The sequence below is a fragment of the Mustela nivalis genome, assembly GCF_964662115.1.
Source record: "Mustela nivalis genome assembly, chromosome: 3".
NCBI classification, from domain to species: Eukaryota; Metazoa; Chordata; class Mammalia; order Carnivora; family Mustelidae; genus Mustela; species Mustela nivalis.
In genome coordinates, this window is record NC_139022.1 from 80,142,104 (window position 1) to 80,430,461 (window position 288,358).

The 288,358-nt window shown below is 39.2% G+C and overlaps 3 protein-coding genes, 2 long non-coding RNA genes and 1 pseudogene across 10 annotated transcripts; 4 read left to right on the top strand and 2 right to left on the bottom strand.

Moving 5' to 3' along the window:
* Positions 1–682: 682 nt before the first annotated feature.
* LOC309862207 lies at positions 683–22,522 on the bottom strand. 2 transcript variants are annotated; one of them, XR_014310353.1, is made up of 3 exons: positions 22,493–22,522; positions 22,083–22,160; positions 683–725 (listed from the first exon to the last, which is right to left on the bottom strand). It is a non-coding gene; the product is annotated as an uncharacterized lncRNA (long non-coding RNA). The 2 variants fall into 2 exon arrangements; XR_014310354.1 differs by lacking the exon at positions 683–725 and adding an exon at positions 21,849–21,989.
* A 2,969-nt stretch (positions 22,523–25,491) lies between these two features.
* Positions 25,492–27,525, bottom strand: LOC309860641 (carnosine N-methyltransferase). Its single transcript, XM_082722907.1, has one exon. It carries the CDS (start codon positions 27,472–27,474, stop codon positions 26,239–26,241), a length of 1,236 nt encoding a protein of 411 aa, XP_082579033.1. The 5' UTR covers positions 27,475–27,525; the 3' UTR covers positions 25,492–26,238.
* An 11,221-nt stretch (positions 27,526–38,746) lies between these two features.
* ANKRD31 (ankyrin repeat domain 31) lies at positions 38,747–187,844 on the top strand. The gene is given in 27 exon segments (XM_082724937.1): positions 38,747–38,935; positions 47,083–47,156; positions 52,831–52,940; positions 57,772–57,812; positions 62,560–62,633; positions 64,955–64,998; positions 76,256–76,912; positions 78,921–79,189; positions 81,333–81,442; positions 85,817–85,972; positions 94,787–94,929; positions 109,861–110,008; positions 114,762–114,814; positions 115,748–117,272; positions 117,960–118,124; positions 121,885–122,022; positions 123,583–123,725; positions 136,721–136,883; positions 138,737–138,852; positions 144,710–144,797; positions 151,991–152,087; positions 155,750–156,755; positions 168,974–169,114; positions 179,260–179,366; positions 183,323–183,359; positions 183,363–183,390; positions 187,517–187,844. Coding segments are annotated over 27 exon segments (5,883 nt in total). The 5' UTR covers positions 38,747–38,831; the 3' UTR covers positions 187,663–187,844.
* Positions 99,425–99,646, top strand: LOC309861921 (metallothionein-2 pseudogene; annotated as a pseudogene). Its single transcript has one exon. The product of its transcript is annotated as a metallothionein-2 pseudogene (transcript).
* A 13,979-nt stretch (positions 187,845–201,823) lies between the features above and the next one.
* Positions 201,824–229,332, top strand: GCNT4 (glucosaminyl (N-acetyl) transferase 4). 4 transcript variants are annotated; one of them, XM_082724964.1, is made up of 2 exons: positions 201,824–201,958; positions 224,622–229,332. In XM_082724964.1, exon 2 carries the CDS (start codon positions 224,623–224,625, stop codon positions 225,985–225,987), a length of 1,365 nt encoding a protein of 454 aa, XP_082581090.1. In that variant the 5' UTR covers positions 201,824–201,958; position 224,622; the 3' UTR covers positions 225,988–229,332. The 4 variants fall into 4 exon arrangements, with proteins under 4 accessions (XP_082581090.1, XP_082581092.1, XP_082581091.1 ...); XM_082724966.1 differs by lacking the exon at positions 201,824–201,958 and adding an exon at positions 202,283–202,363; XM_082724965.1 differs by lacking the exon at positions 201,824–201,958 and adding an exon at positions 202,348–202,587.
* LOC309861022 lies at positions 221,605–222,852 on the top strand. Its single transcript, XR_014309732.1, has 3 exons — positions 221,605–222,172; positions 222,222–222,478; positions 222,693–222,852. It is a non-coding gene; the product is annotated as an uncharacterized lncRNA (long non-coding RNA).
* Positions 229,333–288,358: the final 59,026 nt, after the last annotated feature.

A 288,358-nucleotide genomic window follows, 5' to 3' on the forward strand; every position in this document is an offset into this window, starting at 1 on the left:
CCCACCCTCTTGTGCCCCCACGCACACTCTCTTTCTCAAATAAATAAAATCTTAAAAAAAAAAAAAATCCCAAGCCCAGAATACTTCACCAATGAGTACTCCCAAACATACAGTGAAGAAATTAAACCAATCTCATATAAAATATTCAAGAAAATTAGAACAGAAAAACATTTTCCAACTTTTATTTTAATGAGCATAACCACAATACCGAAAATTGAAAAGGACATTATAAGGAATGAAAATTACATCCAATCTCTCTCAAGAACATAAATGCAAAAATCCCAACAAAAAGATTGAAAATTAAATGCTATGAAATAGAAAAAGGACAATATACTACATACAAGTGAGATTTAATTGAGGAATGCAATAGTTGTTTAACTTCTGAAAAGCAAGTGTTTTATTCACCATACTAAGAGAAAAAATAGTATTTAAAAAAATATTTTATTTATTTATTTGACAGAGAGAGAGATCACGAGTAGGCAGAGAAGCAGGCAGAAAGAGGGGAAGCAGGCTCCCTGCTGAGAAAAGAGACTGATGTGGGGCTCCACCCCAGGACCCTGGGATCATGACCTGAGCCGAAGCCAGAGACTTTAACCCACTGGCCACCCAAGTGCCCTGAGAAAAATAGTATTATTATTTCAGTGGATGCAGAACAAATATTTTTATAAAACTCGGTACTCACCCATGATTAAAATCTAATAACAAATAGACAGGAATTCCCTATTCTGGTGGGAGAAAAAAAAAAAGAAGAAAATAATTTTAACAAATTTTTCTACACATGAATAATACTTTGCTATAACAAATTTCAAACACACAAAAATTGGTAGGGAAACATAAGCAATGTTCCTGCACCCTCCAACCATCTTCCTTTGTGGCCAATCTTATTTCAGTTATACCCGTATCTGCTTCCCCTACTTTCATATATTTTTTTTTAATTTAAGTTCTTGTTAACTTCTAGAGCAACATTAGTTTCAGGTGTAGAATTCAGTGAGTTATCGCTTACATATAACACCCAGGCTCTTCACAAGTACCCTCCTTAATACCCATCACCCATTTAACCCCTCCCTGCCCACCTCCCTCCACCAATCTTCAGTTTGTTCTCTGCGGTTAAGATGGTTTGTCTCCATCTCCCCCCTGCTACCCTTTCCTTATTTTCAGCTGTGTTGTTTTTAAATTCCACATATGAGTGAAATCATACAATATTTCTCTTTCTCTGACTGACTTATTTTGCTTAGCATAATACACTCTAGATCCATCCACATCATTACAAATGGCAAGATTTCATTCCCTTTGAATGAAATATTCAAAGTAATATTTCCGTTGAGTAATATTCCATTATGTAATATTCCATTATGTACACCTACCACATCTTCTTTATCCATTTGTCAGTTGATGGATGTTTAGACTCTTTCCCTAGTTTGGCCATTGTTGCTAATGCTGCTATAAACATCAGGGTGTATGTTCTCCTGACTCTGTATTTTTGTATCCCTTGGGTAAATACCTAGTAGTGCAATTGCTGGACTGTAGCGATTTTGTCAGGTATGTCATTTACAAATATCTCCTCCCATTCCATAGGTGGCTTTTTAGTTCTGTTGACTGTTTCCTTTGCTGTGCAGAAGCTTTTTATTTTGAAGTCCTATTAGTTCCCATTAGTTCATTTTTGCTTTTGTTTCCCTGCCTCCAGTGTCTAGTAAGAAGATGCCACAGCCAAGGTCAAAGGGTGCTGCCTGTGCTCTCCTCTAGGGTTTTGATGGTTTCCTGTCTCCCGTATAGGTCTTTAATCCATTTTGAATTTATTTTTGTGTATGGTGTGAAAAAGGGGTCCAGTTTCATTCTTTTGCATGTAGCCAGTTTATGCAACACCATTTGTTGAAGACACTGTCTTTTTGCCATTAGATACTCTCTCCTGCTTTGTCAAAGATTAGTTGACCATAGGGTTGTGGGTCCATTTCTGGGTTTTCCATTCTGTGATAGACAAATAATTTGTGATATGTTTCCACAATGAAATACTGTGTGTATAACAATGAGAACAATGAGAACAAATGAACTATAAGCAACAGTATGGATAAATTTCACCAACATAATTTTGGGGGAAAAGCCAACACAAAACAGTAAATACTATGTGACTCAACTTCATGAAGTTTTGAAACAGGCAAAACAAATCTGTGCTATTTGAAGACAGTGCAGTGATTATCTGTAGGTAGAAGAGGGACTGGAGGGTTACAGGAAGGGGTTTCTATGTGCTATTAAAGTTCTATTTCTTTTCTTTTTAAGATTTTACTTATTTGAGAGAGAGAGAGAGAGAGAGAGCATGAGTAGGGGGAGGGGCAGAAGATGAGGGAAAGAAAGAATCCCAAGCAGACTCCCCACTGAGCAGGAAGTCCAATGAGGGGCTTGATCCCAGGACTCTGGGATCATGACCTGAGCCGAAGGCAGATGCTTTAACAGACTGAGCCACCCAGGCAAACCCCTACTACAGGAAACATTCTTAATGTTCAGGTTCCAAACCACAACCATTCATTCATTCCACAAATACTTATTAATAACTGATACTTATCTGTATCATACACCGAGGACACAAAGCTGAATAAGACCAAAAATCCTTGGCTTCAAGGAGCCAACAACCTGGTGTTTTGAAACAAGTTAATTAGCTATTATAATATAGGAGGAACTACCAGAGAGATCTGAAAAATGCTGCAAAAGCTCCCAGACTTCAAGCCCAAATTTCCCACAGCCTCCAGGACATATCTAGGGAAACATACTACAGGCAGCTCTAACAAAATGTGACTGAAACCTAACTGCAACTCCCCTTCCCTCCCACTCCCCAAGCCCATTCTTCCTTCTTTAGTGTAGTACCAGAGAGAATGAGCCATGTGCATATGGCCACAGACCCTTTCTATATTGGTGATGGTGAACCCCCACACCCAAAGATCTTGCTGACTGTGGAAGTCTCAAGTATTTCCCTTATCTACAGATTGCCTCAGCCAACTGGATGAAAATTGAGCACCTGCCTAAAGACAGCCATTCCAGAAATGGATCCTAAGTGCCCTGATAGGAAAACTCAATTATAATAGGGACAATTATGGGTTAGGCCAATTCTCTTCCTAGGAAATTTGAATGGTAGGTCTGAGGAAAGAGCCAAGAAGATGGTAGCAGGGGCAGAATCCAAAAGACACTCAGAACAGAGTACACAGAAGCCATGAGTAAGCAGAAACTATGAGTAGTAAGTAGTAGACCTGAGGCAGAGGGTGAGATAGTTCGTAGTAACAACACAGGGAGAGAAGCTGGCACCATAAATGCAAGGGCCCATCAAACTGCTGTAAGAACATGGACACCTGGCTTAACTAATTTACTGTCCTCACTAGGCCCTAGACTCTGCAGCCCAGAAATCCTTGTATCCTTATTTCATTCATGAACACACCATAAACCGCTGCAATTAAGTTCCTTAATTTTAACCTGAGTAACTCTGTTCTTTTCCACAAAAATTGCCTACTTAGTTCTATTCTCCAGAGTCAGTCAAAGCTGATGTCTAAAATCACTCTCCTACTCCCTTTACCCCAGTCCCTGAGTCCTGCACTTCTTACCTTTTGATTTTCTCATAATCCATCCTCTCCATTCAACCCTTATTAATCTGCTTCGGTTCTTTTTTTTTTTTTTTTTTTTTTTTTAAGATTTTATTCACTTATTTGACAGACAGAGATCACAAGTAGACAGAGAGAGAGAGGAGAAAGCAGGCTCCCCGAGGAGCGGAGAGCCCGACGCGGGGCTTGATCCCAGGAACCTGGAATCATGACCTGAGCCAAAGGCAGAGGCTTTAACCCACTGAGCCACCCAGGCACCCCTCTGCTTCGGTTCTTGACCACCATTATTTCTCATCTGATTTCCATGCCTTCAATCCCACTTCCCCATCTTTCATGCTGTCTCCAGAGAGACTGGTTTGAAAACAACTTAATGAAAGGTGCCTAAATAGTCATTATTTGAAAATGATTTTGTTTACATAGAAGTCCAAAAAGAATCCATGGAAAAACTTCTAGAAAAAGAAAAGAAAAGAAGAACTGGGACTTGATAAAGTGGCTGAATAAAGTAAAACATTAAAAAAAAAAGTCTTTATAAGGAAACATAAAACAAAAGTAATCGTCTTCATAACAGCAACCAAAATATCTAAAATATCATAGATAACTTAAAAAAAAATAAGTGTGCCATGAGGAGGAAAACAGCAAACTTCAGAAATATGCTCAGAATGTAAATTAATGTCTCCATTACTTCTTCTTATGATAAACTCCTAATTTTCTAAGATAATATGAATAAATCTTTGCCCCTTATTTAAAAAAGGATGAAAAGGGACGCCTGGGTGGCTCAGTTGGTTGGACGACTGCCTTCGGCTCAGGTCATGATCCTGGAGTCCCAGGATTGAGTCCCGCATCGGGCTCCCAGCTCCATGGGGAGTCTGCTTCTCCCTCTGACCTTCTCCTCGCTCATGCTCTCTCTCTCAAATAAATAAATAAAATCTAAAAAAAAAAAAAAAGGATGAAAAGACTGAAGAGTAGAAACATGTCAGTTCAGCCCACATTAATATGTGGATTTAGTGTAATCCCTACCAAGTCCCCCGCAGGAATTGCTTGGGGAGGAGAGTACTTGACAAAAGAATGCTGCAATTCATGTGTAATAACTGATAAGAATGGCAAGGAAAGTTTTATAAAGAACCTTTAGGAGGACTAGGCCTACCAGATACTAAAATATCATAAAATTGTGATAATGTAAAGTTTAGACACCACACGAGAATGCAAAAATGAATGGAACCAAAAAGGAAACTCCCATTTGTGTAAATAAATGTTATATAATAGTAATTCAACGTAACTTAAAATTCAAATGAGAAGAAATAGAATTAGTTAACAATTCGGGAGAAAGGGTTAAATACTGAGGGGAAAACACATCACTTAAGACTTTAATGCCATCTATGTATCTATCTAATCTTTCCCAGACCATAAAAACTGAAAACATTCCTTAATACTTCCCATCCCAGGCCCCAGACTCCAGTCTAAGTGAAGTGCCTCCCATTTCAAATATTGCATTGCAATAATTGACTTACTTGTGTGTCACTGAACTCAGACTGAGAGAAGAACAATGATCTGTTTAGTTTAGTTCATACTAAAGGCTCAATTAAGTGTAGCATTAATAACAGAGGGGAGGGAACACTAAGTACTCAAGATTGCAAGCAAAGACTCCACATGATAGCTTTTATTACTCAACCAAAATTTGATGGTTGGGTTACTCAAGATTTCCTTTGAGCTGTACAAGTCCAAACAATAGCAATTTCAAAACCAAGGTGTTAAGGCAAACAGACACACATACTTTTTTGGATTAAAAAATAAAAAGTATAAAATGAAGATTAATAATAGTACTCCAAAGCAATAGAGAAGTTTCTGCCAAATCCAATCTTTCTCTCCTTTATTCTACATGAAATAATACCATATCTTACTTTTTTTTATTAACATATAATGTATTATTTGCTTAAGGGTACAGGTCTGTGAATCACCAGTCTTACACAATTCACAGCACTCACCATAGCACATACCCTCCCCAATGTCCATAACCTAGCCACCCTATCCCTTTCCCCAACCACCAGCAACCCTCAGTTTTTTTCCTGAGAGTAAGAGTCTTTTATGTTTTGTCTCCCTCCCCAGTCCTATCTTGTTTCATTTTTTTCCTTCTCTACCCCCCACAGCTCCCCACCCTGCCTTTCAAATTCCTCATTTCAGAGAGATAATATGATAATTATTGTTCTCTGATAGACTTGTTTTGTTTAGCATAATACCCTCTAGTTCCATCCACATCATTGCAAATGGCAAGATTTTGGTTTTTTTATGGCTGCATAGTATTCCATTGTATGTATGTATATATGTGTGTATATATATATAAATGTATGTGATATATATATATATATATATCACATCTTCTGTTTTTCTAATTTTTTAAAAAAAGATTTATTTATCTGAGATAGAGAGCGCTTGAGAGGGGAGAGGATCAGAGGAAGAAGCAGGCTCCTCATGGAGCTAGGAGCCCAATTTGGGACTTGATCCTGGGACTCCAGGATCATGACCTGAGCCGAAGGCAATCGCTTAACCAACTGAGCCACCCAGGTGCCCTTTATATCACATCTTCTTTATCCATTCATCTGTTGATGGACATCTAGTTTCTTTCCATAGTTTGGCTATTGTGGACATTGCTGCTATAAACATTGGGGTTCATATGCCCCTTCGGATCACTACATTTGTATCCTTAGGGTAAATACCCAGTAGTGTGATTGCTGGGTAGTAGGGAAGGTCTCTTTTCAACCTTTTGAGGAACCTCCATACTGTTTTCCAGAGTGGCTGCACCAGCTTGCATTCCCACCAACAGTGTAGGAGGGTTCCCCTTTCTCCTTACATAATCCTAAACTCCACCCAGGTGTATTTTCTCATCTATAGATTTGAAGAGGAAATTACAAGACTCTTTGGTGTTGCATATTTTTTCCATGGTGGGCTGATAGTGTAAATTGTCATTACTTAGCTTGTTTTAAACATCCATGAAGGTTATTACTTTCCCTGCTATGTTGGAGGGCACAGTTACAAGCATTCCAAAGAACCACGCATCTCCATGATGGTACAACAGAGCAGCCATTCCTAGTTGTGCAGGGTAGACGTAAGAGAACATGATGTTCATGCAGATTTCCAAAAATTTAACAGCAGCAACAGTGACGTTTGTATATATAGTAATAGTGGTGGTAGAGTGTTTTGATTTATTTATTTTGCTTTACTATATATCTGTTTGGGGAAGATCTTTTTATGCAATCTGACAGGTGGACTATTCCTTGATGACCTTACTGTTACATATAAGAAAGTGCTTTTTGTATTAAGTAATCAGGCTGCCAAAAGTAATTCAGAAAGAAAATCAGTGTTGCAGTGTTGCAGTGTTGTAATATATAATATATATATATTACATTTAGAAGACCTCATGGTCTTCTAAAGGAAGGCAGATGGTGTATGGCTTGTTATCCTCCTCAATATAGTGACCTTTCTTAAATTAAAAACAGTATTAGTATTCATGAGTAGGTGGTATACCGACTAGCATGAGAAACTGAATAAGAAGAGAGCTGGTAGAGATTATGCTGAGTGAAATAAGTCAAGCAGAGAGAGTCAATTATCATATGGTTTCACTTATTTGTGGAGCATAACAAATAGCATGGAGGAAAAGGGGAGTTAGAGAGGAGAAAGGAGTTGGGGGAAATTGGAAGGGGAGGTGAACCATGAGAGACTATGGACTCTGAAAAACAATCTGAAGGGTTTGATGCGGCGGCGGGGGGGGCGGTTGGGAGGAACCAGGTGGTGGGTATTAGAGAGGGCACGGATTGCATGGAGCCCTGGGTGTGGTGCTAAAATAAGGAATACTGTTATGCTGAAAGTTTAAAAAAAAAAAAAGAGAGAGAGAGAGAGCTGGTGACTGCTAGTTGGGGGGAAAAAGAGTAGGAAGATGTGTAATGAGGAATTTTCTAGAAAATTCTGTGTGCTGTGTGATATAAATTTCGTCATCTATCTCTCTTATATGTAAAATTTATATTGCTACCTGTTACCGTGGTGAGTGGTTTGTTTTCTTTATGAAAACATGAGGACAGCTTAATATAAACATCCAAACAATTACATTCTAGATTTTTTTCTCTCCCCACTTTCCTGAAACTGCTTTCATTAAAATAGCCAATGCTGTGATGATTACTGCGGCCAAAATTTAGGGGAGGGGCTGATGGATAACAACTAAGGAGAAAAAGAGAAGCTCACTAGTTACTGGTGAAGAGAAAAATAAAACAAAGACATGTCTAAAGGGTGTTTTTCAAGTTAAACATTGGATGGAGATGTGTAAATTTCACTTTTCATTACTTCTTTCTAAAATTTTGAGGGGAAAAAATGTACAATACTGTGCCATTTTGTACCCATAAGAATGTTTACAATTAAAAGGAGAATAAATGTTGGTATGGAGAAACATGACTCTCATACATGCTGCTGGTAACATAAAATGGTAAAACTACTTTGGAAATCAGTTCGGCAGTTTCTTATAAATTAAGCCATATATCTATATTTTCCGTCCCATGGACACAGTATTTACATTCCTAGGTGATTTTTCAAGAAAACCAAAAACTTAATGTCCACAAAAAAACTTGTACAATAATGTTCATAGCAGTTTTATTCATGGTAACCCCAAAGTAGAAAAAAACTCAAATGTCCATTTATAGGAGAGCTGAGGAACACATTACGGCATATTATAAAATGAAGTACTACTGAACAATAAAAAGGAATGAACTAATGCACACAATGATAAGGATGAATCATAAAAATATTTTGTTGATGAAGGAAGCCAGATAGAAAAGAATACAAACTATGATTATATTTATATAAAGCTCAAGAATAAGGTAATAGAAATCAGAAAAGTAGTTGCTTTTGGGGATGGAGACCCCCAGGAAGAAAGCACAAGAAAATTTTCTGAGGTAACAGAAATATTCTATATGGGTTTTTTTCCTTTCTTTTTTTTAAAGATTTTATTTATACATTTGACACAGAGAGTGTACAAGTAGGCAAAGTGGTAGACAGAAGGAGGCTCCCCTCTGAGCAGAGAGCCTGATGTGGGGCTCAGTCCTAGTACCCTGGGATCATGACCTGGGGCAAAGGCAGATGCTTAAGCAACTGAGCCACCACGCAGGTGCCCTGAAATATCCAATATCTTGATTAGGATGATGGCTACAGAAATGTATACACAAAGCTGACTTCTACACTAGGCACAGTATGTACGCCTAGGACCCACAAGATTTTTAGGGGTCATGAAAATATTTTCATTTTAATTTCTTTGAAAATTAGAAATGTAAAATGAATATACTGATAATACACAAATCTTCAATTATATTGGTTGTTTTACCAACACAATCATAAAATATAATTTTTAACATTTTTTATAAAGAAAAGGGCACACAAATGCAAAAGTACCTAGGGCCCAGGAAAAATAATAATACTGCCATGGGTGTGCATTTAGGAACATCCATCAAATCACATACATTTAAAGTATATGGATCTCACCATATTTAAGTTTCACCTCCGTAACAAAAATGTTTTTTTAAAAAGTACATTTCTTTCAAATTCTTTGGTAAAAGTGAATTCTTTGTGATGAAAATGAAGACATAGTAAAACTTTCCTCAAAGGATTAAAAAGAATAGACTTACTATAAGGAAAGTGAGCACATTGTGAAGAAAATATAGTCTAAAAGGGAAGCCAGAAGACAGAGTTACAAAAATAAAAGGAAACCTTAGGACTTCTGCCATTGTATGAAATGCTGGGTAGCATATCAGAGAAGCTTTTTAAGAGAGAGCACGTGTTTTACATATATATAGAGGGGGTGGGTGGGGAGAGAGAGATTGATCCTAAAATATTCTGGAAACTTGAACTATAAAAATAAGATCTGGGGTGCCTGCGTGGCTCAGATGCTTAAGTGTCTGCTTTAGTTTGGGATCCTGATCCCAGGATCCTGGGATGGAGTCCCGCATTGGGCTCCCTGCTCATCAAGGAACCTGCTTCTCCATCTCTCTCTACTGCTTCCCCTGCTTGTGCTCTCTCACTCTCTCTGTGTCAATAAATAAATAAAACCTTTTTAAAAAGGTTCCGATCCCTAACCTCAATGCACTTAGAGATAGCAGTACATGTACCTGTCTTTGACGTTCTAGCTTCAAAATATGTTTACACATGTGTGTTCTCACGTATTGAGAACATTATTGCAGCTACTAAAAAAGTGTTTTCAGTTTCATATGCTGCTTGAGAAATTCTAAGATAAAATCTAAAATATTATGATGCTTCATAAATAAAACACCAGTGGTATAGGGTGCACCATAACAACAGCATTATCCTTTGACTTGGTGTGACCTTCAACTTGTGATGTGACCCTTTGAAGCAATGGACCTCAATATATCATTAAGGGAAGACCAACAACCCACCAAGAATGGGCAAAGGATATGAATGAAGAGTTTAAAGGAAAGGAAATACAAATGGTTCTTAAATATCTGAAAAGAGTCTCAATATCGCTTATGGTAAGATAAATGCATGTTGAAACTATTGTTAAGATATGATTTAAACCTATAACATTCTGTCTTGTGGCTGGCACATGCACACAACACATAGGCACTTACAAGTCGCTGCTAGTTGGAATAGAAATTGGTATAACCAGCATGGAAGTATTAATAGAAATTAAAAATGCACATATAAAGATTCCCATTGCTGGCCAAGAAGGAGTAACTGGTACTCTACTTACTTTCACACCTAGACACAGTTCAGACCAAATGTAAGAAAAAATGATTTGGAAGATATTTGCCATCAAGCAGCATGAACAGTCGTCTGGGAGAGATAGGAAATAAACGAGGCAAACTTTCTGAGGGTCCAAGTTCACTGCCTAGAGAGAGATTCCAGGCTTATACAGGCCAGAGAAACCCAGGCAGAGCCCATAAATCTCCCTGAGTTGGGGAATAGAATTTGGAACATGAAAGGCCTGGGCAGATAGAATTTGTGAGCAGAGTGACAGAAAGGAGGAAGTACAGAAAGGATGGCCAGAAATCTGCAGTTCAGTTCCCTCAAGTCTGGCTAAGTACTTATCACTGCAAATGTGTGAGGAAACCAAGTCAGGGAAAGAATGATGATTATACCTTTGACCTATTCTTAGGGATGTATCCTCTTGACACATGCGTACCCAGGGGCACACTGTACTGTTGCACAAGTTGTTCACTTCGGGAGTGTCTTTGGGCCAAGGTGTTGAAATCTAGTCTGTCTTCTCCTTTTTAATTGAGCCCCCTGGCACTGGGGCAGAGACAAGAAGAGCTTAGAGAAAGGAGCCTTTTCAAAATTAACCCAGAGATGCTATGAGAATGCAGGATAGCCTCAGCCTAGAGGGAGTACCTTTTTTCTAATTTTCACAAAGGCAAAAATAACTGAGCTTTCTGCATCACATAGCTCAGCCCTCTCTCAGCCTCATTGCATTGGTTGGTTTTATGGTCTCAGACTCATCTCTGTTGACAGCTTTCTTTCCTTACGGTAAAATTAGTGCTGGGAGTATGAGAGGCTAATGCATCAAGGGGGCAACCTTTATTCAATGAGGCACAAAAGGCAATGCAGAAATGCACCAGCCTTCTGGCCTTCTGTGAACAATTCTGGGATGCTCTGTACATTTCTCAGTAGGTCCTAGAAACTTCTAAAATACATGCTTATGTTGGCTTTTCCTTCTCCTCCATCTTACTCTCTTTACTTCCTTACTTCTGCTTCCTGGGATTACATCTCATTAAACGAACTGCACCCAAGCCCTTGTGTCTGTGTCTCTGAAGTAGGAAATAAGGTGGAGTTAACTAAGACAGCACCAGTGGGCCGGCAATGGCCTTGTTCTCATGTGGGCAGAGTGATATACACTACAGTATTATTCACAGTAGCAAAATATGTTCATCAATGGGAGATTAAAGAACTTTGGTACACCCATACAATGAAAAACTATCTATCACTTAAAAAATGCATAAGGGGCACCTGGTGGCTCAGTGGATAAGCCTCTGCCTTTGGCTCAGATCGTGATCTCAGGGTTCAAGCCCCACATCGGGCTCTCTGATCAGCGGGGAGCCTGCTTGCCCCTTTCTCTCTCTGCCTGCCTCTCTGCCTACTTGTGACAAATAAATCTGTCAAATAAAATCTTTAAATAAATAAAATCTTTCAGATAAATAAAATCTTTCAAAAAATATACAAGACCTCTTGATGTGCTGTTATGAAAAGAGCTCCAAGAGATATTTGCAAAAAAGAAAATGCAGAAAACTCTATATAGTATGCCAACCTGGTAATCTGTCCAGTAATTTGCTAGGTAACTCTATATAACATAGTCCGTGTAGTGTATGTTGCTAATGATTACATGAGCTTGGGAAATGACCTACTTGTGCAGAGCCCAGACCCTTGACACATAAAAACTGTGAGGTAGTAAGTGTATGTTGTCAAAGTTACTAAAATGTGGTCATTTATTTAGGTACCCCCCAAAACTAACACAGATTATGGTTATTATTAAGGTACCAGAAATGGGATGATTCTATGGTGCCTACTTGAGGGTTCAGGAGAAACTGTAGAACCAGATAGTGGGTACTTACTGGAAGAATTTTGAGAAGAATAGTATAGAAAGCCTAGAACACCAACTATCTGTTAGTTTGTTACACAGCAGTAGAAAACAAAAATACTCTGGATTACTAACATTCTACTACTCATTGGTAAGGAGTTCAGCAATGCATTTCTATCTAAGGACATGACTCAATCAATCCTCCAATCCTCTTTGAGGACCCATTTTCTAGGACCATTCGTAGGACAGATTTCTATATTTTTCAGGGTCTAGTCAGGAGAAAGAAACCACACCAGTTACTTCAACAAAAAGAACTCAATATAAAGGATTGTTAACTAGGCATAAAGTTGTTAACTACGCAGCAGAAAAGGTAAAACCAGAATGCTTAGGTTATCAGAGAAATAGCCATTCCTCTTCAAGCTGTGGAAGCAAAATAAAGGAATTATTAAAATTTAAAAGTTTTGAGGAAAGGTCAAAGTGGAGGTGAAACTCTCTGAGGAAGGGATATCCCTGGGTTGGTGATGCTGCTGTCTGTCTCCGAGTTCATTTTAATCCTTTTGGATCTAAGGCCCATCCCTTTGAGGAGGAAGCATGAGCTGGCCATTGTTGGTTCCATGAAGGAATGTGATAAGGCTGGTTCTATGAACAATAGAGAAGTGGCAAACGGGTTTCAGCTTCTGCTGTGGGAAATGAACTGCTGCTTGTCAGAGTGGGAAGTGTTGCCAAGGGATCTCACAGGAACCAGAAGAAGGGAAGGAAGCCAACAGGAAAGAGCAAGTCCCCTTTCCTCTTCCAGCCCCTTAGCATCCTTATTGGAAGATCTTGCTAAGGCGCCAGCTAGCAAAGCAAAATGTGATTTGTTGAGTTCCAGTCATGTATCACAAAGGAGGATAGAGAAGGGTGGTTTGGACCTGAGAGACAATAACTTCATAACTAGCCCAGTCACATAGCTTCATGCATTAGATCTGCAAAAGTCAGGAATGAATGAGTGTCTTTTATTTATTTTTTATTTTTATTTTTTCATTTTTTAAAAAGGTTTTATTTATTTATTTGATAGACAGAGATGACAAGTAGGCAGAGAGGCAGGCAGAGAGACAGGCAGAAAGACAGGAGGAAGCAGGCTCTCCACGGAGCAGAGAGCCCGATGCGGGGCTCAATCCCAGGACCCTGGGATCATGACCTGAGCCGAAGGCAGAGGCTTTAACCCACTGAGCCACCCAGGAGCCCCAGAATGAGGTTCTTTTAATAGTGAGTTAGTAACTTAAAGGAAAGGCTCAGGCTTCAAGACCTAAACAGAGTATCCCTATTTTTTGTTTGTTTGAGATTTTTCGCAGGTACAAACTTTCCCCCTGACTGTAAGACGTGGTGTGCACTGGTCCATAATAGAAGCAGGGGAAGGGGTCAGTTTTCCTTCCAAAGATAAAAATTATGAACATTTCATTTTAGCATGCAGCTGAGTGTCAACTAAAGTTCTTTAGATCAGTTTTCTTTCTCTTTTCTACAACTCCTTCCCCATCAAAACAAAACAAAACAGACAAAAAAGGATTTCTCCCTGTTAGGAAAGAACACAGGTGCATTGGGGAGAGGGAAAATAAAAGTTACTCAGAACTAGGCCTAGAGAAAGTCTTTGGAAATTAAGTGTGAGAAGTTCTGGGACTTCGGCAGGATTCAAAAAGTTGCCGAGTGGAGGAAATTGAGGAGAGTCAATGTGGGTTATGTCCTGAGTCCTATTGATGTTCCTCAGCATTTGGAGGAAAGAATGGAACCTCTTATTAATTATGTTTGGCTACTTGAGTACTTCCTAATTTTTTTTTAAAGATTTTATTTATTTACTTGACAGAGACACAGCGAGAGAGGGAACACAAACAGCAGGAGTGAGAGAGGGAGAAATAGGTTTTCCGCCAAGCAGGGAGCCCCATGCAGGGCTCGAGCCCAGTACCCTGGGATCATGACCTGAGCCGAAAGCAGACACTGAAGGACTGAGCCATCCAGGCACCCTTGAGTACTTCTTTAAATGCAACTCTGTACTTGTACTAGATGATACAGGCCACTGGATTTGCTAGTCACTCAACTTTCTTTTGTTTACAGATGCATTACCTCTCAGCTGAGTTCTCACTTTGTTTATACTTTGACTTTATTTATTTTTTTAAGGTTTTATTTATTTATTTGTTAGAGCACAAGCAGGAGAAGCGGCAGGTAGGGCGGAAGCAGGCTCCCTGTTGAACAAAGAGCCCAATGCAGGACTTGATCCCAGGACCCTGGGATCAGGACCTAAGTTAAAGGCTGACACCCAAGCGTTCCTATACCTTAACTTTAATTGTTCAGGACAGGTTATTTTTACCTTCACTTGTTCCTACAAATTCTCATATGGTTTATATAGTTCTTTGGAGAGAAATAAAATTGGTTTTGTAAATAATATCTTGGGTGAGATAGGCAGGGCCTGTGTTAGCTCCTCTGAGGAAGCCAGTGCCCCATTGTGACATCTGCCTCAGTTTTTTTCCACAGTGCTAAAATCAAGGTGTCAGCCAGGAGGCAGTCATTTCAAGGCTTGGCTGGAAGGAATCCCTTTCAAGCTCAGTGTCGTGGTTGTTGGCAGGATTTCATTCCTCTCTGACTGTTGGACCAGGGCCCTGGTGGCTGGAGGCTTCCCTTGGCTCCTCGTCATTGGGCTTCTCCATAGGACATCTCCAAGTATGGCACTGGTGTATCAGAGTAAGCAAGCAAGAAGGCAAGAGAAAATCAGAAATTTGGATTACTCTTTTTTTGGTTTCTGCTTTTCTTTAATGCTCCAGAAAACCGCCTTCATGTTTTATTGTATATTTTCTTCTAACACCTTTACAAAGTACTGTTTTTAAAGCTTTTGAGTACAAATATGTGTGTGTGTATGTGTATTTGAATACAAATGTGTGTTGTGTGTGTTGTGTGTGTGTGTGTTGTGTGTTATAATGAGGTCGGTTGTTTGAGAAGGTAAAGAACATGCTTCTTCTCCATTCCTGATGTGCCCTTCCATGCGGGGATGTCTTTACTTGACACTCCTCATGCTTTCTGTCTCTTGTTTTGATTCTCCCCAGAAAAGAAGGAATGACCCAATAGCCAGAAAAGAAGGAATGATCCAATAGATTGGTGAGACTGGTAAGTGTAAACTGACCAAGTTCAGCTCAACCATGCCCTCTTCTTCTTGGGAGAAAACTACCCAACAGAACCATATATTCTCCACTTTTCCTCCATTCCCTCTGTTTACTGGGAAGGAGGCTAGGGGGACCATGGAGAAACACTATAGTATTCCAGTTCTGGGTGCCTAAGTCCTTTTAATTCTTGGATTCCATGTTTGGAATTCTACCTGCTTGCAGATAGAAGCAGTTTTTCCAGTATTAGCTTTATTGCTAATACATGTGGTATTGTCATTTTCTCTCTGACATAATTCCTCAATTATTCCTAACATGACTAAGGAAAACATGGATGTCTTCAGTTGGGCTCCTTATGTCCCAATGTTTATCTCCTTTTAAGTCTCACAACCATTTTGTGAGGTAGTCTGGTTGCATTTTCACACCTAAAGGAGGAAAGCTCATAGCTTACTAGAATGCCTTTCCCCTTGGAACCACAATAGCGGGAGTCGGCAGCCAGAGAGGCAACTGCAATCCTAAGTAAAGGCCAAAGAACCTTACTCTGGAGGAATAAGTAAGCAATCTAGGACAGGATGTACCGCATTTGGCAGCATGATTATTTGTGTTATGCTTTTCTCCTTTTGTTGTCTATTGCTTACTTTACCGAATAACACATTTTAAAGAAGTCAACAGAAAAATACTAGGACTGGACACATTCCTGAAGTGACTCCTGGTCCTACCAAAACAACCCACCCTACAGGCCTTCAGATGCTATACTGTACTGCTGGTTCTCTCTCAAGCCAAAAAACAAGGTCACATCAGGGGAAAATCGAGGCAAGGTTTGGAGAAGTAATATTAGAGTTTCCTGTCAACTGGAGCTTTCAAAATAACAAGTGGGCTGAGGAGAAGGAAACAATGACTGTCTCATCCACTGCCCCATGACCTCCATGAGACCACCCATTTCTAGCAGAGGCAGTGGGGTGAGTAGTCCTTTTTTTTCCTAAGCGTTTGCCTCTTTTTTAAATTTAAATTCAATTAACTAAGATATAATGTATTATTTGTTTCAGGGGTACAGGTCTGTGAATTGCTTCTTGACCTGTTCAGTATTCTGTCTGATTTCGAGTGAGAGAAAATTGGTCTCAGAAACTCCTGTTAGTTCTTCGTTTCTTGGGTTTTGGGTTTTTTTTGCATTTGAAGCAAAGGAGCAGTTACTTGGTCTTTAGCAGGTTCAACTGCATACGTATTTGTATTACAACTTTCTTTCTTTAGCTTTCTGTTGCTTTACTTTGATTGGAGAAAGTCTTGACATTTTCTTCTCTTTTCTGAGACATCTCCGCTAAATGAATGATTTTTTTTTTCCTCTAAGATGGTGCTTTTGTTCCTGTCTCCTTGATAATCCTACTGTCTCATGTTGAACAACATGGAGGAAAATATGATAGCTCAGCTCTTTTGCCTCTTTCCTTTGAGTATATTGTCAATTCCAAGCACCTAAATCCCTCTGTCCTTTCCATTAAAGTGCATCCTGGTCATTTAAACTCTATTACAATATTATTTCAGTAGTGAACTACACAATCATGTATCATAAAATTTTCTTACTGATAAAAATATGGTGTGTGGGATGTCCCCCCCCCATATATGAATGAAGAAGAGAAAGAAAATCTAATCAGTTTGAGTGACCAATGAACACATTGGTCACCACCTCAGTGGTGGTCATTGATCAATTTTGAGCAGGTCATGGCAATGCTAATGTTAAATGGTGTTATTACTATTGTCCTAGCCTAGTGGGTTTCAGGGTCTTTCAGTTCCTTCTTCTCTAACAAGTGTAGGTATATATAAGAAATTCCCACTCATCCAGGTTTCTAGCCACACACACCACACCCCTTTCCTGGACTTACATATGCCCTGGGTAATTTAATGTCAGGGGTTGGGGGTGGTTGTTCAGGGTTCAGAAACAGAGAAGTTGTTATGAGAGACCATTTGAACAATTCCCTAAATGGGGCTTGAGACGTATGGCACAACCATATGATGACTATTGTTCTTTTCTTTTTAATTGCTGTATGACTGACAAGCAAGAAGCAGTACATATCTAATTTAAACAATTTGGTGAATTTAAAGATAAGTATATGCCCATGAAACCATTACCTCAATCTACGCATTAAACATATCCATCACCTCTAAGTTTCCTTCTGTTCTCTTTATTATTATTATTACTTTAATCACTTATTTTTTTTTTTTTTTACAAAAACAGTTAACATAAGATCTACCCTCTTAGCAAATTTTAATGAAGACTGTTCTAAAGGCATGACAGGGTTGCCCTTGTAAATAAAACCACATTTCTATATGTATGGAACATCCTACCTCCCTTTGCTTTTTTTCCTTGTTAGACTTAGGGAAATCTACCCCTTTTTCTTTTTGTTTTCTTGGGTTCTGTCTTTCAAAGTGTTGTTTCTCTCTAGGTAGTCCCTGAAACCTAGAACCCTGATCATCACTAACGGAATAGTGAATCTCTCTTTTCTTGAAAACTATAAAGTAAGTGTGGCTGGTGGCCTAATCTTCAAATCTTTGAAGGATATGCTTCAAATCTGTGAAGCATAAATATTTGAATTTCATTTTCCTTGTGGATTAAGGGGAAAAATATAAAAATTACATTTTTGTACTTAAAACGATCTAAATACCCATGCTGAGGAGAGAAAAACTCTCTAATGGCCTGAATATAAAGGAAACCATTTTGGACTTCTTGCTAAGTCAGAATGACTGTACCTAAACTTTATTTAAGCCAAAAGCCTCATTTATGGCCTGCCAAGTTTTGTAAACAAGTAGCCTAAAGGAAAACCATCTTGTCCTTAAGGTGTTGATTAATGCTCCTATTCCTTGTGTTCCTTGATGTTAAAACTCTTGACTTCTACCTATGTGTTAATTTACAATTTTTTGTGCCTTTAAGAGGTATAAAAAAGTATATACTCCATATAAACTGTTCATTCTCTGGAACACTTTCTTCCCTGTTAAGACCGTGTTTCCTAGGGAGTTGTCCTAACTTGGACTCAAATAAAACTCTGTTTCTTTTAGAGATTCTAGAAGGTTTGTTCATTTTGCATTGACAATATTGTAGGGGAGGAGACAAAATTTTTCCCTCTACTCTTCTAGGTTTTCTAATGAGGCTCTGCAAATCAGACTGATAAAAGACCAATTATGGACAGAAGAACAGAAGTTCACTGACACTGTACCTAGATATGGGAGAACTCAGTGATGCATCACTCAAAGGGGATAGCTTGACCTTGAGTTTACATAGAATCTTTTTTTAAATTAAATTAAATTTATTTATTTGACAGGCAGAGATCACAAGTAGACAGAGAAGCAGGCAGAGAGAGAGAGGAGGAATTGGCTCCCTGCCGAGCAGAGAGCCCGATGCGGGGCTCGATCCCAGGACCCTGAGATCATGACCTGAGCCGAAGGCAGAGGCTCTAACCCACTGAGCCACCCAGGTGCCCCAAGTTTACATAGCATCATAACAAAAGAACCATAAATTTTTAGAGAGATGGCAAAAACAAAAAAATTGAATTTCTAGGATGGCAAATTGTAGGAAGATAAATATTGGGGGAGCCAAGGGAGGATAAGAACTAGTACACAGGGGCACCTGGGTGGCTCAGTCAGTTAGGTGTTGGCCTTCAGCTCAGGTCATTATCCCAGGGTCCTGGGATCAAGCCCCACATTGAACTCTCTGCTCAGCAGGGAGCCTATTTCTTCCTCTCCCTCTGCCTACCACTGCCCCTGCCTATGTGTGCACATGTGCATTCTCTCTCTCTACCAAATAAATAAATAAAATCTTTAAATAAACAACAACTAGCTCATAAAATTTGTTATGTAGATCCCTGTACAGACTCTGGGCTGATAAGAGTCTAGAGTTGTCTCTGATGATTGACTTGTGTCCTCCTTGATAGAGAGGAGTGATAATGTGATATAAGAAACATAATACTTGGCTCATGGTTCCCCAAACCCTTGTAATTTCCTAAGTTATTAGAGCAATGGAAACATCTTTTATTATAATATTTGGTCTTTTGTCCTCAAATAGCTCCAGAGTGATTAAGGTAAAAGTGTCTTTTCTTATAAGCCCCTTCAAAGACACCTGAATTTATTTTACTAAGGTAACTTTTGGAAAGTTCCTAGATAACAGGATGGGGACTGATTGCCCACAGGAACCAACCTTGTGACTAGAAGGTTGGAAATTTGAGCCCCATCTCCTGACCTAGAGTGAGTAGTGAGGAGATAGAAGTTCAACCAATTACAGATAGCCAATGATTTCCTCAATGATGCCTGTGTAATAAAGCCTCTATAAAAATCCTAAATGAGGAGGTTCAGAGCTTCTGTGTTGGTAAGTAAGTACATGGAGGTGCTAAAAGAGTGGCTTACCTGGACAGGGCATCAGAGTTCAACCCCTCCTCACATAACTTGCCTCATGGTTCTCTTCCATTGGGTTATTCCTGAGATACAACCTTTTCGAATAAACCAATAATCTAGCAAGCAAACTATTTTTCTGAGTTCTGTGAGCCATATTAGCAAAAGATCTAACCTGAGGAGGGATTGTGGGAACCTTCAATGTGTAGCTTGTTGGTCAGAAGTCCAGGTGACAACCTGGACTTGTGATTAATGTTTGAAGAAGGGCAGTCCTGTGGGACTAACCCCTTAACCTGTGGGATCTGAAGCTATTTCCAGGTAATTTCAGAATTGAGTTAAATCATAGGACACCCAGCTGGTGTTTGAGAATGGCTCGGTGGGAAAACTTCTCACAGATCTGGTGTCAGAGTGTTCTGAAATTAGAGTTTAAGAGCAAAAATGAAAACTAAGTGTGTTTTCTTTTCAAGAAGAGAGGGGGGAAACTTTTATAAATTTATGTCCTGCTTTTAGATACATGAGGGAGAACAGAGAGCTGTTCTTGTATTTCTCATTTCCCTTTGGCTCAAGATAATCCTTATGCCAATGTGGAATATTTGGGGGGGGGGCATTTTTCTACCCTCCAATACCTTACCACATGATATTTCAAGGTTCATCAGAACCTGTGGATTCTATTAATTCAGAGCTCTGAATTTGGTATACTCAGATCTCAGTATTATAAATACTGAGTTTTTGGTATACTCAGATCTCAGTATTATAAATGTTTTTAAAAAGTCTATTCCAGGGCACCTGGGTGGCTCAGTGGGTTAAAGCCTCTTTCTTCGGCTCAGGTCATGATCCCAGAGTCCTAGGATCAAGCCCCATATCGGGCTCTCTGCTTGGCAGGGAGCCTGCTTCCTCCTTCTCTCTCTCTCTGCCTGCTTGTGATCTCTGTCAAATGAGTAAATAAAATCTTGAAAAAAAAAATAAAATAAAAAAACAAAAAGTCTATTCCAGCTTTTAGACTAGTGCTTTATAAAAGATAATATTCTTGCACTATTAGATGGACCCAAACATTACCTGTGCTTGAGTGAAGCTTGCTAGAGGCTGGAATTAAAAGACAGTTTTACTAATTATATGCTAATATTCATCATTCCAGGAAAGCTGTGCCTTCTCACTTGACACAATTTGGTTTCAGATCAGCTTAAACTTATCAGAAAGATCTGTACTCCAGTTACAGAAACTTAAACCATGATTCACATGCAAAATATCAGAATTCTGGGTTTTGAAAAATGGTGATTTAATTGGGTGCCCCCATGGGGTGTCTCTTCATCCAATGAGGCCTCCCAATATGGGGCAGTAATTGGGTGGAAGCCAGTGGTACAGGCAGTGAAAGAATCCACCTGAGACAGAACAAAGGAGATAAAAGTTTATCGAATGCAAGGGAGCTGTAGGCAGGACACCTGAGGAGAAGTGGTGGGTGGGGACCCGTTTTTTAAAGGGGAAGAGGAGGTAGGGTGACATATGGAAAGTTCCATATTTGGGGAACTGTGCCTAGATGGAAGTAGCCCATTGGTCAGTTGGGGCCTGTGGGTATTTTGAGGTAGGTCACTTGATGGACTTGTCTGTATTCAGCCAGTTGGTCACTGTGGCCCTTTCTGCATTCCATTGTGCAAGCCTGTTTGCCTACAAGTGGCCTCCACTAAGTAGTTCTGTAGTGTATCAAGACCTGTTATGTCACTGAACTGATAGCAATTAAGCAGTGGGAAATACCTGTGTCTGAAATTTCTTTTTGAATAATCCACCTGTTTGATTTGTGTTTGAATAGCTACATTTCCTTAAACAACACAGTGAAGACAGCAAAGTAGGATCCTCTAGGATCTCCACTGATTTGGTTTCTTAAAGCCCTTCCACTTCAAAAAGTCTTGAGTTTAGAAGACTATAGACTGTGGCGTTGGACCAGGCACCACACCTAGTCTCCTTCTGATCTCTCCTTCCCCCACTCTCTGTGACTTGGGGCAAGCTACTTGACTTCTTTAGGACCCTTTTTTTGCCTATAAAATCAGATGATTTACCTTGCAGAAATGTTATTAGGTTGAATGTGTGTATAGTAACTGGCATGTTTGAGATGACCATAACTGTATCTTAGAGCATTCCCAGAAAATACTTTCTAGATTTTCTACAATCTAGCCATCTGACAGCTTGCAGACAAATTATACACTCTTTGCTGCAACTTCTTTCAGAATATGCCATTCAGTGGTAAGCCCAGAATGGGAGCATAAACTATTTATCCTGTTGGTTCAAGAAAGTTGTGGTATAGTAGAGCAGAGGGCCATGAGAATGGCAGAAGTTCCAGGGAAAAAACTCATCTTCAGCCTAAGGAGTTAGAACACCAGAGCTTGGTCTGAAAATACAGGGCCTTTTGGGAAGGGGCAGTTCTGAAGTCAGCAGGATATGCACTGACCTTACCTTTTCCAAAGACTTGAAGAAAAGTTAAGAAGAAAAAAAATTCGGTGTCGCTTTAACCTCAGGGCTATGCTGGAATGCCTGAAATGTAAGGAGGGGGAAATGTCGAAGACAGAAGACATGCCATCTGGGCTTGAGGGATCTGTACAGTCAACACCTGGAGCCTAAGAAGGAAGGCCTCAGAAAGCTGGAGTGGAACCACATGGTGGCAGGCAAAGTCAAGTAATGGCCTAGGATTCGTCAGTCAACAGCACAGGCAAATAAAGAGAATAGTGAGGCACCCCAGATGATTCCCTGTATAATTTATGAAATTATATTGGTCTTGGACTGATATCCATGTGTCATTCCCCCAGTTTACCAGGGACTGTGGAGCAGTGGACTCCTGTTTGAAATTTTTTTAGTGCTGCTCTTACCTGGTGTCACTTGGAGAAGATGGGTTTCATCATCAGCTGGCACCAGACAAATGTACAAAAACAGATAAGCCTGTCAGAGCCACTTCCTTTATGATGCAATAAATTTGACATGCAAATGTCACAAACTGTGCAAAATGAATGGCGCAATGACAGCTTGAACACCTGATTTCACTGTGACCTGAATAAATGTTGAAATTTAAAGACTGTATATTGCTTATTCTCTTCCACAGCTTTTGTATTTAGTTTAAAGTTTCCTACAAAGTCATAGGAGATGCTTACTAAAAATATAAGTTATTCAACTCTTCTCCTGGGTGATTAGGCCTTACTAATTGACATATGAAAACAATTTATACATTTTAAGTGCTTTACTACAAACTAACATTTGTATTGCAACTGAGGCCCTATAAGCAGCACTAATACAAGGCACCAGGAACCCAGTGAAAGGGCACCAGAAAAACACCATCATCCACTTTCACACTCCGTTCAAAGACTTAAAATTGCATTCAGTCATGTGAGGTCTTAACATGAGAAGAAGGAGACAGAAAATGTCCCTTTTCCCTCTTTGTTCCAGGGTAGAATGGCTCATCATTCTCTTCATCTTTTGTTGACTGATGTATTAAAAATCTCCTTGGCATTTCTGCCATGGGTTCATTAAACCTCTATTTTTTTTTTTTTAAAGATTTTATTTATTTATTTGTCAGAGAGAGAGAGCAAGAGTGAGCACAGGCAGAGAGGCAGGCAGAGTCAGAGGGAGAAGCAGGCTCCCTGCGGAGCAAGGAGCCCGATGTGGGACTCGATCCCAGGACGCTGGGATCATGACCTGAGCCGAAGGCAGCTGCTTAACCAACTGAGCCACCCAGGCGTCCCATTAAACCTCTAGTTAGTCCAGACTTGGGGCACTTGATTATCACAGGACCCTGCCCTAAAGAGGCCAATGGAGGGGTGTATGTTTTCATGTTTCCAGGGAGATCTAAGCCAGAACAAGTAGAAACTCAGTCTCCATTGTCATCAGGATCCACCGCTTGGAACAAAGAGGCTCCTAATGCATTCAACTTGACCAAGATTCATTTTAAGCCTATAGCACCCCAAACTAGGTTCAGGAGACCAGAAAAATAACACCCCCTCACTTCTTATCTCCACCAGTCATCTGCCATAGAAACATCATTGTCCTGTATCTTGTAGCGCCGGTGTCCCTTGTGGGTGGATGTGTGGGCCTATTTGGGTCACACTTAAGTTTTCAGGGCTTAAAGATTCTCAGACTGTAGTATGCTCAACAATATTGGGTGCCTAGGTGGCTCAGTGGGTTAAGCCTCTGCCTTCAGCTCAGGTCATGATCTCAGGGTCCTGGGATCAAGGCCCGCATCGGGTTCTCAGCCCAACGGGAAGCCTGCTTCCCCCTCCCACTCTGCTTGCCTCTCTGCCTACTTGTGATCTCTCTCTGTGTGTCAAATAAATAAATAAAATCTTTAGCCCCCTCCCCCCCCAAAAAAACAACAATATATTAGGAGAGAGTTGTGTAACATGCACTTTCCTGAGACTCCCCACCAGATGTTCACTTCCTAGGTAGGAAGGGGCCTGAGTAAAATTTGTATTTTTAAAAAAGTGGCCCAGGTAATTTGGATGCACGGTATCAATGGATCTCACATAGAGAAATACAGGCCTGAATGCCCATGGGTAAGTCTAAGTAAAAAAACTACATGAGAGTTTTAGGACATAATTCAGATGGCAGAGTAGGAAAGATTAGAATTCCAAAGATTTTGAAAGCAACTGCAGTATGGTTCTCAAAATTTTTGCTTGGAACCAACTGTAGGAAGAGGACACTCTCCCCATCATCATAATGTATATATATAAAAAAAACACAGAAATATACATAGCATTCTTATGAGACACACATTGCATCGCTTTTCTATTCTATTTTCAGCAGTTGCTCCCAGCACAGAATTTTGTCTACACAGCTTTGTCTGGTTGTCTTTCCAACTTCACATGGCCTGGCCTTTTGGGTCCTTTTCAGGCTTTACCAAGGATCCTTAAGGAATGGACAACACCCTTTTCCATTTCAATGGATGTTCTGAGATGGGCCCTCATGCTTTCCAGTGAGTACCCATTGATTGTTTGGGGGCTTTCTTGTTCTCAGGGGTGTGAGACACTCCCTGTTTCCCTTGGCTTCTCCTGTACAGATCCTGCGGCTGCACAGCTCTTACAAACATGGGTATAATTTATCTTCACCCATTGTGTTTTCTGGTCTGTGGAGAGACCTTGCCATTTGGTTGACTGGTAAATGTTATTTGTGAATTTTTGGTTTTCTGTCTTTATGTGGGAATTTGGATGATTACATTAATTAATTGGGATTAAAAAACTGTGCCACTGCCACTTCACCTTGATTGTCTTTACAATGTCATAAGATCTGTGTATCTTTGGGCAATGTATTTTGAATAGTTTTGGCTTTTCCTTTGGAAGTTATATAAATAAGCATGTTCTTGCCATACCTTACTCTTTGGCCAGAAACTTTATGTTTCTGAGTTATTTATGTCTTATAACTGCTTATTCATTCATTTTTGCTGCTATAGTTATTATATGGCTATTTCACAATTTATTTATCCATTCTCCTGTTAATAACTTTTCCCGCTTTCTGCTAACTACTAATGAGGCTTTGGTGAATATTCCTTACTTGTCTTCTAATGCACATTCGTAAGATTTCCGAGGAAGTACACCTGGGTAGATATGAACTGAATGACAGATGAAGTTGAGCATCTTTTTATGTGTTTACCCACCAGTCAGTTTCTTCTTGTGTGAAATGCCTGTTCACGACCTTTGCACATTTTTCTATGGCATTGCTTGATTTTTTTCTTATTATTATAGGAGAGTTTTTGTGTTTTTTTTTTTTTTGTTTTTGTTTTTTTTTACCATCATGACAGTTTATTGGGAAAAAAAAAAAAGTGCTTGCTTTTGTGATCCAGGTAATTGAAAGAAAAGACATTATTGTAAACATTCTTCTGAGCAGTACCTTGAATAAAGGCTTGTGCCTCACGCAAGTGTGTTCAGATCTCATACATTTCAGCGTGATTCATGATGAGTAGGCTTTCAAATAATGTTCAGGTTAGTATGCCCCAAAGACTCTCAGTTACTTGAATGCTTAAATGCATTTTACTGGCCTGTGATCTTATTAAATTCAGCATTTCATAAAAATGAAATGGTTGATGCTTCTCTAAATTCAGCTGAGCTAGAAAAAAAAATAATTTGAGTGATTAAAAGGACACACACACATTTTATGAATGGATTGCTTAGGTCCAAAGCAAACGGAAGTCCCAATTCCAGATGCTGAATGTGACAGAGGATCCTCAGACTCTTCTAAAAATAATATGTGCAATGCACACAAAACAAAGATTTGGGGGGACTTCGATACTAGTAGTCATTAATATGGCAGACTTGCAACAGACAGCTTCATGAAGACCACTGTAGATAAAGTTTTCTCTACTGAAAGACAATTCTGGGCTTCAGGGAAAATGTATACTTGAAGACATTTCCTCCATTTTTACTTCTGTAGTACAAATATGCATGGCATAGTATATTTCTGAAAAAGCAATAGACGTATTAAGAAAATAGACGCTATTTCTAAATTTTGTTAGGAATAAGAAGGCACCACTGATTTGAGGTTGTGTCCTGTCATTGGGAGAGTTGATTTTGAGTTGTTTATTTCAGGATTTGCTCTTATCAAACTCTTTTCCTGCTGATACCACTTGAGAACGTTACTGCGGTTTACGGACCACAAACAAGACACATTCATAGTAGTATTTCATCATGGAGAGATCATTCACAGTATATGTTGACAAGACAGATTCTTTTTCCACCTCCACCTGGAATCCATACTGCAGAACGACATTTTTTATATCTTCATAGCTCAATTCTATGGAAAGTTCATTTGCCAAATTTTCAAAGTGGTAAAGTAGGGGACCTAGATTTATCCAAATTCCTCCTGGCTTGAGTATTTTCCATATTGTGTCAATATAATCAATGACATTGTGAGCTGTGTCTATGAAGAAACAGGTAGCAATGCAGTCCCAGGTATTGCATTCTGAGTAGATCTCCTGAAAATCTCCTGCTGTCATAGAAAAATTAGAACCAGGAGGAAGACTGTGGGGATCAACATCAGGGAAAAAGATGGGTCGAATCTGATCAGCTGACCTCCGGTTATTGCTAAACTGATGGATCCAGGGATAAAGCTTATACTTATTAACTTCGAAACATCTGTTGAGTACAAAGTTGGAAGAAAAGAGCATAAAAAAACTCCATTCATTTCCTTGACAAGCATAACCTAGCATAGCTACTTCCCAGGCCAGTCTTCCTAGTCCAGCACCAGGTACCAGAATATTTACTTTAGAAGGATCCCATCTTTCTTTCGGAAAATTTTTTAAAATTTCTTTAATGATTGGTTGGTAGCAGGCGTCCCTCTCTGCTTTCCCGGTTTCACTCCAGTCTCTCACAAACTGTTTCAGTGTAGATTTTAGTTTATCCATGTCAAATGTAGATGCTGGCATAATCTTTCCATTCCCATCTTCTCCATATTCTTTATTTTCAAACATATGTATGCAATCATTCACAATGGTCAGTAGTATTTCTTGATTATGATCAATGCATTTCCGAATCTTGTCCAAGTGAAGAAGAAACTGAGGAAGTAGTTTCTGTTGATTATCTGGAAGTGATCGAAATTGTCTTTCTGTTCGGTTCACTCGCTCATGCATACTGGTGCCGTAGTAGCGGAAGGCATTAATGATCTTCCAGAAGTGCTCGCGCTCCAGCCGCTCCTCCTCCTCCTCCGTGCTGCGCGCGGCCGCCGCCGCCGCCGAAACCGCCGCGGCCGAGGCCAAACGCCCGGCGGAGAACTGCACTTCCACCTCCTCGCTCCCGCTGCGGCCGCCGCCGCCTCCCCCGCAGCCCTCGGGCAGCTGAGAAGCCGGCGGCGGAGGGCGCCGCCGTCGCTGCATCGCCGCCGCGGCCCTAGGCCTGGCTCGCTTGCGTCTCGCCGCGACTGAGAGCGTGGTCGAGAGTTCTTTATATATTCTGGATTTTAATAATTTCCTGGTTATATATTCTACATATGTTCTTTTTCTGGTTTGTGCATTGCTGTTTTTTACCCTCTCCTTGTTTTTTCAAAGAACACAATTCTTAATTTCTGTGTAGTTTTATCAACCTTTTCTTTATGAATTTTGCTTTTTATGTCTTGTTTATGAAATCCTTTCCTACCTTTAGATTATAAAGATGTTCTACATTATCTTCAAAACATTTTGAAACTTGGCTTTTTCATTGATACATATGGAAGTGATTTTTGTGTATAATTTGAGGTATGGATTTAAATTTGATATTTTGTACACAAGTAACTGTACCAATGCCATTTCTTAATGGCCTTCTTTCCGTATTGATTGGTGTTGCCAAGCATTTTCATACATGCATGATCTGTTTATGGAGTTCCCATTTTCTTTAACTGAGCTATTTGTCTATCTCTGCTCCAGTGGATCATGCTATTTTAACTAATAGAGCTTTAAAATACATTTGGATGGCTGATAGAGCAAATGCCCCCTATCCCCAGACCCATTTTTGCTGCCTCTCACCTTAACACCTCAAGAATTCATCAGTAATGCCTCTATTGCCCTCTCCCACAAGCCAAATTGAAACAAAAAAGGTCCCAGGTTGCAGAACTAGGTTTCTGAATTCATGTGGAACTCAGCCCAGCTTCACATGTTGATAGTCTTAAGCAGAAACTAGTCTCTTCTATGTGCATGGAAATGTTAATAATATTATCTTGTCTTTGTGGATTTTTCCTATGAGTAAAAGCATTTTCATAAATAATTTTGAGAAATGTCTATGAAAGTTTCAGGGACTGGATTAATCTCTACCCAATTTGTAGCTAGAAAATTAAAGCAAAGAGAAGTTAGAGAAAGTTTCTTAGGTAAGAGAGTTAAGGGGCTGAAGGATCCAAGGTGCCTGATCTCAGGTCATCTCTTCCTTGTTACTGGATAATGTTGAGAGAATGTCCTCATATATTGTAAACATTAGAATGCAAATTACTTTTAGGAATGTGTCACCAGCTTTCTAGGGAGAGAGCTGTCTTTGATAGGACTCAAGTTTTGGTTAGGACTAGAGGGGTTGCAACCATGTTTTCTTTATCTAAAAGACATCCAAAGATTGAAAGTCAGACTTCTTTTCTCTCACTCATCAGCTACTACTCATTACCTATCTGGGTCCAGAACTTTAGTGAAAGTGAGATGGGAGAGGTAATGGAGCAACTCAAAGGGGAAAAAAATGGCAAAGATCTTTGCGGAAATCTATATTCCTGGAAACTTCTATTCCTTATAGATGCCATTCCCCTCAAGTTCTTCCTTTTTGCTTTTGGAGGTTTTTACACCATTCTATTACTGTTGATGATAATGCCAATTATATAATGCAGTAATAAATGTTCAGTTCACAGCGGGCTAGATGAGGAGAGGCCAGCTATATTTTATCCTAAGTGTTTGCATATACACCCATGTATCAAAAGTTATATAATCACCAGAGAGATTATTTTGTCTTGAGAATTTAAGACTTATATTGCTAAGTCAGATTTGCCATTTAAACTGTTGCTCTTTAAATTATGTAAGAAAATGTCTTGTCCTGTCTTAAGATATCCACTAGATGTTGCTAAAGGGTTGTGGAAAAAGCAATCATCATTTTCATCCAAGGCTTCAGTTATGGAATTAAAGCTCAAATAAACCATAGAGCTGTCAGAAATAGTAAGGATAGAACTTAAACACAGAAACAGAAAGTATATCTTCAAAAGATAGGAAGTAAGAAAGACTTACTAGGGAAGACTGAACTTAAAGGTCACATTGGCATAGTTGAAATTTGTGCATTAGCTTTGTGACATTGTGACGTCAAAAAAATTACTTTCTTTTGGTAAAAGTATTATATTACCATTTAAGCAATTAGGACAATGTAAAAAATTATAATTGGGAAAATAATGACGTAGAACTCTACCACTCAGGGTGACTATCTGTTAGCATTTTAGCAAATTTCATACCCTTCCATTTTTTTCCCTGTACTTCTTTGTTTAACTATAAAGTGTTATTTACATAGTATATATACACATATAATTTTTAATTATTTAAAATACATATGTATTTTTTGTTTTATTATAAAATATCACATGTTATTATATTTGTTTTATATATATATATCTCATATGGAAGCTATGAAACATAATAACGGTCAGCTGTGATGAACTACACAGCTGAAGATATAAGACATTACCAGTTCTTTTGTGTTCCCTGTGAACTCTTCCCCACACCACTCATCTGCCTCCTCAGAGAACTGATCTATACTTTGAATTTTCTTTTTAAATTAACCCTTTAGTTTGAGTTTCATCATATGTCAATAGGTCCTAAATCATATACTTTTTATGTTTGTTTTTAAACTTTGTAAGAATGGGTTCTAAAACTCGTCAATGTTGGTATGTTCATTTTTCTCAGCCACAAGATATCCTATCCCCTAATATCCCACAATTTACATATCTATTCTCCTCCTGATAAACATTTAGGTCTATTCTCCCAAGAAGGGATAATTGGGTTGTTTATATTTTGGGTTATTATGAGTAATGTCCACGTGTCCTGATACAGATGTGCAAAAATTTCTCTAGAAATCAAATCCTTGGATTATAGGATGCTTGTTCTATTATTTACTCCAAATTATTTTTTGTGTATGTAATGACATAGGGGACAAGTTTTATTATTTTCTCCCACATGACTATCCAGTTGTTCTAGAACCTTGTGATAAAAAGGTTAGTGCTTCCTTGTTTAATTGACTTGGTGCTTCCACATATTATTAAAACAGTTATGACATGTTCCCTGACATACAACAACTATCAGTTAAATACAGATAAAGCATAATTAGACTATAGAGCATTGGTTTCTTCTCCCATAATCTGTATTCAGAAAAAATGTAAATGTGTGTCCATTAATTTAAAATATTACAGTGTAGACAATGATTACAAAAGGAGAGGTGTGGCACAGTAAAAAGGAAAACATTAAATGAGATGAAAGAAGATTGAGCGATTTTCCAGACAGAGAAAAGAGGGAAAGGACATTCTAGGTAGAAAGACAGAATGTCATGGCACAGGCACAGAATGCCATAACGCTGGAACTAGTTTTTCAGTTGGTCGTGTGTTCTAACAAAGAAATAAGTAACATGATTTCTTTATCTCAAAGTTGAGATCTAGTTAATCATTTTACAAGCCAGCTACATGACTAAAGAAGTAGAAGTCAACCAGTGTTGGCAAGCATTGACTGCGGTGGATTATGTCCAGGCGATGCAACCACAATGAACATAAGCCCGAGTCCAGTGGTCATTGTTATGTTTTGTCACCTTTCTCCTTTTGCAGTCATTTCACCTGTTTTCTTTCTTGCCTGCCCCTCTTCAGTCCTTCACCTTTCACATGATCTTCCTACTGTAATGTCTACATTGTTGAATGCAGGATTAATTCACTCTCCCACAAGTAGGACTCTCAGAGAACTGAGATTTCCCAAACCTATTCTACACATTACTTTTACTTTCCTGGCTCCCCTGCCCTCAGCTGACCATAAAGTCTGAGCATTCTGGCCCTGGAGTATGGGGGAGACAGAGAGGGGGGGAAAGGAGGCAGGGAAGTTCTTATAAGGGTAGAGTCAAAGGTGCACTGGAGCCAGCTTTTACTAGTTTGTAAGAGCCAAGTGTTTTCAGGAATTTGTTAGTTATTAAATATAGTCACTATTAAAAATTTAAGAATATAAACTTACAATTGCATAAATCATTTTAAAAATAAAGGCAATAAATACCCACAACTCATCAGTTCCTCATTATTCTGTTAGATTTTACCATGGGGCCAGACTCTGCGGCTAACTAAATGAAGTCCAAGGAGGAGAACGAGGAAACAAGAAATAATGTGTAGAGTAAGTTGTGGAGTATTTACACCACAGAAATCTACCAATTCTACTAGTTAGAACTCCCTATTACCCCCTAGAGGGTACGCTGTTAAACATTTAGAGCATTTAGACCCCTCTCTGGGTCTGGCGTTTGTTTAAAGCTGACTCTTTCATAAGCGATTTTGTAATGTTTTTGGAAATCTGATCCTCCACTGATGATCTCTCTCCTGCAGTTCCCTTGATCTGGGAGTATGTATCCGATTTTGGATGATCCCTTTTCCATTCTTGGGAGACAGAACACAGAAGTCCACTTCCACCTTCTCTTCTGAGTTCTCCCTCCAGACTACCCTTTTGACAGGATATAACTAGGCTGGTTCTCTCTTGAGCATATCCCCTATCTAGCTTGCAAGAAACACCGTGTTTCCAAACAAACATGGGTAGTGTATACTGATTATACCCTGTGATCTACTATCAGAAGCAAACATAGCTTCTTACCCATTAGGTTTCTCAGTTTCCTCTGCTGCTTTAATGGACTTCAATATTATAATATACCTTTTGGTCATTTATTGGAATAACAGATGCAATTAGTTATTCTCCAGAAATATTTCTTCACAAAATATTATCTATTAGGTTGCTATCTTAAATTTCATAGTACTTTTGAAGTGTTTTTGTATCTATTTTGTGCCATTTTAAAGTTGAGCTTCTATCTTAAATTCTGCACTAAGAAAGGGCATATATGCAGAAGTTGTGTCAGTGTATCCCTATGGCAGTGAATCAACTATAGTGACCAACAAAAACAATGAGGATACTGAACTGACATCTAATCCTGTGTAAGCCGACCTTTGTGTGCTCTCACATTTTACAGTTTTTCAGAAAGTTTTGGATACCCTGATTTTCCTGGTTATGTCTATATCTCATTCACAAACCAGTTCTTTTATTAAAAAAAGAATTTTTATTTAAGTAAACTCTGGGCCCACTGTGGGGCTTGACCTTACAACCCCGAGATCAAAAGTTGCATTTTTTACCGATCAAGCCTGCCAAGTGCTGCTTATTCATAAAACAGTTCTAATTTGTGCCTGAACACCATGTGAATTGCTTGGGTTAATGGACAGCCACACTTTCTAAAAAAAATGTTTAAATCTTTGAGTAAATAAAGATTCTTTCGGAAAATGTATTTTAAAATACTATAGAGTACACGGTAAAATACTTTATAGAGCTTTATTTGCGGGGAGAAAAATAGCTGCTGGGTTTACTTTCTTAGAGATTCATGTTGTTTGGTTATGCTAAATCAAACCTTCCATGGAAGTCTCGCCTTTCATAGTTCTGGAATCTAAAACAACCTGGATAGGATGTAAATGATACAAAGTAGGCAGAAAATAATTTGTTTTTAAGATTTTATTTATTTATTTGAGAGAGAGAGAGAGAGAGAATGAAAGAGAGTGCGCAGGAGACGGGGAAGGTCAGAGGGAGAAGCAGACCGGAGCAGGGAGCCTGATGATGAACTTAGTCCTGGGACTCCAGGATCATGACCTGAGCTGAGGGCAGTTGCTCAAACAACTGAGCCACCCAGGTGCCGCAGAAAAGAATTTTAATGATAAAAGTAAATATATTGTGCAAGTACAAAATAATAAGTATTTTCCCCCCAAAATCCATACTTGCAAACAAGTTTCATTACATTACACCTTGTATATGCTCTACTACTTTCTTAGTGCTCGGGCCTCATCTCATACCACTCTCCCCTTATTCCCCAGCTCCAGGCACACAGGCCTCCTTTTTGTTCTTCTAGGTTGTCTCAGAACCTCTGTAATTATGTCCATGCTTTAGGTTTTAGGTCAAAGTTCACCTCCTCAGAGAGGCCATCTCTAATCATATTCTCTATCTCAGCCACCTATTTACTTCTTCCTGGCATGCATCACTCTCTGGATTATCTCATTCATTCATGTAACTCTTTACTGTCTGCTTCATCCAGAAGGCAAGGCCAGTAAGGGAAAGGCCCTTATTCTCAGCCCTCCTTCAGGGCACTGAGCCTTACTAGCATTTGTGTTAGTGTACATGCTATTGGTTATGATTTTGGAATTTTCCTTCCTAACACAAATTTGAGGTGGTAGAGCTGACATTCTCCTTTTAATTCACCTTTAAAACAAGTAAAGAATTCCCATATAGGACTTTTTATTTAAAGACTTACAGCCTAAATGGGATCAAGCTATAAAATTTAATTACAGTTCTTAAGGATTAATTGGTTTCATGAATCCTCAAAGATTTAAATTTTGCTCTAATCAAATTTAATTTTATTCTACCTTGTTATTTAATTTTTTTCAAATATTTGTTGGTTTAAAAAGGATATAAGGCTCTTCTCAAGGTTTTTTCCTTTTTTTTTCCTAATTCACTCTCTATTAGTATTTATATTAACAATCAATTTTCCTTTTCAACTACTTTATTTTCCCCCTTTTCTTAGGGTCTCTTTATCTTTTTTAATTTAAAAAATTTTTAATAAACATATAATGTATTATTAGCCCCAAGGGTTCAAGTCTGTGAACTCCCAGGTTTACACACTTCACAACACTCACCATAGCACATACCCTTCCCAATGTCCATAACCTAACCACCCTCTCCCTATACCTCTACCCCCAGCCCCTCTCAGTTTGTTTTGTGACATTAAGAGTCTCTTATGGTTTGTCTCCCTCCCGATCCTATCTTCTTTCATTTATTTTTTCCCTACTCCCCCAAGCCCCCCATGTTGCATCTCCACTTCCTCATATCAGGGAGATCATATGATAGTTGTCTTTCTCTGACTTATTTCGCTAAACATAATATCCTCTAGTTCCATCCACGTCATCACAAATGGCAAGATTTCATTTCTTTTGATGGCTGCATAGTATTCCATTGTTTGTATATGCCACATCTTCTTTATCCATTCATCTGTTGATGGACATCTAGATTCTTTCCATAGTTTGGCTATTGTGGTTATTGCTGCTATAAACATTTGGGTGCACGTGCCCCTTCGGATCACTATGTTTGTATCTTTAGGGTAAATACCCAGTAGTGCAATTGCTGGGTCATAAGGTAGCTCTATTTTCAACTTTTTTGAGGAACCTCCATGCTGTTTTCCAGAGGGGTTGCGCCAGCTTGCATTCCCACCAACAGTGTAGGAGGGTTCCCCTTTCTCCGCATCTTAGGGTCTCTTTAAATGTAAAAGCATTCTCATTCCCTCTTCTTTTTAAAATCCCATGATATTTAATTGTTGAAAGAAATCAGGTCATTTGTCCTATAGAATTTCCCTCATCTTAGGTTTGGTAGATTTCATCTCATGGTGTTAGTATATTCCTCTGTCCTCTCTTCTTGCATATGAATAACTGATAGTTAGATATAGTAATTAGATTCATGATAGTTAGATATAGTAATTAGATTCATGTTTTTATCTTTTTTTTTAAAATTAGGCTACTTCATAATTAAGTGGCATTTATTCCTATAGTATCGTGCCAGGAGGTCCATATTTGGTTTTCTCACTTTTAGTGATGTTAAGATTATCAATGGACTAAGTGTTTTCATCCTGACTTGTCTATTATAAAATTTTCCATTCCTTTTACGTAGGAAATTAGGAATGATTTAAACACGGAAGGTGTAGGTGGGCAGGTGTGAAAAAACAGAGGTCTAGTTCTTTACTTTTTTATTATTATTTTTAAATTAACATATAATGTATTATGTGCTTCAGGGTACAGGTCTGTGAAGCACCAGTCTTACAAAATTCACAGCACTCACCATAGCACATACCCTCTCCAGTGTCTATAACCCAGCCACCTTATCCCTCCCCCTGCCATCCCCCAGCAACCCTCAGTTTGTTTCCTGAGATTAAGAGTCTCTTATGGTTTGTCTGCCTCCCAATCCCATCTTGTTTCATTTCTTCCTTCCCTACCCTTACGAACCCCTGCCCTGGCTCTCAAATTCCTCATATCAGAGAGATCATATGAAATTGTCTTTCTCTGATGGACTTATTTTGCTCAGCAAAATAAGTTCTAGTTCCATCCACATTGTTGCAAATGGCAAGATTTCATATTTTTGAAGGCTGCATGGTATGCCATTGTGTGTGTGTGTATATATATATATATATATATATATATATATATATATCACATCTTCTATATCCATTCACCTTTTGATGGACATGTAGGTTCTTTTCACAATTTTGTTCTTTTTTTTTTTTTTTTAACTGTTCTGCCTAACTATTGCAGCTATTGCTGACCATTGCCTAGATCCATTGTTTTGTAGGTTGCAAAATGATGATTTTCTAATTCTATTGTATCTCTTAGATTTGTTAGCTGTGGATTTCTCTATAAAGAGAATTTTCCCTGGGGCACCTGGGTGGCTCAGTGGTTTAAGCTTCTGCTTTCCGCTCGGATCATGATCTCAGGGTCCTGGGATCAAGCCCCCACGTCTGGCTCTCTGCTTGGCAGGGAGCCTGATTCTCCTTCTCCCTCTGTCTGCCTCTCTGCCTACTTGTGATCTCTATCTCTCTGTCAAATAAATAAATAAAATCTTAAAAAAAAAAAAAAAGAAAAGAAAAAGAAAATTTTCCCCAATCAACTCTTTGGTCACCTTGAAATTCTGATTGTAGAAACATCAGGATAAATGCTTTATTTCCCGCCCTTTATTAATTTTAAAAATAATAAAATGGTACCTATCAATCTTCTAAATTACCAATTATTATTTTAAAATGAATAGGTGGATTTTTATACATTTGATGTGTTTCAATTTATCTGAGTGTTTAGCTCAAACTAATGAATTCAAAAGAAAGGTGAGCTAAATTTCCTCTCAGTGTTGTTTGAGTATCCAGATCATATCATATCTGAAAGGCCTGGGTACTTACAGATGGTTCAATTACATGCCCTACTCACCTGTTTTACCTGCTTAAGTCAGTTTGAATTGTATTTTGTCTTGTCATTTGCAGCCTAGATTTCTAACAAAGATCAGTCATTCTTCTATCACTGTCCTGCAGTGAAACTTTGGATTTTATAAAAACAAAGAAAGTTTCCTTTAAAATCATGCTGGCGTTTATTGGGATCATCTTTGCTATTTCTTCTTTACGCTTTGAATTTTGGCAACTCTCTTGAATAAAATAAAAGAACTAAAGATGCAAAAATAACTGACTCTTATCCACCAAAGGAGAAAGTATTTTAAAAAGGAATCTGAATTTCAGACTTAGGAGTTTCTATACTTAGCTAGAGTTACCAGACGCCTGGAACAAATCTTTTATTAGTGCAAAGTCGCCTCTGGTTTAGGGCATTTAGAGCCACCCACCAGACTTTTAATGGACATGCACTTTCCATTGCTGGCAATTACTTAACACTTTTAACAAGTGGAAACAGAATTAGATGATCAAAGGAGTATGTGAGCAGGAGAGTGGATGGGAGTTTGGGGACTGATTTAAACATGGAGGATGTAGGTGGAGAGGTGTGAAAAACACGGAGAGATCTAGTTCTGTGCATATTCATTACTGTTTCACCCCATTTACAAGAATGGAAATGAGGAATAATCAAACAAATTTAATAGAAAATTACCAACCAAGTGTTTTAAACAGTAGTAGCTTAAATATAATACAAATAGTAAGTTAATAAGAATGAAAAAGTCACTGCATGTAAAGAAAAGAGCAGTGAAGTGGGGGGTCAGAAAACCCTAGTTCCATCCATTTACTCAACAAACTTTTTTTTTTTTTTTTTTAATTTATTTGTCAGAGAGAGAGAGGGAGAGAGAGTGAACACAGGCAGACAGAACGGCAGGCAGAGGCAGAGGGAGAAGCCGACTCCCTGCCGAGCAAGGAGCCCGATTTGGGACTCGATCCCAGGACGCTGGGATCATGACCTGAGCCGAAGGCAGCTGCTTAACCAACTGAGCCACCCAGGCATCACCTATTCAACAAACTTTTAAAGACCCAATACGAGCTAGCGGCTGGAGATTTCAAAGTGAATACTAAACACTTGATGGGGGAGGGGGTTCTCATTCTTAAACTACCTCTCTTGGCAAATGGAGTTCACTTGGTTTTGTTTTGGATGTTTGAATTTAAAACTTTCAAATACACTGAAACACATCAAATATATACACCTCTCGTTCTTCATTGAAAAGTCGTAATTGGCTATTTTTGGAAGTTGCTAGACACTATCATTCTAAAAATTTTTTTTTAATTTTATTTATTTATTTGAGAGAGAAATCACAAGTAGGCAGAGAGGCAGGCAGAGAGAGAGAGAGAGGGAAGCAGGCTCCCTGCTGAGCAGAGAGCCCGATGTGGGACTCGATCCCAGGACCCTGAGATCAGGGCCTGAGCCGAAGGCAGCGGCTTAACCCACTGAGCCACCCAGGCGCCCCACTATCATTCTAAAAATTTATATAGGAAACAAAAAGCATTTATTCTCCTTTTCCTACACAACCTGTATTTCAAGGCAATTCAAGAGTTAATGAGGGAAAAATACGAATAAAAAACACATCAGTTAGATGGGTTGATGATCTATAAACTTAGGATAAACATATTTGTCCTGCCTACCTCAAAGGACATTCGAGGAGGGGTTATCAAAGGAATTAAGGAGAAAGGCAGCATTTGGTGGACTGCAACAAACACTTCTGGTGTTACGTAACATTCTGGCTTCATAATGTCAGACTGACAGTGGGGGTTACCTGAGCAGGTAGGAGCTGACAGTTCTTTCCAGGTCTGGGTCTCACAAGCACGAGCCCTGCAGGTAAGATGACCTAAGTCTCCCTCCTGCCAATGGCGTTAGGCAGGCTCGGACTGCGGTCTTGTCTGTGGCACCGCTGTCTCTCTGGTCGGTACGACCGCAACCGCAGTCACTCCGTCCAGCGAACCAATCTGCAAGAACGCTCAGAAAGCGAATGCAGCAGGGACCACGCCCCAGGCGGCGGGGAAACCCCAAGCCAGCGGGCGCTCCGCTAGCCACTTCCGGCTACTGGCGTCCTGGGGCGGGGCCTCACGCGGCTGCGCCGTGCGACGTGTGGCGCGTGGCTCCCCCTGCGGGAGGCGTGCGGTGACGGGAGCTAGCAAGAGCGAGTCCCCGACGACGACTGTAGCTGTAGCTCTGTGCCCTCAGCCTTCTGTACCAGGCCCGTCTCCCGCCTCCCACCTGGAATTTCATTTTTCTTTTCTTTTTTTTTTTTTTTTTAAAGATTTTATTTATTTATTTGACAGACAGAGATTACAAGTAAGCAGAGAGAGAGGAGGAAGCAGGCTCCCAGGACGCTGGGATCATGACCTGAGCCGAAGGCAGAGGCTTTAACCCACTGAGCCACCCAGGCGCCCCTCGAATTTCATTTTTCAAACACAGTTTCCCCCGACCCTCGGAGTGCCCTTTCCTTTTGCGGGAAGCGGGGCTTTGGAGGAGGATAAAAAAGGTTCCGGGTGCGAGGCGAAGATGGAGGAAGGCGCCCAGACCCCAGACTGGGACAGCGATGAAACAATGATTGATGAGTCGGTGACGGAGAGCGACCTGGATGAAGAGGAGCTTCCCTGGAGAAGGTGACCACAGTTAGCGCCAGCCCTTGGACAGTGAGCCCGCCATTCTGCTGGGTACTGGCAGTGGAGTGGCCCTTGGAGATTTGCGTAGAAATTACCAGATGAATGTGCAATGGCGGGCGGAATTCAAGTCTTGTGAGGCAGCTAGGCCTGTGCTAAGAACTTGTAAATAAACAAAACACAATCCCCCCAGCCTCCAGTTTAGGACAAAATGAGCTTTCTGGTAGATGGCTTTATGGCATCTAAAAGAAGAAAAAGCAGAAGCAAACTTAGCCAGAGTCTCCAGGTTGTACAGGCAAACAAGTTTTGGGTCTAAATTTCTGAAATGCATTTTGCTTAAGCAACTGGAAGCACTGATCTAGGAGATGGTTAACAATTTCAGGAAAAGAATGTGTGATGGGGGAACCATTTACTGCTAAACTGGAAACTAATACTTTTTAAAAATCAAAAAAGATGGTAGTTTATTAAAACCTTGAACATACCTAGTTCTCTGTGCTCGATCCAGGGGAACTATATAAGAGATGAGGCCATTGCTTTTGAGAAACCTACAGGCCAAGGAAGTCACATAAATAGATAATTTCTTTCTTTATTTCTTTTCTTTTTTTTTTTTTTTTAAATAACCAGGTAACTTAAATAAAATGCGATAGTCCAGGGATGGAAGTATGCTTTGGCTGGTTTAGGAGCCCAGGTAGTCTTTTGAGATTGGTGGGGTTGACTTACGAATAGAGGCTTTAAGGTGGGTTAAGAATTAGGCAGATGAAGAGGTGTTCTAGGCTGAGGGAAATGCATGGGTAAGGTTGGGGGGACAGCATTGTGTTGTGTGCTGTAATGTACAAATAGTTAATTCTTACTGAAGTGAAGTGTTAAATGGTGAGACGGGGAGTGATGGGAGATGAGCCTGGAGAGGAAGGTAGGGTGAGGTAATATAAAGCTTCATATATCCTGCGAGTGTGCTTGTAAAATGTTAAGTGGAAGAGAAGCATAATCAGATTTTTGTTCACTCAAGCATGCCCTAGAGCAGAGCTTTTCAAATTTTAATGCCCTTATAAAGTCACTTCTGAATCCCATTAAAATGCGGAGTCCAACTCTGAATTTCTATGGTGGGATCTGAAATTCTGCATTTCTAGCAAGCTTCCAGTTGGAATTACTTAGAGCAGAGATGATGATACCCAGGTTTTTGCTCATTTATATATACACACAGTAATATTTGCTGTTGGTGTACAGGGAGCATTTCTGACTAATACATTGAGTCTTAAAACAACCACCACAGTCATATCCACATGCTGGTTCATATGACCAGAAAGACATTTCTCTGAGCTTTCTTACTTCAGAACAGTGCCTTGCAACTAAGGCCACCTCCAGGGATAAGTGTTAAGAGAGATGCTCTCTATACTCTTGAGCATGTGGTTCTTCTGGCAAGAGAGACAGGTTTTGTCTTGGATTTTCAAGTGCCCAAATTGCCGTGATTGATAGTAGTATATTTCTAATCCTAAAGAGAGAAAACAAATAAAACTCAGAGATTTCCTTTCACACTTTCTGGCATTCACAGGGTTCCCTTTCCCTAGTCTGCTGGATAGAGATAGGGGGTGTCTTATGGAGTTTTTGCTGTCTGAGCCCACTCTGCAGTTTTAGGATTAGGCCTTGGATCAAAGCTGGAGACAAATAAGGGAATAACAAAACAACAAAAACAAACTCTGAAATTCACCTGTTTCATCATGGTGTGACTTCAGTCCTCAATCTACCTGCTATTGTTTACTTTTCAGATTACGCAGGAAGCTTTTAAAAAATACTCTTGAGTTTTTGTGTAATGAGAGGAAAAATAGGCTTTAGATAGCTCACTCTACCTTGGCTGGCCAATCTTTTTCTTCCCCTGTGATTCATTTAAAATGCTTCTCTGCAGTGCCATATAAACATCATTTTTTCAGACCTCATAGCTCAAGGTTAAAAACTAGTGTTTTGGGGGTGCCTGGGTGGCTCAGTGGGTTAAAACCTCTGCCTTCGGCTCAGGTCATGATCTTAGGGTCCTGGGATTGAGCCCGAATCGGGCTCTCTGCTCAGCAGGGAGCCTGCTTTCCCCTCTCTCTGCAGGCCTCTCTGCTTACTTGTGATCTCTGTCTGTCAAATAAATAAATAAAATCTTAAAAAACAAAACAAAAACAAAAACTAGTGTTCTTATTGGCATGGCAGTATAGTTAAAGTCTAAGCATTGCTGGAGCTGAATTGCTGGGGCCATTATTTAGTGTTGCTTTCCTTTTTTTCTCATCTTCTTTGCTTATGTGCGGTTTGTTTTGGCTGTTTTTTTTATGCACAAGGTCTTTAACTAGAATGAGGGACACAAGTTCTAGTAGAGATCCCCAAGAGGCAAAACATACAGTTTCACATAGCTAAATAATCCTTAAATGTTGCAGCTATTAAGGTCTTTTTTCGAAGATGGGAGAAAGGGTTTAGGAAAGGCAAGTCTTTTTATAAAGAACCAGGCTGCCAGGTGTGTTAACTGTGTCTGAAAAAACACTCTTTGTGAGTCTGGATTAAGTCCTAGCTTTCCCTCTGGAAACCATATCCAAAAGTGCATACAGTCTTTTTTTTTTTTTTAAAGATTTTATTTATTTGTTAGAGTGCAGGTACACACAAGCAGAGGGAGGGGCAGAGAAAGAAGCAGATTCCCCTCTGAGCAGGAAACCCACCAGGGTACCCAGGGAACCCCCTGAGATCATGATGGGAGCTGAAGGCAGACCAGACGCTTAACCAACTGAGCCATCCAGGCACTCTGCATCCAGTCTTTTTTTGTGGCTTTGTAGGTGTTGCTATTCATCTTTTGTAAAAATTCAAGTTGCTGACTAATAAGATTTTGTTAGCTTGTAATTTGTTTTCTAAGAGGCATGATCCTTTTTTGTATATATGCCCTGGAAATCTTTTATCAACCCTTGTATTCTGTTTCAGCCTCTGCTAAGGTTAACTGCTCTATAGCATGAAGGGATAGATCTCAAATTAATCCTATTCAGTAGATTTAAACAGAACCATCGTAGTTCATTGTTAAATGGATTTGTGTATGTGCTCAGTCACGTGTCTTCTGAACATTATAATTGCATTTAATAAAAAGCTAATTCAACATAATTACCCTGCAAGAAGGGTGTTAATTCTGTCCCTCAAGTCAGACCAACACCGTCTTCATGTGAATTGTCTAGATAGAAAAATACTCGTTACAATACTCGTTACTGAGGAAGGAGGGAAAGAAAGCAAAGTACAAGATGACAAGGATTTAATAACCACATTAAATTGGCTAAAGAAACTGATATTTGGGGGACTCCTGGGGGCCTCAGTCAGTTAAGCATCTGACTCATGATTTTGACTCAGGTCATGATCTCAGAGGTTGTGAAACTGAGCCCCACCTTGGGCTACAAACTCAGTGGGGAGTCCGATTGAGATTTTCTCTCTCCCTTTGCTTCTTCCTCCAATCCTGTGCATGCGTGCGCATGTGGTCTCTCTCAAGTGAATCTTTAGGAGGGCAGCACGTGATGTAATGAGCCCTGGGTAGTATATAAGACTGAGGAATCACTGACCTCTGCCTCTGAAACCAATAATACATTATATGTTAATTATTGAATTTAAATAAAAAAATAGTGGATGCAAAATAAGTAAAAATAAATCTTTAAAATAAAAGCAACATTTTGGTCAGGGTGTGTATCAAAGTAGTAGCAACTCCAGTGATAAATAAAGCACAGTGGTGCCAAGTACTATGTTTAGAACTGTTACACTGAACTGTGCAATCAAAACTTCGATAAAATATAAAATTGAAACCCTAATTGTCTCCCAAAATTTTATTGTACTTTTAACAAAACAGTGAATATTATTTGAAGATTTCCATCAAATTTTGCCCAAGTTTTCCTTTTAACTCAGCCATCTAATTTCTACTTCTCTCTTCTGTTTTTAGTACTCGGTACTATTCCATTTTTCCAGTATTTCAAAGTTAAATTTTATTATTAAAATACTGTATCTGTAATGAAGTGGTCATTGACTTTTAGAGTATTAGTTATTAATGTAGTCTAGTAGTTTGACTAGAACTCACTAAGAAATTAATGTCTGTTTTCAGTTAATTTATTGACTGAACATGAATATGAGTAATTCTTCTGGTTTGCACTCTTTTCATTTTCCTTTTAGAATTTAAAATAGCCCTCACTCCTCTCTAAAGGGGGGAAAAAAAAAAAAAACAAAGATTTATGCAGAGGAAATTATCCCTGAGACATTTGCAAAAATGAAAAATTAAAAACAAGTGTTTTAGAATTATATAATGCTTAAATAAATTATATCCTTATGCTTAAATAAATAAATAAATAAATCGTATGTCCTTATGAAGGAGTATTATCAATATTTAATGCTTTTAGGAAGAATTTTAGTGACTTTGCAAATATTTCAATATAATGTTAAATGTGAAGTGTAGTTTCTTAAACTTTATACAGATTGATCCAAACTTTGTGAAAGAATTTTTGGTTCTAACGTATGTAAGCCTCCATAGAAAGCTAAAAGGAGATTTCTATCTTCATACTTATACTTCTCTTTATTGCCCGCATTTTCTACAGTTTTTTTGAATAAGTACTGTATTTACATGGTTCAGGGAAGTTTTTTTAAGTATTAAAGGGTGTATAGCAAAAAATCTCCTTCTCATCCCTATCTCCTCAGCCACTCAGTCCTCTTTTCCACAGGCAATCAATATATTTGATTTTTGTCCTCACAGAGATATTTTCCAAGTTATGTATATATGTTCTCAAACATATATAAAATTGTTTTCTAAAAAATAGAAGCACTCTGTCAAAGGGTTTGGGTGTTTGTAATCTTGATAGTTGAATTATTTGGGTTTATCTCATAATTAGAAAGGCTTTTTTCCTTCACAATGATAAAAGAATCCCTCCTTAGTTTCTTTTATACTTTTTGTTTCATTTTAAACATTTACATTTTGATTCATATGGGATTTTTATTTGGAGTACAGTGTCAAGTATGGATGCAACTTAATTATTTTCCATATATCTCCTTCATTGTCCCAATATTATTTTTTTTAAATCCTATCTTTTTCTCTGATTTGAAATGCCACTTTTTAAATAAACTTAATTCATATGTGTACATGAGTTTACTTAGGAGATTTTATTCTGTTTGTTGGTCTGTCATTTTATGTGCTAGTTTCACATTTTAAAAACATTTTATTTATTTATTTTAAGATTTTATTTATTTATTTGACAGAGAGAGATCACAAGTAGGCAGAGAGGCAGGCAGAGAGAGAGAGATGAGGAAGCAGGCTCCCTGCTTAGCAGAGAGCCCGATGCGGGACTCGATCCCAGGACCCTGAGATCATGACCTGAGCCGAAGGCAGCGGCTTAACCCACTGAGCCACCCAGGCACCCTAAAAACATTTTATATCCAAAAATATTTTAATGTCCTATGAGTTATTGTTATTTTAAAACATTTTCCTGGCTGTTCTTATTTATTTTACCACATGAACTTTAGAATCAGTTGTCTGGTTCAATAAAAAGTCTTGCTAGTGGGGCGCCTGGGTGGCTCAGTGGGTTAAGCCGCTGCCTTCGGCTCAGGTCATGATCTCAGAGTCCTAGGATCGAGTCCCGCATCGGGCTCTCTGCTCAGCAGGGAGCCTGCTTCCCCCTCTTTCTCTGCCTGCCTCTCCATCTACTTGTGATTTCTCTCTGTCAAATAAATAAATAAAATCTTAAAAAAAAAAAAAAAGTCTTGCTGGTACTTTTATTGGTATAAAGTTATATTTATAAATTTACTTACGGAAAATTAACATCATGTTACTTTTTCATTAAGATACAAATTACATGCAGCAGAATTCATCCTGCGTGTTTTGATAAACACATACAATTGTGTAATAACCATTACCACAATGAAGATAAAAAGCAGTCCCATTAGCCTCCATAATTCCCTCATGCCTTTTTTGTGTTATTTTTAGATTAAAAAAAAAAACCCTCAAAAAATTTTAAAAAGTAAAATAATTCTTTTAGGGACATTAAGATGAATAGTTTCGGTTTTTTGTTTTTTTTTTTTTTAACTTCTGGGACATTAAAATGAAGGGTTTTCTTTTTTTTACTTCTTTTTTTTTTAAGATTTTATTTATTTGTTAGGGTGGGGGCGGGGGAGAGAGAGCATGCCTGAGCATGAGCACAAATGGGGAGCAGCTGGCAGAAGGAGAAGCAGGCTCTCTGCGAAGCAAGGAGCCTGATGTGGGACTCGATTCCTGGACCCTGGGATCATGACCTGAGCCAAAGGCAGGCACTCAATCAACTGAGCCACCCAGGCATCCCTAGGTATTTTTACTTAGAAAAGTGTGCTATAGTAATGGTGTTAATCTATATTTGAATAATAAAATCTTCAATCCTTGGTAATGGCCAGTAGTAATTGAATCAAAAAAGATAATTTTTCTCCTAATAACGGGAGCCAGCATTTACTCTCACAGAGGGTTTGTTAGATTAAGGACTGGAATCCTTTTTATTATTAGTTTTAGTGGTGCTGAGAACTATTAGGAGGTATGGGTTTTGTTGTTGTTGTTAATGGTTACTTATTTTTCTTAGTAACCTGTTCTTTGTAATGTATGTGAGATTATATGTGTGATGTATTTTTGTGTTTGGGAATGGAAAACAAGATAGTTCTGTAAATTTTTTTAATCTCTCCCCATTTTTTTTTTTAAACTTCCACTATTGTCTTTTACTAAGCTTTTAAAACTGAGGAGTACTTGGCTGTCTCAGCTGGAAGAACATGTGACTTTTAATTTCAGGGTTGTGAGTTCAAGCCCTTGTTGGGTATAGAAATTACTTAGATGAATAAATATTTTTTAAAAACTATGTGAGAATCCACACAGTGGCATACTATGAATTGATAAAGAGGAACGAAGAAAGTTTCTTCCCCTGCACTGATCAATCTACTGGATTTATTGTTAAGGAAGAAAAAGTAAAGAGATATATAGACTGCTACTGCTTATCTAAGACTGGGTGAGGGCATGGATACTCACATTGCTCATATTTTCAAAAACACATTGGAAGGATAAACCATACAATTTTTAAAAATGGGAAGTGAAAGAACAGATGGGTGAAGAGACAAGATGAGACAAGACTAGACTTCTCTAAATAGATCTTATTTTATACATTTATGGTTTGCATAATTATAAAACAAACCAACATGAAAAATTTTCTAAAAAGCAAAAGAGGGGCGCCTGGGTGGCTCAGTGGGTTGAGCCTCTGCCTTCAGCTCAGGTCATGATCCGGGTCCTGGGATCAAGCCTCACATTGGATCTCACCCCCTGCCTGCCTCTCTGCCTACTTGTGATCTCTCTCTCTCTTTGTCAAATAAATAAATAAATAATATTAAAAAAAATAAGAGGCAAGATTAAACAGGTGAACCTAATTATGTATTGACTTGGTAGCATAATTGATTTTTATTTTCCTAATATTTAGTAGTGTTGAGCATCTTTTTGTTAGCTATTTGTACATCTTCTTTGGATAAATTTCTTTTCAAGTCCTTTTCCTAGTTTTGAATTCTGTAGGGTTTTTAAAATCAGAAAACACAAACACATTAAATCTGCCTACTAGCGTACTCACCATGGCATATCATTGCTGTTTTTTAGTTTTGTATTTGTCACTGGATTTGAAGCTTCTTGAGGGTATGGATTGTGTGTCTTCTGTCTTTGTTACTTTGATGCACCTTAGAACATAGTGGGAAGTAAATCCAAAAACTGAAGGAATTCTATCATTTTGAAAATATATACTCAGATTCAGTCCTGGAATTCTAATCTCAAATTCTCTGTGGTATAGAGAAATGTGAAGGAGGAAACCTACCTGTACTGTTCCCTCAAATCATCTCACTTCATCTCTGTTCAGAAACTATATTGATATTCATCCCTTACTCCCAAGTACTCAGAAATAACAGGGTTTTATAAAAATTAACTAGACCATATAAATAAGTCTTTATTTTTCATCTTATATAAGTTTTTAATTAAAGGGTACACATCTAAAAAAATATTTTGGTGTAGATATTAATAGTGTGGTATAACGAAGAATTTTAGCAAGTTTAAGTATAATAACAAATTGTGGTTAAATTGTTAGTCTTTGTTTAGGAACATAATCTGTATTTTCTGTTTTGTTATTTGAAAGGTTGCTCTTTGATCAAGACACATCTCTTAGATCTGAGTTCAGTCTCCATCCTGGTATAAGTGGAATGTACGAAGGTGAGAAAAAATTTTTTTTTACTAAGTAGTCCCTTTAATTTGCCAAGTGTTATTACTCTGTCAATTTCTCCTTTTATAGTTAGTTTTGCTTTTAACTTTACACAGAATTAGTTTCTTATACTCATCTGTAATAGAGTCCAAGGTCTATTAAGGTCTGTTACTATAAAGATAGCAAGGGAAGTTATAACTTCTGGAAGATGTTAATGACTCCTTGAGAGGCCTTCAGATAGCTCTTCTGCTTGCAAAAATTTCCAGCTTAGCCTAGAACTTGTTTATTTGCAAAAGTGAATAGTACTTTTTAATAACCAGCCTATTTCAGACTGAAATACCAAATATCCTTTGTTTAATTTTATATATTTAATTTTTTGAATTTGAGTATAGTTAATGCGTAATGTTACATTAGTTTCAGGTATACACCATAGTGATTCAACATTATGGGTTATGCTAGGCTCACCATAGTTTCAGCTACCATCTTTTACATATAATGTTATTATAATATTATTGACTATATTTCCTATGCTGTGCTTTTTATTACTGTGACTTATTTATTCCATAGCTGGAAACCAGTATCTTCCACTCCCATTCACCCATTTTGTCTATTCCCCCCACCCCTGTCCCCTTTGGCAACCACCAGTTTGTTCTCTGTATTTATAGGTCTGGTTCAGCTTTTTTTTGGTTTGTGAATTCATTTGTTTTGTTTTTTTAGATTCCCTGTATGAGTGGAATAATACAGTATTTGTCTTTCTTAGTCTGGCTTATTATACACTAATAACAAAGTACCAGAAAGAGAAATTGAGAAAACAATCCCATTCATAATTGCAGCAAAAAGAATAAAACACCTAGGAGTAAACTTAACCAAGGAGGTGAAAGACCCATATTCTGGAAATTATGAACTACTGATAAAAGAAATTGGAGATGACACGAACAGAAAGATATTCCATGATCATGGATTATAGGAATTAATATTGTTAAAACATCCATATCACCCAAATTCAGTGAATGCTTATGGAAATACCAACAACATTTGTTACAGAACTAGAACAAATCTAAAAATATCTATAGAGCCGCAAAAGAGCCTGAATAGCCAAATCAGTCTTGAGAAAGAAGAACAAAGCTGGAAGTGTCACAATCCCAGACTTCAAGGTATGCTACAAAAGTGTAATAACCAAAACAGTGTGGTACTGGCACAAAAGATTGATGGAACAGAGTAGAGAACCCAGAAATAAAGCCACACTTATCGGATCAATTACTCTATGACAAACTAAGCAAGAATATGCAATGGGGAAAATACAGTCTTTTCAAAAATGGTGCTGGGAAAACTGGACAGCTACAAGCAAAAGAATGAAACTGGACTAACTTCTTATACCATACACAAAAATAAACTTAAGTGGATTAAAGACTTAACCATAAGACCCGAAACTACAAAAACCCTAGAGGAGAACACAGGCAGTAATTTTTCTGACATTGGCCCTAGCATCATTTTTCTAGCCAGATATGTCTTCAAAGGAAAGGGAAATAAAAGCAAAAATAAACTACTGGAACTACATCAAAATAAAAAACTTTTATACAGTAAAGGAAATCATCAACACAATGAAAGACAACCTACTGAATGGAGAAGTTATTTGCAAATGATATATCTGATAAGGGGTTAATTTCTTTTTTTTTAAAGATTTTATTTATTTATTTGACAGACAGAGATCACAAATAGGCAGAGAGGCAGGCAGAGAGAGAGAGAGAGAGAGGAGGAAGCAGGCTTCCTGACGAGCAGAGAGCCCTATGCAGGACTCGATCCCAGGATGCTGGGATCATGACCCGAGCCGAAGGCAGAGGCTTAACCCATTGAGCCACCCAGGCGCCCCTATTTCTAAAATGTATAAAGAACTTACACAACTTGATACCTAAAAAACAAACAATCTGAGTAAAAAATGGGGAGAGGACCCAAATAGACATTTTTTTAAAGAAGGCATACAGAGAAATGCAAATCAAAACCACAAAGAGTTATCACCTTAGACCTATCAGAATGGCTAAAAGCAAAAAGACAAATAACAAGTGTTGGTGAGGCTATAGAGAAAAGAAACCCTTGTGCATGGATGGTAGTAATGTAAATTGTTAAAACTGTAATAGGAAACAGTGTGGAGGTTCCTCAAGAAATTAAAAAAAATAATACCATATGATCCAGTGATTCCACTACTGGGTGTTTACCCAAAGAAAATGAAAACACTAAGTAAAAAAATATATATGCACTCTTATGCTTATTGCAACATTATTTACAGTAGCCAGGATATGGAAGTAACCTAAGCGTTCATTGGTAGACAAATGGATAAAGAAGATGTGGTGTATATGTATATGTGTATATATATGTATATGTGTATGTATAGTACACAGCCATGAAAAAGATGTGATGGACCAAGAAATATGGATGGACCAAGAGGTTATTATGCTAAATGAAAGAAGTCAGACTGAAAAAGGCAAATACTGTATGATTTCATTGATATGTGGTACATATATTTTTTAAAAGTACCTTTTACCTACAGTTTTCTATACTTCCTGAGTCCACTTCTAGGTCAATTTAAATGCTTATAGAAAAATATATCACTGAGCATCATGGTTCAAAAAGATATATTTGCAATAACTATTTAAGGGGTACGTTATTTCTTTTTATGCTTTCTTCTTGGGAGCCTTTTTTTAATTTTCAAGGATGTCTGAAAATAGGTGTGGTAAAAAGGAAAAATTTCTTAAACACCACAAAGATCTTTTATTTATAGTTCAGAAAGTCTTTTCACAGTACATCATTTCACTTGGTACTCCAGTGGGAAGTTGCAATTTCATCTTGGAGATATTTTTCTTACATGTATTTGGAAGAGGCAATGTGTAATAATAGTCTCAAGAACGTGCTTTTATGTCATATAAAGTACCACTAAGAAGAAGTTAGAGGTGTGTTTTAATATTCCAACCAAGTTTTTTCTTCGCTTTCCTTTTTCTTTTTCGTTGATTTTCCAAATTGATAGAATTTGTTACTTTTGCTAACTATTAAAAGAATAAAATTTTTCTCTCTATATATATATATTTCTAAAGATTTTATTTATTTGACAGACAGAGATCACAAGTAGGCAGAGGCAGGCACAGAGAGAAGGGAAGCAGGCTCCCTGCTGAGCAGAGATCCTGATGCGGGGCTCGATCCCAGGACCCTGGGATCATGACCCATGCCAAAGGCAGAGGTTTTAACTCACTGAGCCACCCAGGTACCCCAAGAATAAAAATTTTCTAAATATAATACTATATAATGTAGAAAGTGTAAGGTCCCACCCCCTACTCTTCCCTACAATTCCATTCCAAGAATTGCCAGTGTTTAGTATTTATATATTTTTCTAGACTTTTGTATGCCAATATGAATATCTTTTTTATAATCAGTATTGTGTTAAATATAGTTCTTTCCTTGTTATATTGATCTTCCTCAACTTTTTAAATTGCTGCATGATATTCTGTATGAATCTACCCATATTTAATGAATTGATAATATTTTTGGTATTTCTCAATACTGTAATAAATGTGACTGTTCTAGTATTTATACCTTTGCCTGCTTTTCTGGTTATTTCCTTAGTATAACTAGCAAAAATTATATTTGATTTTAAAAGAAACATGTCAGATCTTGACACATATTACCCCTAAAAAAGATGACTTTTTCCTTTAGATCCAACAAAGAATATATTCAGTCTTTGCCAAACTGCTAAATAAAAAGTATCTGATTATTTTAATTTACATTTTCAAAGAGTAGCAAGGTTAGACATACTTTATATTGAGTATTCCTTACATGTCTCATAAATTATTCTCATTTTATTATTGATTTATAAGATCATTTTATATATTAAAGATAATAAAACTTTGTCATATATATATATGGAAAATAGTTTCACTCAGTTTCCTAGTTAACTTTAATGTTCTTCTTGATATATTTTGTAAGCAGAGAGTTTAAGGTTTTCTTTTTTAGAGTTTTTACTTATTTGAGAGAGAAAGAGCACAAGTGAGGGTGCTGGGCAGGGAGGCTGATGTGGGGCTGGATCCCAGGATCCTGAGATTGTGACCTGAGCTGAAGGCAGACACTCAACCAGCTGAGCCACCCAGGTGCCCTTAAGTTTTTATATAACAAAACCTGTCAGTCTTTTCTTCTGAGGTTTCTTGTTTTTTTTTCCAAACTTGGAAATATTTTGCCTACCACAAGATCATAAAAGTTTTTCTTTTATCTTTATTTACATTTATTATATTTATTCATCTTTTTGTCACTGTTTAAAATGCCATTATTATTTTATATTAAATTCCCAGATATATATTTATATATAGGTTTGTTTTCCACTTATTTTGTTTCATTGTTCTATTTGACTATATTCGGTGATGTGCCAGCACTGTTATTTTATGAGCCCTAGCTTTTAGTACGTTTCTTTATCTGGTAGGGAAGATATCCTCCTACACAGAGTAACTGGCTGTATTATTCATTCTGAGCTCCTTTGGTACAAACAGCAATATCAGTGAAGTATGAGACTACCCATGGTGATCCTTCAGTGTACCCTCTTCCATCTTTGGTTGGTGTGATTTGCTCTGAGCTGAGTGGTTTTCTGAGATTCTCATGGAAGAAATTCATATAGTTATTCCTGAAGGAGCCACACCTTTTCCCATGCAGAGTGATATACTGTTTACCTGTGTTTGGTTTCCCTTTAATCCAGTCTCATCTTCTGATCCATAGTGCATATATTTCCTTTTTTTTTCTCATTGCTATTTTTTTTTTCTCATTGCTTTTTTTCTCATTGCTTCAGATTTAAAAAAAAAAAACTAATTTCAAAAAACAGCAACAACTAATTTCTTTGGATTCTTTTTAGGAACTCGGAAGGGAAGAAAAGTTAAAATATGAGATCACCTCCCCATCCTTTTTTAAAAAAATCTGAAAACCTAATTTATACAGGGTAACTCCATTTTATAAAACACACACACACACACACACTAAAGGATCAGAAGGAAATCCACAAGTATGTTATGAATAATTATCTCTGGGCGATTATTAGTATCTCCTTTATACTACTTTATTTTCCCAAGTTTCTACAGTGAGCAGGTATTTACTTTACTACTTAAAAAATATGGAAAAGGGAATGATGGGATAATAATGTAACTTACTAATAAGAAGTCAAATATCTGTTCTAATCCTAGCTACTCAGGAAGCCAAACAGTCTATAATTGGCTAAACTTGGAAAAACAATTTCAAATATCCAGTGAGGATCTTATTCCTGTCTTAAAAACACAAACTCTGTTTTTGGATTATAGATTAGTATTAGGAGTTTTAAAAAATGACCTCACACAGAATTGAAAAAGAAGAAAGTATTCTCTCTAAGGGGGTTTAAGTCTGTATTTCTAAGGGGGTTTAAGTCTGTATAGTGTCTCTATGTATCCTTTGTATTCATTCCACCTGAAACTAAGAAATATCAAGTATTATTTTATTCCAGTGTAGTATATGTTTCTTTGAAATTAATAATTTAAAGACTTTGATATGTAAAAGTGGCAGTTAGGAAATTATAATTTACAAAATAATTTTTAATGACATTTTATAATTTCTGTAAAATCATGGAGTCATTGTCAAAGCAGAGCAATAAACCTGTTGCAAATGATTTATGATTATATTTCATTCTAGGCACACCTTCTCCTGAGATTCAACTTGCTTTCAAATTCAGAGAGATTCCACAAGAGCAGAAGAGTAAAAATAATATAATGCCGCTTCTTAGTGAGAAAGAAGTCTTACAGGTATATATCATATTGATTAAATACACACTTATTAAAAATTGGAAATGCTATTTTAAAGAGGGCCAAATTACTAATGATTAATTCTTTTTGTTTATTATTTTCCTTCTTTCTTCTCTTACTTGGTTTTTACCCTTTCTTAGCTAGTCATTCTGTTTTTCCGTTGCAACTTCATTGAAAAGCAGTTGTTTTAGAAGGAGGTATTTAAAATATTTCATTTTTTCCTCTCTTTTCTCTCTTTCAAGTAGAAGTGTGGAAGTGAGAGAAACAGAAGGTTAAAATAGAATATAATAATTATGATTTTCATCTAGAGATCACTTTAAATTTGTGAGGAAGATGTTAGTCTGCATGGTATAATTTGAGATACGGGCTACTGAAAGGCCCTTCTATTATCTAATGTATGTGTGAGTGCATGTGTATATATATACACTTACATACACAAATTTTTATTTGTTTCTTTTTAATGTAGTCACCCTGGGGAGAGATAAGGGGTGATTTAGTTAGCACCTGTGGCATAAATAAGTCAGCTAACCAGAGATACCTATAAAGTCTTAAGGAAGGAAGGGACCATAGATACATTTTTTCCCCCTCTGAGGATAAAATAAAAATCCTAACATTTTTATTGATTGTTTTGAAATGAATGAAATATTCACACACATGCATTTTTATGAATGAAGATAGTTAATTTTACACAGATTGAAGACTTCAGGGAAAAATTGTGTTGTTTCCTTTTTAGAATAAGACAACTCAGCTTTCTTTTTTATTATACTGAAAACATTTCATCAGAGATGCTGTATTCTGTCGTGAATCTCAAATTTGGGTTTTTTTAATCAAAGAATAATTGCCATACAGTATTGTGTTAGCTTCAGGTGTGTAACATAATGATTTGATATTTACATACATTCTCAAATGGTCACCACAGTAGGTTTAGTTACCAGCAGTCCCCATACAAAGTTGTGACAGTATTATTGTTTGCATTTTCATATCTCATATTTTATAACTGGAAGATTTTACCTCTTACTCCCCTTCACCTATTTTGTCCATCTTCCCATCTCCCTTCCTCTCTGACAACCATCAATTCTCTGATTTATCAGCCTATTTCTGTTTTATTTTATTTATTCATTTGGGTTTTTTTTTTTTAGATTCTACGTGTAAGTGGCATCCTAAGATGTTTGTCTTTGTCTGTCTTACTTCACTTAGCATAATGCCCTCTGAGTCTATCTGTGTTGTTAAAAATTGCAAGATTTCATTTTTTATGACTAAGTAATATTCCTGTGTGTGTGTATGTGTATTTAGGTTACTTCTATATCTTGATTATTGTAAATAATGCTATAATGAACATAGGAGTGATTATGTCTTTTTGAATTCATGTTTTAATTTTCTTCAGAAAAATACCAAGAGGTAGAATTACTGGATCGTATGGTAGTTATAATTTTAATTTTTTGAGTAACCTCCACGCTCTTTTCCATTGTGGCTGCACCAGTTCACATTCCCACCAACAGTGCATGACAGTTCTCTTTTATCCATATCCTTACCAACATTTGTTGTTTTTTGTCTTTTCGGTTTTAGCTGTCCTGACAGGTGTAAAGAGATATCTCTTGTGATTTTGATTTGCATTTCCCTGATGGTTAGTGATGTGTATCTTTTCATGTGTCTGTTGGTCACCTGTTTGTTTTCTTTAAAGAAATGTCTGTTTGGGTCCTCTGCCCACTTTTTAATTAAAAAACTGTTTAGGTTTTTTGTTGTTGTTTTTGCTCTTGAATTGTATGAGTTCTTTATCTGTTCTGGATGTTAACCTCTTATCAAAATATTATTTGCAAATATGCTGTCTCATTCATTAGATTGCCTTTCTTTATTCTAATTAATGGTTTCCTTCACTGCATAAAAGTTTCTTGTTTTTATTTATTTATTTTTTAGAGAGAGACAGTTAATAGGGGGAGAAGAGGGAGAGGGAAAGAGAGAATCCTAGCCAGGCTTTATACTGAGTGAGGAGCCTGAATTGAGGCTCAATCCCACAATCCTGAGGCCATGATCTGACCTGAAACCCAGAGATAGGTGCTTAGCCAACTTAGCTACCCCATTGCTCTGTGATTCCAGTCTTTTAAATCAAGAGTTGTTTTGTGGCCTAATAATGTGATCTATCCTGGAGAATATTTTATGTGCCCTTGAGAAGAACATGTTTTCTGGTTTTAGATGGAATATTTTGTATTTATCTGTTAGGTCCATCTGTTCTAAGCCATTGTTAGTGTCATTCAAAGCCGTTGTTTCCTTGTTGACTTCTTTCTGTATCCGTTGATACAAGTGGGGTGTTAAAGTCCCCTAATTTTATTGTATACTGTCAATTTGAGAGGTATTTTAAACAAATGTTATCAGTAACTGATCAATAAATAAAACAATACCAGGAATGTTTATTCTGCTATACTGAACATGAGGATAGTTTGTGTGAGATATCTGTTGCCTGCTGGCGACCCAGGGTTGGTTAGGCTGATTTGACTGTAGAGACTTCTTCCACACCACTCCCAGTGATATACTATTCAGTTGAAGAGAATGATTTCACATATTTTTGGTTGAGGATATATAAATAGATTTGCCCCTTTTCCAGATCCTCCAAATTAGCACAGTTAACTTAAACTTTTTTTCACCTCCTATACCCTACCCCCAACAGATGAAATAAAACAAAAACTGTGCAGCTTAAGGAGCCATCAAAATATAGGGGTGGTAAGGGCAGGAAAATAATGACAGTCACATGAATCAAAAGGATAAACAGCAATTTGGATGCCTTAGGAAAGAGTTGATTGAAATGTATACTTGCATTTTGTTAATTAACAAATAACCAACTCCAGCCCCCATTGTATTTGAAGTATTAGCTCTTAAGTATTATTTTTGCCTATGGAGGAGGGGAAAAACATCATCTATCAGGAGCAAACTTCCTTCTTACTTCCTCTCTTATTTTTTGTATTTTCCTTACCTAGGTAGGGTCAAGTCACTGATCTATAGTAAGGGATCTATAGTAAGGGAAATGACTGGAGTATTACAGGTATTTGAATGAATTATTTTGTGAAGATAAAGAAATCTCTAGTAAGTATATAAGTATATACATATATGCTATTTAATTAATCCTTGGGAGTTTCTAGGTTTACTTCTTGAAATTCCTTCTTGTCTCTGGGTCTTCAGAGCTTTGTAAGGTCTGCTTGGGAAGTATATATATGTGGAACTAATCTAATAACCTTGAAGTACGTAAAAATGCATTATCAATAAATAACAGTGAATGTTCATTGGAGAATATTGATGTTTTCTCAGTACTTTGTGTTTTCCTGTTATTATGGTTTTTCATTGATTGAACAATGCTTGGAAACTCAGACTGAAGACTTTATTTTCAGAAAACGTTGTTATTGATCATAGAAACATAGAGGGCCCCCAGAGAGAGATCTTTTTCTAAAGATCCACTTAGATGGAAACAAGAAATTAAATGTTTAAAAGTGATGAAAGCTGGTATGCTGCAAAACTTAAAATGCAATCATTTATCAGTGCATTTTATCTTTCTCTTTTTTTTTTTTAAGGAACACAACTTCAGATTTTCTGGCATGACTTAAGAATTTGGCAAAAGTCATTTAGTATTTAAACATTGTAACACAGAGGTTGTATGATTTTTGGCCCTCAAGGAGAAATATTAGAACTGAGAACCTGACAAAAATGGCTTACCAGAACCATTGTGGATTAATGAACTAGGAATAAAAAGAGGGGCACATCCTTTCTCTTTATTTAATCTCCATAAATTATTTTATGGAAAGAAATTTTAAAAACTAAACACAAGAGCTAAAATTCTTAGAAGAAAACATTGGGAAAAAGTATAATGACATTGGATTTGGCAATGATTTCCTGGACAAGAAAGCCCAGCAACAAAAGAAAAAATAAATAAAGCTAGGCTCATGAAAATTAAAAACCTTTGTGGATTAAAGGACATTATCAACAGGTGAAAAGGCAACTTAAGAAATGAGAGAAAATATTTTTAAATTGTTTATCTCATTAGGGATTACTACCCAGGATATATAAAGACTCTTAGAACTCAGCAACAAAAAACAAACTGATTTAAAAATGGACAAAGGACATGAATAGACATTTCACCCAAATAGACTAGTGGCCAATAAGCACATGAAAGATGTTCAGCATCATTAATTATTAGGGAAGTGCACATGAAAACCACACTGAGATCCCACCTTACACTCATTATGGTAGCTATTATTAAAAAAAATAATAATAACCAGTATTGGTTAGGATCTAGGAAAACTGGAATTCTTTCTTATTGCTGGCACCAACAGATGAGGTGATAAACAAAACGTGTTACATACAATGTAATTAGAAAGGGAAGAAATAGTGATACATGGTACAACATGGGTGAACCTTAAAGCCTCATGCTAAGTGAAATAAGTCAGAAACAAAAGGACTAATATCGAATGGTTCCTTTTATATTAGGTACTTTGAGTAGTCACAGTAGAGACTGAGTAGTAGAAAGAAAGAAGCAGGATAGGTATCATGGATTGAGAGAGGGGTGAATGGGGAGTTAGTGCTTAACAGGTATGGAGTTTCAGTTGGGAAAGATGAAAAAGTACTCTAGATGGATGCTGGTGATGGTTGTACAATAGTATGTGCAAAATGCCACAGACCCATATGTGTAAAAATGGTTAAAATTGTGAATTTTATGTTGCATATATTTTACCATAGCAGAGAAGATGCTAAGAAAGAATAATGCAAGAATTTTTTAAATATTAAATTTTAATTAATGCATTGTATTAGAATTTATCAGTTAAAAGAAAACTACCTTTTTTCCCCCTAGCAACCTCAAGATGAAATGGAACAAAATGAAGCTCTGTTCCCGTAAGTATACTAATTTTGGGCTTTATTATATTGTAGATTTCTTTTTGTAATTTTACTCTTTAAAGTGAGTCTTCATTTTCTTAAGAGTTTTAGAATTATTGTATATTTTTAAATAATTGTCCCTTTAGCCATCTAAATATGTTATTTTGAAACATTCTAGATAAGTTTCATTTCATGAGAAGGTTTGGTTCATATTAAGTTGATTTTCTGTCTTCTAATATTATTTAAAAAGAAAATCTATAGCATAGCATGGAGGAATAATTTATAGACCTTATTGAAATTAGGCTTTATAGGACTGTTGTTCTTAAAAGACTTTATCCTTTCAGCTCTTTTAAAACCATGATTCTCAAAGTATGGTCTATGGACTCTTTGGGAGTCCTTGAGACTTTTTCCAGGCGGTTTTTGAGGTCAGAACTATTTTCATAATAATACTAACCTGTTATTTGCCTGTTTCATAGTACTGACATTTGCACATAGATTGCTAAAGAAAATGGTAAGTAAAATGCTGAAGCCTTACTAGGATTAGGGCAGTGGCTATATTTTTCATAGCCATGAACTAGCAGTTAGGAAGAAAAAAGCCGAGGTTCATTTAATGCATGTGGTGAAGCAGAAAAATTTTTGTTTAATTAAATTTTTACTTTTGAATATATATCTTTTTTTTTTTAAAGATTTTATTTATTTACTTGAGAGAGAGACAGTGAGAGAGAGCATGAACGAGGAGAAGGTCAGAGAGAGAAGCAGACTCCCCATGGAGCTGGGAGTCCCATGCGGGACTCGATCCCGGGACTCCAGGATCATGACCTCAGCCAAAGGCAGTCGTCCAACCAACTGAGCCACCCAGGCGTCCCTATATATCTTTTTGATATGGTTGTGTTGATGGGGGAAGTATGCCCAAGTACTTCTGTGAATACTGAAGTGTGGTAGTCTTGAGAGTACTTGCTTGAGTTGTAAACATTATAAGAAAATTAGCTCACTTTTTCTTTTAACTTGAAAGAATAATTGGCAGACAAAATGGTATTCACACTTGGGTATATGGCAGACATTTTCTTCAAAATCAGTGAAGTAAGCCAGTCACTTCAAGGAAAACAGCTGGTGGTATTTGTTGCCAATGAAAAAAATTCAAGCTTCCATGTGAATATTAGTGTAGAAAACTTGTTTGTACCACCTTGACCTTGATGGCTTCCAGTACTTAAAATTTTCCAGTGAAATCAGTGGTAATATTTACAAAGGTGGTCTTTTTGATGTTTAAGAGTATTATCAATATAAGGAAGATTTGCATAATTCAGTGAAACAGTATTTTCTAAAAGACAAATGCACAATTTACAATCACTTACTGGTGAAAGATCCGTTCAAAGTGCAAGGTAGAGCAATGGATCATAATGGCACAGAATACAAAAAGTCTATCAGACACATGAAAAAATGTTCATCATCACTAGCCATCAGGGAGATTAAAATTAAAACTACATTGAGATATCACCTTACACCAGTTAGAATGGCCAAAATTAGCAAGACAGGAAACAACATGTGTTGGAGAGGATGTGGAGAAAGGGGAACCCTCTTACACTGTTGGTGGGAATGCAAGTTGGTGCAGCCTCTTTGGAGAACAGTGTGGAGATTCCTCAAGAAATTAAAAATAGAACTTTCCTATGACCCTGCTATTGCACTCATGGGTATTTACCTCAAAGATACAGATGTAGTGAAAAGAAGGGCCATCTGTACCCCAATGTTTATAGCAGCAATGGCCTCGGTCGCCAAACTGTGGAAAGAACCAAGATGCCCTTCAATGGACGAATGGATAAGGAAGATGTGGTCCATATACACTATGGAGTATTATGCCTCCATCAGAAAGGACGAATACCCAACTTTTGTAGCAACATGGACGGGACTGGAAGAGATTATGCTGAGGGAAATAAGTCAAGCAGAGAGAGTCAATTATCATATGGTTTCACTTATTTGTGGAGCATAACAAAAAGCATGGAGGACATGGGGAGTTAGAGAGAAGGGGGTTGGGGTAAATTGAAAGGGGAGGTGAATCATGAGAGACTATGGACTCTGAAAAACAATCTGAGGGGTTTGAAGTGGAGGGGGGGTAGGAGGTCAGGGTACCAGGTGGTGGGTATTGTAGAGAGCACGGATTGCATGGAGAACTGGGTGTGGTGAAAAAATAATGATACTGTTACTCTGAAAATAAATAAATGAAAAAAAGTCTATTGGTGTTTCAATTTCTATATTTCCAGTAAGCTTTAAAGAAGTTATTCCTTTTTAGAGTTTTGATGTGATATTTGCTTTGGTATGATACTATACTTAAAATACTCCTTCCTGACGCCTGGGTGGCTCAGCGGGTTAAGCCTCTGCCTTCGACTCAGGTCATGGTCTCAGGGTCCTGGGATCGAGCCTCGCATCGGGCTCTCTGCTCAGTAGGGAGCCTGCTTCCCTATCTCTCTGCCTGCCTCTCTGCCTACTTGTGATCTCTGTCTGTTAAATAAATAAATAAAATCTTTAAAAAAAATTTTTTTAAAATGTGAAATAGTGTTATTCTTTTCATTAATTTTTTTCATTTTCATAAGCATGTAATCACATGTTATTGGATTATTACTGTTACTTTTATTTATCTTTAATTTTATTTTTTATGTTAATTCCAGTATAGTTAATATAGTGTTATATTCATTTCAGATTTATAATGTAGTGATTTAGCAATTCTGTATGTTCTTCAGTGTTCATTATGACAATGTGCTGCTTTTTTTTTTAAGATTTTATTTATTTATTTGACAGAAATCACAAGTAGGCAGAGAGCCAGGCAGAGAGAGAGAGGAGGAAGCAGGCTCCCTGCTCAGCAGAGAGCCCGATGCGGGGTCTGATCCCAGGACTCTGGGATCATGACCTGAGTTGAAGGCAGAGGCTTTAACCCACTGAGCCACCCAGGCACCCCGACAAGTGTGCTTTTACTGTTATTTTTAAATTAGTGATTATATAAAATTTTTCCAATTTTATCTCCTAATATGTGAGTATAAGTAAGTATATGCCACATAAATTAAAGTTCTCTGGGTTCCTCAATAATTTTTAAGAGTATAAAGGAGATCAAAGATCAAAAAATTTTGAGAACCACTATATGTAAAAACCCTATTACTGAATATATCAGCACTATAAGTTCATCTCCAGAAATGGAGAAGAAAAAACTAGGGAAGACTAACACAGCATCCATAATCTTACTGCCCAGAACTGTTGTTAACATTTTGGTACATTTTATTTTAGGCTTTGTATATAGCTTTATTTATATTTTCTATCAAATAAAATCATTCCGTGGGTATTCTTTTGTATCCTACTTAAAAATTTTAAGTAATAATAAATCACAATTATTTTCTCGTGTCATATTTTTAAAAATATGAATTTTAATGGCCTCACAGTATTTCACTGTATAACTTGACTGTACTGTAACACATTTAACTATACCTCTACTGTTAGACATGTACAATGTTTGCTATGTTGCCTAATATGAATGACTATATTGTAATAGTTTAGTTAAGAGTTTGCTCTATTTTCAGAATTATGTCTTAAATTCTCTTTTGCAATTAAAGGGAAAAATTCTATTGTTGACTCAAAGTATGATTCAGTTTTGTTTTAAATCAGCTTGTTCTTCTCAAAGAATTGCATTTTAGGGGGAAAAAATCAACATTCTTTTCTATATGCCTTAGAAATTATATATATTGAGCAGTTTCATTTCCATTTTTAAGGTGGCTTATATTAATCATTTCTGTTTTTCAACAGGAGAGAGTGTTCAATTTATTATTCTTGCTTAGGCTTCAAGTAGCTATACCTGGTATCTAAAAACTGCTCTTAAAACAGCTAAAACAGGGACGCCTGGGTGGCTCAGTTGGTTAAGCAGCTGCCTTCAGCTCAGGTCATGATCCCAGTGCCCTGGGATCCAGTCCCACATCAGGCTCCTTGCTCCGGAGGGAGCCTGGTTCTCCCTCTGACTGCCTGCCACCCTGTCTGCCTGTGCTCCCTCTCGCTCTTTCTCTCTCTCTGACAGATAAATAAATAAAATCTTAAAAAAAAAAAAATCTTAAAAAAAAAAACAGCTGAAACAAGAAGCTTTTTTTGTTTGTTTTAAAGGGAGATATCTTGATTGTGTTTACATATAGTAAATTGGATTGAGGGGAAAAAAGTAGTTAACTGATTGCTTTTCTTCAATCAATTTTTAATTATCCCAGGGCAGATGATAAAAATTATAGATTAGGCATGACCCTTATTTCAACTGCTTTCCATCAATATTTCATACATGTTCTTTTACTGTAAAATAGAAGAACGATAAATAATACTTGAGGATTTTCTCATTAGTCACTTGTACTTACATCTAAAACTGTAATGACAAACTTTCAATGTACTTGAGGATTTAGATAACCAGGAACATAATTCAGAACCAATTTTTTCTCCCCCGCTACCCTCATTTGATACACAGTCATCCCAAAGTGACTTTTATAACTAAACTTAAGGTTGTCTTATTTATACTCCTAAATTTCATCCATTAATTTTCAGCTGTTCCTTCATTTTTGCAGTCACTTGAAATGTAAATGTTAACAAATTTGTAGTAATTGTAAAAGTAATTGAATGATGGAGCAAAAATAATTATGCAACTTTGAAATTCCTTTAAATGAAAAAAAACCTTGAATTATATTTAAATGAGAAGTAGTGTTTTTTTTTTTCATTTCAAAACTTTTATTTATTTATTAAATAATTTATTTTTTAGGAATAGAAGTTTTCCAGAGTTCACTGGGTCATTTTCCCAGGCAAAAATTTCAGTGAACCACCAAAGCATTCAAGGTATGTTTTTATGGGTAGAGTCATATAAAATAAATTTGTCTGTGCCTAAAAATAGAAGGCTTAGTTAGGTATGGATTTATTTGCATTAACAGCTCTCAGAAGGCCAAATGGGTAGAAGGTTAGAAGAATAGGAAATGCAGGACATTTGGTGTTTTGGGAGCCATTAATGCCATATGATGTTTTTGGCATCTCTGTACTTTTACCATGACACTCAATAAACTTCTAAGTCAGAGGTCTTTAACTGGCTCTTCCTTTATAACTTTGTGGTCTTTCTTGCTGCCATGAGCTGATGTGACTAGATGCCCATAGAATTGATAGTCCCCTTCCCTTCTGATACTTCATTGCAACTCCCTCTTTCCTTCATTCCTTTCAGAGTGTTTAGAATGAAAGTCCATTTTGTTTTCATTCAGATTTTAGATTAAATCACATGTAAGGAAACTATTAGATTGTTCACTAGTTTAGCTAACTCTGTTTTAATACAATCCTATTTTCTTTCTCCCAATTCAAAGAGTAATTCTAACCAAACTCTAGAATGGTCAAAATAAATTATCGTTAGTCATTGTCATTTTTGCTTATAAGTTAAAATTCAGCGCCCCTGAGCATTTTCTTCTCATTTGGTACTTTAGAATTGTATTTATTTTGAAAGAGAGAGAAGGATCACAAGCAGGAGGGGAGGAACAGAGGGAGAGGTCAGGAACAGACTCCCTGCCAACCAGCGAGCCAGCCCTACATTGGGCTCAATCCCAGGACCCTGGGGTCATGACCTGAGCAGAAGGCAGACGCTTAGCCAACTAAGCCACCCAGGTGCCCCTTGAATTATTTTTCATACGTACATACTACTACTACTACTACATTTTGTCTCTTTCAGGTGTTAAGTAGAAAATGTACAAAATCTAAGACTGGGCCAGTCAGGCACCCTCCACAATTTTTTTGATTTGTAAAAACTATTTTAAGTAGATTTTGTAGTTAGAAAATGAGAAGTACTTAAATATGTTTATTTTTATATAGTAGTCAGATTAGCATAATATATACCAATTTATCAAATTTAAAAAATACCAACTATTGGCATAAAAGTGATCATTTTGATTATGAGGTGATTAAAAATACAGAAAGAGATGGCTTTGAGGATTTTCTTTACAATTCAGAGGAGGAAAGAGGATGAAGTCTCTGTTTTTAAACTACCCCCCCAAGGATCTGACATTTAAAAAAAAAAGAAGATAATTGAAGATGTATCTATTACTATGTTTCACATATACTAAATTTTACACAACAAGAGATAAAACTTTAAATAACAAGATATACATAGCAGAACATACAGTCATTATTGCTTGGCACAGAGGGTTCTAATGCAAGAATAAGTTACTTAGTAATGTTTTGCTCATCATCTTGTGAGAGTGTGTAATACCATGATGTTAACCCTTCTAGCTTATATTCCTAGCTTATCATCATCAAATGGCAAAGGTGAAGCAAAACAAAGCAAAAACAATAACAATAAAAAGCAGATTTTTGCATGATGTAAAACTCAGGAAGCATATTTATGGGTTTTCCCCCCCCTGAAAACCCTGTCTTGCTTATGAGGATGCATGCTAAGGTTCAGCAAATAATTACTTGTCTTATGCTATAGCTCTAGATACTGCCTAATCGAAAGAAACCAAAAGAATGATTCAAATAAATGCTTGAAACACCAGTGAACCCTAAACCCCTACCTAAATATATCAGAGTGCCTGGGCCTTGATTCTGAAGGTAGGAGGCAAGAGGAGTGGTGTAGGAGAACCATCTTTTTTCCCCGCTCCTCCTTCACTTTCACTTGGTATGAATTGCAGAGGGAGCAGGATGAGGAGAGGATAATAAAATGGAAGTCACTTAGGACAACCTGTTGATTCCTTTTTGCCCCTACTTGGGTTGTTCCTTTTCATGCCTAACTTGATGGCATGATTTTAATTTATGTTGTATTAAGTATAATGGAGGAGATGATAACCCTGAGCAAGTAAATATGATTTTTCCTCCTGTAGTTACCTATACTTAGAATAACAACCAAAATAGAGAGGTTTTAGCTAAACTAATACTAAATAATTATAATTTTACTTATCTTTGTGTAAAGTGTTTTTTTAAGAAATGGAAGAATTTTCTTTTGTAATTTCATTGCCACTGTAATGATACTTTTATATCAATAATTAGGTATAATATTTATAAAATGTTTTGTGTATCACATGAATGCCTGTGAGAAGAATTTCAAGTTATTTTGATTAAGAAATGCTAAGTCAGAGTTATGTTTCTAGGACTCTAATAAAACTGGAGTAAAACATATTGTTACCTTCTAGGGCCTGAGGCTGAAAATCCTGAAAATTTGCCAGACCCAGAAAAGGTTGGTCTGTATATCAGAGATTACCTTTACAGATCATGTGTTTAGATTTTACTTAGGAATTATATTAATTAAAGTATCAAGCCCATTTAGGTTCTTTCCCTGGGTGAGAATATAACTAAACCATTTTAATAGAAATGTGTTCTTGTCTAAAAACCCCTTCCAGTATTTGTTCTTCCCTATCTCTAATGAAATGGTATTTTCTTGATCTGTGTTTCTTTTTTGTATTTTAATTCCAGTATAGTTAACATACAGTATTTTATTACTTTCAGGTGTACAAAATGATTCAACAATTCTGTAAATTACTCAGTTCTAATCAAGATATGTGTACTCTTAATTCTTGTCACCTATTTCACCCATCCCCCCCATTCACCTCCCCTCTGATAACCATCTGTTGGTACTCTATTTAAGAGTCTTTTTTTTTTTTTGTCTGTTTTTTCTTTGTTCACTCTTTTCTTAAATTCCACATAGGAATGAAATCATATGATATTTGTCTTTCTCTAACTTACTTCACTTAGCATTATACTCTCTAGATCCATGCATAATTTTGGAAATAGCAAGATTTCATTCTTTTTTGTGACTGCATAATATCCCATCTTTCAGTGGACACTTGGGCTGCTTTCACAATTTGGCTATTATAAATAATGCTGCAGTAAACATAGGGATGCAGATAGCCTTTCAAATTAATGTTTTCATATTCTTTGGATAAATGCCCAGTAGTGTGATTAGTGAATCAAATGGTAGTTCTGTTTTTAATTCTCTGAGCAACCTTCATACTGTTTTCCAGAGCAGGTGCACCAGTTTGCATTCCCACCAGAGGTGCATGAGGGGTCTTTTTTTTCCTACATCCTCACCAACACTTACTTGTTTCTTGTGTTTTGATTTTAGCTATTCTGACTGGTGTAGGGTGGTATCTCATTGTAGTTTTGATTTCTATTTCTCTGATGTCAAGTGTTGTTGAGCATTTTTTTTTTCATTTTTTCTGTTGGCCATTTGGATGTCTTCTTTGCAGAAATGTCTATTCATGTCTTCTGCCCATTTCTTGATTGGATTATTTGTTCTTTGGGTGTTGAGCTTGGTAAGTTCTTTATAGATTTTGGATGCTAGCCCTTTATCTGATAAGACATTTGCAAATATCTTCTCCCATTCTGTCGCTTGTCTTGATTTTGTCAGCTGTTTCCTTTTCTGTGAAAAAGTTTTTATCTTGATGAAGTCCAGTAGTTGATTTCTGCCTTTGTTTCGGTTGCCTTCGGAGAAGTTGCTGTGGCCAAAGTCGCAGAGGTTGCTGCCTGTGTTCTCTAGGATTTTGATGGATTCCTGTCTCACATTTAGGTCTTTCATGCATTTTGAGTTTATTTTTACATATGGTGTAAGAAAATGTGTTAGTTTCACTCTTCTGCATGTGGCTGTACAATTTTCCCAGCACCATTTGTTGAAGGGATTCTCTTTTTTCCACTGGATATTCTTTCCTGTTGTGTCAGAGATGAGTGAACCATAGAGTTGAGGTTACATTTCTGGGCTCTCTATTCTGTTCCGGGGATCTGTGTGTTGGTATTTGTGCCAGTAGCATTCTGTCTTGATGATTACAGCTTTGTGATACAACTTGAACACATTGGACAAAATAGACTTTAAAACGAGAGACTAAGACAGTGCATAATCATAAATGGAACAATTTAATAAGAAGATAAAACAATTGTAAATATTTACGCACCCAGCAAGGTAGCACCCAAATACGTAAAGCAGTTAATAACAAACATAAAGGAAGTAATCAATCATAACATAATAATAGCAGGGGATCTCAACACTCCACTTACATCAGTGGACAGATCATCCAAACAGAAAATCGGTAAGAAAACAGTAGCTGAACATGAGCATTGAACCACGTGGATCTAACAGAAATACTCAGAACATTCCATCCTAAAACAGCAGGATACATATTGTTTTCAGGTGTACATGGAACATTTTCCAGAACAGTTCACATGTTAGACCACAAAACAGGTCTCAACAAATTCACAAATGTCAAAATCATACTATACATCTTTTCTGACCACGATGCTATGAAACTAAATCTCAACCACAAGATAAAATACAGAAAGATCACAGAAATATGGAGGTTAAAAAACATGCTACCAAACACTTAATGGGTCAGCCAAAAAATCAAAGAGGAAATCAGAAGATACGTGGAGAGAGGGGTGCCTGGGTAGCACCGTCACTTAGTTATCTGACTCTTGGTTTCAGCTTAGATCATGATCTCCAAGTCATGAGACCAAACCCCATGTTGGGCTCTGTGCTGAGCATGGAGTCTGCTTAGAGTTTCTTTCTCCCTCTCCCCCTGCCTCCACCACTCTCTCTCTAAAATAAATAAATAAATAAAGCTTTAAGAAAAATACATGGAAACAAATGAAACGAAAACAACAGTTCCAAAGTTTGGGATGCAGCAAAGCAGTCTAAGAGGGAGGTTTATAACAATACAGATGTATCTCAAGAAGAAAAAAATCTCAAATAACCGAGACTTACCCCTAAAGGGGCAAGAAAAAGAAGAACAAACAAACCCCAAAAGCAGGATAAGGAAAGAAATAACAAGATTAGAGCAGAAATAAGCAGAATAGAAATTTAAAAAATAATAGAGCAGATCAATAAATCCAGGAGCTGGTTCTTTGAAATGAACAATGAAATTGATAAACCTTTAGTCAAACTCATCAGGGAGAGAGAGAGAACTCATACAAATAAAATCAGAAATGGAAGAGGAGAAATAACAACCAACACCATAGAAATACAAAGGATTGTAAAATATGAAAAATTATATGTCAACAAATTGGACAACCTAGAAGAAATGGATAAATTACTAGAAGCATATCATCTCCTAAAACTGAATTATAAAGAAATAGAAAATTTGAACAGACCAATTACCAGCAATGAAACTGAATCAGTAATGAAAAACTCCCCATGGCAGAATGTCTAGAATCACGTGACTTCACAAGTGAATTCTACCAAACATTTAAAAAGTCAATATTTATTCTCAAACTGTTCTAAAAAACAGAAGAGGAAGGAAGGTTTCCAAATTCATCCTGTGAGGCCAGTGTTACCCTGATACCAAAACCAAAAAAGACACCACAAAAAAAGAGAATGGCAGGCCAATATCTTTGATGAATATAGATGTAAAAGTCCTCAACAAAGTATTAGCAAGCTGAACCTAACAATACATTAAAAAACTGTTTACCACAATCAAGTGGGATGTATTCCCAGGATACAGGGGTGACTCAATATTTGCAAAACAATTAACGTGCTACATTATATCAACGAAAAAAGGGTAAAAAACATGAACATTTCAGTAGTTGCAGAAAAAGCATTTGACAGAGTACACATATGTGGGGATTCACAGGGCCTGGATTGATAAAATCTGACTTGTATATACCTCGCTGGATGAGACTAATTGAAAAGCAAAGGAGGAGTGCCTGGAATGCTGGGCCTTCTTTGAAGTTTCTTGGCTGAAAGCGGCTAGATTCTTACTGTGCCTAAGGTTCTCATCTAGGGAACAAATGTTTAAATTTTGAAGAAATTCAGGTACCTGCAATGGTCATGTGCTTCGCGAACTCCTTGCCTTGTTCATATGTCACAAGCACTTCTTGCTTCTGTCACCTGCTGCCCCATATATTATTGTCCTGATCTTGAAGCTACACATTCCTTCTTGGTTTTGGTATTTTGGTATATCCTTCTTGCATGTGGTATATTGATAAAACTCAAAATAAAAGTGGAGGCAAAGTTTGGCTTGAGACCTTTCGCCACTGGAGTGTCATGTCCCGTTGCCCTCTCCTTTCTCCTACTTTGGTGTCTGGAGTAATCTTTTCATTTGCCATCTCTCGGTTTGCTTGCCAAACCCGACAAACATCCATTCATGATAAAAATCCCCAACAAAGTAAGTTTGGAGGGAACATACCTCAACATAATAAAACCTATATATGAAAACCCATATTGACATGATGCATAATGAGGAAGAACTGAGAGCTTTTCCCCAGGGTTAGGAACAAGCCAAGCATGTCCACTCTCAGCACATTTATTCTGCATAGTATTGGAATTCCTTGCTTCAGCATTCAGACAACAAAACAAAGTAAAAGTCATGCAAATTATGAGGAAGAAGTAAAACTTGCAGTTTTCAGATGGCATGATACTGTATTTAGAAAATCCTAGAGACCATCCAAAAACTACTAGAACTGATAAATAAATTCAGTAAAGTTGTAGGTTACAATATCAGTATACAGAAATTGCATTCCATATACTAATAATGAGGCAGCAGAAAGAGAATTTTTTTTTAAAAATCCTATTTACACCTGCATCAAAACCAATAAAATACCGAGGATTAAGCCTAACCAAGGAGGTGAAAGACATATGCTGACAACTATAAAACACTGATAAAGTAAATTGAAGACAACACAAACAAATGGAAAGATATTCAACACTGATGGATAAGAAGAACAGATACTGTTAAAATGTCCATACTACCCAAAGCAATCTACATATTTAATGCGATCCTTATCAAAACATATTTTCCACATATTTTACCAACATATTTTCCACAGAACTAGAAAAAACAATCCAAAAATTTGTATGGAACCACAAAAGATCCCAAATCTCCAAAGAAATCTTGAAAAGGAAAACAAAGCTGGAAATAGCACCACCCCAGATTTCAAGTTATACTGTAAATCTGTTGTAATCAAAGCAGTATGGTACTGGCACAAAAACAGAAACATAGAACAGAGAGCCCAGAAATAAATCTGTGTTTATGTGGTCAGTTGATCTTTGACAAAGAAGGCAAAAATATGAAAGGGAAATAGTCTCTTCAACAAATAGTGTTGGGAAGACTGAACAGTTGCTTGCAGAAGAATGAAACTGGACTACTTTCTTAAACCACACACAAAAATAAACTGAAAATTAAGAACCTAAATGTGATGGCTGAGTAATATTCTATTGTATATTTGCAAGAAATGGATGGAACTAGGGGGTATTATGCTAGGTGAAATAAGTCAATCAGAGGAAGACAATTATCGTATTATTTCACTTATATGTAGAATTTAAGAAACAAAACAGAGGAGGTTAGAGGAAAGGAGGGAAAAATAAAACAAGATAAAACTAGTGAGGGAGACAAACCATAAGAGACTTTTTTTTTTTTTGACAGAAATCGCAAGCAGGCAGAGAGGCAGGCAGAGAGAGAGGAAGGGAAGCAGGCTCCCGGCTGAGCAGAGGGCCCAATGCAGGGCTTGATCCCAGGACCCTGGCATAATGTCCTGAGCCGAAGGCAGAGGCCACTCAGGCGCCCCCATAAGAGACTTTTAATCATAGGAAACAAACCAGCGGTTGCTGGAGGGGAGGTGGGTCAGGGGATGAGGTAACTGGGTAGTGGGCATTAAGGAAGGCACATGATGTAATGAGCATTGGGTGTTATATGGAACTGCTGAATCACTGAACTCTACCTCTCAAATTGATAATACACTATATGTTAATTAACTGATTTTAAATTGAAGAAGTGTTTTCTTATGAGCTGTTCAAATAAAAGGACAATGAAATTCTATTTGTAAAAATAATGAAGTCTGTTTTTTCCAATGTAAGTATTGTTACCCTGGACTTTTGTTCACATTCATTTGTGTGATAAGTACTTCATTCCTTCACTTTCTTTTCATTTTTTTTCCCTACACTTTCAATCTGCATGTGTCTTTAGGTCTGAAACAAGTCTCTTGTAGGCAGGATAGAGACGGGTCTAGTTTTTTTTATCCATTCTGACACCCTCTGTTTTTTGATAAATGTTTTAGTCTGTTTACATTCAAAGTAATTATCAATAGATATGTATTTATTTCCATTTTGTTATTGTTTTATGGTTGCTTTTATAGTTCTTTGTTCCTTCTCTTGCTCTCTTCTCTCGCCATTAATCGGCTTTCCTTAGTGATATACTTGGATTCCTTTCTCTTTATTTTTTATATATGTATCACTGGTTTTTTATTTGTGGTTACCATTATGTTTGTATATAATATCTTCTTTATATAGCAGGCTGTATTAAGTTAATGGTTGCTTAAGCTTGAACCCATTCTTTATTCCTCTCCCCACGTATTTTAGGTATACGGTGTCATACTTTACATCTTTCTATTTTGTGAGTCCCTTGACTGATTTTTACAGATACACTTATTTTTACTGTGTGTGTGCTCTCTACTTTGTTTCCTTCTCTTTATGGTCTTTTGTTTCCACTGAGAGTCCCCTTTAACATTTCTTGTAGGGCTGGTTTAGTGGTGATAAAAATCCTTTAATCTTTGTTTTTCTGGAAAACTCTTCTCTCTCCTTTTCTGAATGATAGCCTTGCTGTATAGGGTATTCTTGGCTGTAGGTTTTTTTCCTTTCCACACTTTGACTATATCATGCCACTCTCTTCTAGCCTGCTGAAAAATCAGCTGATAGTCTTAAGGGGTTTCCCTTGTTTGTAACTGTTTTCTCTTGTTGCTTTTAAAATTCTTTATCACTACTTTTTGCTATTTTAATTACTTTATGTCTTGGTGTGTACCTCCTTGGGTTGATTTTGTTGGCAGATGTCTGTGCCTTCTGAATCTGGATTTCTGTTTCCTTTTCTAGATTCAGGAAGCTTTCGGCTATTATTTGTTCAAGTAAATTTTCTGCCCCCATTTCTTGCTCTTCTCCTTCCAGAATTCCTATAATATGTGTGTGTTCTTATGCTTGATAGTGTTGCCAAGTCCCCTAAATCTGTTTTCATTTTGTATTTTTTTTCTCTCACCTTGTGTCTTGATTCTTTCCATTACTCTATCCTCCAGGTCACAGATCCGTTCTTCTGCTTCCTGTAGTCTACTGTTTATTCCATTAAGTGTATTTTTAATTTCAGTGAAGTTCTTAATCTATGATTGAGTCTTCTTTATGTTTTCTTTGTCTCTGTTAAGGGTCTTACTGAGGTCTTCCACTCATTTCTCTGTGAGTATCTTTATGACCATTATTTAAATTCTCTCTCAGGTACATTACTTACCTGTTTCATTTAGCTCTCTTTCTGTGATTTTTTTCTTTTTCTTTCATTTGAGACACATTCTTGTGTCTCCTCATTTTGTCCAGCTCTCTGCATCTGTTTCTCTGTGTTAGGAAGATCAGCTACATCTCCTGCTCTTAAAAGCAGTGACTTTATGAAGAAGAGTTCCTGTAGTGTCCTGCAGTGCAGCATTCTCCAGAACCTGGTTCGTCAGGGGCGTCTTCTGTGTGTGTTGTGTGCACCTTGCTATTGTGGCAGAGCCACCTTTTTCTTCAGTCCAGTTTTGTGCAACAGTGCTCTTTATCTGTTGTGGGCACTATTTGGTCCCTCTATTGTTAGTGTTTGGAGCCGCCCTGGGGTGGACAATTGAGTCAGACCAGACATTTTCCACAGAGACAGTATCACCAAACTGCATAGCACTTTGCCTGTGTTGTCCCCTTAGAGGTTTTTCTTAGTGGGCAGTACCTGCGGTTAGACCAGCAGTCTGCTCCTAGCCCACTGCCGGGGCTGCATTCAGACTGGTATATGTGGTTTGTCTTTTCTTCTCCCTGGGGCAAGAGTCACTTTGGAGTGGTGCTGGCCCCTGTTGGGGCTGCTCGTGCACTCGAAGTCTTTTTGTGCCTTTTTGGATGGGCTCTGGCAGAGAGCTTTTGGGAGGGGGTGGATCCACAAAATCTGTAGGAGCAGGAAGTATGTTGCTAGCAAGTTAGGTAGGAAGTGCATCCCACTGGTTCCTGCACGTGGCCATGTATTTAGACTGGGGCATGGACAGGGTGTGAAATGGCACCTGCCATCCAGCTCCTTTGTTTCTAGAGAAGTCTCCCAAGGATCCCTGTACCTCTAGCACATGCTCTGAGATGAATAAACAAATTTCCCTCCCTACTCCACAAGTGTTTTACCAGCTGCTGCTTCTGTGGTATATCTCTACAGGTTGTTTTTTGTGCTCTCTTTAAACAAGGACTGTTCCTCTCACCCTCCTGGCCAAGCTCGCTGATTTTTAAAGTTCTAGGTTTTAAGTCCGACTGGTTGTAAGAACTTATGAAATTTAACCCCTTTGGTTTTCAAAGCCAAATGTTATGGGAATTTGTCTTTCCCAGCAGTCTTCCCCTCAGTGTGATAGTGTGTTTGTCTCTTGTCTCTCTCCACATGGAGTTTCTCCCTCCCAGGGAGGGTCCTGCAGGTCTTTTTAGCTCCCCACTGCATCTCTGGCCTTCCTATCCTCTTCATTGTGTCCTCTTCTCTTTATTTAGCTATGAGTTTGTTCTTCCAGTCATTGGGTCATTTTCTGAATTATTTATACCAGTGTTGAATCTGTGGGATAAGGTGAGCTTAGAGTCCTTCTACTCTACCATCTTCCTTAGAATGTACCTTGATCTGTGTTTCATATCCAGTATTATTAGTCTCTTATTGTGTATCTAGAAGAGAGGTATGTAACTTATTATCAAACTAATCGTGGAGATGATGTAGCAAAAATGCCTTCTGTTGGTTTGTCTGTTACCACAGTTCATTTACTATTTCCTGCTAGATACTGCTTTCCCATCCTCCAGATGTTATTCAGTAACCACATATTGAGTGCTTCTTTTGGTTTTGCTTTCTCCTTGGTGCTGTGGGGAATTAGAGGAATTTAAGACTGACTCTGCCCACAACAGACTCAAAACAGTCCAGGATCTCCCCAAGTCAACCTTACCATACCTATACCTGTACCTTCTTTTATCTCAGGTATACCTTATACATTACTACTTCCATGCCTTTGTTCAAGTCAGGAGCCAAAAAGCAAGGGAAAGAACATAAAATATGGAACCAGAAAGTGTGTGTTTCAGGGGCAAGTATGTCCATTTTCATGTGTAAAATACCAATTGAAATACCTATTTCACAGGATTATTGTGAGAACTGAGAGCAATGATAGTTCATGGTGTCTGGCACCTACTTGGTACTTAATATGTATCTTCCCTTCTTCAACTCCTTCACAAATCTTTAATTTCTGGTTCAAGTCCTTTTTCCTTTGTGGATCTATCTCAGATGACTCTGGTGATCTTGACCAAGGTTAATTGCTCCCTCTTTAATGTTCATTATTCACTGACTATATCAGTTTTTCTCGATCACTTGCATCCTATGACATTAATAGATCTTCTGAGAAAAAGGGTCTTTGTGAACAAAGAAGTTTGGAGATTACTCTATCTTAAAGTTTCCTCAGAGGTTTTTTGTTTTGTTTTTTTTTTTTTTTTTAAGATTTTGTTTATTTGGCAGAGAGAGATCACAAGTAGGCAGAGAGGCAGGCAGAGATAGAGGAGGAAGCAGGCTCCCTGCTGAGCAGAGAGCCTGATTCGGGGCTGGATCCCAGGACCCTGAGATCATGACCTGAGCCGAAGGTAGAGGCTTAACCCACTGAGCCACCCAGGCGCCCTTCCTCAGAGATTTTAATGCACATGTTCTGAGAAGTTTTGTGGTAAAGAAACCTTGTTGCCTTTGTTTAACCAGGCATTTTTCTAGCAATTGTTAAAACCCTCCACTGCTTGCTGTCTGTCCCCCGCCCTACCCCCCCCGCCACCAGAAAACCATAACACACTGGGATCTTTTGTTTATGCCATTCATTTGACTTTATACAGTGTTTCTGATACTATTTATACATATTTAATATCTTACGTACTTATATATTCAGTCTTCATTTAGAAATTAAGTTCCTTTAAGGCAGAATCCAATATATATACTTTATTACATATATGGCCTTGAATTTAGTAGATGAAAGTTCTACAAATAGGAGGACTATGACATAAAGAATGGATAGAATTTGGTTCTTGATTTTTTCCCTAGATTTCTTTTATCTTTCTGAGCAAATTATATTTTACATTACTAATAAATATATCTTCTTAAGCTCTGTATGCTATACATAGAGAAGATAAATGGTGGCGGGTGTGGAAAGAAGGGGGAGAGTAAAATAGTTTTCCCTTCTCTTACTTAAATCAGAATACCAGAGAGCTTACAGATTACAGTGCATTCTTTGAGAATGGTGTGTCAATGGAAGATGGATTTGATGTTTAGAAATTGCCAAAAATTATTGAAACCCACTCTGTTATTTAAGGTCAAGCAAATTAACAGGTTTTTTTAAAAAAAGATTTTATTTATTTATTGGAAAGAGAGAGCATGCACATGTGTGAACAAGTAGGAGAAAAGGCAGAGGGAGAGAATATCCAAGCAGATTCCACTGAGCACAGACCCAGTGCAGGGCTTGATCTTAGGACCCATGAGATCAGAACCTGAGCTGAAAACCAAGAGTTGGACGCTTAACAACCTGAGCCACCCAGGTGCCCAGCACATTAACAGTTTTTAATGGTAAAAAAAAATGTCCAATGTCTTCAAAGTATTGAGACTCTTTTGAATGGCTTGTAAATGGTTTTTGAAAGCAGTTTCAGAAAATAGAGTCTAATAATATTTTGAGCATTGGGAAAATTAGAAGAAGAGGTATATATAACCTATTAAGATGATGTCTTTGAAAAGTCATAGTCATTTATAAATGTAAGTTTTGTGTTACCTGTTTAAATTAACTGTAATGCAGAACCATTGATTTATAGCTAAGGCTTGTAATACTTACATAGAGTTGTATCTTTATTTTTCTTCTTTTCCCCCTCTGATCTTCTTTCCTTTGGCCTTTTTACTTCACAGTTACATAGTGATACAGAGATGGGGAACAAAAAGAAGGTGAAACTATACCAATTTTATTCTTGATTAATGATTTTTATAAAATTCAGTAGTGATTTTTAAATTTTTTTCCTTCCTTCCTTCCTTTCACTGTGCGCCCAGTGTCGAGTCCAGCAGGGGGCTTGAACTTATGAACCTGAGATCAAGTGTCAGATGCTTAACTGAGCCACACAGGCACCCCAAGAGAGAATTTTACAGTCATTACTTGCAATGAAGTTTTGAGATTAGCTACTAATCTAACTATTCATGTCATCTCTGCCTCTTCTCTTTGCACAAATAATTTAAACTTAGTTGAATAGATAATTGGTATCGCTAATATGACCCAGCCAATTTTGCTCTTGGTCCACTGTGAATGTTTAGCCATGTATTCAGAATCATTAGTAATTTGGTACAGGAAATTAGTAAAGAGTATTTTTTTTTATGGAAGGGGAAGAAAATTGATAAAACTCTTTAGTGGTAATTTACCAAGATGATAAACTAGAAAACTATGAAGTTTTAATTTTAATTTTTAGCATATGCTATAATGATGGAATTTCTATTTGGAATATGCAGGAACTAAGCACAGACAGAAATGCTCCTGAAATTAGCTTTTTGTCTGGTACTACTGCTGAAGTATCTGATGTGGTGGTTGTAAAGGAGAAGCTGTTAGTAGAGCCAGAGATCTTAGCAGGACCAAGTAAGTTTTCTAAATCTGGAAAGGAAGCCACATTGACCATGAATTCTGAAGAAACCAAGGATGAAGAAAGTTCTCTTAAAACATTTGTGTCTGCCTTAGAAAGGTTACTCACATCACCGGAAATGGCTCAGGAAGAAAGACTGTTTGAAGTAATGAGTGATTTTGAACCTAAAGAGTTGGACATCTCATTGAGCAACTCTCCAAGTTCCATATCAGTATCCTTGACATGTTCCAAAGATTTCCTAGAAAATACAAAGGATGATGCCTTGCCAGCTGAGTTGTTAGCAGCCATAAACACATCATCAGAAGGCAACGTGGGATCCATCTGTCACAGAAAAGGGGGAGACAGCAGTCTCAGTGCTAGAAATGAATATTCAGGAGTGGAGCCCAAGATGTCTCAGACCAGTGAAGATTGTACACAAATAACAGAGGTGAATTTTGAGTCTCTTCGTTCTGCTCCACCCTTTGAACAAGATTCCAAGTCAGGGGAGCTGCAGGACAAGCATCTTTCACTGCAGCATGTAATTGCAACTGTGAGTCTCTGATTTTGCCTTTTCTAGTGACTTTTGCCAAGTCTTCATTGCCCATATACTTTATCTTAAATTCAGATCTTCTTCCCAAATTTCAACACCCAAAAGATGTTTTTTCAGTTTGAAGCTGATCTTTCTAGAGATTCCAGGGTAGAGTTTTCAAGGGATTTAAATGTTGAAGTAGTTAAGTTTCTCATCAAAGACCTGAGACTTATTATTAGATTGCTTGTGTATAGGAAGGAAATAATTATCTACCAGATTTTTTTCCTGTTAGCTCACAGAATTGCTATGCCTACCTAGTGTAGAGTAGAGATGAGATACCCCACATTAATTTCTAGTTGAGGATAGAGTATATGTGGTTGGGCTTCCAGGAGAAGGAGAAGTTATGCCTGGCTTCAGCAGAATTTTGCAATCTACATCTGAGGCTACTGTCAGATAGCAAAGTTCCTGAGGTTTAGAATTCCTGCAGTATTATGCCTGGAGACCCTGCAGTGGGCTACCACTAGCCAAGTCTCTTTTTATGTTGACAGTTTTTTTTTCCTTTTTAAAGGAGTCTTATTTTTTTCCCCTGACTATAATAGTAATACACCCTCATTATTTAAAAAAATCAAACATTACAGCAATATACATAATAATACAATTTTTGAAAATGTCCCCCACAATTCCATATTTCAGAGTTAATCACTATTAACAGTTTGGCTTATCTGTCTCTAATTTTTTCTATGCATATTCTATGTAAGTTTATTCTGTATAAGTAAGACCATATTATACATAATACTTTGCAACTTTTAAAAATATTTTTTATGAAAGTATAGTTGACATTTTGCAGCTTTTTAAAATTTGATTATACATCTTGGTTATCTGTGTCAGTGAATGTAGCATACTAAAATCTTTTTACTTGCTGAATACTATTACACTATGTGGATATTTTGTGTGTGAGTATACGTATATTATATAAATATAATTTATTTAACTAATTCACTAATGATAGTCATTTTAATTTTTTATCTCTTCTCTTTTTTTTCTTTTGGCTATAACCAGACTACTTTTATGAACATTCTTGGGACAATTTGAATAACACGTTACTAAGTTCATGTTGTAAAATACATACCTGGCATAATACTGCATGAAATTCTCATAGAAAACATTTCAAAACAGACAAAATAAACTTTTAAAAAATCCAGAAAAAAAAGCTAATAATCATGGAGATAGGGCATGAAGATTAAATTAAACATTCGAGTATCCTAATCTGAAAAGAGGTACTATAAGTAAAATGTAAGAGATTATAACTGATGGGTATTAATAGAGTGAGCATGAGTATAGCAAGTATTCGAAAAAAGAAACCCTTTTAAAAGTAAAAAAGAGATTGAGAACAAATTAAATACCCTTTTATTCAACCATAATAAAAATACAGAATTTGGTACACTAAAAAGCTTTGCAAGCTGTATATATAAATGAGCTCTAGAAAGGTTTACATGGTATGTGTAAAAATACATGTATCTTCATGAAAGTTAAATCTATAATGGATTATTAAGGGAAAGTTAGAGTCATTCGTGATTTACTGGTAACCTTTTAAAATCAATATAATGGGGGTTATATACAATTTTGTCCCACAAAATACTAACTTCCTACTGTAAAACAATAACCACTGGGCTGAGTAGAACATTGCTCTGGTCTAGTATGACATTTTTACTTTTTTTATATGTCATTTTTTGCTGCCTGTTTCCTGTGAAGTTAAAGCATCCAGAGTAACCTTAGTTTTGCCCTTGAATTTTAAAGATGAATATTGATAAGAATAATTTTTACTTATGCTCTTCTTATCTTAGACTTTTAAATCCGCTTTGGTTTTTATTATATTATTAAATTTTCATTATGTGGTCTGTGAATTTTTGTACTTTCATATTATAAGAGGCATTTTTTTATAATCAAAGAATAAGATAAAACTTAATTTCTTCTCATTTTAAATTTTTTGCATTGTTAAAGTTTTTTGTGTATTTGCATCTTATTACAGACTCTAGAAGATCCACACTTTGGGCTGCAAACTTTGGTTCATCAAAATGTCACCTCATGTGATCCACTGCATAATAAAGGAAATTCAAATTCAGTGGAAAATAAATCTGGCCAGGATACTCCATGTGTGTTAAGGAGATCGTCCAGACTAAAAGCAGGCAGAGATGCAAAGCACACAGATGACTTGTATAATATGCCAGAAAAGATTTTACCAAAGATTATTGTCAGTGAGGATCAAATAAGTAATATCTCTTCAACTAAGAATTTCAGGTATACTCCCAAATTACATCTTTCTCTTTAGATATGCCGCAGACCTTATAGATAATTCCATGCTTGTGACACTAGTCAATGCACAGTTACCCCTAAGTGAAGAGCTTTGTTTTTCAGTGTTGTTGCCTTATTTACTGTACAGTTAATTTTTTTAACCCAGAAAACTCTTCTACTTTTTTTTTTTAAGAAGACAAGTTAAGAGAGATTTGTTGGATTTCAACCTAATTCTAATTTCCATTCTTTCTTTTTTAAATTAAGTTTGATTAGCATCCATCATCACATAGTTACAGAATTTTCTTTTCTTGTCATGAGAATTTCTAAGATTTACTCCCTCCATGACTTCCAGCTATGCAATACAGTACTACTATGTATGTTCTATCCCCAGGACTTATCTTATAGGTGGAAGTTTGTACGTTTTAATCACTTTCACTTATTTCACTCACTCCCCACCTCTCTGCTTCTGGACACCATCAATCTGTTCTCTGTATCTATGAGTTTAGGTTGTTTTGTTTGAGATGCCACATATAAGATCATATAGTTTTTGTCTTTCTCTGTCTGACTTATTTCACTTAGCATAATTCCCTTTAGAGCCTTCCACATTGTCACAAATAGCAGGATTTCCTTTTTTATGGCTGAATAATAATCTATTATGTGTGTATGTGTATGTATGTATATGTACACACAATAATCTGTTGTATGTGTATGTATGTATATGTGTCTGTGCGTGAGTGTGTGTGTGTGTGTGTGTGTGTGTGTATGCACCACTTTTCTTATCCATTTATCCATCAATGGATACTTAAGTTGTTTCCATGTCTTGGCTATCGTAAATAAAGCTGCAGTGGACACAGGTGCAGATATCTTTTCAAGATAGTAATTTTATTTCCTTTGTCTAAATATCCAGAAGTAGAAATGCTGTCTCATATGGTAGTTCTATTTTTGGTTTTGTGAGGATCTTTTATCCTGTTTTCCATAGTGTCCTCACCAGTTTACAATGCACAGAGGTTCTTTTTTCTTCACATCCTCAGCAACACTTGTTCTTTCCTGTCTTTTTAATGTAGCCATTTTAACATGTATGGGGTGATACCTTACTGTGGTTTTTATTTGCATTTTCCTGCTGATTAGTGATGTTGAGCACCTTTTCATGTACCTGTTGGCCATTTGAGCAAATGTCATTTTAGTTCCTCTTCCATATTTGAATTGGATTGTTTGCTTAATTTGTTATTGAGTTTTATGAGTTCCTTATATATTTTGAATATTAACCCCTTATCAGGTATATGATTTGCAAATATTTTCTTCCATTCAGTAGGCTGCCTTTTAATTTTATTGATGGTGTTCTTTTCCATGCAGAAACTTTTTAGTTTGATTAGCCCTGGTTTTTCATTCTTGCTCTTTTGTTGCCTTTGCTTCTGGTGCCAAAGCCAAAATATGATTGTCCAGACCAATGTCAAGGTGCCTACCCACTGTGTTTTGTTTCTATGAGTTTTATGATTTCATGTCTTACAATGAAGTCTTTAACTTATTTTGAATTGATTGTTTTTTGTGTGTTATGTAAGATTGAGGCCCAATCTCATTGTTTTACATGTGGCTATCCAGTTTCCCAAACATCATTTATTAAAAAGATTGTCCTTTCTTCATTGTATATTTTTGGCTCCTTTATTGTAAGTTTATTAGCCATCTATACATAGGTTTATTTTCTGACTCTACAGTATTCCATTCAGCTATGTGTCTGTTTTTATTCCAGTATTTTGCAGTTTTTGATCAGTGTAATCCCACATGGCAAGTCCCGTTTTCTTGAAAGAGCCTATCTCTTTGTCCCTAGAAGGTGAATAGATAGTGGCATGGCAGTTTAGGGAATGAGGGGCAAGAGACTTAGAATACTTGTAAAGGTGACTGCTCCTACAGGAAAGAAACCCCAAGGTGGCACAAAGAAAAAGCTAGAAACCACCAAAATCGGCATGCTTGTCACAGAATTACCTGCAGTTTACTCAGGAACCATTTCCATATTTTAAAGTGCCATGCTCTTTGATAGCAACTCAGTAAAATACCTTTCAGTTTTAAAAACTCGGTAAAAATTTAATATGATTCTCTATGGATGGTTGTAGAGAGCATGATAGTAATTTTAAAAACACATTTCTTTTTCAAGAATGCAGGATCCTGCTTTAATGATTAAAGGTAAAGGGAGGAATATGCATTCAACCAGACTCAAAAGTGGAGAACAGATGCAGAGAAACAAAAAACTTGCTGGAAAAAGTGGTGAGGCATATTTGATTTCTTAATTTTTTTTTTAATTAAGTAACTTACAGACATAGAATTCTGGTACTGAAAAGGAGTTAGAGATTATCTATCTCGACTTTCTCATTTTACTGATGAGGAAGTTCATAGAGGTTGAAGATTTTTCCCAGCATTGCACAGCTCATTGTTTAACTAGGACTTGGTGATGAACTACTGGCTTATTAGCTGGTATTTTTTCTATACTTCTATTTGGAGAGAAGAGTTACAGAACCCTTTTCAAATTTAGATATGTGATCTATTTGTGGTGTGACCAATGTAGCATAAGGCTTTGAGAAATCATACTAAGAGGAATAGAGGAAAAGATAAGGCAAAATTACTATTATTCTTTGGTGTTATTTCTCTGTTCCTATAAAACCCCAAAGAATAACCTAAGAAACTATGAGAAACCATAAGACTGTAGAAAGACTGGTTAGGATATAATAAGGGGGGGCACCTGGGTGACCCAGTGGGTTAAAGCCTCTGCCTTCAGCTCAGGTAATGATCTCGGGGTCCTGGGATCAAGCCCCACATTGAGCTCTCTGCTCAGCGGGGAGCCTGCTTCCTTCTCTCTCTCTCTCTCTCTGCCTGCCCTTCCACCTACTTGCGATCTCTGTGTGTCAAATAAATAAATAAAATCTTAAAAAGAAAAGATATAATAAGGGTACAATTGGCAAAATTAAAATATGCACTGTAGGTTAAATAATAAGATACCATTGTTAAATTTCCTAAATTTAATAATAATTTGGTTATTTAAGAGAATGTCCTTGTTTTTGGAAAATACACACTTAAGTATTAGTGAGTAAAGGGGCAGGGTGTGTTTAAGTTATTATTTATATTTATGTCTGTGTGCATGCATATATTTATATGAAAAGGGAGATAGAATGATATAAACAGATAGAAGAATACTAATAATGGGTGAATCTTTTGTTCTCTTTTTATAACTTTTTTGTAAGTCTGAAGTTTTTTCCAGATAAAATATTTTAAAGATTCAGTGAACTGAAACAAGACATAAATATCTTTCATACGTGTAAGTATTGCCCAGTTAGAAAAATATGGGAGAAAGTCCCATTTAAAATAACTATAATGAAGAGAAAATACCTGCTCTACACCTAATAAGAAATGTGCCTTGCCTATAAGAAAAGAGTTGAAGATTCCACTGAGGGACTTTTAAAAAAAAGAGAGAGAGACTTGAATAAATAGAAAGAAGAATCTTACTCTTGACCATAAATATTCATGTAAGAAATTTATCTCCCTAATTGAAATTACTCTATAAATGTGTGAGAACTCAATCAAAAACAGATTTTTGTTTATTTGCTAATTGTTTTGTTTTGTTTTGCTTTATAAAGCTGGAGATTAATTATGAGAATGTTATAAAATGATACTAAACATGAAAGACTAGCCTAGAAAATTCTGAAAAATAAAAGCACAGGGAGACTGGAGAGACAAGAACCTGCTGTACATAATATGAAAGCAATTAGAAAGCCATATAGATTAAAATAATTGGGTACAGGCACAGGAATAGACAAATAAATTGATGAAACATAATTGAGTTTAAATGTAGAAGCCTGATACAGTGTGAATTTGGGGGAAGGTATATAATAAAGATGGCATCTCAAATTGGTAGCAAAAAAAAGGACCAAGCAGTAAATAGTAAAAACATAAACAAATTTTGGATGGATATCTATAACATTCCATATACTAAATTTAATTCCATTTTGGCCAAAGACTAACTGAAAAAAAAATACTAGAAGAAAACATAAATGAATTATATTTGTAATCTCTGAGGAGGAAAAACCTTCTTAAAGAGTGACAAACCCAGAAGCCAGGAGAGAAAAGAATGATAAAATTGACTACACATATTTTTAAAAAGATTGCATGGAAAATACCCTAAAGAAAATCAAACATTGAACACAGAAGAAATATTAATAACACATAGCAGAGGTTAATTGCATTAACTTGCAGAGAGCTCTTAGAAAACAATAAATATAACAAAAAATGAGTCGGGAACACGAACAAGCAGTTCACAGGGGAAAAAAATATACATATATATAAATAACTTATATATAATATAAGCACCTAGTTGGCTCAGTCAGTTAAGCATCTGACTCTTGGTTTTGCCTGAGGTCATGATCTCAGGGTGTTGAGATCCAGCCCTGCATCAGGCTCCTTGCTCACCTCCAAGTCCGCTTGAGATTCTCTGCCACTCATTCCTTCTCCCTCTGCCCCTCCCCCTGCTTCCATGCACACACTCTCTCTCTCTCAAATAAATAAATAAATAAATAAAATCTTTAAAAAAAATAATTGAAAGGATTAGCATCTCATTTATGATTTAAAAAATGTAAATTAGGAAGTACAGTGTTCACTAAGAGAATGTCAAAGGTTTAAACATTTGAGAATTCCTAGTGGTAATAATATGGAAAAAGTAAGCATTCTCTTATTTTCTTGGTAATACTGTAAGTTTATTCAGTCTTATTTTTTAAAGATTTTTTTAATTTATTCAACATAGAGAAAATAGGGGGAAGACTAGAAGGAGAGGGACAAGCAGACTCTGCACTGAGCACGAAGCCCGATGCAGAGCTCAATCTCCAGACCCTGAGATCATGACCTGAGTTGAAACTAAGACTGAGACACTTAACTGACTGAGCCACCCAAGTGTCCCTGTTCAGTCTTTTCACTGGGCAGTTTATTTACATTCTTCAAACTTTTAAGTCACAATTCTTGAATTGGCAATTCTACTTAAGGGATTTATTCTGGACACTCCTGGGTGGCTCAGTTGGTTATGTATCTGGCTCTTGACTTCAGTTCAGGTCATGCATGATCTCAGGGTTGTTGAGATGGCTGTGTTTGATGTAGAGCCTGCTTGGGATTCTCTCTCTCCCTCTACCCCTGTCCCTTCTCCCTCTCCCCATTCACATGTGCACATTCTCTTTCTCTCCCAAAACAAAACCAAAAAAATGATATGGCTATAGTAATCAAAATAGCATGACATTTCCATCAAGATAGGGAAACAGATCAATGTAATGTAATGTACTGAGTTCCGAAATAAATCCTGAGTTTTGACAAAGGCACAAGGCTTTTTGTGGAGAAGAATAATTAGATATCCATATGCAACAACATGTTATTGAATGTCTCTATATATTCTAAAAATACTGTATTTTGTTTTTGCCCAAGTTACTTGAAGATCAGATTGATCCTTTCAAAACTTGAAGTAAAGACTATTTTTGTTTTGGTAAATACAGTTTATCTGGTAGGAGCAGAATGCTTTGTAGTTTTGAGTGGGATAAGATAGGATCAAATGTTCAGAAGTTGGTTTATTTTTCAGTGGAACTGAATGGAGGGAATCTAATAAAGACAAAGCAGATAAATTATGATCCATTAAAAAATGTGCTGCTGGGATGCCTGGGTGGCTCACTGGGTTAAGCCTCTGCTTTTGGCTCAGGTCATGATCCTGGGGTCCTGGGATTGAGCCTCTCATTGGGCTCTCTGCTCAGTGGAGAGCCTGCTTCCTCCTCTCTCTCTGCCTGCCTCTCCACCTACTTGTGATCTCTGTCTCTCTGTTAAATAAATAAATAAAAATCTTTTTATTTTAATGTGCTGCTGTACTCAGTTACTTTTGTGAGATTTTAGGATGGAGCAGATTAGCTAGATCAAAATTATAAAAGCTATCATCAGAGTTATTCTGAAATTCAGGAAAACCAAATGAACTAGTATCCATCAAAATTGACAGGATTTTGAGTATCAGTATTTTAGGAGAGACAGTGAAGAAATAATACCTAATATGTACAACCTGGGAATCTATTTTAATTGTCTATTACCTGGCTTAGGAAATAAGACTATTATATAGATCAAGATCATGTATCTTTATTTAATTTTGGAACAACTATTTGTAGCAAAGAAAGAAATTTAACATTTCCTTTACTGGCCTCATTGTGTTTAATTTCTGTATCTTCCTTGTGTATGTCTGAGATTTTCTCCTCATGGTGTTGTATCACATTTTGGCACTATAGTATCTTGTTGGGTTTAATGACAATCTAATTCTAGATTTAAATAATCATTTTCACCAGAACTTTTAAGAAGGTAATCTGTTAGTCTTCTCATGCATGCACTTTCATGGGGTTTCAATAAACATAAACTGCTTACATGATTTATAATATACTGCAAGTATTTTCAAACTAATGACATTTTTCCTTTTATCTTTTTGTATGTAAATAACATTATAGTTGGGTTTATGGATGAAGTACTCTTATAATACAATTCCAGAATGTTGACTGGATTCACTCTATTACCTGTATTCTTCCTGGTTTTCAAAAAGGGATTATTACTTTTTGTTCTCTTTTGTTTATCCCCTCCTTTCAGAAAAAATGAAGAGGAATGAAATATCTCTGTCTAGCATTAACCGTAGAAACATCTTTGGAGAGAACTTACTATATCAGGCTGCTCTGCATAATGACATTGATCTTGTTCGTCATTATATAATGAAAGGAGGTAGTGTTAATCAGCCAAGTTATGCTGGTAAGTTGGGGTTACCAAACAATTATCTTGAGAGTGGTTTGTAGTTTCTGCTTAGTCACTCCTATGAAAGTATGACAATGTGGGTGGGTGTAAGGCAAGTCTCAAACAGAAAGCTTCCAGGTGATTTTTCTGCTTAGGTAGTTCATCACCATCTTCTCCCAGGAAAGTGGTAAGATGAGGAGGGAGGGAGAAGGACATTGTATTTCACCTTCAAAGATTATGCCTGCCCAAGGCCTACCAGGTGGGCCAGGTGCAGTGGCCTTCCACAGAATGATGCTGTTCCTGTGGCTGACTTGCTGGCTTTGCATGGGCATTGTTACTGTGAGACTCAACTTTCAATGGAAGAGAAGTGAGCTCAAAAGCTGAAAGAAGCTGATGGTATGGTGAGCTATGGGGGATACCAAGATAACATGGTAGATGTACAGCAGGACCAATGGCCAGGGATATGGAGAGAACAGAGTACAAGGTAGAAGGGGTGGGACAGGGAGCTCAGAACATTCTTTCTGCAAGGCTGGATCTCTAGTATTGTCTTTTTCAATTGTCTTATTCTCCTGGACAAGAAAGATTCCCTAAGGACACTTAAGTACAAGGCACTTAGCAACACTAGGGCACTCTGGGTAGTGCCTTTATGTATCCATAATTTTACTAGTGTTTCTAGACTTTTTCAGTTTATGAAGCAGTGTGAAAAGTCTTATGATGCACAGGGATGAACAGGATAGTCCATGGACAAACAGGTGATTACACTTACTTTAGCAAAGCCTGGATTTATATGATAATCAGAGTTTTAACAGGATGTTACTCTAAATCCCATACCCAAGTGAACCACCTATGTCACTTGCTAACCAGAGCACTTGCTTCCTTACAAAATGTGTGGTACTTGCTATTTGTCTCTATCTGCTCCTTAAGTTCAGTAGTAGCTCTAACTTTACTTTATGGACTTCTCAAGAATCTCATAACATATTTCTTTTCATTAGCCGTTTTCTGTGCCATTGTTAACATCCTTGGTGTCTCTTCTCTGCTTGTCTTCAGCCATTTATTGTGCACGTTCTCCTCACTGCCCCAGATACTTCTGTGACCTTAATGAATTCTTTATCCTTAACATACTTTCCTGTCTTTTTGAACTCTCCTGTTCTCTACTTTTCCTTCTCACTTGGCATCTTAGCTCCTATCTTTATATCTGGCTATTCCATCTTATAAAATTGCAGAGGGTACTGTTTTTAAAGACTTGAATACAACCATCTTCATCAGAGTCACCTGCAATGTTTGTTTAAAATGCAATTTGTTTAAAATGTTTATTTCACCCTCCAAAACACACACAGGCACACACACACACACACACACATACATACACACAGTCTCACAATTAAAATCTGTAGGTTAATGCTGTCTGTCAAATAAATAAATAAAATCTTTGAAATCTGTAGGTTGAAACCTTGAAATCCGCATTTTAACATATTTCCTCAGATGATTTGTATTCTCAGTGAAGTTCAGGAACTACTGGTAAGAGATATATGACCTTCATGTAATATACCAGTTCACTGTAGTCAGCTTTTACAGTATGCCCCATATGCCAGATATTGTAAAAACAGAAAGATATGTATACTAGAAAAGTTTGGCTGTATTTGTGATACAGTCCAAGAAAGGGTAAGTGCCTTTTGAGAAATTAAGATGTTATAATAACAGACCGATGGTCTTGTCATAGGTAACATTTGCATTGTAAGTCCTCATTTACATTTTATGATATCTTTGTCTTTGATTAAAAAAAAAAAGCAAAATGATGCAATCGTTCTTTACCTATCAAAAACAAGGGTGAAACCAGAAAGTAGGCTGAAGAAACTGAATACCCAAAAACAGATCTCATAAAACTTCTTTGCTAAAACCCTCTCAAACCAATGCCTTGAGCATTATTTTACAAAGAATTCTATCTGACTCCTAAGTCTGTGTCACATTAGAACTGAAAGGAAAGGCTGGCACAGTCCAAGATATTGATAATAGCAAGAAGCTTAACAGCAAGGCAAGAGACAGATAAAAACATAAAAATGAGAGGCCACATTGTTGAAGACTGTATAACACAGAAAAGCATGCACTTATACCTCTGTGGGTGTTAACAATTGCTAAGATAGAGCCTATAAGGAATATTATGATTTTTTTAAATTTTTTAATTTATTTTTTATTTCAGCATAACAGTATTCATTATTTTTGCACCACACCCAGTGCTCCATGCAATCCGTGCCCTCTATAATACCCACCACCTGGTACCCCGACCTCCCACCCCCCGGCTCCTTCAAAACCCTCAGATTGTTTTTCAGAGTCCATAGTCTCTCATGGTTCACCTCCGCTTCCAATTTCCCCCAACTCCCTTCTCCTCTCTAACTCTCCATGTCCTCCATGCTATTTGTTATGCTCCACAAATAAGTGGAACCATATGATAATTGACTCTCTCTGCTTGACTTATTTCACTCAGCATAATCTCTTTCAGTCCCGTCCATGTTGCTTTTATGATCTTTATTTAAAATTTGTTATTTTTTCTTTCTGGGAAATTTATTATCTTACAAAGCTTTGGAGAGATTTCCTTTAAGATGGTTAAATTTTCAAAAAGAAAAAAATTGTTCTTTTTAAAGTTTTATTTATTTGACTGAGAGAGACACAGTGAGAGAGGGAACACAAGCAGGGGGAGTGGGAGAGGGAGTAGCAGACCTTCTGAAGAGCAGGGAGCCTGACACTGGGCTGGATCCCAGGACCCTGGGATCATGACCTGAGCAGAAGGCAGAGAGACGCTTAACAACTAGCCACCCAGGCGCCCTGTTTTTTTCCATTTTAGGAAGCTAATTTTTATTTTAGCTTAAGCAAAGCCTAAATAAGGAAAGGAAGTTTCCTAGGAGGAAATTCATCATCTACATTCCAAAGCTAATAACTTTTGGATTTCTTATATTTCATTTTTCATGCTAGACTGGTGGCAGATAATCAGGTTAACCAGTATACACATTGATAAACAAATTTCTACAGGTCCTGTAACCTAAATGAATTCACACTTTTTATCAAATACTATTAGAGGGAGATAATTTTTATATTCTGTTTTTAAAAATAGGTAGTTCCTGGGGTTCCTGGGTGTCTCAGATGGTTGGACGTCTGCCTTCAGCTCGGGTCATATCTCCGGGCCCTGGGATTAAGCCCTACATCGGGCTCTCAGCTCAGCAAAGAGTCTGCTTCTCCCTCTGATGCTCTCCCCGCTTGCGTGTGCACTCTCTCTTTCTCTCTCAAATGAATAAAAAAATAAAACAGGTTGTCCTTAAGTGGTTATGTTTCAAAAGTTCACATGTGAAGTTCAATTCATTTGAAATTTCTTGTAACATTATGGAAAATTTCAAACATACTGAAAAGTTAAAAGAATTCCACATTAAGCTTCCAGAAACCCCGTACCTAGATTCTATGTACTTATTTTTATTGCGTATTTACTATCAAGGAAAATACTCATGTATTTCTCCTCTACTTACATTCATAACACTTCTGATACCAGATGTATGGGATTTTTGACACATCAAGCAATTCTCCAACACCACCTGGGTGTCCTGCAATTTAGTTCATTTCTGACACTAGCCCAAATTAGTACAGAATACACAGGTTAAGGGATCAGTCAGCCACCCCCACTTCAGATGCCAGTCACAAGTAGTAGGTCCCTGGATTACCCACAATTTTTGTTCAACTTGGCTACAAACTGGAGGTTCCCATGATCCTTTCCTTAAATTTGATCTTTTCCTAAAATAATTAACAGAACTTAGGGAAACACGTTTACCATATAAGTTTATTATATAATAAAGGATAAGACAAAGGATACAGATGAATGCCCAGATGAAGATACAGAATCAGGCCTGGGAGGGTCCTGAGCACAGGAGCTTCTATCCCTCCATATCCCTGGAATATGTTACCTTCCCAGCATGTAGATGTGTTGACCAACCTGGAAAAGTTCTCTGAACCCCAGCCTTTGGGGATTTTTATGAAGGCTTCATCATGAGGGCAGGGCAGGGGAGAAGGGGATGTGGAGCTGAAACTTACAAGTTTCTGATCATGACTTGGTCCTTCTTATGACCAGCCCCCATCCAGGAGCCCTACAAAAGTTGTCTCATTAAGACAAAAGATACTTCTGTAACCCAGGGAGTAGCAAGGAATTTAGGACCCCTGTGTCATATACTTTTATCACTTATGAAATTGCAAAGGTCTTGGGGGTTCTCTATGAGAAGCTTGGGTGAGAGACCAAATACTAGAACAGAAATCTGTCCTAGCACCCCTGTTTATTAGAGTTTAGGAGCTCTGTGCCAGGAATCAGGGGGCAGATTTCAAAGAAAGTTAGTGCATTTTACCACAGAACAGCTCAACATTAATGTTGAGCTAGAGTTCAATAGTCTTTTTTTCTTTTTGAAAAGTAAAATTTTCATACTGTAAAATACAGATCTTAAATGTGCTGTTTGATGAATTTTGACAGATATATTCACCTATGTAACCCAAACCTCTATCAAGATAGAATATTACCAACATTCCACAAATTTCCCTCAGGCCTCTTTCCAGTCATTCCCCATCCCCACTCTCTAGAAGCCACTATTGTTCTGATATTTCTCTGGTATTTTTCACTATTTCTGGTAGTATTTCACCATTAATCATGAGGTTAGCTGTAGGTTTTATAGCTGCTTTTTATATTCAGGAATCCATTCCTAATTTCTTGAGTGTTTTTTATCAGGAATGGATCCTGGGTCATAATAAATCATGCTCTTATATATTGTTAGATACATTATGCTACTATTTTGTTAAGGATTTTTGCATGTATGATCATGAGTCATACTAGTCTGTAACTTTTTGTTGTTGTAATGCTTTTGTCTGGTTTGGGATCAGGATTTGCTAATATTTTGTTAAGGTTATTTATGTAACCTATATTCATAGGTAATATTGGTTCATAATTTTTGTTGTAATGATTTTGGTATTGGTATCAACGTTATGTAGACTTCATAAAATGAGTTAAGAAGTATTCTCTTCTAGTTTCTGGAAGAGTTTTCTTAAAACTGGAAGTTTATTCTTAAATGTTTGACAGAACTTAGAGTGAAACTATAGAGAGAGCCTATAATTCTTTCTCTGTAATTTAATTTTGTTTGTTTGTTCTTGTGTCAGTTTTGGTAAGCTGTACTTTTTTAGGGTCACCTGAGTGGCTCAGTTAGTTAAGCGGTACTTTCTTAAGGAATTTGTCCTTTTTATCTAAGCTATAGAATTTATTGTCATAAAGTTATTTATAATATTTCCCTATTATTGTTTTAATATCTATGATCTTTAGGGATATTTATCTTTCCTGATATTGTTCATTTCCTCTCTTCCTTCTCTCCTTTCTCTTTTTTTTCTTTCCTTCCTAAAGTAGTTTAAGCTAGAATATTATCAATTTTATTGCTTTTTTTTTTCCCCAAAGAACTAACATCTGTCTTTAAATTTTTCTCTCTTATCTGTATTAAATGCTATTAATTTATGCTTATTTTGATCTCTGCTTATTTTGGGTTAATTTTTTTCTTTATCTAGCTTCTTAAGTTTAAAAATGAGGCCACAGATTTTTGTATATTTTTCCCTGGTATGGTCATTCAAAGCTTTAAATTTCCCTCTAAATACTGCTTTTGTTACATCCAACAGATTTTAATATGTTATATTTTCATTATCACTCACTTTGAAATACTTTTAATTTTTGTATGATTATTTGTTTGACCCCAAGATTATATTAGAAGTTGTTAAATTTTTAAATATTTGAGGATTGTCCGGGTATGTTTCTGGTATTGATTTCTAACTTCATTCCTTTGGTTAAAGGAATATACTTTCTGTGAATTTGATCCTTTTACATTTATTGAGAGTGGCCTGTTGCCTAGTATGTGGTCTTCTTGCTTAATATCCCTTGTATACGTGAATGTTTGTTCTTCAGTTGTATCTAATGTCATTTAGATAGTTGTATCTATCTTCAGTTGTATCTAAATGTCATTTGGATGAAGATGGTTGGTAATATTCAGATCATGTCTGTATTGATGGATTTTTTGGTCTAGTTGAGTATCATTTTACGAGAAGAGTGTAGAAATATTAACAACTGTGATTGTGGATTGTTGGTTTCTCCCTTTAATTCTGTCCATTTATGTTTGTATTTTGAAATTTTATTATTAGGTACATACACAGTTGTAACTGTCATGTCTTCTGATAATTGACATTTTAATTATTATAAAATACCTCTCTTTATCTCTAGTAATATACTTTGCCTTGAAGCTACTTTATATGATATCAGTATAGGCATCCTAGCCTTCTTATGTTTCTCATCTGTTTGCTATGTCTTTTTCCATCCTTTTATTTTCAACCTATGTCTTTTTTTTTTTTAAGATATTTATTTATTTATTTACCTGACAGAGATCACAAGTAGGCAGAGAGGCAGGCAGGGGGTGGGGGGAAGCAGGCTTCCCATTGAGCAGAGAGCCTGATGCAGGGCTTGACCCTGGGACCCTGAGATCATGACATGAGCAGAAGGCAGAGGCCTAAGCCCCTGAGCTACCCAGGTGTCCCATCTATGTCTTTTTATTTAAAATTTGTTTCTTGGGTGCCTGGGTGGCTCAGTGGCTTAGGCCTTTGGTTCAGGTCATGATCCCAGACTCCAGGTTTGGAGTCCCTCATCAGGCTCCCTGTTCAGCGGGGAGTCTGCTTCTCCCTCTGACCCTTCCCTCTCTCGTGCTTTCTTTCTCTTACTCTTTCTCAAATAAATAAAATCTTTAATAAATAAAATGTATTTCTTATAGACAGCATATTTCTTAAAGGCAGCTTCTTTATCCATTCTGACAATCTCTGCCTTTTAATTGGAGTGATTAATCAATTTTCATTTCATATAAAAGATTGGATTGAGGACTACTATTTTACTAATTGTTTCTTGTGCACATTCCCCCCGCTTTGTCCTTGCATTATTTTGAAGTAGTTACTCTGGTGATTGCAATATATGTCTTTGATGTTTCAGTCTTTTTTAGAGTTAGTGTGAATATTTCTATAAAATGTAAAAACATTGAACACGTCTCCCTTTTGTGTGTGTTATGTATAGATATATAACACATCTGTATACATAAATAACACAAAAATATAGTGTGTAATATTCAATTTAAAGAGTCACATGCATTTTAAGGAAATTTATAGGGAAAAAAACTTGTATTAACTATATATTTACCATTTTTGATACCTTTTCATTTCTTCCTCAAAGCTTTCTAATTAATAATATAGGAGAAACTGCTTCCCTAACATTTTATGACAATGGGTCTTAACTGGAGTGATACCACCTTTCAGGGGACATTTGGCAGTTACTGGAATCATTTTTAGTTGTTACAACTGGAATGGGGATGGGGTGTTATTGGCATCTAATAAAATGCTCAGAACCACAAAGAATTATCCACCCCAAAATGTTAGTACTGAGTTAAAGAACCCCGGTTTATGGAGAAGGTTCTGGAAGGAGTTAGTGAAATATGCTTTTAAAATGCAGCATTTAGGTTTTCTTTCATTAATCATATGATTTATTGGAATTTAATAAATATAACTTATACCTTTGTTTCTTGCTAACAAAGATAAAGGATACTTTTCTATGTGGCTGGTTTTCTTAAAACAGTTGGTATTAGAATTACTGTAAATAGAGATGCCTGGGTGGCTCAGACAGTTAAGCATCCAATTCTTGGTTTCAGCTCAGGTCATGATCTCAGGGTCCTGAGATCAAGCCCCACATCTGGCTCTGTGCTCAGTGTGGTGTCTGCTTGTCCCTCTCTTCTCACTCTGCCTCTCTCTACGCTCTGTCTCTCAAATAAATAAATAAAATCTTTTTTAAAAATTTACTATAAATAGCTTTTCACAAATAAGGAGAAAAGAGGGATGCCTGGGTCGCTCATTTGGTTAAGTGGCTGCCTTTGGCTCAGGTCATAATCCTGGGGTCCCTGCTCAGTAGGAAGCCTGCCTCCCCCTCTCCCTCTCCTACTCCCCCTGCTTGTGTTCCTTCTCCTGTTGTCTCCGTTTCTGTCAAATAAATAAATAAAATCTTACAAAAAAACAAATGAGAAAAGAAATGTATGTTTTTTTTTGTTTTTTTTGTTTTTTAAAGATTTTATTTATTTATTTGACAGAGAGAGATCACAAGTAGGCAGAGAGGCAGGCAGAGAGAGAGAGAGGAGGAAGCAGGCTCCCTGCTGAGCAGAGAGCCCGATGCAGGACTCGATCCCAGGACCCTGAGATCATGACCTGAGCTGAAGGCAGCGGCTTAACCCACTGAGCCACCCAGGCGCCCCAAGAAATGTATGTTTTTGAAGTGACTTCTGTGTATTCCTACCAGCTAGGTTACTTTAATGGAAGTACCTTGAGCTATAAATAGTTCCCCCCACCTTTTCTGCAGAAAAGTAGCCTGCAGCTGGCATTCTCTGTGAGCTAATAATGACTCCTTTACAGCCTTTTTATCTGAGGAGGGCAGGAATAGTTTCAAATATTTTACTTCTTTAAAAATTTTTTTTTACTTCTTTCTATATTTTTTCACAATTGAGTTTTTCATAATTGAATTTCACAATTTACTTATTTACATATTTCTTCACAATTAATTTGGGGCTATGAATTTGATTTGTTCCTCAGATTTATTGAATTCATCTGATAATACAAGTTGTTTTCATGGTAAGATTATCTTGTCTCATATAATCAAAATGTTTTTAAAGAAACAACATAGAGTTTTTATTTAAAGGGCAAGCACTAAACATTAAGATAGCAAACATAAACAAATTCCATTTCCTTCTTGTATAATAGGTTGGACAGCACTTCATGAAGCTAGTGTGGGAGGATTTTATCAGACAGTAAGTGAACTATTAAAAGGTGGAGCAGATGTAAATATCAAAGGAATGTACCAGATCACTCCCCTACATGATGCTGTCATAAATGGACATTATAAGGTACTGCGATGCTTTTGTTTGCAAAGCAAATACTATATTCTGCAAGTATTAAAAATCTCTGGAACTTCAGTTTTAGGAATTCAGTTTTAGTTCATTCTGCTAGTGGATACTTGGACTATGTAATAAAATAGTACTATGTGATGATTTGTTGTTCCTAATATGGTAGATGCCATTTAACATGTTACTTTTAATAAGTACAGATCATGTTTTGGTTATACATAATCTTTTTTAAATTAAGCATCTTTAAGACTCTTTGATAAGGTGCTTTAAAGGTTTTATCATGAAGTTTCTTACTTGTAGATTGTTACACAGTGATGTCCAGTCCTGATAGGGACTTTGGGCACTAATTGTTACTTTCTGAGACCACATAAAACCTGAATCTCTTGGATTTAATGATCTGCCAGTTTATACTAGCATAGATGTACCAGTGGTTAAAATATCAAAATACTATAGTTCCATACAAATTGGTTAATAGTAGCTGCAGTTAAGATGATTGATCCTAGCACATACAGTTTATTTCAGATGATTGATCCCAGCAAATACACATACAGGCTCTGAGCCTCCTAGACATTTTTCTGGTCTAGGCACTACACTATAGGACTGAGGCACTTGCTAAAAATATCCTGTTATTTATTTTGGGTATTGTAAGTTTCCTCTGGGTTCAGACTCCTGGAGTAGGAAAGGGAGCTAATTATCTGGGCTCAGCAAGTTATGTTCTACATACTTCCAGAAGAAATGCCTGACAGGTAGAGTTGGAAATGGTTGCCGGGAGCCACAGGCAGAGACAGATAGAGCATATCCCTTTCTAATGTGAAATAGTACTTCAGTAAAGTTTAGGCTGTTTTGCCTTTTTTGATAATACACCACTTGCTTGTAGGTGTTCACCCCTGCACATTGTAGAGAGGGTTGGGGGGAGAGAATTCTGCTTGGGCCTTAATTTAATGGCCAGAAGAATGCAGGCTTGGACAAGTGATAGTGTGAGCCTTCTCTGTCCTTTACCCCATCTTCAAAGCTGGCCTCCATTAGAGAAACCTCATGCCAAGGATTCTTCCTTCTCCTCATGGTCCATCTGCTGTTCAACTTGTCAGAGCTGACCTATCCTAGTCAAGAGTCTTTTTGCCCTTTGGACAAGATAAGCTCTGAGCACTTTAATTTTTCTTCTTTTCATTCTCAGTTGTTCTTTTGTCCCATCTGGTAACTTGGCTTTAGTCAATTTCTGCCTCATGGGTTAGAACCAGCTATCTCCTTTCTGGCCTTTGCAGATATGTAGCCAGCCTTCTCCTACTCCATCAGTGAAGTAAAAGGACCAAAGACACATGCCTCTGACCCAGAATCTCTTTTCTGCACTACCTGTCTCACTCCCTCTTGCCAAACTATGTGTTCTTGGGGCTCATGTACTTCTGTCACTGTGGCATGTCCAGACTAATGGCAGGAGAAAAGAGAATGACAAGACAGAAGTGGAAGCCGAGAGAATGGTCATGAGAATTAAAAGCTAAAACCCAGTGGGATGGGATGAAATCACTGTTTTCCCTTCCCTTTTTATTTAGCTGGGGGTTGGGAGGAGCCAGAAAGTTATTTAATGCAGTCCAAGAGAGATTCCCAAAGTACCAGGTCAGTTCTGGACTGACTTAAGAACCAAAGCCTTAAGAATCAAAGTAAGGCAGAACATTGTTTTGGAGGATGGAGTAGGGATGACAAGAGCATCAGATGAGTCTCTAGGCTAACCTTGGGGAAATCTCTTATGTGATGCAAAGATTATCAGAAAAATGGTATAGACCCTGAGTATTGTATTGTCCCATGACTTCCTTGTCACAGGACTAAGGTGTCAGACAGGGAAGTCCTGGGAACCTGATGCTGGACTCAGCACCTAGAGAGTGTGAGCTTAAATATTCCAGAGTTGAAGAAACTTGAATATATATTGTCTTACAGGAATTGACTTTCATACTAAGAGATGGGACATACTAAAAGATAATACCCTATTTTTTAAGAATTAAAAAACCATCAATATTTGCAGAAGTCCAAATCTTTAGAGACAGAAAGAATATTAAGAATGAAAGGTAGAGAGTAGAGAATGGAGAATAATAACAGGTCATGGTTAAAGGGTTTCTTTTGGGGGATATTAAAATAGTTTTGAAATTGGGGATGCCTGGGTGGCTTAGTCAGTTGGGTGTCTGCCTTCAGCTCAGTTATGATCCCAGGGTCCTGGGATCAAGTCTTGCATCAGCCTCCCAGGGAACCTGCTTCTCACTGTGCCTGATGCTCCCCTGCTTGTGCTCAATGTTCCAAAATTAGATTGTGGTTATAGTTATACAACTCTCTTAATATACTAAAGAATATTGAATTATATTTTTTAAATGGGTGAATTATATCTCACTAAAACTGTTAAATACATATTTTAAATTGAAAAAATGAAATTTGAGAATTATAGATGATTGGCTTATTCTGATTCCTTAGAAAAATCAAGAAAAAATTATTAGACATAAGGGAGACATTTAGACAATATAGTTATCTGACCCCAAATTGCCAAGGAAATATTGAAAAAGAAAAACAAAATTGGGGGCATCTCGTTGCCTGATTTCAAGCTATATTACAAAGCTGTGATCACCAAGACAGCATGGTATTGGCACAAAACTAGACACATAGGTCAATGGAATAGAATAGAGAGCCCAGATATGGACCCTCAACTCTATGGTCAACTAATCTTCGACAAAGCAGGAAAAAATATCCAATGGAAAAAAGATAGTTTCTTCAATAAATTGTGCTGGGAAAATTGGACAGCTGTATATGGAAGAATGAAACTCAACCATTTGCTTACACCGTACATAAAGATAAACTCTCTATGGGTGAAAGCCCTCAGTGTGAGACAGGAATCCATCAAAGTCCTAGAGGAGAACATAGGCAGTAATCTCTTTGACATTGGCTACAGCAACTTCTTTCAAGACACGTCTCCAGAGGCAAGAGAAACAAAAGTGAAAATGAACTTCTGGGACTTCAGGTAAAAAGCTGAAGGAAGCAGTCAACAAAACAAAGACAACCCACAGAATGGGAGAAGATATTTGCAAGTGACACGACAGACAAAGGGCTGATATCCAAGATCTATGAAGAACTTCTCAAACTCAATGCCCAAAAAAACAAATAACCAAGTCAAAAAATGGGCAGAAGATATGAACAGACCCTTCTCCAAAGAAGACATACAGATGGCTAACAGACACATGAAATAATGTTCATCATCATTAGCCATCAGGGAAATCAAAACCATTGAGATACTACCTTACACCAGTTAGAATGGCAAAAATTGACAAGGAAAGAAACAACAAATGTTGGGAAGGTTGTGGAGAAAGGGGAACCCTCTTACACTGTTTGTGGGAATGTAAGTTGGTGCAGCCACTTTGGAACAGTGCGAAGGTTCCTCAAAAATTAAAAATAGAACTACCCTGAATAGAATGCAGTACTGGGTATTTACCCCAAAGATACAAATGTAGTGAAAAGAAGGGTCACATCCATCCCAATGTTCATAGCAGCAATTTCCACAATACCCAAACCATGGAAGAGCCAAGATGTTCTTCAACAGACAAATGGATAAAGAAGATGTGGTCATATATACAATGGAATATTACTCAGCCATCAGAAACGATGAATATCCAACTTTTGCATAAACATAGATGGGACTGGAAGAGATTATGCTAAATGAAATGTCAAACAGAGAAAGTCAATTATCATACGGTTTCACTTACTTGTGGAACAGGAGAAATAGCATAGGAGAAGGAAGAAAAAAATAAAGGGGGGGAAACAGAGAGGGAGAGGAACCACGAGAGACTGTGGACTCCAGAAAACAAATTGAGGGTTTTAGAGGGGGGAATGGGTGAGCCTGGTGATGAGTATTAAGTATTGGGTGTTATACACAAACAATGAATTATGGAACACTACATCAAACGCTAATGATGTACTGTATGGTGACTCATATAACGTAATAAAAAATGGAAAAAAAAGAAGAATGTAGTGATACTTGAGAATCTGTAAGCATTACTAAGAACAAGTCATGTCAGACTCTGTTCAGAAGGTAGAGCCAGGTTCTCTTCCCCAAGATTATGGGCTGGAGTGTCAGTGACTTGCTTCTAACAACTAGGATATGTCAGAAGGGACAGTATATGACTTTTGATGCTAGGTTGAAAGTACTGTAGTTCTTCCATGTTCTTTCACTTTTCTCTCTCTTTTGGTTCATTATATAAGAGAGGTCAGTTGTCATATTATTAGGACATTTAAGGAGTTCTATGGAGAGGTCTACATGGCAATGAACTGAGGTCTCCATCGCATACCTGTGTGACTGAGGCATATTAGGAAACAGAACCTCCAGCCCCAATCAGGTTTTTACACAATTGTATCTTCAGCCACCCTCTTAACTACATCCTCATAAGAAACTGACCATACTTCCAACCTGCACCAGTATCTCTGTGCCTTGCCTGCTTTGGACCTCCAACCTCACCTCAGCCCAAAAATGGACCCCAACTGCTCCACCAGGGGCTCCTGCATCTGCTCTGTCTCCTGATGACACAAAGAGTGCAAATGCACCTTCTGCAAGAAGAGCTGCTGCTCCTGCTGCCCCCTGGGTAGTGCCAAGTGTGCCCAGGTCTGCATCTGCAAGGAGGCATCAGGCAAGTGCAGCTGCTGTGCCTCATGTGGAGGAGAGTCTGTTCCAGATGTAAATAGACCAACATAAACATACTTGCAGACTTTTTAACTTTCTTGTCCTACCTGTACTCAGTTGCTACATTCCTGTTTCTGTGAAATATTTGAATGATAGTAACCTCATCTAGGTGCTTCTGAAAAAAAAAAGAGAGAGAGAGAGAGAAAAGTAAAAAGAAGATAGAGATAGAGCCTGATATAAAACCACCTACCTGGGCTGCTCCCAAATTCCTGCCCCACAGAAACTGTGAGATTATAAATATTTATTTATTTGAGCCACTATGTTTGGGGGTAAATTGTTAGGTAGCAATTAATATAGAACTAATATAATTAGGTAGCAATTAATATAGAACTAATATAGGTAGAGCTAATATAGAACCTAAATATAGGTTAAAATAGAGGGGAGGGGTGCCTGGGTGGCACAGTTGGTGAGCATCAACTTTTGGTTTTGGCTCAGGTCATGATCTCAAAGTCGTGGGATCAAGCCCTGTTTCCGTGCAGAGTCTGCTTAGGCCTCTTTCTCCTTTTCCTTCAGCCCCTCCCAGTTGTGCTCTCTCACTCTCAAATAAATATTAAAAAATATATATATAGATGGGGAAATACTCAAAAAAAGTCATTTATTTACTGTCTTTTGGTGAGAAGAGAATGTTTCAAGTTAGAGGATATGTAAGTAGGCTTCAGAATTCATAAAATTAAGACTGCAGAGGGAAATGGGAAGTGTGGATATTTGGTGAAGCAGATTATCCATTGCCTAAATCAGAGATTGCTAAAATAATGTATCTACTCCCTTGAAATTACCAACTCAGATTTTCAGGAAAGTAGGGCTCTAGCCCCTGCCTTTTCCCTTCCCCTAGTCCTCTTTCTCATGATCCTTGATCCTGAGTTACTCTCATGTTATATGGGTTATTACTTGACACATAACCTCCAGAGATAAACAATATAGCCCTTTTGACAACTCCCTTACAAAACTTCTTTTCGTTATTTTAAATTTTGTTTATTCATTTTTTAATTTAAATTCAATTAACATTTAATTCACATACAGCCTATTATTAGTTTCAGAGGTAGAGTTCAGTGATTCAGCAGGTGTACATAACATCCAGTGTTCATTACATCACATGCCCTCCTCAAGGCTGGTCAGCAGTTACCCCGTCCCCCCATCCACCTCCCCACCAGCAACCCTGTTTGTTTCCTAGAGTTCTAAGAGTCTCTTATGGTTTGTCTCCCTCTATATTTTCATCTTATTTTACCTTCCCTCCCTTACTCTATGTTCATCTGTTTTGTTTTTTATATTTCACATATGAGTAACATCATATGATAATTGACTCTCTCTGATTGACTTATTTCATTTAGCGTAATACCCTCTAGTTCCATGTGTGCATTGTTGCAAATGGCAAGATTTCACTCTTTTTGATAGCTGAGTAATATTCCAGTGTGTGTGTGTTTGTGTGTGTGCGTGCGCACACACATGCGTCTGTGTGTCTGTCTATCCTCTTCTTGATTCATTTATCTGTTGATGGAAATTTGGACTTTCCCTAGTTTGGCTATTGTGGACATTGCTGCTATAAACAGTGGGGTGCAGATGCCTCTTTGGATCACTACATTTTTATCTTTGGGGTAAATACCTAGCAGTGCAATTGCTGGGTCATAGGTAGCTCTATTTTCAATTTTTTGGGGGGAACTTCCATATTGTTTTCTAGAGTGACTGTACAAGCTTGCATTCCCACCAGCAGAGTAAGAGGGTTCCCCTTTCCCCCCATCCTCACCAACATCTGCCATTTCTTGACGGGTATGAGGTGGTATCTCATCATGGTTTGTTTTTTTTTTTAAGATTTTATTTATTTATTTGATGGAGAGAGTACAAGTAGGCAGAACAGCAGGCAGGGGGAGAGGGAGAAGCCGGTTCTCCACTGAGCAGGGAGCCTGACATGGGGCTCGATCCCAGCACCTTGGGATCATGACCCGAGCTGAAGGCAGCTGCCAAACCAACTAAGCCACCCAGGCACCCCTCATTGTGGTTTAGATTTTTATTTACCTGATGCCAAGTGATGCTGAGCATTTTTTCGTATGTCTTTTGGCCATTTGTAAGTCTTCTTGGGAGGAATGTCTGTTTATGTCTTCTGCGCATTTGTTGATTAGATTATTTGTTCTTTGGGTATTGGATTTGATAAATGCTTTATAGGTCTTGGATACTAGCCCTTTATCTGATAAGACATTTGCAAATATCCTCCCCCCTTCTCTGGGTTTTCTTTTGGTTTTGTCAACTGTTTCCTTTGCTGTGAAAAAGCTTTTTATCTTGATGAACTCCCAATAGTTCATTTTTTTGCCTTTGTTTCCCTTGCCTTTGGAGACATGTCTAGTGAGAACTTAATGTGGCAGACGTCAAAGATATTGCTACCTGTGCTCTCCTCTTGGATTTTGATGGATTCCTGTCTCACACTGAGGTCTTTCATCCATTTTGAGTTTATTTTTGTGTGTGGTATAAGAAAATGGCCAGGTTTCATTCTGTGTGTGACTGTCCAATTTTCCCAACACCATTTATTGAAGAGACTGTCTTTTTTCCATTAGATATTCTTCCCTGCTTTATCAAAGATTAGTCGATCATAGAGTTGATGGTCCATTTCTAGGTTCTCTATTCTGTTCCATGTATCTGTGTGTCTGTTTTTGTGCCAGTATCATACTGTCTTGATGATTACAGCTTTGTAATACAGCTTGAAGTCCGGAATTGTGATGCCACCAGGTTTTGTTTTCTTATCTTTTTTAAAAGATTTTATTTATTTATTTATTTGTTTATTTGACAGATAGAGATCACAAGTAGGCAGAGGGGCAAAGAGAGAGAGTTGGGGGCGGGGGGGAATCAGGCTCCCTGCTGAGCAGACAGCCAAATGTGGGACTTGATCCCAGGACCCTGAGCTGAAGGCAGAGGCTTAACCCACTGAGCCACACAGGTGCCCCAGTTTTGCTTTTCTTTTTCAACATTTCTCTGGCTATTCAGGGTCTTTTCTGGTTCCATACAAATTTTAGGGTTGTTTGTTCTCACTCCGTGAAAAATATTATTGGTATTTTGATAAGGAGTGCATTGAAAGTGTAGATTGCTTGAGGGCATAAACATTTGAACAACATTTGTTTTTCCAATCCATAATCATGGAACATTTTTCCATTTCTTTGTGTGTTCCTCAATTTCTTTCATGAGTGTTCTGTAGTTTTGAGAGTACAGATCCGTTGCCTCTTTCATTAGGTTTATTCCTAATTATCTTATGGCTTTGGGTGCAATTGTAAATGGGATCAGTTCCTTAATTTCTCTTTTTCTAACTCAGTGTATAGAAATGCAGCTGATTTTTTTGCATTGATTTTATATCCTGTCACATTGCTGAATTCCTGTATGAGTTCTAGCAATTTGGGGGTAGAGTCTTTGGGGTTTTCCACATAAAGTATCATTTCATCTGTGAAGAGTGAGACTTTGACTTCTTTGCCAATTCAGATGCCTTTTATTTCTTTTTGTTGTCTGATTGCTGAGGCTGGGACTTCTAGTACAATGTTGAACCACAGTGGTGATAGTGGACATCCCTCCCATGGTCCTGACCTTAGGGGAAAAGCTTCCAGTTTTTCTCCATTGAGAATGGTATTCTCTGTGGGCTTTTCAAAGATGGCTTTTATGATACTGAGGTATGTTCCCTCTATCCCTACACTGTGAAAAGTTTTAATCAAAAAAGGATACTGTACTTTGTCAAATACTTTTTCTGTATCTATTGAGATGACCAAATGGTTCTTGTCCTTTCTTTTATTAATGTAGTGTATCATATTGATTGATTTGTAGATGTTGAAACACCCTTGCAGCCCAGGAGTAAATCTCTTTTGGTTGTGTAATAAACCTTTTAATGTACTGTTGGATCCTATTGGCTAGTATCTTGGTGAGAATTTTTGCATCCATGTTCATCAGGGATATTGGTCTGTATCTCTCCTTTTTGATGGGGTTTTTGGTTTGGGGATCAAGGTAATGCTGGCCTCATAGAATGAGTTTGTTTCCTTCTGTTTCTGTTTTTTGAAACACCTTCAGAAGAGTAGGTGTTAATTACTCTTTAAATGTTTGGTAGAATTCCCCTGGGAAGTCATCTGGCCCTGGACTCTTGTTTTCTGGGAGTTTTTTGATTACTGCCTGAATTTCCTTGATGGTTATGGGTCTGTTCAGGTTTTCTATTTCTTCCTAGTTCAGTGTTGGTAGTTTATATGTCTCTAGAACATATCCATTTCTTCCAGATTGCTAATTTGTTGGCATATAGTTGCTCATAATATGTGTCTTGTAATTGTTTGTATTTCTTCAGTGTTTCTTGTGATCTCTCCTCTTTCATTCATGATTTTATTTATTTGGGTCCTTCAATTTTTTTTGAGAAGTATGGCCAGAGGTTTATCAATTTTATTAATTTTTTTCAGAGAACCAGCCCCTAGTTTTATTGATCTGTTCTGCTGTTCTTTTGGTTTCTATTTCATTGATTTTTGCTCTAATCTTTATTCTTTTCTCCTGATGCATTTAGACTTTGATGTTCTTTCTCCAGCTTCTTTAGTTATTAGGTTAGGTTGTGTATTTGAGACCTTTCTTGTTTCCTGAGAAAGGCTTGTATTGCTGTATACTTCCCTCTTAGGACCAGCTTTGCTATATCCCAAAGTTGTGTTTCCATTAATTTTTTTAAATTCTTCTTTAATTTCTTGGTTGACCCATTCATTCTTTAGTAGATGCTTTTTAACCTCCATGTATTTGATTTCCTTCTAAATTTCCTCTTGTCATTGAGTTCAAGTTTCAAAGCATTATAATCTGAAAATAAGCAGGGAATAATTCCAGTCTTTTGGTTCTGGTTAAGACTTGATTTGTGACCCAGTATGTGATCTCTTGTGGAGAATGTTCCATGTGCACTCGAGAAGAATGTGTATTCTGTTACTTTGGGATGGAATGTTCTGAATATATCTGTGAAGTCCATCTGGTCTAGTGTGTCATTCAAAGCCCTTGTTTCCTTGTTGATCTTCTGCTTATATGATGTGCCCACTGCTGTGAGTGGGGTATTAAAGTCCCCTATTATCACTGTATTATTATCAATGTGTTTCTTTAATTTTGTCACTAATTCGTTTGTATAATTGGCTGCTCCCATGTTAGGGGCATAAATATGTGCAATTATTAGCTCTTCTTGTTGGATAGACCTTTTAATTATTGTATAGTGTCTATCCTCATTTCCCAGTACCTTCCTTGGTTTAAAATCTAATATGTATGTTATAAGGATTCCTATCCCAGCTTTTTTTTTGATGTCCATTAGTGTGATAAATGGTTTTCTGCCCTCTCACTTTCCATCTGGAGCTGTCTTTGGGTCTAAATTGAGTCTTTTATAGATAGCATATCAATGGGTCTTGCTCTTTTTTTTTTTTTTAAAGATTTTATTTATTTATTTATTTGACAGACAGAGATCACAAGTAGGCAGAGAGGCAGGTAGAAAGAGAGAGAGGAGGAAGCAGGCTATCCGCGGAGCGGACAGCCCGATGCGGGGCTCGATCCCAGGACCCTGGGATCATGACCTGAGCCGAAGGCAGAGGCTTTAACCCACTGAGCCACCCAGGCACCCTGGGTCTTGCTTTTTTATCCAATCTGATACCCTGTATCTTTTGTTTGGGCCATTTAGCTCATTTACATTCAGAGTAACTATTGACAGATATGAATTTAGTGCCTTTGTGTTATATAAGTGAAGTCATTCTTTCTGTATATTGTCTCTGTTCTTTTCTGGTCTGTAACTTTTGGATTCTCTTTTCACTTAAAGGATTCCCTTTAAAATTTCTTGTAGGGCTGTTTTAGTGACCACAAATTCTTTTAGTTTCTGTTTGTCCTGGAAGCTCTTTATCTTTCCTTCTATTCTGAATAATAACCTTAGTGGATACAGTATTCTTGGCTGCATATTTTTCTCATTTAGCACCCTGAATATATCATCACAGTCCTTTCTGACCTGCCAGGTCTCTGTGGATAGGTCTGCTGCTCGGCTTATGTTTCTACTATTGTAGGGTAAGGACCTCTTGTCTGGAGCTGCTTTCAGGGTTTTCTCTTTGTCTCTGAGACTTGTAAGTTTTACTATTAAATGATGGGGTATTAACCTATTTTTATTGATTTTGACAGGGGGGGCTTCTCTGTGCCTCCTGGTTTTGATGCCTGTTTTCTTCCCCAAATTAGAAAAGTTCTCTGCTATAATTTATTCCTATATACCTTCTGCCCCCCCTTCTCCTTCTGGGACCCCAATTATTCTAATATTGTTTTGTTTCATAATATCTCTTCGCTCTCGAATTCTTCCCTTGTGATCCAGTAGTTGTTTATCTCTCTTTTTCTTGGTTTCTTTATTTTCCATCATTTTGTTTTCTGTATCACACATTCTCTCTTCTGCCTCATTTATCCTAGCAGTAAGAGCCTCCATTTTTTATTGCATCTTATTAAAAGTATAATTAGTATCTTTATAATAATTATTCTGAACTCTGGTTCTTATATCTTACTTACATTCATATTAATTGGGTCCCTGGCAGTCAGTACTGCTTCTTGTTCTCTTTTTTGGGGTGAGTTTTTCCATCTTGGCCTTCTGTCCAGAGAAGCTTAGATGAACAAGAGAATAAAATACTAATAGTCACAATGACCCCAGAGAAATATACACTGAACAAATCAGAGGAGACCAGAAATGGAAAAGAAAAAAAGAGAGAGGGAGTGAATATAATCAGACAAGTGAACAGAACAGAGCAATACACTAGATCCCAGGTGTACTTTGGTCTGTTTGTTAGAAGAAACTAGATCTCAAAATTGTAAAGAAAGAAAAACATATACCTACAAAAATAAAATTAAATACAATGAGAGGATAGAATGTAACTATAAAAATGAATATTTAAAGACTTAAAAAAAGAGTTGATAAAATAAGAAATAAGTTGAAATGGAAGAAAGGGGAAAAGTTAAAATTGAAAGACTAAAGCAGGGCGCCTGGGTGGCTCAGTGGGTTAAGCCGCTGCCTTTGGCTCAGGTCATGATCTCAGGGTCCTGAGATAGAGTCCTGCATTGGGCTCTCTGCTCAGCAGGGGGCCTGCTTCCCTTCCTATCTCTCTGTCTGCCTCTCTGCCTACTTGTGATCTCTCTCTGTCAAATAAATAAATAAAATCTTTTAAGAAAGAAAGAAAGAAAAAAAGAAAGAAAGAAAGAAAGAAAGAAAAGAAAAGGAAGACTAAAGCATTGTGAGAAAAAAAACTCATGAATTTTGTATATCCTTTCCCTTAGTACTGGAGTTTTACAGTTGTCTTTGATGGGTAAACTTGGTCTTAGCTGGATGTTCTTATTGATCTTCTCCGGGAGGGGCCTATTGTTCTGATTCTTGGGTGTCTCTGCCTGGGGCAGAAATGCACCAAGGGGTCAGGCTAAGTAACCTGGTACAGATTGCTCTGTGTGGCTTTTGTACCCTAAAGGCTTTCTGTACTGCTTTAGAGGATGAGAATGAAAATGGCAGTCTCCCAATCTCCAGCCCTTGGAGCCAAAAGCTCACTGCCCTCACTCCTCAGTGCACCCATCCTCAAGGAAAAGCAGTCATTACTCCTGTCTCCCTGGTGTCCATCTACTGTCTGTGCTCACCCAGCCTGTGACTGAGCATTTTTATCTAGGCATGTGACCCCGTTTCAAGTCTCCAAACCCTGTAGACTCCTGTGGCATGCATCCGTGCTTCCTTCTGGGGGAGAAAGGGAGTCAAGTCTCCAAACCCTGTAGACTCCTGTGGCATGCATCCGTGCTTCCTTCTGGGGGAGAAAGGGAGTTCTTGCCTTGGTTCTGAGACTTGCTGGTCCCTGATCAGAGCAGTTGCCTGACCTTGCCGGTTTGCAGTTTATGGCAACCCCAAGCTGAAAGCCCACACCTGGGCTCACTGATTGCAGCTGGGTTCCCCACTCTGATATTTGGGAACTCTGCTGCACTCAGGTATGCCCAGTCTGCTTGTGACCTCGGGGATCCTGAGACCATGCTGTCCCACCTAGGATTCTGCCCCACTTCACTGCCCGAGCACCTTTCAGGCAGGGACGTTCCCCACCAGAACAGACTTCTAAAAGTTTCCATTTTGTGCTCCACTGCTTATTACTTTTCAGTATCCAGCTGATGGAGGCTCCCTCCCCTTGCAGTTTATTTTCCGATACATCACTCAGATTCACTTCTCCGAACCTCCTACCATGCAGAATGTGGTCACTTTTCTATTTGTAGTATTATAGCAGTTCTTTTTTTTAGATCTCCAGTCAAGTTCACAGTGTTCAGAATGGTTTGATAGCTAGCTAGCTGAATTCCAGGGACTAGACAAAACTAGTGTCCCCTACTCTCTGCCATCTTCCTTCCTCTCTCCCAAAACTTCTTTTCCTAAAAGAAAGCTGTGTACTCTTTTTTTTTTTTCTGAATAAATCATGAAGATCTAGCATAAATTCATTATCTTCTTATACCTCATCTGGCTTATATATGATTACAGATTTAATTATATCTACTGTTACTTTCAATTTCCCTATCTAGCATTAAATTCTCATAATAAAATAGTTTGAAAAGCAGAATTGCTGAGTCTGGATAATGTTTAAGGGATCTGGTTTACATTGTCCCTTTGTGGTATTGTGATTTTTCTCTCCTAGTATGCTTTGTTATAAAAGGAAGAACGTATATGTATTTACTTTGAAGGGGATATGTAATTTACAGAAATTCAGATCCCTTTTCTCATTCCAGATTAACATAAAAATTTAGGCTCCTTTTAGTGTAGGTTTACTTAGAGCATACTCCCCACATCCTCCCTGATTACATGCATTCTTTTTATTAAAGAATATTTATTGAGGGACACCTAGGTGGCTCAGTTGGTTAAGCAGCTGCCTTCGGCTCAGGTCATGATCCCAGGGTCCTGGGATCGAGTCCCACATCGGGCTCCTTGCTCGGCAGGGAGCCTGCTTCTCCCTCTGCCTCTGCCTGCCTCTCTGTCTGCCTGTGCTCGCTCGCTCTCTCTCCCTCTGTCTCTGACAAATAAATAAAATCTTAAAAAAAAAAAAAAGAATATTTATTGAATATTTACTCTATGCCAGACACTGAGATAGGCAGTAATGATGTAAAGATGATTAAGACATGTATTTGTAGTAGAAGCTTGTAAGCAACTTAAACATCTGTCAAGAGGCTACTGGTTAAATAAAGTACAGCACATTCAATAGTAGACTATTACTTAGCTGCTAAAAATAATGAAGTTCATTTTAGACTGATATGGTACAATCTCAAAGCTTTGTTCAGGGACAAAATATAGGGGAATGTATATAATATATGACTACCTGCATAACAAAAAAATATGTATACATATGTCTGTGTACACACACACACACACACACCTCTGTTAGGCTAGGTTGTGGAAAATTTCAGGAGAAACTATAAAAAGGGCTTAGGAAAATTGGATGCCTGGAGAACAAGGGTAGAGGAGGGAAACTTATTTCTCATTGTATACTTTTCTGAGCCTTCTGTATTTGAACTATATTTATTAACTCCTTATTCAAAAATAATAAATTTTAGAAGAAAAATGTAGTCCTACTCTCAGAAACCTTAGTGTATAGGAGAGACAGATATATAAGAAATAATACAATGATAAATACAATATATATTGTGCATTACAGTAAAATATGTACCTGAAAGAAGGGAGAGGTCATTTTTCTCTAGAGCAACTATGGATGGGAGATCAGGGAGTGCTTCATGGAGGAGGTTCCTTGAGGAGCAGTAACAGATTAAGGGTTGAATGGTTTTTCCCTAATACTCTGGACAGTTATATAGCAACACAGTTATAGATAGAAGACATGACCATCTCCTGGAACCTGTTAAACTTATGTTTTCTACTACAGAACCCAATGCTAATTCTTCTTATATCTGCCATCTCTAATTCACCAGCACTTGAACTATATTTACATTTCTGACCTTTCCTTCCTCCTTCAATACCTTCCTCCCTCCCTCTCTCTCCTGGTCTACCCCTTTCTCTCTTTTTTCCTCTCCTTCTCTCCCTCTTTCTCTCTTTTTTGTTGTAAGAGAAGAGTATGTATATCAACAAGTTATGATTCAGTAACAATTACATTAATTTTTTTATTCGGCAAAGTTGTAAGTAAATCCACACTGAAAGAAATACCAGGTATTGCTTAGAATTGTGTGCTAGCTCACATGTCCAGTAATATACCTATTATCTGGGCATGCTCACATGAACAGTCTTCCTGTAGGTGGCAGAGTTACTTCTTTTGAATGGAGCCAATCCGTTACTTAGAAGTGACAGTGGAAAATGTGCTGTGGATGAGGCCAAAGATTCACGTATGAAGCGTCTTCTTGAGAAATATATTCCTAAACACCAAAAACATCTCCTTACATCAGGTAAGATTAAACTGTTCTGTTATATCTGTTTATCATATTCATAGAGAGTTACAGAAATTGAATTTAGAATTATAGAAAGTAAGTTTCGTTTCCTTCTTAGTTTTGAGAAAATCCAACCAGTGGTGTCCTTGTTCCATTCCTTTAATGAAGCACACTGACTTGTTTGCAAGTACACATAATGGAAGGATTCTAAAAGAACAAAGAGAACAAAGAGAGATCATATCAAATGTAATTTTCCCCTAGCTGAGCATTGCAAACTGTTAAGAAAACTTCTATAAAGTTGTTTTTTTTTTTTCCCTGACAGTTTTTTGGCTGAATAGCCTGATATGATGTAAATTGTATTTGGCTGTATCTTTTTTGATGAGTATGGCCAGGATTGTTTATTTCTATTTCTATTCCTAAACAGTCTTTTCTTATGGCTGTATTTTTTACCCTGTCATCCATTACAGTGGTAAAAATTGAACTACAAAAGAACTCGATTTATGGTTGTCAATAAGAAGAATTTACATCATGGCACTTTCTTTATATTCTCCTTAATGTGTCTGTTAGATTTTTTTGGTAAGATCACAACATTCTTCTGTTCAGAACCCTGCAGCGGCTCTCCATTTAATCTAGAAGAAATGTCAATATCCTTACAGTGGCCTACAGGCCCCTGTTTTAGCTGGCCACGCTAATTAATTTCTTCTCCTGCCATTCTCTGTCTTTGTCACTGGACTTCAGTAACACTGGCCTCCTTGCTGTTCCTCAGGTGGGCCTCCCCCACATCCTTCAAGTCTTAGTTCAAATGTGATCTTCTCAGGGGGGGCTTAGACCATCCTATTTAATACTGCAAACTGCTTCCTTCCTACCCTCACTGTATTAGTTATTTATCACTATGCAATAATTACCCAAAGTTTAACATCTTAAAACAACAAACATTTATTATCTCTCAGAGTTTCTGAGGATTAGAAGTCTGGAAACCTTTAAAGTGAGTAACCATTCTGGATTAGGGTCTCTTATGGGTTGCAGGCAAGTTCTTAGTGAGGGATGGTCATCTTGGGGCTCAGCTAGGACAGGAAAATCTACTTTCAAGCTCACTCGAGTGGTTCTTGGCAGGCCTCATTTCCTCACTGCTTGCTAGCTGGAGGCTTCAGTTGCTTGCTACATGAGCTTTTTCCACAGGTCTGCTGATAGCCTGGCTCAGAGGAAGTGATCAAGAGAGAGAATCCACCCAAGACAGAGCTTCAAGCTTTCTGTAACTTAGTCTTGGAAGTGATACATAACCAGTTCTGCCACATTCTATTTGTTATAAGCACCTTTTGAAAGGAGTAGTATCAAAAATTTTATGAACATATCTTTCAAACTGCCACACTCATTCCAATCCCTCTTGCCCTACTCTATTATATTGATCTTTTCCCCACAGAACTTAACACCTTCTAACACATTGGACAGTTTATTTTTTGTTTTCAGTCTTTCCTCAAGAATCTAAGCTCAATGAAGGAAAGGATCTTTATTTAGTGTGGTGATGAGTACTAAAATGCCTTATCTGCAGTAGGCATTAGTAAATATTTGTTGAATAAATAGTGTGTTAGTCCTTTTAAACACAAACAAGCAAATTCTTTACCTTCAAGAGATGTGTATGTGCCTCATTCACTTTCATTAAGCTATATATGTTTTTTAAAGATTTTATTTACTTACTTGAGAGAAAGAGAGAGCACAAGGGGAGAGCAGAGGGAGAGGGAGAAGCAAACTCGCTGCTGAGCAAGGAGCCTGGCATGGGGCTCAAACCCAGGCCCCTGGGATCATGACCTGAACTGAAGGAATGTGCCCAACTGACGGAGCCACCCAGGCACTCCATTAAACTATATTTTAATAAAATTTTCCCTAAAGAGGTAACTGTTTGAATACTGTTGACTAAGGACCAAGACTTGGATTAAAACACCCTACTGTATAATAAAGAGATAACATTACTGATAATTAAAGGCTACCAAGAGGTAATTAATAGTTCTTTAGAACAAAAGACTTCTTGCCCTTCTAGCCCAATCTCATCAGAAAATAAGAGGGACAGACTATACCTTTTTGAGGCCAGGTCTATAAAAGCACATTGAGATGGATTATTATATTCATATTTATATAAACTGTATAGATTATTGCATTCATATTTACATTTCAAGCTATATGAAAAATTGCAAATATTCAGTTGGAAGCAAAAGTATGTATATTTATACATTTTTGTTTTGATAATCTGCTTAATTGCTTAACTTCTCTATTTCATGGTAGCATGCATGGTTTTGCTCTGCTGAGAGTGCTTTCTCCAGCATTTTAGCTCTTTCTCCAAGTCTAGAATCTCATGTTCAACAGTGCCCACTTCTGACTTATACTTACCCAAGGGAATTTCATTCATGGAAGGAATCCCAAGCCTTTCTTCTTTGGAGATAGCTCCCACTCTTCTTTAGGGAGGCAATTTACCAAGGTGGGCTGTATTCTTCATTGGGTGGTTTGAATATTTCTTAAGTTAATTATCAGCTTACTTAATATAAATGAAAAAATTAGCTTACTTAAAGAATATCAGAGTATTTGCTTTTAAATTTCAGTTGAAGATCTTTTAATGAATAAAAGACTTTTCCTTATGCAATGTATTTTTGGTGCTTTTCTGTTATAGAATATAATACATCTACTTTGGTATAGAACAGAAGTTCATTCTTACTAATTTCCTAACTTACCAACTTTATAAGTAAGAAATTGTAAGCAATTTCTTACTAACTTACTAACTAACTGAAAAGAATAACAGCAACATCACTAAAATTCACCACCTCAGGGGCGCCTGGGTGGCTCAGTGGGTTAAGCCGCTGCCTTCAGCTCAGGTCATGATCTCAGGGTCCTGGGATCGAGTCCCATATCGGGCTCTCTGCTCAGCAGGGAGCCTGCTTCCCTCTCTCTCTCTCTGCCTGCTTCTCCGTGTACTTGTTATTTCTCTCTGTCAAGTAAATAAATAAAATCTTTAAAAAAAAATTCACCACCTCAGAATTTATATCTGTGTACTGTCTTTTTTTTTTAAGTTGGTTATACTAGGGAATATAGACTTTGAAAACTGAGATGGGCATTAAGGAAGGCACATGATGTAATGAGCACTGGGTGTTATATACAACGGATGAATAACTGTACTCTACATCTGAAACTAATGATACACTGTATTTACTTCATTGAATTTGAATAAAATAAGATGAAAATTAAAGAAAAAATGTTAGTTGAAAGATGCAAAGTGAGAAGGGATGAAAGCCCCTCTCTTGCTTCCAGATTCTCTTAGGAATTATGCCCCAAATGGTGGTTCCTATAGAACCAGAAGCAGGTTTCTGTAGAACCAGAAAAAGGTTTCTGCTCTTTTATTTAAAATACTTTTATTTATTTTTGTATTTTTAAGATTGTATTTATTTGAGAGAGAGAGAGAGAGACAAGAGAGAGCAAGAGCAGAGGAGAGGGAGAAGCAGTCTTCCCGCTGAGCTGGGAGCCAGATGCAGGACTCGATCCCAGGACCCTGGGGTCATGGCCTGAGATGAAGACAGACACTTAACTGACTGATTACCTAGGCACCCCCTGTTCTTTTATTTAAGAACCAAAGTTAGGAGAAGGCACAGAGTCCTTTTTGCTCTTGAAAAATAATAATAACAAAATTAATAATGGAGTACTTTCTTTGTGCCAGGAAGTTTTCTGAACTTTAACATGGATTTTCTTATTTAATCCTTGTAACAATTCTATAAGATAAAGACTGTTAATACTTTCATTTTATGGAGCTGAGGCAGAGGCATTAAGAAACTTAACCCAGGGTCACTGAGCTGCTAAGCAAATGAGTGGAAATAGAAACTCAGGAGGAGGCTTCAGAGACTGTGCTCCATTGAAGGACATTCTATGAGTCAGCCCTCCTGCATGAGGTGAATAGGTGAATGCCAGGCCTCATTATGTACATTATAATTTGATTGCTGTCATGAAAATTATTCTCAAGAAATAAAATGTTCTTTTTCCCACTTATATCGCTGTTAAAATATTTTTACATTTCTAGATCATAATGGATTTAAAGAATTTTGTATTTTTTACATATCACATCTAAGATGTTCATTCATTTATTCCTCCTTCTATTAAATAATCATTGAATACCTCCTATGTACAAGGCACTGTTTCTAGGTTTTTATCTTTTGTGGCCAAATGCATATATAGGTAACTAATTGTATCTCTACTATTTAAAAGAGACACTAAAGTACTTTTATTATCAACCTAGGTATATTTTATTCAGACCATTGTTTTTTTGTCTTACACATTCTCAAGAGTAGCCTTTTCCATGCATGTATGTTTCTCTTTTAAGAGAGTGAAGCATTAATTCATACTAGAACCTTAAGAAGCTGACATATTAGGAAATGATAATCCAGTTAATTACAAAAGAATCTTTTGCCTTATTAAAGTAGTTTGTAGCAGTTGTGTATCTGGATATATCTGTGGCCAATGTTAAAATAGTGAGTTTATTGCCAGTCTTTAGTTTTTGTTGGAGCATATTGCTTTTCCTATAGAAATGTTTTCAGGTGTCTCAAGATAGTATTGGGCTTCTAAAACATAGGAAAGTTATCAATTATAGGAATGTTATATGTGCCAATTTGAATGGAAAACGTTTGCATAATTTCACTTATTTCTCTGTTTTTTTCATGGCAGAGGACTGGTGGGTTTTGGAAATCTAGAGTCTGATCATTGGAGGCTATTTTGTCTGATTTTCTTCTTTTGTTTATAGCTCAAAAGAACAGTACCGGTCCATTAGACATAGAGGATACATACCAGCAAAAGGTATAGCTCTGTTTAGTAATAAATATGTTTATGGAATGAACCTGCTGTTTATTTTATAGATTATCAGAGTGGAAAGAAAGATGGTTGAAGCATTCATCAGGAACAGTGACATCACCTTTGCTTTTAAGAAACTTTGGAATAATTACATGAGGATCAGAGGGTTCTGGGCTGTTAGTTTGTGAAGCAATTGAGTAAATTTAGCTTATCTTGGCACACTGATGTATCAGTAGCCATTTCCTTTGTCGTCCTCTTCATGGAGCCTTGAGGTTTATCAACCATGTCGAATTTCCTCTGGCCTAAGCACAGTACAAGAGCCAAAGGTGTTGATCCATTCCTTCAAATTTTATATGGTGGGCAGTTACTCTTCATCTGGTACTTGGGTTGTGGTGAGTGAGAGGAAGCGGTCTCTCTGTTTTAATCTTCAGCCCACAATGATTTTTTCATGCAGATCAGTTTGGGAGGATGTCTGTCTTGTTTTTAAGTCCCTACTTCTGCTGCCCTACCTATAGTCTGTCACAGATACTAGATGAAAGAACTCTCTTAATCTAGCTCTGTCTATACAACGATGAAAAGATGAGATTGTTTCTAAAGCATTCTTCTTTGATTTTGCTTAAAGCCCGGAAAAATGAAGTAAATTAAATTTTTTTATTATGCTTTCTAGGATTGATACTGCTAAACACTGGCAAAAACAAATTAAAATATGAAGCAGAAAATACACAGTAATGTACATAATGAGTTTTAGTCTACTACATTTGTCTTTTTCTGTTAGTTGTCTTCTTTAAAATATCAGTTGTACATATCCCATCAGGCCCTGTGGTTAGATCAAATCATATAATTGAATGAAGTAATGGTTTGATTAATCAGCAATCCTGAATTAATTGAGTATAGAACTACAGCTGAAAATTAAAGCTAACTTTATGTTTTTTTCTTTAGAAACCAAAATTCAGTTCTAAAAATCTCACTGGGTTTGTTTGTGATGAAAATTCCAACAGACAGAAGTCAGAACTTGTAAAAGTTAATGAAGGAAGCAAAGAGGGTTTATTTATAAATAAAGATGTATATGAACCTTACCAAAAAGATTCCAAAGACACAAAATTTGTTAACTCTAAGCATAAACAATTAACGCTTCACCAAATCTACTCTACTACGGGACTCCAAAAGAAGAGTCTTCAGAGTGTCAAAAGTCCTAACACAAACGTGTCTACTGATAAAGGAAGAAGAAACACACGACATAAAAGAACTCAAGTGGATGATGCAAAACAAGAAATATGCAGTCCAAGAAAGACAATAGCTCTTTCTTCTTTCAGAAGAAGAAACAGATTGGTTACTGGTCAGCACGATGATCTCCAAACCTTTGATGACCTTCCAGAAGAGTCACATAAACTTTTTAGCCCAGCTCTGTCAAGCCTGAAAAATGGATTAGGTAACAGTATTGAGGCTTATTCAGTTCCCAAAGAGACACATGCCCAGGGCCTGGATTTATCAGATAATCAAGAAATAAAATTCTTAGAATCCACTGACCAAGAGGAAGCTGTTCTTTTCTCAGGACTTGGCTTACAGAAAGAAACCAAGTTACTACTTGTTACTACAGATCAGCAGCCTAACTGTCACCTAGAACAACAGAGCATTAGCCCTCATAAATCTCCTGAAAACAGTAACTTAGGTCAGAAAGGTGAGAGCCTTAAAAAGTGGGAAAATTCTTTTGCATCCTTGATAAAGGAAAATTTTAATAATGATGATGATGATTGCTTTACCTCTGAGAAGACTGTAGCATGTAAAAGAGTGGTATGTTCTACAGGTTGCAAAAACCATTGTAACGATAATGAGAATATTATAACAAATATAGAAGAAATGGATTTTCAACAGTTTTTCCCTTCTGAAGACCATTTTTCACAGGAAAATGAGTTGAAAGCCTGCAGTCTATTACTTCTACAACAGGAAGCTGTTAATCTTTCTGATTCAGAAAATACAGTAGGTCCTGAACAACATGTTGCAAATTATGAACAATGCGCATGTGAAACTTCTTTTGATCACTCACATGGCAGTCCTGAGCATACTTTCCTAGCTTGTCCAAGAACATTTTCAACACAGGAAGCTTCAAAGTTGACTAGTCATGTGAAGCTATTCAAAAGGCCTCAAGATTTTAGCACTAGAGCACCAACTCCTTTAATGGATCAAACAGATATTCATATTGTGGGAAAGGTAAATGAAGGAGAAGACCCTAAAAGGAATTACAGTGATGAAAGCCAGAAAACAAGTTCTTTAAATGGGTCTTTATCCACAGTTGTTAATTCTCAAGTAATAGAAACAACTACAGTTGAAAAAAGGAAACAAGATCTTCCAGAGAGCAAAACCATACATGATACATTTTTTTATTCTACTGACAATATCAGTAAGGAATTGACCAATATCTCACAACTTAGACAGAAAGAAGAAAAGGAAATTTCTCATAAACCAGGTATTGGTAGTATCACTTGCTTTGTACACATCTGTATTTTTACTTATTTTATAGAAATTTCTAACTGAATTCCACTGAACTAGCCGAACTGACAAGAATGAGGACATGTGGACTATATAATTTAGGGATACTGTTAGTTAAGTAATATTGTTGACTTTGAAAATCAAACTGTTATTTTCAGAGATTGTTGCTAAATTGATATTGACAGAATAAGCAGTATTTCTATCAATTTTTATGTTTTATGTTTTTTAATCTATTTTTTATATTTTTCTTTTTAATATGGCACTTATTTAGTATCCGTTAAACTAACATTTCCATAGCAGGAAACTGTTAACTCTGTTGATTTCAGTGATTCACTATATTCCCATCAGAATTGCATCCAGCAAACTTTGTTTATTATATAAAAACATTTTTTAAAGATTTTATTTTTAAGTAATCTCTATATCCACCAGGGCTCTAACTCACAACTCGAAGAAGGAGAATCATACGCTCTACCAACTGAGGCAGCAAGGTGCCGCCAAAATCATTTTAAATAGTTTCATTCCCTTAAAAATAAAATAAAATAAAATAAAAAATCAGTCCAGCTAGGAATAGAAACTTAGAAGAGTTTGAGGCCAGACTCTTTTCTAATCATGTAACAAGTAAGAAGAAGTGCAGCACTAAGGTTGCAAAATGTTTGTTTTTCAGATGAGGAATTAACTAATAATATCAATGGAGATGAAACCACTATGAGAAATGGTGAGAAAAAAGAAAAAACAGATTCTGAAATTTGCACATCTAATATCCAAGAACACAAAAAAGTTCAGAGTATCAGAAAAAGGCAAAATTTCTTGAAAGCTACCTGCAGTCAAGGTTTGTATTCCTATACCTGTATAGGTAAAAGTTAACATGATCACACCCAGCAGTGCACTGTACTTCAGGAACTTTCTAAACTCTCAGATTTACCGTTGGTTCTTCTCATTCACTAACTTATAAGATTATTTCAGCTTTTTTTTTTTTAAGATTGTTTTATTATAAAGTACCACATGAGAATCCATTAGTTGTCAGTATATTCTTGTCATGTTTCTGCCTATGACTTCTAATTTTAAATGTTAGGGGAGGTAAGATAAACAGAGAGACAGCAAGAATTTTGAATGGGGGCAGTGCATCTGAATTATGCCGGATCCATTAGATACTTCCATTGAGCCCTTTTACCATAAGGCAAGTTAAAGAATGGTCACTGGTTTCTTATTGTCAGATGAATGAACTGAGTATGTTTGGCAGTATGGACAAGTTAACCATCCTTTGACAGTTCTTGGAGCTAGTTCTGTAGTGAACAGTAGGCGAGGTCAGGCCACTTCAGGTTAAATAGTAAACACTGAAAAGTTTATTTATCTATTGTCTATTAAGAGGTAGGATTAGGCATTCTCTGTGTCCCCCTCTCGTGTAATCTAAAGCCCTTCTTATACATCCCTCCTGTAGTTGAATAGTGGCCCTCCAGCACATGTCCATGTCTTAATCCCTGGAGCCTGTGATGATATCTTATATAAAAGAATGAATTTTACCTAAATAGAAAAAGAATCTCTGCAGATGTAATTAAGGATCTTGAGTTTCCAGAAAGTAAAAAAAAAAAAAAAAAAAAAAAATCACATACAAAGTAACTGAAAGCTGAGAATGCCTTAGTAGCATTATACTTTATTAATAAATAATATTGATGCCAGTTATTAAATATTATCAATTAATATTTGTTAATTTGTTAATGAAGTATGATGCTATTAAGAAGTATTCAGCATTAACCACAGTGGACTTTATGAAGAAGTTTCTTGTGAAAATATGAGTTCTGTTCGTTTCTTTTCCAGTTTTTTCCAGATTTTATTTTAAAATTTTAGTTATGTGCTGTAGAAATTTATGATGACAGTAAAATGGAACAGTTTTTGAATTTTTGCCCCAAAATGTTTTTCATGTGCCTATATTCTTCGCTACAACACACCATGAGCTAGGTGAGAAGATTTGTACCATTCACAGTAACAATTTTTGGAGAGTGTTTCCAAACTACAAGTCTACTTGCAAACTACAGGTCTGCTGTTTTGGATATTACATAATTTTAAAATATATTCTCTATATATGTATATATAACATTAAATATATATATAATATGTCTTTATTCTTCAAATAAAGAATTTCTAAGTGCAAATATTTAAGAGCAGTATGATTTTCTCTAGATGTCAGTGGCAGACATGAAGCTGTCAGTGTTCCCTGTGATTCACATAACCAAAGAATCCATCTTTTAGAGAGTAATTCTCTGAACTTTATATCTCTTGCCCTGAAACTAGGTGCCTAGTTCCTGGCTTTAGGAAATAGAATAGGGAGCGCATCTTGAGATTTAATGCAGTGGTTCTCAAACCCTATTTTGCATCAGATTCACCTGGAAAGCTTGTTAAAACACAGATTGCTGGGCTCTGTTCCCAGAAAGTCTAATCATTAGGTATATTATCTATTAGTGTATTACACATTTACAAACTTGGCAGTTTAAAACAACACACATTTTTTATCTTATAGTTTCTGTAGATCAGGAATTGGACATGGCTTAGGTAGGTCTTCTGCTCAGGATATTTCATAGACTACAGTCAAGGTATTGGCCAGGACTGGAGTCTTTTCTGAAGGCCCAACCAGGGAAGGATCCATTTTCAAGCTCATGTGGTTATTGTCAGAACTCAGTTCCTTGAGGGTTGTAGCCAGCTTGTGGTCATCCTGTTTCTTCCATCATGAGCTTTTCCAGTGTGTCCTCTTGGTTCTTCAAAACATGCAAGCTAAAGGTGGTAGAGCAACTTTGCTAGCAAGACAGAAGATGTTACAGTTTCTTAAAACCTAATCAAGGAAGTGAAATACCCTCAATATTGAGGCATTCTATTGGTTAGAAGCAAATTATTCAAGAGGAGTGGATGATACAAGGCCATAAATACCAGGAGATGGGGATCATAAGGAGTTACCTTAAAGTCTGTCCTCTGCAGTAGGCTTGTGGGGTGAGCTGGAGAATTAGCATTTCTAACAAGTTTCCCGGGTGATACTGATACTGCTAATCTGGGACTACATTTGAGTACTACTGGTTTAATGAATATTCTTTTCTATTTCATCACTCTAATCCTCTACTTTGCCTTCCTTGTGTCTCACTCTCAAGCTTCTCTGATGTAGTTTCTACAGAAAATAAATCTGGCTTGGGGATGGGGACTTTGGGTGAGAGGAATGATTGCCAGACATTCAGGGTTAGGGAAAGGAACTAGTCCCAACTTCTATGTATATACTTTTAGTCAATCTCCATGTTTCTAGCCCAGTTCAACGCACACTGCTTTTCACCCTGCCCCCAAATGCTGGGTTCAGATGGGCTCTCTCTCTAATTCTTTTTGCAGGCATTTGGGTCAGGCATTTCCCCCACTTCACGAAGTTGGTTAACCCTTCTCCAGCAGTGATTTTCCATTTGCCAAAAAGTTGTTGAAGTCTTTGTCCTCTATTTTTTCCTTTTCTATTTTCTTTTTATGGTATTAAAAAAAAAATCTTTTACTATCATTTTAGCATGGTTTGGGGAGGAAATTAAGGGGAAAACATAGTCAGGTTTTTTTTTTTGTTTGGTTGGTTTTGATTTTTTTTTTTTTTATCTCCAACTTAAATCTCTCTAACTTGTGGTGCAAGGAGAAGATTTTTTTAAAAAAATCTTTGGATAATGATGTTGTACTGCATGCTTTTTTGAAAGAAAAAATAATCCATTGGGCCATGCTCTGGGTTTTGGTGTCTTTTGTGATCAGAAACACACTCACTGGGGCGCCTGGGTGGCTCAGTGGTTAAGCCGCTGCCTTCGGCTCAGGTCATGATCTCAGGGTCCTGGGATCGAGTCCCGCATCGGGCACTCTGCTCAGCAGGGAGCCTGCTTCCTCCTCTCTCTCTCTGCCTGCCTCTCTGCCTACTTGTGATTTCTCTCTGTCAAATAAATAAATAAAAATCTTTATTAAAAAAAAAAAAAAAGAAAGAAACACACTCACTGGGTTAGAGAAGAGTTATAGAAAGAGGAGTTTTATAAAATTATAATTTGTTTTTAAGAAAAATTTTTTCCGGGGCGCCTGGGTGGCTCAGTGGTTTGGGCTGCTGCCTTCGGCTCGGGTCATGATCTCAGGGTCCTGGGATCGAGCCCCGAATCGGGCTCCCTGCTCCGCAGGAAGCCTGCTTCCCTCTCTCTCTCTCTCTCTGCCTGCCTCTCTGCCTACTTGTGATCTCTGTCAAATAAATAAATAAAATCTTTAAAAAAAAAAAAAAGAAAAGAAAAATTTTTTCCATTGTTAAAGGACTACTGAGGGCAAAATGAGGGTAGAGCTGAAGGAAGTTTATTTGTTGTAATCAAGCTTATGATAGAGTGATTAAACAGCTGTTAGAATGAATGCAAACTAATGTGCTTAGATGCTCTAAAATTCCTTCACAAGTTAGATTTTTAAACAGTAATAGCAATGATGATATTCACGTATGTTTTGTGTAGTGCACCCTATTTAGGATATTTTGAGGAAGTTGCAGTGTATTTTCTGAGCTCCTTTGTAATGATCAGCATTTGACAGAAAAGAAACCTCAGCTTTACTTGGCAAATTTACAGAAGTGAAAACAGTTGGGATCAATAAGAGGAATGCCAGAGGGGAAAGCCGGCTTCATTTGGCTGCCAGAAGAGGAAATTTGTCTCTGGTGAAGGCTCTAATAGAATCTGGAGCAGATGTGAATCTAAAAGATAATGCAGGTTTGGATTCTTGAAATTTTAATTGTGTTTATAACCGAAATTACTGAAATATACATTTCATCCACCCTACCCCATTTCTCATGCTGGCTGCTAACTTTGAACTTTTTAGTAATATATTATATTATATTATATTATATCATATCATATCATATCATATCATATCATATTATATTATATAATGTATTATTTAGTTCCATGCTCCTGGATTGGAAGAACAAATATTGTGAAAATGTCTGTGCTACCTAAAGCAATCTACACATTTAATGCAATTCCTATCAAAATACCATCCATTTTTTTCAAAGAAATGGAACAAATAATCCTAAAATTTATATGGAACCAGAAAAGACCTCAAATAGCCAAAGGAATATTGAAAAAGAAACCCAAAGTTGGTGGCATCACAATTCCAGAACGATGTGGATGGAACTAGAGGGTATCATGCTTAGCGAAATAAGTCAGTTGGAGAAAGACAACTATCATATGATCTCCCTGATATGAGGAAGTGGAGATGCAACATGGGAGGATTAAGGGGGTAGGAGAAGAATAAATGAAACAAAATGGGATTGGGAGGGAGACAAACCATAACCATAAGTGACTCTTAATCTCACAAAACAAACTGAGAGTTGCTGGGGGGAGGGGAATTGGGAGAGGGGAGTAGGGTTATGGACATTGGGGAGGGTATGTGCTATGGTGAGTGCTGTGAAGTATGTAAACCTGGCGATTCACAGATCTGTACCCCTGGGGATAAAAATACATTATATGTTTATTAAAAAGAATGAATAAATTTTAAAAAATAATAATATATTATTTAGTTGAGTAGTTAAATTTATCTTGGTTTTCACCCAATGCTAAAATAACCTCCTCTGAAACAGTTTTTAACATACATGTGGGAGCATCAGAGGAAGTATACAGAATGAGGAGTACAGAGAACTTTATTTAGGTTTTTTCCTCAGAGATCTTAATACTAAACTGTCACTTTGGAGAGAGTGCCAGGTTTTTTTTTTTTTCCCCATTTCCCTATCCCTTCTCTTCTCCTCTCTTTTTAATTATTTGTTGTTTCTCTCTTTCCTTATTTTTATTTTCAGCCTCCATATTTAAATTGATCTGACATTTTGCTCAAGCACAAAATAATCTTGTGTGAGGAGTTAACAGAGGGAAAAACTCAAAGATTGATTTCAAGAATATTATGTCATTTTAAAGAGATATATGACAATACAGAGATACAAATGGGGAAGCAGACCTGATCTTACTCTATTTTAATATCTGAGTTGAGACAAATTGACATGATTAGTATTTACTCTAGTCCCATTATATTTTATGTTCTGTGAGTCTTCTGTTTTGGCACTTGAATTGATAAATATTTTTTATGAGATTGGTTTTCAAAATTGAAACATTTTGAGGCCATGGTTTTCAATATTATTTCTTGTCTGATACTTAATATATACATTTGAATCAACATAGATATCCATTGTATTAAGGCAAATAAAATTAATAATGACGTTATTACATGTATGTTGATTTATAGGCAGCAGCTTCTGTTTTTTTTCTTTTTTCCTTTTTTAGGTTGGACACCACTTCATGAGGCATCTAGTGAGGGATCTAATGATATAATTGTAGAGTTGTTAAAAGCTGGTGCTAATGTTAATTGTGAAAATCTAGATGGGATTGATCCCTTACATGATGCTGCTGCCAACAATCATTTAAAGGTACAGTGCAGGGGCGCCTGGGTGGCTCAGCGGGTTAAGCCACTGCCTTCAGCTCAGGTCATGATCTCAGGGTCCTGGGATAGAGTCCCACATCGGGCTCTCTGCTCAGCAGGGAGTCTGCTTCCCTTCCTCTCTCTCTGCCTGCCTCTCTGCCTACTTGTGATCTCTCTCTCTGTCAAATAAATAAATAAATAAATCTTTAAAAAAAAATAAATAAAATAAAGGTACAGTGCACATCAGATTGGTTTCCCATTACTTTTTCTTAGAAAAATGAGTGAAGAAAATGAAGGTATTTTAAACTGAACACTAAAGTAATTCCTTAAAATAAATGATTTTTAAAACCTACTTAAAATTTTAAATGAAGATAGGATGTTGTTTATTGACTGGAAAATCATATTAACTAATGAATTGTTTTTCCATTGTCTTTTCCTCATAAAATTCATGTAACTCAGAATAAAATGAAATGTCTCAGGGTAAATGTAGGCTATAAATCTAATACATTCCATTTTTAATTGTATTAAATGATTTGCTCTTGTGTATAAAAGATCTAATTATAGTGATAATATATGTTGACAGATTTTTTTTTCCTAACTCAATTTCTCCGTAGGTTTAAGTTTCAAAGAAATGGATAAAAATGCATGTTCCTGTGGGTTTGTTATATATTTTTCTCCTTTGTTTTTCTTAATCAGACAGCTGTCACAAAAGAAAATTGCACAAAAGAAAATTATTTCAGTAACACTGAATTTCAAAACTAAACCTTAAAATCATTAATGTTTTTAAACTCTTTTTTGACAAATCTAAGCAGAAGATTTTTATCAATAGACAATGCAGACTTCAGGAATAACCACTGGCTTTGAAAAACTAGTGAAGGAAACCAACACCAATAACAACAATATAAAACCCAAGTTCATATAAAAAATACATTGAACCTTTCACTAACACCAATATATCTGTCTGTAGATATTTTTAAGGCCCTGGTGATTTTTTTGTTAATTTTATGAAAGCATAGGGGCGCCTGGGTGGCTCAGTGGGTTAAGCCGCTGCCTTCGACTCAGGTCATGATCTCAGGGTCCTGGGATCGAGTCCCATATCGGGCTCTCTGCTCAGCAGGGAGCCTGCTTCCTCCTCTCTCTCTGCCTGCCTCTGCCTACTTGTGATCTCTCTCTGTCAAATAAATAAATAAAATCTTAAAAAAAAAAAAAAAAGAAAGCATATCCCCACTGTTTTCAGCCTAAAGGTAGTCATGTAAAGGAATAGTATTGAATTTATGATTTGCAGCAATAAGAGATTAAACTAATGATTAAGAGTAATATCAGAAAAGGGCACCTGAGTGGCTCAGTTGGTTAAGCATCCAACTCTTGATCTCAGTTCAGTCTTGATCTCAGGTTTGTGAGTTCAAGCTTCACTTTGGGCTCCATCCTGGGCATGGCGCCTACTTAAAAATATATATATATATTAATAATACCAGATGGGTGGACTAATGTCCAGAGTGGCTTCTTTTGACCAAAGAAGCTCTTTGGCCTTTATGGTATTTAATTTAAAAAGAATAGATAAGGTCTGATCATAAAATGGAAGGCAAACAGGAAGAGTCATTAATTAGCTTACTGATTATGTGTACAGGGAAAAGGCCACTTAGAGTGAAACCACTTAAATAAGGGCCAAAACTCTATAGTAGATAAATCACATTTTTAGAAATTATCCTGAAAAATGCAATATAAAACAAAGAAAATAAGGAGGTCCATAATACCACCCGTAAATTTGGGAATTGAATGGAAGGACTTACAGAACTCAGCATACAGTTATGCTCATAGCTAAGATTCTTTTTTCTTTCTTTTTCTTTTTCTGGTTTTTTTTTTTTTTTTTGATTTTATTTATTTGAGAGAGCCTAAGTGTAGAGGCAGAGGGAGAGGGAGAAGCAGGCTCCCTGCTGAGCAGGAGCCCATGCAGGGCTCTATCCAGGGACCCTGAGATCATGTCCTGAGCCAAAGGCAGAGGCTTAACCAAATGAGCCACCCAAGAACCCCTCATGGCTAAGATTTGTTACAACAATATAGGAAGGATATGCTGCTGACTCATTAGGAAAAAACACAGGTGGAGTCTGAGGGTATTTAGTGAAGGCTTTATTATGCTCTCTTCCTCATGGGAGGTCACTCACAGCTTACCTTTCCCCCAGCAACAAAAATGTCATTTCTGTGTTTCCCCTCCAAGGAAGCTCATTAGAAACTCAGTTTCAAAGATTTATATTGGGACTGGTCATGTAAGCACTCTCTGCCTAGCACATACCAAGATTCCAGACTCCTAAGAGCACAAACCACATTGGCTGTGTAGAATGTTTAAGCAAAGAAAGTTACCATTATCAATAGGGAAAGTTTTCTACCAATGTAGGGTACTGTTTACCAGTCAGGTTCATTGATGTCAGCTAAAGGCCAGCCTTGCCAGCAACCTCTCTAGATTGCAGTCTCAGGCCTGCTGTGTTAACTCTTTTCTAAGCAGTATTTTATTTAGGTTCTAATTGCTACATATGCTAATTTCTAAAACAGGAAAAGAGTGAATAAAGTTTGCTTTCATGGCCTAATTTTTCTGGCAAAATTATGTGACAGTACATAGGATATACTTCATCTCATACTTGATTTTTCTGTACCCCTACCTCAAGGAAGTTCTTTTTGCAAACATTTTCAGAGGTATAACAAGTTTTTACTAGGTCTTCTATCAGTCCTTTTATATTCAAATTCTTATGATATTTAATTTTTTAGGTTAACAGTTTTACCTGTCAGTTTCTCATTCATCATGGCTTCACAGGTGCTTCAAGTATTTCTCCAACATTATTTTAATGTTTGACTTCAGAAAATTTTATATTTGTACCTTGGGACTTCGTAATCAATTTGTAGTGTATTTACATTTTATTGTTAGCTGCTTACAACATAATTGACGAGTAATAAACTGAACAACAAAGCTGTTGACTTGATGGATAGGAAAGATTCTATGTTAGTAAGGAGAGAGGTTGTTTGGGTAACATTTTATAAATGGTTTCCATGAGTGAGAATTTTCCTGTTTTGAAGACTCTAGCTTCCTTTATAAAAATTTGGTAACGTGGGATGCCTGGGTGGCTCAGTGGGTTAAAGCCTCTGCCTTTGGCTCAGGTCATGGTCTCAGGGTCCTGGGATCAAGCCCCACATCAGGCTCTCTGCTCAGCAGGGGGTCTGCTTCCCACACCCCCAACCACCCTCTGCCTGCTTCTCTGCCTACTTGTGATCTCTGTCTGTCAAATAAATAAATAAAAATCTTTAAAAATTTTTAAAAAAAGGAAAAAGAAATTTGTTAACTTGAAGGGACAGAGAAAATGATTACTCAGATACAAAGGACCTTCTGTAAAAATAAATGTCAAGAGCTAAACTTAACCACAGAAGATGGGAGAGGGGAGCTTGGTTTAGTGGATAAAACACTGGATGAGGTATTAGAAAGCCCAAGTTCTAGGCGTAGTTCTGCTCCTTGAGAAAGATTATAAATATCTTTACCCCTGGAAAAGGAATGTGATTTAGAGCTGTGCTGCCCTGTACTGTAGCCATTAGCCAATGTGGCTATTTTAATTTAAATTATTTTAAATTAATTAAATTAAAAAATCAATTCTTCAGTTGCATTAGCCATATTTGAAGTACTCAATAGCTACATGTATCATACTGTATTGGAAGTGGCTATCACATTGGAAATGTAGATTAGAGTGCTTCTATTGTCACAGAAAATTTTGTTGGACAGCCCTGGTCTAGAGCAGGGCTTGCTAAATACTTCTTGTAAAGAGCTAGATAATAAACAGTTTGGTTTTTCTGGGCCACACAGTCTCTGCTGTAGCTACTCAACTATTGTATTGAGAAAGCAGTCATAGACAATGTGTAAATGAGTAAGTATGGCTATGCTCCAATAAAACTTTATTTATAAAATCAGGCAACTGACTGGATTTGGCCCATGGGCAGAGTTTGTTATTGCATAATCTAAAGGATCACTTAAGTCTCTTCACATAAGTGTCAGTATAGACGAAGTTTGCATTTAGAGTAGACTCTCACATCAATATTGCTTTTATTTTAAGGAGAAATGTTTTATTTGAAAAGAAGGAGGTAGTATGTTTAAGGATATTTTCATTCCTTTGACACTGATATATTGCCAACATCCTTCCTTTTATCTTCATTAATTCTCCTTCCATGTGAGAGTTCTTCTATCATTGGCTCATTTTATTTCTAATTTCCTCCCTTTTGTTTTTGTTTATCTTGAGATAGAATATTGATAGATGAACTAGAAAGATTAAAAAGACAGCAGGAGAGAGGAGCGTGGGTAGCTCAGTGGGTGAAAGCCTCTGCCTTCAGTTCGGGTCATGATCCCAGCGTCATGGGATTGAGCCCCACATCAGGGGAAACTGCTTCCTTCTCTCTCTCTCTGCTTGCCTCTCTCCCTACTTGTGATCTCTGCCAAATAAATAAATAAAATCTTAAAAAAAAAAAAAGATAGCAGGAAAGGTAAATACATGGTATCATAGATCTAATCAATGTCAATTCTATCATAGCCTATAAATTTAATTCTCAGATTTTTTTTTTTTTACTCTTGCATTACTGCATGGAAATTTATTCAATCACCTATTTTTCCAACTCCTCTTTTTAAATCTTAATTTCTGTTTTAAGTTATTTTCCAAAATGGTCATGTATTTTATAAAACGAAGAGGATTAAAAGATAAGGAAAAGGAGAGTGAGAGGAAAAGATAGGACAAAAGATTAAAAGTAGGCAGGGATGGACATCCACTTTTACACAAGAAAGAATAGAAAGGACAAGATATACCCTCCCATCTTAACAACTTGAAAGGTGAACAAAATACGTAACATAGCAGTTTTGAACCAGTTGTGCAAAATGCAGCACAGGGCAGCAGTCCCTAAGGAAGGGAAGCAAATGAAATAAATCTTGTGGTTGCCTTATCATATGGACTAGAGGGAGTTTCCAAACAAGCGCAAAGAGAGAGAAAACAAACAGCCCTGTGGCCTCAAGTTCAGAAGACAGAATTTGGAGTCTACCTCCAACAGGTAGAATTTATGGGGCAAAATACCAGAGAGAAAGGATCTGCATAAAGAGAACTTTCTAGAAATTTGAAGGAAAATCCTCTTGTTTCTTTGACAGATAGACAAATACATTCAAGAAAACTATGTAAGATTAGGCAAAGAGCCAATGGGAAGGATGAGCAGAACCATTGCTGGAGTTTGTAGAGGGCTGAGTAGTTTGTTTCCACCAGCCAAAATGGCAGGAACTCTTAAAACTGGAAGCATCAAGTAGAGGGTATTTCTTGCATAGTTGAGTTAAATTGGTACAAAAAGGTTCTCTGGACTAACCTTAAAATTTTAAAGAAAATACCAAAAAGATCATATGAATTCCAGTAACCGAAACATGTCCCAGAACAAAGCCCAACAACATCTGAGGAACATAATGAAATTCAGCACTAAGCAATATAAAAATCACAGTGTCTATCAACCAGTCCACAATTTTTTAAATAAAAAAGTACAAAATATTATCCATCAGCAGGAGAAAAAAACAAAAAAAGTGGATTTGAAGATAAAGCATTAGAAATTATCCAAAATAAAGAAAAAAAGTGAGAAAATAAAGACAAAATAAGAAACCCTCAATATCTGTAGGGTAATCTCAAATTATGTAATATACATGTAGGCTTAATCCCCAACAAGGAGGGATAGAAAAAAATTTGGAGAATAAAAACCAAAATTAACCAATTTTGATGGAAGCAGTGAACCTACAGAACCAAAAATCTCACCAGCCCTCTGGTAAAAGAAAACTGCAGCAACACGTACCATAACCAAATTGCTGAGAATCAGTAAAAAAGGGGGAAATACTTATTTATTTATTTATATTCTCATAAAATAAATTAAAACATCACTATCAACATAGTATAATAAAATAGTACAATAAAGGGAGATAATTTAACTGATGCCACCAATCAAGTCATCATGTGTCCTAAAAGAAAAATATACTTCTAAGCATTAATAAATGATCATTGCAATGAAAATAAAGATACATAATGAAAAATATACCATGCTCAAGAACTGGAAGAATTAACATTGTTAAAATGTACATGCCACTATTTTTTTAATTTAGATTCAACTAGCTAACAAAGTACACAAAATGCACACCATTCGTTTCAGATGTAGTATTCAATAATTTATCAGTTGTGTATAATACCCAGTGCTGTTATATCACACACACTCCTTAATGCCCATCACCCAGTTACCCCTTCCCCTAACCACCTCCCCTCCAGCAACCCTCAGTTTGTTTCCTATGATTGAGTCTCTTATAGCTTTTCTCCCTCTCTGATGATTTCCCATTCAGTTTTCTATCCCTTCCCCTGTGGTCCTCTGTGCTGTTTTTTATATTCCACATATGTGTGAAGCCACTGAAACCATTTGCTAATTATCTTACCCTGATTGACTTATTTTGCTCAGCATAATACCCTCCAGTTCCATCCATGTCAGTGTAAATGGTAAGTATTCATCCTTTCTGATGGCTGCATAGTATTCCATTGTGTATATATGCCATATCCTTATTCATTCATCTGATGATGGAGATCTCAGCTCTTTCCCCAGTTTGACTATTGTGGACATTGCTTCTGTGAATATTGGGGTGCAGGTGCCTATTTGGATCACTAAATTTGTATCTTTTGGGTAAATACTTGCTAGTACAATTACAGGGTCATAAGGTAGCTCTATTTTTAACATCTTGAGGAATGTCCATACTGTTTTCCAGAGTGGCTGCACCAGCTTGCATTCCCACCAACAGTGGAAGAGAACTCCCCTTTCTCCACATCGTCACCAACATTTGTTGTTTCCTGACTTGTTAATTTTAGCCATTCTGACTGGTGTGAGGTGGTTTCACATTGTGGTTTTGATTTATGTAGGGAAAATCTTTGAAACAAAGTTTTGAAATGTAATTGTATACAGGAACAAATAAAAGAACGGCAGGCAGCTTCTCATCAAAAATTTTGCAAGCCTAAAATCAATGCACAGAAATCAGTTGCATTTTTATACAACAACACCAAGACAGAAGAAAGAGAAATTAAGGATTCAATCCCATTGCAAACTGCACCCAAAACCATAAGATACCTAGGAATAAACCTAACCAAAGAGGCAAAGAATCTGTACTCATAAAACTATAAAGTACTCAGGAAAGAAATTGAGGAAGACACAAAGAAATGGAAAAACATTCCATGCTCTTGGATTGGAAGAATAAATGTTGTGAAAATGTCTGTGCTAACTAAAGCAGTCTAAAATACAATTCCTATCAAAATACCATCCTTTTTTTTTTTTCAAAGAAATGAACAAATAATCCTAAAATTTTTATGGAACCATAAAAGACCCCAAATCGCCAAAGGAATGTTGAAAAAGAAAGCCAAAGTTGGTGGCATCACAATTCCAGACTTCAAGCTCTATTACAAAGTTGTCCTCATCAAGATAGTATGGTACTGGCACAAAAACACATATAGATCAATGGAACAGAATAGAGAGCCCAGAAATAGACCTTCAACTCTGTGGTCAACTAATCTTCAACAAAGCAGGAAAGAATGTCCAATGGAAAAAAGACAGTCTCTTCAACAAATGGTGTTGGGAAAATTGGACAGCCACATGCAGAAGAATGAAACTGGACCACCATTTCCTTACACCACACACAAAAATGGGCTCAAAATGGATGAAAGACTTCAAAGTGAGACAGGAATCCATCAAAATCCTTGAGGAGATCACAGGCATCAACCTCTTTGACCTCAGCCGCAGCAGCTTTTTTCTAGAAACATCATCAAAGGCAAGGGAACAAGGGCAAAAATGACCTATTGGGAATTCATCAAGATCAAAAGCTTTTGCACAGCAAAGGAAATAGTCAACAAAACCAAAAGATAGGCAACAGAATGGGAGAAGATATTTGCAAAGCACATATCAGATAAAGGGCTAGTATCCAAAACCTATAAAGAACTTACCAAACTCAACACCCAAAGAGCAAATAATCCAATCAAGAAATGGGCAGAAGACATGAACAGACATTTCTGCAAAGACATCCAAATGGCCAACAGACACATGAAAAAGTGCTCCACATCACTCTGCATCAGGGAAATAAAAATCAAAACCACAATGAGATACCACCTCACACGAGTCAGAATGGCTAAAATTAACAAATCAGGAAACAACAAATGTTGGTGAGGATGCAGAGAAAGGGGAATGCTCCTACACTGCTGGTGGGAATGCAAGCTTGTGCAGCCACTCTGGATAACAGTATGGAGGTTCCTCAAAAAGTTTAAAATAGAGCTTCCCTACAACCCAGCAATTGCAATACTGGATATTTACTCTAAAGACACAAATGTAGGGATCCGAAGGGGCACGTGCACCTGAATGTTTATAGCAGCAATGTCCACAATAGCCAAACTATGGAAAAAACGTAGATGTCCAATCAACAGATGAATGGATAAAGAAGAGTGGTATATATATACAATGGAATACTATGTAGCCATCAAAAGAAATCTTGCCATTTGCAATGACATGGATGGAACTAGAGGGTATTATGCTGAGTGAAGTAAGTCAGTCAGAGAAAGACAATTATCATATGATCTCTCTGATATGAGGAATTCGAGAGGCGGGGTGGGGGGTTATGGGGGGTAAGGAAGGAAAAATGAAACCAGATGGGATCAAGAGGGAGACAAACCATAAGAGAGTCTAAATCTCATGAAACAAACTGAAGGTTGTTGGGGGGTGGGAGGGTAGAGAGAGGGTGGCTGGGTTATGGACATTGGGGAGGATATGTGCTATAGTGAGTGCTGTGAAATGTGTAAGCCTGATGATTCATAGACCTGTACCCCTGGGGTAAATAATACATTATATGTTAATAAATAATGGGGGGAAAATTGCAAGCCATTGGACAAAGGAGCAACATTTTTACAAAATATTGCAAAGAGAAGTAAACTTGTCAATCTAGAATTGTATACCCAGCAAAAAAATTTTTCAAAAATAAAAGTGATGTTGGCAAAGATGTGATAAAGCTGAAACTGTCATACATTGCTGGCAGTAACGTAAAATGGTACTGCTGCTATAGAAAACACTCTGGCCGTTCCTTCAAAGTTAAACATAGAGTTGCCATATGATGGAGCAAATTCCACTCTTAGGTATTTAGCCAAGAGAATTAAAAACATAATCACAAAAAAATTTGTATGTGATTATTTAGAGCACTCTTTTCCAAATAGCCAAAAAGTAGAAACAACCCAAATGTCCACGAATTGATGAATGTATAAACAAATGCATATCAATAATGTTCTCATCATACCTTGCAAGTAGCATTCTTAGATTTTTAAGATTTTATTTATTTATTTATTTGTTTGGGGGTGGGTGGCCAGGGAACAGAGGGAGAGGAACATGCAGACTCCACATTGAGCACAGAGGTCGATGCAGGGCTCAATCCCATGACCCTGAGATCATGACCTGAACTGAAATCAAGAGTCAGATTGATGCTCAACCAAATAAGCCACCTAGGCGACCCTAGAAATACCTTTATTACAAGCGTTCTTGTTCTCTACATGCATGGAAGAGTAGGTATAAATTCTAGTCACTGTTATTACACTGTTCTCATACCAGCTAGCAGGTAGCCAGATCAAACTGTTGATACACACAGCAGTATGGATGAATCTCAAAAACATTATGCTAATTTAAAGAAGACAGATATAAGAAGACTTTATCCTTTATGATTCCATTCATATGAAATTAGACAAAAGGCAAATATTATAGTGGTTGCAGCAGATTACTGAGTGCCAAGGGCCAAAGAGAGGTGGGGAGGGATTGACTGTTAAGCAAGGCATAATGAATTTTTTTTTTTTAATCGTGGAATGTTTCTAAGCCATGGTTATAGTAGTGATTACTCCAGCAAAGCTGACTTTAAAAAGAAGAAAGAAAAGTCAGACAAGGGGCCTACTTCTTGTTCACCTTATTTTTGTCAAGTTCTTTGTTCCTCAGGTCTACCCCATTGTATGACCTGGAACTCTCTCCTAACTATAGCTTTAGCCTTTTCTGTTTAGTGCCTTATGGCCCATTTGCTGTTCTCTTAGGCTTTTTTGGCTTTTTCCTACTAATGAGTGTTATGGAAACAAAGCTGTTCAGGGTCCCATTCCCTCTTTGCTGAGTTCTGTGTCTTCCAAAACAAAAGTTGAATGAATCCATGTTAATACATTAGAGGAAGACCTCATCTTAACATGCAGAATAATCATTAGTAATATAACGTGATTTTTAAGTCTAGAAAAGCTTCCCTTGTTAACAAACAAACAAACAAAAACCCAGCTTTCTCCTGACTCCATATAGAGCAGTGGAAAGAGGGTGTAAGGAATCTATATTTTTAAATAATTCCATGGGTGACTTTACTGATCACTCAGGCTTAGAAACAAACCACTGGATTGAGGTAGTGCTCACTCCATCTTTTAAAAGCAAAACAAAATACCTTTACTCAGACTTCACTAAGTTTTCATCAGTTATCTTTGCAGGAGACTTTTTTTCATATGCTATTTATTATCTACTGTCTCTCATTACCTCAGTTGTTCTTTTCACTCTTCTTTTTTGTTTGTTTGTTTGTTTTTTTTAATTTTTTATTTTTTATAAACATATATTTTTATCCCCAGGGGTACAGGTCTGTGAATCACCAGGTTTACACACTTCACAGCTCTCACCAAGCACATGCCCTCCCCAATGTCCATAATCCCACCCCCTTCTCCCAAACCCCCTCCCCCCAGCAACCCTCAGTTTGTTTTGTGAGATTAAGAGTCACTTATGGTTTGTCTCCCTCCCAATCCCATCTTGTTTCATTTATTCTTCTTCTACCCACTTAAGCCTCCATGTTGCATCACCACTTCCTCATATCAGGGAGATCATATGATAGTTGTCTTTCTCTGCTTGACTTATTTCGCTAAGCATGATACGCTCTAGTTCCATCCTTGAGGAGAACACGGGCAGCAACCTCTTCGACCTCTGCCGCAGCAACATCTTCCTAGGAACAACGCAAAAGGCAAGGGAAGCAAGGGAAAAAATGAACTATTGGGATTTTATCAAGATCAAAAGCTTTTGCACAGCAAAGGAAACAGTTAACAAAATCAAAAGACAACTGACAGAATGGGAGAAGATATTTGCAAACGACATATCAGATAAAGGACTAGTGTCCAGAATCTATAAAGAACTTAGCAAACTCAACACCCAAAGAACAAATAATCCAATCAAGAAATGGGCAGAGGACATGAACAGACATTTCTGCAAAGAAGACATCCAGATGGCCAACAGACACATGAAAAAGTGCTCCATATCACTCGGCATCAGGGAAATACAAATCAAAACCACAATGAGATATCACCTCACACCAGTCCGAATGGCTAAAATCTTTTCACTCTTCTAAAGAAAAAAAGGGTTTAGGGGACTACTTTCATTAAGAATTCACTATGTACAAGGTATTTGACAAGGGCTCACATTTAGTTCTCATAGATGATAAAAATGAGGTTTAAATGGTAAATAACTTGCCCAAGGATGTAGCTAATAGGTTAGGGGAGTGAGTTTTATATACTTGACTTTAAAACAAGCGTGTTTTTTTGTTTTTTGTTTTTTGTTTTTTTATGCTGTGCTGACTCCGGGCTGATGGAACAAATGAGGGGCTATCCTTATCATCTTCACTTGCCCATGTGCTCCTAAATTCTCTGCTTCTCCATACCTGGACATAAGGAGAAAGAGATAAATCACTAACTCAGACCATATCTCTATTTTTTTTAAAGATTTTATTTATTTGACAGAGATCACAAGTAGGGAGAGAGGCAGGCAGAGAGAGATGGGGGGAAGCAGGCTCCCTGCTGAACAGAGAGCCTGATGCGGGGCTCGATCCCAGGATCCTGAGATCATGACCTGAGCCGAAGGCAGAGCTTAACCCACTGAGCCACCCAGGCACCCCAAGCATATCTCTATTTTAAACAAAATCCTGACCATCTTTTCCTAATCAGGTTTTTCAGTTATTTGAATTACTTGCTTGCCTTACCTAGATGGAATCATTGGCTTTTTTTCCACTAGTTGACTTATACCATAAGTTAATTAATAACATCTTTAACTTCGATAATTTATAAACTTCTTTTTTTTTTTCATTTATAAACTTCTAATATACAACAGCTTTGAGTTACTCAGAAAAACCTTATTTGTATTAGAAACTGCTCCCCAGTTAATGTCACAACCTCTATGACCTCAGTTTCCTCTTCTGTAAGGTGATGGGGTGGGAGTAGATTATTTCTGTTTCCTTTTGCATCCTTTCATATAAGTCACTTATTTAGGACACATGACAGATTTGCACAAACATTATTAGAAGGGTATTGGATTTTTCGACCTAGCTCATTAAACTTCTTGAACAAGTAACATACCTAAAATACAGTAATGCAGTTTGGAGGAAGAGACAAAGGACTCTGTTAGAGTCAGTATTGCATGTCATTCTGCCTATGTTTACTTCTTTATTGCAATGAAGGCAGCATATCTAGTATTTTCTTGTCATTATGTTTTCATCTTCCGGGAGGGGGAGGGGACAGATTGGGCCAAATCCACGGAGCAGTTTACAGCTTTCATATCAAATTTTAATTAAAAAATTTTCTTGGCCAGAGTTTGAAACTTCTTTTGATAACTTTTAATACTTTGATAACTTTTAATAGTGGTAGCGTAATGAAAGCAGAAATTACTGATCTTCTATGTCTATAGAAATAACTTTGAAAGGGGCGCCTGGGTGGCTCAGCGGGTTAAAGCCTCTGCCTTCGGCTCAGGTCGTGATCCCAGAGTTCTGGGATCGAGCCCCGCATCGGGCTCTCTGTTCGGCAGGGAGCCTGCTTCTCTCTCTCTCTCTCTGCCTGTCTCTCCGCCTACTTGTGATTTCTGTCAAAAAAAAAAAAAAAAAGAAAGAAATAACTTTGAAAAAATATCTTCTAGGCAGCTGAGATTCTATTACAACATGGAGCAAACCCAAATCAAAGGAATCAAAAGCAGAAGACTGCTTTGGATGAAGCAGATGATGAAAAAATGAAAGAGCTGCTGAAATCTTACGGTGCAAATGAGACTGATAATTGCGATGAAAGTAATGTTATAGCCACTGGTATGTATGTCAGTATTGCTATTTTAGACAAGTATATACCTCTGCTTAGAAAAATTTTCAGATTTCTAGTGTAAGTTGTTTCATAACTGGCGTAGATGTTTTGTATGTTTATTAAACTTTTGAAGAGCATTTAAAAATTATTTATTTTTAGAAATTAGCATTTCCAAATTGTTTTAATTTATATACCATAGGATCCTGTGGGATTGGCATTACATGTTGAAATGGAATCTATATTATTCGTTAAACAATCATTAATCTCTAACGTTGGGTCTGAGTTAGAGATGTAACTGAAGCCATACGTATTGACTTACTGGTAGGGGTTTGGAAACGGTTGGCATTATACTAAAGTCTTTGCAGCTAAGATTCCGTTCCTTCAAAATTTGTAGTGAGTCATGTGAAAGGGACTGATGCCAACTTTTCACTACTCTAATGTCCTAATGCTAGAGTGTGAATTTGTTAAGCAAATACACTTGTATGCATGTGTGTATGTGTGAATATAGTGTAAAAAATATTTAAGGGAATTTACAGTGAAGCAAAATTTTATGAACCATTTTTAAGAAATAGTTTGCATTTAAATGATATAATGTATTATCTGTAAGAAATAGGCATGTAGTGAACACTAATTTGAAAATACGTATTTGTTAAGTACATGCCAAGCAAATTGAGTACTTGCCTATGAGGAACTTATAGTCTTGTGGGGAGATCAACCAGAAAACAAACAGTTAAATGCAGTTTATTAAGTATTGAGAAGAGTGATTTTTTCTTCCTTTTCTGTCCTGCTTGAGCCTTGACTTATTTGAGAAACCCAGGAACATATCTGCCCTTTCTCTCTTTGAGGCAGAGTAACTGAAAAGAGAGAACCCCTGTCATACCCTCTTCTCCCAGTCTACCATTATCTTTACCAGTTGTTGATTTTCAAGAGAGGAATCATGTTACTGATGTGATTGGTCAGACCCAAAGATAATCACTGTCTCATATTTTACTAGTGTGATAGATTATGTGTAGGTCAAGGTCAAGACTGATACAAGGTTCATCTTTTCATTGCCTGCTACCATATAGAGCTCCAGCCATGTCTCTTTTCCTCTCTGTAGCCATATTTGAAATTATTGGACACTGTGTTATGAAGTGCTGTATCTATTCACACTTGTCTGTTGTTTCTAATGTAGGCATTTCCTTGATCAGGTACCCTAAAAGGATGAGGGATGTAGGGTACAGTAGTTATATGAAGAAAAGGGAATTCAGAATGGGAAAAAGATCTGAGACAGTGAATCATAGACACAGTTGATTAATAGCATGGATTTGGGAATCAGATCTGTTTTCAGTAAAAGCTGTGTAACGTTAAGGAAACTTCCTGAATCCCTCTAAGCTTCATTCTCCTCTTCTGTAAAATGGATAGAATAAGCTACCTATCTTACAGGGTTCATATGAAGATTAAATATGATGGTTCAGGAAAAGAGTTTGCCATCCAGTGTGTGATCAGCATTCAGTAAATGTTAGCTGTAATCACTCAACTGATAATAATAATAAATAATGGGGTGCCTGGGTGGCTCAGTGGGTTAAAGCCTCTGCCTTTGGCTCAGGTCTTGATCCCAGGGTCCTGGGATCGAGCCCTGCGTTGGGCTCTCTGCTCTGCAGGGAGCCTGCTTCCCCCTCTTTCTCTGCCTGCCACTCTGCCTACTTGTCATCTCTGTCTGTCAAATAAATAAAGTATTTAAAAATAATAATAAAGAATGAGATGCTGATCAACATTATTATGTAATTGTAGATTTAATTCTATTTCTGTCACCATTAAACTTGATAAAATGATGCTAAATCTTTCACATTATTGTATTTTCTAATTTTAATTTTTAAAGTCAAAATTCCTGCTGTCCGACCAAAAAGACTTAAACGGTGTTTTCGTGATGACTGCAAAACTGTTGACCCACCTTCTCTTTCACACAGAGAAAAAACAAGAGAAAACCATCCTGTGGTGAGTAAAGTTGAAATCCTTTCATTTTTCAGCTTGGAATATGTCATTCTTTGGGCCAGCCAGCCAGCCAGTGGCTGTTGGCAATACTCTTTACATTTTAAGAACACACAGGTTGAAAATATATATTTTTAAAGATTTTATTTATTTATTTGACAGAGAGAGAGAGAGAGAGCAGCGAGAGAGGGAACACAAGCACAGGCAGAGGGAGACGGAGAAGCAGGCTTCCCACAGAACTCACTAGGACCCTGGGATCATGAACTGAGCCGAAGGCAGACGCTTAATGACTGAGCCACCCAGGCACCCTGAAAGTAATTTTTGCACAAGAAAATAATATGGCTAATGAGCCAAGAAAATATGTTGTATAGTTAACTCACTTATCTGCTTTGAATACAGAATTATGGATTCGTTGCTATTCTTTACAATTAGGTTGTGTTCTTTACTTCTTTTCCCACTATCACAGTGTATCTTCACCCACCCATTCCCACAAAAAGTCTAAGACGCGTAGTAGGTTGAAAAGACCCAGGAACCCAGGCAGAGGAGAGAAAGGCAGCTGAGGTTAGCCAACCTGGAATCTCATGTGGGTTATAATGATACTGTTTGCTGTATGTGAAACTCCTTGTATTAAAGTGTGTGTATACAAAAATAACAGTAGTTGCTCAATAAAAAATATTACTTGGTAAGATAAATACGTGTAACTTGATAAAAATGTAGAGATTACTGGAAACTAACTTCTTGAGAAAATAGCATCCTCAATGAAATATTATTTTAAATAAGACTATGTATATTGAGGGGCACCTGGATGGCTTAGTCAGGTAAGCATCTGCCTTTGGGTCAGGTCATGATCGCAGAGTCCTGGGATTGAGCCTTACATCAGGCTCCACGCTCAGCAGGGAGCCTGCTTCCCTCTGCCTGGTGCACCCTGCTTGTGCTCTCTCCCTCTCTGTCAAATAAATAAAATCTTAAAAAAAAAAAAAGACTATGTATGTTGATTAGACTTCTCTTACATGCTTTCTGTTAACCATTGTAAAGAAGACATTGTGAGGGGTACCTGGATGGCTCAGTGGGTTAAGCCTCTGCCTTCAGCTCGGGTCTGATTTCAGGGTCCTGATATCGAGCCCCACATCAGGCTCTCTGCTTAGCAGAGAGCCTGCTTCCCCCTCTCTCTCTGCCTGCCTCTCTGCCTACTTGTGATCCCTCTCTCTCTTTCTCTTTCTCTGTCAAATAAATAAATAAAATTTCTTAAAAAGGACATTGTCATTCATTGAATCTAAACTATTAATCAACAAGTTTATAGGTTAAATATTTTATCTTAAGTAGTATTCAAACTAAATTGCATTTGCCTCAGCACTTTGAAAATGTTTTACATTGTTTCTTGGTATCTGTTGTCATGGACAGAAAGTCATCCATCAGTCTATCATTCCCTTGTAGATAATCTGTCCTTTAATCTTACAGATTTTATGTTCTCCATTTTTACTAAGTTGTGTCTAAATGTGGGACATTCTTTTCTTTTTTTTTTTTAAAGATTTTATTTATTTATTTGACAGAGAGAGATCACAAGTAGGTAGAGAGGCAGGCAAAGGAGAGGGAGAAAGCAGGCTCCCTGCCAAACAGAGAGCCGGATGCAGGGCTCCGTCCCAGGAGCCTGAGGTCACGACCAGAGCCAAAGGCAGAGGCTTTAACCCACTGAGCCACCCAGGCACCCCTGGAACATTCTTAATTTATACTCAGGCCTAGAAATGTTCCTTTAATCTGAAGGCACATTTCTTTTTTTCTTTTTCAATTTATTTTTTTGATTTCTTTTCAGTGTTCCAGAATTCATTGTTTATGTATGCACCACACCCAGTGCTCCATGCAATATGGAAGGCACATTTCTTATTTGTATTTCAGGAACTTTTAGTCCTTATTATACCTTTGAAAATTGCCCCTACTCCATTCTCAGTATTTTTCTGTTTTATAACCTCTATTCAGATGTCTTTTAGACCAGTATCCATGTCTTATAATATCCTCTTCATATTTTCCATCTAACTTTCCACAGAATATTCTGTGTGATATCCTTTGACCTCTCTTGTAGTTCGTTTTCTCTCCTTTAAATATTTCTAATCTATTTAACCATTACGTCAAGCTTTAATTTAAATAACTGTTTTTTATTGCTAGAAATTCTGTTTGCTATTCAAATTTCTTGTTTTAAAAGAAGAAAAAAATTTAAAAAAAACTTTTGTGTTCTTAAAATATTGATAGCATTTTTAAAAATCCAAACATTTTTTAAAAGGAATTTGGGAGTCCCTTCCCAATTCTTTCTCATGATAACATGATTCTCTATGTGGTTTTTAATTTTTTTTAAAAAGGTTTTATTTATTTGACAGAGAGAGAGAAATCACAAGTAGGCAGAGAGAGAGAAGAGAGGAAGCAGGCTCCCTGCGGAGCAGAGAGCCCGATGTGGGGCTCGATCCCAGGACCCTGAGATCATGACCTGAGCCCTCGAAGGCAGAGGCTTTAACCCTCTGAGCCACCCAGGTGCCCCGGTTTTTAATTTTTTATTGTAATCTCATTTCCATGAGGACTGAGTACTGTGGGAATTTTGGTGTGCCTAACCTTTGTGCTAAACATTTGCATCTGCTGAAGCCCTAGAAGTTGATCAATTTCGTGCAAGTTTTTGTGTTAATTTCTCAGTTTGGGTTCCTGAACCACATAGATTATATAAATTTAGTTCTTACATACATGTGTGGTATAAGCTTGAGTCTCTAATATTCTACCCAAAGCCTTGGGTGGTGGCAAGTGGAGTTTTTCTAACCTTTAGTTCACATAAAGGTCACTAGTTTTATGTGGGGATTCTGTGCCTCTTTTTCCTTTGTGAGCATTAAAAACCCAGCCACTAATACCTATACTTGTTCCAGATCTCTGATGGGTCACCACTAGTTTCATTTCCGACACCAGGGAATTTTTCAGTCATTTTCCATTCTTAGCTGCATGTGTGTATATTTAAAGTTTACTGTATTTTGTGTACTGTTCCATGTGTTTGGAATAGGCAGAGGTTCTTCTGTGTCAGCTCAGCACACCATATTGATTTTAAGTATCTTTAAGGAATATTTTCATGTAAAGATTAGAACATCTTGCAAATACTGCCTGTTTTTATTAACTGTATGGGTGTTTGCTTCAGGAGTAATACATCATTTCACATGCCAAACTTCAGAAAAAATATAATGGAGACACAGGAGTCTAAAGAAAACCAAATTTGTATGGGAAATGGGTAAAATGGGTGAGGAGAGTGGAGGTAGGTTTTCAGTTATGAAATGAGTAAGTCGCAGGGGTAAAAGGTACAGCATAGGTAATATAGTCAGTGATATTGTAATAGTGTTGTGACAGATAGTAACCATACTTGTGGTGAGCATAGTATTTAACATATAAACTTGTCAAATTATTGTTGTACACCTGAAACTAATGTAATATTATGTATCAACTATACCTCAATTAAAAAAAAGGAAAAACAACTTTAGAGTAGGAGGAAAACTCAAAAAGGATTAGACCTTTAAAGTCATTAAGTAAATGTAAACTTATTTTTGAATGTTGGAAACTTCAAATCAAATTGGGAAGAAGGGTGACTCTATGGCCAGATACAAAGGAAATGAGATGATTTTAGTCGGCTACTACCTTATAATACCTACAGATCACAGCATATAGGCAGTTTTCTTCTCTATACCCATGTAGATGGAGTAATAATACTAACATTGGTATTCACTGAGTACTTATTATATGATAAGCTCTCCTCTGAGTCCTTATATTAACTCATTTTGTCCTCATAATAACCCTTCTGGGTGAATTGTGTTATCTCATTATCTTCCTCACTACAGTTGAAGAAGCTAAAGTAAAAGAGGTTAAGTAACTTAATCCAAAATTACATTTTTGTTAAGTAGCAATACCAGAATTAAAGCAGTACCAGGCAGTCTGGCTACAGAGCCTGTGCTTCTGACCACAGTGATGTACTGTACAAAACTCTAAGACAGGTGTCAGAGGCAAAGATGATCCTGCCATTAAAAATAGGAAATTTGGGGGGCACCTGGGTGGCTCAGTGGATTAAAGCCTCTTCCTTTGGCTCGGGTCATGATCTCAGGGTGCTGGGATCAAACCCCGAGTCGGGATTTCCGCTTGGCGGGGAGCCTGCTTCCCCCCAACCATGCCTGCCTCTTTGCCTACTTGTGGTCTCTGTCTGTCAAATAAATAAATAAAATCTTTTTTAAAAAATAGGAAATTTGGAATAAAATTAGAGTGAAGCTTTCCATAAGCACAGTATAAACTGTCTAAAGCTGCTTGTTCCAAAAACAGATCACAGGGTGGGTTTTTTTGGTGTTTCTCAAGATAAATAAGCAGTAATGGAGGATTAAGAAGGGGGATCTTAGAGGGAAAGTTATGCTGGCTCCTTCAGGGTGGGAAGTTTCAAGGAAAAGCTGGTGCGGAGTTGAAGGTTATTGCCTGTGGTAGGCAAGACTGAGTGCATCCACAATATGAGCAAAGCAAAAAGGAAAATCAGCACCAAAAAATGTTTTCTTTATGCTGACCTGTGGATAGAGGCTAAGCTAGCGCTCAGATGCAGACCTTTAGTTTGCTTTTATAGCCATTCAGTGTAAAAAGAGATAAATCTCATTTTGTTTGTTTTGCATATTTATGTTTTATAGTTCTGCTCTGATGCATTTCATAAATGACAGCAGTGAGATTGCTTTTCCACATAATTGGGTGGTTTTATTATGTGAATTTTTCATGTCCCTGTAGGCACCAAAGTAAAATTTCAGAGCAGTGTACTCTAGAAAGTTTTGAGGACTGTCACATTGTTTAAATGAATATATATTAAGAATATATGAAAGGATAAGTAATATGAGTCAGTCCATCAGTTTTTGTTTATTAAGCACCAGCTATACATCCAACAGTGTGGAAACCAGTGACAAATATAAAAGCTTTGCTCCTGCCATGTAAGATGTTATTTTCTTGATAGAGAAATATAATGTGTAAGACATTATATATATTAATGGTAAATTATATATCACCAAAATTCTTAACTGATTCTGAGAAAGGAGAAATCTGTATAAATTAGATTAGTCAGAGGTTTCATGTATGATACGGGTTTTATATAATAATAAGCAGTACTTATTGAGCTCTCATGTTTTGCTGGCACTGCCCGAAGCATTTTACATATGTTACTCTATTCAGGCAAAGAGAGTACAAGTAACATGTGAAGCCACCCAGCTAGGAAAAGGTGAAGCCAGAATTCACATCCAGGCAGTCTAGTCCCAGCATCCACTTCATGATTACTTCTCTCATAAGAAAGAGATGCATCTGGGCAAAAGTAAATTGAAGGCATTCCAGGCAAGATAGTCAGTACTAACAAGGGCATGGAGAGGTGGCCTTAATTCCCATTTGTGAATTTTTGAGAGAGTTGTGTTTTGTATTTTTAAGATTATGTGTGAGATTTTAATAGTGTGCAGTGATAGTCATAAAGCCTTAAAGTGAATTTATTGCATATATGTGATCTTTAAATATTATGTGTTGAGTTGTTCTTTTATCACCTATAGCTATGATTAAAACAGAAGTCAGTGAGAAATTATGAGTCTTTATATGGTTGCTACCCGTATCTTCTATTTACCAGGAATAGATCTGCTACATAAATCAAAATACTTAGGTTTACTCCCCCCCAATACGCAACAATTTATGCAATTAAGTTTAAACAAAGCATGAATACATTTCGAACATAAAGTAAAATGAGTATTCTAGCAACTTTCTTTAGCACTTTTACTGTGCATTTGACAATTGTGTATCAGAGAGAAATATCTACCTTCCTGTAATAAGTTTTAATATTTTTATCTGATAGCATCAGACCATCAGTGCCATTCTACAAGATATAGAAGAAAAACAAGAAAATTTGCTAGAATTTGAAATAAGAACCCCTGAAGATGCAGGTAAATACGGACCCATACTCAAGTTTGATTATTTCATACATCCAAGGTCATTACTCCCTCCACTTCTTAAGGTACAGGTTTATGTCAAAGATTATTTATGGTGGCTGAAAAGTAACCTTTTTTTTTTTTATGTGATAATAAAGTACCAGGAATGAGCATTAGAAGTCATTTTTGCAAACCAGTAATTAGTGTAATTGTTGACCGAAATACTTCTAGACTCAAGGTATAGCATAAGTAATATGAGAGACGCTTAGAACAATGATCAGAAGTAAAGTCCCACTGGTGATGTGTTTAGAAGAATATGTGGGGAAAAAAGCATAAGGTAGTGACTAGAGATGAGATTATGTTACTCCTTAGCTCCTCCAGCTTCACCCAGCTAATGGAACCCTTAAAAACAGATTAGAAAAGAAATAGGCAGTTGTGACTCAAGTAGGGAAAATCCCCATACCTTTCAGATGAGCAGATAGACCATGCAAACGTGTTGCTGCATAGATGTCTTTCTATTTACAAAACACTAGTGATGCAAAGTCGTAAATTTGACTTTGATTCCCCACCTAATAATCTGAATTTCTCAAAATTTCAGTGACTGCTTGCAAATCTTTGATAGATCACAGTTATGTTTTCTTGAGTTATAACTTAACAAGGTAGAAATTAGCCCCTGAGGGGCAGCTGGGTAGCTCAGTGGGTTAAAGCCTCTGCCTTCAGCTCAGGTCATGATCTCAGGGTCCTGGGATCGAGTCCTACATCGGGTTCCCAGCTGAGCGGGGAGCCTGCTTCCTCCTCTCTCTCTGCCTGCCTCTCTGCCTACTTGTGGTCTCTGTCTGTCAAATAAATAAATAAAATCTTAAAAAAAAAAAAAAAGAAAAGAAATTAGCTCCTGATATGTGCAGATCTGGATGTTAAGTAGTTAGGTAAAAAGTAATTTGAAGTATCTCATCAATCTTTTGTGTAACAGGATATACCTATTAGTTCATCTCTTATCCTAGTTCATACTATATAGTCTTTAAAAAATTATTTCAACAAAGAAGTCAAACTAACTCTCTTCACAGATGACATGATACTTTTTGTGGGAAACCCAAAAGACTCTACCCCTACGTTATCAGAACTCATATAGCAATTCAGTAATGTGGCAGGATACAAAATCAATGCACAGAAATGAGTTGCTTTCCTATACACTAATAACCTAACTGTAGAAAGAGAAATTAGGGAATCTATTCAGTTTACAATAGCACCCAAAACTGTAAGATACCTTGGGATAAACCTGACCAAAGAGGTGAAGTGTCTATACTCTAGAAACTACAGAATACTTATGAAAGTAATTGAAGAAGACACAAAAAGATGGAAAAACATTCAGTGCTCATGGGTCAGAAGAATAAACATTATTAAATGTCTATACTGCCCAAAACAATCTATACCTTTAACGCTGTCCTGATAAAAATACCAATGGCATTTTTCAAAGTGCTGGAAAAACAATCCTAAAATTTGTATGGACGAGAAGATCCGAATCGCCAAGGAAATGTTGAAAAAAGAAAAAGCTGGGGGCATCACATTGCCTGATTTCAAGCTATATTACAAAGCTGTGATCATCAGGACAGCATGGTATTGGCACAAGAATAGACACATAGGTCAGTGGAACAAAATAGAGAGCCCAGATATGGACCCTCAACTCTGTGGTCAACTAATCTTTGACAAAGCAGAAAAAAATATCCAATGGAAAAAAGACAGTCTCTTCAATAAATGGTGCTGGGAAAATTGGACAGCTACATACAAAAGAATGAAACTCAACCATTCGCTTACACTATACACAAAGATAAACTCTCAATGGGTGGAAGTCCTCAATGTGAAACAGGAATCCATCAAAGTCCTAGAGGAGAACATAGGCAGTAACCTCTTTGACATTGGGCATAGCAGCCTCTTTCAAGACATGTCTCCAAAGGCAAGGGAAACAAAAGTGAAAATGAACTTTAGGGGCTTCATTAAGATCAAAAGCTTCTGCACAGCAAAGGAAACAGTCAACAAAACAAAGAGGCAACCCACAGAATGGGAGAAGGTATTTGCAAATGACACTACAGACAAAGGGCTGATACCCCAGATCTATAGAGATCTTTTCAAACTCAGCATCCGAAAAATGAATAATCAGGTCAAAAAATGGGCAGATTTAAACAGACACTTAGCCAAAGAAGACATATAGATGGCTAACAGACACATGAAATAATGTTCATCATCGTTAATTATCAGGGAAATCAAAACCACATTGAGATACCACCTTTCACCAGTTAGAATGGCAAAATTCGACAAGGCAAGAAACAACAAATGTTGGAGAGGATGTGGAAAAAGGGGAACCTTCTTACACTGCTGATGAGAATGCAAGTTGGTGCAGCTACTTCAGAAAACAGTGTGGAGGTTCCTCAAAAAGTTAAAAATAGAGCTACCCTACGACCCAGTAATTGCAGTACTGCATATTTACCCCAAAGATGCAAATGTAGTGAAAAGAAGGCCCACATGCACCCCAGTGTTCATAGCAGCAATGTCCACAATACCCAAACCATGGAAAGAGCCAAGATGCCCTTCAACAGACAAATGGATAAAGATATGATCCATATATACAATGGAATATTACTCAGCCATCAGAAAGAATGAATACCCAACTTTTGCATCAGCATGGATGGGACCGGAAGAGATTATGTTAAGTGATAGAAGTCAAGTGTAGAAAGTCAGTTATCATATGGTTTCACTTATTTGTGGAACATAAGGAATAGCGTGGAGGACATTAGGAGAGGAAGGGAAAAATGAAGGGGGAATCAGAGAGGGAGAGGAACCATGAAAGACTGGACTCCAGGAAACAAACTGAGGGTTTTAGAGGGGAGGGAGGTAAGGGGATAGGGTAGCCGGGTGATGGGTATTAAGGAGAGTACATATTGCATGGAGGAGCAATGAGTATTATATGCAAACAATGAGTCATGGAATGCAACCTCAAAAACTAATGAAGTACAGTATGGTGACTAATATAACATAATATAAATAAATAAATAAGTGTTTCCTTTTAAATTATACCCATTCTACCTTTCATCTTGGTCTAATACATGGTACATGTTATGATTTAGGGAAAATAATACAAAATAATTTATACCCTCAAACAAATGTGAATAGTTCATATATTTTATTTAGTATTTATAATTTCTTATACACCTAAGGTGAATTTTCCAATTTTATAATTTTTTCTTTAAAAGACATAAAAATACACTTCAAAAAAAAAGGATAAAAAATATGCTAAAATTACCTACTATCCCACCACAATATTTGTTCTCTTTCTTTTTCTAAGAACTTAGGTATGCAGTTATACCTCAATAAAATTATTTAAAAAATAGTTTGGATCATGCCAAATTTGCCAATTTAACATTTTTTCCCTTATAACCATCATTTGTGGTGGTTTACATAGTATTGTATTCTATTAATGTTCCAGGGCTCAATTTTTCCATTTTTGTTGAGCATTTACATTTTTCCAATTTTTTTGCTATTCTATAGCATATATCTTCCTTAGGTAATATTAACAGAATTGGAACTACTGGGTCAAAAATATGTAAACATTTTAAAATCTATTGCTTTATATCGATAAATTATTTCATTAAATATTAAATACTAATTTAATTTGCACTTTCACCAACACACATTAGTGTTTGTTTTCCTTTGCCCTGCTAATAGCATCAGTATTTTCATTTAACTTAATTTGAATAGTTTAATAAGAAGAATGCCTTATATTTTCACTTGCCTTATTATTAGTGGTATTTTTTCTTTAGTTTTATTTCCTGCTTTGTGAATTGACTGTTCCTTTGTCCATTAATAAATTAGAGCCATTGGGGCGCCTGGGTGGCTCAGTGGGTTAAAGCCTCTGCTTTCAGCTCGGGTCATGATCCCAAGGTCCTGGGATCGAGCCCCACATCTGGCTCTCTGCTCAGCGGGAAGCCTGCTTCCTCCTCTCTCTGACTGCCTCTCTGCCTACTTGTAATCTCTGTCAAATAAGTAAATAAAATCTTTAAAAATAAATAAATAAATAAATAAATTAGAGCCATTTTATGTAATCAAGTTATTGACCCCTTTTCTGCCATAACTGCTGCAAATATGTTTTTCAACTACTTAACTGTCTTTATGTGTAATGTGTTAATTTATGCTTAAGTACATATATTTTCAAATTCTATATAGTAAAATGTATCAGCCTTTTTCCTTTGCTATTTCTTTTCATGCTTTTAAGATTAGAAACTTTTCTCCTCTGCCCATCCCTATGCTTTATAATGTAATTTTATTCTTTTTCATCAGGATCCCTTTATTTTCATCTTACTGCCCCTTTACAGGAGGAGAGGAATGCAATGGGACTCTAGAGTTCTTGACTAGTAACTAAATACTAACTGCTATTGACTCCATCAGTCTTTGGCAAAAGATCCTCCTCCTCCTCCTCCTCCTCCTCCTCCTCCACCTCCACCTCTTCCTCCACCCATCCCTCCTCCTTCTCCTCCACCCATCCCTCCTCTTCCTCCCCCTCCCCCTCCTCTGTCTTCTTCTTCTTCTTCTTTGTGGTTTTGGGGGTTTTTTTGTTTTGTTTTTGTTTTTGTTTTTTTGGTATCCCACCCTATACAGACTCTTTCTCTGAAGGAAAAGCCATCATAGTCAGGATCACAGGCAGGCTTCACACCAAGTTCTCAGGATCCTAGCACTCTGAACCAGTGGTTAGTAGGGAGGACTGTTAATTTCTAGCAGCAGCTTTCCCTTTCCCCAGCTGTTCAGACCTCTTGCTCTGCAGGGTCTCAACCTTTTGATGTTCAAGGAAGAAGCCAGATGTGAGTCCATCATCACCTCAAAAGAAAATTATTACTGTCTTCAACAATCCATTGAGAGACTGCCCACCCCACCCCTATTAGGCTTGAATAAGGAGAGAAACCTCTCACCTCTCACTTTAGCTGCTCATATTGGAGATTCCCATCCAGTCGAGGAATAGCTCTCTGAAGTATCTTTACAAATTCACCACCTCCGTATTCTGAAACCTTCTATATCTTTGATCTGGCTGAGGGATCTGAAAATAATGAATCTCATTGTGTACATTTCTTTGTTAAGTTTTTTTTATAGATGTCTTGCATTCACTTGGGTATCAAATATCTTTAGTGCCTCAACCATACTGACCAGAAAAATGTTTACTTTGAACATTTCATATGTTATTTTTTAATTAAATGTTTCAACTCCTTTATTCATTTGAATCTCTTTCCACATGTGGCACAAGATAAAGATAGAATAGAGTCTCCCAGCCCCATATTGCTACTCTATTTGCCTCCTCTATTTGTTGAATAATTTCTGTCATTCTCCTTTTGTTATAATGCCTTATTATCATATATTAAAATCTTACATATATTAGGGCAACTTCTAGTTTTTCACTAAGATACCACTGATTAATGTACCTGGCAAATAAGTATATAGTATCAAATTAATGTAAAATTCTTTATATCCTTTTTTATTTGTATTTTTTAAGAGATTTTTAAAAAGATTTTATTTATTTATTTAGAGAGAGAGAGAGTGCAAGCACAAGCAGGCAAAGTGGCAGGCAGAGGCAGAGAGAGAAACAGGCTTCCTGCTGAGCAAGGATCCCGATGCAGGACTCAATCCCAGGACCCTGAGATCATGACCTGAGCCGAAGGCAGTGGCTTAACCGACTGAGCCACCCAGGCGTCCCTATATCCTTTTTTATAGAAGCATAGAGAATCTTCTATGTTATTATGATAATGTGAATTTTATCTGTGATTTAAAATTCAGTTAGAAAACCTCAATGTGACAGGGTACATAGTATGAACATCTTTTATTAAATAATGTCAAATCTGCCGAACAGATTTTTAATGATCATCCAGTTTCCCCCCTTTTTTGGCACATGCATCATATAAAATTAATCCTCGATCATAGTAATAACGAGACAGAAACTACTATGGGAACACTGATTCTGTGCTAATCAAATCATTTGTCTGATTTGCAAAGGGAACAAATTCATGCTCTGAGCTTGATTTCATTTCCCACCACTTATTTTCTCTAAATTATATATGCATTGGTCCAAAATAATTGAGAAAAAAATTAGAAACAAAGCCAAAAGTGAAATAAATAACAAGAAGCTTAAAGAAGTAAAATGTATTCGTCTAAGCCTTTCCTTTTACTGTTTGAGAATCTGGATTTAATTGACATTTATGTGTAAATCTTGTGGATTTGTGATGGGTGAGGGAGGTAGTGACCTTTACTTAGGAAGCAGTGGAAGAAAGTAAGAAAATTTTAAGTAATTACTATAGAAATACATCTTATATACATCTTTAAGTAACCTTAGATATCATATAGTCCTATTTAAGTGTTAAGTGTAAAGAACAAGAACTGAGGGCACCTGGGTGGCTCAGTGGGTTAAGCCGCTGCCTTTGGCTCAGGTCATGATCTCAGGGTCCTGGGATCGAGCCCCGCATCAGGCTCTCTGCTCAGCAGGGAGCCTGCTTCCCTCTCTCTCTCTGCCTGCCTCTCAGTCTACTTGTGATCTCTCTCTGTAAAATGAATAGATAAAATCTTTAAAAAAAAAAAAAAAAGAACAAGAACTGATAGCATCCTTCTTATTTTTAAGCACATATAATATTATAATTACATATAGTATAAATATATAGGATTATACATTAAATATATTAAACATTTTTTCATGCACAAACAAAGACACTGCTACCAAAGGATTAATAGCCTCTTGTGGAGTGAAAAAGAGAAAAAGCGGGGGAGCGGGTATTATTCTTCTATGTAAACATTCATATTGTTTGAATTTTTTTTACAATGTATTCCTTTTGTATTTTAAAAAGTAATTTTAACAAAATAGTCATTTTCCTATTTATCTTTCTTTACTAACCTTATTTCACAGATTAGTAAGAGGACTATAGAGGTCATGTGACTTGTCCAGGTTTGCAGAGCTTAGTGGAGTAGCAGCATTAGAACGCAGACTGGCCTGCTGTATTGGAGGGTACTTCCATAGGATGGCATAATTCAATGGGCCTTGATTTATGTATCTGGGCCACTGATACTAGGGAGCAGGTAGAGAAATAATGGCTTTTTAAAAGTAACAATAAGGTTGAGTCCTGGGTGATCAAATTTAACATTTGCTATCTCTCAATTAACTGACTTTTTTATTACTATGTTTCCAGAACAATACATTGAAAAGATGTTAGAGGTAAAAGAGGTTATGGATAATGTGCTTGCCAAACAGAAGGCAGAAAGAGATGATCTGGCTAAAAAATACAGGTGAGTGGAAAAAAAAGTAATGCTTTAGAGTTTTCATAATTTACCCCTTTTTAGTTACAAGAGTTAGATCTAAAATTTCTTAAGAGTGCAATTGTTACTTCGGACCAAAGAATGACTTTATGAGGTCGCCTACTCTATTACCTCCATGGGTAGTTGTACTTCCCAGAAATATATTTTTCTATTTTATTACTTGAAATATTCAGAAAAAGACATTTTAGTGTCTTAAAAACTTGTCTACAGCCAAGAGTTTTGTGAAAGTGTCTCTGTTCCTAAATCCCAAAATAAATTTCTTTCCATAGTGAACTCAGATTTTTTACATTACAAACTTTTCCTTTTGCTATCACAAATACTGTCTTTCTAAGCAATGTAACCGTGTATATTATTTAGTTTTGTATATTTCTAAACTCTCAGAATTTTTAAGAAGCTTCATCATGATGATACTGGTTATATACCATTTTTTGTCCTTTTCTTGAGAAAAATGTGTTACATGCAACTAATGAATCATTGAACACTACATCAAAAACTAATGATGTACACTCTATGCTGGCTAATTGAACATAATAATAAAAAAAGAGGAAGATGGAACACCTGGGTGGCTCAATGGGTTAAGCCTCTGCCTTCAGCTCAGGTCATGGTTAAGTGTTAAGTTAAGCCTCGAGTCAGGCTCTCTGCTCAGTAGGAAGCCTGCTTCCCCCTTTTTCTCTCTGCCTGCCTGTCTGCCTACTTGTCATCTCTCTCTGTGTGTGTCAAATAAATAAATAAAATCTTTTTTTTAATGTTCTATTTTTTTTTATTTGGGCATTATTTTTATTAGTTTTTCATAGACTTAGCTATATATGCCTTTTTTTTTTTTTGGTCACGATGTCTCTTAGCAACTTTCAAATATACAATAGAGTATTATTAACTATAGTCACCGTGCTGTACATTCTATCCCCAAGACTTACCTGTTTTATTACTGGGTGTTTGTACCTTTTGGCTCCCTTCACCCATTTTACCCACCCTCCACCTTCTACCTCTGGCAGCCACCAATCTGTTCTCTGTATCTGTGTGTTCAGTTTTTGTGGTTTTTTAGATTCCACATATAAGTGAGACCATACAGAATTTATTTTTCTTTTTCTGACTTATTTTACCTAATATGCCCTCAAGGTCTGTGCATGTTATAAAAAATGACAAGATTTCTTTCTTTTTTATGGCTGAATAATATTTTTCTGTGTGTGTATAGTGTATATATACCACATTTTCTTTATCCTTTTTTTAAAAAAGATTTTATTTATTTGACAGAGAGATAGTGAGCAAGAGAGGGAACACAAGCAGGGGGGGATGTAAGAGGGAGGAGGCTTCTTGCTGAGCAAGGGAGCCCAATGTGGGGCTCAATCCCAGGATTCTGGGATCATGACCTGAGCTGAAGGCAGACGCTTTACAACTGAGCCACACAGGCGTCCCTTTCTTTATCCTTTGATGCATATGTAGGTTGTTTCCATGTCTCAGCTATTGTTAATAATGCTGCAGTGAAATACGACTTTGCAGGTACCTTTTGACTTTATTCTTTATTCACACGTGATCTTTCTAATTTCCTTTATGTTCTTGTAAACATTTGACATCTGTTGCATATTCAATTTTTTTCTGAACCTATTTAAAATTCAGTTTTTTATTTTCATTTATAAGTCTTCTGTCTTCATTGTGCTTTTTTCTCCAATGATAAGTATCATAAATTCTTGTCTGTTTCCTATTTTTCTGTCAGTATAAAGCAAGTGAACTTATAAGACCTATAGGTGGGTAATTGACTGCAGGATATTTTCTAGGATACTGGACAAGGCTAGCTTCAATTTTTCTTTTAGGTCCTATGACTAACAATATACTGAGAATTTTGCAAAGTTCCCGATCAGTTGGGTTTGCAGGTGTGTCAATCCTTATTAATCTTGCTGTAAAACTTAAAATCTTGTAATCTAAAGTGCACTTTTATTTTTCTGTCTGAACTTTGTTTTAAATGTGATATTACTAATTTTTTCTTTCTCCTCAATCCAGCTTCCTGCATTTTATGCTCCTAGTTGTTTGCTTTTCTAACTTCTTCCTGCTTCTTCCACTTACATCTGCTACTCATTTTAACATCCGTTCTTCTTGAAATTCAGTACCAACATCCAGACTGTGATAGCTGAAACAGATATCTATACTATTGCTATCCTTAAAGCAGCTGCTTAAGGGCAATCTCTGAGGGTCCCTGAGACCACTTCAAGGGATGCGTGAAGTCAAAACTATTTTTGTAATAAAACTAAGATGTTATTTGCCTTTTTGGCTCTCATTCTCTCATGAGTGTGTAATGGAATTTTCTGGAGGCCACATGAACTGTGGTGGTATCATTATTCTAATAGCTAATGGGATGTATGCTTGTATAGTCTTGTGTTTTAAAAATTTGTTTTATTTTCTAAAACAGCCTTTTGGCTCCCTTCACCCATTTTACCCACCCTCCACCTTCTACCTCTGGCAACCACCAGAGGTTGGTTGAACAAAAGCCCTTTGGGTCCCTCAATAATTTTTTTTTCATCAAACAAGTGCCCTCTTTTATACCCTTCACCCATCTCGCCCACCCGCCACCTACCTCCTTCCATCAGCCTTCAGTTTGTTTTCTATTGTTAAGTCCCTTATGACTTGTTTTCCTCTCTTCTTTTTTTGTTTTCCCTCCTACCATATGTTCATCTGTTTTCTTTTTTAAACTCTATATATAAGTTAGATCACATGGTACTTGTTTTTCTCTGACTGGATTATTTTACTCAGCATAATGCACTCTAGCTCCATCCATATCATTGCAAATGGCAAGATTTCATTCTTTTTTATGGCTGGGTAATATTCCACTGTATATACATACCACAACTTCTTTATCCATTCATCAGTCAGTGGACATTTGGGCTCTCTCCATAGTTTGGCTACTGTTGATAGGGTTCCTCAATAATTTTTAAGAGTATAAAAATGTCATAAAACCAAAAAGTTTGAGAACTACTTTAAACAAAAGAGTCTAGTATCCTGAAGGCCACTATAGCATAAGTGGGTATAATCAGAAAAAAAAAAAGGTTTGTGGATCAGCCATTTTCTTCCAAAATCCAGCCCTTTATAGTCACACAGGATAATGTTTGTCTGGGTAGTCCCTCTGGACCTGAAACTGCTTCAGTACAGGTTTAAAGTATAATTGCAATAATTACTTGATGGACTGACATTTCTCAGGTCTAGCCCAGATCTGATTACTCACAAAACAGTCTCACTTCCCCTAAGGGAACTTAATTGGAACTTATTCCCAAATGTTACTTCCTGATATACCTTTCCCCTATAAACAGGTAAGCAAACTCCAAATTTAAAGAATGGTATTCCTCCTTGGCCATCAGTTGCTACCTTCCAACTAAACAATTACAGTTTTGTTTCTTTTTCATAGTTGACTAACAACTGGTAAATAATGTAAATGTGGATAACCAAATCATCACCTCAATGAAAAGGCAGTAGTGTTCATATTGAGTCATTTACTCTCAGAGGAAATTAATTGCAAAAATAGACTCTTGTGTACTTTGGGCTAATTAAATTTAAATGGAGACAAAGTACCTTTAAAATCTAAATGGCTACTAAAAAAAGTTCTCTACAGTTTTTGTATTGTTTCCTCTTTCTGTTTCTTTTTCTAGGGTGTCCATAGAATCATTTAAGCAAGGAGTCCTGAGAGAACAGCTGGCTAACTTGGCCACAAGACAGAAGAATCTTTTAGTTGCAGCAAAAAAACAGAAAAATATTAGCCAGAAAATTCAAAACTATAAAAACATTACATTCTTGTCTGGTCCCAGTCTGAGGAAGCTGCCATCCAGCTCAGAAACCTCTAGTGAAAAGGACATCCAAGAGTTTACCGGTCTGGAAAATCCATTGCAATCTCAGTCAGGTTCACTTTCTCCTGTAGGCCTTATTTGTGGAAGAATGCAGGAAACACAGTTGACTCTGCAAATGTGGAAAGGCAGCCAAAATACCAACACCTGTGTAAACTCAGAAACAGTGAGAAGGGAAGAATTTTCTGGAAATGAACTGAATTCTAAACAAAATGTCAGTGACTGTATCCTGGGCAGGTTATCAGAATCCAGACATTCAAATGGCAATAAGAAGATTAAATTACCATCCCAACCTATTACTTTTATTGCTCAAGCAGAACATTCGCAAAAAGAAAAAGAGTTTCTTACAGAAACTCTGGCCGAAGGGCATGAATCCTATAGTAGTCCTTCAGCCGTCACTGGTGCATTACATATTTCAGAGACTACAAGCATACTTGCCAGAAATGATGCCCATCCATCAACTGCTATTTGTGATCAGGATTCTACCAGTTGTGATCCAAAAGGAGGAAAGAGGAAAAGAGCTTCCCAGCAACCACCTACAGGAACATTAGAATCCTTGGCACATCAAGGGACTGATGTCTTAGGCAACAATACTGGGCATCAGATGAAATCATATCTTAAAAAATCAGCTTTTGGTGTTCCGCAGGCTAATGACAGTCAGAGTTCCTCTTCCTCTAGGTGTGGCCGTCAACGTACTATAAAAAAGCCTTTAAACTACAGCACAGCTCCTAGAAAGAAATGCATGCAGATAAAGGATCTTATATTACTTGGAAGAATTAATCCAGGAAATAACATTCTGGAATTCAAAACACAGGTATCCTATTTTTTTTCCTCTAAAAATCATGTAATATTTTTTTTAAAAGGTTTTATTTATTTGACAGAGAGAAACACAGCGAGAGAGGGAACACAAACAGTGGGAGAGGGAGAGAGAAACAGGCTCTGCACCGAGCAGGGAGCCTGATGCAGGGCTCAATCCCAGGACCCTGGGATCATGACCCAAGCCAAAGGCAGATGCCCAATGACTGAGCCACTCAGGCGCCCTAAAATCATGTAATTTTATAAATAAGTTAATAAAGGTTGCTATGAAAAAGTGGGGCTCGTGGGTTGCTCAGTGGGTTAAGCCTCTGCCTTCGGCTCGGGTCATGATCTCAGGGTCCTAGGATCGAGTCCCTCTTTGGGCTCTCTGCTCGGCAGGGAGCCTGCTTCATCCTCCCTCTCTCTCTCTCTCTCCGCCTGTCTCTCTGCCTACTTGTGATCTCTCTCTGCCAAATAAGTAAATAAAATCTTTTTTTAAAAAAGTGTAGGCCTTTAGCTCTAATTAGAGAAATAGGGTTTGGCTAAGTTTCTTGAATGAAAGGGTATAACATTGTGTTCTTAATGAAATCGTGCTTTTAGGATTGCTTTATACATTTTGGTCACAGCACCTTTGGGCTCTAAAGACAGAATTAGTCAATTATATTGCCTCAGGAAGGATTTAAGAACAACATAGCCATAACAAATTGGAGCTATCTTTGGTTCCAGAGTTTAGGGAAGTACTGTATACTGCTAAAACTTCCCCTGATAAGGGATAAGTATAAATTCTTCTTCCACAGGAGCTCAGTTTAGGAACAAGAAGTAACTTGGAGTTTGGATAAATCTGACTCAATTAAAACAATATCACAATGCATAAAAATAGAAAAGGAAAGAAATTTTTCTACTAGAAATGCCTACAAAAGAGACTTCCTCTCTCCTTTGCCCACATTCACTTTTTGAATGAGGAATTCCGAGTGCGAGAATCCTCGAATGCTTCTTTGCTCAGGGACCACCAGTTGAACAGAAATCAGTCCTGGGTAACTGGAATTTAATCTGAATGACCACTGTTTCCTGTCCTTCCATTTCTGGTTAATAAGGCTTTTCCTGATAGACTTTACCTTTAAGTTAGGAGCAAAAAAAATAATAATTTTAAAATTCCAAACTATAGTGTAAAGATCAAGTTAATAGCTTGATCTCAGGTCCCTTGATGTTCTATTTGCTTGTCTGTCAATGAATTTATTGCTAAGTAGTACCTACTTCAGATTAGCCAAAGCAACTCAGATTTTAGTTAGTAAATTAGTTATGTTAACTCAAATGTTGACAGCTATAATAAAATTTCAATATAACTTTTAATATTTCAGCTATTAACAGCTTTACTGAGATATGATTAACATATACTACATGTATTTAAATTATGCAATTTGACATATTTTGACACATGTATACACCTATAAAATCATGACCACAAAAAAGGTAATGAAAAAATCCATCACCTCAAAAGTATCTTTTTGCCCTTTTGTATGCCTCCTTCATAACCCTTTTTTCCCATGCTGAGCTCTAGACAATTATTGTTGTGCTTTTTGTCCCTCTACTTTAGCTTACATGTCTGAGAATCCTGTAAAAATGGTGTTAAACCATATGTATTCATTTTTTTTTTAAGATTTTATTTATTTATTTGACAGAGAGAGATCACAGGTTGGCAGAGAGGCAGGCAGAGAGAGAGAGAGGGAAGCAGGCTCCCCGCTGAGCAGAGAGCCCGATGCGGGACTCGATCCCAGGACCCTGAGATCATGACCTGAGCCGAAGGCAGCGGCTCAACCCACTGAGCCACCCAGGCGCCCAATGTATTCATTTTTATCTGGCTTCTTTTTCCAAACATAATTATTTGAGAATCATTGCCATTAGAGCATGCGTAAGTAGTTAATTCCTTTTTTATTGTTGTGTAGTATGTAGGACAAACTACAGTTTTTCATTTTATCTGTGATAGACATTTAGGTTGTTTCCAGTTGCTAACTATCACAAATAAAGCTACTTTGAACACTGGTGTACAAATTCTGGTATGACATAGGCTTTTGCTTTTCTTGGGTAAATACCTAGGAGTGGAATGGCTGGATTAAATATGGTAAGTATACATTTAACTTTTTAAGAAACTGTCAAAGTTGTTTATGACATTTTACATTCCCATCAGCTGTGTGTGACTATTCTAGTTCCTCCACACTCCTTCTTAGCTAACACTTAGTATGATCAATCTGTTAACTTTAACCATACTAACATGTAATGTAGATATATGTATGTAAAATGTATATATATATATAACAGTTTATCATTGTGGTTTTAATTTGCATCATGATTAGTTATGTTGAGCATCTTTTCATGTCCTATTTGTCACATTTATTCTTTGGTGAAGCTTCTTTTCAAGTATTTGCCCATTTTTTATTTAGTTGCCTGTTCTTTTATTTCATTTTTAATTTGTTTTGATATATTTTGGACATAAGTCTTTTATCAAACATGCTTTGCACATATCTTTTCTTAGTCTATGGCTTGTCTTTTCATTCTCTTAAAATTATCTTATAAAGAACGGAAGTTTAAAATTTTGATGTAGTACAACTTAGCAATTTGCTCTTTTCTTTCACTGATTATGTTTTTAGTAGCATATCTAAGAGTTTCTTATCTAACCCAAGGTCACAAAGATTTTCTCCTAGAATTTAAGTTTATGATCCATTAATTTTTGTATGTGGTACAAAGTAGGATCCCCATTCATATTTTTGAATTTGGATATTCAATTCTTCCAGCAACATGTGTTCAAAAAATTACCCTTTGTTAAATTGTCTTTGCACCCTTGCGGAAAATCATTTGTTTCATATATGTGCCTATTTCTGGATTCCCTATTCTGTTTAACTTATCTGTCTTACTGTGAATGCCACCTGGATTGTGTAGCTCTATAAGTGTTAGATTCAGTAACACTGATTGTATAGTTACTACACAGTAGTGTTGGGGCACTTGGGTAGGTGTCTCAGTTGGTTAAGCAAGTTGACTCTTGGTTTCAGCTCAGGTCATGATCTCAGAGTTGTGAGATTGAACCCCATGTCATGTTCCACACTCAGCATGGAGTTGACTTATCTCTCTCCCTTCTCTGGCCCTCTCCCGGCTCATGAATGTGTACTCACTCTCTCAAATAAATTAAAAAATCTTTTTTAAGAAATTGGGTGGTGTTAGTCCTTCAATTTTGTTCTCCCTTTTCTAAAGTGTTTTGGTTATTCTAGGTCATTTGCAATCCCATATGAACTTTAGAGTGAGTTTCTCAGTTCTTTCTTTTCTTTTTTAAGGCAGTGCTATTGTTTTTAATGGTATTGAGTTGAATCTGTAATTTTGAGACAAATGACATTTTAGCAATATTAAGTTGTCTAAACCACAAACATGATATAGCTCTTGTTAATTTAGGTCTTCTCTTTTTTTCCCAGCAGTTGTAGGAGTCAATATACAGGTCTTTCACAACTTTTATCAGATTTATCTCTAAGCATTTCATGTTTTTGATGGTGTCATATATGACATTTTTAAAGTTTCAATTTATTGCTAATAGGTAGAAATACAGTTGTTTTTTGTATATTGAGATATTATCATACAACCTTGCTAAAGTCACTTCATCCTATAAATTTTTGAAGATTTCATTGAATTTCTATATAGATGGATATGTTGTCTATAAATAAAGACAGTTTTACTTCTTTCTTTCTATTGTGAATGCTTTTTATTTCTTTTTTGTCTGGCTGCATTGGCTAAAACCTCCAGTACAGTGTTGAAATAAAATAATGTGTTCAAACTTCTATTTTTTTACCTAAGACTATGTTTCTTAGAAAAAATTTAGTCTTTCACTGTTAAATATAATGTTAGCTGTAGGTTTTCTCATAAATGCTCTTTATCAGGCTGAGCAAGTTCTTTCTTTTCCTAGTTTCTTGAATTGTTTTTATCATGAAGGATATTAGATTTTGTCAAATGTTCTTTCTACATCTGTTGAGATGATCATGTGGATTTTGGTTTTTAGTCTGTTGACACAGTGTATAATACTATTTGATCTTTGGATATTAAACCAACCTTACATTCCTGGAAAAGCAGACAAATCATACTTGGTCATGGTATATAATTCTTTTTCTATGTTGCTGGATGTGGTTTTCTGGTAGTTTGTTGAGGATTTTTGCATCCATATTATTGAAGATATTGGTCTATAGTTTTCTTGTATTTGTCTGGTTTCATATTAAGGTAATACTCATCTTATAAAAGTGTTTCTCTTTTTCTATCTTTTGGAATATTGGTAATAACAAAATATTGGTTTTAAGTCTTCTTTAAATATTTGATAATAATCATCAATGAAGCCATTTGTACCTGGGATTTATTTTTTTTTTTTTTGTAGGTAGTTTTTTACTGTTAATTTAATCTCTTTACTTACCTTTTTTTTTTCAAATTATTTCTTCTTGAATCATTTTTGATAGTTTTTATCTTTTCTAGAAATTTGTCTGTTTTGTCTTATTTATTGGCATAGAATTCTTGATACTTTCTCTTGTAATCCTTTTTATTTCACTAGGTTCAATAGCAGTGTACCCAGTTTCATTATTGACCTCAGTAATTTGAGTTTCTTCATTTATTTTTCTTGGTCAGTCTAGCTAAAGCTTTGACAAATTTGTTAATATTTTCAAGGAAATCACTTCTGATTTTTCTGATTTTATCTATTGTTTTTCTGTTGACTCTTTTATTTATTTCCACTCTAATACTTATTTTGTCCTTTCCACTTACTTGGTTTAGTTTGCTGTTCTTTTTCCAGTGTCATCAGTGTAAGTTTAGGTTAATGATTTGTGATTTTTCTTCTTTTTTGATATAGGCATTTACAGCTATAAATTTTCTTTTAACCCACTGCTTTTGCTACATCCCATAGTTCTTGGTATGTTGTATCTTCATTTTCATTCATCTCAAAGTATTTTCTAAGTTACCTCTTTAACCCATTAGTAATTTAGGAGAATATTGTTTGATTTCCACATAACTGTGAGTGTTCCATTTTTTATTATTAATTTCTAATTTCATTCTATTGCATTTAGAGAATATACTCAGTATTATTTCAATCCTTTTAAATTTTCTGAGATTTATTTTATGGCTTAACTAGCTGATAGCCATCTTAAAAAAACCTCCATGAGCACATGAGAAGAATATTCTTCTGTTGTTAGGAGAAGATTTTGGGTCTAGTTGGTCTACAGTGTTGTTCAAGCTATCTCTTTCCTCATTGATCTTCTGCTGTTTGTCCTAGACATTACTGAAAGTGGAGTTGTGTTGTTAATAGAAAAAAAAGTGGAGTTCTGTTACTGTTGAGTTGTCTTTTTTACCCGTCATTTCTGTTAATTTTTGCTTCATTGGTGTCAGTGCTCTTTCATTAGGTGCATGTGTGTTTATAATTATAATATCTTCCTGATGCATCAGCACTCTCCTCATTAAAAAATGTCCCTTATTATCTCTAGTAGCTTTTTTTTTTTTAAGATTTTATTTATTTATTTGACAGAGACCACAAGTGGGCAGAGAGGCAGGTAGGGTGAGGGGGAGAACAGGCTCCCTGCTGAGCAAAGAGCCCAATGCAGGGCTCAATCCCAGGACCCTAATATTGTGACCTGAGCTGAAGGCAGAGTCTTAACCCACTGAGCCACCCAGGTGCCCCTCTAGTAACATTTTTTGTTCTAAAATCTATTTTGTGTGATACTAGTATAGCTGCTCTGGTTTGGTTTGGGGGTAGTTTTTTTGTTTTTTGTTTTTGAGGTTGCTGTTTCCATGATATATATTTCTCCATCCTTTCATGTTCAATTTACTTGTCTCTTTGAATTTAGTCTGTTTTGTGTATTCACAAATTGCTAAATTGGATCTTGTTTTTTTAACTTAGTCTGACAACCGTTGCCTTTTGGGTAAGTTTCATAATCCACTCTCATTCAATTAATGTTATTAATATTATTGGATTTATGTCTGCTGTTTTACTTTTTATTTTCAATATGTCTCGTGTCTTTTTTGTTCCTCTGTACTACTTTTTTACTTTCTTTTGCATTAAATGAATATTTTACATTGTAGCATTTTAATTTATTTTTTTTAAGATTTTATTTATTTGACAGAGAGAGATCACAAGTAGGCAAAGATGCAGGCAGAGAGAGAGGAGGAAGCCGGCTCCCGGCTGAGCAGAGAGCCGGATGTGGGGCTCGATCCCAGGACCCTGGGACCATGACCTGAGCCGAAGGCAGAGGCTTTAACCCACTGAGCCACCCAGGCGCCCCGCATTTTCATTTCTTTAGTGACTTTTTTTCACTGTATTTTTCAAGGTATTTCCATAGTGCGTACCCTAGGACATCTTCATTTATCAGAATCAACTTTAAATTTATACTAACCTAATTCTAGTGAGACAAAGAACTGTAATTCCTACATAGCTCTATCCCTCTTTACCCCTTTTTGTAATATTATTATAATATATATTATATATATAAATGTTATAAATGTAATAATTCATTGTTATAATTATGACTTTATAAAATTTTGTGATTTGTAAAGAAAGAGGAAAAAAGCAAGTGTATGTTTATAGATTTTGTTATATTAATCTTATTTACCCTTTCCAATTCTCTTCATTTGTTCCTGTGGATTTGAGTTACCATCTGTTACTCCCACTCATCTCCTTTTTGCTATTTACAGATATATATATTATATACCTATTGTCTTATATAATTATTTTTTAAATCAGTGAAGAGAAGAAAGGAGAAGAAATATTTGTCCAGATTGTCTTTTATAATGTGTAATTACCTTTATTGATGCTATTTGTTTTCTCATGTGGATTCATTTTACCATTTGGGGTCATTTGCTTTCAGTGTGAAAAACTTCCTCTGGTATTTCTTAGCAGGTATTCTAGCAACAAATTCTCTCCATTTTTGTTTACCTGGAAGTGTTTTTATTTAATTTTATTTTGGGGAAAGATAGCTTTGCTAGATATAGGATTCTTGATTGACACTTTTTTCTTTATACACTTTGAATATATTATTCCACTGCTCTGGCCTCCATTTTTTCCGATAAGAAGACAGCTAGTAATCTTCTTGGGGTTACCTTGTAAGTGAAGAGTCATTTTTCTCTTGTTCCTTTTAATATTTTCTCATTGTCTTTGACTTTCAGCATGTTTCTGTTTACGAATTTTTTCATGTTTATCCTAATTGGAAGCCACTGAGCCTCCTGAAAATGCAGATAAATGTTTTTCAGTAAATTTGGAAAGTTTTCAGACATCATTTTTTCAAGTATGTTTTCTGTTCCTTTTTCTCTCTCTTGTCCTTCTAGTACTCCCATTATGCACATGTTAGTGCTTTTAATGGTGTCCCACATTTCTTTGAGGCTTTTTCATTTTTCTTCATCCTTTTTTCTTTGTTTTATTCAGCCTTCATACTCTCTATTGATCTCTTCAGGTTTATTAATTCTTTCTTCTGCATCATGAATCTGTTGAACCCCTCTAGTAAATTTTTCATTTTAGTTATTGTAATTTTCAAGTCCATAACTTCTGTTTGGTTCTTTTTTATAACTTCCGTCTCTTTATTTGATATTCTCTATTTGATATGTTGTTGTCATCATACCTTACTGTACTTTTTAGATTATGGTTTCTTTCATCTGTTAACATTTTTATAATGACTGATTAGAAGTCTTTGTTAAATCCAACATTTAGTGATTCTCACAGATGTTTTCTGTTGCTTTATTTGTTTTGGTGTATGTGTCATACTTTACTGTTTTTCCATATGTGTCAATTTTTGGTTGGACTGAACATTATAGATAGTTGAAAGATGTAGCAACTCTGTGTACTGGCTCCCACCTTCTCTTAGGCTTGTTATTGTTGCTTCCTTATTTAGCTACTGGCTAGAATGTTTTAGTGGAGGTTATTTTTCCTTACTGTAGTGTTAAACTTTTAATACTATACCACATGGACTGAGACCTTGGCAGGGTCTCTCTTTGACTCTCTCTTTCCCTGTGCATACCTAGCTGTTAAGCTCCAGTTATTGCTGATTAATTATTATATTGTTTTCAGTGATGACCTAGAGCATAAATTGCTGTATAGACTAATCTAGTCAATTGTATCCCTTTGAAGGGATAGCTTATGAAGTCAGTGTTTGAGTTTTATTCTGACTCTAGGAATGCTCTTCCTTACTATTTATTTTCCCAGTTCTCTTCTAAAAACTAGCCAGCCTGCAATTCAGCCTGTATCCCCAGTGACTCTACCAATTTACTTTCAACTGCTTTTTACCACTACCTATACTGCCTCTAAAGTGCCCTTGAGCTTGAACTTCTCCATGTTCTGTTGTAAATGAAGTCATTTCCTTTGGAGGAGATTAGGAACCATCTGTTTTAGGCTTGCTTCTTTTCCCAGACAAAAATCTCTGTGCCATAGGTCTGGATCTGGGGTGGGAACATAACTTTTCTCTGAATGACACCCTGGCTTTAGGAACTGAGGATTTAGCCAAGGTGGGCACATTGGCCTCATGCCTTTACAGCTTGTCTCTCCTGACATTAAGCCACTACCTTATAAGCCAGGCAGGGGTGATCAGGGTCCTACTAATCTCAGTGCCACCATGCCAAAGGTGGAGCCTCTGCCCCACCAGTACAGGCTAAGCAGAAGGGATTCCCCACCTCTTGGTTGCATTCACTCACAACTTAGCCTTAGCAAGAGATAGCTAAGGGTAAGATGAGAATGCTGATATCCTTGCCCCAACAAGAAGGTAGCCCTGTGGTTGGAGGCTATTGGGAGAGGGAGCCCTGTGTTCTTGGCTGCACAGTTTGGAGTGGAATCTGCATCTCACTGAGCTGGGAAGGGAGAGGAAGAAGGCAATCTTGGCTCACATACACAGACTCACCTTTCCTCCCTCCCCCATGTAATTGTCATAGATTTTACTGAATAGAGGGCTCTTTATTTGCTGCATGCATTTATGACCATTTCCAGATTTAAACAATTTTTAAAAATACTTTTCACCTGGGACTGGATCCTCACATTGTTATTCCAGAAGTTGATTCTAGAGTATTTACATTCCAGGGTGCCTGGGTGGCTTATTCAGTTAAGCATCTGACTTTAGCTCAGATCATGATCTCAGGGTCCTGGGATCACGTCCCGCATCGGGCTCCCTGCTCAGCAAGGAGGCCCTGCTTCTCTTTCTGCCCCTCCCCCCACTCATGTGCTCTCATGCTCTCTCTCTCTCTCTCTCAAATAAATTTCTTTTTTTTTTTAAGATTTTATTTATTTATTTGACAGAGATCACAAGTAGGCAGAGAGGCAGACAGAGAGAGAGCCAGGAGGAAGCAGGCTCCCCACCAAGCAGAGAGCCTGACTCGGGGCTCAATCCCAGGACCCCTGGATCATGACCCGAGCCGAAGGCAGAGGCTTTAACCCACTGAGCCACCTAGATGCCCCTCAAATAAATTTCTTTTTAAAGCCGCTGCCTTCAGCTCAGGTCATGATCTCAGGGTCCTGGGATCGAGCCCCACATTGGGCTCTCTGCTCAGCAGGGAGCCTGCTTCCCTCTCTCTCTCTCTGCCTGCCTCTCCGTCTACTTGTGATTTCTGTCTGTCAAATAAATAAAATCTTTAAAAAAATAAAATAAAATAAAATAAATTTCTTTTTAAAAAGAATATTACATTCAGTGAGACTTTTGATATAGTTACATTTAAATCTGTCACATGGCATCTGTTTTCTTTTTCTCTCATCTCTTCTTTGTTCCCTTTTTCATTTTTTATGCTTTAGCTCTTTTGTTGGTTTATTAGCTACAATTCTTTTTACTTCCGTTTTGGCTTTAGAGTTTATAGTACGTATTTTTAACTTCTCCCAATCTACCTGTAAGAATTATGATACCACATCATGTATACTGTAAGAACCTCAAACTAGAATGCTTCCATTTCTCTACTCCTGACCTTTGTGTTATCATATATTTTACCTTTATCTAATGTTATAAATTCCACACTTGATTATTGTTTTTGTTTAAGCAGTCAATTATCTTTTAAGTAGATTTAAATAGTAAGAAAATATTTTTCTCATGTAGTTACTATTTCTGCTTTTGTTTCCTTTATGTAGATCCTGATTGCCAATTGCTGTCATTTTTCTTCTGCTTGGAGGACTGTCTTTAACATTTCATGTATTGAAGGTCTTCTGTTGACAATGACTCTTTTGACTTTTGGATGTCTGAAAAAAAGTTGATTTCACCTTCACTTTTGAAAGATATTCTTGCTAGATAATAGACTTCTATGCTGTTGGTTTTTTTTTAAGATTTTATTTATTTATTTGACAGAGAGAGATCACAAGTAGGCAGAGGCAGGCAGAGAGGGGGAAGCAGCCTCCCTGCTGAGCAGAGAGCCCGATGCAGGGCTCGATCCCAGGACTCTGAGATCATGATCTGAGCTGAGGGCAGAGGCTTAACCCACTGAACCACCCAGATGCCCCAGTAGACTTCTATGTTGAAAGAGTTTTTTCCTTTGAGTAATTTAAAGATGTTGCTCTACTGTTTACTTGCTTGCATTGTTTAAATACACTGTTGTTCTTAACCTTGTTCCTCTGTAAGTACTCCTTCTGGCTCCTCTGTAAGTGTTCCTTCTGGCTGCTTTTAAGATTTTATCTGGTTTTAAGCAATTTTGATCATGAGGAGCATTAGCTGATTTTTTTTTCATGTTTCTTATGCTTAGGGGTTATTAAATTTCTTGAATCTCTGGGTTCCACATTTGAATCTCAGATGTGGAAAAATTTAAGCCATTATTTCTTCAAATGTTTTTTCTTCCCTTCTTTCCTTTTTGAACCTCTTATTTCACACATATTGGATTGCTTGAAATCATTTCACAATTCACTGATGATCTGTTCCTTTTTTAAAATTATCTTTTCTCTGTTTCATTTTTTTGCAGTACTTACTGCTTTGCCTTTGAATTTACTAATCTTTTTGATTAAAATGCCTAATCTCTAACTAATCCGATCCAGTGTATTCTTCATCTCATACATTGTAATTTTCATCTCTAGAATTTTGATTTTGGTCTTTCTAAAAATATTTTCCATGTCTCCACATAACTTTTTTTTTTTTTTTTAAGATTTTATTTATTTTATTTGACAGACAGAGATCACAAGTAGGCAGAGGCAGGCAGAGAGAGAGAGAGGAGGAAGCAGGCTCCCCGCTAAGCAGAGAGCCCGATGCGGGACTCGATCCCAGGACCCTGAGATCATGACCTGAGCCGAAGGCAGCGGCTTAACCCACTGAGCCACCCAGGCGCCCCTCCACATAACTTTTGAACATGTGTAATATGATTGTAATAAACTACTTTATGTCTTTATCTGCTAATGCTAACATTCTTACTAGTTCTCGGTCATTTTCAGTTCATTGCTCTATCTCTTCTGTCTGGGTTGTATTTTCCTACTTCTTTCCAGGCCTATTAACTTTTTATTGAATCCCACACATTGTGAAATCTATCTAGTTGGATGCTGGATATTTTTGTATTCTTATAAATATTTTGTAGATCTGTTCTAAGATACAGTTAAGTTCCTTGGAAATAATTTGATCCTTGTGGGTCTTGCTTTTAAGATTTGGTAAGAAGGATTGGAGCATGTGTTCAATCTAGGGCTAATTATTTCCCACTCCCAAGGTAAGGCTATTCTGTACCCAACCAAAGCCCCACCAGTTTTGAAGTTTTCTAGTCTTGCTCTTGGGAACAGGTACTATTTCTAACCTTCGAATATGGCAGGTGTCATTACTTCTACTCTTCTCTGGTGGTTCTTTTCCCAGCCCTGGGTAATTTGCCCTCAAATATGGCCAGCCACTACTCAGGTGAATACTTGAAGACCCCCTGAAGATCTTCAAAGTTCTCTTTGTATTTATTTCTTCTACAGTATTCTGTCCTGGAAACTCTAGGCACTTTACCTCCATGGATTCTGCTCTTTCTCCTCAACTCAGGGAGTCCATAGGCTTTGCTTGGATTCCCTCTCCCTGCATCATGACCTGGAAACTCTCAAGGCAGTGAGCTGGGACACTTGGAAGGCTCACCTCATTAATTTCTCACTTCTCAGGCATCACTGTGCTTTGTTGGCTGATGTTTGGCTGTAAACCATTGCTCCATATATGTTGTATGTTTTTTGTTGGTTAGGGTAAATCTGGTTCCTATTACTTCATCATGACCAAAAGCAGTTCACATATTTCAGGTATTTTTCCTTCTTAATTTTTGTTTTATTTTGAATTTCAGGAGACTACCCACAAAGCCAGTGTTTTAATGAGTGGTAAAATTAAGGTAGAAAATGGTCAGATTTATCAAAATCCAGTCACCTGGCTCAAGGATCTTCTAGGAGGCGACAGTTATGTGACTTGGAATTATGCTTGGAGTAAGGTGGGTAATTCTTAAGTTTATCTGTAACTTCATGTTCAAATGGAAAGGTACCTATTTTTTTATGATAAAACTACTTTTTAAGAAATCTGAAGTTCTCCAAGCTAGCTTTTGTCCTCATGTTCCTTCTACAATATGCTATGTGCTTTCTCCCACAACTCTTGTTTGCCACAAATCCCCAGGGACAGAGTTGGACAGCTGACGCCCTCTCCTTCTTTGGTCCTCGTCTAGTCTCAGAAATTCAAATGCCCTCAATCTTCCCCTGTTATCCTCCCAAGTGATTTCAGGTCTTTGTGACTCCGCATAGAAAATTTGAAACCTCTGATGTGTTGACCATTTAGTTATATGTTAGTATTCTGATGCAATGAAGGATAACTTCCCCTAAAGACAAAGGAATGGGCAAGCAGCCGAAAACCCACAAAAGTTATGGTACTTTTGTTTGAACACAATTTTATCCATCAGTTGCCACCCCCCCAAAAGAAATATTTTTCATTCCAACTTCCTGGACTTAGTAGTCTTCCCCACAATTCTATCTTCTGAATTATAAACCCAGTTTAACCACCAATTTCAAGACTATTGAAATTGGACCTTGAAGTCCAATGAACAGCCATCTCCAGATGTCCATGGCCACACTTAAGGGAACAGTCTTGCAATGATTCACTGAGGAAAGTGTGACTCCTCAGACATCCACCATTACTGTTAAACAGAACTACAAATCCCTTCAGCCTCCACTGTCCATTACAGTAAGAGGCAGTGCCTGAGTAATAAAAGGCAGTTTCTTCTCTCTTTTTTTGTCTCACTTAGCTCTGCTCACCATTCCTCTTAGCTCCTCCTCTCCTTCCTTCTCTGTAATCTGTTTTCTGGTATCCTAGACCTTTGTTGCAGGTGCTTCCAAAACTGTGTTTTAGTTCCTTCACTTAGATCCTTACATCTTAGATTGCCTCTACTTTATAGTCGTTGGGTTTTTTTTTTTTTTTTCTTAAAGGTTTTTTTCCTTGTTCATTTTCCACCCCTGGAGTCACCAGATCATCTGCTTTTCACCTGCTCAGTACTTTCCACAATTCATAAATCATATGTACATGCGAGGAATTAACATTTTACCATTGGAAATCCCTTTTTATTAAAAAGTTTCTTAAACTTGTGATAGATTATATCATTTTGCTATAATAGTCTACAGCATGAATATGGTACTGGTTTCTGTAGTTAAGTTTTTTTGAGCTTATCATGCCTCTGCTTAGTGTGCCCAGTGATGAATCACTTCTCCCACTCTTTTTCTTTATTGGAACTACTGCATTTTCTGCTTTTGAGTAGCTGACTGTGACATCATTTGGCCCTCACTCTGTACTTAAGCCTCATTTATATATCACGTTGCCTCTGGTCTTTTCTCATCAGCCATATCAGTTAGTCATATGGTTTAACACCTATGTGATAGGGAAGCCAAAGGCATATGCAGGCACTACAATTAGGAGGATTCTTGGGTGTAAGATATTCATACAGATTATCTAAGTAGACTTAGATTTTTTTTATTATTAGTATCCTAAACAGTTTAAAAAATTACCATAGGGGCCACCTGGGTGGCTCAGTTGGTTGGGCAAATGCCTCAGTCCAGGTCATGATCCTGGAGTCCCAGGATAGATTCCTGCATCAGGCTCCCTGCTCAGCGGGGAGTCTGCTTCTCCCTCTGACCCTCCCCACTTTCACGCTCTGTCTCTCATGCTCTCTCTCTCATTCTCACTCTCTCAAATAACTAAATAAAATCTTTAAAAGTAAGAATTACTATAGGGACTCATGTACCTCTAACAAATCCCCTACACTGAGAAACACTACCCTGGTGAGAGTTTTCACAATATTTAAAATCCTCTTTTAAAACTTACCACAGAGCTTTGCGGAGTGGCAGTATCGTAGCCAATGAGGTTTATCCGAGCCGCGATTATTGCTAATTGAAAACTTACCACAGAAACCTCTACCTCTTCTTGTCTTGAGGGAACTCTTGAATTCATAGTCAATTCTCAATGACAGGAGTTTTTTGCTACATTAGTAAATGTAAACGTTTCTACTGATTGATTCTGAGACTGCTGGTGTGGCTATGAGTCCAGGAATATTTGGTCATTAGGTAAGTAATGTCAGAAAACTAAGTCTTATCCTGCCTCAGACAGAATGACAGAGCCATTAGACACAGATGACTCTTACTTCCTACCCAAGCGGCTGGACTGCTATACAGGGAATCCTGATGCTTACTCCCCACTGGGCATCACGGATTCCTCTCACTCCTGCAGCCTCATGGCTGTTAGGTACCATCCTGATATGGCGGAGTGATCTCTGGATGGGAAACAGGAGGCAAGCTAGTTTCTGGTTCTACTGTTGATAAGTTACTTGATCTGGGAATGGTTTTCAATTCTGCCTACACATCAGAATCACTTGGTGGACCACAGCCCCATACCTTCTGACTTAATTTTTTTTTTTTAAGATTTTTTCTATTTATTTGACAGAAAGAGATCACAAGTAGGCAGAGAGGCAGGCAGAGAGAGGGGGGAAAGCAGGCTCCCTGCTGAGCAGAGAGCCTGATGCGGGCCTCCATCCCAGGACCCTGAAATCATGACCTGAACGAGGCAGAGGCTTAACCCAGGTGCCCTGACTTAATAGTCTTAATTGAAGACCAGGTGGTAATATTTTAAAAAGCTTTCCAGGTAATTGTAATAGGCAGCCTGGAGTAAGAATCCCCGATCTAGATCAAGTCATTTAACCTTTCTGATCCTCATTTTTCTTACATATAAAATAAGTAGTAGTGCTAATTGTCTCTAAAGACCCTTCCAGTGTGGAGATTCTAGGACTTGCATAGCCATGTGTGATTTATAAAGCCTTTTACATATATTTTTTCACAACCTCATGAAGTAAGAAAGTCAACTATTTATCTATGGATGTAAAACCAGAGTTATAGGAGATTAAGTGGTTTGATTAGCCTCAAGGCCAGTTAAGTGCCAGAACCAGGACTAGAACCTGGTCTTAAGGTTCCTTAATTATTATCATTTTTTTAAAAATATCCACCCTGCAGTTCAAACCCATATTGTTATTATTTTTAAAAAAATATCCACCCTGCAGTTCAAACCCATGTTGTTCAAGTGTCAACTCTACATAATGTATGATATTTATGTGAAATTCACCTGTAGTGATAAAAATCACATGGATTATGTAGGTCCAGAAGGTGGGGGAAACTAGTTGGGAAAAGATACTAGGGAATTTGGGGCTAGGGATGGAAATTTTCTATATGTCATGTGGGTAGTGGTTACCACAATCTGTTTTTTTCTTAATTCATCAAATTCTACATTTGAAAGAATGCATTTTATGTATACATTATATCTCAATAAGTTAAAATTTATGTTTAGAGTTTTTTTTTAAAGATTTTATTTATTTATTTGACAGAGAGAGAGATCACAAATAGGCAGAGAGACAGAGAGAGAGATGAGGAGAAGCAGGCTCCCCGCTGAGCAGAGAGCCCCACACGGGACTCGATCCCAGGCCCCCGGGATCATGACCCGAGCCGAAGGCAGAGGCCCAACCCACTGAGCCACCCAGGTGCCCCTATGTTTAGAGTTTAAAAAAATAAAATAAAATAAAAATTATTATTATTTTTAATAATAAATTATTTTTAATAAAAACATTATTTTCTACATTTACAACAATGACACAAGGGAAGCCACATTCCTTTCATTGGAAACAGGTTGCCCTGAACTCATAAGAGCACATACAGTATTACCTAGCTGTCTTTATGAATTTATGCCAAGTCTCATTCTTCTGCAGCAAAAAATGTCTACTTCCACAGGGAAAAAAAAAATGCCTTTTTGTGATACAGTTGTGGTATGAAAATAAGAATGGCAATGACAGTTTATTTTTGTGAATGCTTAGGACTGGATTTGCAAACGACAAACAGACTTCCTTTTTGGGCAGTGACCGAACAAGCATTAACAGCTCTCTTGTGCAAACATACTTCCCATTCAAATGACTCACTCTCTGAATTTCCACCCTTATAAATTCACTACTTTGGATTTAGTATTAACTTTTCTGTATGGTTACCCGTCACCCAACACACTTTGTAAAACAATTCCTCCTACCCCCATGATTATGAATATCAAAATACCGAAGGTTGAGGTAGGAGTAAAGAAAGTGATGGAAATTACTGGGATACCTGGGTGGCTCAGTTAATTATATGTCCAACTCTTGATTTGGGCTCAGATATTGATCTCAGGATGCCAGGATCAAGCCCCCAATCAGGCTCCCTGCTTAGTGGGGAGTCTGCATGTCTCCCTCTCCCTCTGCCCTTCCTCCAACTTGTGCGCTTTCCTGCTAAAATCAATCTTTTTTAAAACAGTGATGAAAATTGTTGATCTCAACTGCCAGCCATCCTCATTGGTCAATTAATCATCCCCAGGGTCTTAACTTACACTTCCTATGAGCCTAGCTTCTATTCAGGAGACGTGGATATATAGGATCACACCACACCACAAAAAAGGAGATGCGTGGCCTTTTTGGTTTTTGTTTTTGTTTTAGTTTAAATTCACTTAATTAACATATAATGTATTATTAGTTTCAGGGGTAGAGGTCAGGGATTCATCAGTCTTATATAATACCCAGTGCTCATTACATCACATGCCCTCCTTAATGTCCATCACCCTGTTACCCCATCCCCCCACCCATCTCCCCTCCAGTAACCCTGTTTCCTATGACTAAGAGTCTCTTATGGTTTGTCTCCCTCTCTGATATTGTCTTGTTCATTTTTTTCCTCTCTTCCCCTATATTCATCAGTTTTGTTTTTTAAATTCTGTATATTAGTGACATCATATGATATTTGTCTTTTTCTGATTGACTTATTTCGCTCAGCAGAATATCTTCTAGTTCCATCCATATTGTTGCAAATGGCAAGATTTCATTTTTGATGGCTGCATAATATTCCATTGTAGATCTGTTTACCACATCTTCTTTATCCATTCATCTGTCGGTGGACATCTGGGCTCTTTCCATAGTTTGGCTGTTGTGGACATTGCTGCTATAAACATTGGGGTGCAGGTGTCCCTTTGGATTTCTATCTTTGGGGTGAATCCCTAGTAGTGCAGTTGCTGGGTTATAGAGTAGTTCCATTTTTAACTTTTTGAGGAATCTCTATACTGTTTCCAAAGTGTCTGCTTTTCATTCCCACCAATAGCATAAGAGGAATCCTGTTTCTCTGCATCCTCACCAACATCTGTCATTTCTTGACTTGTTAATTTTAGCCATTCTCATGAGTGCAAGGTGGTATTTCGTTGTGGTTTTGATTTGTATTTCCCTGATGCCAAGTGATGTTGAGCATTTTTTCATTTGTCTGTTGGGCATTTGTAAGTCTTCTTTGGAGAAATGTCTGTTCATGTCTTCCCATTTCTTTTTTTTTTTTTTAATTTATTTATTTGACAGAGAGAAATCACAAGTAGATGGAGAGGCAGGCAGAGAGAGAGAGAGGGAAGCAGGCTCCCTGCTGAGCAGAGAGCCCGATGCGGGACTCGATCCCAGGACCCCGAGATCATGACCTGAGCCAAAGGCAGCAGCTTAACCCACTGAGCCACCCAGGCGCCCCCATGTCTTCCCATTTCTTGATTGGATTATTAGTTCTTTGGTTGTTGAGTTTGATAAGTGCTTTATACTAGCCCTTTATCTGATAAGACATTTGCAGATATCTTCTCCCATTCTGTCGTTGTCTTTTGGTTTTGTTGACTGTTTCCCTTGCTGTGAAAAAGCTTTTTATTTTGATGAAGTCCCAGTAGTTCATTTTTGCCCTTGTTTCCTGTGCCTTTCACCATGTTTCTAGGAAGAAGTTGCTGCGGCTGAGGTCAAAGAGGTTGCTGCCTGTGTTCTCCTCTAGGATTTTGATAGATTTCTGTCTCACATTTAGGTTTTTCATCCATTTTGAGTCTATTTTTGTGTGTGGTGTAAGAAAACGGTCACGTTTCATTCTTCTGCATGTGACTGTCCTATTTTCCCAACACTACTTAATGAAGAGACTGTCTTTTTTCCATTGGATATTCTTTCCTGCTTTATCACAGATTAGTTGATCATAGAGATGATGGTCCATTTCTGGATTCTCTATTCTGTTCCATGTATCTGTGTGTCTGTTTTTGTGCCAGTAGCATACTGGCTGATGATTACAGCTTTGTAATACAGCTTGAAGTCTGCAATGACTCCACCGCCTTTGGTTTTCTTTTTGGACATTCCTCTAGCTATTCAGGGTCTTTTCTGGCTCCATACAAATTTTAGGACTGTTTGTTCCCACTCTGTGAAAAATGTTGATGGTATTTTCATAAGGATTGCATTTGTCTAGGTAGCATAGACGTTTTTACAATATTTGTTTTTCCATGAGCATGGAACATTTTCCATTTCTTTGTGTCTTTCTCAATTTCTTTCATGAGTGTTTTATGGTTTTGAGAGTATAGATGCATTTCCTCTTTGGTTAGGTTTATTCCTAGGTATCTTATAGCTTTTGGGGCAATTGTAAGTGAGATCAATTCCTTAATTTCTTTTTCTCTCTCATTGTTAGTATATGGAAATGCAACTGATTTGCTGAATTCCTGCATGAGTTCTAGCAATTTGGGGGTGGAGTCTTTTGGGTTTTCCACATAAAATATCATGTCATCTGTGAAGAGTGAGTTTGATTTCTTTGCTGATCAGGATGCCTTTTATTTCTTTTTTGTTGTCTGATTGCTGAGGCTAGGACTTCTAGTACTATGTTGAACAGCAGTGGTGATCCTGGACATCCCTGCCATGTTCCTGACCTTAGGAGAAAAGTTCTGTTTTTCCCTGCTGAGAATGATAGTCTCTGTGGGCTTCTATGATATCTATCTCTATACCTACACCGTGAAAAGTTTTAATTAAAAAAGGATGTCATACTTTGTCAAATGCTTTTTCTGCATCTGTTGAGAGGATCATGTGGTTCTTGTCCTTTCTTTCATTAATGTAGTATATCACATTAAGATGTGGGTCCTTTTAAAATACAAATATCCAAGAGGGGTAAATCCTGATAATATACGAAAGGCGTACTGCCCTTCTTTTGCCTGGAGCTGCATGGAGTACCCATGGGAAGTAGAGAAGGGGGACTTTAGGATGGGGATTGGGAGGAGGTAGGTGGTATGAAGATGAACTTTGCTTCCATCATCATTTTCCCAGGGTCAGCTCTTTCGTGGCAGTTACTACATTTTGATACTACCTTCTCATATATTTGAGAATTATTTTACTTTTTAGCCAAAATGTATTTTTGTGTTACAGTGAACCTAAAAGAAAACTGACAGTTTTCTTTTGCTTGTTTGCCTTCCTCCATCCCTCCCCCTCACCTCCCGAGATAAAAAACAATTATCCTTTCCTCTTTCTTCTTCTTGGGGTAGTGCAAATTTATTAAGAACTTGCTTCATGGGGCGCCTGGGTGGCTCAGTGGGTTAAGCTTCTGCCTGGGATCAAGCCCTGCACCGGGCCCTCTGCTCAGCAGGGAGCCTGCTTCCCCCACCACCGCTGCCTGCCTTTCTGCCTACTTGTGATTTCTCTCTCTGTCAAATAAATAAAATCTTAAAAAAAAAAAAAAAAGAACTTGCTTCATAAAACTTGAAATGGAATTAAAACAGTCATTTGGTCATCCATGAACAGATTCCCATTAGTACCAACAAATAGTTTTCCTGAAGACATAGATAAAATGGACTGATATTTTCAAATTTTCAAATGGAGCTCTAGCAGGGAAAAAGTTCTTGGACACCTCTTTAATTCTTAAAGGCGGGTTGTATTTTACATTTTTTCTTGATGCATGTTAGAATGTAAGATATAGAGAAACATTTGTTACTGCAATTAATGACAATTGAAATTAAACTTTATTTCTTCAGAGACCTTACCAAATAAAGTTAATTAATAATTTCACTTGGCCAATTAACTCCATTTCCAGGATAGTGGCTAACTGAATCATCCTTCCACCCTAACTCAGACAAACACTCACACACACACACACACACACACACACACACACATGCATTCATGCCATTTCTTCCCTAAGTATGGTATTAGGGAGTCAGCATAAACTGATTTCTGAGGATAATAGACCTTCTGCCTAAGAGCTTCCGGGAGAGAATTAGTGGCCTTAGGATAAAGCCCTTCCTGCAGTTCCACTTTTTAGAAAAGTAAGAATACAACAACCTACAGATAGCCTTACAGAATATACCTTGCCCTAATTCCAGCTTTATTACTGTTTTCATCTGGGGGAAGGTGGCATCCCATCACCCAACCCAAAATGGATTTTGAGTGGTGAAGTTGTCAAGATTGCTGGCAGTATCCAGTCTAAGACCCTAAGAACCTTGCCTACAGCTCTTCCTACATGCCTCTGAGAGAAGGCATATGAGCTAGATTTTCATTCAAGATTTAGTTGAGAAGTCAAAGTTTCAGTTATATGCAAATGTGATGACTGTTTGCTCTTACGCTTTAGCCAACTAGAGCACAGACACTATTATGAAATGGACAGTTTCCAGGAGTGACCTAGTGCCTGTTCATTTTAAGATGTATATATTATTATCCTGTTGAATAAATCACTCCCACCTTGAGGGAACTAGGTACTTAACTCAGTAGATTTTTCTTAAAGCTGTGTACTTTTGATGTCTCAATTACCCCAGTGGTGTATTTAAGATCTGTACGGACTCATGACCTCTAAGGCTACTAAGGTATAGTTTTACTACTTTATATTATCTAGTATTAACGGATAAAAATATACTTTAAATCTGAAACGTTGGTGAGAACATACTGAACCTGCACATTGATGGGTATAGAAGGTGTTTTGGTTATTGTCTGGGCACAACATGAACAAAACCCATTGTTTCTAATTGTTAGTTGTTTGGAGAGCTAACCAATGGCATTCAGAGGCCTCATCTATCCTTCCATGGCAAAAGGTGATGGGTTAGCACACTGGGTAGACTGAGAGGTTCCATTTCCATTACAAAGTTCCTTTAGTTATGGGATTGAGCCCAGAGGGGGCCTAAACCTTCCAGATCCCTTTTTCTTCTGTCTGCCCCCATTCTGGTAAATAACGGGCAATTATTGAGCACTCAGAATGTGCTAGACAGTATGCCAAATGCTTTTCATATATTATTTATTCTTATCCTCACAACAACCTAATAAGCTGGAGGTACTTGTTTTACAAATGTACAAATTGAGGTTAAACAATTTAAGATTCTTGCTTAAGAGCTGGAATTTCAGAGGGTTTTCCCCCTGCAATTGTCAGGCACTATGTGAAGTGCCAAGAGTATAAAAATAATTATGACACAGACCTTGTCTTCAAGGAGCTTATGTTAATGGAAACAGACATATTAACATAATTTCACTTTAGTAGGATAAGTGCCTTGACAAATATGAGCATAAAAGTGATGGGGGCCTAGAGGAAGGGACTGATTGTTGGAGTTAGGAAGTTCTAAGAAAGCATCCAGGAGGAAGGGAAGTTTGAGTGGACACCGGACAGTTTAACTACAGTGAACATAGGCTTCGGGGTCTATTATCAGACTGCCGTAGAACTAGGAGTAGGGAACCCAAAGACAGCAACCAGAGGGCAAGTGTTTACATCAGCCTCAACCAGCGTGTTTGTATGTGGGTATTCCTAAGATCTGATATTTGGAGTGATAAACAATAGCTAATAAGTTCACAAACCAGAAAAAGCCAAAAAATTTGAATGCACAAGCCTGAAATATTAATCAGTTAAGTGTCTGAGTTCTTGAAAAGTACTATTTTATGGCTTGGTTTTATTAGTACAACATTAATTTTTTAATGTTATAAAGTAGTGATGCTGGATTAATGGTTGTTTAACAAGTGAATGGATGAGAAAATTAATGATAAACAACAGGGGTCAAAAAATATTTTCACTAAAGGGCCAAATAATAAAATCTCAGGCTTCATGGGCTTATGGTCTGTTGTGAATATTCAGTCATGTTATAGCACAAAAGCATCCATTGATATTAAGTAAATGAATGGGTATCTTTGGTTCTAATAAAATTTAAAAAAAAGAAAAGGTGGCAGAGCAGATTTGACTGAAGGTAAAACTTGTAACAGATAGATGTATTTGCTTCTTTCAAAATGTAGAGTTTTAAAATTCTGTGCTTAATTATGTGCAGGTGACATATCTGGGGAAGGAGCTTTTAAAGTATGTTTCTGAGGAAGTGCCCATACCTGCAGAGCCAGTCGTGGTGCCTCAACAACATCAACCTTGTCTTTCAGGTACGTGCAGACCTACAGCCATTTCTTAGTCATGAGAAAGGCACCCAAAGGTATGGAGACAGCACTGCTTTTTTTGTATAACATGAAAATAACTGTCTTAATGTGAACAATTCAATAGCATTTTGTTGTTGTTGTTGTTGTTACTTAAATTCTAGTTAGTTGACATAGAGTTCAGTATGGTTCAGGAACAGAGTTCAGTGGTTCATCACTTGTGTACAACAGCCAGTGCTCATCATAATTTGTAACTTGTGCCCTCCTTAATGCCCATCACCCATCTAGCTAGCACATCCGCCACCCACTTCCCTCCAGCAACCATCAGTTTGTTCTCTATAGTTAAGAGTCTCTCATGATTTGTCTCTCTCTCTTTCTCCTCCCCCTGAATGTACATTGTTTTGTTTCTAAAATTCCACATATGAGTGAAATCTTTTCTCACTGACTTGTTTTGCTTAACATAATATTTAGTACATTCACAATGTTGTGCAACCACCACCTTTGAGTAGTTCTAAAACAACTTCCATTACCCAAATAGAAACTCCACATGCATTCAACAATCCTCCTTTCTATATGCCTCCCAGTCGACTTTCTGTCTTTATGAATTTGCCTGTTCTGAATGTATCATATAAGTGGAATCATATAGCTTCCTGTATCTGGCATCTTTCACTTAGCATAATGCTTTCAAGAGTCCTGCCGGGATAGATGTTCAGTTTCTACTTTTTGGCTGTTGGGGGTGCTGCCGTGAGCACACGTATACATGTATTTGTACCTATTTTTAGTTCTTTTGGATAGATATGTAGGAGTAGAGTTGCTATATCATATAGTATTATATGTTGAACTTTTTGAGGAACATCAAAAATGTTTTCCACAGCAACTGAAACATTTTACATCGTATCAACAATATACAAGGGTTCCAATTTCCCCATATTCTCACCAACACTTGGCATTTTCTGTTTGTTAACAACACTGCATTTTTAACCACAGTTGATTGTAGAATTTTTTAAATGACACCTTCCTTCACAGTTCCTTTCTCTGAACCTATGCTATACTTACTTTGGGTAGATTTTTTAAAGTATCATACAGAAAGAAAAAGTGGCATTTTTTCCCTCCTGCAGGCATGATTTGGTGAGTTTTCTAAAAGCAAGTACTAAAATAAATTTTAGCTCATTAGTGTAAACTAATGTGCTTTATCTGATGGAATAGACTTTAACTTGAGAAAACTGAAGAGAATGTAGTCTTCACCAATTAGCAGCGGATTTTGAAAATATCTGGAGAGAGGCAGCGCACATTTCTGTAAAACAGACATAACTAAGGTTGTGTTACCCTTCTCTGCTGCAGCACCCTCTCTTTTTCCACTAGTGTCCCTGCCTCAGACCAGCTGGGGACAGTATAGTCAGAAAGGAGATACAATACAGGAGACGATAGTTCTGTGGTAACCAGAGTCAAGAACCAAACAAGGATTACTATCACTAAGCCCCTAACCAGGGGCTCCCCAGGGCCATTCCTTCCTAACAAACCTTAGTAATTCACTATTTCCCTCTCTAACTTTATACCTGATCCGCTGTAACCTCTTAGGGTCCTTCTTTGTTCTCAAAAACTGGTTCCAGAATAGGATACATTTTCCCCAGTAGTCTGAAGATAGCCTCAAAAGTGCTTTTCATCACTTTGAGAAAACCAGTCAGGTAAAACAGAAATTATGAAGAAGTTAAAGGGTTTAAATTGGACAGAGTTCTTTGTAGTAAATTCTGGTCTTTGGTTCCTAACTCTCACTGCAGCTCTACCTAATCAAAACTTGGCGTGGGGCCCAGGAACCTGAACTTTTTAAAATGATTCTTATGCAGCATGACTATAGACTTTGAATGACTAGTAACTAGTATCTGATTTCTTACACAGATAATAATTTGAAAACTCTTATATTCAGCCCTTCAGCTCGATCCCACACCACACCCACTCTCATGCTTGCATGCATTGCCTGCCTCCCTCCCTCAACCTCTTGCTCTCTCTGTCTCTCTATCACACACACACACACACACACACACACACACACACAAGAAAGCCAAGCAAAACTTTCATCCTCCTAGTTTCTAACCCCAAGAATCAGAACAGAAATACAGGATCTTCCTTGTATCACAAAGGTTATCTCCTCAGATTTTCTGGTTCTGAGCAGGCATTTTCAACCCTAGCCATGCTTCTCCTTCCTCAAGAGGGCTCACAGTGGGGTGCCTGGGTGGCTCAGTGGGTTAAGCCTCTGCCTTCAGCTCGGGTCATGATCCCAGGGTCCTGGGATCGAGCCCCGCGTCGGGCTCTCTGCTCAGCAGGGAGCCTGCTTTCCTCTCTCTGTCTCTCTGCCTGCCTCTCTGCCTACTTGTGATCTCTCTCTCTGTCAAATAAATAAATAAAATCTTAAAAAAAAAAAAAAAAAAGAGGGCTCACAGTGCCCCTGCTAAGTGAGCATAAATAAAAAAATGGGTTCTGAATGGCTGCTTCTGTTTCCTGCAGTATAAACAAGTCTCTTGTTACTAATTTCTTTCAGAAATACTGTATTTTCTTTCCTTTAGCTATATCAGAAAATGTTAATGAACTCTATGGAGGGCCCATAGGCCAGCCAGTTTCTTTTCTTTTTTTTTTTTTTTTAAGATTTTATTTATTTATTTGACAAAAAGAGATCACAAGCAGAGAGAGAGGAGGAAGCAGGCTCCCCACTGAGCAGAGAGCCCGATGCGGGCCTCGATCCCAGGACCCTGAGATCATGACCTGAGCCGAAGGCAGCGGCTTAACCCACTGAGCCACCCAGGCGCCCGCAGCCAGTTTCTTGTTGCCTTAATCTGGGCCTAAGAATCTGCGGGTCTCTATTGGCATTACTTTTCTCTTTTTCTTTTTCTTTTTTTTTTTTTTTTAAGATTTTATTTATTTATTTATTAGACAGATGAAGATCACAAGTAGGCAGAGAGAGAGGAGGAAGCAGGCTCCCTGCTGAGCAAAGAGCCCGATGTGGGGCTCGATCCCAGGACTCTGTGATCATGACCCGAGGCGAAGGCAGAAGCCTTAACCCACTGAGCCACCCAGGCACCCCTCTTTTTCTTTTTTTTTTTTCTTAAGATTTCATTTGTTTATTTTATTAGAGAGGGAGCATGAGCAGGGAGAGGGAGAGAATCTCAGGCAGAATTCCCACTGAGCACAGAGATCCATCCCAGGACCATGTGATCATGACCTGAATGACCTGAATCGAAACCAAGAGCTGGATGCTTAACCTACTGAGTCACTCCAGGGGCCCTCTACCTGCTGGCATTCTGTAGGCTGCTGTTGGAGTTTTACTTGAACCTATTTGATTTAAGATTCTTTTGTATGTGGTTTTGTAGTACCTGACAAATCCAAAGACCTGGCAAGTTAGAAAAATGTAAACTCTTTAACAAGCAAACTATCCAAGAGACAATCTTTTTCCCTCTTTTGCATATCAAAACATGGTCATGGAAATCATGGAACTGACACTCTAGAGTGCACAGAGTTTAAAGGATAAACAAGGCCATATGGATTTCATCAGCCCACTTCAGATCATGAACATAATCGGTTCTTTTACACTTTTTTAAGATTTTATTTATCTACGTGACAGAGAGAGAGAGACAGTACAAGCCGGGGAAGTAGCAAGGAGAAGGCAGAGGGAGAGGGAGAGGGAGAAGCAGGCTTTCCGCTGAGCAAGGACCCTGATACGGGGCTCAATCCCAGGACCCTGACTGAGATCATGACTGGAGCCAAAGGCAGATGCTTAACTGACTGAGCCACGTAGGCACCCCTCTCTTACACTTTTTAATGATCAGTCCAAAATAGTGTTGTTTGGGAATACAGGAATTAGGAAGAGCTATTTACATTTTCCAAAGCTAGAGTAATGATGCTTCCCAACTAAGCCACCGCAGTCCTCAATCCAGCCAAATTATTAGTAGCACTCCCCTTCATTTTCAGATCTGCCAGATCTTGTTTAGATGACCCAGTACAGGAACCAAGCAAATAGATATTGGAAAAAATGAAATTTGGACATGGTAAAAAGAGAGAGAGCAACTCTTCAATTTCATTTACTTTTTAAAAAAGTTTTAAAATTCCACTTAGTTAGCATACAGTGTAATACTAGTTTCAGGTATCAAATTCAGTGATTGATCATTTCTGTACATTACTCCGTGTATATCATGACAAATGCACTCCTTCATCCCCATCACCTATTTAACCCACCCTCTACCCCCTCTTCTCTGGTAAACATCAGTTTGTTCTCTTTAAGAACTATATAGATCTTACATACTGTTGTCTAAATAGGCAAATTTTATGCATATCACTTTATGTTATAAATAATTGCTGGTTACCTAATGTTCACCGCCTGACAGAGAAGGTCTTTGAGTTTAGAGTGACTTTTCTAAACTCTTGCTCCCTATTATATTCCCCCAAAGACTGGCAAAGTAGCTTCCCAGTGGAAGTTTATTAAATGATGTTTATTCATCACATAAATAATGAATGGATGGAAGCATGAATACGATCCTAAGGAGTGCTAATTTAAAACTGGATTTACGGGCGCCTGGGTGGCTCAGTGATTGAGCCGCTGCCTTCGGCTCAGGTCATGATCTCAGGGTCCTGGGATCGAGTCCTGCATCGGGCTCTCTGCTCAGCAGGGAGCCTGCTTCTGCCTCCCTCTCTCTCTGCCTGCCTCTCTGCCTACTTGTGATTTCTCTCTGTCAAATAAATAAATAAAATCTTTAAAAAAAAAAAAACTGGATTTACATGTGATTGACTGTCCTCATAAGTAGACATGCCTAGATCTCACAGGCTATAATGAATGGAGTTTGTTGTGAAGAATTCAACAAATAGTAAATGGAATTTTGGTTAGTTAGTATTATCTCCTTTATTTGAACTTTCTGCTTCTGACTGTGAGATATAAGAGTGATGGCCCTTCACATTTTCTGAACCATTTATTTTTAAAACAGTTATATCCCTCTATCTCCCCACACTTCCTCCTCCCCCTCTTTATGAGAAATCATTAATCTGTTTAGCTTTTGTAACCATTTCCTAAACTTTGATCAAATGGTATCAACACTTCATGGGACAAATAGCAAACTCAATATCCAGTTGATTTCTACATACCATTTTGGAATTTTAGTATCAAGAAAATCCCGAGTCATGAAGATACGTGATAAAAGTTTTTAATCTTGCCATTTTCAAGACTTTCCTCAATGAATCAGAGATGATGGAAGAACTTTATTCCTAGTCCTGCACAGAAACTAGTTAAACTGGTAACCCAGATTAGTGTGTTGGTGGACTCTAGAGTGTTACAATATGGTATATGAATACATTTGAAGGCATATATTATTTCTAACTAAAGATTTTAAAAATACAAACACCAGCCTTTAAAAAATGAAATTCTGTTGATGAAATCCTGAAGTACCTCTCCCTAAAGTCCTTAGAAGCTGTAAAATAGAGGGAATCTATGGTGCATTTTTCCTTGAAATTTCACAAGTTCCTCTCAAGCCTCAATTCTCACTGCCTACCTGGCTGTAGTTTCTCTTCTGTGTTTTTGAGGGAATCTTCATTGATATTTCAGAATAAACTGGAGGGGAAAAAAATGAACATTCCCAAACTTCTACATAATTTGTGATCACTGTGGACAGACATATCAACCTTTTCCACAGTTCTTTAAAAAGAATCTGTTAAGGTAGATGACATTTCATTATTTACCTGAAAAGTCAGCTTTATATATATCTATTATCACCTGTCACCATAGTATTAGGACAGTCAAAGCACATTATGCCAAATGTATTCATCTAAGAAAAAAAATTATCTCCTGAAATCTTTATTTTCCCAAGCCATCATTTACTGCATATTAATTTACTGCATAATTAATTAATGTCAGTTTCTTTTGAGGGGACCTACTAACATTATTTCTTCATTTGAACATAGAACATGCTTTTTCAGAAAAAATAGACTCTTTTTTGTTTCTAATAAAAGCTGTCCTTGCCCTACCAATAATATGTTAGAGGAAGAAAACTCTTCTAACATATTAGAGGAAGAGTTTTCTTCATTTCGGTGAAGTTTTCTTCATTTCGGTGCTGTTACTGTGCGTCATTGCTGGTAGAAGTACATGTAATCAAGCACACACACTCACAGGTGCTTCTGTTTTATGTGGTTAAGAATTTCTTCAAACTTAAACACGTAAGGAAGATGTGTGCCTGATAACAGAGCAGAAGGTGTTTACTTCAGCTCCTGTTTACAATTCGTGTTGTTTTTCATTCCTTTTTTTTTTTAAATTTTAAAAATTATTGTTTTTACTTATTTAACAGAGAGAGAGCACAAGTAGGCAGAGAGCCAGGCAGAGAGAGAGGGAAGCAGGCTCTCTGCTGAGCAGAGAGCCTGATACGGAGCTTGATCCCAGGACCCCGAGACCATGACCTGAGCCGAAGGCAGAGACTTAACCCACTGAGCCACCCAGGCTCCCTGTTTTTCATTACTTTAATCATAATTATTTTTCATCATCGTATCATGATTAACTTTGACCTAATTCATAAAATGGACGATACATCTACTGATAGAAGAGAAAAGAGAAGAAAACTAATTTTCTGTTGAGCACCTGCCATATGCCAGGCCCCCTGCCAGACCACTGCATATACATTAAGCCATCGAGGAGCTTCCAACTAGTAAAACTCCAGAGTTCATGTCTGTGCAACAAAGGCAGAAAAAACATGAACACTTTACATATAAAAATTTTTTTAAAGATTTTTTAAATTCATGAGTGGCAAAGGGAGAAGCAGGCTCCTCACTGAGCAGGGAGCCTGATGTGGGGCTCGATCCCAGTACCCTGAGATCATGACCGGAGCCAAAGGCAGACACTTAACTGACTGAGCCACCCAGGTGTCCAGTCTCATTCCATTTTCTATGTCCAAGATAAAACTAAATCAGCATCAGCTTATCTTGAGAAAAAGGCTGTTTGTAGTCTAAAACACCACGGCAGGAAAAGGATGACTGAGGCTTCTGAAGGTAGTTGTACAAATTCCTCTGTGCCTCAATTTCCAATAAACCAAGAATAAAACAGTTGTGAAGATTAGATGGGAAGCTGCTGTGAAATGACTGGCTACTGGTTAACATATAGCAAACATTCAATAAATATAAGCTATTATTATTATTTCTCACTGAAAATGGTATTAGTCTGGAAGATGGATAATCACTTTTCTAGGCCATACAAACTTGTGTGATCTCAAGCAAGTTACAAGACTTCTCAAGCCCAGTACAACTAGGAAAATAGCCATATAAGTGAGTGTGGCTCCGCTTGCTGCTCCTCGTCCCCAACAAGCACTGCACAGCTAAAGAACCATTCTGCTCATGAAAGAAGTAGGGAGAAAGCCATCCTTCTCAAATAATATAACCAAATGTTAGATATTCTGCATAAGTCTCCTTGAAGTGAACTGTGAGATTCATCACTAGGCAAAAGAATAGGCTCATGCAACTATTCATGTTATCTAGTTGCCTAAATTAGCACTTCAAAATGACAGGCTAACTAGTTAGGTTAAAAATAATTTTAGCTTTCACTTTTCTTTTTCCTCTAGTTTTTAAAAAAATTTCCCTTAATAGATCAAAAGCAAAAATAATCAGGTTCATTATTTTAACTGATACTTCACTTCTGAAATATCACTAACCTATGAATTCTTTTCATTCAACCCATTTTACCTCTCTGACTCTGTTTCATCATCTGTAAAACAAGTCCAAGACCAAGATGATATATAAATTCACTTCTAACATCAAAGTTCTGCTTGTTCTCTCTCTGACAAATAAAAAAATTAAGTCTAGGGCGCCTGGGTGGCTCAGTGGGTTAAGTCTCTGCCTTAGGCTCAGGTCATGATTTCAGGGTCCTGGGATCAAGGCCCGCTTGGGGTTCTTTGCTCAGTGGGGAGCCTGCTTCCCTCTCTCTCTCTCTGCCTGCCTCTCTGCCTACTTGTGATCTCTTGCTCTGTCAAATAAATAAAATAAAAAATTAAGTCTATTAAAAAAAGAAAAGAAAAATGGAGTAAATTATGACTGGTCCAAAATCTCTGTGTGCTCATAGATTTGACAAGGGTCTAGGATTTGTAATAAGTAAATTTAAATATTATTTTATAAAGACAGTTTTTAATTTGTTGGCACTTCTTTAAACAGGAACTTCCAGAGAGTCAATGCAAAGCATTCCACATTATCTACAAATAAATGAAGTACTATTAATCAGCGATCAAGAACTTCTCCCATGCCATATAATGGATCAGCATTGGAAGTTCTATGTGGAATGTGAAGAGCTAACATTCTAAAGCCTTGTTTTTGTAGTAACTTATTAGACATTTGTTCATTAACCCACATTCATATTTTATGGGCTGAACAGCCTATTTTAACACACCCTTCATGAGTTGCTACTTAAAATGTGTGTTTACCATTGTAAAAAAAGATATAACTTGAACTATTATAGTACGATTAATACCTTTTTGCTATTGAAATAAAGGCATTTTTGAATTAAACCATATTGATTCTCTGGCTTTGATTTTACGAACATAAATGTAAATCTAATCTTTCAATCAACACCTCTACCTTTGTATAAATAACAGTTGTTCCTTAAGGGAAGTAAGGATAAAAAAAGAGTGATAATTGGTCCGTAAAAGGCCCAAATAAAGTGAAGTGAATTTGATGTCCAAATAACCAAAATGTAAAATTATCAAAAGGTTTATTTTAAATTCCATAAAATTTAAATTTAGCATAAATAAAATTTAGCATAAATAAAACTGTAACTGATAAGTCATAGAACAAAAATGAATCAAATGTTGATTTGGGGGCTGATTATTTTAAAGGATACTTCACCTTTGACTTTTGGTACATTATCATCATGAAGATTCTCTCTTTTTTTTAAAGAAAGATATTTTTTGTAAAAGAAACTTGGTAAGTTTTCTTAAGGGTCTGTTTTCCTCCTTTGGTTGCCATCTTATTCTTCATGTGTCACCATCTCAGGCACCCGGAGAAGCTATTTAACTTCATGGCTTGAGTCCATCCTTTTTTTCTCATTTGGGTAAAGAAGTTAAGCTGCGATAAAAGTAACCCTCACAAGTGCTAGACTTTGGGATAAGATATATTGTTGTAAATTTTTATTTTTTCAGTGTTCCAAGATACTTTATATAGCACACCCAGTGCTCCATGCAATATGTGCCCTCCTTAATATTCACCACTAGGCTCACCCATCCCCTCTCCCCCCGCCCCCTCCCCACTAAAACCCTCAGTTTGTTTCTCAAAGTCCCCAGTCTCTCATGGTTCATCTTCCTCTCCGATTTCCCCAATTCACTTTTCCTTTCTTTCTCCTAATGTCCTCCATGTTATTCCTTATGTTCCACAAGTAAGTGAAACCATATGATAATTGACTTTGCTGCACTTACTTCACTCAGCATAATCTCCTGGCACAAAAAACAGACACAAAGACCAGTGGAACAGAGTAGAGAGCACAGATATGGACCCTCAACTCTATGGCCAGCTAATCTTCGACAAAGCAGGAAAAAAGATCCAATGGAAAAAAGACAGTCTCTTCAATAAATGGCGCTGGGAAAATTGGACAACTACATACAGGAAGAATGAAACTCAGCCATTCGCTTACACTATGCACAAAGATAAGCTCTCAATGGGTGAAAGACCTCAACATGATACAGGAATCCATTAAAATCCTAGAGGAGAACATAGGTAGTAACCTCTTCGACACTGACTGCAGCAACTTCTTTCAAGACACATCTCCAAAGGCAAAGGAAACAAAAGCAAAAATGAACTTTTGGGACTTCAAGATAAAAAAACTTCTGCACAGGGGCGCCTGGGTGGCTCAGTGGGTTGGAGCCTCTGCCTTTGGCTCGGGTCGTGGTCCCAGGGTTTTGGGATCGGGCCCCACGTCGGGCTCTCTGCTCGGCAGGGAGCATGCTTCCTCCTCTCTCTCTCTGCCTATCTCCTCTGCCTACTTGTAATCTGTCTGTCAAATAAATAAATAAATAAATCTTTAAAAAAAAAAAAAAAAAGCTTCTGCACAGCAAAGGAAGCAGTCAACAAAACAAAGTGGCAACCTACAGAATGGGAGAAGATATTTGCAAGTGACGCTACAGACAAAGGGCTGATATCCATGATCTATAAAGAACTCCTCAAACTCAACACACAAAAAACAGGTAATCAAGTCAAAAAATGGGCAGAAGACATGAACAGACACTTCTCCAAAGAAGACATACAAATGGCTAGTAGACACATGAAAAAATGTTCATCCTCATTAGCCATCAGGAAAATTCAAATCAAAACCACATTGAGATACCACCTTACACCAGTTAGAATGGCAAAGATTAACAAGACAGTAAACAACAAATGTTGGACAGGATGTGGAGAAAGGGGAACCCTCTTACACTGTTGGTGGGAATGCAAGTTTGTGCAGCCATTTTGGAAAACTGTAGAGATTTCTCACAGAATTAAAAATAGAGATACCCCATAACCCGGCAATTGCAGTACTGGGTATTTACCCCCAAAGATACAAATGTAGTGAAAAGAAGGGCCATCTGTACCCCAATGTTCATAGCAGCAATGGCCACAATCACCAAACTGTGGAAAGAGCCAAGATGCCCTTCAACAGACTAATGGATAAAGATGTGGTCTATATATACAATGGAATATTACTCAGCCATCAGAAAGGATGAATACCCATTTTTGTATTTTTTTATATTAAATATACAGAATCTGAAGTATCTTTGGAATATATAGGGAACTGGTTAACATTTGCCTGCGGGTAGAAAAATCATGGGGTTAGAGAGCTGAGAGGAAAGGGGGACTTTTAACTACATGTGCTCTTTGGCAAACTTTGAAGTTGATTATATGTGTGTGTTCTTACTGTTAAAAGTTTCAATTATCTGAAAAGAAAGCACCTGGAAAGGTTTCATATTACTAAAAGTGTAAAGATGTCAGATCATTTTTTATTCTTGTGAGAGTCCACTGAAAATGTTTAGGTTAGAATGCCCCTACAAGTTGTAATATTTGAGAACTGACAAGATTATTATGCCATCACTTTCTTAGACTTCCCTATTTTTCTAATTCTTGAATAATGTACATGAGGTGGTCTATTTGGCTTTTATTACTTAAGGAGATATTTAAAACATGACTCCTTTGCAAATATATGTTTTAGCATGGGAAGTCGTGTATATAAATGAAAAAAATGTACATTGTTAAACAGTGGTTAATGCAAGTCCTCACTGGGGTGCCTAGGTGGCTCAGCTGGTTAAGTGTCTGCCTTGAGCTCAGGTCATGATCCCAGGACACTGGGATCAAGCCCCACACTTCTCCCTCTCGCCCCTGCTTATGCTTCCTCTCTCTCAAATCTTTTTTTAAAAAATGTAGAAGTCCTGATTGTGTTAAATAAAAAATGTGCCTTTGAATGTGTGTATAATATATATAGTCATATAAATATGCATGTATTTATATCATGTATTCTATATATACTTGATGAGTCATGAAATGTGTACTTGTATATATGAACATGTGTGTGGGGTGGGGGTAGAGGTATGTTGAATAAAAAGTCTGGAATGCCACCAAGAAAATGATTTGCCATGCCTGCCCCAAGGAAGTTAAACTGGGAAGTGTGGAAGGATACTTCTGCGGTGTACTTTCAACTTAAGAAAACACATATTTCTTTTGAAACTTGAAAAATGTTTTTTAAAGAATAACTTAAAAAGGTATTTTGCTTAGTTATTACAATTTACAAAAGTCATATACTGTAAGTTTATAGTACAAGAGCTTGAAGATCTGAGTTTTCATGTTAATGATCAAATTCTTAAATTTCCTTAGCCAATTAAAAAATGTATACCCTAACTGGTAAGTTACAAAATATCCAGTGCCCTTGAGGCATGCTTGGTGTTGCCCAAACTAAACAACAAAAGGGTCTACTCCAACCAGGGCTAGAGTCCAGAGAGCTATGTCACACCATATAATCCCTGAAAGAAGACAACATTTTGGGTGTTTGCTAGATGTCTTGTCTTTTCTGGGTTGAAACCCTCTAACTTCTGGCCATAAGCCATATAGGGGACCTCCAATAATAGCTATAATCCAATCTCCTACCTGATACTTGTATCCTTTCTATAACCTTGAACACCCCTGGGATACTCCATACCCAACAGGGAAGCCTATTCCCTTTCAGACAGGTATTCCTGTGTTAGAAAGGTGGTACCACAATGTTCCAGGCTTCACAATCCTATTAGGATAAAAATACTTCTGTTGTGGCGCCTGGGTGGCTCAGTGGGTTAAAGCCTCTGCCTTCAGCTCAGGTCATGATCTCAGGGTCCTGGGATCGAGCCCCACATTGAGCTCTCTGCTCATCAGGGAGCCTGCTTCCCTTCCTCTCTCTGCCTGCCTCTGCCTACTTGTGATCTCTGTGTGTCAAATAAATAAATAAATAATCTTTTAAAAATAAAAAAATTAAAAAATACTCCTGTTCATGAGTTGAATTATTATGGCACAGACTTCCACTGGCCTGATTGCTGAGAAGGGCCAACCACACATCGTGTCCTTTTCTCCTCAATTTCTCTTTCATTTGTTTCCTTTCAACTTACCTCCCCGAGTTCAGTCATTTGTCAATGTGTACCTAGACTATATGCAACTGGAATTTTGCCCCATTTCAACCCAGTTCTTTATAAAACCTATGGCACGGTGTGCCAAATTATTCTTAAAGATCTTTTCCTTCCCTGCTGCTACAAGAGTAAAATCTAGGCCCAACATTCAAGACCCACTATTCTCTGGCCCTAAAATAACCTTCCAGCTTCATCTCCCAATCATCTCTAACTTTTGACTCACTCTTAAGAGGAAGTCATCCTTTAGCACCCCTGTTATAGTCCAAATTGTATCCCCTCAAAATTCATATGTCGAAGTCCTAATCCCTGAGACCTTAAAATGTGACTATATTTAGAAATAGTTCCTTTAAAGAGGTGGTTAAGTTAAAATACTTTAGGTCAGTAAGTTAAGTCCCAATATAATCTATTGTCCTTATATGAAGAAATTGGACACACCAAGGAATACCAGAGATGCACATGCACAAATAAACATCGTGTGAGGACACAGTGAGAAGGCAGCCATCTACACACCAAGGACGCAGAGCTCAGAATAAGACCCACACTGTCAACTCCTTAATCTTGGATCTCAACACTGCAGGACTATGAGAAATAACTTTCCATTGTTTAAGCCAACCAGTTTGGGGTATTCCTTTATGGCACTTCAAGCAGGTGAATACAATCCCTAATTCTCCCATACATTTGCTTATACTATCTAGAACATTCCTTCTCCTGCCCATTGATGTGTTCTTTATTCTTTGAGCCCTCTCCTCATATAGGAACTCATGTATTGCTGTCTCAGATCACCCCGATCCAAGCACTTAATATTTATTTACAGATTGGTACTACTAGTTTTCATAGCTTTTCTCCCCAAAGTAGCTGGGAAACTGAGCAAGATCAGGCTTAGAGTTTTATACTTTATTTCCTGTAAACTATCTCAAGCATACTAGATGCTCAAGAAATACCAACCAGTTAGGATGTTTCAGGCACAATAACAGAAAACCCCACTCCAAATGGCTTAAGCAATAAAGAAAACGTATTACTTCCTATAACAAGTCCAGATGTAGAAACTTCAGAGTTGGTTCATTCTTCAACTCAACATTGTAACTGTTGCTTCTATCTTGCTTCCAGCTCCCTTCACAATGCCAAGATGGCTCTACTGTTACAGGCAGGAGGACATACAGAAACAGCATCATTAGAAGAAAAGAAATATTTTCTTCCAATGCACATCTTTTCTGGACACCATCACCAACTCCTGGACATTGTGTATCATTGGCTAGAATTGTACCATCTGCCCATTTGTAAATCAGTCACTGGCCAGGGAAGTGGGGTTAACGGGCCGAGAGGAGTAAGTATATGCCCCCGAGCAGGGGAGTACTTAGCTAGCTGTACAGATTCCACACTCTGACAGTAAAAAAAAACAAAACAAACAAAAAAATCCCACAGAAACAAATAAATGTGGAAGGGGAGAGGTAGGGCTGAGAGCAATATTTATCGAGCACTTTATTTATGCCAGTCATTATTATAGTATTAACATTTAATTCCTCACCATATCCTATGAGGGAGGAGATCTTATCTGCATTTTACGAATGAGGGAACAGAGGTACAGGGTGAAGTAACTCGACCCAAAGTCACACAGCTACCCAGTGCTAAAGCGGGGATTCAAACCTGGTTGTCTGGCTTCAGAACTCATGCTATCAGGCGTCATCTGGTTCCTCTTTCTCAACCAAAAGTTTCTGCCTGGATATATATGTTAAATGATGCAAAGAGTGTTGACATCATCCTGAGTGATGATGACCCTATTGACTCCTTCCACCCACACACTCTGAGGGAGTCAGTGTTTGCTCACTTCGGTGAATGACAGGTAGTGTCAGGCCCAGACAGACAGAGGTGGAAAATGGAAGGCAGAAGTCTTACTGGATGAATCGTGATATGAACACATGGGTATCTGCTCTTAGGCTCTCTCTTTTTCAATCTAGGGTATTCCAGGTATAAAAATTGGTAAAGCAAATTCATCTGAGGTATTGCCCAAACTCAGTTTTCGTGGAGAACCATCCTGTTGTTTTTAAATGAAAGCATGTGCCCATACAACCTGGACTTCAAGTCCCTTCAGATGCTCAGTATGTGGAGAGGTAACAGCACCCTCCATGGATTTCTTTGGACTCCCTGTCCTATTTCCCCTCAGCTCATTTATGTTGAAGCCTATTTTACAGAAGGAAACTGGACACATATCACTCTTAAACAGGTTAAAGCCAAGAGCTATAGTAAGCTTCTGCTTGAACTCGATCATAAGGTTCTCCTGCCCCTAATTATTCTAGCACCTAAATAAGAGGAACGGAATTCGAGGCCATGTCAGATCAGCTTGTCTCAATCTTAACTTAAGCCCTGAATACAGGCTGCATGGTCAACCTTAAATTCCTTGGACATATTTGTAACTTCATATTCTTTCATTTAGGCTACTTTGGCAGGGGCTTTAAAGTAGAAACAGCAGATGAAAACATTTGAAGCTGTAATGTAAATAGTGGTATTTCTAAAAGTAAAAGCAGTTAACATTTCTGTTTTTAGATTTTCACAAGACACCTTAACATTCCATGATGTCTGACAGTTTGGCTGAGGTAAGAAGCTGGGTCGTATCCTTCAAAGCCAGAGGTGCGGAAGTGGTGAGGCAGGTCACCAGCTGGTGGGGGAGCCTCACTAATCACCCAACAGCTGCAGCCACACACAGCATATTTGTTCTCTGTTCATTTTGCCTACACATTAACTGTCCTGAGATGATTACACAGAGCAAAACAAAAATTATGTTTCTTTGTGTACAAATGGCTCAAAACCAAAAAATGCTGGTGTGGATATGGAGAGGTTTAAGAAAGTTTTGACACCTCTTTGCCAAAATGTGTGTGTGTGTGTATCTCTAGGATAAATAAAAGAGTAGATAGTCATATTTGGAAGAACCCAGCTCTGTGCCACAAATTATTTTATGTGTAGTCATGTGAGCCCAGAGAGCCCCTAACTCTCTCGAATTGTGGATGTCCTTTTTCTTTAGATCCAAGTGGAATGACTTGAGCTGCATAGTCAACATAAGGGCAGAGTCCACGACCACCCCATTTTATGTCCCCCTGCTCCTGTTTCTCTACATTTTCCCAAGAAGGGACCTATGTTCCCCACTCTACAGCATTTCTATGACACTCTGTCAGCCTCCTGATCAGCTTGGTCCTTGGACGTTGCTCTCAGCCACTAGAGCTCTCCCCACCTCACATACCCCTCTGCCTCATACTATTCTCACCCAGTTGTCCTTCCCCCAAAGCACCACCCACCCAGCTCTCCTATGAAGCCTGGTAAAGGGGAAGGAGTCCTAGCACAGCACAGCAGAGCACAAAACTGAATTACTGGACATGACCTCGGCCTAGGGAGCTTCTCCTTGATGACCTTCTCATCAGAGCCTGTCTCGATTGAAACAGTATAAGAGAGTGGACATGAGGGCAGGCAGTGGGCCAACATCCTGGCTCTACCACCCTCTAGTTACAGAACCTTGTGACCCTCTCTAGGGTTACAGAACCTTGTTACCCCTCCATCTCTGTAAATGGGGCTAGCAATGTGCCTCCCTCCCCAGATGTTTGTTAGGATTAAATGAGGTAGGCTCTGTAAAGCAGGCAGCAGCCACTGTGGCTGCTCAAAAAATGATAGCTGTTGTTATTATGAGGGGTAACTTACCCAGGCTCTCCTCCCTAAACCTCTAATAACAATCTTGCCACACCACACACACACACACACACACACACACACACTACACCCCTATACTTATTACTGCAGAATCTTTGAGAACAAGTCTGGGGATCACTAATTTCTTAAACTCCCCACGTGACTTTAATATGCAGTCACACTGAGAACCACTGCTCTAGACTCTGTCCACGTTGCCCCCTTCCCTCTCCTGGGCCACCTGTCATCTTTCTTTCTCTAGGCATTCAAGAGAAACTCAGTATTCTCCTATGCATTCTACCATTTTGTTAAAAGCACAGCATTTTTGCTTTCTATGACTCACCCTAATCACCTAGGCTATGCCCAGGGGGCCTTGGATTTCTCACCTTCCATATACTATAATTGTTTTCTGCTCTAGCCATGAAGTATATGAGATTTTATTCAGTTGTCGCTTTAGATAACATTTTTTTACAATAGCAAGAAGTTACTATAGTTGTCCCCAAATGGAGTTATTGTGTTAAGTTTCTGCACGTTTCTTCTAGACTAGGAGATCAAGGATTCCAGCTGCGTGACATAAGCTGGAAGCAAGAGGGGCACAACTCAGTAACATACTTGGAGTACTTACAAAATATTTCTACAAAATATTTTCAGCCTTGGGAATGCTTTAGAATCACCCGATGAATGTTAAAACCTGGCCCAAATCCAGGACCCACCCCCAAAGATTCTAATTTCATGGATCTGGAGTAGTGTCTGTGCTGTTAGGATTTTTTTCATCTCTCCCAGATGATTCCAGTGAGCAACCACTGATCTTTGGAAACTAATCTCGTCACTTCACTTTTTTCTCCCAACCACCACCAATCATTGCATTAATCCCGTGTTTCCCCAACTACCCCTTTAAAAGAATTAGTTGGGATGCTTCTTAAGAATACAGATTCCTGGGCCCCACTCGAAGCTTCCTGAATCAAAATGTCCACTAAGTCTTATCAGGCAAATGTGAGAAACACTGTTTCAATTCAAGTTGTCTTGGGCCATTTTCCATTGATTAATATGTACTTAATTTATTTAAAAAATATTTAATGAGCACCTAACATATGCCCAACATTGTTTTAGTTGTTATATAGCAAAAAAAAAAAAAAACCAAGACAATTCCATGTCCTTACGGATACTATGTCTAGGAGCAGAGTAAACAAGGCAACAACCCAATTTCTGATAGTGACGAATGTAATAAAGGCCCTGGAGAAAGATAAAGGGCTAGAAGGTGATATGAAGTTACTGTATGGCATTATTTTTAAAGGGGTGGCAAGCTAAGGCCTGGTTTGGAGGAATTGCATCGGAACAGTCAACCGAGTGATAAGAAATTGCTTAAGAATTCTATTGCAGTTGGGGCACCTGGGTGGCTCAGTGGGTTAAGCCTCTGCCTTCGGCTCAGGTCATGATCTCAGGGTCCTGGAATCGGGTCCCGCATCGGGCTCTCTGCTCAGCGGGGAGCCTGCTTCCTCCTCTCTCTCTCTCTCTCTGCCTACTTGTGATCTCTCTCTGTCAAATAAATAAATAAAATCTTAAAAAAAAAAAAAAGAATTCTATTGCAGCCCCGCTTATACCATTTTTAATCTTCTGAATTAGATGGACTTTTCTTCAAGGTCAGGGACCGTCTTCTGTATTTTTGTATTCTCCTATAGCAACCAGTATAGCACTTTGCACAAGCAAGAACTCAGTGAATCACACTAGACTCAAAAGCAGTTCATCCTTAAATATGCCTTTGAGGACAACCCGCAGAGGATACAGTAAGTTCCCTGCTTACTTAGTAAAGGAAAATCCAGGAAAACACATTCAATCATCAGATACTCAGTCCAAGGCTAGAATCTCTGCTTGCTTCCAGCTGTAGCCACAGTTACAGATTCTTATTAGAAAGTCCTTAAAATCTGCCAAGATCTGGTCCTCTGTGCATGACTCCGCACTGATGAGATCAGACACTAAGTTGTGATTATCAGTTTTTGCCAACTTATTTTGTGATATAATTTATGGTCTTTTGTATTCAACTTCTCACCCATGTCTCTGTGTGCCTTCGAGTTTCATTCAACCTCTATTTTTGTAAGATGATCAGCTGAGTTCTCAGAAGGCCACAGTATCCTATTATGTCTCTGAAGGCCAAAAGAGATTCTTTAATACAGTCAAAAATCACCAGAAGTTTTAGGGAAACCAATTCGGATGTCTGGGGGAGGTTTATCACAATTCCAGTTTGGAATTCACATGTCTTTGAGGAAGGCTTTTCATTTCTTACAGGATTACCATGTTCTTCAAATGCTTTCCTTGGGCCAGGAACAACACAACCAGTACTGGAAGGCTCTCACCCAGGGTGAAAGCTCACTTGGGGCAAGGAAATTCCTGAACAAGGACTATTGAGGCCAATGTGTTTCATAACAATTCTACAACTGATTTGCTGTTTGACTTGAGCAAGTTACTTGCACCTCTATTGAGCTCCAGAATCCTTGTAAGATATGCTGTCCTTTTCTCTATGGACACTCAGGATTGTCACAAAGACAAATGAAATTAATGAAAGGAAAGAGCACTATAAAGCATGTTCATTGCTATGGCATTACCACATACTATTATTATAGCCAAAGTAGTACACTTATACAGTAAGTGTTCACAACTGTTCAGTCTCTCATGTCTGCAATGAAATTTCAGAAGTAAGATTCTGCCTGGCACACATACTGCCCTTAGGGCTGTGCTTTTGATAAGCCTTCCTGATTCATCTTTGCTTTCCTTCAAGGACATGCTTAGATTACCCTCTGCTTGGAGTAAAGCCCTTTAGTGGTGTCCTCAGTGACTCTGCCCCCTTGGCTGAATTCTTGGGCACAGCTCTCATTTGGCCCATGAGATTGTCATTTGGCCCCAGTCAGTTGGCTCTTGACATCTCCTGTCTTGCTGCTAAACTACATTCTGGGTATAGAGACTCTATCTGTAGGTACAGTGTCTTACTCTGAGGAGAGGGCCTGTGATTTATACCTCTTTGCATTCTTAGCTCAAGCATTTTCATTAACAACGATTTTTAGAGATGCTACTGGGTTGAATAGTGTCTCCCCAAAATTCATGTCCACCCAGAAGCTGTGAACATGACCTTATTTGGAAATAGAGTCTTTGCAGATATAAAGGAGTTAGGATGAGGTCATACTGGATTAGGGTAGCCCTACATCCAACATCTGGTATCCTTAAAGAAGAGAGAAATTTGGACACAGAGGAGACCCAGACAAAGAATGCAGTGATGGAAGCAGAGGCTGGAGTGATGCTTCTGCAGGCCAAGGAATGCCAGGGAGGGCTAGCAACCACCCGAATCAAGGAAGAGGCAGAGAAGGATTCTTCCCTTGAGCTTTTAGAGGGAGTGTGGCCCTCTCAACCCCTTAATTTCAGGCTTCTAGCTCCAGAATTGTGAAAGACTACATTTCTGCTGTTTTAAGTCACCCAGTTTGTGGTCATTTGTTACGCAGCCCTGGGAGACGAATCCAGGAATGCTGAGCATTTTGTCAAAGGTAGGAGAGGCCTGCAGGCCAGAGTAAAAAAGACCATATCCAGCCTTGGATAGTTGGCTTTTAGAAGACCTGGGACACTGTTTTAAGGGAAGGGATTCATTGAAGGCAGTGAAAGCAGAAGATAGGAAAAGAGCTGGTATGGTCAGAATACAGAACAATCCAAAACAATGTTTACACATTTGATGTTAAAGGCATTTTCAAGGTCCCCTCATAGAAACAGTTTGCTTTTTTTTAAGATTTTATTTATTTAACACAGAGAGAGAGATCACAAGTAGGCAGAGAGGCAGGCAGAGAGAGGGTGGGGGAAGCAGGCTCCACGCTGAGCAGAGAGCCGGATGCAGGGCTCAATCCCAGGACCCTGAGACCAAGACCTGAGCCGAAGTCAGAGGCTTAACCCTCTGAGCCACCCAGGTGCTCCGAAACAGTTTGCTTTATGACAAAAAGATGGATCTGGGATTTGGAGACAGGGGAGCAAGTGAATGAAGAGATAACGGCTTATATGATATATTCAAAATAGGATCAACCCTATGTGAGTGTGGATTTCACAGCACTTGAGATCATTGGATGCTCCATGTGTGGTGTGAACTGGTGTGAGCTAGTGTGAGTTGGGGCTGATGTGTGCTGGTGGACCACTTGAATTCCAGGATGGAGGGCTCGGTTCCCTCCATTGTTCCCAACCTGGATACTTGGGACAGAACCCCCGGGTCTGAGTTCTGGCTATTCCACTTACTGGCAAGTTATCACACTTCACTTGCTTCCTTTCTCATGTGTAAAATCAGAATAGAAATGGCACCTCCCTCCTAACTCTGTGAGGATTGAAGGAGTCTACATAAGTTGCTTAGAATGGCACCCAAGATGAATGATAGAAGCCTCACTTGCTTTTCTCATCATCATCGTCATCCTGTGCAGATGAGGGAGAGCAGAAGGGTGAGTTAATTGACCTTAAAGACTATTGCAGGAAATGGAGGTCTCACTGAGGAAAAGGAGGTAAGTGCAAAGTAGGCATTTACTTGAAAATGTCTGCTTGAAAATACTCCCTCCCCTGGCACAGAGAATTTTTTAAAAGGCAGAGTTGTCTCCAAGTTTCTACTACTGTGGACAGACTCAGGATACTGGGAGTAAAGGATATGGCGTCCTATGCAGTGCTCCCATTTTGGGATTCATGGGGTTTGGGGCCTGGTCCTATCTGACTCTCCACCAACCAGCCAGGCATATAGCATGCCCTTAGTCAACATAGACGGACAGAGGAAGGAAGGAACAAACTTGCCGTGATTGACTTACCTTGTGCCCCTCCTGTTCTATAAAGCAGGGCCTAGGATCCTCTGGCCCTGAAACAAACAGGAGTGCTGCAGGAGACTTCCGGAAGTATGGCAATTGCCAGCACAGTTAGTAAAGTATCTGAAACAGGAAAACCGAAGAGACTCCATTTTTAGAAGGGTTCCATCTCTGCTGTTTTCCTGCTAGGTCCCATTTCCTGCATCTAAATAAACCAAAGAAGTATGTTCCCACTCCAACGGGGTAACAAGAAAGTCATTCTGAGCTTTGCACTAGGCCCTCAAACACCTGATAACATCTACCCAGATCCCAAACACTTTAGTTTTGAACAAACCTGAGAAGACGCTGGCATCAACGCCCTGTACCTTCCATGACTTATAAAATTAACACCTATTAATAACCTGTCACTCACCTTCCACTGGACCATATCCTGGATTACTGAAGGCAGGTACCCTGCACTCCTTTCCAACAGAAATCCCTAAACCCAAGCAACCACTAGATTTAGTCCCCTTTTGGAGTCTCCCAGACACACTCTCTCTGCTCTTCTCTGTACTCAGGTATTCAATAAACTCTGTTTTCGCTTCCTCCTGGCAAGCATTTGGTCTCCATCTTGCCTGTAGACTTGGCTGATCTGTAGGACCCCGGGTCACTCTTGAGTCCTCAGACTAGTCTGCCTGCATCACGCCCACAACACAAAATTGATGTATTTCAATACTGCTCAATTGGTTAAGCGCGTCTGTGCTTGCTTTCAATTATTCAGTGAGCAGGGTTGGCACTGGATCCTGCGTCCTCAAGGCTACCGCCCTCACCCCCGCTTTAGGGTGAAGAGGGGGCTGTAGAGTGTCTATTTGGCATGTAGGCACTGATTGAAAAACAACTTTGTACCCTATTTATTGGCCATAAAGCTCCACCTTCACACGCTGTTCCTAGATATTTCTCCAAGCTGCGTGGGACACTGTCCCGGGCTCGCCAATGAGAGCCAGGCGATTCCTGCAGGCCAGAGCCCCACAGAGCACAGCCTTGGGGAAAAGCAAGGAGTCGCAGATTTAAGTTTGCCTTGTCACCGCCCTCTGAGCGACTTCGGGCAAGTCTCTTGGCCCTCCCGACCTGGGATCTTGTGTGTTTCCTGCGGGGAGGAAACCTAACCTGGATGACACTCAGAGCAGCGCGGCTCAGCCGGAGTGCAGCGCGCCGCGCGCGCCTCGGAACTTTGTCCCAAGCGTGGAGCGGGGACCCGGGAGTGCAGGGGCGGGGAGCTCCCGCGGCAGGAGCGCGGCGACGGCGCTCCTCCTTTCTCCACGTCACGGGGGCCGCTCGCCGCTCTCCCACCCCCGGCCGAGGGAGAGCAACTCCCTTAGCAGGGCGCGCCGCCGAGTTGGCGAAAGCGGAGGAGGCGGGAGCGAGCCGCTGCAGCCGCAGAGAGGCCGGGATCCCGGAGCGTAGCTCGCGGACCCTGCCGGGGTGGCCTCTGCAGCCGCGGGGACCCCGCGTTCGGGGCTCCCCTGCTCCCTTTCGTAAGTCGACTTGGCCACGCAGGCCAGTGAGGAACGCCCGGGGCCGGGGTGCAGAGCTGTCCCGCGGTGGCGGGTGCGGGGCTCGGATCCCAGCCGCGGGGTGGCCGGGACGCCGGGACCCTTACCCCCTCGAGACTTTCACTTTCCCGCTGGGGAAAACTTGGGCGCCGCGTTGCTCTCGGGGGTGAGAGCTGGGGCGTCGGCCCCGGGGTGCCGCATCGGGATCCCGAGCTGAGCCCCCGCCTGGCTGCGCGCCTGCGGGTGTCGGCGCGCAGATGGAGCCCGGAGCTACTGTGGGCGACCCCGCCGCGCGCCAAGCGGACGCCGCAACTTCGGGAACCGGCGCGGCGGCCGGGAGTCGCGCGGCGTGTGCGCACCAGGGTTTCCCCAGACTCTCCCGAAGCGGTGAGGACGCGGCTCCGGCATGCGCCCTTTCCCGAGGCGGTGGTCGCGCAATCTAGGACCTCCCGGCCGGGGCGCCAGGAAGAACCGCTCAGGCGAGGGACGCCGAGAGGCAGGGTCACGACGCTCGCTTTTCCCGACTAGCCCGCCAGCTTCGCCCCAGCCTCGGGCCGAGCGACGCTGCGGGAGACCCGGCCGTGGGCGTCCTCGCCCGGGGTAGGCGGGAGGTGAGTGGGCGGGAGCGGATGCGGTGCTCGGGAGTGGGCTGCTCCAGTGGCTTCTCGGTTAGGACTAGGTGCTTGGCAGGGGAAGTGGGGGTGTCTTACCAGTTTGGGGGTCGGAAGCTGCGGGGCGGACTTCCCGGCGGTGCCCTCCCAGGGACTGGCTTCTGCGCTTTTTTAAGGTCAAGTTTTCCTGCCGCAGAGCTGACCGGGACGTTCCCCCGGCGAGGTGGCAGCGCCTCTCCGGCAGGCTAGGAGCCTCCGGGCATCCGAGCCAAGAGGTCTGGACCCTCAAGTCAGTTTACCATCTTAGGCGAACAGGGCGAGTGAACGGGTATTGCTCGTTAAGTTTTAGAACTGAATTTCCTGTCTTTGGGAGGTTTTCGGGGTCATTGTAGCCTTGGAAACTTGGGCTTTTACCCCCTTACTGGGCATGCGAAGAGGTGGTGTCAGCCCTTAAGCCCTTATTCTGTCCTCTTCTCATCCGTAAAACTGAAGAGCAACAAACCAGAATACTAAGGGAATCAGGAATAATATTAAGTATCCATGCAGTTTGGTAGGCATAGAAGTCACCCTTTTTGATCCTACACGCGTAAAACGTACCCTTATTTTTTTTAAGATTTTATTTATATGAAAAAGAAAAGATTTATATGATAGATGGATATCACAAGCAGGCAGAGAAGCAGGCAGAGAGAGAGGAGGAAGCAGGCTTCCCGCTGAGCAGAGAGCCTGAGGCGGGGCTCCCTCCCAGGACGTTGGGATCTTGACCTGAGCAGAAGGCAGAGGCTTTAACCCACTGAGCCACCCAGGCGCCCCAAAACGTGCCTTAATTAAACTACTTATCAGCCTAAGGCGTTCTAGAACCCAGTGTCCCTTTTGACAGCTTTTTTTGATGGTGTCTTGAGGAAGTAAAATCTTAAAAAAAATAAGTTAATTATTGCAAAGAACATTTCCTGTGTTGCACTTTCTAAGGATCTGGTACTGTCCGAGAAATCACTAATTAGGATGCTGTTGGATTATCTTCTTTTATTAGCGTATAAACAATAGCCAAAGAATTCAGTTGTATGGTAGTAACTCTCAAAAACTGATAGGGGAATTGGGGGGGGGGGGTTCCCCTCTTGTTTAGTACTTGTACTCATTCCAAAGTTTACAGTAATTTGCTAAGTGCCAGAATAATCACGGTAGAGTTAGGTAGGGGTGAATGGCATAATTGGGGAATAGGTCAAAGTTGGCACTTGATGACATCATGCTAAGAAAGTACTCTGAAGACAGGCAAGCAGTAGTTAGCAATCTGCCTTTGAAGGAACTCAGATCATGGCTGGGGGGAGGTGTGCAAGTAGAGAGTATGCATGACTGTGCCCAGCTTCCTCTCTTCCCCCTCCCTCTCTTGAATCACTGACTCCGGAGCTGGTTTGGGGAGTATGAGTTGGTGACCTGGGGCTTATCTTGGCACCACTATCAGAAGTGTAACTGTGTCTGCCTCAAAGAGTTTCCTTCTTCCTTTGGGAAGCAGGAAGAAAACAGCAACATAGTGAGATTATGTGATGCAGGGTTGAAAAATCAATTCATCCATCCAGATTTATCGGTCCAGGTTTTTTGAGCATTTACCGTGGGTCAGGCCAGTGCTGGGTGCTGTGGGAGAGCAGATGCGCTGAGTCTGGGATAGAGACAGGAGGCCTTCTTGGGGAGATTGAAGGTCAGAAGGCCTGAAGGGTGGGTGGGAGTGGCTTACACTAAGGGCGAAGCGGGGAGGAGAAGGAAGAAGCGAGCATTCTCCCCCCAGGGAATGGTGTGCCCTAAGACAGAGGAGAGCTAGCAGAGAGTTCCTGGAATGGAGAAGTCCATTGGAAAAGATGATGCCATGCTTTGGGGCCGATATGTGGAATACATCCTCTGGACAGTTTCACCGCTGAGGGTATCCTGGTGAGATTTCCATTCAGAATTCCTAGGTTGCTGTGCGAGAGTGGATCTAAGGTTCCTGAAAGGTAAACAGGGCTGTTGCAAGGGTGTGAGAGGCCTGGTGGGCTAGGCTGTGCCAGGGGCAGTAGGGTTACACAAGTGCTCAGACTCAAGGCAGACCCTGGAGTGACTTGGTGACTACTTTTGTGTAGGACAGGGCAGGTCAAGTCCCTCCAGGTTTGAGCAGGTGTTGCTGCCATTTACAAAAGAGGGAACATTAGAGGAGGGGTAGAGTTTGGAGGAAAGATAGATTTGGTTGATTGGGTCTGTGTTGGGACACTATTCAAAGCCTGGGGTGGATGGGACAGGGGTGCAGGCCTGAACAGAGCCCCTACCTTCATGGGGAAGGGTGAGAGCCAGGCTGCGCGTCTCTCCCAAAGCCCACGGGGAGTGAGCACCCTGCGTGGGGTGGGGCATGGTATGGGCTGAGCACTGGCAGTGGCCTCCATGCTTAGCTTCTTGGAAGCCACTCCTCAAGAGAGAGGCAGGACGGCGGAATGGCTTTTTTAAGATGAGAGAGCCTCACACATAATTTATATGTGAATGGGATGGAGCCAGTGGGCAGGAAAGGCTGTCTGGAGTCCATTTCCGGAAAAACAGTCTGTGTGGGATTGTGATATCAAAGTCCTGTCTTACAGAAACAATATTTTGAAGCACAAATGAGCATGAAATTTAAATTTTTACTTCATAGGCTAGGCAGACTTCGTGTTTAGGAAAACACGGATGGGAATTGTGTCACAAAGCTGCAGCATCAGGGCAGAGGGGCCCTTGGAGCCAAACTTGGCCGCCGTCCCACTGCCTCCCGAGCGTGTGGCCTTGGCTGAGCTTCCCGGGCCCAGAAGTAGCGCCACACCTGCTTGGTGCCTTTATGGTACCCTGTCCCGGGCTGTTGTGAGGGGAGTGTGTGTGAGTCATGCATGCAAAGTGTGGACACGCTGTGTGCATGTGCGCACTGCGCCAGCCCCTAGTGGGTGCTCTGTAAGCCTTAGTGCTGGTATTTTTATTGTGATCGTGCCCCTTCCAACATTGCCATTGTAGGATCTGAGAACCAGAGAACTTCGAGAACTTGTACAAGGCCATAGAACCAAACAGTGGCGAAGTTAAGGCTTGGATCCCATTTACCTGGCTCCCAGGCAAAGGCACGTCCTCTGTGTAGCACGCTAACAAGTGTCAGGTGCTGGGGGCCAGGGAAAATAAATGGTATTAGAAGAACCTGGTCGCTGTTCACCAGACTATTATAGAGAAGCAAAGCAGATAGTATCAATGTCCTAGCTTACAGACTTTTCCCAAACAATTTAAAGGTGTATGTTTTGTATTTATTTGCATTGTTTTGCATGCCATTTTATATGCATCCCATATGCTGGTAATTTTCCTACTGGGATGGAAAGGCCAAAGCTTCAAGTATGTAAGATCAAATAAAATTAATCAGGAATTGAATGCAGCTGGGTTGAAACCTAATGGGCCCCTGGGCATGGTGGGCTCAGTGTGGACTCTTGGGGGAAAGGACTGGATCAATATTTACTATTTTAGGGGCACCTGGGTGGCTCAGTGGGTTAAGCCTCTGCCTTCGGCTCAGGTCATGATCTCGGGGTCCTGGGATCAAGCCCCGCATTGGACTCTCTGCACAGTGGGGAACCTGCTTTCCCCTCTCTCTCTGCCTGCCTTTCTGCCTGTTTGTGATCTCTCTCTCTCTCTCTGTCAAATAAATAAATAAAATCTTTTTTAAAAATTTACTATTTTAGAAGATGTGGGAAGCCAGATACCATTTGATAAAAACAGGTCACATTTAATATGTAATGAAGTTTGACCTGCTGAGTATAATACACAGGACAGGAGGCATGGAAGAAGACCAGAGGGAGACTGCCTGCCATATAAAATGTCAGAAAATAAAGCAGAAACAGAAGCAAAATTTTGCTTTATGAAGCTGAACTAATAAGAAACACTAAGGGTCGGAAGTAAAGGTAGAGCTTGTGTTCAGCAACATAAAATCTTAAAAAGAGCATAATCTTCAAAATAAATGTGTGGGCTTTTAAAACTAGTAAATTCTCTCTAATTTGGACTTATCAGGAAATGGCCATGGTATCTTAGTAAAATCTCAGAAATACATATTTTTTTTTCTGAATTACAATTTTCTTTTTAGAACACTTGCTCTCAGAGTGTGGTCCCTGGACTGGCCATACCGGCATCCCCTGCAAACTTAGAAATGGAAATTCCAAGACCACTCACATCTTTTGAATTGGACCTTCTGGGGATGGGGCCCCGCAGCTTGTGTTTTTAATATTTGGAGCCAACTTTTATTCCTCTGGAATGTTTACTTCTTCAGTCTTGACCTTCCATTTCCCTCCTGTGGTCACTCTTCTACTTCACTTCTGTCAGTCGGTACCCTTGTGGAGGGTTGTACCCAGACACCACCCATCCCTTCCTCTGTCCCCAAGGTCTAGCCCGGTAGAAGATGCTTTCTTTTTTTCAAGATTTTTATTTATTTACTTCTTTGACAGAGAGAGAGAGTACAAACAGAGGGTAGCGGCAGGCAGAGGGAGAGGGAGATGCAGACTCCCCCCTGAGCAGGGAGCCCAACGCGGGGCTGGATCCCAGGACCACTGGGATCATGACCTGAGCTAAAGGCAGACGCTTAACTGACTGAGCCACCCAGGTGTCCGGAAGATGCTTTCTAAGAGTGCTCTGGGCCTTATGTTCTGCAGCTCTGTGGTTCTCATACTGTCCAGGACCACACTGATTTGGGTTTCATTTTGCATTTGTTGCCTTAAAAAAAAAATCTTTTGGCAGTCTCCTATCCAACAAACTGTGACTCCTCCCAGACTTACAGTCTGCCAAACCCTGAACTGTTCTCTGCAAATACTCCTGTTAAACTCCATTTCTCCATCTGGTACAAATGCAGTTAATTTCTTGGCCCTACATGTTAGTCTTTGTATTAATCAGCATTAAACTGCATCGTACTTGATTCAAGTTTGTCTAAATCTGTTTGGATCCTCCTTCTGCCCTCTTTCCTATAAACCTTTGTGTCCTCTGCTGATTTGGCTGCTGATGTCCTGGCCAGAGGAATTAATAACGATGTGAGTATCTTTGTTAGAGGCCTTCCTTACAGTTAATGAGGCTTAAAAAGTTGGCATCTTTTGCAGTCCTTGTGCAGCTGACATCCGAAGAATTGTCATCGGCCCCATCATTGTTTGCATTTAAATTATAGCTGCTCTGAAACATCCCTCATGGGGTTGCTCCGTGAGGACCATATTCTCTGACTCCAGCCTCGGTGTCCCCACCCGCAAGCACCCACCACCCACAGCCCAGTATCCCATATAGTCACCTGCCGACACACAGTCAGAAACTACATGTCCATGATGAGGATTGCCCTCTCCCTGCTTTGTTTACACTGTCAGCTTAGGGGTTTTTCATGTAGGTAACACAGAGGTAAGTTTCGGCTTATGTATTGGCAGATTAAGAGGACAGAAATTTCAAAGTAATCAGAAGTGATACTTGTGCCTTGTCATTTCTCTGTGCTTCACGCCACCCCTAACTGCCACCGCCGAGCTCTAGACCGCCTGACTTCTGTGCTAAAGCTCACTTTTAGACAAGAGATTCAGGTTATTTAAAATTTCCTTAATGTTGAATTTTGTTCACATATGATTCTTAAGGGAGACTCTTAAGTTAATTAAAATTAGATAGTATAATTGCACCAAAAAAGTTTAAGAATGCAAAAAGCAAAACAACTTGATGGCAAGAATGCTTTTAGCCATGGTTGCTCGAGCACAGAAAAAGTGCCTGGAATCTTAGTCATGATCCTTATCCAGTCCTGTTGGAGCCCTCTCCCACAACCCTCCCCCCTGCACTGAAACACTAGCCTTAAACCAAACTGGAAAAGGCTCAATAAAATCTAAGCCCCCTTTTCTTCTCCAAGATGCTTCCAAACGTCTCTTGATGGGATGTTCTCCCTTACTGAGGCAACCAAAACAAACAAACAAACAAAAAAAAAGTTCCTGGTGGTAAGGGAGCTCTTTGTTCCCTCAAGTAAATCTCCAGGAATACTGTGTAGTTCTCGCTCTTTGGTTGCTTTTCTCCCCACACACCCCCACCCCTGCCACCCGACCCTTTGGAGGAGAGCTTTCTGTCTATGTTCAGACTTAGACGATCAGCCTGTCTGCTCTTGGATACAGGTTGGACCTATTTCTAAAGGTTCTGCAAACCTTGCTATTTCTCCCAGCCATTTTTCAGATCCAGACAGCCCATGACAGATAGCCGCTCATTCAGACCGCAGCAGAGGGTGGCCAGTTGTGCCCACGACCGGGAAGAACTAGGCTTACCATAGCTCCTGGGCTTGCCAAGCTTCCTTTTCTCTTCCTTCTGCTCCTTTGCATCACTGTGGCATGTTTGGAATATTTGCATAGATGTGTCCTTTCTTCACCACCACCACCCCCTGTACATTCCACCTGAGTGCAGCAAGGAGGGGCTTGCTCTGGCCAGCCATGGTCTTCCACCCGGTTCTTCCTTCCTTTAGTCTTCCCAGCAAGCACCCTGCCCTACCCACAGGCGGCCAGAGCTCAATGTAGTCACAGATGGGTCCGGAGACAGAAGTGAAGTGACACACGAGGCAGACACCAGTTAAGCTGCAGTGACTAGATCAGCAGGGGCGGGGTGGGGGGTACTTCTATGGAGATTATGGAGATTACAGAGCTGAAGGAAGGGATGTGGAACTGGGGAAGACATCCTTAAAAGGAGGAACGTATAATCACCACTGTGCAAGAAAATCCCTTAGTACAAGAACCATTTCTCCAAGCTAGCTGCTGACTTACCTTTTCTGAAATATTTGTATCCAATAAAATTGTATAAAAAATTGGGATTTCCTGGGGTGTATTGTCAGGTCACCTAGGACCTCACTATTTACTTCTCTCTGGATTCCTCCAGGCAGGACAGCTTCTGGGCATATCTCTCCAGATTCTAACAAAGCCCCTCCCTGGCACGTGGTGGGCACACAGAAAACGTTGGCTGGGTGGATGGGCAACCAGCTGAAGGGGGATAGAAATAGGATATAAGGATGAAGGTATATCTAAAACATACACAAAATAAGTAAAAACGGGGACATGAATAGGTATTTGTATTCTCTTGTCTATAGCAACATTATTCGTAATAGTCAAAAGACTGGGGGGCGCCTGGGTGGCTCAGTGGGTTAAAGCCTCTGCCTTGGGCTCAGGTTATGATCTCAGGGTCCTGGGAGATCAGGCTCTCTGCTCAGCACGGAGCATGCTTCCTCCTCTCTCTCTGCCTGCCTCTCTGCCTACCTGTGCTCTCTCCCTGTCAAATAAATAAAATCTTAAAAAAAAAAAAAAAAAAGACTGAAGCCACTCATGTGTCCGTGGACAAACGCATGGTCAAAGTGCAGGGTGTACATACAATTGAGTATTATTCAGCCTTGAAAGGAAGAAACTTTTGACACGCTGCAGCATAGATGAGCTTCAAAGGCATGTAAAGTACAATAAGGATGGACACTATGATTCCTCCAATACAAGGGTCCTAGAGGAATCAGATACATAAAAAGAAAGCAGAGGGATGTTTCCCCGGAGCTGCCAAAGGGGGAAACAAGGAATTAGTGTTTGACGGGTACCAAGTTTCAGCTGGGGAAAATGAAAAAGTTCTGTGGGTGGATGTTGTGATGATTGTCCAGCAGCGTGAATATATCTCATGGTGCAGAACTTAAAAATGGTTGAAATTTTAACTGGATCCATCCGTCCGTCCACCCATCTGCCCGTCCATCCGTCTGTCCATCCACCCATCCATCCTTCCATCTGTTTGTCCACCTGTCATCCACCCATGTCGTCTCCAACATTTATGGAATGGCTTTTCTAGGACAAACCAAGAAGCAGAGATTTTTTTTTTCTTAGCACTAATAATCAAAATGGTAAATTTTATGTTAAGTATATTTAACCACAATAAAATAATAGAAGAAAGAATATTTTTATGATCAAGATTTTTTTAGCACTAATAATCAAAATGGTAAATTTTATGTTAACCACAATAAGATAATAGAAGAAAGAATATTTTTATGATCACTAGATTACTAGATTCCAACAAATATGGAACAACAAAAGAGAAGATATTTTTTATAGCAAAGTAGTGAACCATAGAAGACTTGGAACCTATAATTGCAGAAGGAAGACAGCAGTGGCACCAGACTTACAGAGAGGTTTAAGATCATGCTACTAAAAATGAGTTGCCTGAATCCCATTGGAGGCAGGGACTTCTGAAGGCTTGGAATCCTGCACAGTCCTGTTTACCCTATGATTCCCACTTAAAAAGGCAGGGGGGGTCCTTTTTGAAAAACTCCAAGCCTACAGAAAAGTTGTAAGAATATTACAGTGGTCACAGGCTGATTTCTCCTTGCGGAAACCTTTGGTATGGCTTCTGAGCCATCCGGCCCCGCGGAGACCCCTGGCCATTGCCTCCCAGAGGTGGTCTCTGGGTGCAGGAGTGCTGGTGGCAGGTTGGGGGTGAAGCCCAGTCCTAGCTTGCAGAACAGCCGCTGGCCTCTGATCTTTGGTGCTCCTCCTACAGCTGTCGCTCGTGTAAATGTTTTTGACCCCTTACTGCTGTGCCGTGTATGTGCCTGTCTGCTCTCCTGTCAGAATGCTCAGTGCGTGTGCTCAGTTAGTCATCCCAGCATCCGTATGAGTTAGCACCCTGGCCCACCTTCTCAGGGAAGGAGGCAGAGGACTCATTAGGCTGGTGACAGCTTCTTGGTGATGTCAGGACTTAAATTCAGAACCACTGGCTTTAACTGCTTTTTCCAAACCAGTTACGTTGTACACAGAGGTAGAAAGGAGGGTGAGATGCAGGGGCTCAGGAGAGGCAGGGAAGAGAGGAATGGGGTCAGGCGGTTGAGGGAGGGAAGCATGATGCAACATGGCCACCCTACGTGGTACTGATACCTTCCTTAATAGGTAACAAGCCTGTTAATGCATAAGCACACCAGAAGGCAGGCTGCCTGCAAGGTGACTTTCAGGGATCATGGGGCCCGCCCCCCTGCCTGTGGCTAGAACCCTGCAAAGCAGAGGTTTGCTAAGAGCTGAGTGGTGCCTACCTGATGTGGGGTGAGCATGGGGGTGCCAATATCCGAGTTCATTTGGTAAATCAGGGGGTCTGTTCTGCTCAAATGTTTACCCGAAGTCCGCATCTGCCTCTGAACACAGTTGAGAAGGTCACCTGAGACCTAGAATTTCACACTTGACCATCTACAGGATTGTACTGTCGTAACAGGAGTTGTACCTAGTTGTTGTAACCTAGATAAATGTAAGCTTCATCTTGCTTGTGTGTTTGTGTCTGTATGTCGAGCGTTGCCATTTTTATATGGTCATCATTTAAAGTGCATCTTTGCAAAGTTCCTTTGACATACAAGGGCTTATTTTTCTCATGTAACAAGAAGGCAGAGTGGGTGTTTCCTGCTGCTGGTTCAGTGGTTTGAGGATTTCGGGGCTGAGGTCTCTGAGACTCCTTGACCTTTTCGTCATGGCCCCAACATGGCTACTGTAACTCCAACCATCATGTCAGAGCTCCATGCAGAAAAGTGAGCAAAGGGGAAAATGTACAAAATGGCATACCTCCCCCTGAATCAGGCTCCTGTAAACAATGTTCCAGATACCATACAGCATCCTGCGTTGACCATTCCTCTACATTGGAGGCTGAACGGAAAGGCTGTGTGGGGGGTACATCTCTGCCAGCAACGATGTTGGGGTCCTCAGTAAAGAAGGGAGGGGGGGCACCTGGGTGGCTCAGTGGGTCAAAGCCTCTGCCTTGGGCTCAGGTCATGATTCCCAGTGTCCTGGGATGGAGCCTCACATCGGGCTCTCTGCTCAGCAGGGAGCCTGCTTCCCCCTCTTTCTCTGCCTATTTGTGATCTCTCTGTCTGTCAAATAAATAAATAAAATCTTAAAAAAAAAAAAAAAGATGGGAGGGAGGATGGATGTTGGGGTGCAACTGACCATCTCTACCAGATCTGTAGACAACAACCTTACCTGTTGGGTCTGTTTCCGAGTTCATCTCCCTGAGCTGTTTTCTGTTCTGGCACCCTTATCAGACCGGTTTAATGACTGTTACTTTATAATCCACGTGGAAATCTGAGGAGTCTGGTTCTTGTTTTTGCATTCTGTGTAGTTGGGTGTGTATGTTTGCTTAGGCTGTTCTGCACTAAAAAATCTTTTACTTTTTCATGGTATTAACTTCAAATATAAACCTGTATGTTAAGACATGTTATCTTAATTAAAACCGTTGCTAGCATGCATCCTTGTAGGAGATGCCAACTGGAGAGTTTCCAGGAGTCATTTCTAGATTGGACTTCTGCAGACATTTCACATGAAATCCCTGCTTTTGGAAATTCTTCTTTGGTCAGAACTTTTTTCAGGCACTGCAGACTGTATTTGTTCCGCCCCTTTATCTTAATTTTAAATTCCTAGGTCTTAACTTTGTGGTGTCTATACACACACAATGTACATACATTTTCAACCAAGAAGCACAGATCTTTGTGAAATGATGAAGTCACACTAGGGTAGCTGGTCTTGGGTTTTTTAGTGGAGTCCCAAAGCATATTGAAGTCTCCAGCTCAGCTCCCCACCACATCAACGAAACACAGAAAACACACAAAGACGCTTTTCTGATTATTTAAAACTGAGTGTGTCTAATCCATTCACAGAGAGTTGTGGCCTGGCCTTTAGCCATCTCTGCCATCCGTATCCTTCATTCACATCTGTTTATCCCTGTGCTGCCTCTGTGATGTGGTTACGGGCATTAAAGATTCCACTTTAAGTGCACACATGCAAATCAGAGTTACTATACCTCATCGGCTGCTACCTAACCTTTGAGGAATTAATTCTGGACAGTATAAAATATGGAGGTAGACATAAACCAAATAAGTGCTTCTAGAAATTTCTGGGGGGTGAAATTACATGCCGACCTTGGGTGAGGAAAGATTTTTTTCTCTTTCTAGCATACATTTTAAAGAAAGACACAAATGTTTTTCAGTTCAGTTTTTCTTCCATGTAGAAAAAGAAGCCAAGATATTTTCAACCCACATTTTACATTTAGAACATAAAAAATATATTTGGCTCTGTATTGTGTCCGGCTAAGTGTGGAAGGCGGAGAAGAGAAGAACTAAGAAAGGAATGTAACATTGCTGTTCATAAAGCTTGAGAGACAGAGGTCAGATCCATTAATTAACTTTTGGGGGGTAATATTTTCTATCTAAAAAGGAGGAAGCATTTTATTTAAGCCATTTCCATCGAAGCTAAAATTTAAGGGTGTAGATATTTTGAAATCCCACCCTTTTTATATTTTTGGTTTTTTCTACAGAAAAATCTCTCAATGTCTTGCAACATAATGAGGGTCACAAATCATTACAAAATAGAAACTTCATTCGATAGTATCATTTATGGCCCTTTAGACTTCCTGCTAAAGACTTACCCCAGTACTTTTGCCCAGCAGGATACACAATCAGCTTTTTTTTTTTTTTTTAAGATTTTATTTATTTATTTGACAGACAGAGATCACAAGTAGGCAGAGAGGCAGGCAGAGAGAGAGAAAGAGGAGGAAGCAGACTCCCTGCTGAGCAGAGAGCCCAATGCGGGACTTGATCCCAGGACCCTGAGATCATGACCTGAGCGGAAGGCAGCGGCTTAACCCACTGAGCCACCCAGGCGCCCCACAATCAGCTTTTGATGTTTGCCCTGTGGACCAGATGCACCAAAGCCAGAACCAAGTTGGCCACCTCCCAATTTTTGTGACTATAAAAACCTGCCTGAATTCTGCACTTTTTTGCAGCAGCCCAGATTTCTGATGACCTTGGGGGACCGCCATCTGGTAAATACAGCCTGGTATGGATTGCTCGTTTCTCCTATGACTTTAAATGACCCCCACAAGTCTCCCCAAAATGAAGAAACTCCAGTGAAGTTACTAGTTGAAAGAATTAACAAACAGTGTTAATCAGTGTTGACACCCTGATGTTCATGCCTACCTTTTGCATTCAGACCTTTAGTCTCGAAGGTGGTGACCATAGAGTTCCTACTTGTAGACCGAAACTCTTAGCTGTGACAAGTTCTGCAGGTGCCTCCATCCACTTCCCCTCCGATGAGGAGGGTCCGCTTTCCTGCACCCAGACGGTGTTAGCTTGACAGTCTGAGCAACTGAGTGCGGGCAGAGACCCTGTTTGAGGGTGTGTTTTGTGTGTCACACTGCTGTGGTGTCCTCAGTCCTGCTCTGCATGGGACATGATCCTTAGGGATGCTCTAACGCGTCACTGCAGTCTTACACTGTCTGGAGAATTGCCCATAAAGATACTGAACCGAGGGGAACTGATACAGCTTCTGCCATGCACGGAGTTTACAGGAGCTGGTTAGCCGATGAGAACTGCCTAGAACTGGTTCTTTGAAAGGAATTCTTTGGTTGTCAGTCTTTCAAACAATTTTGAGCAGATGGAGGGAAAAAGAAAAATCAGCTTCTGATTAGAGTAACTATTCTCCTGTCTTTCAAAATCCAAGATGGGTGTGTGTCCGCAGGAACGATATTTGCACCAGACATTAGCAAAAAAGAATGTCGTCAGGGAGTGAGAAAAAAAAAATTAGAATGTCAGAATGCAGGAAACAATGCATGTGCTATTTCAGAAAAAGAAAACCAGACCGCAACGTATGGAGCCTTTCCCAGTTTTCCCGAGAAACCATTTCCTCTGGTTGCAGTCCTGTGCCTGAGTAGAGAGGTCCATGCCTGTGACCTTCATGATCTCATTGCCGGATAGCAAGACATTATTCCATGTAACACATGGGAAGTAAGGATGTGCCCGAGATTAAATGACTTGCCAGGATGAGTTGAGTTGTTTGTTTTTTTAAGGTTTTATTTATTTATTTATTTGAGAGAGGGAGAGAGCGCGTACGTGTGCAGGGAGAGAGACAAGCAGGCTCCATGTTGAGTGCAGAACCCCATAAGGGGCTCGAGCCCACAACCCCCAAGAGCATTATTTGAGTGGAAGTCAAGAGTCAGACACTCAACCAGCAGAGCCACTCAGGCCCTGACTTGAGGAGTTTTTGATGGCACAGCCCAGACTAGAACTTGGTTCTTCTGATTTTGTCCCACTGAATGACTACCCTGTGCCAGTTAGGTATGTACCTGGATCTGAACCTAGAACAAGACCAAGGCTTGTCAGGGAGACAGAAATAAACAAGCAAACAAAGTTGCTGCTGCTGTGATGAGTGCTTGAAAGAAAACAAGGATTCAACAGTCAGGAAAAAGACAAGAGAAGGGTGATCAGAGAGGACCAGAGGAAAGGACATTTCTCCTACAGCTTGAAGGATGGTGAGGGGCCAGTAACCCCAGGATCCAGAGAAAAATGGTCTAAACATGGGGACAGCAAGTGCAAGGATCCTGAGGCAGGAAAGGGACTGGCATTCTAGAAACTTCGAGAAGGCAGCTGTTGCTTAGAGTGTATGGGCAAGAAGAGCAGAATAAGATGCAGTTAGAGAGGAAGGTATGGACAGGAACTGGCTGGGCCTTGTGGCCATGGAAAGGATTTCTGGTTTTATTCCAAGTGCAGTAAAACCCCAGTGAAGTGTTTTAAGTGGGGGGGGGGGGGGAGTAGGACTAGAGAGGGAGAGCAGTCTGATTTATGTGTTGAAATGATTCTTTTGGCTATATTACAGAGAATGGATTAGAGGGACAAAAGGGAGGCTAGTGAGGAAGCTATTTCCTTTAGAGGCAACGAGTTAATGATGGCTGGGCCTTTGGTGGTTCCTGTGGAATGGCGTGGATGTGGTGGTGGGTGGATTCAAAACACATTTTAGATGTAGAACCAACAGGGTTCTACTCCTGCCAAGAGATTGGAGAGGCACCCTGGCATTGTGGTTAATACCATAGGCTCTGAAATTAGGCTAGAGTTGAAAATCCTGCCCTCCCTATACTAGCTGTTTACTTTCAGTGTCTCAATTTCCTAATCTGAAAAATGGGCACAGTGATGGGGGGATAAAGAATGAATGATAGGGATAATAGACCTAGTAGGTTTATTGAGTGGAATAAGTAACACAAATAGTACTAGTGCTCAGGATAGACCGTTAGGAAATGACAGGCATGGGTCCATTGAATCTGGGAACATGATGATTTTTATTGACTTTGACCTGAACAGTTTGAGTTGAGGGAGCAGCCGAGCCAGGCTGGACAGAATACCACCATGAGGGCTCTAAATCCTGGGCAATTAAAGTCCCCGCTCTGTCCAGGCCCTCCAGGGGGAGCAGTTGGATGTACAAACGTGTACATAACAGAATAAACACATTCCTGGCATCCCAAGAATAAAACGGTGTTAAATGATTGCTATGAAAAAAAAAATGGCGGCTAGGACTCTGTTTTCTCATCTAGAGAAGGAGGAAGTTGAACTCCATTACCATTAAAGTCCTTGTCAGTTTTAGGATTTTGCTTCTAGGTTTCTGCAGGAATTATGCGATAATTTAAGCTTTGGTGAAGAAGGCCCAGAAAAGTAAATTCTATTATTGAAATGGTTTTTTTTTACCCCATAGAAGAGTATGTTGACCTCAGAAGTGGTTTAGTTTCTAACAATTATGGACACAGTTTAGAATAGGACTTAAGTTTATTGTGAAATGCAAGAAACAGATAAGACAATACCTAAATAGCGAGACTCCTGGTTAAAAAAGCAAGCCCACAGCAGTGTCTTTTTACTGAAAATAGTCTGGAAGGACATCCTGGCCAACAGAATGCTTTTGGCAGGCGGTTGGATTACTGGTGAGCTTTATTTTCTTCTTTAGACTTGTCTTTCTCATTTTTTTAAAATGGAAGTGTTTACTTTTATAAACAGAACGGAAAAACACTTTCTTTTCCCTTTGGAGCCTATAACCTCTTAATTATTTGAGGATTTGTCCTCTAGTTGTATCGTATTTTGGCTGGAGTCACGTCATTCTTGTCTTTTTCGTGGTTACTGTTTACCTACTCACAGTCTGATCATTACTTGCCTTTGCTGTCTTCCCTCTAGAACAATGAGAATGTTAGGTCAGCTGGGCAAGAGCCTTGCCTTTCTGCTCCTTTACTGACTCTGCAGGTGCTGTGGGGTGTTAAAGAAATGCATCTTGGGTGAGTCATCCTCCCACTGATGGTCTTCTCCAAAACTTTCTCTCGATTTGATGATGAGCCTGTTACCCAGGGCAGAATCAATGACCTTAATGAAATCAAAATGCTGTGGTAGAAGGACCTTAGCTTACTCAGCTAGATGAGGGGTTTATTTATTTATTTATTTATTTATAGTGAGTTCATCTTTATATTAATGCTCTTAAATGATGATTCTTCTTTGTAAAGCTTTAGGAACAAACAAAATCCTGACATTTCTAAATCAGTCAACTCTCAAATCCCATTTTTCACGCTAACATGTAATGATACCACGTTTAAGAAGTTAGAGGGTTCCCCACAGGGGGGATATTCTTCATGCAGAGAGAAATTTCGCCCAGAAAGTTTGCTAAACTGGTTAGTTATTCTCAGAGAACCCCAACCAGACCAAGTAAGTCGTCAGTGATGGGATATAAGACAAGAATTCAAGTGAGCTAGCTTGCTTTTCCTTTGATGGGTTCCATGGCCGGAAGGTTGACTGGTCTCCTGGATTGCCCCAGCCTCTGACCGTAGGAACAGAGTGTGTGCCTCCCCCAGCAAGGCTCCAGGCTAATTCTCCATGTATGGAATCCCTTAAACTGGGTGGAGGGGTCTCAGGGTGAGGTGATTTGATGTTCATTTCCTGTTTCAGCTTTGGGATGGTCAGGTAAGACATAGTAATGAGAAATTTTATTCAAGGACTGAAACTGTTGTGGAAAACGTTATGTTCCAAGAGACAGTATTAGTATTACCTAGAGGGTTAAGAATGCATCCCAGGAACACAATTCTCTGGGTTCAAGCTTCAACTGATGGGGATCCTAGCTCCGTATAACCTTAGGTGATTTCTCAGTCCCCACGGGTTTTAGTTTCCTGTCTTGTAAAAGACGGATGAAGGTCGTGCTCACCGCATAGATCCACTGAAGGGCTGCACACATGCAGAGGACCTAGAACGTTGCCCCATGTAACGACTCCTTGGGGACTCTACGTTCATAATAATGCTGATATTAATTTAATAAAGAGTACCTAGAAGCATTCAGGCATCCATTCTAAAACATTGAATTTATGTCAGAATGGGAAAATGGAAAGTAGATTAAAAAGACAGGACAGGGGCGCCTGGGTGGCTCAGTGGGTTAAGCCGCTGCCTTCGGCTCAGGTCATGATCTCAGGGTCCTGGGATGGAGTCCCGCATTGGGCTCTCTGCTCGGCAGGGAGCCTGCTTCCCCCTCTCTCTCTCTCTGCCTGCCTCTTCATCTACTTGTGATTTCTCTCTGTCAAATAAATAAATAAAATCTTTAAAAAAAAAAAAAGGACAGTAAACCAGAGGTGTGGGCGGGATCTTTAAGGAAGTCAATGCAGAGGAGGATGGGGTAGCTCTTCGCTCAGGTGACTGTGATGCAGGTGAAGATGATGATGAAGATGAAGCCACAGCCAGTACTGGCCAGGCAGTCCCGTGTCAGGACTGTGCATGCCTTACCCCGTTTAACCTCCAGAGCCCCATGGGAGGCTGCTGTGATTAGCAGACTTGTACTGATGTGGACACAGAGATGGGGGAGTTTGAGCAACTTGCCCAGGGTGCAGGAGCTCCATAGGCTGTTTCTGAGATGAGCGGAGGGCCTCCTCTGGGCAGAAGCCCCAGCTGTGTAGCTGGAGCAGGGGACGTGTACTGTGGCACCCGTGTGGCATCCGCCTTTCTGGTGCAGCCTCCGAGCGAGGTCTTAGCTCTCGGCTGCTCCCCTGTTGTCCTTTCCACCTCCTGTGTTGGTCAGAAAAGGGGTCAGTCATTTCCTTAACATTGTCTGCCTGTCAGCGCATCCTGTGTAATGTACTAGAAACCTCAAGGTTTGGAGTCAGGCACGATGGGCACAGGTGTCAGGTACACTGTGCCTCTCTGTGGGGTGACCCCATTCACATGCAGGGGCTCCTGTGCCCTCGCAGCAGCTCGAGGGGATTTCTCATTCCCATTTTGAGACAAGAAAACTGGGCTTCAGAGGTTAAATATCCTGAAGCCTCTTCCCGACTCCGTACTATCTCTCCCAAGCGCTGCCCTTCCCATCTGAGTTACTGGAGAGGAGTGTGGGTGTGCAGGGAGGGAGCAAGAGAGGCAGGGGAGTGGAGGGAGCAGAGAACACCTAATCTGCAAATACGGATGGTAGATCCTTCATTCCTGGTCCCTAAGCTAAACCAGAGTCAGTGCTTTGGTCCTCAGCCGCCTCCTCCGCGTCCTGATTTTTCCTTCTCCCTCCTCCCTCGGGAAGGCAAGCATGCGCTATTTGGCAGTCCTGGGTTTTGAGATTGCTGACTTAAGGAGGGTTTGAGGAAGAGCTGCTAATGGTTGTAGCCACTTAGCCCTGACTACAATTATCATCACTTAGCTGGGTGTATGTTTTGTGCGCCTGCTGTTTCTTTTAAGGCTGTAAACAGTGCCTGGAAAGGCGGGGTAAAGAACAGGGTTTATGGAAAAGGCCTCATTCACCATCATTGTTGGTTCTTTATTGAATTATCCAAACAGACCTTCCTTATTTCGGCTGAACTAGACGATCCAGCCTTGTTATCACGTCCTTCTCAGTTGTGTCTTCCTCCCTAGTCCCCGTGTGTGGCAGTGAACTCCGCAGTGGACCGGGCTCCTTACTTGTCTGGGCAGGTGGAGGGTGAAGTACCCCTTCTCCTGTGGGTGGGCACTTATTTGTAATGTAATTATCAGACTACTTCCTGGCAGCAAAACGCCTGCCTGCTTCCTGCTCCTGGGGCCTGAAGAAGGAAGCAGCCGGCATTGGGTGTTTGCAGAAGGTGGCGTCGTTACACTCGTCTCCTAGGAACCATGTGGCCCACAGGACTGCAGCCTGACCTCAGCAAGGTCTGCTCAGACCTCAGGAGCTCATTCCCATCGTGGGGACTCCTGAGTTCAGGCTGCAGATGGCAGGGAGTTGAAGCAGTTGCCACACCGGGCAGGTACCTGCCCGCAGCCCACCTGTACCCTTTGTGGCTCCCCATGGGTGTCACACACAGATTCTCTCCAGAGGAAAGCAGCGCCACGGTTGGAAACTGTGGTTTCTCACTTCCTGAGGCTTTCGTGCCCTTAGAGATTCTCACCAAAGCCGGGAAGAGGCCCACAGTCCCTTTCAGGATTTGACAAAAGTTCTTTCATACCAAAGAGCTTACACTTCCCCCGATGACTTGGGACAGGGTGGTATTGGGGAGCTGCTTGTTTCCCCTGATGTCTAGGGCTGATCCGTAAGGAGCTCTCCTCCTTAAAGATTCCCAGAGTAGGAAAGGAGAAGAAGAATCAGAGAGCCAGATGCCTGGGCTGTCCCAGTTCCCTCCCCTCGTTGCTTTAAAATCACCTCTCATCCCTGGCTGGTGAAGCTCAGACATGCGACCCAGAGCCAGTTCCCACAGGACTTCTCACAGCGCCCCTGCCACCAGTGCCCAGTCACCTTCCCTTTCTGGGCAGGCAGCCATGCCCCCTACCTCAAATCAGGCTTTCTAGGCACCAGACTGGAATCAGGAAGTGTGTGCTCCAGGGGTTCTTAGGAAGGATGGGGAAGCTTGGGTGCAAGGAGCCCCTGGAAATGGGTGACAGGACAGGGAGCCAGCCTTTGCTTTTTTATGTATACGTGAAGATGATAGTTACATGGTACATCCTAAGCACCACAACAACTCTGGAAGTCTTTCAAAGCCTCTCTAGAAATTTAAGGGGATTGGGGCATCTGGGTGGCCCAGTTGGTTGGGTGTCTGCCTTGGGCTCAGGTCATGATCCTGGAGTCCCCAGATCAAGTCCCACCATCAGACTCCCTGCTTAGCTCAGCAAGGAGCCTGCTTCTCCCTCTCCTACCCACTCATGCTCTCTCTCTCTCTCAAATAAATAAATACAATCTTAGGGAGGAAGGGAGGGAGGAAAGAAAGAAGAGAGGGAGGGATCTTTTCATTATACCACTGTGTATCAGGGGAACTAGTAAAGGACGCTAAGTAGAGATCCCTTAGACCAATAAAGGGAGAAACGAAAAAGCAAAAATTTACTTTGGGTAGGATTCATTCTAATCCTAACCATTTATTTAAGCTCCTTCCTATGTATGCCTACTTACCATGCATTAGGACAATGAGGAGATAGGTTGATTTGGGACTGATAAATCTTGTAAGTCAAATTTTATCACAACACGTACTTCTGAGTGCATGCTCAAGCAGTTTGTGTGGCCCTGTGTATCCGGAGTCCATTCTCCCATGCTCCGTAACAACTGGCAGGAACCTTGGGCTTGAGCCTGAGTGTATGGAACCCACTTCAGTTTGCTTCAGGGGAGCAGAAAGCCGAGACCCAGGGCCACAAGCCTGGCTGGCATTCCCTGGATGCTGATCAGTTAATGCAGTTGGAGAAGAAGGGATGGTCTTTATGAGATGATCTGATAATGTGGATAAGAGTCGGACTCTGGCTCTCACATGTCAAGCTTGGGTTATTGAGTGGTTGGTCTCACCATACACTGACACAAAAACACAAGAGAGGAGATGTCAGGTTCAGTCTGGAAGGCAGCTATGCTAACCACTATACCACCCATGCACAGGTTCAGTCTGGGATTCATTGGAGGTAGGGTGCCTGCGGGATATCTGGTGGAGATGTGATGTCCATCACGCAACTGGACGTTCATGTCAGAAGCCTGGGCAGCAGGTGAGGCTGGAGACAAAGGTGTCAGCAATGTGTCACAGTCCAGAGAACGAGGGACAGAGTGTGTGAGAAGAGCAGTTCAGAAACAGGACCCCAGAGAAACCCACCTGGGAGAGGCTGTGGTGGGATTGGGGAGGACAGTTTGTTGTCAGTAAGGTGTTGTTCTTTTTTTTTTTTTTTTTTAAAGATTTTATTTATTTGACAGACAGACATCACAAGCAGACAGAGAGGCAGGCAGAGAGAGAAGGAGGGGAAGCAGGCTCCCCACTGAGCAGAGAGCCCAACATGGGGCTCGATCCCAGGACCCTGGGATCATGACCTGAGCCGAAAGCAGAGGCTTTAACCCACTGAGCCACCCAGGTGCCCCAAGGTGTTGTTCTTTAACGAAAGTCTTTCCAGTGAAGGTGGACGTGCCATGCCCTTCCCAGGAGAGCTATTTCAATTGACCTGTTAAGAAATATGAAAAAATAAATCAGGTTCAAATGGCTTGTTAATTCTAAGGAAATTGGGAACAAGGATTTATGTCCTCATGTAAGATTTACTGATATGTGTTAATGATGAAGTTTTAGGATGTAAGTGAGGTTCAGTGGGGTGGAGTCCAGAGCTGATGACCAAGAAAGAATTCTTGAGACATCTTTGGTGGTTTATTAAAGCACAGGGACATGCCCTGTGGGCAGAAAGAGCTGCTGCCCAGGGGTTGTGAGGGAGGAGGTAAGGAAAAAGGGAGGTTTCAAAAGAACTTTCATATGCTAAAGAGGACCTACAAGATACTGGAGGCCTTGAGGCCTTACCATTGTCAAGGTTTTTACCTCTAGCAAGGTATTAACATTAAGATAGCTGGGAGATTCCTAAAGAATGTCCCGTATGTCCCACCCTGGAGTTGGGGGTGGGTGGAGGTAGCACGGTGTCAGCTTTTGCTTTGTCCTCAGCCAGACTTCAGTTTCCTCATCATTAAGAAATTGCACACGGACTCCTCAGACCTCCACAGGTCTCAGGATTTGAACCTCTCTGAAGCAGCCCTATGAACTCAGCTGGCCCTCCTGTCCTCAGACCTTGGGATGCTTCTGCTCCTTCCAAAATAAATTCATCTGTGCCTCCATTTGATTAGCCTGTTTTTTATCTGAGGAAAAAAAAAAGCATATAATCATTTTTTAAAAATCAAATACAGAAGGATATTTGGTGATTAATAAATCTTCTTCCTACCCAGGCTGCTAATCCCCCATCCTGTCCCATCCTGCCCTGCAAAGCAGCTCCTCTTCCTGGTGTCGTGTCTATTTCCTCTAGAAATAGCCAGCCACCTGCCTTTTTGTAAATAAAGTTTTATTAGAACACAGCCAAGCCCTCTCCTTTACACATTATCTGCAGCTGCTTTCCCACTACAATGGCCGCTGTTGAGTGGTTGTGACAGAGGAAGGAAAAGTTTGCCAACATGCGCTGTTTGGGTGTAGATGCTATTTATATCACTTTTTTTTTTTTTTGACGCACATGTGAGCACACTGTACACAGCTACACATTTTGCTCATTTCCCTTTCACTGTGTGTCATGGGGATCGTCCCACAAGGGCAGATGCAGGCTAGTCTCAGACTTTTTCACATGGTGTGAATGTAATTAATCCATATTTCACATAGTGAAAGGGTAAAGGGAGCTCTATAAAGGCACTACTCCCATCAACCAGGGCCCCATCCTCATGATCTAATCATCTCCCAGAGCCTCCATCTCCTAATGCCATCACCCCAAGGCTTAGGTTTCAAAATGTGAGTCAGGGAGAGACATAAAGATGCAGTCTGTAACAATGGGCTTTCCCCATCTGACTTCAGATCTAGATCTCATAAGGATCTGAAGGGAGACTCACTATGGATGCCCCTTTTAGGCTCAGGTGGGGCATTCGCATCTCCCCTGACCCCTAAATGACATCTAACTGTGTAGACCAGTTCTGCCCAAACTGGAGTAATCTCTCCCCAAATACGCTAAGCAGAAATGCAGATAGTAAAAGTTACACAGTACCCATATTTTAGGAGTTTACATAATTGGCCATTCTGTTTGGTAACCAACATCTCTCACAATTCAGATATAGTTAACACAGATACCGCAAAATACTATCATTCTGTATATTCTCATTCCTTTTTTTTTTTCTGGATTCTCATAATGGTGAGAGAACCTTGTCTTATTTACCACGGGGCCCAGCATTCTGCCTGGCATGTAAAAGGTACTACCCAGTGAATTTTGATTGAACTGAACTAATTTTCTCTTAGTTCTCTTTCTCATATTTCAACTGAATTACTCCTCTTTCCTCTTACAGAATGAAGGCATTCAAATGTTGTTTTAAATACCCAGCACAGCAGAAAGTTTTCATCTTATTTGTAACTCTGTGGCTGTTCTCCCTGTTGAAGCTTCTAAATGTGAAAAGCCTCTTCTTCCCTCAAAGAGATATTTACTTGGTCGAGTCCTTCCTGAGTACCTCGCCTTTTGTAAGGAACAGGTACACTAATGTGAAGAATGAAGTCAGGTATGACGTGAACTGCTCAGGGGTCTATGAACAGGCACCTTTGGAAATCGGCAAGAGTCTGGAAATAAGAAGGAGAGACATCATTGACTTGGATGATGAGGATGTAGTGGCAATAACCAGTGACTGTGACATTTATCAGACCCTGCGAAGGTACCATCAAAAGCCCGTTTCAAGGGAGGAGAAGAGCTTCCCCATAGCCTACTCTTTGGTCGTTCATAAAGACGCCATTATGGTTGAAAGGCTACTCCATGCTATATACCACCAGCACAATATTTACTGCATCCACTATGACCATAAGTCACCTGATGTCTTCAAAGTTGCCATGAACAATTTAGCCAAGTGCTTCTCCAATGTTTTCATTGCCTCCAAATTGGAGACAGTGCAATATGCGCACATTTCCAGACTCCAGGCCGATCTGAATTGCTTGTCAGACCTCCTCAAGTCCTCAGTTCGGTGGAAATACGTTATCAATCTGTGTGGGCAAGATTTTCCATTGAAGTCAAATTTTGAATTGGTATCAGAGTTGAAGAAACTCAACGGAGCAAATATGTTAGAAACGGTGAAACCCCCAACCAGTAAAATGAAAAGATTCACTTATCACTATGAACTCAGACAGATGCCTTATGAATATGTGAAGCTACCAGTAAGGACAAACGTCTCCAAGGAAGCCCCCCCTCATAACATTGAGATATTTGTTGGCAGTGCTTATTTTGTTTTAAGTCGGGCATTTGTGAAATACATTTTCAACAACTCCCTCGTTAAAGACTTTTTTGCCTGGTCTGAAGATACGTACTCGCCGGATGAACATTTTTGGGCTACCTTAATTCGGGTACCAGGAATACCTGGGGAGATTTCTAGGTCAGCCCAAGATGTGTCTGACTTGCAGAGTAAGACCCGCCTTGTCAAATGGAACTATCACGAAGGCCTCTTGTATCCACGATGTACGGGCTCCCACCTTCGAAGTGTGTGTATCTTTGGGGCGGCAGAATTAAGGTGGCTGATAAACGACGGGCATTGGTTTGCTAATAAATTTGATTCTAAGGTGGATCCTGTCTTGATTAAATGCCTGGCGGAAATGCTTGAAGAGCACCAGAGACAATGGATCACTTTATCTTCAAAAAAATTACTTACGGCTAAAAATCCCATAATCACATCATGATGAAATCATGATAGAAGGAAGGTGTCTGATAAATAGAGCTCTTATGGACTTGTATGCCCTACTGGGCATACTGGGGTTCCACTTGAACTTAACCTCCTCATAGTTTGCGAGGTGTCCATAATTCCATGCACAAAGGCGACAATTAGCCTGAATTTGGTTGGGTGTTTTTATGTTTGTTTCCTTGTAACCTTATGGAGCTAAATCAGAGATTCTAAATGGTCCATTATCAGAGCTCAGAAACTACTGAGCTCCAGCTGTATGCCAGGTACTTTTATAGAAACACGTAGGAATTTAATCCAAATTGCAATGAGTTGTACAATGCCTTCAAGGCTTGCCCTAGCCCCACAGCAACCTTAATATCTTACATTTTCCTCATAGCAATCAAGATTCTACAGAAAAGGTGTTGGAGTGTGGGATAATCATGTAACCATTGAAACCACCAGTTTCAGGGTAGTGTTTATGTTCAGTGACCAACACTCCACTTGTCTTTTAATTCAGCTCCCTAGACTTTTCTTAACCATTAGAATATTTGAAGGAGAAACCACTACCTCAGGAAAGCTCAAACGATTGTTCAATTTCTTCCTTGCCAAAGCATAATTTTCCTATTGGTGCCTCACCCTTTGAGTTCAGAGTCCAAAGACTCTGTTGGCGGGGCATTTACAGTGGGTGAATGTCAGGGAGGCTGGGTGGGGTCTGAGGGGATTGGGATAAATGGTGCCTGAAGAGAAACAAAGGGATCTGTAGGACTTTCACATCATGTTACACAATGGCTTCGTGAATGATCTCTTTTTAATTCAATTAGTTCTTTAAAATTATTGATTAAATATAAGAACTTGATTAATAGTTTAAAGTGTTACACTCCCAAATGTTGAACCTAAGTCTTCTAGCTCCTAGATTATCATTATATGTAGGGTTGTTTTATAGTGGAATTAGTGTAATTTTGTTTTATGGAACCATTAAGCTAAGAATCACTGAATTTTCTCGAAAAGGTTTGTAAAATATGACAGCTTTCTAAATTAACTATTATGGTAATTTAAAATTTTTGCTTACGTCTCCAGTAACTATCCAAGTAGAATCCAAGCTTAAATTTACAAAAACTATTTAAGTCTACTGAAGTCTCCTCAGCTTAGATAGAGGAAAATTTAAGTTTCTTAATGACATAGGAAGAATATTCATTAATGGTATTTTGTAAAACCTACACCTTAGAAAACTACCAGACGAATCAAATATACATCTATTTTAATGTCACTGTCTTGTACCTGGGGTGAAGTGGGACAGGAGCAGGGTAAGAACAGGTTATAGTATTTTTTTTTTACATCTCAGGAAACATGGAACTCATGTAAAAATTTTTTGCTGATCTTATGTTTCAGTGTCAGCCTCAGCATCTACATAAAGATGTAGTAATCAAGGCCAATGTGAGGCTATTTGGAAGACTAGAGTAAATATTTTTGTAAGTGCCTGTGTTCTACCTGTGAAATGTACTTTGTTGGTTTTAAAATGTTTATGATACTGAGAGCCAAGTGGCACCACTTCTCTCCCCTTCTTCTCTGGAACTCATTTTTCTTTCTCTTTTTTCCCCCTACCCCCTTCAAATTACTTTATTCTCCAGAAACAACTATGACCAAATTCCTCTTCTTAAAAATAAGTAACTGTTGAGGGCCCCTGAGTGGCTCAGTCAGTTTAGTGTCTGATTCTTGATTTCAGCTCAAGTCATGATCTCAGGGTCATGAAATCGAGCCTCACGTGTGGAGCTCCGTGCTCAGTGAGGAGTCTGCTTAAGATTCTTTCCCACTGCCTCTCTCCACCCCACAATAAGTAAATCTAAAAAAAAATAAAAATAAAAAAATAATTGTTGGATAGAGTTAAGTTCTGTAGAAGACACTTACAGTTTGATTGTGTTTGTGTCTGTGACAAGTTAAGTCATTTTGATCTGTGGGAGCCTCTGTTTTTCTGGTCTTGATAGTACTTGGATGCATACCCTGGCTTCCTCACACATTCGTGTGTGTGTTTGTGTGTGTGTGTGAGAGAGAGAATCAATTAAAACAGTGTGTGAACTGGTTTGAAAATGAAAACAAACTGTTAACAATAAATACCAGAGCTGAGTCTCATCACAGGGCAGACAGAGATCCAGCCCCATTGTGAGACCTAACCATTGACTTCTTCTGCAAAACCTTTGAAATATAAAAGAAGTCACAGTTGCAGGAGCAACTTCTGTAAATGAAGCTGGGTTCAAAGAAATCCCTGTTACCACATCTGGAGTTCTTTTTAAGCCAACAGGATCAGCACATCGTTCCAGTGGCTTGGATCAGTTTTTCCAACCTTCTAGGCTTCAGTACACAAGGTCCTGCTGAAATCTTGTTTTTTATGCTGTTGGCGATCAGAATAAATGTAAAGGCTGGAAAATAAATATTGATCTCCTGTCCAGTGTCTTGCCTCCTGGTGAGAAATGATTCTATCCCTGGAAAGTTTCCAGTTGTTAATCACTTTCATGCCATATTCCAATGAAACACGGCCTCACAAAGACACGGCAGTGCCTTTTTGTCCACATTGACATATTTCCTGGGATTCAATTCAACATTTCAGGGAGCTCGTCAGGTCATCTCTTTTGCCTTGGGAATCCTGCAGTTTCCTTACATGTCTTTGAACCTCCTTGAGACCTGATTTTTCCGCTAAAACCTTTCTGTATGATTTTTTTTTCTGGTCTAGAAAATGTTCTGTAGTCTGTGTTTTATAATGATTCTTTGCATAGTATTTATGGAATCTAGGTTCTAAGTTACTCGGCAACAAGACCAGGACCTTAAAGTTTGTATGTTGTATTAGATATTAATAATGAAAAAGCTACTAAAATAGATCGACATTATATGAACAATCTACTATAACATTATAATATTTAAAGATCAATGTTGCTGCTATTTTTAATGTTTTGGTTCTAAGATATATGTATATATATGTACATACACATATGTATATACATACATATATGTATATGTATACATACATACACACATACACAAATAAAATGTTTAAATTTACAGTTAAATTTGAAGATTTCTCTTGCCTTCCAGAATGTGAATATTATACAGACATATATATTTTGACAAATTTCACGAAAAGAAAAATGACAATCTTCTTTGCGAATGGAAAGTGGATGTACTATATGTATGTTACAACTGTTTTTGTTGTGTGTCTGGGGTTTTTTTGTTTTGTGTTGTTTTTTACCATTTTTGAAAAACATAGTTCCCATTATAGGAGTTTTAAATAGATTGATGTTAAATTTTTGTGTTACACTGCTAGCAGATGTTAATTCTCTAGGATTGAAAAATAAAATATGCTCCAAAAACCAAACCCCTGGCATTTGTGATGTTTCCTTTCTCTGATAGTACTGGTTCCCCACAAAGACTTTCCGTTTATGACACTCACCCAGTATTTGAAAAGCACAGGTGATTTCACTTCAGAGTTAAAGAGTTTGTTGTGTGGGTTATCCACAAAATATGGGCACCTGGACCTGAATTTTTCAATTTGAAGGAATCTTTCAAAATCTCTGTCTTCATTCTCCTCCAGACTGACTCCTAAAATGAAATATCAATACAAGTATTCCTTTGTGCTGGATTACTTTGTGGAAGTTATAGAGCAAGGAGAGAGAGCTCTTCATAGCTCTTCCTTGGTCCCTGGAGAATGTAGCCTTTTTCTCCCTCACAGCAGGACTCCTGCCTCAGGGTGAGCCCCTTGACTTGGATTCCTCCAGGGCCCTCAAGTTTGGTCGGTGGCTCATTTCCTACTCTGCTAAGCTAAGGACCATTTCACGTGACTGATCTCCATGCCTCCCACCCACTGGGAAAATGCCCCTGACCAGTTTTCCTCTGTCATCCTATATAAAGCCATAATTATCACCAGCCTCCCAAGCTGGCAAGGAGTACGCATGTCACATCCACAAATCACAATCTGCCTCAAGGAATAAGGCCATGTTGGGAATCTTTGACATAGTAAAAATTAACATCTACTCTTAACCTCTAGATAATTCTCACTCTGGCCAAACTGCACAGCGATGCGCATCCACAGTAATCTCGTGGAAGGACTTGGACTTTTTCTGATACTGGTTGGGGGTGGGGTTATGCCGCATCATATTGAAGACCCTTAGGCTCTATTCCTAGGAGTCAGTTCTGCCTTTGGGATCTAGAAATCTACATAGGAACTAGAACATGTGACTTCTCATTTCGTGAAACTAATTATGGGGAAACCCTGGCAGAGAGAGCAGATGATTGCAAATTTATTCCCACTGCTGGAAAGATATTCCTGGGAAAATGCATAGCAAACAGCTTGAACTTTGCTTCAAAGACAAATGATCAGTGTCTTCACACACATGGATGTGTTGACTCTTCACTTGGCCTCAGGTGTGGCCTTCACGCAGAGCAGCAAAGTCCTTCCTGGGAGCACCGGGATTGGATCATGGAGAAGACAAACAACCAGAAGAGAATCTGAGGAAAAATTGTGGTCCCTGACTTGAGTGAATTTATTTTACTTTTTTGTTTTCATTGTTATAGAATAAAAGAAATATAAACAGAAATCATTTATAGTCATAATTCTAACATCCTGACAAAACCATTATAGTTCTCTGAATGCTCCTTTTTTTATACATTTATTTAAATTTAGTTAATTAACATGTAGTGTATTATTAGTTTCAGAAGTAGAGTTCAGTGTTTCATCCGTCTTATATAACACTCAGTGCTCATTACATCACATGCTCTCCTTCATACCGTTCACCTAGGTACCCCATCCCCCTACCCAACACCCCTCCAGCAACCCTCAGTTTGTTTCCTAGAGTTAAGCATCTCTTTTGGTTTGTTTCCCTCTCTGGCTTTGTCTTCTTTCATTTTTCCCTCCCTTCCCCTATGCTCCACTATTTTGTTTCTTAAATTCCACATATGAATGAAATCATATGATAATTGTCTTTCTCTGATTTACTTATTTTGCTTAGAATAATACCCTTAAGTTCCATCCATATCGCTACAAATGGCAAGATTTTATATTTTTTGATGGACCACATCTTTTTTTTTTAATTAAAAAAAATTTAATTAACATATAATGTATTATTTGTCCCAGGGGTACAGGTCTGTGAATCACCAGGTTTACACTTCACAGCACTCACCATAGCATGTACCTTCCCCAATGTCTGTAACCCAACCACCCTCTCCATACCACACTCTCACTGGCAACCCTCAGTTTGTTTTGTGAGATTAAGAGTCTTTCATGGTTTGTCTCCCTCCCGATCCCATCTTCTTTCATTATCCTTCCTACCCCCCAAACTCCCTATGTTGCTTCTCAACTTCATCATATCAGGGAGATCATATGATAATTGTCTTTATCTGATTGACTTATTTAGCTAAGTCTAATACCCTCTAGTTCCATCCATGTCATCCCAAATGGCAAGATTTCATTTCTTTTGATGGCTGCATAGTATTCCATTGTATATACACACCAAATCTCCTTTATCCATTTATCTGTTGATGGACATCTAGGTTCTTTCCATAGTTTGGCTATTGTGGACATTGCTGCTATAAACATTCGGGTGCACGTACCCCTTCGGATCACTACATTTGTATCTTTAGGGTAAATACCTAGTAGTGCAATTGCTGGGTTGTAGGGTAGCCCTATGTTCAACTTTTTGAGGAACCTCCATGCTGTTTTCCAGAGTGGTTACCCCAGCTTGCATTCCCATCAACAGTGTAGGAGGGTTCCCCTTTCTCTGCATCCTCACCAGCATCTGTCATCCCCTGACTTATCAATTTTAGCCATTCTGACTAATGAGATGGTATCTCATTGTGGTTTTGATTTGTATTTTCCTGATGCCGAGTGATGTGGAACACTTTTTCATGTGTCTGTTGGCCATCTGGATGTCTTCTTTGCAGAAGTGTCTGTTCATGTCCTCTGCCCATTTCTTGATTGTATTATTTGTTCTTTGGGTGTTGCGTTTGGTAAGTTCTTTATAGATTTTGGATACTAACCCTTTATCTGATATGTCCTTTGCAAATATCTTCTTCTGTCGGCTCTCTTTTGGTTTTGTTAACTGTTTCCTTTGCTGTGCAAAAGCTTTTGATCTTGATGAAGTCCCAATAGTTCATTTTTGCCCTTACTTCCCTTGCCTTTGGCGATGTTCCTAGAAATAAGTTGCTGTGGCTGAGGTCGAAGAGGTTGCTGCCTGTGTTCTCCTTAAGGATTTTGATGGATTCCTTTCTCACATTGAGGTCCTTCATCCATTTTGAGTCTATTTTTGTGTGTGATGTAAGGAAATGGTCCAATTTCATTTTTCTGCATGTGGCTGTCCAGTTTTCCCAACACCATTTGTTGAAGAGACTGTCTTTTTTCCATTGGACATTCTTTCCTGCTTTGTCGAAGATTAGTTGAGCATAGAGTTAAGGGTCTATTTCTGGGCTTTCTATTCTGTTCCATTGATTAATGTATCTGTATTTGTGCCAGTACCATGCTGTCTTGATGATAACAGCTTTGTAATAGAGCTTGAAGTCTGGAATTGTGATGCCACCAACTTTGGCTTTCTTTTTCAACATTCTTCTGGCTATTCGAGGTCTTTTCTGGTTCCATATAAATTTTAGGATTATTTGTCCCAATTCTTTGAAAAAAAAATAGATGGTATTTTGGTAAGGATCGTATAAAACGTGTAGATTGCTTTAGTTGACATAGAGAGTTTCACGATATTTGATCTTCCAATCCGTGAGCATGGAACATTTTTCCATTCCTTTGTTTCTTCCTCAATTTCTTTCATGAGTACTTTATAGTTTTATGAGTACAGATTCTTTGCCTCTTTGGTTAGGTTTATTCCTAGGTATTTTATGGTTTTGGGTGCAATTGTAAATGGGATTGACTCCTTAATTTCTCTTTCTTCTGTCTTGGTGTTGTTGTATAGAAATGCAACTGACTTCTGTGCATTGATTTTATATCCTGACACTTTACTGAATTCCTGTACAAGTTCTAGCAGACTTGGAGTGGAGTCTTCTTGGTTTTCCACATAAAGTATCATAACATCTGCAAAGATTGATAGTTTGACTTCTTCTTTGCCAATTTGGATGCCTTTAATTTCTTTTCATTGTCTGATTGCTGAGGCTAGGACTTCTAGTACTATGTTGAATAGCATGGTGATAATGGACATCCCTGCCGTGTTCCTGACCTCAGCAGAAAAGCTCTCAGTTTTTCTCCATTGAAAATGATATTCGCTGTGGGTTTTTCATACATGACTTTGATGATATTGAGGTACATATCCTCTATTCCTACACTTTGAAGAGTTTTGATCAAGAAAGGATGCTGTACTTTGTCAAATGCTTTTAAACATCTATTGAGAGTATCATGTGGTTCTTGTTCTTTCTTTTATTAATGTATTGTATCACATTGATTGATTTGTGGATGTTGAACCAACCCTGCAGCCCTGGAATAAATCCCACTTGGTCGTGGTGAATACCCTTTTAATATACTGTTGGATCCTATTGGCTAGTATTTTGGTGAGAATTTTCACATCTGTGTTCATCAAGGATATTGGTCTGTAATTCTCTTTTTTGAGGGGATCTTTGTCTGGTTTGGGGATCAAGGTAATGCTGGCCTCATAAAATGCGTGGAAGTTTTCCTTCCATATCTATTTTTTGGAACAGTTTCAGGAGAATAGGAATTATTTCTTCTTTAAATGTTTGCTAGAATTCCCCCTGGGAAGCCATCTGGCCTTGGGCTATTGTTTTTTGGGAGATTTTTGATGACTGCTTCAATCTCCTTACTAGTTATGGGTCTGTTCAGGTTTTCTATTTCTTCCTGGTTCAGTTTTGGTAGTTTATATGTCTTTGGAATGCATCCATTTCTCCCAGATTGTCAAATTTGCTAGTGTATACTTGCTCGTAATATGTCCTTATAAATGTTTGCATTTCTTTGGTGTTGGTTGTGATCTTTCCTTTTTCATTCATGATTTTATTTATTTGGGTCCTTTCTCCTTTTTTTTTTAATAAGTCTGGCCAGGGGTTTATCAATATTATTAATTCTTTCAAAGAACCAGCTCCTAGTTTCATTGACTTATTCTACTGTTTTTTGGGTTTCTATTTCATTGATTTCTGCTCTGATCTTTATTATTTCTGTTCTCCGGCTGGGTTTAGGTTTTCTTTGTTGCTCTTTCTCTGGCTCCTTTAGGTGTGGGGTTAGGTTGTGTTCTTGAGACCTTTCTTGTTTCTTGAGAAAGGCTAGTACCACTATATATTTCCCTCTCAGAACTGCCTTTCTGTGTCCCACAGATTTTTGAACCATTGTGTTTTCATTATCATTTGTTTCCATGAATTTTTTCAATTCTTCTTTAATTTCCTGGTTGACCTATTCATTCTTTAGAAGGATGCTCTTCAGTCTCTATGTATTTGGGTTCTTTCCAAATTTCCTCTTGTGATTGAGTTCTAGCTTCAGAGCATTGTGGTCTGAAAATATTCAGGGAATGATCCCAATCTTCTGGTACTGGTTGAGACCTGATTTGTGACCCAGGATGTGATCCATTTTAGAGAATGTTCCATGTGCACTAGAGAAGAATTTGTATTCTGTTGCTTTGGGATGAAATGTTCTGAATATATCTGTGATGTCCATCTGGTCCAATATGTCATTTAAGGCCTTTATTTCCTTGTTGATCTTTTGCTTGGATGATCAGTCCTTTTCGGGGGGGGGGGTGTGTTAATTTCCCCTACTATTATTGTATTATTGTTGATGTGTTTCTTTGATTTTGTTATTAATTGGTTTATATAGTTGGCTGTTTCCATGTTAGGGGCATATATATTTAAAATTGTTAGATCTTCTTGGTGGGCAGACCCTTTGAGTATGATATAGTGTCCTCCTCATCTCTTATTATATTCTTTGGCTTAAAATCTAATTGATCTGATATAAGGATTGCCACCCAGCTTTCTTTTGATGTCCATTTGCATGGTAAATTTGTTTTCCACCCCGTCACTTTAAATCTGGAGGTGTCTTTGGGTCTAAAATTAGTTTCTTGTAGACAGAATATTGATGGGTTTTGTTTTTTTATCCATTCTGATACCCTGTATCTTTTGATTGGGGCATTTAGCCCATTTACATTCAGGGTAACTATTGAGAGATATTAATTTAGTGCCATTGTATTGCCTATAAGGTGACTGTTACTGTATATTGTCTCCCCTCCTTTCTGGTCTACTATTTTTAAGCTCTCTCTTTGCTTAGAGGACACCTTTCAATATTTCCTGTAGATCTGGTTTGATGTTTGCAAATTCTTTCAGTTTTTGTTTGTCCTGGACGCTTTTTATCTCTCCTTCTATTTTCAATGATAGCCTAGCTGGTTATAGTATTCTTGGCTGCATGTTTTTCTCATTTAGTGCTCTGAATATATCATGCCAGTTCTTTCTGGCCTGCCAGGTCTCTGTGGATAAGTCTGCTGCCAATCTAATACTTTTACCATTGTATTTACAGACTTCCTGTCCTGGGCTGCTTTCAGGATTTCCTCTTTGTCACTAAGATTTGTAAGTTTTACTATTAGATGACGGGGTGTGGACCTATTCTTATTGATTTTTGTGGGGGGTTTGAGGGGGGTTCTCTGCACCTCCTGGATTTTGATGCTTGTTTCCTTTGCCATATTAGGGAAATTCTCTACAATAATTCTCTCCAATATACCTTCTGCTCCCCTCTCTCTTTCTTCTTCTTCTGGAATCCCAATTATTCTAATGTTGTTTTTCTTATAGTATCACTTATCTCTCAAATTCTCCCCTCATCGTCCAGTAGTTGTTTGTCTCTCTTTTGCTCAGTTTCTTTATTTTCTGTCATTTGGTCTTCTATGTCACTAATTCTCTCTTCTGCCTCATTTATCCTAGAAGTAAGAGCCTCCATTTTTTTATTGTACCTCAGTAATAGCTTTTTAAATTTCAGCTTCATTCTATTTTAGTTCTTTTATTTCTCCAGAAAGGGCTTTTATGGGGCACCTGGGTGGCTCAGTTGATTAAAACCTCTGCCTTCGGCTCAGGTCATGATCCCAGGGTCCTGGGATTGAGCCCCATATCAGGCTTTCTGCTCCGTAGGGAGTCTGCTTTCTCCTCTCTCTGCCTACCTCTCTGCCTACTTGTGATCTCTGTCTGTCAAATAAGTAAATAAGTAAATAAAATCTTAAAAAGAAAAGGGGGGGGGGTATTTCTCCAGACAGCATTTCCCTAATATCTTCCATGCTTTTGTCGAGCCCAGCTAGCACTTTGAGAATCGTCATTCTGATCTCTAGATCTGACATATTACCAATGTCTGTATTGATTTAGTCCCTAGCCTTTGGTACTGCCTCTTATTCTTTTTCTCTGTGGTGAGTTTTTCTGCCTTGCCATTTTATCCAGATAAGAATATATGAAGGAGAGAATAAAATACTAAAAGGGTGGCAAAGACCCCAGAAAAATGTGAGTTAACCAAATCAGAAGAGACCCCAAACTGTGCGGGGACAAAGGGGTTAAAATGTTCAGAAAGAAAGAAAGAAAATATAGATATTAGACTGGGGAATAGAACAGCGCCACCCACTTAACTTTTGGAGTACTTTGGTTTCTTAGAAGAAACTACCTCCCAAATTTTAAAGAAAGAAAAACATACATAAAAATAAGGGTAAACACAATGAAGGGACGGAATATGACTGTAAAGATGAAAATTTTTAAAAAATTCTAAAAAAGGAATTGATAAGATAAGTTGGTTGGGAAAAGAAAGAAAAAAAAGTGGAGAGAATTTGCTCAGGCTGGAGACTAGAACAAAGCCCTGTGCTAGATTTAGGGTATATTTTGATCTGTTAGAGGAAGTTAGATCCCAAAACTTTTTAGAAGAAAAAACCCTGTGTGTATACAAAAAATAAAGTTAGATACAATGAAGGATAAAATATGACTATAAAAATGAAGGTTCAAAAAGATTTTTTTATGAAAGGTATTGTTATGATAAACTAGTTAAAAAACATTAAAAGTGGAAAGAGTAAAACTTAAAAAAATTAAAATAAGAAATAAAATTAAAAAAAAAATTAACTTTGCAAGACTGAAGAATCATGGGAAGAAAGCCATGAATTCCATGCTTTGCTTTCTCCTTCTCTGGAACTCTGCTGTTCTCCTTGATCAGTGAGCTTGGTCTTGGCTGGATGTTCTTGCTGATCTTCTGGGAGAGGGGCCTGTTGTAATGATTCTCAAGTGTCTTTGCCCAAGGTGGAATTGCACTGCCTTTGCCAGGGGCCGGGCTAAGTAATCTGCTCAGTTTTGCTCTCAGGAGCTTTTGTTCCCTGAACACTTTCCATAGCTTTCTGGAGGACGGGAATGAAGATGGTGGCCTCCCAATCTCCAGCCCAGAGGAGTGGAGAGTTCAAGCTCCACTTCTCAGTGCACCCTCAGAGAAAAGCACTCAATCATTCCCATCTCCCTGGCCTCCAGCTGCGTGTCGAGTTCACCCAGCCTGTGACTGAGCGTCTCTGTCTCTGGCACACAGCCTTGCCTGGAGTCTCCAAACCCAGCAGATCACTGCTGCTCTTCCAGGCGGGAAGTATCCCCAGATTTGTCACTTGTGGGGTCCCTGCTCAAAAAGCAGTGGTCTGACTATGCCACAGATCACAGTTTAAGGTAACCCCGAGCTGAGAGCTCACTCCTCAGCTTCGTCTCTGTAGCTGGCTTCCCTGCGCTGATACCTGTGAGCTCTGCAATACTCAGATACCCCCTATCCTTCAGTGACCCCGGGGCACCTGAGACTACACTGTCCCCACAATGACTCCAGCCCTGCTTAGCCTCTGGAGCAATGTCCCTCAGTGGAGCAGAGTTCTAAAAGTTCAGATTTTGTGCTTCATTGCTCCTCCACTTGCTGGGAGCCGGCCCTTCCCACCACGGTCTATCTTCCTGTTGCTTTAGATTCACGTCTCTACCGTCCTACCTTTCAGAAAGTGGTCGATTTTCTGTTTCTAGAATTGCTGCTCGTCTTCTCTTTGATCTCCTGTTGGATTTGTAGGTGTTCGGAATGGTTTGATAAACTATCTAGCTGATCTGCTACCTGACATCATCTCAGCCTGCTGCTCCTCTGCCATCTTGACTCCTCCCCCTGGACCACATCTTCTTTATCCATTCATCTGTCGATGGACATTTGGGCTCTTTCCATAGTTTGGCTGCTATGGGCATTGCTGCTATAAACATTGGGGTGCAGGTGCCCCTTCAGATTACTACATTTGTATCTTTAAATACACAGTAGTGCAATTGCTGGGTCATAGGGTAGCTCTATTTTCAATTTTTTTGAGGAACCTCCATACTGTTTTCCATAGTGGCTGCACCAGCTTGCATTTCCACCAATAGTGTAGGACGGTTCCCCCATCCACTCTGAATGTTCTTCTAATCTTATCCACATACATGTATGCTTTTTATCTCTCTGCCCACTGCCAATATATTTACAATTATATTCCCATGTTCCTGCATGATCTTTATGGCTATCTAATGATCACTCTATAATTCACTCAGCCTTTCCTTTGTTATAGGATATTTGGATTGCAAGTTACTTAATTGTTTTCTTTGCTGCCATATATAACAGTACTGTGAACAGCTTTGTACATATAGCTTCTCCTTTCCTTGAATTACTTTCTGAAAAAGGAATTACAATTCTGAAGAGAATGGATTTTTTTTTAACTGATTGCTTTTCATATGTTACATGTTCTTTGACATATCACCCTGTCAAAGAATTGCATAGGACATTTGGTCGGTGTATATTAAACATAGCCTCAACCTATGTGCAATGAACTGTATATATTTATTCTGATAAATGACTATTCTGATTGTCAAAGTGAGCAAAATGCTTTATCTTACACAAGGATGCTGCCATTCCTCTAACAGATCAAAGAAGGTTTTTTTTTTTTAAGATTTTATTTATTTATTTGACAGAGAGAGAGATCACAAGTAGGCAGAGAGAGAGAGGAGGGGACAGGCTCCCCGCTGAGCAGAGAGCCCGATGTGGGACTCGATCCCAAGACCCCGAGATCATGACCTGAGCTGAAGGCAGCGGCTTAAACCACTGAGCCACCCAGGCACCCAAAAGAAGGTGTTTTATGTCTGGTTAAAAGTGCTCATTCAGGGGTGCCTGGGTGGCTCAGTGGGTTGAGCCTCTGCCTTCGGCTCAGGTCATGATCTCAGGGTCCTGGGATCGAGTCCCGCATCGGGCTCTCTGCTCAACAGGGAGCCTGCTTCCGCCTCTCTCTCTCTCTGCCTGCCTCTCTGCCTACTTGTGATCTCTGTCAAATAAATAAATAAAATCTTTTTTAAAAAAAGTGCTCATTCAGAATAATATTCTGAAAGCCTAATTTTTTATGTTTAGCTCTATTCTAAGGAAGGCTCTAAAAGTTGCTGGCTTCCTTCTAGTACCCATTCTCCCTGGCTTCTGTCTATTTTTATTCTGAGCAATAATATGACCAAATGTTATTTCCCAGCCTCGCTTTCAACTAGAGATCACAAATAAGAAAAAGCAGAAGTCATTGGGGCATCTGAGAATACACTTAAAAGATGGATTACTTGGTTCACTTTCCTTCACCTGTCTTGCTTTCTCCTACTGTCTAGAATGTGTTTATGGTAGCTGGAATTTCAGCTGCCATTTTATTTATTTTTTTAAATAAGTTTTTATTTATTTATTTGACAGACAGAGATCACAAGTAGGCAGAGAGGCAGGCAGAGAGAGAGGGGGAAGCAGGCTCCCTGCTGAGCAGAGAGCCTGATGCGGGGCTCGATCCCAGGACCCTGAGATCATGACCTGAGCTGAAGGCAGAGGCTTTAACCCACTGAGCCACCCAGGTGCCCCTCAGCTGCCATTTTAAAACCATGGGAATACAAGTTCTATTTCAAGGAAAGAGTGAAAATATGACATTTGAACCATCAAGGCCACCTACTTCAGTTTCTTTTATGGGTGAAAAAAACTGGTACATACTTTAAGCTACTGTTACCTCGGTTCTCTGTTACTAACAGTGGATCCCTAACTTACAGTGTTTTCCTAGGATGATGATTTTCAAACTTTAGTCTGCAGCAGAATCACGTGGGGTGTTAAAACACAAATTTCTTCTCCTCTCTCCTGTTCACTTTTTTATTAAGGGGAGTCGTGGAGGGAGAGGTGAATTTGCTGATGCTGTTCTAGACCATACTTTGAGAACTGCTATGAGGATACGTTTCCTGAAATTATTTCTTTACATTAGAAACATTTGGCCAAGTTAGCATTTAGAAAGCACCAAATATTACAATAAATACATGTACCGCCAGATCCTAAAAAGCTGTGATCAGAAGTTCAGAAATAGGTTTATATGCTCTGCCTTATGTGTTCTCTCTACATTGTTGAAGAGGTAGTTATCTATATATTTTTAATAATGACTGAAGTTGATATATTTCCCTAACTATAGGTCCTCCTAAAGTTATTTTCAACCACATTGCTGCCTTATTTTGAACCATTTTAGGAAATGTAATTAAAAAAAAAAAAGTGAATTTTGGGGATCTAGGTAACCTGGAATTAGTGTAGTGGAGTCTCAAATTCAGACCTGGGTGTTAATTCTTTTCAAGATGTTTGCTGGTTGAGGTTGAGTACTCAGACAGAGTTTTTTAGGAGCTTTTCAATGTGACAGTTCTAAAAATATATAAATATTGAAACAGAGAGCCATATCATTCTAACCTCACTCTTTCAAGCTGCTACAGGAATGCTAATGTAAAATAGATACAAAGTTATATGTCATCTTTAAATGTTTCAAGTAGAACCTAACGGAAACCAGCTCCTACCTTTCCCATTGTTTTAAACAGCAACATAGAACAGGTAAGTTTCATTGCAATAATTAACATTCATGTTTCGATTTACTCTTAATGGATACTAATTCTTTTTCATTCAGGGTAGCTATCCAGTATGATCTAATTTTACAGGTAGTTTCACCAATGGTTGTTAGGAAGGCTACCCCCACAGGAAGTAAGGGGTCCAACATGGAAGGTAGGGAAGTGGAGTGGGGTCTGGTTCATCTTGGAGTAGGTCAGCAAACTTCAGATATTTCTTCAGGATGATGAAGATATAGTATGCCTCATAAATCTGAATGTATTTTTTTTTTCGAGGCAAATTAGACCATTGGAGACTTAGGGACTGAATGTCTATGGGAAAAAATGATGAGCCCACAGGAGAGCCAAAGGTTGTGCAGCTGTGGCTCAGTTAGAAACAGTGTTTACATGGTCATAATCCTATAATGTTAATCACTTACTACTTAACATGTGAGTTTTAAATTCTGAGCTAGTCCGCTTGATACTGACAGAATTTATTGTGAATTTGGGGGGATAGAAAGGATGACTGTGTGGGGTGCAAAGTGTAGGTGTGTGTGTTTGAGAGATATTATCTCTCATGGTAGGAATCAACAGATTATGCCTAAAACTGAAAAATCAAGTATAGCAATAGAAAAATGCCATTTTGCTGGGTGGGAAATAAAACTGAAAGAACCAGTTCAGAGAGTTGAAACTAGTTGCCACTGAAGAAGGGAAATGGGGGAAGAAATGGAAACTGCTGATATTTTTTTGCAACAAACTTTGCAGCCAGCTCTATAAACTTGAACATAAAAGCTGTGGGGTTGGGAGGAAGCCAACTAAGCAACCAGAAAGGAAAAAGACATAATCTGTAAGCAAAGATGGCTTATAATCTAATAGCTAGTACAAACAACCTTAGAAGGGTGGCTATCACTTGGGTCTGCTGAACAGTTCTCCCTCCCAAGTCTTCAGTAAACACTCCTCCTGGCTACAGAGTGGGGAGGCACCAGGCCTCACCGCCACAGCCACTGTGATTGGTCTTTGCAGAGAACACATGGCCTAAATTAAGCTAATTAGGGTTTCTGGGACTTTCCATATTCCTGCCAGGGGATAATTTCTTGTTCCTGAAAAGAAAGCAAAGAGGCTGGCCCATTTTTTAAAAAAGAAAAAAAGAGAAAGAAAGAGACAGAACCTCTTGTTTCTCTCTAATCACAAAAACTCAAGGATACAGGCCTACTAGCCACGGGCAGCCCTGTATCCCACCACACCCGGACAAGGCTGTATCAGCCAGTGAAGTCAATGTGCCAAAAGGAACAGAGAAGAACTAGAGAAGGACAGGAAAAATCCTCAAGGTATTTAAAGAAATGAATCCAGTTTTTCTCGAGACCAGCTCCTTTGCCCTCTGGTGAGTAGCCCAACTAAAGTCTTCCTTTTGTTTGTTTAAGCAAGATTGGATTGGGTTTCTTTTGGTTGTAGTCATAAAATACTAATAATATATTGTTGAATACCATCAAACAAAACTTTAAAATAATTTTATTATGGAAAATTTCAAACATAAAAGTAGAGAGAATGGAGTGAAAATTCCCGTTATCCAGCCTTGCATTTACTAACATTTTGATAACCTTGTTTCATCTGTCTATCTCTCTACCCTGTTTTCCCCAGACATATTTTAAAAGAAAATCCCAAGCATCATATTATCCCTGCAGTCTACCTTTGCTTTAGGTTCCTGGCGAGCAGGAAAGTGTTTTGTCCTGTTTTGTCCATATTTGAGCCATATGCAACTGCTATTTTTATAGGTCAAAAGCAGCCAAGTGTTGGCAATATTAGATGATCTTATATAATACTTTACAATGAATCTAAGTGTTAAGGACCCTTTTGTTAACATAACCACACCTAACAAAATTAACGATTCCTCATATGTAACCATGAGTCCATTTTCAAATTTTCCCAACTATATCACATATGTCTTTGTAGCCACCATTTGTTTAAATTAGGATCTAAATAAGGTCTGCACATTACTTTGTTTAAAATAAGTTTTTAAGGGGTGTCTGGGTGGATCAGTCGGTTAAGCAACAGACTCTTGATTTGGGCTCAGGTCGTGATCTTAGTTAGGGTCCTGAGATCAAGACCCTCATGGGTTCCACACTTAGCGTGGATTTGGCTTAAGGATTCTTTCTCACTCTCTCTGCCCCACCCCACCCCCACTCACACACACACACACATACTCTCTCAAATAAATTAATAAATCTTTTAAAAATAATAATAAAATAACTTTTTAAGTGTTACTACTCTCATTTAGCACTCTTGAAGGAAACTAGACAGTTCACACGGAATGGCGAACAATCTTCCAACAAAAAAAAGGCCAAAAGAATCCGGTCTTGGTTCCTTCTTGGATATTATTCAATATATGCTATATATTAAGTGTATGAAATTCACAGAAGTCTATATATTAAAAATATATTAAATAATAGACTATTTGCACGCATGTGTGTATATGTATCACTATGCCAAGCCCAGTAGTCTTTGCTTCAAATCCTTCTGCATTCACCATTATGACTGGTTGCCCATATCATTTATTTTGTAGATGATCAACTGCAAGGAAGTCAGCTGACTTGTCCAAGGTCCCCAGCCAATAAGTGGCAGAGCGGATTTTGGATTTGAGGTTTTGTGGCTCCAAAGGCCAAACCCTTGGCCACTTCCCACTCTCTGTGCGTTATACACCTGTCCTGGTGAGCAGCAAAGAGCCAGACACATGCCCACAGTTATTTTCTTCCACATGGTACTAAGATCTTGTAGGTAAGAGGCCACCAGAGCTTACAGAAGTCAACAGGAAGCCAGGGTTGAGGAACACATCTGGGCGGCACGGAAGGAATGGTTATTTGGGGCTGCTGTTGCCTTTCTCTGTCAGTCACTCTGTTGGAAGCCACCAGCCCTTCCTGTAGTGCTCCCGCCACTCCCTTGACCTTCCATCTTTGTCCTCTGGCTTCCTTACTCTCAATGTCATTCTCTTGGCCTTATGCTTTAATCTCCTTTTCCACTGAAGTCTCTTATGCCTGCTTTCAACCCTAGCCTCCAAGTTAACCCCGGTTCTTCAGTTATAACCTATGCAATTAATACAGTGAGAGTGGTTTTTACTCTTGTGGATGCTGAAGTTAATGAGTCCTATATCAGTGTTTCAGACTAAAGAGCCCAAGCCCCTTTCGATATTGGAAGATCTGATTCTCTGTATTTCAAACACATCCTGCTTGGGGGATGCCAGCGGGCATGCCATCTGTGCAGGCCGAGTCCCACTTCTCCACGGACAGACACCCTGTGTTGGGCGGACGGGCGGGCACACAGAGCACATCTGGGAGCCATCTGCTTCATGAGGATAACCATCGTTGAGGTTATAGGAAAGTCATCTCGTCGGAGCTTCTCAAACTCTCATGTGCATAGAAATCACCTGTGGATCTTGTTAAAACGCAAATTCTGATTGGGTAGGTCTGGGGTCAGGCTTGAGACGCTGCCTCTCTGCTCCCAGTCAGTGCCTGTGCTGCTTGTCCGTAGACCAACCCCTGAGGAGCAAGACTCGAGATCACAAGTTCTCAGCACCAATGACACATTCGAAGCATCTAAAGTATTTCTAGTGAGGGGAGACCTAGGTGCAGGGAGCGATAAAAGCTCCTCAGGGGATTCTAATGACCAGAGTTGACAACAGCCGGCATAGGTGCCAGTGGCGAGGATGAAAAGGCCATTCAGCGCACACCTGGCGGGTGGAAAATGTGGGGCGACTGCCAGAAAGCAGAGCTCCTGGCTGGTGAGTGTCATTATTTCCTGGGCTTCCTGCCTCTCCTTCCTGTCCCTCAGCTTTTCTTTTCTGTTGTCCTCCTACCAATCCATCCTATTCTGAGCTATCTCAGTAAGGAGAAAGCTGAACAAACTGAAAATCAACCGCTTTGGGGGGGATTCCTCCGCGAACAGATGTCACAGGGCGACCTGTCACCTCGAACCTTGGAGAGACCGGCAACTACAAAACAAAACTCACCTGCCAGGAGCACAAGTCCATGGCTAGAGCCAGTATGGAAGAAGTAACTTCAACTCTAAGTGGCACAGTGCTGGAGGCTCAGCGGGGACGAGCTTGAGAGTTCAGAGTTCTCAGAGGAATTCTAGGAGGACCCTGCATTTGTGTTTCTCTCCAGAAGCCCCATCAGATTCTCAGGGTGAGGATAGGAAAAAAGTCCCTTCATGCTTCAGCAAGCAGGGGCCAGGTGGGCCGGGGGTGGGGGGACTATTCAGGGAATGTGGCTTTTAAGAAATAAATCTTTCTGAAAAAGAGGTTGGAATTTAAGAACCTTGAAATTGAGAAGCATGCAATTCAGTACACAGTCAATGATGAGTTACTGCATGTGAAGCATCGTGCTTTGTGCTGGGGATTTTGGGGATGAATTAGACTCATTCCATCTAGACCAGGAGCTCGTGGTCTAGTGCAAACACACCTGTGCATACCACTGTGTCAGAGACTGATTGTTGCTGCCCCTCATGTCTTTTCTTGGCTTCTGCTGAAGACGTATTTCCCAGAATAAAGATTCTGGTCCCTAGCCTCCCTTGCAAGGTAGATGTGGTCATCTAATCAAGAATTGTCCAAATGGTTATAGTGAAAGTTTTATGTGCAACTTTTCGAGAAGTGTCCTTAAATTGAGCAGACGTCCAAGACCTCCACCCCATAACCATGACTATGACCTTATCTGGAGGAAGGATTTTTGCAGATATAATTAAATTAAAAATCTAGAGGTAAGGGACACCTGGGTGGCTTGGTGGGTTAAGCATATGCCTTTGGCTCAGGTCAGGATCTCAGGGTCCTGGGATGGAGCCCTGCATCGGGATCTCTGCTTAGTGGGGAGCCTGCTTCCCCCTCTGTCTCTCTGCCTGCCTCTCTGCCTATTTGTGATCTGTCAAATAAATAAATAAATAAAATATTTTAAATAAATAAATATAAAAACTGGACCAAAGTAGACATCTTGGTTAATAATGTAGAAGTCTCAACCAAGAGGGATGCCTGGGTGGCTCAGTTGGTTAAGCGGCTGCCTTCGGCTCAGGTCATGATTCCAGCGTCCTGGGATCGAGTCCCATATCGGGCTCCTTGCTCAGCAGGGAGCCTGCTTCTCCCTCTGCCTCTGCCTGCCATTCTGTCTGCCTATGCTCGCTCTCTCTCCCTCTCTCTCTCTCTCTGATAAATAAATAAAATCTTAAAAAAAAAAAGTCTCAACCAAGAGCCTGGGTTCCTGATGATTCTGTAGTTGCCATCACAACCTACATTTGTATAAATGGAGATAAATGGATTTCTAATTTGGTCAAACTTTTGTTATTTCTAGATTTCTGTCTACTGCTTTTTTTACTGACAAATAAACCAACTAGCTACAATGAATTTATTTTTTTAAGCCTCCCATAAATAAGCAAAAAATGAAACAACGTATTATATGAGTTCTATTTTACTTAAAATAAAATATAATCTCCTTAAGAAAGAAAGGCCCTGTGTGATCTGACCCCAGTCTACTCCTCCAATCTCATCTGAGGCCATTTTTCTCTAGCTTGGCATGTGGTATACTTAAGCCTTCAGTATGTGTACATCCTTTTGTTCCACAAAAAATTGTGAGAGCCTATTATTGACTAGATGGTAGGCACACACCAGCAAAAAACAGCCAATGAACCTGTCCTTAAAGCCAGTTTTTCTTTTTAAAATTTTTCTTTCTTTCTTTCTTTCTTTCTTTCTTTCTTTCTTTCTTTCTTTCTTCTGTTTCTCTCTCTCTCTTTCTTTCTCCCTTTGTTTTCAGGAAAGACAAATATTTATTGTGTAGTGTATATTCACTGTGTAGTTTATTTTTTTAATTTTATTTTATTCAAATTCAGTTAATTAGCATATAGTGTATGTAAAGCCAGGGTTTTGTTTTTTTTTGTTTTTTGTTTTTGTTTTTGTTTTTGTTTTCCTATTCCACTTCTAAGTCCATTTATGTTCTAACTCAGAGATGTGGGCCACAATGTTACGTCCGTCCAGGGCAGCATGTCCAACAGAACCTCCCACCTTGCTAAGTGCGTCCTCTGTCCATGTTCTCCAACATGGAGGCCCCTAGCCGCAGGCAGCTCTTGAGTACTTGCAATGTGATTGGTTTCCATTTAAATAGCCCCATTGACCAGCTGCTGCTAGAATGGACAGTCCATATCCGGATCACACTACTCCCAGCTACCAACGGCCAGCTCCCTGAGGCCGTTTTAGAAGATGGTCACAAATTCTCCAATCGAGACATGGAGCCTCTATTCCCTCTCCTTGAATCTGGGTGAGTTTGTGACATATGATGGAAATGATGTTTGTGTGACCTCCTAGGCCAGGCAAGAAAAGCCTCTGTCCTGGTCTCTGGAAGGTGATGCTCTTGCCACCCTTGCTCTGGGGAAGCTCTGTCTCCAAACCTCACTACCACACTGTGAGAAGCTGAGGCAACATGCAGCTGCTGGGTCCTTGAGTCATTCCAGTACAGGCCCCTGTGTTAGTTTCCTGGGGCGGACACTTGTTGGCTTGAGGTAAGAGAAATTCATTCTCTGACAGTTCTGAAATCTGCCAGAAGTCTGAGACCCTGATGTTGATGGGTGTTGCCCCATTCTGGGGTCTCTGAGGGATAATCTGACCTATTCTTCCCTCCAAGTTTCTGGTGGTAGTCACCCATACTTGGCACTCCTGGGATGTAGACCCAACCCTCCAGTCTCTGTCTCTTTCTTCACATTCCCTTCTCCCCTGTGTTTCTCCTCTCAACTTTCCCTCTGCTTTCTTTTATGAGGACACTGGTTGTTGGCTTTAGGACCCACTCTGAATCTAGAATGATCTCATCTCAAGATCCCTGACTTTATCTACAAAGACCCATTTTCCAGATAATGTCCTTTTCACAGGTAGTGGCACTAGAACTTGGGCATATGTCTTTGGAGCCACTGTTCCACCCACGACAGCACCAGCCATGTGCTTGAAGGTGCCCAGGGAGGATTTCAGATTCCGGCTATTTGAATGACTTCCAGAGAGTCTCATTTCCCCAGCTAAACCTTAAAAGTGGAGCAGAAATAAGCTCTTGCCACCATGCCTCGTTTGAAATCCTGACCTCTAGGATTTTTGAACACAAAATGATCTTGTCTGCTGTTCAGTTGGCATGGTTTGTCATGCAGTTATAGATAACTGGAAGTTCCTGTTAATAACTTACAAGCCCCAGATTAAAGAACATCTCTCCAAAGAGGCCACCGTCTAAATTATATTCTCCTCTCTTTACTTTTCCTGTAGAAAACTCATCACAGTTGATAAGTATAGATGTAGTGTTTCTATTTTTTAAACCTGTGTTTCTCCCACTAGACTTAAGTTGCATGGGGACAGGGACCCTGGTGTCATTCAGCACTCTGTTCTTTATGTACACCAGACCCACAGTAAGTGTCCAGTAAGTTGGTGCTGAATGACTGACATTCTGAGGTTTCTGTGACTCAGTCTACAAGTACTGCTTGTCCTCTGAACTAATGCAGCTCTTGGAAAAGATCATTTATTTTGCCTTTTTGCTCTCAGCAGATTAAATAAGATAGGCTGCAAGCAAGTGGAAAAGCACAATATTCAATTTCCAGAAGTCAGACATTACTTCTTGCTGTTTCAGTTCTTTGCATTTGAGTAGTTGTTGTGGTTTTTAACCAGGATGAAAACAAACACAAAAGACAGAGCTGGTCAGAGAGCCATGCTATGTAAGAAAACATCTGTGGTTCTTCAGAGAGCATCTGTAAGTTCACAGAATGAACCTGAAGTTGTCCTGGCATGTTAGTGAGAATCTCATGAAAAATCCTTCCATGAAATGAAATCCTAATGACAAACCAAAATGAATAGACTCTCCCTGACATCTTAGCCATTATCCAGCTTGTTCTAGAAAGTCCACTGGTGCAAATCCTGTTACTCATCTTGGAACAGGGAAAAAAAAAAAAAAAAAAAAAAAAAGGCGGGGGGGGGGTGGATTGGATGAAAAAGCCAAACACGCAAACACCAGCTCTGATAAAACATATAACCAGCTGTAACAGCTGAGTTCACCAGTTGGGACAGAGATAACCAGCAAAGTGGAAACGCTGCTTATCTAGACCTTGACAGAGAAAGTTTGCTGATCTCTGATAGCTCTTAAAGGAGCAGGTGACTCATCAGGCCATTTTGATTGTGGTCTGACTAAAATATTTTTTTTTTTAATCTTTTTTTTTTTTTGACTGAAATATTTTTGAGGACTAGGGACGCCTGGGTGTCTGCCAGAACTTGGGCATATGTCTGCCTTTGGCTCAGGTTATGATCCCAGGGTCCTAGGATCAAGCCCCACATTGGCTCTCTGCTCAGCAGGGAACCTGCTTCTCCTTCTGCCTGCCTCTGCCCCTGCTTGTGCTCTCTCTCTCTCTGACTGATAAATAAATAAAAAATTTTTTATTAAAAAAAGGTCAGTCTAGAACATTACATCTATCAGAAACATCTTTTTTTTTTTTTTTTAAGATTTTATTTATTTATTTGACAGAGAGAAATCACAAGTAGATGGAGAGGCAGGCAGAGAGAGAGAGAGGGAAGCGGGCTCCATGCTGAGCAGAGAGCCCGATGCGGGACTCGATCCCAGGACCCTGAGATCATGACCTGAGCCGAAGGCAGCGGCTTAACCCACTGAGCCACCCAGGTGCCCCAGAAACATCTTTTTTAAATGAAGGCAAAATAGAGGCTTTTTCAAACAACCTGGGAGAATTAACTGCCAGAAGACCTGAAATATACGTACATAGACAAAAATTAAAGGAAAGTCTTCAAGCAAAAGCTAACTGATACCAAGTAGAAATTTGGATTTATACAAAAAATAAAAAATGCTGGAAATTGTAAATATGTATGTAATTGCAGAAGATATTTTTCCTTATTTAAAAATTTTTAAAGGGGAGCCTGGATGGCTCAGGTGGTTAAGTGTTCAACTCTTGATTCAACTCAGGTCTTGATCTCAGGGTCATGAGTTTGGGCTCCATACTGAACCCAGCATTGGGCATGGAGCCTACTTTAAAAAAATTTTTTTAATTTAAAAGTTAAAATGTACTGCAGGGTTTAAAACATCTGTAAAATAGAATTTAGGCCCACAATAACACAAAGAATGGGTGGTTTTCAGGGAATTGTGGTACTTTGTTACAAGGTCCTTAAGACCTACTTTGGTGTGGACAGAGGCTATGAGAAGTTAAAAATACAGACTGAGACCCTAGAGCAAATATTTAAAAGTGAAAAGCAACAACAAAAAATATAAACTGTACTACATGAGGAAAAATGGGAAAGGAACAAAGAGGTATAACTAATCAATAGTAGAGATCAAGTGGAATCATAAAATACACTAAATTTTAAAAGAGTCAGGAAAAGAGAGGAAAGGGAACAAATAACAATATAGAAAACAAATGGCAAAATAATAGGCTTACACTTGGCCATAATAATAATCCCATTAAATGTAAATTATCGAATCCCTCTAATTAAAGGTAGACATTATTACACTTGATTAAAAAAACAAAAAAATTACTTTTTTTTTAAACTGTTGTCTTGACGCAATCTTGACCTTGGCTGGAAGCCAGTGAATTTCCCTTCTGGAGCAGCTGATTGACTCTGCACTCCAACCGTTTCCTTTATCACAGTTGATGAGGGAGCAAAAGCCTGGCGACCACCCACTAGCACCAGCCATAACTGACCGGGCCAGGTACCAGACAGCTAGGGACATCCTCTATGCCTCTGGAGCCTTTGATATTATTTAAGGGACACTACCAAACCTAGAGACCCTATCCCACTTATCATATCTGAACTGTTCGCTCCAGCTCCAGCTTCCTGTTCCCCCTGGGGCAGAGCCCTGTGTTGCCCTGTCTGGCAGCCTGCTCCCCTTTGGAGCTGTAAATAACAGAACCCTGCCTTTTAGTTATCCAAACATCATTCTGTTGTGATCTCCCATCAAAAGAGTCTTAAAATCTTATAAAACAACCCAACTATGTGCTATCTACAAGAAAACTACTTAAACTCTAAGAGCAAATGGAGGAAAAGCAAAATGATTGGAAAAGATATGGTGTGTAATTACTGATCACAAGAAAGTTAGACAGAGGCTATATTGAATTGCATTCAGATAAAGTAGTCTTTAAACAAATAATATTACCAGGGATAAAAACAGATATTTCACAGTGATAAAGGGAACAATCATCAAGTAGACATAGTAATTCCAAGTGTATAGGCACACAATAACATAGCTTTAAAGTACTTGAAACAAAAACTTTTAGAACTGAAAGAAGTATGCAAAGCTAAAATTATTATTGAAGATTTTAATACTCCTTTCTCAATAATGAACAAATGAAATAGACAAAAAAATGAGTTAGCATATAGGCAGTTTTATAACACTCCCTAACTGACCTCTATAGAAAAATTTATCTAACAACAGAGTATGCATTTTTTTCAATGAACATAGAACATTTACCAAGGTGTTAACATATTCTGGGCCATAAAACAAGTCTCAATGAATTTAAGAGGATCAAAATTACACAAAGTATATTCTCTCTACAATAGAATTAAAATAATAAATAAATAAACAGGAAGATATCCAGGAAAAAAACCCAAATTCTTAGAAATTAAGCAGCATACTTAGAAGAAATCACAAGAGAAATTAGGAAATTATTTTTAGCAGAATCAGAATGAAAACCTCACATATCAGCATTTGTGGGATCCAGCTACAGCAGAGTTTTAAGGGAAATTTATAGCATTAAGTGCTACTTTTAGAAAAAAGGGAACATCTCAAACAGGTGCTTTATGTTTCCACTTTAAGAAGCTAGAAGAAGGGCACCTGGGTGGCTCAGTGGGTTAAGCTGCTGCCTGCAGCTCAGGTCATGATCTCAGGGTCCTGGGATTGAGTCCCGCATCGGGTCTCTGCTCAGCAGGGAGCCTGCTTCCCTCTTTCTCTCTCTGCCTGCCTCTCCATCTACTTGTGATCTCTCTCTGTCAAATAAATAAATAAAATCTTTAAAAAAAAAAAGAAGCTATAAGAAGAAAGGCAAATTAAATCCAAAATATGAAGAAGAAAGGAAATACAATGGCAGATGAGTGAAATAGGAAATGGACCAAGAATAGAGGAGATCAGTAGAACTAAAAGTTGGTTCTTTGAAAAAATCAGGAATGAGACACTTAGAAGATGCTGTGGACTGGTAGGTTTCATTGAAGTGGAATTTATCTGGCGTGGCTATACATTAAAATCACTTGGGGAACCTTAAAAATTCCTGATGCTGGACTGTACTAAGCAATTTCATCAGCTCTGGAAGTGGAGCCTAGCTCCCCTGGTGATTCCAGTGTGCTCCAGAGTTGGAGAGGCCCTGCTGAGAGATCAGACCCCCACTCCACCGCACCCTTGTCAGTATCCATCTGGGGCTGCTCAGAGTCTGCAGAGCAGAATTCTCTCATCTCTCACATGGACTGTACGTGGCTGGCTGGAGGTGTACTGAGACAGAAGCAGAAGGGGTTGGGCTCTCTCCATTTCGTGCGCAGACCTTCACCTAACTTCATGTGGTGCCTCCTCCCTGCTGGAGTCCCCTAGACCACATCCTCCGTGACCCAGTTTCTCCAAGAGTCCAGCTCCTGTTTTCCTGCCAGCTCCAGGAGAGACAGGCTTCTGGCGATGCTGGGGTCAGGGAGGGGCTCTGCCTCCTCGCTGGTCCCCTACATTCAAAGGATCTTCCAGTTCTCAGCCCTTCTCTGCACCCCTGCTTTCCAATTCCCAAGGCTTGTGTGGGCTTCTGCTGGGGAAGTTAACCCTCTTCCTGCAGGCTTCCCTGCTGCAGGCTTCCGTCCCAGGGACCTTCGGTTGTCGGAGGCAGGCCTCTGGCCAGGGCGGCCTCCGCCATTAAAAGATGGCACCTGGCTAGTTGCCAGGTTAGGATTGCCTCCTGAGACTAAGCGGAACGCCCAACCAGCATTGGTTGCTAGCGAAGTTGTTCGTTTAGGTGCACAGCCTGATTCGCTCCCTCCTGTACCCTGCTCGCTGATTGGTCATGTAAGCATATATAAGTGTGTAGACTTGTGGAAATAAGAGAAGAGAGAGAAGATGCATCTGAACCAGGGCGTCTTGTCGTCCTTGCGGGGCGAGGGCGATAAATGGCGCCGGCACCGGGAACTAAATAAAGGAATCTTGCAAGGTAATCCGCAGGAAAGCGGGGAGTAAAGGTCTGCAGGTAAGCGGGGACATTAGCCACGTTCAAAAGTGGGAATTCCGCGGTAAAGCGGGGAGTAAAAATAGAAAAATCTTGCAAGGGAGAAGTCCGCAGGTAAGCGGGGTAAAACCATGACAAAGGTGGGGGGAAACTTGTACAAGACCGCAACAAGAAGCAGGGCGGCCATAGAGCTGGGATTTTCTTATCAAAACCGCAGGTAAGCGGGGAAGGGACCACGATCAAAGTGGTGGGAATCTTGTACAAGTCTGCAATAAGAAGCGGGGTGGCCCTAGAGCCGGGATTTAGCAAGTCCGCAATAAGAAGCGAGGCTGCCTTAGAGCCGGGCTATAGCGAGTCTGCAATAAGAAGCGGGGCGGCCTTAGAGCCGGGATTTTACAAGTCCGCAATAAGAAGTGGGGCGGTCTTAAAGCGGGAATTTAGCCACGAGCTTTAACATCCGTGTAAAAGCAAAAACTGCAGGGGCCTTTTTGAATACAGTGGAAAAGGCGGCTCCATGGTTCCTAGATGAAGGCTTGCTAAACATACCTCAATGGGACCACTTAGGGGAGGATTTGAAGAAGCAGGATGCTTTAACTCTTCGCCTCAAATTTAACATAACAAAAGCACAGGCACGGGACATAGTAGTCTCCTGCAGAAATTGCGTGATCTTACTACCTGCACCGTCTTTGGGGGTTAATCCTAAGGGTTTGTTACCTAATCATATATGGCATATGGATGGCACATATGTTTCAGAATTTGGAAAGTTAAGATATGTTCATGTCTCTGTAGATACCTGCTCTGGAATAATTTTCACCTCAGTGCATACAGGGGAAAAATCCAGAGATGTTATCGCCCATTGCCTACAGGCTTTCGCGGCATGGGGAAAGCCACGCCAATTAAAGACAGATAATGGTCCAGCCTACACCTCACAACCCTTTAAAGCCTTCCTACAACAACTTGACATTCACTTGATACATGGAATACCCTATAGCCCACAAGGACAGGGTGTTGTGGAGCGCGCGTCTTACAATAAAAAATGCGCTTTATAAACAAAAAGGGGGAATAGGGGACACCTTCAGTTCCCCTAAAGATAAGCTCAACACCATTCTCTTTATTTTGAATTTTTTAACGTTGGACAAAACGGGTAAATCAGTTGCAGACAGACATGCAAGTGATGCTGCTGCTTCCCCTAAGCCTTTAGTACTTTGGATGGACTCCTCACAGGAAAGTGGAATGGACCAGATCCAGTGTTAGTATGGAGTAGGGGGTCTGTATGTGTTTTTCCACAGGAAAAGGAGGCTCCAATTTGGATCCCAGAGCGGCTGGTGCGTGCAGCCTTGCCTCCAGACACCAGTCATGATGCTGAAGATGCTGATGATAACTCTGGGGATGCTACACCTCCTGTGGCAGACTCAAGCCAGAGAGCTGTGAGCAGTGGTTAAAGCATGGCCATATCCTTTACCAGTGACTGACTCTTCTCTCATATTCTCTTCTCTCCCTTTGATGCATGGCAGGTCTGTAACTTGCTAGGAGCATGTACTGATATCTCAGCAGTGTCCATGTTAAATGGTGGCAAATTCCTCAACTGTTCTTATAAACAAAATGACTCTAGTAATGTGTCTTATCCCAATAATATTACTTATCAGCCCACTCCCATATGCGTCTGGCCCCCGTTCCTTTTCCTTGTAACAAATGCTAGCGAGCTGAATGATACGTTGAATTTCACTAAGAATTGCTATCTTTCCCAGTGCTGGAATGTCACGGCGGAAGCTGTGAACACCTTGCAGAAGGAACGGCGGCTGCCCTTCAAACATAGACTCAGGTCAATGCACATCTGCAAGCAGAAATCCTGATAGTCAACCAGAGAGTGGATTTTGTTCAAGAAAGAGTGGACATATGGGGGGCCCTATTGGGACTGGGATGTATAGCACCCTTCCCGGCAATTTGTATAACTCCCATAGCCTATACTAATATGAGTGACTTACAGAATGTCTCCCGACAGCTCTCCCAATACTTGCAGGGGAATTAGTCCGCAGAATTCCAAAACTATACTCAGCACCTGCTACTAGGCACAACAAGGATAAATAACACCAAAGTTGAGCTTGCAACCCTCCCAGAGATAATCAAAACATTGCAAGATGTGTTAACCTTTACGAAACAATGGGTTAGTGTAATTGGTCTGATGACAATCCTCGTAGTGGGCTTGATTCTGCTAGTAAGGAAGCTGCAAATTTGGAGGCGACAGCAACCTAGGCAACAGCAAGCCATGATGCAGGCCTTGTTAGTCATTGAGGCTGGAACATCCTCCCAAGTGTGGCTAAGTATGCTGGATTGGTAGTCAATGATGGGTAAGATTGGTGGGGGAAATATACCAACCTAAGACAGGACGCAGATCATTGATATCTGCCGTCTGATGACGAGTAAGGATATTCCCCGCCACTGACAACCTAAGACAGGCACGATCCCTGCCATAAAAGAAAAAAGGGGGAGATGTCGGAGGCAGGCCCCTGGCCAGGGCGGCCTCCGCCATTAAAAGATGGCGCCTGGCTAGTTGCCAGGTTAGGATTGCCTCGTGAGACTAAGCGGAACGCCCAAAGAGGAAGTAAACAGCATTGGTTGGTAGCGAAGTTGTTCGTTTAGGTGCACAGCCTGATTCGCTCCCTCCTGTACCCTGCTCACTGATTGGTCATGTAAGCGTATATAAGTGTGTAGACTTGCGGAAATAAAGAAGAGAAGAGAGAGAAGATGCATCCGAACCAGGGCGTCTTGTCGTCCTTGCGGGCCGAGGGCGATATTCAGTCTGGTAAGTCTTTTTCTCTTTCCAGCTCCCCCTAACTTTGTTCTTTGAATATGTCTTAGTTACCTCGATTTCATTTTCTTTTTCTTTTTGTTTTTTTTTTTTTTAGGATTTTATTTATTTATCCAACAGACAGAGATCACAAGTAGGCAGAGAGGCAGGCAGAGAGAGAGGAAGGGAAGCAGGCTCCCAGCCGAGCAGAGAGCCGGATGCAGGGCTCGATCCCAGGACCCTGAGATCATGACCTGAGCCAAAGGCAGCAGCTTAACCCACTGAGCCACCCAGGCGCCCCTTGATTTCATTTTCTTAAAACTTGGGATTTATGGCTCTTTCCCCCAGGTTTACTATCATTTTGGTGGGATTTCAGGAGATAGTGGAGATGAATGCAAGTGCTTAATCTGCCCCACTTAAGCAGAAAATTTCCAGAGCCTTCCAGAAACATCTATATATAACTATGATAGTCATTTTTAATTCATTTCCCTTCCCAGGAACGTAGAGTGGGAGTGGCAGAGGCCTTGGGGATGTGGGAGTACTCGCCTGGCATATGATACTGGTTTTTCTGATTAGACTTCCCAAGGTGTAATTCTTCTTAAGCCTTTAAATAGAATGAAATTGGATCGCAAAGCTCTAAATTCTGTGCCTTCGGAACTGTTGGCCAAGATGGTTGTATTCTGCTAGTAACAGTTAAATCTTCTTATGAATGCTCTGGTATTTTGTTCTCCCAACAAAGCCACTTATGATAATGATTCTAATGGTTGGGTGGAGGGGGCAACCATGTAAGTTATTGTCTTCTCAGGAGGAAGTCACAATAGGCGTATTCTTTCCTACATGTCAGAGAGCATGTCCACATTTGGCCACTGTCTGTAGTCCTGGTTTACCTTTTTCACCGTAAGTTTGAACCCATGGAAGAATGTCCCGGTCCCTGTGGCCACGGACCTGACTGCGAAGCCGTGGGCTGAGCGTGCCTGCACGAGGGAGGGCACATTAGTTCTGGCTCTGCCCTTCTCAAACCTGATGACCCTGGGCAGGGGCTTGTGGCTGTGTAAAATAGAGGGGTGGTCCAGATGACTTGTCTGGTTTTTCTAGCTCTACAGTCACTGAATCTATACCCGTGCTTCGTAAAGGCAAATGTCCCCAGAAGGATGGAGAGATAGAATTACTCCAGCATTTCAGTGCTGAGGCAGAGTTGGGGCAGATCCTGGCTCCCTCCACTCAGGTGTCCCAGCCTAGGGCTGGAAAGTATGCCTTTGGGCCCTGAGGCCAAGCCAGCTTCTAATTCCTGGCAATTAGGGCCTGTGGGTGCTTTGACATAAATCCTCAAACAAAACAAAACAACTTGATTTTCCTTGAAGGAGGGGTCACTGTGGGATACTGGGGCAGTAGAGGAAGCAGAGGAAGTAAAGAGGCCCAGCCTCCCGGTTCAGCTGCTGGTGAGGCACTGGGCATTCACGATGGCATGGGCCATGTGCAGGGTGTGATGGGTTGAATTGTGTTTCCAAAAAAGACATGGGCCTAACTCCCAGTATCTCAGAAGGTGGCATTATTTGGAAATAGAGTCTTACAGATACAATTAGTGTAGACGCCATCATACTAAAGAAGGGTAGGTCCTTAATTCTGAGTGACTGATGTCCTTGGAAGAAGATGGTGAAAACACATAAGAAAAAAGTCTGTGTGGAGGTTGGAAATCAGTTGGGGGAGGACAGGGGGATGGGGCAGACATGTAGGTCTGTACAGACCTCTAAGGTGAAAAGCGCCTTTGGCCATCACTGGCTATCTTCTAATTAGAAGGGCATCCAGGACACATTTAAGCCTGCTGACGTTTAGAACATCATTAAATGATCATCAGTGTTTAAATCCTCAAGATAGCCCAGGCTGTGAAACAGAAAATGTCATCCTCTTCTAGATGAGGCCTTGCCGTTGATCCATCTATATCTAAAAGGTTGGAATTTGCTTCTTGAGCCTTGTTGACAGTCTGTCAACACAATTCTTAGATATGTATCGTGTGCCATTAGCTGTGGTAGGCACAGGCAGTATGGAGGTCAATAGGGGACACCAGGTACCCCGATGCCTCCCTCAGAAAATTCCCATTCTTATGAGACACATAGATTAAACACACTATTTTAAATAATAAATTAAGAGATGACAAGAGTGCAGAAAACCAAACAGAAGTCTATGGCGTCCTGGTGGCATCTAAGGGAGAGCCAATAGTGGTGTGTTGATGAATGTTACTCTTGCTTTCCCTACCAAAAAACCCAGATTTGTACCCTTTGCGTAAATATTTCCGCCATGACTGATGACAGGCTGTACCTGCCACCAGAGGCAGAGTGGGGATGAGATGCACAGGAGTGGGCCAGGACGCTATAATGTCAGGTGTAGATGGCCTCAAAAGCATGGATAATAGCACAAAGTCATAAACTAATAAGGATGTAATGTTTCAAGTATTTGTTTTTAATAGAATGCCTTTCATTGTGTTTATATAATTGAATTTCTAATGGCTGTTTAGCATCCATCTTGCAAAACTGCACCTCTCCCAAGCTGGAACAAACCTGGGGCTAAGAGCTGAGGAAGGCGGGTGTGTGTGTGTGTGGGGGGGGGGGGGGTGACACTTACCTGAGGGATGAATTGGAATTAGCAGAAAAGGTGAGGAAGAGTCTTCCAGGTAGGGGCAGTGGCATGTAACAAGGCCCTGGGATTAAAGAGAGCTTGGGATACTGGGGAAACTGAGGGCAAAGAATGCGAAGAAAGCAAAATAAGACTCAGGAGAAAGGCAGGGACCAAGTCCTGCAGAGCCTTGTAGTCCATGAGAGGAGCTAGGGCTTTAGCCTCCATGTGGTGGAAAACTGCCAAAGGTGTTAGGAGGGAGTGACCATCTGGTGTAAATATGTGAAGTATTCTGCTCTGTGAATGGATTAAAGGACTCCAAGGTGAACACAGGGCACCAAAGGTATATGCAACAAAAGAAAAATAAACAAATGGGTCTTCATCGGAATTAAAAACTTTTGTTCATCAAAGGGCATTACCAAGAGAATGAAAAGACAACCCAGAGAACGGAGACAATACTCCCAAGTCAGAGTTCTGATCAGGATCTAATATCTAAGATACAAAGAACTCTATTTCAACAGCAGTAAACCAAACAAGCCAATTAAAATATGGGCAAAGGACACGAATACACGTTTCTCCAAGGAAGGAGATGGCCAATAAGCACTTCAAAAGAAGTTCAATGTCATTAGTCATTAGGGAGATAGAAATCAAAACCACAGTGAGATACCACTTCACACTCATTAGGATGACTGTAATGAAAACAAAACAGAAAATAACAAGTGTGGTGAAGATGTAGAGAAATTGAAACCCTCCAGTTTCTGGTGGGAATGTAAAGTTGTCCAGCCACTAAAATGTGGACACTTCCTCAGAAAGTGAAATGTGGATTACCGTATGACCTGGCAATTCCATCTGTAGGTATCCCAAGGAAATCAAAACAGGTGTTCCGCATGGGTGGTTCAGTGGTAGAATTCTCGCCTGCCAAAACAGGTGTTCCAACAAAAACATACGCAATGTTCATAGCAACGCCATTCACAATAGCCAAAAGGTAGAAACAAACCAGGTATCTCTCAACGGATGAGTGGGTAAACAAAAATGTAATCTATCCACACAACGGATATTATGTGGCCACAAAAAGGAATGGAATACAGATATATAATACAACATCGATAACCTTGAAAACATTATGTGGAGTGAAAGAAGTAAGACACAAAAAGCCACATATGCTATGATTTCATTTATATGAAATATTGAGAACCGGCAAATTCACAGAGACCAAAAGCAAATTAGTGGTTGCCAGGAAGCAGGGGTAGGGGAGAATGGGAAGTACTGCTCAATGGGCATGGGGTTTGCTTTGGGGATGATGAAAATATTCTAGAACAAGATAGCAGTGATGTTGGCACATTGTGAAGGTAGTAAATGCCACGAAATTTACATGTTAGAATGGTAAATTTGGTTATGTGTATTTTACCACAATAAGAAAAATGGTGAGTGTGTGGCACCTGTTGGTCAATCATTGGTTGGTAGAATTGTAGGGATTTGGGAGTGAAGGGAGTGGCTCAAGGGTAACTTCCAAGGGTTTGATGATAGCAACACACTCATGGTGAAGCCATTCGGCAAAACAGAAAATTCTAAAGGCAGATACTCAGTTCCCTTTTGCCCGAGGAACATTTCTCCTGAGAATTTCAAAAAGGGGGTTGGCTCCATGGTCCATCTTCCTCATGCTCATTACCTTTATTTCCAGGTGGCTGTTGCACCTCTAAGCTTCCTGTCACCGTGACAGAAAAGAGGATGTAAAGGAAAGAGTGCAGGAGAGCAGGGGGGGAAAGTAGTCCAGAAACTCTTAGCTTGTGTCCCATTGGTTGGATGAGTATTCCTTTGGGTACCCCCAGCTGCAAGGGAATGTGGAAGAGTGGTTTTGGTGGGCATGTGGCCGCTCGTACACAAGACCTGGATCCTTTTGGGAGATGAAACTAGAATGGATATTGGGTAGGCAAATATCGGTGTCTGCCATAGGGTGTAATTAACATCATAAAAAATTCCAACAGAATTTGGACAGAAAGACCGGGAGATAATACTGGGTAGAGATCCACTATCCTCTTATCTTGTCACTGAGGGTGAGTGATTTCAATTCCTTGCATCTTTCTTTGTGGTTCATTTTTATGTTTCAAAGTTCAGGCATTTCGGTATCTTTTCCCCAAGTTTCCTAGACTTTCCAACATCCCCTGTGAGCCAGGATGTGGAGTTACTCTTCCTGTAAAGGAAGAATAGTAGAAATCAGCCTTTCTCAGCTGGGAAGTTCTATAAGGTGTGTTGGTGCTATGTCCTAGAAAACTGAAGTTAACCAACAGACAAAAGCCATGATCCCCACTTTTGTTTGACACATAGGATTTTGATAACATGTGGCCAGGAAGGTTTTCAGTCACCTATGACTTGGTGAAATACTAATTTTCTTATTTTACCTCAGCCCCGCTTTGGGAGTCAGGAAGGTGTGGTTCTTTTCCTGGATCTCCCAACATATCTGGGCAAGTCTCTCAACTTTTCTGGGTTTCTTTCTCCCCATCTGAACATATTAAAAAAAAAATCGGTGTTTGGGGGAAGCATTTGCATGGTATTCTACTTCTTCCTTTTCATTGTCTGGGCCTTTGCTCAAAGATGAGAACATTTAAGGAATAAAACAAACTTCCAGGCCTTCATGAGTAAGCTTAATCTCAAACAAATTTAGTGTTAAGTTACAAAAAAAGATATGCCATTTTTAAAATGTCAGCTAACACAGAATGCCTGCATTTTGGCACCTCACTTTTAGCATGTGAACACCCTCAGAAACTTCAGGATTAAAATGTCTGATGCTATTCCAGGCACGCACGCGCAGAGGAGCACTTACCAGAGGCAGATGTTGACTCCTGGAAGTAATTCTACGTTTGAGCATTATGTAGGGCAAGTGGTGTCATTTTCCTTGACTTGCCTCAAGAAAGTGGTGTTTGTATTTGCTGTGTGAGTCTAAGAGAAAATATCACCTTTCTCTCCTGTCCCTCGGTGCTCTGTTGTCTCATTTATAAAACATACAACCCTTCCTCTAGCTAATTCCACTTGTATGCAGTAATGCCACTCCGCACTTTTTCCTCTTTGCCGTTTTAGGAAAATACAATAATAGACAATAATAATTGAAATGGCACATTGCAGTACACTGTACTAGAAAGATCCCCCTTTGGGAGTCAGGCTGCTGTGGTTCTCTTCCCGGATCTCCCAAGGGACCTGGGCCAGTCCCCTCCAGTTTTCTGGGTTTCTTTTTCCTCGTTTGCATATATTTAAAAAAGGGGGGGTGGGGATTCGAGGAAGGCTTTGCATGACTAATCCCCAATGTCCCTTCAAGCTTTAGTTTTCTGTAATTTTTATATGTAAACCAAGGTTTGGGGTTAATGTAGCAGTAAATTGTGTTTCCAGCTACAAGCGTGGAAAAATGACTTGCCACGGCTTAATTCTTTAGAATGTTTTTTATATCCAAAGATTTGGAGAGAGATCACTATCATTGGTTGAATTGTTCAACAAGGTTAGGGACAGCATCTTTTTTTTTAAGATTTTATTTGTTTGGGGCGCCTGGGTGGCTCAGTGGGCTAATGCCTCTGCCTTCGGCTCAGGTCGTGGTCTCAGGTCCTGGGATGGAGCCCCGCATCGGGCTCTCTGCTCAGCGGGGAGCCTGCTTCCCTTCCTTTCTCTCTGCCTGCCTCTCTGCCTACTCGTGATCTCTGTCTGTCAAATAAATAAATAAAATCTTTTAAAAAAAAAGATTTTATTTGTTTATTTGATAGAGAGAAATCACAAGTTTGCATTGTCTAGAAATTTTTATAAACAGAATCAATAGCATGTATCCTTTCTTCCTGACTTTTAAAACTTCTTAAAAGTAGGCTCCACACCAAGCATGGAGCCCAGTGCAGGGCTTGAACTCACAATCCTGAAATCAAGACCCAAGCTGAGGGGCGCCTGGGTGGCTCAGTGGTTTAAGCCGCTGCCTTTGGCTCAGGTCATGATCTCAGGGTCCTGGGATCGAGTCCCGCATCGGGCTCTCTGCTCAGCAGGGAGCCTGCTTCCCTCTCTCTCTCTGCCTGCCTCTCCATCTACTTGTGATTTCTCTCTGTCAAATAAATAAATAAAATCTTTAAAAAAAAAAAAGAAATTCTTTAAAAAAAAAAAAAAAAAGACCCAAGCTGAGATCAAGAGTCAGATGCTTAACCAAAATGAGCCACCCAGGTGCCCCTGCCTGTTTTCAGTTTTGAGATTATCCATGTTGTTTTGTGTATCAGTAGTTCACCCCTTTTAATTCCGAAGTGGAATTGCACCTGTGGATATATCATAGGTTATTTATCCATTCACTTGTTGAAGGGCATTTATATTGTTTCCAGATGGTTTTTTTTTTTTTTTTCAATTGTTTCCAGATTTTGGCCATTACAAATGAAGTTGCCATGAACATTTGTGTAAAAACCTCTGTATGGATATGCATTTCTTTATCTCTTCAGGACTATTTAGGAGTAGAATGGTTCAATCATATGATAAGTCATTTTTTGTTTTTTGCTTTTTGTTTTTTAAGGAAGGTGCAAAACGTTTTCCAACATGGTTCCACCGTTTTACATTCTTACCAGCAGGTAAGAGAGTTCCAGTTCTTCTCCATCCTTGACAACACTAGGTATGGTCATTTTTTTCCTCCATATTACTGTTCTGAGAAGTATATAATGGTACCACATTGTGATTTTAATTTGCATTTCCCTAATGATATTAAGTATCTCTGTATGTGTTTATTTCCATACATTTTCTTGGTGAAGTGTCTGTCTAAAATGTTGTTCATTTCTTTATTGGGTTGTTTGTTTTCCTCTTACCAATTTTTGAAAATTATTTATTCTGGAAGTTAGTCTTTTATCAGATGAATGATTTACAGATATTTTCTCCCAGTATACAGTTTATTCATTCTTTTGACTGTATCTTTAAAAAAGCAGTTATGATGATAAAATTGAATTTATAAATTATTTACTTTATGAATTACACTCTTACTGGTGTATCTAAGAAATCTGTGTGCAATCCAAAGTCACAAAGATTAATTACATTTTCTTCTGGAAGCTTTTAAAAAAAAGTTATAGATAACAACATTTAGGTCTCTTGAGTGAAATTTTGTATGCTGTGTGAGGTATAGATCAGACGTCATTTTTTTTTTCATTTTGTCTATGGGTATTCAGTTGTTTCAGCGTCACTTTTTGAAAAGACTTAACTTCTCTCCTGAATTGCTTTTGTAATTTTGGAAAAGTTGTCAGTATATGTCTGAGTTTATTTCTGATCTCTCTGTTCTGTTCCATTGATCCATTTGATTATTGTAGCTTTATAATCAGACTCAACATTGGTACTATAAGTCCTACAATTTTTTTCAAAGATGGTTGGCCATTTTTTTGTCCTTTGTATTATAATATGAATTCTAGAATCAGTTTATTCGTTTCTTTTAAAAACCCTCCTGGAATTTGGGGTGGGATTCATAGAATCTATAAACTGGGATGGAATGGTGGTGTTACTGTATTGAGGCTTCAGACTCATAAACACATTTTATCTGTCATTTATTTATGTATTTTAAATTTTCTTTCAGTAATGTCTTCAGTATACAGACGTTATGCATTTTTGTTTGATTTGTCCTTAATTATAGCATATGTTTTATGCTATTATAATTATTACTGCTCTTAAATTTTTAAATATCTGATTTCCACTGCTGGTATATAAAAATACAATTGATTTTTATATGTTATGCATATATCCTGCTACCTTGCCAAACTCACTCATTCTAGTAGCTTTTTTTGTAGATTCCACTGTAATTCCTACAGATTATAGTGTCTGTAAATAGACAGTTTTATTTCTTGCTTTCCAGTCTCAGTGCCTTTTTTTTTTTTTTCCTTGCCTGATTGCTCTGGCTGAGACCTCTAGGGCATTGCTGAACAGAAGTATTGAGTCATCCTTGTCTTGTTCTTAGTCTAAAAAGGAAGCATTTTCATCTTTGATCATTAAAAATGATGTCAACTGTGTATTTTTATAAATGTCTTTCATCAGGTTAAGGAAAATTCCTTCTATTCCTAGTTTGTCAGGAATGAATGCTGAGTTTTTTAAATATTTTTTCCAATTTATTGAGATCATCTTATAGCGTTGTTTTATTATGTTTTATTTTCAGTTTTTTATATAGTTATATTTTATATATATTATTGATATATCATTAGATAGATTTTTACATAGTTTATATTATATATATATACACATATATATATATACATATATATATATATATATTTTTTAGATTTTATTTATTTATTTGAAAGACAGAGATCACAAGTAGGCAGAGGCAGGCGGGGCATTGGGGGGTGGGGGAAGCAGGTTCCCTGCCAAGCAGAGAGTGGGATGCAGGGCTCGATCCCAGGACCCTGGAATCATGACCTGAGCTGAAGGCAGAGGTTTTAACCCACTAAACCACCCAAGTGCCCCGATATTTTATATATATATTATTGATAGATCAGTGTTGATAGATAGTTTTCAAATGTTAAACCAATCTTTCATTTCTGACTGTAGTTTTCTTGTAATATCTTTGGTTTTAGTCTAAGGCTAATGATGGCTTCACAGAATGAGTTACGGTGTTTTTCTGGTGTTCAATTTTTGACAAGATTTTTTTGTAGGATTAGTATTATTTCTTTTCTTTTCTTTTCTTTTCTTTTCTTTTCTTTTCTTTTCAGTATAACAGAATTCATTGTTTTTGCACCACACCCAGTGCTCCATGCAATGCGTGCCCTCCATAATATCCACCACCTGGCTGGCCCAACCTCCCACCCTCTGCCCCTTCAAAACCCTCAGGTTGTTTTTCAGAGTCCATAGTCTCTCATGGTTCATCTGCCCCTCCAATTTCCTTCAACTCCCTTCTCCCTTCCATCTCCCCATGTCCTCCGTGTTATTTGTTATGCTCTGCAAATAAGTGAAGCCATATGATAATTGACTCTCTCTGCTTGACTTATTTCACTCAGCGTAATCTCTTCCAATCCTGTCCATATTGATACAAAAGCTGGGTATTCATCCTTTCTGATGGAGGCATAATACTCCATAGTGTATATGGACCACATCTTCCTTATCCATTTGTCCATTGAAGGGCATCTTGGTTCTTTCCACAGTTTGGCGACTGTGGCCATTGCTGCTCTAAACATTGGGGTACAGATGGCCCTTCTTTTCACTACATCTGTATCTTTGGGGTAAATACCCAGTAGTGCAATTGCAGGGTCATAGAGAAGCTCTATTTTTAATTTCTTAAGGAATCTCCACACTGTTCTCCAAAGTGGTTGCACCAACTTGCATTCCCACCAACAGTGTAAGAGGGTTCCCCTTTCTCCACATCCTCTCCAATACACGTTGTTTCCTGTCTTCCTAGTTTTGGCCATTCTAACTGGTGTAAGGTGGTATCTCAATGTGGTTTTAATTTGAATCTCCCTGATGGCTAGTGATGATGAACATTTTTTCATATGTCTGATAGCCATTTGTATGTCTTCAATGGAGAAGTATCTGTTCATGTCTTCTGACCATTTTTTAAATATAATTATCTGTTTTGTGTGTGTTGTGTTTGAGAAGTTCTTTATAGATCCTGAATATCAACCTTTTGTCTGTACTGTCATTTGCAGTATTATTTCTTTCTTACATGTTTGGTAAAATTTACAAGTGAAGCCATCTGGTCCTGTAATGTTATTTATGGGAACGCTTTTAACTACAAGTTCAATTTCTTTTTTTCCTTTAAGATTTTATTTGTTTATTTGACAGGGAGAGACATAGTGAGCGAGAGAGAACACAAGCAGGGGCAGTGGGAGAGGGAGAAGCAGGGCTTCCTACTAAGCAAGAAGGCTGATGTGGGGCTCAATCCCAGGACCCTGGGATCGTGACCTGGGCTGAAGGCAGACGCTTGCTTACTGGCTGAGCCACTCAGGTGCCCCCATTCAATTTCTTTAATAGTTGTAGGACTAGTCAGGTTTTCCTTTTTTTTTTTTTTTTTTGAGTAGGTTTTAGCAATTTGTGTCTTTTGAATAATTTTTCCATTTCACCTAAACTATCAATTTTGTTGGCATAAAAGTACTCATTACATCCTATTATCTTTTTAATACCTATAGAATCTGTAGTGATATTACTTCCATCGTTCTTGACATTGGTAATTTGTGTCTAATTTTTTTCTACTAAGATTTATCAATGACACTCACCTTCCCAAACAACTGGCTTTAAGTTTCATTGATCTTCTTCCTCCACTACCTCATCCCCTGTTCTGCCTCTGCCTCCTCCTTCTTCCTGTTTATCCCCTTCCTCCTCTTCTCCTTCTTCTGTTTTCTATTTTCTATCTTCTATTTCAGTGATTTCTGCCGTGGTGTTTATTATTTCTGTTCTCTGTTTACTCTGGATTTCATGGACTCTTTTTATTTTTATTTATTTATTTTAGATTTTATTTATTTATTTGACAGAGAGATGAGAGAGAGCAGAAGTAGGCAGAGCAGCAGGCAGAGGGAGAGGGAAATGCAGGCTCTCCGCTGAGCAGGGAGCCTGGCTGTGGGGCTCAATCCCAGGACCCCGGGATCATGACCTGAGCCAAATGCAGCTGCTTAACCTACTGAGCCACCTAGGTGCCCCTTCTTATGTTTTTTTAAGATGGAAGCTTAGACCACTGACTTTAAGATCTTTTTCTTTGCTAAGACAGATGTTTAATGCTGTGATATGCCCCCTAGGCACTGCTTTAGTGGTAACCCATAAGATACGATATGTTGTTTGTTTGTTTATTTGTTTGTTTTTTCAGTTCAAACTACTTTCTAAATTTCCTCTTGATTTCTTTGGTCACTATTTTTTAGAAAAGTATTTAGTTTCTAAATATTTAGGATTTTCCAGAAATCTTTTCATTATTCATTTCTAATTTAATTCCATATGGTCAGGCAACATACCATAATCCATTTGGGTGGTTCCTTTTCCAGCTTTAGGTAACTTTTTAAATATGTATTTGAAGATCAGTAGTTGGTGAAAACTCAAGGAGGGCCCTCTTCAGATCTCTGGATTTCTCTGTATAGCTCTTTCTAATCTGGTTCTCTGTCCTGTAAACTCTAGCTGCTGTGGTCCCCTCAAGTGCTGGCCATATTACAGCCACTCAGAGAGTCTTCTGAGTTCTACCTAGATTGCCCCACCTGTCACAGCCTGCAGACTCTTTCAAGGCAGTATTTTGGGGCAATTATAGGGTTTCCATTTTTTTTCCAGGCCTATTATGTATCCTGTTTTCATTGCCTGATGTCCCAGCGTCTTGAAATCTGTCACTTCCTATGTTTTGTTCTCTTTTATGTTCATTTAAGGTGGAAGGGTAACTCTAATCCCCATTATGCCACCTTAGCCAGAAGCAGAAGTCTTTGGGGGGGGTGGTGAGGGGACATCTACCATCTTAATCTTTCTCTTGAAGATTTTCCTCACTCATGGGACCTAATAATGGTCACAAAATGGTTACTATATCACTGAGCATTATCATTACATTTAACCCAGGATTTAATGCCATCCATGCTAGTCCATTTCATTTTCAATGCAAATTATTTTCCCAGAAGTCCCCTAGCAAACTTTCTCTTGTATCTGTCTCATTGGTCATAATGAGGTCACAGGACCTGCCATTCTCAACTTAAATGAGTCTGAGAAAGCAGGAAGCAGTGTTATCAGGATGGGATTTTGTTGAGGAATGATTTCCCACCAGACATACTGCCACCCCAAAACAAGTGGAGATGGAAGGGAAGGGCACATAGGATATTGGGTATATAATTAACAGGGCCTGCCATTGAGGCAACCATTAGGATCCTCTACAGAAAGTAAGATCAGCATGCTCTCTGCCCTGGAGCCCTCTTTACCCTGCCCATGGTCCATAGACCATAACAATTAACTGCTTTCTGATCTCTCTATAGCTCATGAAGAGTTCCCATCCCTGAGCACCAGGATAACATTCTGATACTTTCTGAGGTCTACTTCTCACCTTCAGAGAGGTCTTTGAAACTCTAAAATATCAAACCAGTAGAAATGATCAATTAAACTGTTGGTTGTTTAAGGCTCTATAATGAGATGTTCTGTTATTTGCTTCTAAATAAGGTATATAGCAAACAGAGACATCTCACCCAAGTGGTATCTACTTGACTAATGTCACAGTTCATCTCAGTGGATTTCTTAAAGCACATCTATGGGTCCCTTGTTTCATTGATGTGCTGGGCTCAGCTCACAGTGAGATCAGAAAGATGATCTACTTAGTTTCCAGAGTTCCTTCTAGCAGTCATGGTGCTGGAGTGAGAAGTTTTAGACCGATGGAGTGGTTCACAAGTTTGACTTGCTACAAGCCTGACTTCTAGGCGAAGGAGGCATTTTCTTTGGTGGGGGAGGCATCTTTCTCTACAAATGCTTGCAGTTCAAGTTTGGGTCACTGACATAGCCTCCCAGACACTTCGGTGTTAACCTCACAGAGAAAGAAAAAAGCAACTATTTTTACACCAACATTTTCAATGCCACACGGGAGAAGAACAAGGCACAAACAAGTCAGCTGCAAGACAAAGGGAGTAGGGGTCGACAGTAGAAAAGACAGTAGAAAAGCAGAAAGTAGGTAACAACCAACAAAGAAGCCAGAGTAGGTTACACATTGGGCATGAGTCTCGTAGATATGTAAGAAGAAAGGCAGAACATGTCTGGTCACATAGTACATGACCTACAGTGAGCAAGCCCAAGCAAAAGGATTGTCTGACTAACTGTAGGTGTTTTCTGGAGAAGGGGACATAACAGAAAACTGAAGCAGGCAGCATTCCGCTGTGAGTGGCCTGGGCATTTTTAGTTGCTCGGCTTTAAGAACATATATTGTCCTCTTTCCCAGAGGTCTGTTGCCAGTATGTGTTTTTCTTAAGGTTATATTTAAGCATGCGTAGTAGCTAGTCTAATTTTTTATGGGTTATATTTTAAGCAGTATATTGTTCTGAGGGACAGTTACACATTTTAAGTCCTAAGATTGGCATATAAGTGTCAAGATAAAGGAAAAGTAGTGTTATCCTGAACTGCTTCATGATTTAGCTAGATACAGGGACTTATTAAGAAAGTCAAATATTTTCCGTTATGTTGATATACAAACTAATTCTCCACCGGGCTTTATAGGTTTTGTTTCATGAAACAATTAGATGAGTTTCAGCAGAATTTCAGCAGAATTTCCACTATAGGCCAATGCAACTGAGAAAGATTCTCGGGTCTTCCAGCATCCTGAGTTTTGAGCAGTTAAGCATGAACTCTATAACTGACCAGGGTCTGAGGATTGTTTGACTGGGGAAGAAAGACCTAGGAGGGTTCTCTGGTTCAGAAGAGGATTGGAGAAGAAGAGTCTGTCTTAGAAAAGATTACCTGGGGACGCCTGGGTGGCTCAGTTGGTTGGACGACTGCCTTCGGCTCAGGTCATGATCCCGGAGTCCCGGGATCGAGTCCCATATCAGGCTCCCAGCTCCATGGGGAGTCTGCTTCGCTCTCTGACCTTCTCCTCGCTCATGCTCTCTCTCACTGTCTCTCTCTCAAATAAATAAATAAAATCTTAAAAAAAAAAAAAAGAAAAGAAAAGATTACCTGGAGGAGAAGGATGGGATCAGAGGTGAAATAACAGGCACTCCCTGGAACATTCCTTCTTTTATTAGTAAGGATGGGATACGTTAGGCTGCAGTAACAAACAGTTCCCAAATCTCAAAGGCTTAATACAACAAAGGTTTATTTCTCTCTTACATAAAACTCCTCTGTGGGTCAAGGCTTCTCTCCTGGCCAGTTATCCTCCACATGGTGACCTAGTTACTCTGGTAACTAGGTCATACTGCTTAAAATATAACCCATAAAAAATTAGACTAGCTACTACACATGCTTAAATATAACCCTTTTGGGCCTTCCATCTCAGCATAAGGCCTTCTCCATGATTTCCTTGGTGTAGCAAGAAAGAGCCTTGAGAATCACCCATGACCATTTCACCATCTCAGCCTGGAAATGATGTACACCCTTATACTGGCCATCACAACTAGTCACATGGCCCTGTCCACCCGCAAGGACTGAGAAGTACAGCCCTTCATGTGACTAGAGTAGGAAAAGAACCAGATATTTGTCAATGTAATAATGTTAAATGTACTACTCTAATTCATAAAACTCCTTTTAGGGAAGAATTCTTTGCCAAGTTGTCTCCAGGTTGAGAATTTCTTTCCAGAAGGGGTTCATGAACAGCTTCATGGTTAGAAGAGAAATTGAGGGACTTATTTTAAAACTATATATACCTAGTAAGCCACAAGTATTACATGGATTTTTTTTTATTAAAGATTTTTATTTACTTATTGGACAGACAGAGAGAGAGAATCTTAAGCAGACTCCGTGCTGAGTGTGGAGCTAACACAGGGCTCGATCTCACAACACTGAGAACATGACCTGAGCCAAAACCAAGAGTTGGACCCTTAACCACCTGTGCCGCTCAGGTGCCCTAGTAATCTAATCTTTTTATGACTGATTCATGTGACTGGAAAAGACACCACAAACATCTTTAGCACCTCTGGCTGCATAAAAGCCAACCATGACCTCTCCAATATGGCCACAGGAATTAAGTCCCGTTTCGTTCATCTGGCTGAAATTTGTGCTATGAGAACAAAAATAACTGAGCCAAGGTGAAGAAGCTGGATGGCTTTCCGTTGGTCCTAGACAGCCGCAGCAAGGAGGACAGCAACCCCTTGCTGACCTAGGGGATAGTGCAAGCCACCCGAATCCTGAAAGAAGACAGCAGCTAAAACCACAAAGACGGAGGAGCAGGGCCTGGTGGATACTACCTTCCTTTAAACAGTAGGCTGCAATGTTGAAAAGAGGCGGCAGCAATCTTGTTCTGAAATCCTCTAGGGACACACCTGAGCCCTTCAGAAACACTCTCCATGCAAATACCTGAATCTTTGGAATCTGTTTATAGATTTTTACCTACTGCCCAATATAAAGTTGCAAGCATTTGAGAATTCATTTATAAGAATGAATTCAGAAATGCATGAAGCTTTTAGATATAGAGTTAAGTGGGTATAAACTCAAAAGTAAAAGTGCGTGAGTATTCTTGCTGTTTCTTTGCTTTTAAATGTGACTATTTGGTTTACCTGTGTCCCCCTGGATACAGTATGCATGTATGTAATATATTATTCCTACTGTGCATCAAGTAGTAAATTCTTCTCTTTGGGAAAAAAAAAAGAGAGAGAGAGAGAGAAAGAGAGAGAAGTGGGAACTGAAAGATCTTGAACACTCTAAGGACGTAATCCTTCTGATCTTTACAATGCCCCCAATCAGTGGCTGCCATCTGCACCGAATTCTATAGGATCTTTGTAATGATTTGGGTTTGGGTTTTCTGTTTTGTTTTTTGTCTTTCCCAAATGTTTCACTTCGTTTTCCTAGAAATAACTCCCTTCCACATTAACATTTCCCCCATTTCACATTTTAAGTGACATTTTTACAATGGATTTTAAATGGAATATTTCACTTATCTCAATTTGGGCTGAGGCCCAACAACGGAAAACAAGGATCATTAGTACACAGATGGAAAGAGAGGACACAGGTCATCCCTGCACAGTGGAACAGCCCCAGTTTTCCACCACAACTTAGCTTATCATCAACCTCCAGGCTACATGAGAAGGGGAGAGGTCCTGAAAGAGGTGGATAGAAGGAATTTGTTTGAAGTTAAGGTCAAGGAGTGACCTCTAAGGGAACTGCCAGAACAGCATGAGGCGGGTTCTTGGAAATGAAGGTCACCAAGACCGGAAGCCAGATTTGTGCCTGGAGAAGTTTAAGAGCAAGACTCGGCCTCTGGCTGCAGAAGGAGCTAGTGCTACAGGGAGGACAGTGGTACTTCTCCCACTGTCATGCCTCTGCCAGTGCCCGCCAAGCAGGTGTGCTTCCCAGTGGTCAGACTGGACATCACTCAAAATAGCTAATTTTGACCATTGTGGAAGAGCCCTGTCCAAGACATCTGCCTGCCAGCCCAGCTACTCATCAGAAGTTCAGAGCTGAGTGGAAAGTCATAAATGGCCAACTGGGAGAGCCTTGTGTGTGCCAAGGTGTCGTGAGGTAGGAGGTCCACAAAAATGTCCTGTGAGAGCGAGCAAATACCTGGGCCATCTGTCTCTCTCAGAGTGCTGGTGCCCTATTACAGACTCACTGGCCTCAGACACACCCCCCTCCACCCACCTCTGGCTTCCAAGGCTGCATATTCAGAAGCAGCACAGAGAGGTAGGGAGGGCAGGAGGGGGGAACCACAGCTGAGTGAGGCAGAAGAATAAGAAAAAGCCAGCTATGCCCTCAATGGGATTCTGTCAGGCCCAAGACAGAGGTGGAGGAGAAGCTTTGATATAACTGGTCGCCACTTTTGAATAACTAAATGCAAGATGATTTCTTAAGAGCCGGAAGTGAGTGGAAATGCTGTGACATCTACAGGAGAGATCATCCAGCGGCAGGGAGAAAATTCAGAACAGCATATATGAGAAAAAGTGACGTTCTTTTTTTCAGCTCACATACTCTGACCTCTTACACAATAATTTAGGGACACATTGAAGGATATTACATATTTATAATACTTGTGACAACTAGCAGAAACAGATACAACTGAGTCTTCGGTAAAGCCACAGTTAAACTGGCAGGAGTAAAGGAACTCCTGCACCATAGAGAGAAGCAAGGACATTCACCACCATGTTGTACAGAGAATCCTGTGTGACAGATGAGTGGCTTAAGTGGAGGTCTGTGAAGTTTACCATTCCCTCTCTTAAACACCCGTTTGTTAAAGAACAAAACCCATTTACAGGTAATAAGTTTTTAAAAAGTCAAACATAAATAATGCTACCTCCATGCAATAAAATGCTAACACTTTCAAAAGGATGAGGAGATCACCTCAGTTATTAACCTTGAATAGTAAGGACACAGTTCTCCCATTTATTCTGTTCTTGTGTATATTTGAAATTTTCCGTGATAAAAAGTGTTGTTTTTTTTTTAAAGAAGCCATTTATTATAATGGTTACTAATTTCTCCTGGGTCGCTAACTCTGTTGAGAATTTGATGAAAGCTTAGGGCTCTCTCCATAGAAAAATTTAGGTTGAAAGAAAAAGGAAAAGAAAAAGAGGTAGGCCCACTTATGAAAACCTTGCATATGGTTTCAAAGGACTCATAGAATCCCTGAAAGTCATCCGTGGATCCCACAAGAACTGGTCCATCTTCTTCAATTTACAAATGAGGAAACTAAGTTCTGGGGAAGTGAGATGATTTGCCTAAGGTGATGGGAGGCATCCAGAGCTGGTACCTGCCTCTTCCACAGCACGTTTCCGTGTCCTTCTTCAAACAGGATGGGGAAGAAAGTTCCAAAATGGAACACAGTACCATCAGGGAGTCTCCTCTTCGGGGAATGTTGACTGTTTCATCCATCAGCGCTTCCTCACTTCCTTATTTCTAGAAGTGAAGCTTCTGTGGACTTATTCACCCAGGGATGAAACAATGGAGCCTCCCATTCCCCTTCATCTGCTTCATGCGCCATTTCCAGTCCGTCATCAAGTCCTGGGACTCCCACTCATCTCTCCCCTCTGACCCCTCGTTGCCTCTCCTCCCACTCATTCCTACACTGTGGTGAATTCCTCCTAACTAGCCTTAAGCCTCCTAACTAGCCTTAACCTATCCACACAGAGTCACCACTTAGTCTCTCAAAAGCATACCTCTTACTACGTTTCTGTCCTGAACAAAAACAAAAAACAAAACAACCCAAAACAACAGCAACAACAACAACAAACTGCTTGTGTTTCATTTCTCAAAAGAGGCCCCTGAGGCCCAGAGCAAGGACAGGTTGAAACCAACTCTGCACAGCCAGTAAATGGAAGCCTAGAATCCTAGATCTCTGGAACCCAGGCCTTCCAGTTTCAAATGTAATTCTCTTAAAGGTCAGACCCTGGAAAGCCTGTCAGAACCAATTAGGGAGTCTGATGAAAAATGCCAATTTCTGGAGCCCTTCCCTGGTAACTCAGTCAGAAGCTCCAAAAAATCTGTATTTTCTTTACTTTTCTTTTTTAAAGATGTTATTTATTTACAGAGAGAGACATGGCAAGAGAGGGAACATAATCGGGGCAGTGGGAGAGGGAGAAGCAGGTTTCCCACTAGGCAGGGAGCCTGATGTGGGGCTTGAACCCAGGACCCAGGGATATTGACCTGAGCTAAAGGCAGACAGACACTTAATGACTGAGCCACCCAGCACCCTGAAAATCTGTATTTTCCATGAGCTCCAAAGGTAGTCCTAAGCATCAGTCACATTAGGGAATTACATCTCTAATAGTAATATATATAATATTAGATAACCAATAAATGGATTTAAAAATCCATTACTATGTTCTTATCAATATACTGATTATCTAATACTGCCTATACTAGTAAAACTTTGCTTAGACATTATGGCTACTTTGATTTACTTGTATACATGGTTTGCCAAAGTAGTAGTCTGCATTGTGACTATATATCCTGAGGACCAGAAAAGGACACCAGTGTCAGGATTCCTTTGTTTGAAAGCTTGGTGACATAGATGGTGACTGCTTGGCAACATTGATTCTTTGTCCAATTATAGTTAGCAAGGAGGTAAAGCTTTGACTCATGTACCATTACCTCCTCTGCAGAACAGCTGAATCATGAGCTTTGTCACTTGTTCCATTTCCCTGGGAATCACGGCAAACATCCCTAGAACACTTTCTGTAGAGGTTTTCATTGCTGGAGATATCTTTCTCTTTCTCCAGTGTTCAGCCCCTTTAAGTGAGGGACAGACATGGAGCATATGTGCCATGTACACAGACCCTGAATTTCAGACCTAAAAAGCTCAGGCTACAGATAAAGCCCAAGCGTCCAAGAGGCAAAGATAAGAAATGGTGTAAGTTAAAAGGGAGATGTATGGCGACGGTCTGAACTCTCCAGGTGAGAACAGACATTCCCAGTTTGTTCTCACCCAGTGCAGACTGGTGGGTCCCAGCCCAACTGACCACCAGGCACTTGCTTCGGATAAACTCTCCAGATCTCCTGGGCCACTGTGAAGGTCCCTGCAACTTCCGTCTCTGCCAGACCTTTGTCCTCACACATGGAAGAAAGGACTCTCTGGGAAATAAAAGACAGAAGAGAGGGGGCAGGAGCCCAGTCTGCCAAGGGATCATTCAAATAATCAGTTCCACATTTGACTACAAGGGCAGGAGGGGAACCTTTGGGGGCGATGGAAATGTTCGACATCTTGATGAAAGTGGTGGTTTCACAACCACATCCGTTTGTCAAAATTCATTGAACTGTACACTTCAAAAAGTGAAACTTTGTTGTAAGTATAAATTGTGTCTCAGTGAAAGCGACTTGCGAAGACACATTAATTAAACATAATTTAATTGAAGGCTTATAAGATTAAAATACTTGGCAAAGATATAAAGATTTAGGGTGAAGCAAAGAATAATGAAAAGATGACTTTTTCTTTAAACTGTAGGTAGCAACTTCCACATGTTTGTAATGATTCAGCGAAATAACAAAGACACACGAATCTAGAAATCTATGATTATACTTGTTTGTTTTCTTGCTGTCTTGTTGATTGTCTGTCTTGCTCAGAACATTTTCAGCCCCATTAGGACAGGGACCATGTTTCTTTTTCCACTGAAATATCTTTTGTCATTTGCTATATTTATCTACCACCTGAAACCATCAGAGTTCAATAAATATTAGATTTAACCATATGAAACTTCAACTTTTGTAGATAAATAATAGCCAAATATTACCAGTTTCACATGGTTTAGTCTAATCCTTGTTGAGTGAATGAAATTTCTCCCCATAAGGTATTGATTTTTTAAGAAGTCATAGAAACACACGCCCATCAATGTACTTATTTTGCGGTGGTCTACCACCAATTTAAAAGCTGCTTTTGAATATTTCTTACCTGTTTCACCCAGAATGTTCATAGACTGTAAAAAACCTCCAAGAATTTCTTTCTCATTTATTATTTGTACCAATATGTCATATACCTTGAGTTTTAGACACTTATCTCAGCACAAATTTCTCTGTCTCTAGTAGCAATGTAAGTCTGTTTTTTGTCACTCTATCATGTCTGAAAATTTGAAAGCCAACCACCCTTCCATACTTTACAAATGCACTGCACAGATGCAAAATGAAATGTAAAAAGGTATTCATTTTGGTGTTGTTTATAATTGTAATATTGGAAAACTGGCCACCATCTTGTACTTCCTATTGAATTCATCAGGGAAATATTTAACTTAGCATCTCTCAGAAGCCAGGACTGTGGTAAGAGCTATTAGATGTATGAAAATGAAGAAGACACAGTAACTGCTCTATCGGAGCTCGTAGTCCAGTAGTAGTGCTAATATTGGACACAAATTTATCTTCGCAGGAAAAAAGAAAAAGAAGGTGTTAAATTCCATAAATGAGGCATACAGCATTTTGGGGCATCCCTATGATCCCTATAGATCACAGACAATATGAAATGAATATTAAAGGGATATGTGTATATATGTATGCACTTTGGGAGAAAATAGAAAAGAATGCCTTTAATAATTTAGGGTGAAAATTGGTCTTCCCAAGGAAAGCCTGGCAAAATCTCACAGTTGTTTCTTTCATTTTTAATATTTTATTTATTTATTTGACAGAGAGAGACACAGCAAAAGAGGGAACACAAGCAGGGGGAGTGGGAGAGGGAGAAGCAGGCTTCCCACCAAGCAGGGAGCCCGATGCGGGGCTTGATCCCAGAACTCAGGGATCATGACCTGAGCTGAAAAGGCAGATGCTTAACTACTGAGTCACCCAGGCACCCAAAAATCCCACAATTTTAAACAGAAAAAATTAACATAAAAACTTAAAACTCCTTTACAATGAAAGACTTCATAACAAAGTTAAAAGGCAGGTAACAGTTCTTTGCCCTGGCAGTTTCCTTCCCAGGAATCTGTCACCTGCAAACACACTGAGAGATACAACATAAAATACGCAAAAGTTATTTATTTCAATGTGGTTTACCATTATAAAATAGTTGGAAGCAACCCAGGTGTCCAGCAGAAACCACAGCACATCTACACAATAGAGTATGAGGCGGCTAAGAGACAGAATAAGGAAGATAGGGAATGGTCAGTAAGGTGTCTACAGTGTATATTAAGTGAAAAAATGAAGGTCAGAATGTTTTCTATTGTTTGACACTTTTATTAAGAAAATGAGGGGAAAGACTATATAGACACTTTTGCTTCTGTTTACAAAATGAAGAGCAGGAAAAATGATTTCATGTCGGGGATGGGGAGAAACACGGTAAGGGGACAAAGGTGGAAATAAGACTTCTCTGTGCTTATCTTTCTATATAGTTTTGACTTTTGAGTCTTGTAGGGTATCCATTTTTCAAATTTAATAAAAATAAATTAAATAAATAAAATTTAAAAGTTAAATGACGTTCTAGAGAAACAATGTAAAGGACTAATAGCCATCTTATGGACTGAATGTTTGTGTCATGGGATGTTATAGACTGTGTGTTTATGCCACCCCCCCAAATTTATATGTTGAAATTCTAACCTTTGAGGTGGGGTCTTTGGGAGGTAAATTGGATCATGAGTGTGGAGCCCTCATAATAGGATTAGTGCCCCTATAAGAAGAGATGTGAGGGGATGAGTAGGTGGCTCAGTCCCTTAAGTGTCTACCTTGGGCTCAGGTCATGATCCCAGAGTCCTGGGATTGAGCCCTGAAGTGGGCTCTCTCCCCTGCTCAGCTTCTCCCTCTCCCTTTGCCCCTCACCCCACTTGTGCTCTATTTATTTATTTATTTATTTAAATAAAATATTAAGAAGAAAAAAAAAGACATGAGAGGTCCCTCTCTCTCTTTGCTCTCTATCATGTGATGATACAATGAGAAGATACAATGAGAAGACAGCCATCTGCAAACCAGGAAGTTTCCCTTCACTAGACATAGGATCTGCTAGCACCTTGATCTTGGACTTCTCCAGAACAGTATGAAATATTTGTTGTTTAAGCCACCGGGTCTTACAGCAGCTTGAACTGAGACAAGCCATAATAAATAAAAAGCTCTCATAAATCAATAAGAAATTTCAGTCTAATAGAGAAATCTTGTGGAAAAAAATACACTCCAGTGTGTCTCCTCTACTCTCAATACTCTACTTGACTTCTGCCATTTCCGATCACTAAATGTGTGGTTAGTTTTTCCCTCACTGAGCTGTCCTGCAATAACAGCTGGCTGTTACAAGTTAGCTCAACCCCGGCACTATCTCTCTGATCCAAAAGGGTAAAAGCCAGTCCCACAAGACTGCCTCCAGCCTTCAACTTCAGACGGCAATCACAAGTCCAGGTTGTTACCTGAACTTATGACCAACTGGCCATAAATCAGAGGTTCCCGTGACCCCTTTCTAGGGTTCATTTATTTTGCTAGAGCAGCTCACAGAACTCAGAAAAACAGTTGACTTACTAGATTACTGGTTTATTACAAAGGATATTAAAGGATACGAATGAACAGTCGGATAAAGAAATACGTATTTCAAGTTCCAGAGCTTCTGCCCCTTTAGAGCTTGAGGTATACCACCTCCAGACACATTGGAGTGTCTTGTTCAACCAGCCCTTCTCTGAGCTTATCATTTGGGGGTTTTGTGGAGGCTTCACTTACATAGACATGATTAATGAAATCATTGCCATTAGTGGTTAAGTCACTCTCCAGCTCTTCTTCCATCCCCAGAGATCAGGGGGTAGGACTGAAAGTTCCAACCCTCTAGTCATAAAGCCAACCACCCATTATCATTGGGGGCTTTCCAGAAGTCACCTCATTAACAAAAACACAGGTATGGTTGAAAGGGTCTTGTTATGAATAACAAGAGTCAACTTTCTTATTCTTATCACTTAGGAAATTCCAAGGGTTTTAGGAGCTCTGTGCCAGAAATGGAAACAACAAAATATAGATTTCTTTTTTTTTTAATAGAAAATCTTTTTTTTTAAGATTTTATTTATTTATTTGACAGAAAAGCATCACAAGTAGACAGAGAAGCAGGCAGAGAGACAGGAGGAAGCAGGCTCCCTGCTGAGCAGAGAGCCCGATGTGGGGTTTGATCCTAGGACCCTGGGATCATGACCTGAGCCGAAGGCAGAGGCTATAACCCACTGAGTCACCCAGGTGCCCCCAAATACAGATTTTTTTATTAGAAATCACAACATCATAGACAGGAACAGGTAAGTCATTAAGGAAAAACAAGCAAAAAACATACACAAGGATCTCATTCTCGGCAGTAACCAAAGAAACTCAAATTAAAATGATCTTTTTTCATGGATCTGATTATCTTTTTTTTTTTTTTTTAAAGATTTTATTTATTTATTTGACAGAGAGAGATCACAAGCAGGCAGAGAGAGAGGAGGAAGCAGGCTCCCTGCTGAGCAGAGAGCCCGATGCGGGGCTCGATCCCAGGACTCTGAGATCACAACCTGAGCCGACCTGAGCCGAAGGCAGCGGCTTAACCCACTGAGCCACCCAGGCGCCACCTGGATCTGATTATCTTAAATGTAAAAGATTGATAGTATCAGTGAGGGGTAGAAGGATGGGGAAACAAACTTTATTCAGCTAATGGTATGACTATAAACTGGTAGAGCCTTATGAAATATCTTCAAAATTCCAATTCTAGAAATTGATGCCAAATACATGCTTGCAATAAACATCAATATACTGCAGTGTTTATTTCAGCATAAGTTGTAATCATAACAAATTGGAAACAGTTTAAATGTCTGATATGTAAGGATACAGTCTTGCTATGGAACACCAGGCAGTCATAATGAGAATGGGGTGCCTCTGTAGGTACGAGCATGAAAAGATCTTTAGCATAGATTATCAAGTGTACAAAGCAAATTACAGTAATTATGATCATATTTTTGTAAACCAAAGGATCCATTATTTTATCGTAGTTGCATAAACATGTGCATTAGATGACCTCATGGAACAGCTGACATTTCATCCCTTTGAAATGCTTAGAACTGGGGGAAACCTTAATAGTCATTTAATTCTGTGGTTTCCAAGTATAAGTTTGTATTCTAATTGCATCAGAAGCACCAAGGAAACTTTTTTTTTTGTAAAGGTTTTATTTATTTATTTGACAGAGAGATCACAACTAGGCAGAGAGGCAGGCAGAGAGAGGAGGAAGCAGGCTCCCTGCTGAGCAGAGAGCCCGATGCAGGGCTCGATCCCAGGACCCTGAGATCATGACCAGAGCAGAAGGCAGAGTCTTTAACCCACTGAGCCACCCAGGTGCCCCCCAAGGAAACTTTTTTAAAGTACAGATTCCTGGTCTGCACTTTCCAGAGATTCTGATTCAGAGTTTCTGGGTGAGGCTAAGAAACCTATACTGTTTAAACAATTTTCAGATGACTGATACCCACCCAGGCATAAAAACCATTTAGTTCAACTTCCAATCCAAAGCAATCATCTCCTCTAGGAGACTTGATGCAGATCCCTCAGCCGTAGACATTCATACACTTCTGAGAACCTTCTAGAAAGAAGATCTCATGTTTCATTGATGAGATGTAGTGGGACTCCCTTGCCCCTGAAAGATCTAGGTAAAATTGGTTCAAACACTAATAATTTCCTATCACTTTGAAGTTCAAGGTCTTTTCCAAGATGTTTGCAAATTTCAGAGATGGACAGAGGAGGATGGAGTTCATGGGGCTAGGTGCCTAGATTGTGATGGAGGGTGGAAGCACTGCCTCAGGCTCTGGGCTCAAGTGTTTCCACACATTACTTCAGTCTTGCAACACCTCTACCTATACAAGCACTGTGTTTGGGAGATGGGACACTGGACAGCGTTCATAAGACAGCCAACCACTGAAAAAACACCTGACTCACTATTTTTTCCTCCCCACCTTAGCTCCAGTCAGTAGACTTTACATTCTTTTCCCCAAAAGTTTTTCCCCCAGATATTCCCAAGGCTCAACCCTCACCTCATTCAGTTTTCTGCTTAAACATCATCTTCTCAGAAAGATCTTCCCGGACCACTCTGTCACTCAACTGCTTTCCTTGACTTGACTCATGCAATTGTTGTGAGCTGACATATTGTATACTTATTTGTGGGTTAGTCCTTTGTCCATCTCCCCATTAGAGCGTGTCCCCCATAAGAGTAGGAATGCTGTCCATCTGCTTTATTCACTGCCCTTTCTCCAGTAGCTATGTAACAACATCTAGCCCAGAGGTTTGAGCTCTAGAAAACATGTATGTATGTATGTATGTATAGATGTTTCAATTTTCCCAAATCCATTCCATCCTCCCCAGATCTGCCTCTATGCCCCTTTTCCTAGCTTCCCACTTCTTGCTGACTTCCCTCTTTTCCCTCTTCCTCTTCTACTCACACTTCCTCTCAGCAACACAACAAATTCCTCTTCTTGCTTCCCTCTCTCTCTCTTTTAGATAGACTTTATTTTTTAAAAGCAGTTTTAAGTTGACAAGAAAATGGAGCCAAAGATGGAGATTTCCCCCACGCCCTGGGCCCCGACATGTATCGTGTCTCCCATTACCAGCATTCCCTTCTTCTTGCCTCTTCATAGGAGTTTCTCTGACCTCTTCTAATCCTTTAATATCTGACATTTTTGCTCCAGCAATCTCCCCCAACACAAATTAGACTAATCGAGACATTTCTCACATGATAGACAAGCTTCTCCATGAACGAAATTCTGTACTACAGATAAAGAAATGATGTTTGTATTCATTTAAAATCCCTCTCTCCATAACTGCCACTCGGTGACCTTAGTTTGCCCCTCAGAGGCAGAAGGGAACATGTCTGCAGTCTCTCACAAGGCCACCTTGGCTAAAGATGATTCTTCTGGCTAAATTCTATGGTTCCCACCAAGTTCCTGGTTCTATATTCTATGGTTCTTTGGAGAAAAGTTCTGGAAATCATCCTCCATGGTCTCCTGATGTCCTTTGCCTGGAATCCACCCACCTTCCAATGCCCTTCTTAGATGGTAGCACACATACCTGAACACAATCCAGATAAATCTCAGCTGATCCAAAGAACGATGGGGTTATTACTTTCAAAATTGTGGCTATGATATTCCTCTAGTTTGTTATCTGATGAGGAGCCACAAATGTGCCTCTCCTTTCCCTGACCTTCGTTCCAGGTGGTTGAGATTTTATCAACATGCATATTTGTGTCACAGGTTAAACAATGGGACAGATAAAGGTGTAGAGATCATTCTTCTCCCTCAGGTTACCACAGCCCCAGTTCTAACACCAGTTCTCAAGTATGGCCTTCTGGGAAATTTGGGCTTTCTTTTCCAGATCCAGCACTATCAATTCCTTTAGCCATAGACGATTCAGAAGATTCAGAAGAATCCTCTGAAGGATTTAACTATCCAAATGAGACCTTGGCTAAGAACAAACATCAAATGTGCTAGCGGTTGTTTTTCATAACTCAATCAGGTAAATATATTATTAACCTTCAAAAATAACCTCTTTTGGAGTCGGCCTTCCTTCTCCAAACTTCCGGGCAAGTTTGACACTGTAGATCCACTGTAGACAATTAGGGTAGCTCGTTTATTTTTTTTTTAAGATTTTATTTATTTATTTGATAGACGGAGATCACAAGTAGGCAGAGAAGCAGGCAGAGAGAAAGGAAGAAGCAGGCTCCCCACTGAGCAGAGCATCCGATGTGGGGTTTGATCCCAAGACCCTGAGATCATGATCCGAGCTGAAGGCAGAGGCTTTAACCCACTGAGCCACCCAGGCCTCCAGTGTAGCTCATTTAAATGGACATCCGTGGGCTGTTTAGAGCAGCAATCTGGACTCCTGTCTTCCTGGAACATGGTTTCTATAGTGGATGCAAACTGGATTGGCTGCTGGCTGGGCACCTTCCTAGATGCCCACTCAAGCCTGGCCAGGGCTCACTGATCCAAGAGTAGAAGGCACTGGTACCCAGACTGGGCTGGTACAAGAAAGAATTTGAATGGAATACAGAGGCAGGAGGATTTGAGCTCCTCCCACTGCCCTGCTCCTGCCTTCCCCCATGATCTGCTCTCGTGTTCAGAATCCTTCCTGTCCATCTGTTTTTCATCATGTTGGCCAGAATTCAACATTAATCAGTATTAAATTGGAGAGGTGTCTCCAATTTTCTTATTTCATAGGAATCTGTCACTAGCCTTGTGCTCCTTATTATTTCAATCAGAGCCTTAAATCCCCCCTTACTGTGCTGGTTCTTTACGTGGAGCCTGGGTTCTGCATTTCTGATAGGCTTCCAGGAAATGTCTCAGCTGCTGGAACATAGACTACACTTTCAGTAGTGGGGACTTTAATATATACAAGTGGTGGTCATTAAATCCAGAGGAACCCCAAACTTTAAAGCAAAAGCTAATATATAATAACCAAATCCAGACATTTGTACCCTACACTGAAGTCAGTATAGAATAGGCAGGACTATGAGGAACAGCCAACACAGGTGCCAGACTTCGTGCTCCTATACATTCCACGGATCATCCCAGCACCCCATGAGGTGCACGTTACTATTATCTCCATTTCAGAGAACAGTCAAGTGAGACCTAGTAGTGCCCGAGGTCACATTGCTACCGAGAGGTGGAGGCCAAAGGAAGCCCACAATATCAGATTCCAGAGCCCTGCTCTGAGCACACAGTGTCTTCTTAGCAGAAGGACTGCAAGCTTGAGCACGCTCAACACAGTGTGAGAATCCCTTCTGCTTCGGGGAGGAGGTTGGATTAGATAACCTCCAGCCTCCTGAGGTTATGTCCTACTTGAGCAAGAATCAGGACTTTCCAAGCCAAAACTTCTGGTTTTTTCTAATTTTTTTTTAATTTTTTTTTTTTAACTTGACAGAGAGATCACAAGTAGGCAAAGAGGCAGGCAGAGAGAGAGGAGGAAGCAGGCTCCCTACTGAGCAGAGAGCCTGATGCAGGACTCCATCCCAGGACCCTGATTCCATGACCTGAGCCAAAGGCAGAGGCTTAACCCATTGAGCCCCCCAGGTGCCCCTAAAACTTTTGCTTTTCTTTCCTTGTATGCTATCTCCACTTTAGACACTGAAACAGAGATGATAATGAACACACAGAGAAATGTGGGACTTAGAAGGAGAAAGTGGAGATTTGTGGGTTATCTGCACAGAGATGCCTCCTCAGGCAAGGCTTCCAGCAACTCTGACCCACTCTTCTCATAAGCCACCTCTCACACCTATTAGAGTTCTCCAGAGAAACCGATCAATACAATGTGTGTAATTATATATAGAGAGAAAGAGAAACTGACTCACTTGTTTATGGAAACTGATAAATCTCAACATCTGTGGTTGGCAAGCTGGAGACCCAAGGGTGTACCAAGGGCCGGTTAGCAAAATCCCCGGGAAGAATCAGCATTTCTCTTGAGCCTGAGGACAGGATAAAAAGAAAAGATCAGACAAAATCAGAGAGGGGGCCAAACCCTCTCTGAAACCCTTAACTCTAGGAAGCAAACTGGGGGTTGCTGGAGGGGAGATGGTGGGAGGATGGGGTAACTGGGGGATGGGCATGAAGGAGGGCATGTGATGTAATGAGCACTGGATGTTACATGCCACTGATATACCATCACTGACCTCTACCTCTGAAACTATACACTATATGTTAATTAATTAAAACTAAATTTTTAAAAAATGTCCCATGTCAAAGGCAAGCAGGCTGGAAGGAGTTCCCTTTCATTCAGGGCAAGATCAGCCTTTTGTTGTATTCAAGCCCTCGTGGGTTGGATTGTGCCCATCTACATCAGGGTAGGCACTCTGCTTACTTATTCTGTGATTTTAAATGTTAAACTCATCCAAATACACCCTCCCAGAAATACCCAAAATAATGTTGGACCAAATATCTGGGCACTGGTTGGCAGGTCAAACTGATGCATAAAATTAACCCACATCCCCAACATTCTCCCAAATATCTTCCATCCCTGGGCAGCCTGGGCTGAAACCCTGGATTTCACTTGGGGCCCCGCCTTTACTTGACACAGGCAAAAGATTGGGCTGCCCCCTACCCCAATCTTGTGAAAATGCAAATCCAAAAACACCTTTAAATCAGTGAACTCAGATCCCTCAGTCAAGGATGTTTTTTGTTTTCACTTCCTTCTTCTAGATAAGACATGTAGATGACCCCTCTAGCTTTAAGTCCAAACATTTATGATTCCCGGGAGTTGGGGGGGTGGGGAGGGTGAGGAAGGAAGTGTCAGTCTTTTGGAAATCATTTTGATAATGATTTAAAATCATTATACCTCTGTGTTCTCATAAGGAGCTTTGAGTCTGTGGAAAGGGACTGTGCATGTTCACAGAATCATATACTTAGGATAACTTGAAAAACAGGTGGAAATAAAAGTATAAAGAAACAGTAAATAGGGACGCCTGAGTGGCTCCACTGTCAAGCATCTGCCTTCAGATCAGGTCATGATCCAAGGGTCCTGGGCCCACATTGGGCTCCCTGCTTGGCAGGAAGCCTGCTTCTCCCTCCTCAACCACCGCCCCCTCCTGCTGCTTGTGTTCCCTCTTTTGCTGTCTCCCTCTGTCAAATGAATAAATAAAATCTTAAAAATATATAAAATGAACAGTAAATAAACAAGTAAATAACTGCCCCTCCACACACACATACACACATAAAACCTTTCACAGGAGTGACTTCTTTTTTTTTTTTTTTTTTTAAGATTTTATTTATTTATTTGACAGAGAGAGATCACAAGTAGGCAGAGAGGCAGGCAGAGAGAGAGGGGGAAGCAGGCTCCCCGCTGAGCAGAGAGCCCGATGTGGGGCTCGATCCCAGGACCCCGGGACCATGACCCGAGCCGAAAGCAGAGGCTTTAACCCACTGAGCCACCCAGGCCGCATTCAAATGGTATCTGAAATCAAAAGGAAAATCTTAGGTAGTAAGGCAGAGAAATCATTTTATAGTAACTCTTAACAAAGTTACTGAGGAATAAGAGTAACAAGTAACAAATGAGTCACCGTAACTTAATTCTTTTATGAATACAGAAAGCCGGCTGTGAGATTTGTACCCGAAAACTGCGTAATCGCTTTTCTCCAGCAGAGAATTTATAGCATTATCTGGCAGAAAAGGCAAAGCTAAAGAGTACTAGCCACAGAATTCTGCAGAGTGCACTGAGGTTACTCGATATTATGGGCTGATTTGTTTGCAAAGAAGTCCCAGATAAACTCTGTGATTACTGTCTCCACCCTATGATCCTTTGCCTTTGTGCAACTGTCAGCCCCCCGCCAGGCCAAAGGAACTAAGCATACAAGCAGGGCAGGAAGTTGCTAGAACTGGGTTCTTTCTGTTCCAAAATCAGCCAACAGATGCTTGCTGTAGGGGCACTGCAGGCACTGGGCAACTTTTCAAGAATGGAGTCCAATGTTGGTGGTTCAGAGAAACCAGGGACACTTGGGTGGCTCAGACAGATAAGTATCTGACTCTCAGTTTGGGCTCAGGTCATGATCTCAGGGTCATGAAATTGAGCCACATGTTGGGCATGGTGCTCAGTGTGGAATCTGTCTGAGATTCTCCCCCTCTGCACCTCCCCTGGCTGGAGCACACTCTCGCTTAAATAAACAATAAATAAATAAATAAATAAATAAATAAATAAATAAAATCTTAAAAAAAAAAAAACCCAAGTCCTTAGCACAGCCCCGCCTCCTCCATCACTGGTCAACTTTCAGACCCAGGATGTGCCACACTCCTTCTCATCACGGAGCTTCATCCTATACTGCTCAAAAATGGGATACTTTCCCCACTCCTCTTTCTTTAGACATCATGGCCCATGTTTCCCTTATACATTCTCATGGCATCTCATTCCTCTGTCTGTAGCTCTCATCCCAGGTGTAATTTAACATGTGTGTATGATCGCTGCACCTGTGTTGGTGTCCCGTGTAAACTGCAGGCTTTTTAAGGACAGGGCCTCACCTGGGTCCCCAGGGTGTGGCACACTGTTGGTGTTTCATGACAAGCATTGGTTGAATGGATGACCAAAAGGTTGAATGACAGAGGGGGAGAAGGTCGTGACCTCAAGGAACCAAGGCAGCGTATGGTCATCATGAGCCCTGTGGTTTTGTCCTCTGTGTATATATTGTCTTAGTCTTTGTGCAGGCTGCCATCACCCAATACCATGGACCAAGGGACTTGGAAACAGCTGAAACATCTTGCCTACTGTTCTGGAGGCGGGAAACCCAAGATCAAGATGCAGGGCGGTTGGGTTCTGGTGAGGGACTGTTCTGGGTTATGGACTGCTGACTTCTTGTTTTGTTCTCACATGGCAGAAGGGGCTAGGGAACTCTCTGTGGTCTAATTCCAATAGTGATGACTCCCCTCTCATAATCTAATCACCTCTTAAATGCCCAGCCTCCTAATACCATCTCCTTGTGAGTGAGGTTTCCAACATACGATTTTATGGAATGATGGTATTGGAGATGGAAGTGTAATGATGGAAGTGGAGAAAAGAGAGGGGTGGCAGCTTATAAGCTCAGCCTCCGGGTCAGACCCTCCTGGTTTGAAATGTAGTTTTCTCCCTTGCTTGCGGTACAAATGTGGGCAATTACTTCGACTCTGCTTCCTCAGTCTTCTCACATGTGAAATGCGGTTGTCGTGCTCGCTTCGGCAGCACATATACTAAAATTGGAATGAAATGCGGTTGTCTCTGGTACCTGACCCCACCACCTGTAAGACCGTATGAGATAATGCAGGAACATGTGTGGTGCATAGTAAGTGCTCAATCAATGCTAGCTGGTGTTATTAGTGTAACAAAGACCTCAAATCTTCAAACCCCCCTCTTCCTTGATCACTATAATTTGCGTAGATATAGGAGCATTAACTTGGCAGCCTGAAGAAATTTTAACACATTCTGAAAGCTTATCATAAGGGCTTTTCCCACCCCTCCCCCCCAAGCATCAATAATGCAATGGAAGTTTGGAGTGAGATAAAGAAAACTATTTTTTATCAAGTTGTCACATGAAAAGGACATTTGAACTTAGGTTAAA

Bases quoted from the DNA above. Each gene is read 5' to 3' on its own strand.
- LOC309860641 (XM_082722907.1), bottom strand. From the start codon at position 27,474: ATGCAGCGACGGCGGCGCCCTCCGCCGCCGGCTTCTCAGCTGCCCGAG.
- GCNT4 (XM_082724964.1), top strand. From the start codon at position 224,623: ATGAAGGCATTCAAATGTTGTTTTAAATACCCAGCACAGCAGAAAGTT.